We start from the raw sequence: 253691 nt of genomic DNA, 5'->3' as shown, positions 1-253691 counted from the left end.
GTGAAATGTGAGGGGGAGGGGCGGGGGCGGGGGGAAATCCGAGCGTGGAGGTGGGGCCAGGCGGGGAGGCGGGGCCCGGAGAGGAGGCGAGGGGCGGGGCTCAGGGCCGGCCGGGGCGGAGAGTGGGGGGGGGAGGGGAGCCAGAGCGTGAAATGTGAGGGGGAGGGGCGGGGGCGGGGGGAAATCCGAGCGTGGAGGTGGGGCCAGGCGGGGAGGCGGGGCCCGGAGAGGAGGCGAGGGGCGGGGCTCAGGGCTGGCCGGGGCGTGGAGCTTGAGGTGGGGCAAGAGCGTGGAAAGTAAAAGGGGTGGGGAGGAAGACGGGTCCAAATATGAAGGTGGGGCGGGGCAGGGAGGGAGCCGGCAGAGGAGGCGAGGGGAGGGGCTCAGCGTTGGGCAGGAGTGTGGAAGCGGGTGGGAGGGGAGGCGGGGTTCTGAATATACCTGAGCTGGAGGTGGCTTTAGCCAGAGGCCGAAAGCTCAGGTCCCAGACTCCACGTGGCTGTGGTCAGAGGCTTTTGTTGTTGTTCAGGCGCCCAGTCGTGTCCAGACTCTTTCCGATACAATGGACTGCAGCAGGCCAAGCCTCCCTGTCTCTCATCATCTCCTGGAGTTTGCCCAAGTTCATGTTCATTGAATCCGTGATGCAATCCAGCCATCTCATCCTCTGACGCCCTCTTCTTGTTCTGCCCTCAATCTTTCCCAGCATATAAAATATAAAGTTTTAACAAATAGAGAAACTTAAGTGGATGGCACTGTCTGTATGAGGATTAATAGTTAGTTGAACAACATAACCAAAAAATACTGATTAATAGATTAAAAAAAAAAAATCTTTCCCAGCATCAGGGACTTTTCTAATGAGTCATCTGTTCACAACATATGACCAAAATACTGGAGCTTCAACTTCAGCATCAGTCCTTCTAGTGAATATTCAGGAGTGATCTCCCTTAAGATTGACTGGTTTGATCTCCTTGCTGTCCAAGGGACTTTCGGGAGTCTTCTCCAGCAGCACAGTTCAAAGGCATCAATTCTTTGGCATTCTGCCTTCTTTATAGTCCAGCTCCCACAACCATATCTGGCCATTGGGAAGACCATAGCCTTGACTATACAGACCATTGTTGGCAGAGTAATGTCTCTGCTTTTCAACACAGTTTAGGTTTGTCATCGCTTTCCTGCCAAGATGCAATCGTCTTCTGATTTCATGGCTGCAGTCACTGTCCGCAGTGATCTTGGAGTCCAAGAAGGGGAAATCTGCCACTACTTCTACCTTTTCCCCTTCTTTCTGCCATGCAGTAATGCGGCCAGATGCCATGATCTTAGTTTTTTTAATATTTAGTCTTAAGCCAGCTCTTTCACTCTGCTCCTTCACCCTCATCAAGTGGCTCTTTAGTTCCTCTTCGCTTTCTGTCATCAGACTGGTATCATCCACATATCTGAGGTTGTTGTTGTTTCTCCCACCTATGTTGATTCCAGCTTGTAACATCCAGCCTGTCATTTCCCTTGATGTGCTCAGTGTATAGGTTAAACAAACAGGGTGACAGAGACTTACAGGGTGGAGCTACTAGTTAAAGTTATCTGCGTGATTCAGTTTCTTGGATCCTTTGCATTTGTTCATACCCCAAGCCCCTCATCTCGGGGGAAGCAAATTGTTTTCCAAATTCATGGTGCGTACCTGCAAAGTGCTTTGAGGTCGGGTCAGTTGAACCCAAGGCACTGTATTGTGAGTACATTGTCAGTGGGATGGTTAATAATTTTTAGAACAAATGAAGTTGCCTGGTTACTGTTTAAAGCTCAGAGGGGCAAAGCTTTTGTCTGTCTTAATTGTTTACTTCACCAGGCATTTTTGACTGTGAAAAGTGAATAACTATCTTGCTGTCAAAGAGAACTGCAGTTGTTCATTCATTATTAAATGTAAATAATGTCCAGAGGGAGAATGAAATCCTAGTTTAACAGTCATTAATGTAAAATGTGATCAATTTATAGTCAAGAGGAACTGGCTTTATCAGTCACCCTGTGCTGTGCTGTGCTTAGTCGCTCAGTTGTGTCCGATTCTTTATAACCTCATGGACTATAGCCCTCCAGGCTCCTCTATCCATGGAGAATCTCCAGGCAAGAATACTGGAGTGGGTTGCCATGCCTTCTTCCAGGTAATCTTCCCATCCCGGGGATCAAACCCAGGTCTCCCACATTGCAGGCAGATCCTTTACTGTCTGAGCCACCAGGAACCAATTCATCACTCTAGTCACTTATTTAGCCAGTAATTATTGAGAGCCTGCAGTGCAGTATGTGTGTGCTCAGTGATGTCAGACTCTTTGCAACCCCACAGACTGTAGCCCACCAGGTTCCTCCGTCCGTGGGATTTTCCAGGCAAGAATAATGGAATGGATTGCTATTTCCTTTTCCAAAGGATTTTCCTGACCCAGGGTTCTAACCTATGTCTCCTGTGTCTCCTGCATTGGCAGGCAGATTATTTACCACTGAACCACCTGAAAACTGCATTGAGAGCCTAATGCATAATAAAGACTGCACGTGCATTCCATCTGTGCCTTTCCCAGCAAGTAGTTGATATCATTGCTATGTGGATGGAAATAATAGCCTATGCCAAGGGCCTGGAGGAACAGAAAGACCTACCAGATGACTAGTTATTGGTGTGAGATGGTCAGTGGGAAGACTGGGAATATTTAAACAGTAGTAGAATATCAGTGTCCTCCTAAGCAGTTTAGGCTAAGACATCAGTGAGGCAGTAAGGGTTCTTAAGCAAGGAGGATGAAGTGACCAGGTCATTTTGGTTATCATATGGAAACTGTGTTAAGGAGGGTAATGAGATGATCAGTTAAGAATACATCAATGCTTTGTAGGACCAGTGAAGAATAAATTACAGTGATTCAGAGATGATGGTCTCAACCACAGAAGCATCAATGAGAATGGGGATTTGGATGGATTCCACATATGTGAGATGGAGACTTTAAAAAACAAACAAACAAAAACAAAACAAAACCCTTGGTGATTGGTTAGATACCAGAGCTTAGGAAGGAAAGGAGTTGAGGCTGGAACCAAGGTTTCTGGCTGGAATAAGTGAGTTGTGGAATAAGTGAGCTGTGGAGGAGAAGAAAAGTTAGGGGATCTAGGACCAGAGGGCTCCACAAAGGGATAATTCATTCGGGCAACTGTACATTGGGGAAAGAGGAATACCCCCCCCAAAAAAAGAGGGATACCCAAACAATTCAAGGAATATTGGACAGAGTCTGAGCTGGTGTTGGCTTGCTATTGGAATGGGAGGCCTAAGGGACCAGGTAATAAATAGAGTCTGCGTCCATAGTTCGATCCACTGGGTCCACAGACCCACATCTGGTAATTTTCCTGGTTCCAGATAGTATAATTGGAATATGCATAGCTGATAGCTGACACTATCTAACACTGGTCCTTGGTGTCTAGGAGAAGAGTTGTTTTACTGGAGATGGCTAAGTAGAAGCCTCTGAATCTGCCCCAATGACCAAAGCATCTTATCTCCTGGGGGGAGTGGCAGAAATTAGTGCTGCATTTAAAAGATGTAGTGGTGGTGGTTACCATCACATCACCATTTAATGCCTCTTCCATTGTAGGTGCTCCCATTATTATTATTAATGAAGGACACTTTATGTCCTTTTCCACTGATCCATTCACATGCTTCTATCCCAGACCTTCTTCTCTCACATCTGATCTTTTCCCTCCCAATTCCTGACCAGCCAGCCAAGCCATTAACCACTGCCCATAAATCCATGTATATTTCAACTTCAGACAACTCTTTCCAGGAAAAGTGAATAACCAGATGCATTGCTTAAATCCTCTATCCCCATGCCCCACCCTGGAGACGTGGACAGGATTTCATCCTCACCCTTGTCTTTCAAGGCCACCCTAAGTAAGAGTAAAATGTAGCTGCACATGAAAAGATGTTCAGCATAACTAACCATCAGGGAAATGTGAGTTAACCACAATAAGATATCACCTCATACCTATTTTAATGTCTATTATCAATATTAAATAAATAATAATACACAAATGATTAAATAAATAGGAGAGGAAAAAAACCTCTTCTTTACTGTAAGACACTAACAAATAAATAAAGAATTAGTGGAGTTAGAAAATTATCATTTGGTAACTGTCATCCTTGATTCTTTGGCATTGCCTTTCTTTGGGATTAGAATGAAAACTGACGTTTTCTAGTCCTGTGGCCACTGCTGAATTTTCCAAATGTGCTTGCATATTGAGTGCAGCACTTGCATAGCATCATCTTTTAGGATTTGAAATAGTTCACCTGGAATTCCATCACCTCCACTAGCTTTGTTCGTAGTGATGCTTCCTAAGGCCCACTTGACTTCACAATCCAGGATGTCTGGCTCTAGGTGGGTGATCACACCATCGTGGTTACATGGGTCATGAAGATCTTTTTTGTATAGTTCTTCTGTGTATTCTTGACACCTCTTCTTAATATCTTCTGCTTCTGTTAGGTCCATACCATTTCTGTCCTTTATTGAGCCCATCTTTGCTTGAAATGTTCTCTTGGTATCTCTAATTTTCTTGAATAGCTCTCTCGTCTTTCCCATTTGATTGATTTCCTCTATTTCTTTGCACTGGTCACCAAGGAAGGCTTTCTTCTCTCTTCTCGCTATTCTTTGAAACTCTGCATTCGTATCGGTATATCTTTTCTTCTCTCCTTTGCCTTTCACTTCCCTTCTTTTCTCAGCTATTTGTAAGGCCTCATCAGATAACCATTTTGCCTTTTTGCATTTCTTTTTCTTGGGGAGGGTCTTGATCACTGCCTCATGTACAATGTCATGAACCTCCTTCCATAGTTCTTCAGGCACTCTGTCTATCAGATCTAATCCCTTGAATCTATTTCTCACTTCCACAGTATAATCATAAGGGATTCTATTTAGGTCATACCTGAATGTGTTCTAGTGATTTCCCCTACTTTCTTCAATTTAAGTCTGAATTTTGAAAGAAAGAGTTCATGATCTGAGCCACAGTCAGCTCCCAGTCTTGTTTTTGCTGACTGTATAGAGCTTCTCCATCTTTGGCTGCAAAGAATATAATTTTTTTTAAGAATATAATTTTTTATATAATTATTTGGCTGCAAAGAATATAAAGGTAGAGGAACCAGAGATCAAATTGCCAATATCCATCGTATCATGGAAAAAGCAAGAGTCCCAGAGAAACACCTACTTCTGCTTTATTGACTACGCCAAAGACTTTGACTGTGTGGATCACAACAAACTGTGGAAAATTCTTCAAGAGATGGGAATACCAGACCACCTTACCTGCCTCTTGAGAAATCTGTATGCAGGTCAAGAAGCAATAGTTAGAACTGGACATGGAACAACAGACTGGTTCCAAATTGGAAAAGGAATACATCAAGGCTGTATATTGTCACCCTGCTTATTTAACTTCTATCCTGAGTACATCAGTGTGAAATGCTGGGTTGGATGAAGCACAAGCTGCAATCAAGATTGTCAGGAGAAATATTAATAACCTCAAATACGAAGATGACACCACCCTTATGGCAGAAAGTGAAGAGGAACTAAAGAGCCTCTTGATGAAAGTGAAAGAGGAGAGTGAAAAAGCTGGCTTAAAACTCAAAATCCAAAAAACTAAGATCATGGTATCCGGTCCCATCACTTCATGGCAAATAGATGGGGAAACAATGCAAACAGTGAGAAACTATTTTCTTCAGCTCCAAAATCACTGGAGATGGTAACTGCAGTCATGAAATGAAAAGATACTTGCTCCTTGGAAGGAAAGCTATGACCAACCTAGAAAAGAAGAAAGTAAGTTAGTTGCTCAGTCGTGTGTGACTCTTTGCGACCCCATGGATTGTAACCCACCAGGCTCCTCTATCCAGGAAATTTTCCAGGCAAGAATGACCAACCTAGACAGTATATTAAAAAGCAGAGACACTACTTGGCCAGCAGAGGTCCGTCTAGCCAAGGCTATGGTTTTTTCCGGTAGTCATGTATGGATGTGAGAGTTGGATTGTAAAGAAAACTGAGCACCAAAGAATTGATGCTTTTGAACTGTAGTGTTGGAAAAGACTCCTGAGAGTCCCTTGGACTGCAAGGAGATCAAACCAGTCAGTCCTCAAGGAAATCAGTCCTGAATATTCCTTGGAAGGACTGATATTGAAGCTGAAACTCCAATACTTTGGCCACCTGATGTGAAGAACTGACTCATTGGAAAAGACCCTGATGCTGGGAAAGACTGAAGGTGGGAGGAAAAGGGGATGACAGAGGATGAGATGATTGAATGACATCACTGAATCGATGGACATGAGTTTGAGCAAGCTCTGGGAGTTGGTGATAGACAGGGAAGCCTGGCATGTTGCAGTCCATGGAGTCGTGAAAAGTTGTTGCTGACACATGAAAAGACGCCAGGATTCTTGGCCTCCAGAGGAGAAGAATTCAATCCGGGGCCAGAGACAAGGCTTGATTGCTCAAAGCTTTGTGTAATAAAGCTTTATTAAAGTATTAAGGAGATAGAGAAAGCTTCTGATATAGGCATCAGAAGGGGACAGAAAGAGTACCCCCTTGCTAGCGTTAGCAATGGAGTTATATACTCTCAAATTAGTTGTTACAGTGAATCAAAAGAATGTCTGGAGGTTGTAAAGACCTCACTAGGCCTACTCCCATAATTTACACCTTAAGATAACAGGATTAGCCAGAAGGTTTTTTCCAGAGACTGTGCTCAAGCAGGATACATTATTGTTATATAATCCTAAGGAATGTAGAGGGAAAAAAAGTTTGTCCTTTCTTCCTCCTTGAGAATTCCAGACCCCTCTCTCCATGGGGACCCCTAGACTTCTTATCAACCTGCCTAGGAATTGACTCTCTCATTCCCCCCTTTTCTTTTAGGAGAATTATGTTGCCAAGGGAAAGGGGCATCGTTTTCATTCCATAACTACTTCCTGCTGTTTAGGGGCATGGTCCCTAAATTGTTGAGGCAACATATTCTCCTAACCCTCATATTGAGGGTTTCTGATCCAGGGGCCCCAAGTAATAGTTGGAGGAGGATGTGGCACTCATAGGAGCTCAGACAACCATTTGAAACTTAAAAGCGTTTAGGCGGTTAGAAAACCCCATTATACAGTTACAGATGAAAGGCAAAATAGTCATTAAACCAAGTTAAAATCAAAATGAAAAGTCACATTATGTCCATAGTTACATCAGTCCATTTTAAGGTTGTTAGATGTTGTCAGATGAAGAAGAGGCATTGCATATGATTGTTGTCGAAGGTATTCACAGAATTGCAGTAAGTCTTTTCCTTGAAGTGGAGATGCCCACCACAGGAAACCTTCCACTGATGAAGAGGGGAGTGCTCCACAGACCCAGCAGTTAGATTGATTGTGAAATGCTGTGTAGGAGTGAGCCCAGGACAGGAAGGCATTGTCTTAAGGATCAAACAGCAGACTCAGGATCTTTGGAGTCAGCAGAAGTAGGCTCACATAGATTATCAGGCCCATCTGAAAAGTACAAAGTCAGAGCATAGAAAGTAAAGACATAAAATGACATCACTTAGTTCTGGTCAGGGTGCCACCTCTTAACTCGCATGTGATGTACCCACGAATCAATTCCTGATACTTTGACGACTGTGGGAGAAGAAAGAATAACCTGGTAAGGGCCTTCCCAGAGGGGCTCAAAGGATGGGCCCCCAGACCCCAATGTTTTTATGAGGACCTCGGGTCCTGGCTCAAATAGAGGCTTGCTTGACTCAGAGACTGGGTTAGGAGTTGTCTCCCAGAGTTGTTAATGCCTGTTGAAAAGCTGACAGCTGAGTTACATAATTAGTTAATTCCAAGTCTTCAGGGTCTATAACAATGTCTGTGCGGAAGAAAGGCTTTCCATAAATACATTCAAAGGGGGACAGTCCCTCCTTTTTGGGGGGCAGTTCTAGCCCTCATTAAAGCTATGGGTAGGACTTTAATTCAGTTGTCCTGCGTCTCGAGTTAATTTGCGCAGATGTCTTTTGATAATGCCATTAGCTTTTTCAACCTTTCCTGAGGATCGAGGTCTCCAGAAACAGTGTAAGTGATACTCTATTCCTAGGGATTTAGACACCCCCTGAGTTACAGCAGCTTTAAAGGCAGAGCCATTGTCACTCTGAAGGCTCCCTGGCAGCCCAAACCTGGGGATAATTTCATGGATTAAAATCTTTATAACCTCCTTAGCCTGTTCACTATGACAGGGAAAAGCCTCAATCCATCCAGTAAAAGTCTCCACCCAAACTTGTAAGCAAGAATACCCATTAGCTTTTGGCATATGAGTAAAATCAATTTCCCAGTCCTCGCCAGGATAATTTCCACTTCGTTGTAATCTAGATTTTGCTAGCTTTTCAGTGTTTGGGTTAGTTTTCTGACAAACATCACACCTTTTGATAATGTTCTTTAAAGTTTTTATTACATTTTTACCTTCAAACAAATGAGAAGCCATCTGGTAAGTACTCTCTGCACCCAAATGAAAACTCTGGTGTAAACCCTTAAGAATTTTCCATTGAGCACTTTCAGGAATTATTAATCGTCCATCCTCAGACTGTAACCATCCTTTATCAGTAATCTTTGCTCCTCTTTTCTTGTATCTTTCTAATTCTTCCTCAGTATATTGTGGTTTTTCCTGTTCCACAGGACCTGTCCAGATCAAAGGCGTCTGTAATGAGGGGGTTTCATAAAGTGCAGCTTTTCTGGCTTGACAGCCAGCCAGCTGATTACCTTCAGCTACTTTACTCCCATCCCTGTTGAGTCCTTTGCAATGCATAACAGCTACTTCTTTTTTTTTTTTTTTTTTTTTTTAGCAATAATCGCGCCTCGGATAAACCTCATTGGCTACGATACTGCCACTGCCAAAGCTAACAGCTACTTCTTTAGGACAATATATAGCAGTTAAAAGTCTCTCAATCTCTCTGAAATGTTTAATAGGTTCTCCTGTTGCTGTTTTAAACTGTCTTTCTTTCCATATTGTAGCATGAGCATGTAAAGTCAAATAAGCATACTTAAAATCAGTGTAGATATTTACCCGCTGCTTAACTCTAGAGCTCAGGTCAGAGCCACCATCTCCGCTAACTAGGCACTGGTTCCCTGGGGGAGAGATTTTGCTTCTAAAACCTGTTCAGCAGTCACCACGGCGTAACCTGCTTTACGCTTTCCATCCTGAACAAAAGAACTGCCATCTATAAATACTTCCATGTCAGGATTGTCTAATGGGGTATCCATTAGATCTTCCCAAGCCGCATAGTTTCAAGTTAGGAATTGGGAACAATCGTGATCAGGTGTTTCATTTTCTTTCTCAGGAAGGAAAGTGGCAGGATTTAAATTTCCACAAACTTTAAGCTTAGTTACTGGTCCTTCTAACAACAATGACTGATATTTAAGAAGCCTACTGTCTGTCATCCAAATATTAACCTTAGAATTTAAGATTCCACTCACATCATGAGAAGTCAGTACAGTAAGGTTTCATCATTAATTATTTTTAAAGCTTCAGGTGATAATAAAGCCGCTGCCCCAATTATTCTTAGGCAGTGGGGCCACCCATGTGAAATTACATCCAATTCTCTGCTTAGATAAGCAATAGGTTGCTGGTAAGGCCCTCGGGGTTGTGTCAAAACTCCCAAGGCCACACCTTTTCTTTCAGTGACAAACAAACTAAATTCTGACCCTGTGGGCAAGCTCAAAGCGGGAGCTTGAAGGAGAGCAGTCTGAAGAACCTTAAAAGCCTTTTGAGTATCTGGAGACCAAACCAGTTTGTCGGTTTGGGCCTGCTGAGTTTCAGCTATAAGATGATATAAAGGTTGGGCAAGTTCCCCATAACCCGGAATCCAAATCACAAGTCCAAATCACAGTAGCCTGTGATTCCCAAAAGTCTTCTCAATTGTCTTAAAGTCATAGGTAGGGGATGGTTTAGTATAGGTTTGATTCTCTCGGGGCCTATGGCCCTAGTCTCTTCTGATATGGTTAGGCCCAGATATCTAACAGATTGTTGACAAAGCTGAGCCTTTTCTCTTGATGCCTTGTAACCGCAGCCTGCCAGAAAGTTTAAGAAGTCTTCTGAGGCTCGTGAACAAGCTTCCTCTGTCTCAGCACAGAGCAAAATATCATCTTCATATTGTAACACCACTGCTTCAGAGCTATTAAAGTTTTGTAGATCCCGTGACAAACTTTGTCCAAATAAATGAGGACTGTCACGAAATCCCTGGGGCAAAACTGTCCAGGTTAACTGAGAAGCTTTCCGCATAGGGTCCTCAAAGGCAAATAGAAATTGACTTTCCTCCGCCAAAGGCACTGAATGGAAGGCATCTTTCAAATCAATTACTGAGAAATATTTGGCTCATTAAGGAATTTCAGACAATAGAGTTATAAGGATTAGGCCCCACGGGGTGTAAAGGAACTACAGCCTCATTTATTATTTGTAAATCTTGAACTACTCTCCATTTACCATTTGATTTCTTTATACCCAAAATAGGAGTATTGCATGGACTGTTATAGGGCATTAATAGTCCCTGTTTCTTTAAATTCTCAATGACGGGTTTTTAACCCTTCCTTAACCTCAAGTTTCAATGGATACTGCTTGTTATGTGGAAATAAGTCTTTGAGCTTGACAACTACAGAGATAGCATTTTGTGCTCGACCCACAGATTTTCCATCAGCCCGTACTCTAGGATTCACATTTTGTTCAACTAAAGGGAGAGAAAGGGAGGGCTCCATATTCATGAAAACAGAGGCATGGACCTTGCTCAGTATATCCCTCCCCAAAAGGGGTGAGGGTGATTCTGGCACGATAAGAAACTCGTGTGAAAATATCACCGAATCCCAGTCACAACTGACATACACTGAAGTAATACGTTTTGGCTCATCCAGACAGTCCCATTACTGAAGCGGGTTGGGAAGAAAGTGGGCCAGGGGCTTCAGTAAGCACGGAGTAAGTTGCCCCAGTATCTAAAAGGAAATTGATGGATTGCCCCCCCCCCCCCCCCCCCCCCCAGTTATTAATACCCCGGGTTCCTCAGGTGTAATTAGGACGGGAGCTTGTGTGGGGACCCCTGGGCACCTTCAGTCCCGGTGGTCTAGAGAGTCCGACCCCTGAAACCTATGCCTCTGGGGGCAGTCTCTCCTCCAATGTGGTCCTTTGCAGACCGGACGTGGAGGCGGGGGCGGCGTAGATGCCTGAGGGAAATCTCACTTGAAATGCCCCTCCTTTCCACAGCAATAGCAAGCCCATCCCTTTTCACCTGGGTCCCTCTGGGCACTTTTCTCAGGCTGTTTAAGAACGGTTTTCATAGCCATTGTGAAGGCTTCTGCCTTTCTTTCTTTTCCTCATATTCCCCCCCATAATAGACTGAGCCAGTTGTAACAGATTATCTAAAGACTGATTTGGTCCATACGCTCTTTTTAATAGCTTACGGCAATATCTAGAGCCGACTGAGTGAGAAATCTATCCTTTAAGATCACTTTCCCTCTTCACTTTCGGGATCAATCTCAGTGAATCTGCGAAGGGCTTCTCTCAGCCTATCTAGGAATTTACCAGGAGCTTCCTTCTCCTCCTGTTCTGTGTCTGCCAATTTGCCATAGTTTAAAGGCTTAGCATGCGCCTGCCTGAGTCCTTCAAGAATACATCTAACAAAATGACTCTGATCCCATCTTCCTTTAGCTGTGTGGTAGTCCCAGTCTGGTTCTGTAGTTGGGACCGCCTGATTTCCAGTGGAGAGGGCGGTTATCTCATCCTCCCTCTTCCCTACTGATTCAATACCAAACCATTCATCTCCATAAACAACTGCTTTTCCCAAAACTGGAGTCTTTGAGTCGGGAGTCAGCGTTTGTCCCAAGATATACGTCACATCCTTCCAAGTAAGGTCATAAAGCAGAGTAGCACCTTTAAAAAACTCTGTTTTTCCGGGTCCTCTAAATAGTCTCCCAGATCCTCCTTGATTCTTTGTATTTCTTGATAGGAAAAGGGCTTATTAATGCTCATAGACTGATTATTTCTCCCAGTGGGTGCTTCATGAAGAAGCAACAGCTTGTGTGGCTGTTCCTCAGTCTCTCTGACTGCTCTGCGCATATGATCCCAGGGATAGATTGGAGAAACCTGCTTTTCTTTATCTCTTTGTCTCCTGTCCTCCATCTCATCTAGCAAAGTAGGAGGACAGGAGGGAGCTGAAGGAGTCACACCCAAATCTATACCCTTAGGACATAAGTCTGGCATATTTCGCAGAGAGAAAAAGGGCAACACATATGCTACTTCCACCCATTTCCCTTGTTTTCTACAGAACTGGTCTAAAATTGTAAACAGTATTATACTTGAGACCCTCCAACCGGCCACCGTTCGCCGTCCTCCAATGGATACCGTGGCCATGCAGTATCACATAGGAAGACCAGGTGTGTCTTTTTTAAGCCCCAGGGATCAAATCTATCCCAGTTTTTCAGGATACAGTTCAAAGGACTGAGTCTGGAATTGTTAGCTCCCATCTGTAAGAGAGAAAAAAAGTGACCAGCACCATCTTTCTACCAGAGTCATCCCTCCTTGCTCTAGATGGGGGTGTAGACAGATTTTACACCAAAGCTTTTCTTTCCTGGTTGGACTTAATCTGTCCCTTACCGACGCAGGCGACATACTCGTTCCTCCCAGTTCTATCACCGAGGCGGGGTGGAGATGCACCAGGGGTAGACCTGATGGCATCCCTGACTGACGTACAGCTCCTCACCATTAAAACCTTGCTTGCCTCTGATGCCACCTGGGGTGCGCTCAGAGTAACCTCTGGCTAAACCGCTGGGGGAAACATTCATCACCTGAGTGCCTGTGCACGACTCTGAGTATATTCCTGACCACAATAAGACCGATACGAACATAAAACTGAGAAGTTCCTTCCAAGCTTCACCACACCAGTGTAAGAACCTCCTCTGGTCCACTAAGAGCCAGCATTACCAAAGGAAAAACCCCATTGCAGTTCCAATCTGAGTAACCTTTAACCTCGGAGATGCTCTTGGAGCTAGAGCTCCATCTAGCTTCCATGCCTAGTGAGGCTAGGCACTTCCTGACTACCAATCCAAGTCTGGGACCTAAGTCATAGTACATTAACAGCACAATCACAAGTCCCTTGAAAGTCTATGATCTGACAGATTAGGTTAGTGCTTCTAATTTCCAAGAGTTAGGAAATGGTCAAAGAGACCAAAAAGTTTGACCGAGAAAGGAGAGTTTGGTCCACATGCTTTGCCCATTTCTGGTCAGTCCCCGAAGGAGACGTTGGGTGCCTCTTGGCATTGGCAGGTCGGTATAAACCCCCGACAGGTTTCTGCCATAAGCCGTATGAGGTCACCGCAGAACTGCAGAGCAGGGCTCCTCACTTGCTTTGTGCAGGGCGTGTCATTCATTCACACAAGCACACCATAGAGTTAGTCAAGTACAGCAGAAAATGTGTTCCCTAGGAGAACAAAGAACTAGAGCTCCAAGCATCCTTACCTTGTCCTGAAGTATCCCGGACGAGCCCCCAAGATGAAAGGTTGTTGCTGACACACGGAAAGACGCCAGGGTTCTTGGCCTCCAGAGGAGAAGAATTCAATCCAGGGCCAGAGACAAGGCTTGATCGCTCAGAGCTTTGTGTAATAAAGTTATATTGAAACATAAAGGAGATAGAGAAAGCTTCTGACATAGGCATCAGAAGGGGGCAGAAAGAGTACCCCCTTGCTAGCGTTAGCAATGGAGTTATATACTCTCAAATTAGTTAATACAGTGAATCAAAAGAATGTCTGGAGGTTGTAAAGACCTCACTAGGCCTACTCCCATAATTTACACCTTAAGATAACAGGATTAGGTTTTCTCCAGAGACTGTGCTCAAGCAGGATACATTATTGTTACATAATCCTAAGGAATGTAGAGGGAAAAAAAGTTTGTGCTTTCTTCCTCCTTGAGAATTCCAGACCCCTCACTCCATGGGGACTTCTTATCAACCTGCCTAGGAACTGACTCTCTCAGTCGCAAAGAGTGGGAAATGACTGAGCGACTGAACTGAACTGCGACTTAATTCAGAAAGAATCATCAGCTGGATTCTAAAATTAAAAGTTTGATAAGAAAGTATCTGTCACAAACTACTTATTAATTATAAAGGGGAAAATGGTAATTTTATGGTAGAGAAACCTGGCAGACACCACCTTAATGATGAAAGTTAACATCACAACAAGTGGGACAAATTGACTTCATATGTCTCATGACATGATGCCCTGAAAAGAAACAGCATCACTTCTGTGGTTTTCCTGCCAGAAATGCATTATCTGAATCAAATCATGAGGAAACCTCAGATAAACTCAAAATGAACATTCTACAAAGTGACTAGCTAGATTGAATTTCTAACTGTTCCTTTTCACAAGAAACTTGTATATCATATATTTTTCTATTCTGTGTAAATTGTATTGTTTACTAATGCTTCATACAGACTTCCCTGGTGGTTCACTGGTCCACCTGCCAATGCAGGAAACGTAGGTTCAATTGCTGGGTCAGGAAGATCCCTGGAGAAGGAAATGGCAACCCACTCCAGTAATCTTGCCTGGGAAATCCCATGGACAGAGGAGCCTGGGGGGCTACAGTTTGTGGGGTCGCTAAAGAGTCGGACACGACTGAGTGACTAAAACAATTAGAACAAGAAACACTTCATACAGACCCCTTGTTATAAAACCATCAAAATTCAAGAGCACTAGTAGAACACTAGCCAATTCTCTCCAGTACGTTAGAAGATTGAAGATATTTTATAGAAAACACTGTCTAAATGGCTTTTTAATCCAGAGTTTTCATCTTCCAACTTCAACTGATGATGCTATATATATATATAATGCCATATATATATATATATATATATATATATAATTTAAATCATTAAAACCATGGGAATTCCCTGGTGGTCCTGTGGTTAGACTCTGCACTTTCAATGGTGGGAGCCTGGTCAGAGAACTAAGATCCTGCAAGCCCAATGGCCAAAAAAGTAAAATTGTATCAATTATATAATAAATAAATCATTAAAACTTTAATCAGTCAACAAACATTGTGTGCCTTACTCAGTACTAATTATCACACATTTGTACTGATTGCTGGTAATGGACATAGTAGGGATTTTACATTATTAAAGAACAAATGGTATTTATGTTTTTTTTCTTTCTGCATTTCTATTATAACATAGATTCCAAGAAAGATTATAACTAACATCATTGACTTAAGCAAGTCAAGTAAAATTGGTATTTTCTACCTCCAAGATAGAAAGTGACGCTGCCTGGATAAGGATACGGAGATCTACCAAGTGTAGTTCCATCACTGTGAGGAAATGAACCCGGAAGGAGTTGATAATACAATGTAACACAAGGTAAGGGCTTCCCTGGTGGCTCAGTTGGTAAAGAATCCACCTGATTCACCTGAAGTGTGGATATCAGGAGTGTATTGGGGGGATTTGCTTACTTTTTTTCAAGAGCTTTTATTTCTTAGAGATTTCTTTAGCATCCCCCCAGAAGTGAGGCAGGAAATAGATGAGCCCCAGGCTGAGCAGCTGGAGCTTGTCCCCTGTGGAGAGATACTCCAAGATTAAGAGGAGAGAAGCTAAGCCCTGCCCAGATAAGAGACCACATATTTCTTTCTCCAAGTCAAGGGAACCTTCCTGACTGTACATGCACAGCAAGGCTCCTTGGAGGTCGAAACTGGAGTGATGTCAACCTACCACATGGGCCTCTTCTCTAGAATCCATCTTGGCTAAGAGACGCATGTGTACACATGGGCGGACCCTGACAAAATCCAAGTACAGATTCAGAAGCAAGCAAAGCGAGAAGACTGACCAAAGGAAACCGGGAAGAAATGCCCCCGTATAAGTGATTCAAACAACTCTCTCTGTGCCCACCTGTGTGTTTATCCACACGTACCCCTTTTCCTCCTCATAAACTCTTTAGTTATTTCACTACTTTCCTCTTCTTTGTGGAAATTCATTTCCTGCAACGCCACGTGGGCCAGGGGCTTGTCACCGACGGCTGGTCTAGTGGCTAGGGTTCGGCACTCTCGCTGTTGCAGCCTGACCTCAGTCTCTGGCCAGGAGCTGAAATCGTGCTTCAAGTCGCTGCAGACCAAGGCCCTGCAAGATCAAAATCAGATCCTGAGATAAGGATTTAGGTGGAAGTAGTTCATCTGAGGGGAGAAGGAACTGGCAACCCACTCCAGTATTCTTGCCTTGAGAATCCTGTGGACCGAGGAACCTGGTGGGCTGCTGTCCATAGCGTCGCACAGAGTCAGACACGACCAAAGCGACTTAGCATGAATGCATGCCTTGGAGAAGGAAATGGCAACCCACTCCAGTATCCTTGCCTGGAGAATCCCAGGGACGGGGGAGCCTGGTGGGCTGCCGTCTATGGGGTCGCACAGAGTCGGACACAACCGAAGCAACTTAGCAGCAGCAGCAGTTCATTGGCGAGGTGCAGTAAACACCAGGAGGGGAATGTCATGGTCTGAATTGTAACCCACCCATTCATATATTAAAGTCTTAACCTCCAATACCTCAGAATGCAACTATATATGGAGACAGGGCCTTTAAAGAGATGATTAAGGTAGAAATGAAGTCACACAGGTGAGCCCAGGGCGTCCCTGGTGGCTCAGTGGTAAAGAATCCACCTCCCAGTGCAGGAGAGGCAAGAGACATCGGTTTGATCTCTGGGTTGGGAAGATATCCTGGAGGAGGGAATGGCAACCCACTCCAGAATTCTCGCCTAGAGAATCCCATGGACAGAGGAGCCTGGAGGGCTACAGTCCTCGGGGTCACAAAGAGTTGGACATGATTTAGTGACTGAAGAACAACAATTCCAGTATGACTAGGTCTGTGTAAGAAGAGGAGATGAGGACATAAACACACACAGGAAAAAGACCATGTGAAAACATAGGAAGAAGACGGCCATTTACAAGCCAAGGAGAGAGGCCTCAGAAGAAACCAAACCTGCCAACACCTTGATCTCTGACCCCTTGATTGAAGCCTAGGAAAATAAATTTCTGTTATTTAAGTGACCCAGCCTGTGGTGCTTTGTTTTGACTGCCCTAGCAAACTGATACAGGGAGTGAGGAGATGTGACAGGGGAGGAAAATACAGGGGGAGTTATCAAGTCAGCGTCTTTGTAGGCAAGGGCAGTGTATCCCATAGAGAGACTTGCAGGAAAATGCGAGGCACATGCCTCAGAGTCAGCTCACAAGGGAGGAGGGAGCTGGGATATTTATTTTTTATTTATTTATGGCTGTGCTGGATCTTCATTGTTGCACAGGCTTTTCCTAGTTGCAGTGAGCAGGGGCTGCTCCCTACCTGGGGTGCACAGGCTTCAGTATTTGCAGCATGTGGGCTCAGCAGTTGTGGCTCCTGGGCTCTCGTGTGCAGGTTGAGTGACTGCGGTGCATGGCCTTAGTTGCTCCGTGGCATGTGGGACCCTCCTGGAGCAGGGATTGAACCCATGTCTCCTGCACTGGCAGGCAGAGGCTCTACCGCTGAGCCACCAGAGAAGCCCAAGCTGGAATATTTATTTAGTCACACCTGTTAGTCCTTGGCTGAAGGCACCGATTACCCTGTCAATTCCAGACTGCTATGAGCAAGTATTTATTTATTTGGCTGTGTCGGGTCTTGGTTGTGGCTTGCAGGCTTAATTCCTTGACCAGGGATCGAACCCACATCCTCTACATTGGAAGCTGGATTCCCAACCACTGGACCAGGGAAGTCCCCATTGTAAGACTTTTAATACTACATTTTAAATCATTTAACAGAAGCTGTTATAAGTTAAGTATATCTACTATAAACCTTAAAGAATAAAAACAAAGTTATAGCTAACAATCTATAGGAGATAAAACAAAATCAGAAAAAATTTGATTATTCCGAAAGAAGGCAGAAAAAGTAAATAAAGTGGATTAAGAACAGATAAAACAGAAAACACATAGAAAGCTGACTGACTGAAACTCAAGTGTATCAATAATCATGTTTCAGTTCAGTTGTTCAGTCATGTCCGACTCTTTGCGACCCCACGGACTGCAGAACCCCAGGCCTCCCTGTCCATCACCAACTCCCGGAGTTTACTCAAACACATGTTCATTGAGTCGGTGATGCCATCCAACCATCTCATCCTCTGTTGTCTCCTTTGCCTCCTGCCTTTAATCTTTCCCAGCATCAGCGTCTTTTCAAATAAGTCAGTTCTTCCCATCAGGTGGCCAAAGTATTGGAGTTTCAGATTCAGCATCAGTCCTTCCAATGAATATTCAGGACTGATTTCCTTTAGGATCAACTGGTTGGATCTCCTTGCTGTCCAAGGGACTCTCAACAGTCTTCTCCAGCACCATGGTTCAAAAGCATCAATTCTTCAATGCTCAGCTTTTTTTATAGTCCAACTCTCACATCGATACATGACTTATCTACCATACATGTTTATCTGCCCTAATTAAAAGGCAGCAGTTAAAACAGATGGTTAAAAACAAAAAAAAAACCATCAGATGGTTAAAAAAACAGTATACAAATAGAATACAATAAAATTGTATTCTACTTACAAGAAAGGCACTTTATATATAAAGACACAAGTGGGTTAAAATTGAAAGAATGAAAAATAATATGACTTGCTGACAGTACAGAGGAAAGCTGGAGTGACTATATTAACATCAGACAAAGTAGATTTCATAGCAGAGACTATTATAAGGGATATAGCAAGGTCATTTCATCAGAAAGACATAACAATCCTATACATTTATGTTCCTATTAACAGAGCTTAAGACAAATGAAGGAAAAACTAACAGGAAATAGAGAAAAACCCACAGTTATAGTTGGAGATTTCAATAGTCTTCCCTGAATAATGGACAGAAATAAAAACAATCTGTCAGGATATAATTGACTGGAACAATACAATCAACCAACTTGACCTGATTAATCGTAATAGAACATTTCACTCTGAAACAAGAAAATACACATTCTTTTCAAGTCCACATAACCATTTACCAAGACAGACCATACTTTGGTAAAGTGTTCATACTGGTGAATTTAGGAAGGGGGTACATGAATTCTATTATAGGGGAGGAAAAACTTAACTTTTTTTCCTCTATGGTCCTAGGTTCTCATCTGGGACCCTGCAAATCAGACTGATGAAATGTTAACAAGAGAAAATCAGTTTATTAACACATGTATTATGCATATACATAGGAGAACTCTATGATGAGTAACTCAAAGGGATGGTTGGTACCTGGGATTTACACTGCATTTTAATAAAGAACAATAAATTTTTAGGGAAGTGACAAGATAGAGGGAAAGGGGTTTTATGTTTTCAAGAGTGGCAGACAGCAGAAGGTAAATATTTGGGGGAAGGTAAAGGAGTAAGGTTCGGTTATGCAGGTCCGTGTCAGAGCCAACTTCCTGTCTTTGTAGCCATAAAACTTGCCCTGGAAAGGAGATTTATGGAAGTTCAGGTATTCTAGAGGTTTCTGCTTTTAGTCAGATAAGGGAAGCTTGTCAGATAAAGAAGCTGAGAGGGCTTCTTTCTGCATCTGTTGAGTCTCACTTAATATTATCCTTAGAGACACAGATGTAGAGAAGAGACACTGAGAGGGGAAAGGGAGATGGTGGGAGGATGGGACTGACATGTGTATACCGCTGTGTATAAAATAGATATAACTAATGAGAGCCTGCTGTGTGGGACAAAGAGCTCCACTCAGTGCTCTGTGTGACCTGAATGGGAAGGAGATCGAGAATAGAGGGGACGTATGTATAGCTGACTCACTGTGCTGTACAAGTGTAATACAACATTGTAAGCAACTATACTCCAATAAGATTTTTTTAAGATAAAAGATAATTGGAAAAAAAAGTTATCTTTATGCCAAAGTGGCATATTTTGAGGTGGCATATTCTAATTTCCTACATTATATAAATATGTATAATTTTCTATATATTTAAACTGTCTTAATTTAAAACATTGTAAAAACTGCAAGTTTTGTCTAATTTCTTGAATAGTTAAGCAAAAATGAATAATCATGGACTGACCATTTTGAGGAGTCCTTAAGAACTTGCTTTTTACCAGTCCATAGTTCACCAAGATAGAGATAAAGGAGGATTTGAAATATCTGGTAGAACAAAGTTCTAAAACTTAAAACATTTTATTGAGATATAACTTATATACCATAAAATTCATATACTGTAAGTTAAAATTCAATGGTTTTTAGTAAATTTTACATGAAAATATTCTAAAGTAGTGATCTTTGGGCCACAATTTCCAAAAATAATTATTTTGTTAAAATACAAATAAATTAGGCAATTTGGGCGTGCTAAACTTAAATAGTATTGGCAGTTTTACTTCTGTCCTTAGAGCTTTAAAAGGGAGAAAATAAAATCTGCATTTTTATGTAGATTTGTACATAGAAACACCATTGGTTACTGAAATGTTCATTAAAGAAAGCAAAACTTCCTGTTTTCCCATTTGTCACTCAGAGTACCTAAATGTCTTTAGAGAAGTTAAGTTGCTGTTGTAACTGGTTTATTTTCGGGTGAGTTATTTTCTCACTGATTCATCAGAAGTTCCAACTTGCTTTTGTCATTGACACGGAGAAGTTACAAAAGTCTTTACTTTCATGAGTCAGGACAAGTCTGGCCAGCATCGGCCTGATTTGTAAAATAAGAGCTCTGGTTTGGCCATTTCCTAAGCGGGAATCTGCTTGGTCTGGGGGCCTGGGAGGCAGAGGGAGGGCACTCTGACAACTTAGGTCCTCAAATCCTGTTGATCAAGCCACCCCTGCTTGATCACCCATATATGGAAAGAGAATAGTCAACAAGGCTCAAGTAACTAAATTCCTGGGGGTGACCAATAGGAATGATATCTGGGCATCAGATGTGGTTCTTATACGGACGTGTAGGGAGTCGCTTGCCTCTGGGGCATAAGGGCCCATCTCCTGCACTCTGCCAGTGTCCCCAGTGCGTGCATCACTGGCACAGATTAAGTCTTTTTCTGAGTTACTTTGTGTCAACTACAAACTGGCACCTGCCATCTACCTCCGAAAGGATTAAATAATGTGCTGCCGCAGCCACTGACCTTCAACACCCACTGAAAAGAGTTCAATATGTACTTGATTGCCAGACTCACGTATATACTGATCTTCCCGCTGCTTCTTTGGAGCATTTTCTCAAAGGTGCTGGTGCTGTCTCCTGGGCTATAGTTCTCATCTTGCCCCAAATAACACTTAACTTGCAACTCTCACATAGTGCATTTTTTTGTCGATTTGCATTATATTGGAGGCAGTTGGTAACATAATCAGGGACAATGCTTCTTCTGTGACAGATGCTGAGCTTGCACTGCATAAGGAATGGAATGGAGAGAAGGCTCTAATTGGGAAAAACCTTGATAACGAGTATAAGGTCCTTTCAAAGACCTTGCCACCTTCATTTCCTACACAACCACCCGAGGGGTTGCAGAAGAAGGCGGTGCTATCTTTACTGCACATGGATGGACACTTGGCCTCCGCGAGAACAAAGTGACCTGCTCAAGATGACTGGAGGAAGGCTCGAAGGACGGGTTCCTGTCTGGCCCTTGCTACCGGCTGCATGGCTGACTCACGATGCCCTAATCCTTTTCTCCTTTCTACTCAGAAGATGAGAAAAGGCGTGGAGGGGGAGTTGGCAGAAAAGCAAAGAAAAGGATAAAGAAAAGAAGAAAGAAAGGGGAGAGGTGGGAAGAGAGGGAAAGAGGGAAGAAAGGGAGGAAAAATCAGCTCCCCAGGCAGTTACTCTCAACCTGAAGGTCAAGAGCATTTCAGGTGTTTATTTCGCCTGCCCGCCCCAGTCCCATCCCAGCTGAAGGGAACGACACAACTTGTTTCTCCCTGTTTTCTCTTCCCCAGTTTTTTTTTTTTTTTTTCCTTTGCTCCTAAGAGTCTTACATAAGTAATCTGAGTTTATACAAAAGAGAACTTGAAAGGCTATGTATCAGTTCATGGTCAGAAGATTGGGCAACACGTTGTCAGGGATTAGGTCCTCTGAAAGCGCTCTCAGATATTCCAGTGTGGCCGAGAGAAGAATGCAGTGGTTCTGACTGTCTCAGTTAGGAGACTACAAGTGTCAACAACAAGGGTTGTTGTTGTTTAGTTGCTAAGTCCTGTCTGACTGTTTGTGACCCCATGGACTGAAGCCCTCCAGGCTCCTCTGTCCATGGGATTTCCCAGGCAAGAATACTGGAGTGGACTGCCATTCCCAGCTCCGGGGAATCTTCCCACCCCAGGGTTCCAACCCGCATGTCCTGCGGCAGGCAGATTCTTCACCACTGAGCCACCTGGGAAGTCCCCTGATCAAGAGTAGTCCGGCTCTATCCTCCTCTTGAGAAAACGAGGTGGTGAGAGGTGTTCTGCCATCACGTCCCATTTGGCCAAGGCCCTGGGGCATCGCTGTGGGGTTGGGCGGAGTTAATTTCTCTTCCATGTCTCGGGAAAGGCTGGAAGCCACGGCTTTCTCTCTACAGCAGAATTGACCCTGGCTTCCCAGACCTTCTCAGGCTACATGGCATGCACTGTACACACTGGATAGGATTTGGGGGGCCGAGGGCATTTGATGACTTACTCATTATATATTTGTTTACATTATGTAATTAAAATTAGAAATACAAAACACAAAGCATGTTACTTTAGATATGTCACATTAAATGTGTATGGAACTCCCAAGTACATTCTCAATTTGCTTACTTTATCTTACAGATTTGAACATATGTTGTTTTTTTTTCCGGCCACCTGGCTTTTCTGGATCTTAGTTCCCTGACCAGGGATTAAATTCTTGCCCCCTGCGGTGGAAGTGCAGAGTCTTCACCACTGGACCACCAGGGAAGTTGCCATGAACATACCTTTTTAACTTGGGTTTTTTTGCTTGAACTCGTCGGTTGGGTCATGATTTCCCCAAAGTGTGTTTCAGTTACTTTTAAAATCCCTATTGGATGTAAAGGACATTCTCAACAGTCATCGCCAATAGGAAACTTTATTTGCACAAGCAGATGATACAAAGCAGGTGATACAAAATCTTTTATTGATTTTCAAATAACCATTCAAAAATTTCCAACAGAAATGATCTTGATAGATTCTAAAAGCCTTTTGTTTATTTTTCCTTTCACTGATAAAATGTGGTGCTGGCATTTCTCATAACAATGCAGATTCCTTCCCACCCCCCAGAACTTTCTGGTCTGGAGCATTTCACAGTAACAATAGAGTCAGCTGACCCTGGAGACTGGGGGCCTGGGCTGGGCTGAGGACCCAGGCTAGGAGGGCCACATGCTGATTTCTGCAGGCTGCAGTGGCTTGGGGGAAGCTACTCACAAGTGAAACAGGCCTGAGGATGCCAGAGGGCTTGGCCTGCCTGTCTGCCATGGGCGCTGGAAGGATCCACACTGAACCTGATCACATCCGTTGACTGCTTTACTAGCAGAGTAAGTTAACTTCTCTTGCCTCATCTGCCCATGTGTGAAATGGAGATAGTAGTAGTAGCTACCTGGTCTTCCCTGGTGGCTCAGTAGTAAAGAAGCCTCCTGCCAATGCAGGTTCAGTCCCTCGGTCGGGAAGATCCCCTGGAGAAGGAAACAGCAACCCACTCCCGTATTCTTGCCTGGGAAATTCCGTGGACAGAGGAGCCTTGTGGGCTACAGCCCATCGGTTCTCAGAAGAGTCGCTCAGAACTGAGCAACTAAACAACAACAAACAATGCCTGGTAGGGTTACTATGAGGATTAAATGACTCCTGGGCCTGGCCACATAGTAAGTGCTATCCATGTGTTTGTTATGCTGGAGGAGGGCATGGCAACCCACTCCAGTATTCTTGCTTGGAGAATTGCATGGACAGAGAAGCCTGGTGGGCTACAGACCATAGGGTCGAAAAGAGTCAGACACAACTGAAGTGACTTAGCATGCACGCATGGATGTGTTTGTTAAAGTTAGAAGGTCAAGAAGCTCTGGAACAGACTCCCCAGATCACATGCTTGAGCCAGCCAGCTCAGATTCCTTGATTCTGAATTCTGGCTCCCGCCCTCTCCAGACAGGGGCCATAGAAGACCCTCAACCTTTCCAGCCTCGCTTTACCGGCCCACGCGTGATGATGGCACTGGTACCCAGGTGAGTGATGTTCGGATTAATGTAGCTTTCATAAAGTGCCTGAGACGTAACAAGTGCTCAAGCAGCAATGACTGTTGCGACCCCGCGGAGCTGGGATGTGAACTGAGGGGTCCTGAGCTATAAGTGTGTTTCCTGCCCACTGCCCACATCTCCCTCCCATGAGTCATGCCTTCCCACAGAAAACTGCTTTACCTCTTGAACTCATCTATGATTTTCTTTTTTTTAAACCGAGCTGCATGGCAAGCGGGATCATAGTGTCCTGCCAGGGATGGAACCTGTGTCCTCTGCAATGGAAGTGTGGAGTCCTAACCACGGGACCACCAGAGAAGTCCCTTTTATGACTTATTTTAAATCTTTCCCCTCAGATTGTATTTTTCAACCCTCTGATATTTTTTGTTTTTCATCTTTGGGCGCTCTGGAGTGGTTTTTCTGTATCTTTTTTTTGGCTGCACTGGGTCTTTGTTGCAGAGCTTGGACTTTCTCCAGTTGTGGCTCATGGGCTCTAGAGCTTGAAGGCTCAGTAGCTGCCATGCACAGGCCTCTCGAGTTGCAGCACTCAGGCTCAGTTGCCCTGCGGCATGTGGGGTCTTAATTCCCTGATCAGGGATTAAACCCACATTCTCTGCCTTGGAAGGTGGATTTTTAACCACTGGACCACCACTGAAGTCTCTTCTGTATATCTTTACGAAACAATATCAAGAGTGGTCAGAGCAACTGCATCAACGGCCAGGCATCAGGAGAACTCCTTTGCAAAGGCACTGAGGCAGCCAGTGACCATATCCTCCCAAGTCTCAAGTAAGTACCACACATTCTTCCTCATTCATATTTTATTAGGAAGCCAGATCAGAGAATTCATTAGTTATAAAACTTTAAACATGAATCACTCTTATCAAATACATGATTCAGGTGGCAACACCAGATTTTTCTTAAGACCAGAAGCAATGGCAAATAGGGCATTTCATTTTACAAATATTTAATAGTCATGAAAAAGACAAAAAACTAAAAAAAAACAAAACTTTGTGCCAATGTTAACATCCAGGAACTGCCGTAGAGATGAGGCTGTTACGGCTTAAATGTTACGATATGCTAGAAAAGTGACATGATATAAGTCATCTTTTATTAAAATAGAATATCTTTGTCTCTTTCCACCATATACATATAGATACTATCTCTTTAAATAAATATATATTATGTACTTTAAACAATGATGACTTACTTGACAACATTCACGTGGTGCTTTCCGGCTGGGGCATTTACTTGTTAAGGAAGACAAATACAAAAAAAAATCAAAGGTCTTAAAGTAGGAATTTCCAGGGTTTGGGAGCAGTGTCTCAGCTCTCCTCACATGAGGAGTTCTGAGCCTTCCGAGGAGTCATCAGCAAATAAAAGTTCATCCGGCCCTGAGGTCCCCGAGGGCAACGTGCTGGACTGGGACCAAGAGACCCCACTCCTTACCAGTGTGTCCTCCGGTAAAACCCGGCTCTTCTCCGCCGTTCCTGTGGCGGGGGAAGCCAGAGCTGGCTCTTCCCATCCCTCATTGCCCCCATTCAGGATGTACCGTTCCTCCTGAGGTCTGTGCTCATGAACTTCCGCAGTGACCACGCTGACGGTGGCGCTGGGCGTGCAGGAAGCAGTGATGGAGTCGGGATCGATGCTTAAGTCCAGCTGGGCCAGTGCCGAGCCCTCAGCCCGGCCCTCCCCACTCTCTGGAAACTGCGTGTTGACATAAATGACATCGGCTTTGTCCCCAGCCGCAGGCAGACTCTCTAAGAGCTTTTCTAGCTGCAATCTCAGCACTGAAAAGGTGGGGCGGTCCAGGGGCTCAGCTCTCCAGCACAAGTGCATGATTTCATACCTGCAAGCGAAGAAGAGTGTGTGACCTCCCCAGAGCAGCACCCAGAGCCCATGTGCCAACCGTCTGGTTGTCCCACAAAGGAGGGAATGGAGGGGCTTGGGGATGGAGGTGAGAGTCGGGGTCAGTGTCCTGGCTCCACACTCACCATCGTTCCAGGTCCTGGGAAGCTCGAGGAATGAAGTCGAGAGGTGGGTTGGGGTGGACAGGTGTGTGAACCATGAGGGCAGTGCTATGACAGCAACAGGTGAGCCCTGCACTGGGACAGCCCCTGATTTGGGGCGGCTGCAGCTTCGGGCATGTGTGGGGCTGCCACATCTTGGTCACCTGCCGCCGCTCCATGAAGCAGCCATGCACGGCCATTCAGACACGGGGGCCCCTGCTCTTGCCTGTGAGCTCTGCCTTCTCTAGTAAAACTCATGATGACTAACATGATGACATGTTACCTTGGCAGCAACACACGTGCCTACACAAGTACTGTTAAACCCATTTTATAGACAAGGCTCCGGAGAGGGTGATGCTTGGCCCTCCCCAGTTTGATGGGGAAACTGACCCGCACTGAGGATGTCTGGTGCCCCAGCCCATGTTCCTAACCACTAAGCTGCCCTGCCTGCCATCGGTCAGACCCTCGTGCACCTGGCTTCTACTCTCTGGGCAAATGGGGGACCACGGAAAGACTGTGTTTAGGAGCATTTTCATGATCAGATGATAATTTTAAGAAAAGTCGGTTTGGATGCCACCCAAAGGATACGCTAGGATCCTGGGATTGATGAAAAGAGGAAGACAGGAGAAAGGACAGCCTGTGCACTCTTACAGGGAAGAGGGACCTGAACTGCTCATTCATTTACATGCTCTATGATGTCACTGTGCCTAGGTTCCCACAAGTGTGCCCACTCTAGACCCTGCCCAGCCCTGGGCTTCTGTGGTTTGATAGCACAAGCAGACACTGTTTTATTGCACTTTTTCCCCCACAGGCATAAACCCACACTCCTTCTTGCATTTCATTTTATCACACTTCAAGATACTGTGTTTTTTTACAAATTAAAATTTTTTATTCGTTTATTTGGTTGCACTGGGTCTTAGCTGTGGCACAAAGATTTTCAATCTTCGTGGCAGCACACGGGATCTTTAGTTGTGGCATGCAGGCTCTAGTTCCCTGACCAGGGATCAAACCCAGACCCTTTGCATTGGGAGCACGGAGTCTTGGCCACTGGACTGCAAGGGAAGTCCCTGGGTTTTACAAATTGAAGGTCTGTGGCAACACCATGGTGAGCAAGTCTGTTGGCACCATTTTCCCAACAGCATTAGACTGCGTCAGAGTCCGATCATTCTCACAATATTTCAAACTTTTTCATTATTATTGTTTGTTAGGGTGACCTATGATTCAGTGTTCTTTGATGTTACTCTTACAATGTTTTTGAGATGCCTCAAACTGTGCCCATGGAAGACGGTAGACTTAATCAATGGATGTTGTGTATGTTCTGACGGCTCTACCCACTGGCTATTCCTCGGTCCCGTTCCCTCTCCTTGGACCACTCTCTTCCCTGAGATATAACAAGATTGAAATTAAGCTATTAATAACCGTGCAATGGCCCCTAAGTGTTCAAGTGCAAGGAAGAGTCACACGTCTCTTGCTTTAAATCAAAAGCTAGATATGATTAAACTTAGTGAGGAAGGCATGTCAAGAATGAAAGCCAAGACAGGCCAGAAGCCTCTTGGGCCAAACAGTTAGCCAAGTTGTGAAAGCAAAGGAAAAATTCTTGAAGGAAACTGAAAGCGCTGCTCCAGGGAACACATGAATGATGAGAAAGCAAAACAGCCTTATTGCTGATATGGAAGAGTTTCAGTGGTCTGGATAGAAAATCAAACCAGCCGCAGCATTCCCTTAAGCCAAAACCGAATTCAGAGCAAGGCCCTAACTCTCTTCAATTCTATGAAGGCTGAGAGGTGAGGAAGTTGCAGAAGAAAAGTTTGAAGCTAACCTGAGGTTTTAGAAAAGAAGCTGTCTCCATAATATAAAAGTGCAGAGTGAAGCAGCAGTGTTATGTAGAAGCTACAGCTACACAGAAGATATAGCTTGGATAGTGAATGAAGATGACTATACCAAACAACAGATTTTCAGAGCTGACAAAATAGTCCTGATTGGAAGAAGACGCCACCCAGGACTTTCATAGCCAGAAAGCAGAAATCACGGCCTGGCTTCAAAGCTTCAAGGGACAGACTTACTCTTTGGTTTGGAACTAATGCAATTAGCAGATGACTTTAAGTGGAAACCAGTGGGTTTTTTTTTTTTTTTTTTTTTCACCATTCCAAAAGTCCTGGGCCCTGGAGAATTACCCTAAATCTGCTCTGCCTGTGCTCTATACATGGAACGACAAAGCCTGGATGACAGCACATCTGTTTATAGCATGGTTTACTGAATATTTTCAGCCCACTGTTGAGATCAATTGCTCAGAGAAATAGAGTCCTTTAAAAATAATCCTGCTCATTGACAATGTACCTGATCACCCAAGAGCTCTGATGGAGATGTACAAGATTTATGCTATTTTCTGCCGGCTAACACAATATCATTCTATAGCCCATGGATCAAGGAGTAATTTCGATTTTCAAGTCTTAATACTCAAGAAATATATTCTATAAAGCTATAGCTGCTGTGGATAGAGATTTCTTTGATGAATCTGAGCAAAGTAAATTGAAAACATTCTTGAAAAGATTCACTATTCTATTGATAGATGCCATTAGAACATTTGTAATTCATGGCAAGAGGTCAAAATATCATCATACATAGGAGTTCGAAAGAAGTTGATTCCAACCATCAAGGATGACTTTTAGGGTCAAGGCTTCAGTAAAGGAAGTAACTGCTCCAATATTTTGACCACCTGATTTGAAGAGCCAACTAACTGGAAAAGACCCTGATGCTGGGAGATTGAGGGCAGGGTGAAAACAGGGTGGCAGAGGATGAGATGGTTGGATGGCACCACTGACTCAATGGACATGAGTTTGAGCAAACTCCGGGAGACGGTGAAGGACAGAGAAGCCTGTCCATGGGGTCACAAAGAGTTGGAAACAACTTAGCGACTGAACAGCAATAGCAAGAGAAACAACTGAAGATATGGTTGGAATAGCAAGGGAACTGGAATAAGAAGTGAAGTCTAAAACTGTGACTGAACAACTGCTGTTCCCAGCACCCAGACTCTAGAGGGGACCTGGGAAGCAGGCCTGGCTCACCAGAGCCTCTGCAAGCCCGCAGTGGCGTGAGGGGCCAGTCAGGGCACAGAGACCACAGACTAGCTGCTTCATCCGGCTTCCCAGCCAGCTGGCATTGCTGACACTGAGGCTTTCACTACAGAATCTCTCAGAAAACCGACTCAGCATTCCCTCGCCTTGGCTCTACGTGAATCATCTGAAACCACAATGTGACAGAGCCTAGACCTTGCTAAGAGCTCAGATAATCAACTTCTTCTGGAGCACAAGAGAAGCCAAGAAAGAAACAGCCACAAAATGCTCTATTCAATATTGCTTCATGGAAAGGTCTTCCTCATTTGCAGAAGCAAACATTTCATTCACGTGGCCCTTGCAGAAACAACCATGAAACCCCAGATCTAATTAAATTAGGATTTCATGATTTTCTTGTAAAGGGCTTGGGTTTTCTGTTTCTGTTCTAAATTTTATGGATTTACAACCATAATCACCGCCACCACCTCCAAGCAGAGTAAGGCTCTGATCAAAAAAGCTTCCTTTTGTTTGGCTGAGATGGGATGTTGGAGGCCCACGAGCAAACTGACAGGGGTGTTCTCAGGGGTGTGAGAAAGCAGAGCCAGCGTGCAAGTGTGAGTGCGTCTGTGTGTGTGTGTGTGTTGGCGGGGGAGGGTCCTGCACAGGCCCACCTGCCCCAGCAGCCCAGCAAGGCATTCCATGATGGAGCCCATGCAGGTCCCCGGTCCCGAAAAGTTCTTGTTAAATATGGTGAGAGTGCCACAGGAAATTATTTTTATAAAATCTGCAAAGGGGCTTCCCTGGTGGTCCAGTGGTTAAGAATCCACCTGCCAATGCAGGAACACGGGTTAGACCCTGGCTGGAGAACTAAGATCCCACATACTGCGAGGTAGCTAAGCCCACAAGAAGAAGCCCACACACTGTGAGGACGATCCCGTGAGCCACAACTACTGAGCCTGAGCTCTCCAGCCCACGCTCCACAAGAGCGGAAGCCACCGCAGAGTAGCCCGAGCGCTGCGACCAAGTGTTGTCCCCACTCTTACAGATAAAGCCAACCTTTCTTGAAAAGAGAGAGAGCAGTGAATCATCCAAGTACCCCATGCACTGTGAAGTCAACCTGTGTATCTGTAGGATTTACAGTCCTCCGTCATATCCATGACAAATTGTTTTCCGAAGCCCAGTGGACACCAAAACCTGCAGATGCTCAAGTCCCTTATACTTGGCTCTCTTTATCTGCGGGTTCTGCCTCCACCCATACAGAAGGCCAACTGCGTTTCCTAGAGGTGACTATAGACCTTGAAAGCACGTGAGGGTCCCTGGAGATGAGCACATGCCACCTCCCCCTACAAGAGGGTCCTGGTCCTGTTGTCTGTGCGTGGCACCCTCTGCCCACACCCACCTTACATGGAAGCGGCCCCACCCCAGTGGCCGGCTGCCCTTTGCCGGCTGCCCCAAGATGGAGAGCAACTGACTCACAATTCATCCAGGCAATCCTCGGGCTGCTTCAGCCGGTGGCCGTGGAGAAGATAGTCATACATCTCATGGTTCTGGACTCCGGGGTAGGGGGTCATTCCTCGTGTGGCTATTTCCCACATGGTCACGCCAAATGCCCACTGAGGACAAAGCAACAACGTGAGGACTCAAGTCTTTCCAGAAAGGCTGAATGGACTTCTTCATTGGGAAAGGTCATTTCCTTAGAGCCCTGGTGATGGTGCACAAAGCTGACAATTATGTTGGAGACAAGCTGCTCTCCCAACACGGCAACAACATGGGGTTGGAACGTCACAGTTCCCCACTTTTACTAAAGTTGTTTGGGAAATGAGACAAAGGCAGTCTAGCCTTCTGTCACTTTACTGCTCTGTTTAATGTTCTATTCCTACTGTTGTTGGCAAGTGTTGTCTTTTCCTGCATGAGGGCTCAACTGTGTCCAACTCTTTGTCATCCCATGGACTGTAGCCCACGAGGCTTCTCTGCCCATGGAATTCTCCAGGCAAGGATACTGGAGTGGGTTGCCATTTCCTCCTCCAGGGGATCTTCCCGGCCCCAGGATCAAACCCACATTTCCTGCACTGGAAGGCGGGTTCTTTACCACTGAGCCACCTGGGAAGCCCTGTTTTTTTTTTTTTCCAAATCTCTGGTTAAGGGTATCTGTCATTACACAGCACCTTTTATACATCGTCTTGGTTCCAAATAGCCATTGGATGAATTCATTTAATTTAATGTGAATCTGAAATATCTTAGTTGTGGGTGATAAGTCACTATATTGTAGCAGAGGAAAGTGGGGATAAATGAAGGGCCTTTGCACGTCAGGCTACTTTACCAGAATCTAGTGTCCCACCTGTAATTAAAGCATCAAGCAATAAATAAAAGAAGGGTGAGCCTGCCCCAATCCTCAGTTGATCAAAGAGTAAGTTGTCTTGTGGCACCAGCCGAAGTCATTTCTTTCAACTTGCCTTCATCTTTGCAATGCGAGGGCCCGAATCAAAGCTCTGAACATACCACGTCACTTTTACTGGTGTAGACTCGGTCTGCGAGACTCTCTATGGCGATCCATTTCACAGGCATCTTTGCGATGCGGCCCTGGCGATAGTAATCACCGCTATAGATCTTCTTAGAGAGGCCAAAGTCCGCCACACAGACAGTCATGTCGTCTCGCAACCTACAGAGAGAGACAGAGTGAGTTCACATCCTCAGCGACATCAGAAGCAAAGCCTTAAATCCCAGGTCTGCGCCCGAGGCAACTGAGAACATTCATGATAAGTACAAAAAGTGGACTTCCCCAGTGGATCAGCGGTAAAGTATCTGCTTGCAATGCAGGAGACACAGGTTCAGTCAGGAAGACTCCTTGGAGGAGTAAATGGCAACCCCCTCCAGTATTCTTGCCTGGGAAATCCTATGGATGGAGAAGCCTGGTGGGACACAACTGAGCGACTGAACATCAACAATGGCTACTGAAGCCGACTGAAGAGAGGGGAAGCTGACGTTCAAAGTTCTTGTGTAAGCCCTCATCTCTTTGCTGCAGAAGGAAAGTTTTCGTGCACTCAGGACAAAACTGCTTCACAAGATAGCATCGTGAAAACTCAGGGACAGAACTGTTATGCTTTTCATGACTGTCTTCATGATTGCTGTTTAGTCACCAAGTCGTGCCTGACTCTTTGTGACTCCATGGACTGCAGCCTGCCAGGCTCCTCTGTCCATGGGATTTCTCAGGCATGCTGAGTTGACTTATATGTAATTCTGGATCCCAAAAAACCTGATGGCAGTCAGGGAGGGCCCCAAAGTCACAGCTAGGACTCTGAGCTGCATGAGAGTGTGAAAATAAAAAAGTATTCATATATACACACTATATACACTACTATATAAAAAAAAAATAACTAATAAGGACCTACTGCATAGCATAGGGAACTCTACTCAATACTCTGTCATTACCTATATGGGAAAATAATGTAAAAAGAGTGGATATATAAGTATATGTACAACTGATTCACTTTGCTATACACCTGAAACTAAAACAACATTGTAACTCAACCAGACTCCAATAAAAATAAAATTAAAAAAGTCACAGGGGAAAGTTTTGGAAGTCAACCAGACTCTTGGAAGCAGAGATAGGGAAAACCCTCAAGCAAAAAACCCAGTCATATCTCAGGGTGGTAGAAATCCTGTCTCCAGAGCCAGCCACGCCGTCCCTCTCCCAAATCTAGCCCTCCTCTATATTTTAACAGCAACATGCCACCCGCCACTCCTACAGATATCTACCACCATGGGGTTCCAACTGCCTCCAGGATGAGCCAGGACTCTTACATGCAGTTTCGAGCAGCTAAATCTCGGTGAAGAAAGTTCCTGTTGCTCAGATACTCCATTCCCTGGGCAATGTCCACCATGAACTTCAGCAGTGTCTGCAGGGGGATATGCTAGGGGGTGGGAGACAGGAGGAGAGAGACAATTATTATTTGGTTGCGCTGTGCAGTGTGAAGCTAGTCACTCAGTTGTGTCTGACTCTTTGAGACCCCATGGACTGTAGCCCACCAAGCTTCTCCATTCATGGGATTTTCCAGGCAAGAATACTGGAGTGGGTTGCCATTCCCTCCTCCAAAGGATCTTCCTGACCCAGGAATCGAACCCAGGTCTCCTGCATTGCAGGCAGACTCTTCACCACCTGAGGCACCAGGGAAGCCCTGTGCAGCTTATAGGACCTTAATTCCCCAACAGGGATTGAACCCACGGGCTGCCTGGTGGCTCAGATGGTAAAGAATCCGCCTGCAATTCAGAAGACTCAGGTTCAGTTCCTGGGTGGGGAAGATCCCCTGGAGAAGGGAATGGCTACCCACTCCAGTATTCTTGCCTGGGGGATTCTGTGGACAGAGGAGCCTTGTGGGCTACAGTCCACGGGATCACAAAGAGTCAGACATGACTGAATGACTAACACAGAGATTGAACACAGGCCATGGCAGTGAAAGTGCCAAGTCCTAACTGCTGGAATTCCTGAGATTATTTTTTAAAAAGGAAACCAAGTTATTTCCCTTTGAGGGGGAAAATGATGGCTTTATTTCTTAGAAGTGTGGCCATGAAACAAGGAAATTTCCACATCACTAACGTCGATGGCTCAGTGGTACAGAATTTGCCTGCTAATGCAGGAGATGCAGGATACGAGGGTTTGGTCCCTGGGTCAAGAAGATCCCCTGGAGGAGGGCATGGCAACCCACTCCAGTATTCTTTCCTGGAGAATCCCATGGACAGAGGAGCCTGGCGGGCTGCAGCCAAAGGGGTCACAAAGAGGGAGACACGACTTAAGAGACTGAGCATGCATGCAACCTCACAAATGAGGTTTTTAAAAGGGATGAAAAGACACAAACAAAACCAGCAAACCCTAAAACTTCTTGCAAACATCACATTTTATTGTTTCTTTAGAAGTATTGACAGTGAGTAATAGTCTTTTCACAAGTCACAAGGTCAAACGGGATCCCTGTATCCTTCTGAGCGGCAGTGGGGCCAAGAAGGGAAAGGAGAGGAGGTCTAGTTTCAGTGGGGGAGGGTGTGGGGGGAAGGTCTAGGGTCTGGATGGCAAAAAGCCCTCCAAGAAGTAGCTGTTTCCAATTATGCACCCCATCTGCTACCGTTTCACTTCAAAATGTTTTGAAAGATACTTTTCTTCTTCTGGACAGAAAGTAGGATAGTCTTTACTCCTTATCATGGGTCCAAAGAACCACAAGTAAGGACTTAGGCGTTTTCATTTTTGAAAACTTTCTCTAGGGGGCCTTTCTTTAAGTGTGAACAGTCTAGTGTGTATTTTTTCCCCCCTAGGTTGTAAAAATCAAACCAGACTGCATGTTAGAAAGTCTACCGTGTTGGGACTGATTACGAGGGTGATGATTCAGAAGACTTCTGTGTAGTAATCCAAGGTTTTAGTGCAATTGGAGCCCGAAAGGGAAGGGTTCACAAGTTCCTAGAACTCATAAATGAGTCCATCCTTGATACATTCTCCCCCAAGGGGTTGGACTGTCACGGCTTACTCTCTATGGCACTTGAGTCTTCTAAAGTGGTACTGATGAAGACACTGAATTTTTTAAAACACTCATTTATTTATTTTAAAAATTTATTTATTTTGGCTGTGCCAGGTCTTAGTAGTGGCACTTGGGGTCTTTAGTTGTGGCACGTAGGATCTACTTCCCTGACTAGGGATCGAACCTACGCCCCCTGCACTGGGAGCGTGAAGTCTTAGCCACAGGACCCAAGAAAATCCCAAGACAGTGAATTTTTAATAATTCATATTTCCCAACTAAGACACACATCAACCACAGACTGTATAAAAAAATGCTTTAATTATCCTTTACCCTTAAAGAAAATGTAAGCAAATCAGGCATGAAACCTCATGCCTCTACTCTGTACATTTGGGGCATCTGGTTTTCTATATTCTAATTTCTAGGAAAGGATTTGGGTGCTAAGAAATATCAAATCTGCTGACATCTGTGAAAGGATGATGAATATCAGGTGCTATTGATTTGTGTCATTTTCTTTCCAAGCACAACTACATTATTCCTGCAGACTGTGACCAAAGATCATGTAAAAGATAACTGTATGGCAAAACTAGTAAATGAGTTCAATAAGGTCGCAGGATACTAGGTTGACATACAAAACTCAATTACATTTCTATGACCTAAACAATGAACTGTCCAAAAATGAAATCAAGAAAACATCTACAAAAGAATTAACAACAAAATACTTAGGAATAAATTCAACAAAAGCAGTGCAAAACTTATACTCTGACAACTATAAAACAAAAGAATTAAATTAGTTCTAAATTAATAGAGAAGTGTCCAGTGTCCATGGATCAGAAGACCAGGGGTGCTACTCACACAAAGAAGTGTGTCACACGGCCCAGCTGAAAAAGCACATGCACGTGACTGAGACCACTCTAGGAGAACAGAAGGTATTTATTCCCAAGGACCTGACTGATAAGGCAGCAGAGATTTGAATAAAAGCTTGATTTTCTAGTTTGCCTATGAAGCATTTTGTGACTTCCACCTTTACCTGTGGCTATAAGGTAGCAAAATATAAAAATATACTCCTTTTAAATTTTTATAAAAACCTGGGGGTTTTCATCATTGGAAATATACCTGTATTTTTGCAAATAGAAATGATTCATTAGCAAGTAAAAGGCTGTGTACTTGTTTCCTTACTTGTTATTTTTTTTAAAACTTTTTAATTTGTTTCTTTACTAATTTTGCTCAAAAAAACATAGGATGACAGCAGTATTCTTGGCAGACACAGACAAACTGATTCTAGAGTTTACATGGAAGGGCAACAAAACTAGAATAGTGAAAACAATTCTGAAAAAGTAGGATAAATTTGGAGGAATCACATTATCCGATTTTACGACAATAAAGCTAGAGTAATATTGATGATGTGATAAGGGCAAAGGATGACCCATAGCTTGATGGAACAGAGCAGAGAACTCAGAAACAGACCTACACGTGTACACGGTTGATTGTAGACAAAGGTGCAAAAGCAATGAATGGATGAAGGATAGCCTTTTCACAAATGATGCTGGTCATCTATAAACAAAATAGCAACAGACTAAATTTCACCCCATTAATGAAAAATGGCTCACAGACTTAAACATAACACATAAACAAATTTTTAGAAGAAAACATAGAAGAAAATCTCTTACACCTAGGGCTAGGCAAAGAGTCCTCGGACAAAACAGTGAAAGTATGATCCATTAAAATAAAAAATTGTTGGGACTTCTCTGGTGGTACAGTGGATGAGAATCCGCATGCCAATACAGGAGACAAGGATTTGATCCCTGATCTTGGAAGATTCAAGGGAGCGACTAAAGCTTGTGTGCCACAAGTACTGAGGCCCGGGTGTCCCAGGGCCCCTGAGACACAGCTGAAGCCCGTGTGCACGAGTACTGAGGCCCGGGTGTCCCAGGGCCCCTGAGACACAGCTGAAGCCCGTGTGCACGAGTACTGAGGCCCGGGTGTCCCAGGGCCCCTGAGACACAGCTGAAGCCCGTGTGCACGAGTACTGAGGCCCGGGTGTCCCAGGGCCCCTGAGACACAGCTGAAGCCCGTGTGCACGAGTACTGAGGCCCGGATGTCCCAGGGCCCCATGAGACACAGCTGAAGCCCGTGTGCACGAGTACTGAGGCCCGGGTGTCCTGGGCCCCTGAGACACAGCTGAAGCCCGTGTGCACGAGTACTGAGGCCCGGGTGCCCCAGGGCCCCTGAGACACAGCTGAAGCCCGTGTGCACGAGTACTGAGGCCCGGGTGTCCTGGGCCCCTGAGACACAGCTGAAGCCCGTGTGCACGAGTACTGAGGCCCGGGTGTCCCAGGGCCCCTGAGACACAGCTGAAGCCCGTGTGCCACGAGTACTGAGGCCCGGGTGTCCCAGGGCCCCTGAGACACAGCTGAAGCCCGTGTGCCACGAGTACTGAGGCCCGGGTGTCCCAGGGCCCCTGAGACACAGCTGAAGCCCGTGTGCACGAGTACTGAGGCCCGGGTGTCCCAGGGCCCCTGAGACACAGCTGAAGCCTGTGTGCACGAGTACTGAGGCCCGGGTGTCCCAGGGCCCCTGAGATACAGCTGAAGCCCGTGTGCACGAGTACTGAGGCCCGGGTGTCCCAGGGCCCCTGAGACACAGCTGAAGCCCGTGTGCACGAGTACTGAGGCCCGGGTGTCCCAGGGCCCCTGAGATACAGCTGAAGCCTGTGTGCACGAGTACTGAGGCCCGGGTGTCCTGGGCCCCTGAGACACAGCTGAAGCCCGTGTGCACGAGTACTGAGGCCCGGGTGTCCCAGGGCCCCTGAGACACAGCTGAAGCCCGTGTGCACGAGTACTGAGGCCCGGGTGTCCCAGGGCCCATGAGACACAGCTGAAGCCCGTGTGCACGAGTACTGAGGCCCGGGTGTCCCAGGGCCCGTGAGACACAATTAAAGCCCATGTGCACGAGTACTGAGGCCCGGGTGTCCCAGGGCCCCTGAGACACAGCTGAAGCCCGTGTGCACGAGTACTGAGGCCCGGGTGTCCCAGGGCCCCTGAGACACAGCTGAAGCCCGTGTGCACGAGTACTGAGGCCCGGGTGTCCCAGGGCCCGTGAGACACAATTAAAGCCCATGTGCACGAGTACTGAGGCCCGGGTGTCCCAGGGCCCCTGAGACACAGCTGAAGCCCGTGTGCACGAGTACTGAGGCCCGGGTGTCCCAGGGCCCCTGAGACACAGCTGAAGCCCGTGTGCACGAGTACTGAGGCCCGGGTGTCCCAGGGCCCGTGAGACACAATTAAAGCCCATGTGCAAGAGTACTGAGGCCCGGGTGTTCCCAGGCCCATGAACACAACCACTGAGCTCAAAATGTTACAGCCACCAAAGGAGCCATGCCCTCGGGCCTGTGCTCCACAGCAAGAGAAACCACCACAATAATAAGCTCGTGGACCACCAGGAAGAGTGGCCCTGACCCACTGAAACTAGAGAAAGCCCAAGCACAGCACCGAAGACCCAGCACAACCAAAAATAAATGCATAAACTGTAAAAACCAAAACAGGTGTGAGCCTGGGACCACCAAGGGAGCCAGAAGAAGGCAGGAACTCTTTCCCTTTTAGGTCCTTTCCCCCATCGCTCAAAAGAACAGAACAAAACCAAGAAAAAGAAAATAAAAAATCTCCTGGTGTTTCCATAACACTTGCATACACTACCAACAGGGGCAGCAAGGTACAGGAGAGAAGGCTCCAGAAAATGTTCTCCCTAAGCTGGTCTCAAGTTTTAGGTTTTTTTTTTTTTAAGATTTATTTTGTTTTTAAAAATAATTGTGTTGTATTTATTTATTTGGCTGTGCCATGTCTTAGTTGAAGCAGTCAGAGTCTTCGATGTTTTGTAGCAGAACATGGGATCTTTAGTCGAAACAGGTGGGATCTAGTTCCCTAACCAGGGATGGAAGCCAGGCCGCCTGCCCTGAGAGTGCAGAGTCTTAACCACTGGACCACCAGGGAAGTCCCTGCTTACTTTATTTTTGACTTCTCTGGGTCTTCGTGGCTGCACAGGCTTTTCTCTAGTTGCAGTGAGCGGGGACTACTCTGTTGCAATGCGGGGGCTTCTCATTGTAGTGCCTTCTCTTGTTGGAAGCACGGGCTCTAGTTGCATGGACTTCAGTAGTTGTGAAGGCTGTGGGGTACAGCCAGGCTATAACCAGGCTAAAGGGTACAGGCTCAGTAGATGTGGAGCACTGACTTAGTTGCTCCGTGGCGTATGGGATCGTCCTGGACCAGGGATGGAACACGTGTCCTCTGCACTGGGAGGTGGATTCTCAACCACTAGACCACCAGAGAAGCCCAGGTTTGTGGTTCCTCCAGCTGTCTCGATAAGGTTTCAGTAAGCGGCTGCCCCTCCAGGCCCACCCGTCTTGTGGGATGAGGACCTTCCCCGTGCTGCTGGTCTTATCAGGACTCCTCCCACCACTGGGGCTGGCCGGTGAGGCGCTTTCAGGCTAGGGCCTGTTTCTGTTTGGTTTCTCTGTACTGTGGGGCTTCAGGGCAAGGCTGGCCCTGTGGGGTCTCGGGGGTGCCCCTCTCTTAGGGAAACCGTGGAAGGTAGGCAGGCAGGCCCAGCAATTCCTAATATGCTTTCTGAGGACAGAGGGGCGCAGGACAAACAGAAAGATGGATGTAACCAATTTCCCCTCGGGTTCTCTGAAAAACAACTCCGTGCAACCGGGAACTGAGATGGCTCCGACATCCGGTGATTTCAAAGTAAACAATCCAAAATAAAAAAGTAAACATCTGGTGATTTCATAGTAAACAATTCAAAAGACTTTGAAGGGAAGAGCCACTCTGATAGCAAGAGGGGCCCACTCAGCTCCACTCCCAGCTGGTTTCTCCCCCACATAAGATGAGGATAATGAAACCTGTGGGCAGGCCTGCTGGGATGACGAACACCCTACATCAACCTCCAGGGCCTGCAGTGAGGACTGGACAAAGGCCAGTGTCCCCTCCTCCCTGCTTCACCTTCTAGGTTAGACACTGAGGTTGTCCTGGCCCTGTCACGGGAGCCCTGAGTACTGTTCAGGCAATGGGGTGATGAATTACCTTTGGTCCTGTCTCCAGTCGGGAATAAAGGAGGTAGGTGTGCAGATCCCCGTATTTCATGAAGGGTAAAATCACCATGGGCCTAGGGATGCCCTGAGGGCTCATTTCTATACATACGCCTGGAATTAAAACCAGAGAGTAAGTTACAAAGAGCCCTTGTTCCCAGTGAGCAAAAAACGCGCTGCAGGAGCGCTGGGTAATTGAAACCATGCACTCTCAAATTAACGGTTAAAAAAACAAAACAAAACACTCATAACTCACACACTCTGTGTCCTAGAATATAGAACACACACTGGGGTCCACTTCTTGGTATTTTTTTTTTCTTTCAGACTAGTGCTAATCTTTGCATGAAAGTTCTCAAAAAATTAATCAATACCAAGAACAGCCATGGAGAAGGATATGGCAACCCACTCCTATATTCTTGCCTAAGAAATCCCATGGACAGAGGAACCTGGTGAGCTACAGTCCACGGGGTCGCAAAAGAGTCAGACACGACTTCGTGACTAAACAAAAAAAAACAAGTATAGCTGTAGAAACTCATTGATTTTTGTTATACTGAGTCAAACTGAGGGCAAGGTGACCACAGTAGAATTCGAGGGAAAACTAGTTTCAGATGATGGTTAAATAATCAATCATATTAAGTCCCCTGCAACCAAATACTTAAAACTATTGGAAAAATTCTGAGGGCCCATAGGTAAAATCCACGTCTCTAAATGTTAACAGTTATACACAGGAAAGGCAGTCCACGTCTCTAAATGTTAGCAGTTACACACAGGAAAAGCTCCACATCATTTGTCACAGATGCTGGAATCAGCGTCTGTCTGTCACTTGAGATCAGGCTTGCAAAGCTCTTGCATGTGGTAGCACAATGACTAAGCACCATTGTCCTCAGACTGCTGAAGTCAATAGCTACTAATGAGCAACAGTAGTTTCTTTGACACAACACTGTCTCCAAACATTAGTTTTCCCATCTCTCTGGCAGTGTCCATCATAATAAACACTGAAAATTCCCCCAAGAATATAGCATTTGTCAAGTCAAAGGACAGCCAAAAAAGAAGTCAGCAGAACATTCAATTATTTTTAGGTTGCTCTCCCCTTTTGGAAGAGCATCACACACCAACCACTTGAGACCAGCTCTCCACTGAGTATTTCTCAGTAAATGGTGTCACAAAACCAAATTCTCATTGTTAAATCACTGACTCAAATCCCATGAAACTGCCAACATAGACCCCAAGAAATTAATACGTTAAAAGATTTTTAATATATTTTCAAGTACTGATTTCTTGGTGTGTGCTGTGCTTAGCTGCTCTATCATGTCTGACTCTTTGCGACCACATGGACTGCAGCCCTCCAGGCTCCTCTGTCCATGGGATTCTCCAGGCTAGAATACTGGAGTGGGTTGCCATGCCCTCCTCCAGGGGATCTTCCCGACCCAGGGTTGAATCCAGGTCTCTCATTGCAGGCGAATTCCTTACTGTCTGAGCCACCAAGGGAAGCCACATTGCTTGGGATCTATGTTGACAAATTTCATGGGACTTAATTCAATTGATTTACAAACTGTTTCTCGGGACTTTCCTGGTGGTCCAGTGGTTACCACTACTAAGCTTACACTGCAGGGGGCAGATTAAATCCCTGAGGGGAACTAAGATCCTGTATGTCACTTGGTGGAGCCAAAAAAAGTTTTAAGAAAAATTGTTTTGTGAAGATGATCTATGGAATTTGTCTAATTTACAGCTTTACCCTACTAGCATTTGATTCATGTGCAACCTCAGATCAAGACAAATTATAGCACAGCCAGCTTTCATGTCTTGTAAGTGGGGTAGTAGTGGTGGCTTAAGGGCTACATCATGTCTGACTCTTTTTCGATCCCATGGAATGTAGCCCGCCAGGCTCCTCTGTCCATGGGATCCTTCAGGCAAGAACACTGGAGTGGGAGAATACTGGAGGAGCTGTTTCCTTCTCCAGGGAATCTTCCCGACCCAGGGAGTGAACCCAGATCTCCTGAATTGCAGGCAGATTCTTTACCGAGCCATAAGGGAAGCCTTGTAAGGGCGGGGGTGGGGGGGTGGGGTGGGGGCGGGAGGTAATTGAGGCTATTTTAATCCACAGCAACTTAGGATTCTGTGGACACTAAACATTCCTGAGTTCACTGGTATCCAGGAAATTCAGGCCTATTTTTACAACCAGCCAGAAAAATGCAACCATAAAAAGTCTTTTGGGAGAAAAATCCAACTCTTTTTTTTTTTTTCCTTTTTCCGGATATTAGTTCCCCAACCAGGGATTGAACCCAGGCCTTCTGCAGAGGAACTGCTGAGTCCTAACCACCTGACTGCCAGGGAATTTGCAAAAATCCAATGTTATAAAGTACTCTGGGGTTATACAAAGCGTAACGTTTATCTGCCCCAGAGATTTTTGCTTTGGCCCAGAGTGTATCAGCCGAGGCCCTCCGGCCACCCAATGCTGCATTTCCCTGAGTACCTAGGAGCCGAATGACGTTCGGATGGTTGAAGTCTTTCATGCACGCGGCCTCACTGAGAAATTCCTCAATCTCTCGCTGTGAAAAGTTGTCCACTAAAAGAAAAGATGGAAAAGGTTAGCCATGAGTTATTACTCAGAGAAGGGAAAAGAAGAATAGCAATTTTATTCTCTAAAAGTAAAATCAGGAAAAGGCAACATGATAGTGACAGCAAGAGTGGTTGCAGGGACTGGTTGGGGGAGGGATGAATAGGTTGCGTCTGGGGATTTTAAGGAGGTGAAACTTCTGTGGCCCTGGAATGGTGGACACAGGACATAATGCATTTGTCAAAACCTACAGAACATACGACACACGTTGAACCCTAATGTAGCCTATTGCCGTTTACCCGCTAAGTTGTGTCTGACTCTTTGTGACCCTGTTGGACTGTAGTCCACCAGGCCCCTCTGTCCATGGGATTTCCCAGGCAATACTGGAGTGGGTTGCCATGTCCTTCTCCTGCGGATCTTCTTGACCCAGGGATCAAACCCATGTCTCCTGCATTGGCAGGTGGATTCTTTACTGCTAGAGCCACCAGGAAAGCCCCCTTCTATAAATCTAAAACCATTCTAAAAATTAAGAGATCAAACCAGTCAATCCTAAAGGAAATTAGTCCCGAATATTCATTGGAAGGACTGACGCTGAAGCTGAAACGCCAATACTTTGGCCATCTGATGCGAAGAAATGACTCATTGGAAAAGACCCTGATGCTGGGAAGGATTGAAGGCAGGAGGAGAAGGGGACAACAGAGGATGAGATGGTTGGGTGGCATCACTGACTCAATGGACATGAGTATGAGCAAGCTCTGGGAGTTGGTGATGGACAGGGAAGCTTGGGGTGCTGCAGTCCGTGGAGTCACAAAGAGTCGGACATGACTGAGAGACTGAATGGAACTGATTATTAAGAGCAAAAAACAAACAAAAAAAAAAAACCACCACCTAAAATCGAATCCAACTGGTCTGTTGCAATGACTTTTGCCTTAAAAAAAGAACAAATTGCTTCTCTCTCTCTCTCAGCACATTTCTTGCAAGTCTGGTTGCCCAACTCTGCCTTGTGAACTAGATGCACTTTCATACCAAGTTTCTGGAATCAAGCCAACTCAAAAGAGACATCTAAAATTCTATAGTTAGGCTAAGTGAAATAAGCCAGTCACACAAGGACAAATACTGTATGATTCCACTTTTGTGAGGTATTTAGAGAAGTCCAATTCACAGAAAGTTGAATGGTGAGTGCCAGGAGCAAGAAGGGGTGGGGAGAATCGGGGTTGTTCTTTAATGGGTATGGAGTTCAGTTTTGTGAGGTGAAAAAGTTATGGAGGTGGATGGTGGTGATGGTTGCACAAGAATATGAATGTACTCAATGTCTCTGAACTGTAAACTTAAAAGATTCTTAGGATGATGTATTTTGTGTTATGTTGCTTTTTTAGTTGCTACGTTGTGTCCGACTCTTTGCAACCCCATGGACTGTAGCCTCTGTCTATGGGATTTCCCAGGCAAGAATACTGGAGCAGTTTGTCCTTCCCTCCTCCAGGGGATCTTCCCCCGACCCAGGGGTTGAACCCATGTCTCCTGCTTTGGCAGGAGGATTCTTTACCACTGAGCCGCTACAATTAAAATCAACCATAGGGAATTCCCAGGTGGTCCAGTGGTTAGGATTCTGAGCTTTCAAGGCTAAGGGCCCTGGTTCAATCTCTGGTTGCGGAACTAAGATTCTGCAAATCTTACAGCGTGCACCCCTACCAAAAAAACAGGAAAAAAAATCAAACATAAAGTCGGCACACCTTAGGGAATGCACATAACAGGAGTGGGGTGTTGGCTGGAGTCGCATATAAGAGCACGTGGTACAGAGTCTGTACCTCCTACGGGCTTAATATGTGTTAATCCTACTATTAAAGCAAACCAAGAAATGTCTGCCAACTTTGCCCCAAACAACCAAGTGTGTTGGTGGGCAAAACCCTCCCCTGTGGTCCAAGCCCTGCAGGACAATATAGATGAGTGTGTGACTTGGAGGCCAGAGACTGGGCTTTCAATCTTTGATCTTTAGCATGGATGCGATTCATATACAGATTACCCTAATTTTCTATTTTCTTTCATTCTTTTCTTAAAATGTACTTTTATTTATTTATTTTGTGGCCACACTGCATGGCACGTGGGACCTTAGTGCCCTGACCAGAGATCCCTCAGGGACTGAATCTGTGCTCCCTGCAGTGGAAGCGCAGATCTTAATCACTGGACCACCAGGGAAGGCCTGTGCACGTTCATTTGCTCAGCTGTGTCCGACTCTTGGCGACCCCATGGACTGTAGCCTGCCAGGCTCCTCTGTGCATGGAAATTTCCAGGCAAGAATACTGGAGCGGCTTGCCATTTCCTTCTCCAGGGGATCTTCCCAACTCAGGAATTGAGCCCGTGTCTCCCTGGACACCAGCACAGATTCTGGAGTGTTCTAATCGGCATCTCTCACTATTCTTGTCAACGCTGTATTAATAGTCCCTCCTCCTCCACATTGCAACCAAAGTGAACATTCCAGAATGTCGTCTACTCTTGTTCCTCATTTGCTGAAGACTCTTAACAGTGCTTTACCACTCATGGGTTGGAAACAGACTCTGTGATGACTTTTCAGGCCCTTCCTGACCTAGATGCCCGCACTCTTCTGGGTTCACTTGAAGACTGTAGTTTATGATCACAGCTCTCCTTCCTATGCCTTTGATCAAAGAACACTTCTGTCTCTGGGAATCCTGCCTTCCAGGCAGCCCACAGCTTCCTGCAGACCCACAACCACCCTCAAGTGAGGAAGTGAATCCACTGAACTAAGCCAGAATGACCCCTAGGGTCAGATGCTGCTACCAGATCCACCCCGCCTTGGAAATTACTTACTTTGGAATCATTATCTCTACTAAGTGACAGAGGCAGGGAGGTAGAGAGTAAACAACAGACGCTATTGTTTGGGTGGGTCATCCCAAAATAAGCCACAATGGCATACTGATTATTCTGAAATACAGTTACTTAGGAAACGGCTAATGCAAGAGGGATGCTCTGACCCTTCTTTCTGTCTTCCTGAAAGCAGGAAATAAACCTCTCACGTGAAAGATGAAGGACATCCTTATCACCAGAGATAGGGAATTCTGGCTGAAGAAGCCTGTATAAACAAACCTTGATAGGTCTTTAAATTGACTACCCCAAGCCCAAACTCTGTTTGGATTCTTCACTTAATTGGACATCTCAAACTCAAGTTTCTTTGTCCTGTCATTTCCTCACAGTTGTGTTGTTTCTCTAAAACATTTACATACTGCCTCTTTTGGCCACTTTGTAAGTCCCATTTCTTTGAGATCTCCCTGGGCATGAATTAAAATTTATGTTTTTTCTTCTTTTAATCTGTCCTGTGTCAATTTTATTATTAGGCCAGCCAGGAGAACTTAAGACAGGTGGAGAGGCAAACTTCCCCCTCCTTGACAAGTGTAAAGAATATGCAAAAATATATCTGTGTGACTGAGTCATTTTGCTGTGCGCCTGAAACATTGGAGACCCACTGTGTGCGTGCATGCTCAGTGGCTCAGGCGTGTCTGACTCTCTGTGACCCATGGACTGGAGCCTGCCAGGCTCTTCTGCCCATGGGGATTCTCCAGGCAAGAGTACTGGAGTGGGTTGCCATTCCCTTCCCCGGGGGATCTTCCCATCCCAGGGATCAAACTCTTGTCTCCTGCATTGCAGGCAGTTTCTTTACCACTAGCACCACCTGGGAAGCCCATAAATCAACAATACTTCAATAATAAATACATAAATAAACAAAACGTGAAAAAAGAAAAGAACATACGATGCGGGCATGAACAGTTCATCATAGTAGCTCTCCCTCTGTGACTTGACAGGGATCCTGACATATGAGCTCCATCACCCATCACTGGCCTGATGAAGCACCAGATACTGAAACAGCTGCCCACCCCTAGAACAATCAGGGTTAACTCACACTTCATGGTTTTCACAGCCACCTTCTGAGAGGTCCCATCTTCCTGATTAAGATTTCCTTCCATGACAGACCCAAACTCTCCTGTGAAATAAAACAACATCTATATTGACCTTGTGCAAAATCTTTCCTGCCCACAAAAGTGGGATAGCACCAGAGCTGTTATTTTCATGTGACCCCCGAGTGACCTCCACACAGCAGCTGGTCAGAGCCAGCCCAGGCCACCTACACTGGTCAACCCAGGGCACGGGCCGTACACTAGCCTCCTGCTTGCCACAGGCTTATTTGGCTCAGACTTAGCTCAGTTCATCACTTTATTAAGCATCATAACTGATCCAGGAAACCATAAGACAACCTGGAAACTGTTACTGACATGCATCAAGTACAAACTCTTAATACTTCTGTCATTCATCTGAAGATGATCTTGACATGAAATGTGTATCTTCCCTTTTGTTCCTATGTAACTTGGCAGGTGCAAAGAATAGTAAGCTTAACAACTAGAGGAAAACATTGAAAGTGTATGGTAAGCCGACCAATGAACTGCTGCTTTTTAATGATGGAAGGGAATTAATATTTTTAAGACACTCTTTTCATACAGGCTCTTTTCTTTTTAAAATTTTATTATTTATTTATTTGCTTTTGGCTGTGTTGGGTCTTCGGGATTTCTCTAGTTGTGGTGGTGGCTTTCTCATTGTGGAGGCTTCTCTTGTTGCAGAGCTTGGGCCTCAGTAGTTGTGGCACACAGGATTAGCTGCCCCGCGGCATGTGGGATCTTCCCTGACCAGGAATTGAACCCATGACCCCTGCATCGGTAGGCAGATTCTTTAACACTGGGCAACCAGGGAAGTCTGAGGCTCTTTTCATAGGTCACATCTGAGTTTCAGAAATCACTATTTACTTTTTCATTTTGAAAGTTATAAAATAGAACTATGAATATTTGTATTATAAGTTAAAGTCACAAGAATGGTATCTTATTTAATATAATTTTAAAAAATGACTGTGAACTGCTTACCTTTTTACTCATATTTTGAAAGAAAAAAACTGCTTACCTTCACCCAGAATTTTTCCAAGAATAAGAAGGCTCCTGTCAATCATGACATCCTCTAGTTTATTTTGCAGTTCCTCACTGACTCCTAAGCTCTGTACTATAAAAGGAGTGACAGAACATATATGACCTGTCAGGATGCTTCCTTTCATGTGAACATAATTAAAATTATAAAGTTCCATAAAAAAGTTTAACATTTTCCTCATTTCATATGCATAACTCTCCCTGCCAAATGTCAGTAATGAAATATCATATTTAATCCTGCTGTGATTAAAGTGAGTAAAATCAATCCATGAGGGCAAAATTAATCCTGAATGATTATAAAAATCAGAATCATTCCCATTGGGCAGTAGCAGCAGCTGGCAGATTCATGCAGGGGAGCTTTGCCCTTCACTTAAAAGAGTGAGGAAGACAAGTCAATATTCTTTCTAGTATTTACTATTACACCCTTAACTGTGGGATACAAAAAAGTCAGCAGGACATCTCCCCTGCCCTCCCATGCTGGGGAAGGTGGCACAGGAAACATGTAGAGAACAAGGCACAGTTTGTTTTCTTATGGTATGTAGGACCTCATATAATGACATAAGAGGTGCTAAGTTGAATACTTGGTGGGGAGATTGAAGACTAAGATTTCCTGTAAGGTGTAGATATGCTGCCCCATCACTGTTATCAATAAGAAGTATTAACCAGGAAAGGGAGACCAGTTTGGTAACTACTGGCAAATGATTCAGTTTGTGCCATAGTTTGGGAAAGAGCAAGACTTTGAAAGAAAAACAAACAATGTGGATCATTAGAAATAACACATTAGCTCTCAGCGGACAAATTTTACCCAAATCGTCCTCCCATCAGAGAAAGAAATTGGTCCAAACAGAGGATTTTTTTTTTTTTTTTAATGCAAGAATAGACACCTAAACCTCAAAACTTCTGGATTAGAGAAGGAATTAATAACATTCTATATCAAATGAGTTTTTGTTTCATAGCAACCTGCATTCCATCATCCTTATATTTATTTATTGTTTTGTTTTTCGGCAAACATCCAGACACTTGAATTTGATAATATTCGAACACTTTCTACACTGTTTCTGAAATTATTCAAGAACAGAGCTGTTTATTCCCATTCTTTGAAACTAAGAGTTGCCGCTCTGATTCAGCAAAGTTCAAACCATAATTGTCACAAAGTATGTTAGGAAGTTGTTCTCTGACTTGGTTGCCAGGAAAAAACAGGAAGTGAGCTCTGAGGTTATGGCAGTCGGTTTGCTGTTTCTTTTAGGTCCCTCTGCCCGCATCTTCTCTCACCCTGAGGTCTCCTTCTTCCTCCCATGTTTCAAAGCACCAGGAGTCCTTAACCCCAGGGGCTTCACCTCGAGGACAGCCCCAGGTTTCCAGGGACCTGCCCGGGAGGGAAGCCCAGGGCCATGTCGGATTCTCTGCTTGTTGCTTTCCAAAGACATTTTGCACATTAAAGCTAGACATTCTTCAACTCCTTTGGCTTTTGTTAGAAATCCAGCAATTAACTTGTGGTTCTTTGCTTGTTCTCAATATTTTTTTTTTTGGTCACACAACATGTGGGAAATTAGTCCCCTGACCAGGGATTGAACCCGCACCCTCTACATTGGAAGCATGAAGTCTAAATCACTGGACACCAGGGAAGTCCCTCAGCAATCTTGGCTTTTGCCAAAAGAGAAATGAAAGTCAACTTACAGGTGAGTTCGATGGCTCGCCGGCAGAAGGACTGTTTTGCCATGTAGCTGATGACCAATTCTGAATCCTCCTCTGTGAAGGCGCTCCTGGGTGAATGATAACGGACATCTCAGACTAGAGACAGAGAGACACCCAGGCCAGGGCCGAGTCCACTAGATGCTACAAGGCTGTTGCCTGTTAAGAGAGCTCTTCTAGGCCAGAAACATTCCCCACCAGGAGAAATAAGCTTCTTCCTTAGATCCATTTTAGGACTCTGTCTAGGAGCCATGGAGAGTTTAGAACAACTGAAAAGCTCCCAACAGCCAAAGCTGTAACAATTTGAGCAACACAATGAAGTGGTGTTGGGTTATAACCCAAAGGATAAAAGGAATATCCATGAATCCAAACTGATGCATATATACATGCTTGTGTATATACATGCATGTGTGTGTGTATAAATAAATGAAGAGGGGAAGAGAGACCAGTCTCCTGTGCAGAAGAATTCCAAATATTTCATATACATACTCTGTATTTTAGGGCTTCCCTGGTGGTTCAGACGGCAAAGGATCCACCTGAAATACAGGAGATCCAGGTTCCATCCCTGGGTTGGGAAGATCCCTTGGAGAAGGAAATGGCAACCCACTCCAGTATTCTTGTCTGGGAAATCCCTTGGACAAAGGAGCCTGGTGGGCTACAGTCCATGGGGCTGCGAAGAGTCAGACATGACTGAGAACAACTAACACTTTCCGTCTGCAAGAGATGGGGGGAGTGTTAACTCCTCACCCTGTGCGTGTGAGCTGCAAGCACTGACTTGCTTCCGAAGAGCCCGGTATAAAAAGGGAAAATCACTCTGGTAGAGGAGCTAGGCAGACACTGCCTCAGCCAGGCGATCAGGGTCAACATCAGCAGTGAAATCACACCGACAGCGTGCATCCTTGATGTAACAGGGTGAAGGCGGTACTCCGCCTCTGTGGCCTTCCTTTCAATAGTCCACTAACCCCGTCTAATCATGACCAGAACCTCATACAAATTCTAATAGAGGGTATCCTACAAACCTGGCCAGTACTCCTGCAAACAAAAACAAGGAAAGTCTGGGAAACCGTCAAGGAGCCTAAGGAGACATGACAACAAAATGTAGTGTGGTGTCCCGGGTAGGACCCCAGAATAGAAGAGGGATAGTAGGTACAAACAAAGGAAATTTGAATAAAGTACAGACTTTAGTTAATGATAATGTATAGATACTGTTTGACTGATTGTATCAAATATAACTAACATAAAATGCACTAATGCACTGACATAAAATGTTAATAACAGGGGATCCTGGATGTGATGTATATGAAAAGTTTCTATACTGCCTTCTCAATTTTTTTGTAAATACAAAACTTCCCTAGAAAATAAAGCCTATTTTTAAAAATCCATTTAGTCACTGCTTTAGCCTAATTGGTATGAAAGTATTATGAATTAGTGAGTCTAAATTATAGACTTAACTTCACTTTTTCTTATGTATATAAATTATTTTAAAATAGAAAATACATTAAAAATAATATATTTATATGCAAGGCGAACAATTTGGAAGGATTTATGCCAAAATAGCAACTGAGACCATGGAATATCAACCATGGAGTTACAGATAAGTTTCACTTTCTACTTTCAACTATTCTATATAATTTGATTTTTTAACAACAACAAAAAAACTATAAGAATATTAATTTTATAAGTAGAAAGTAAATATATTTTCATTATAAATGAATAAATGAAAGGTGCTTGTACAAATGAATCTAGGGTTTTGTAGTGAAAACCCATGGAAACTGACTTCAGTATAAAAATAATTTGTCATCAACCTATCACTTCTTTTCAGCTTCTGCTCAATGGTTCCTGGTAATGGTTCCTGATAATTTTGTTCCGAAATATTTGAAACACTCCTGTAATTTTGTTAATATATTTGCTGTACTTCATAACTCCACTCTGGAAAGTTCTAGAACATTCAACCTCAAATGGTACCAAGTTATTCAACCTAGGGTTGAATCAGATAATACCTAATATCTGTTTTGGTGGTAAACCTCTAGGTTCTGTGGAACCATGAGTTAGTGGAGGCCTAGCTGATAGAAATATTTTCACTAGGAGTATTTTATTCTGCATTTCTTAACTGCCAGACTATAAGGTACATGTAGGCAGCCCCATGTCTGTCCTATTCATCTCTCTCCATTCAATGCATAGAACAGGCTGTGTATACACACACACACACACACACACACAAATATATATATATATATATATATATTTTAATATTCTTTCCTTCCTGCAAAGATTTGAAATGGAATCTTCATGTTTATTCTACTCCCACCTCATACGGGAGTCCCACCTCATATGGTGTCCACAGACTGAGTTTTCTCTATATGTAACAATACCTCACTGTCTTAATCACTAAACATGTTTTTACACTTAGTAGGACTAGCCTCCACCCAAAATTTTGTATATTTCAAAACTGCCATGATTCTCTCTGCTCATTTACTCTTCAAGATACATTTTCAAATCTGCTTTAATGGACAACCCTGCAGCGATTTAGATGGTGATTAAATTGAATTTATGGTCAACTTGGGGGAAAAGGATCTCTTGACAAAACTGAGCCTTCCCATCCATGAACATGGTACACATCTTTCCATTTATTTGAGTTTTCCTCTGTAATGTCAATAAAGTTTAATACATTTTTCCACAAAGCTTTTATACATATATTGGGTTTCTTCTTAGGAACATTACTGTCATTCTAGCACTTTGACTTCAATGTATCTTGAAACGAGTATCAAAATACTTCACAACATTTAACTCCCTAAAAAATGTTACATTTCTTCCTGAAGGAAAACAAGAAAGGAGAGTTCCAGGAAGAGACTTTGGAAAAAGTAAAAAACTTTGACTGTTGGCTGCCTTTGTGACAATAGCCTAATTAGAGAAGCAGCCTGCCCCCAAGAGGTGCATAAGACAAGGGCCAAGCTGGATACAGGAGCAAGGCCATCAGAAGAGGCAATGGCACTTCACATAGCAACTTCATCAGTACCACGGAAAAAGCACTTTCAACTGAGAAACTTACCCAAACTTTGTCTCCTGGATTCTTTTCCTGATGGCCAGAGAAATGTATAAAACCAACCCAATCAGGACAAATCCACAAAAGCACCCAAGGATTATGAGCACAGGATCTGCGTTGCCAGGTGCTGGGGTAGATGAGGGAGCAAAATCTATCGAACCTGGTAAAATACAAACAGAATCAATTCAAAACATCTCCTTGGGATTTGGGATAGTTGATTTACAATATTGGGGAAGCTCTATTCATGTCAGTTATAAATGTATAAGAAATTTAAAAAATTGTAAGCGTGTTCAGGTGCTCAGTTGAGTCTGACTCTTTGTGACCCCATGGACTATAGCCGGCCAGGCTCCTCTGTCCACGGAATTCTCCAGGCAAGAATACTGGAGTGGGTTGCCATTTCCTTCTCCAGGGGTCCTCCTGACCCAGCGATTGGACTGATACCTCCTGCATCTTTTGTACTGGCAGGCAGGTTCTTTACCACTGGGCCACCTGAAAAATAGTAAAACTAATATTTAACTGGTATGCTCTAAAACACTAGGAAGATTGAGAATCAAAAGGGCTTTTTGTTGTTGTTGTTAAAAAAAAAGATATCGAGAGTAGTTTGAACAGTGCTTGCCAGTTTCCAGTTACACAGCTTAGAATATAGAGAGAATGTAGGAATATTTTCCACGCTCTGGTGAATGTCGAACTCCTTTCCAAGTTTGGATCAACTTCCAGTGTTTTATCCTCTGCACTTTCGATGCTGTAAAATACCTCTGTGAGTTCCTTTAATGTTGTGATGAGAAAATAGCTATTTTGAGTTACTCCTGGGGCATTTTACAGTATGACAATCCCACTTACAGTAGAGTCTGGACATTTTGATAAGGATCTGAACCTAGAAGTCTTGCTGCAAGTTCCCACTTTGCTTTTCCTGGGGCACCTTTTAAAATAACCACTTGGAGTTGAGCCTTTGAAAAGTTAAGTACAGGCATTTGCTACCCACCCTCTACCACCTGCTGTGACCTGGGACAGAGGCCTGCCCTTCCTCTGGCTCTCTCACCCCTCACCCACCTCCACATCTGGGATTTGTAATAAATCTTGTGACTCTACTTCCTTTATGTGGGGGTATTGAAACTGCCCGTCAAAATGACCTCAGAGTTTTCACTTCCCCAAAGTCGGGCCTGCCCCCGGTTAACTAACCAGACCCCATGTGTCTGGTACATGCTCCTCATTCAGGAGGTCATGATCTGCATATTCTCAATTCAGTACACCAGCATGGGGGTGGGGGGGCAGCACACTTGTGAAGACTGTGGGGAGCACATCTTCCTCTGGGACATGATCCTCCTTTTCAGCACAGCCATTTCATTCATGCGGGCAAGACCTTCCAGTGCGATGGCTGCTTGTCTCATGGATCAAATGGTAGCAGCGTCAACATGCCCACGGTCAGCGCTTTCTCCCGTATCTCCACATGCTCAACTCTACTTCCAACATCACCTCCCTTTCCTTTCTTCTCCGCACTTCACTGTTGTTCACCAACTCCCACGGTCAGCACTTTCTCCCATATCTCCACATGCTCAACTCTACTTCCAACATCACCTCCCTTTCCTTTCTTCTCCGCACTTCACTGTTGTTCACCAACTCCCACGGTCAGCACTTTCTCCCATAACTCCACATGCTCAACTCTACTTCCAACATCACCTCCCTTTCCTTTCTTCTCCGCACTTCACTGTTGTTCACCAACTCCCACGGTCAGCACTTTCTCCCATATCTCCACATGCTCAACTCTACTTCCAACATCACCTCCCTTTCCTTTCTTCTCCGCATTTTCACCGTTGTTCACCAACTCCATCTTTCAAATAACTACTTTTGTGAAATGTCATGTGAGTTTTCCCTCTGGGAGAAAGGAAGTAACCCAGCGCTATGCCTCTTAGACATATGTGAACAGACTAAGGAAAGCATGGTGATCAACCACAGACAGACTTGAAAAGAAGTGACCCAACTGGTCACAACCAAGATACACCTGTTGCTTGTGGAGTGATTTGCGTACTACAGAGCTGATGGAGACGTACATACAATCACAGTTAATACATGCTGGTAACTCACCTTTGAACTGTATTGTTGGGAATGGGTGTGATTTACCTAAACTGTGGTAACTGAAATATATGCAGATTAGAACTTTGCAAAGGCAGGCCTGCCAGAACAGCAAAGCCTTTTATAATTTCAGACAATTCATTATGTGTGACGAGGAAAAGTCTGTCATCTTAAACTCTGATTTTTTCCTAAACTGAAGTACAATTGCTTTCTGATGCTGTGTCAGTTTCTGGTGAATAGCAAAGTGATTCAGGTACACGCATGTGTGTGTCTGCGTGCTCAGTCGCTCAGTCGTGTCCGACCGACTCTCCGTGACCCCTGCTCTGTAGCCCACCAGGCTCCTCTGTCCATGGGATTTCCCAGGCAAGGATACAGGAGTGGGTTGCCATTTCCTCCTCCAGGAGATCTTCCCGACCCAGGGATCAAACCCAGGTCTCCTTGGCAAGTGGATTCTTCTGAGCCACCTGGGAAGCCCTGTATACACACACATACACACACGCGTGTATACATATATATACACATTATATATATTCTTTTACACATTCTTTTCCATTATGGTTTATTACAAGATTTTGAATATAGTTCCCTATGCTATACAGTAGAAACTATTAATAGTTGTTTATCTATTTTATTTGCTAATCCTAAACTCCTAATTTATCCCTCCTCGACCCTCTTTCCCCTTTGGTAACTGTATGTTTTCTATGTCTGTGTTAAACTCTGATTTTTAACCTGTGCTTTTAGAATCAGAATCTCATCATCCCTGAATTTCTTCCAGGCAGACGTACCCTGAGTCCCCATCATAAGTGACTAATGTTCCCTAGGGACAGAGCCTATGGTCTGTAGGAGCTGAAATAAGGGTTCAGTTTAGCACTACAAGGGAGAGCACGTTTGCGGGTCACTGGGACAGAGAGATGGGAACTCAGTGGATTGCTCCCAAGTCTTGTCTGCTATTGGTACAAAGGCCATATTTGGCAAGACCTTTGTAAATGTACAAACCACATCCATGTAGATGTCCGTGGGGATTTATGACAGCAGTTCACTACCAAACAACTTAGGGTGGGTCAGAGTCAGAAGAAGGCGGCTTCCCTGGTCTATGTGACCAAACACAATATTTGAGCCCCTTGGGGCACCATAGTGCCACCTTGCCAAAGGCCACTCCAACAATATGCAGAGGCCAACACGCAGGGCTGAGCATTTAGCTGGGTGAGCCAGCACTGTGCAAAGATGTTTCTATAGGAAATGGTTCATGCTCTGTACCCATCATGTTCTTCATGCAGTTATGAAGCACATTACCCAAGGCTTCAATGACTCGTCACAGGGCAAGCTGGACTGCTTAAAACAAACACCAGCAAACAAACAGTGCTAATTATAAAGAGCTGAGGATTAGCCACCCTGCCTAATACAAAATTCAGTCCTGTATACATCATTTTAACTAAATTCAGCAGTCAGAAAAACAAATATGGTATATTAACTCATACAAATGGAATGTAGAAAAACAGTACAGATGAGCCTGTTTGCAGGGCAGGATAGGAGAGTAAGGGATAGAGAGCGAACATGTGGGCACAGAGGGAGGGTGGGCCGGAGGGGGACAGTAGCATCACACACGTGCACTACCGTTTAAACTAGCTCGTGGGGAGCTGCCGCACAGCCCAGGGAGCTCAGTCGGTGCTCTGTGACGACCTAGAGGAGCGGATGGTGGGGTGGGAGGGAGGCTCCTGAGGGAGGGGATGCATGTATACACATGGCTGATTCATTTTGTGGTACAGAGAAACTAACATAACATTGTGAAGCAATTATTCTCCATAATAAAAAAGTAAACTAAATTCAGTACTATATATAAAATAGATAACTAATAAGAACCTCCATAGAGCACAGGGAACTCTCCTCAATACTCTGCAATAATCCATATGGGACAAGAATCTAAAAAGGAGTGAACAGAACCTAAAAAGACTTCCCAGGTGGCTCAGTGGTAAAGAATCTGCCTGCCAATGCAGGAAACACAGGTTTGACTCCTGAGTCAGAAAGATTCCCTGGAGAAGGGAATGGCAACCCACTGCAGTATTCTTGCCTGGAGAATTCTATGGACGGAGGAGACTGGCGGGCTATAGTCCATGGGGTCACAAAGAGCCGGACACAACTGAATAACTAAGTGTACACAGGTGCATATACATATATACATGTATCTCTGATTTGCTTTCTGTACAGCAGAAACACAACACTGTAAATCAACCATACCGCACTAAAAACCGTAACAGCTAAATTTAGTAAGTCCAGCTGAACTCTGGGTTCTGAAACGTCCTAGGAAGTTATTACCCTGGAGAGTAACAGTGGGAGGACTCATGGGAACAGGCAGCTCTGTGAAGCGTATTGTCCTGTCAACTATCTTCATCACTGCAGAATTTCCTCTTGGTCTTTTTCAGGTTTTTTTTTTTTTTTTTTCGGGAGGAGCCATTCAGCACGTGGGATCTTAGTTTCCTGACCAGGGATGGAACCCTGCGCCCTGCAGTGGAAGCTCGGGGTCTTAACCACTGGACACCAGGGAAGCCCCTACTGTTCATTCTTAAACAAGCTGCCCATCCCACAAGCTGCTCTCTGGCAGCCCACGTGTCGCCTGGACTGATACTCCGTCAGCCGATCCGGCACCAGCTCTCACCGCGCGCAGGGATGAAGATCTTCACCGGGTCACTGAAGGGCCCCACGCCCCCTTTGGTGACGGCAGCGATCCTCACGGTGCACGTGGCGTTGTGCACTTGAACAGGAAACTGAGCGAGGCTGCTGCTCTGGCCAACTTCTTCCGAGAACTCTTTCTGGGGGGGCAGACAGGAAAGGAAAAGAAGTAAAATACTGAGGCACTAGGGGCCTTGTCCTTCCAAGAGAAGTTCTTCTAAGGGAAGCGGTCCCACCCACATCCCAGGGGCAGCGGCTGTGTTTCCAGCACCTCCCTTCCTCACTCAGGTCACAGCCAAGGGAGGCAAAAGGTAGGCAGGGATGCAGGACGGGCTGGCAGCATCCTCAGGCCTGGGGAGTCTTGGCTTACTAGGGCCATGCAGGAATGGTACTTGGAGGGCTCTGGGAGAATAGGAGCATGTGGCAGATGCACTTGAAGGCAAGAGCAAGACTGTCTTCTTGGTGGTCCAGTGGCTGCAATTCCACGTCCCCAGTGCAGGGTGCCCAGGTTCTATCCCTGAGTGGGATAGAACTAGATCCCACATGCAGCAACTAAGAGCTCTCATGCCACAACTAAAGATCCCACATACTGCAGCTAAGACCCAGCACCATCAAATTAAAAAAAAAAAAAAAGAAGGAGGAGCTCTGTGACAACCTACAGGGCTGGGATGGGGTGGGAGGTGGGAGGAGGCTCAGAAGGGAGGAGACATATGTATACCTATGGCTGATCCATGTTGATGTATAGCAGAAACCAACACAATATTGTAAAGCAATTATCCTCCAGTTAAAAACAAATTTTTTAAAATGTAATGAAAAGTTACATTGAGTTAGGACATTGCACCATTGCATCATTGTATGACTTCGTTACTGGATGTGATGAAAAATTAATGCTCCACTATCCCAATGGCTGCATTGCTCTCTTTTCTGAAATTGTGGGAACACAGTAGATAAAGGTTTAACTTTTCTGAGAAAATTATAAAGCACATGAAGGAAAAATAATACTATCTACTCAAGACCCCCGTCCTCAACGCCCACAGAGCACGGCCCAGGAGCCGCACTGAACCTCGACACTGCCCACCCACCATTTCCCTTGAACCAGCGTGGGTGGGCTCCGCTCCTTCCGATTCTAAGAGCTGTGACTGAAACCGACATTTAGGAGGGCACTGACACTTCCTCTTCCAGAGAAAATGTGCTCCGTTTAAAAAAATCTGGCCTTAAAAATAAATAAATAAATCTGGCTTTACTCATTTATCTTGTTTTAAAGCCACTGGTATGCAACTTGAGCCATAAAACAAGGGGGAGGCTGTGGGGGGAGATGTCTGAGAAAAAACAAACCAGAATTAAGTGCTTATAGAGTACTTTCTCCTTTACTTCCAAACCTCAACTATCATGATGTTCTCCGGCACAGGAAATAAATTTTGTGTGAGTCTCTCTGTCTATGGTTCGGGCAATTCTGAGTCAAAGGTTGTTGTTGTTCAGTCACTAAGTCGTGTCTGACTCTTTGTGTCCAAGTCAAAGGTAAAGAGATTTATTTACTGTAGAACACTGGAGAGCCTTGAACTTGCCAGTGTATACAGTGGGTCTTGAAGAAGGGCTTATAATATGCAATATTTTTATAAACTTATCTTCTCACTGAATTCTCACAGGTCTACAGACACTTTATGGGAATGGGAATGGGACAAGAAATACTAGTCCACATTCATCAAAAGACAGTCCCCTTCACGGAGAGAAATTCTTCTTCTGGTTTAGATTTCAGCCAGGACCATGCATGAAGTCCGTAGCGCCGTTAATGCTACAGAGCAAGTTCAAGGTCCAGTGTTCAGATGGTGCAAAGATGAGGAAGGCACAGTTCCAACTTAAAGGAGAACAGATTTTATTTGATCCGGACCTTTATATTTTAAAATTTGATTTAGAAGGCAAGGGATAGCAAGAAACAGAGAACAAAAAAACACTGAAATCTTCATCAAGATACAGAAAGTGGAGACTTCCCTGGTGGTCCAGTGGCTAAGACTCCATGCTTCCAAAGCCGGCAACCCAGATTCGATCCCTGGTAAGGGAACTAGATCCCACATGCAGCAACTAAGACCCAGCACATCCAAGTATATATATAAATATATATATAAGATATAGAAAATGTCCATATAATAAATATCAGGAGTTTCTTAGTGTGCAAGTGACATAACAGTTGTAAGATCATGAAGGTAAAAACTTTGAAAACTTCGGTGGGTTATTACAATTTTCAGCAAACTGTGAACCCACCCAAAGACTACTTGAAGAAAGTTCTGAAATTCTATACCGAAAAAAAAAAATCTTTATTAGAGTAGTAAGTTGGGCTATCTTCCAAAATATCCAATTTCACCACCTTGCATAAAGAAAATGCAGCTTTAGTGACAGTTTTTTTTCTTCTCTTTTTAAAACTTTTTGTTTTATATAGGAGTATAGATGATTAACGATGTTGTGACAGTTGCAGGCGGACAGCAAAGGGCCTCAGCCACACATACACACGTGTCCACTCTCCCCCAAACTCCCCTCCCATCCAGGCTGCTACATGACACTGAGCAGAGTGCCCTGTGCTGGAGAGTAAGGCCTTTCTGGTTATCCATTTTAAATCCAGCAGCGTGTACATGTCCATTCCCCCTTTTTTTTGTTTTTATTTTTTGGTGGTGCCCTGTGAAATGTTGGATCTTAGTTCCTCAAACAGGGATCAACCCAGTGCCCGCCGCTGGGGAAGGGCAGAGTCTTAACCACTGGACCACCAGGGAAGTCCCAATAACAATTTTCTTAAAACGAAAATGAAAGGACAATTTTCAGGGGAAGCTGTGTCAAACTCTTGCTCTTTGGAAATGAAGGCAGATTAGGGAACCTAAGAGATGGACACAGAGTTCATTTCAAGCTTCAGTTCAGACGGAGGTTCTAGGCTTCTCTGAGGGAGGCTTCTCTTCAGTATTCTTCTTCGTCTCCAGCAGCTGGTGGCTCAGACGGTAAAGAATCCCTTCTGCAATGCAGGAGACCCAAGTTCCATCCCTGGGTCAGTAAGATCCCCTGGAGGAGGGCATGGCAACCCACTCCAGTATTCTTCCCTGGGAAATCCCAAGGACAGAGGAGCCTGGTGGGCTATAGTCCGCGGGGTCACAAAGAGTTGGACATGACTGAGCAACAAAGCACGCATGTTCTCGGCCAGAGAGATGGGAGCTTCCTGCCTCAGAGAATGTTACCCAAACAGAGTAGAGAATGAGTACAATGCAAATGACCCTCTTGCTGGGAAAATCCAGCATCTCCCAGGAGGCAATGCAGAAAGGTCGCAGCCCTAACTGTGCCATATTGTTCTCTCACAGAGGGGACCGTTCTGAACGGCAGCTGTGCCACTGTATTAGGCTCTCTGGTGGCATCATTCAGAAGGCTTTCATCACTCTCGCCCTTCAGCTCCCATCAGTGCCAGGGTGCCCTCTAAAGAAGTATCTTTGACTCACACCAGGGGAGAAAAAGACAGGATGACCTCTGGCTCTTTTTGTTTTTTTAATTTCCTTTCTCTTCCTCTTTGGGCTCTTCTGGTGGCTTAGAAGGTAAAAGAATCTGCCTGAAATGTAGGAGCCACAGGAGATTCGAGTTTGAGCCCTGGGTTGGGAAGATCTCCCAGAGAAGGAAATGGCACCCCACTCTAGTTTTCTTGCCTGGAGAAGTCCATGGACAGAGGGGCCTGGTGGGCTACAGTCCACGGGATTGAAAGAGTTGGACACAACTGAGTGACTAACACTTTTCCTCTTTATTCATTTGGAATGTCAACTCCCATCACTAGGCCTTTAATTAGGATTTGCAGTACTTTCTCTGCAGTTTATTTATTTATTGTTTGTTTTGGCTGCACTGGGTCTTTGTTGCTGGGCAGCTTTTTCTTTAGTTGTGGAGAGCCGGGGCTACTCTCTAGTTGCGGTGCACAGATATGTCATTTCGCTGGCATCTCTTGTGGCTGAGCACAGGCTCTAGGGCTCGAGGGCTTCTGTAGTTGCGACACACGAGCTCGGTAACTGCAGTTCCCAGGCTCTAGAGCACGGGCTGTATGGTTGTGGCGCACTTACTTAGTTGCTCCAAGGAACGTGGCATCTTCTCGGACCAGGAACCATGTCTCCTGAACTGGCAGGTGAGTTTTCCACCACTGACCCGCCAGGGAAGCCAAGCCTGCAGCCCTGGAAAGAAACTGCCTTGTTTCTTCACCACTCAAGTGTCTGTTGAGAATCACTATCTTCGGTCAATCAGAGAAAGTTCCTACTGAATCAGAACTCAATCATCAGAGCTTCATGTGTCTCTGTTAAGAATGTAGTATTGTAAAAAAGAGCTTTCCTCTAAGAGAGGTATTTGACTCCCCTGACCCAGTCAGTGAGGAACTGTGATCAACAGGCACCTTGCACAAATGCTTTGAAACAAAAAAGCAGGAAACGAGGACTGCTTCTCTCATAGCTGCAACTCTTAAGCAGGGTTTTGACCAGTACAAATAGCATCCTGTTATCATTTAGTACCAGGCAGAAGAAGCCATGGATTTCTAAGCCTTCTTCCTTTTCCATCACTGACTGCGTCCAACAGTGTGCTTTCCCGAGAGGTAAACTGAGGCAGGGAAAAAAAAAGAATAAATCCCAATTGTTTTTCTGAAAGATAGCAGTTTTGGTTAAAGCTGGATGACCTGAGGTTGAAAATGAGTGCACAAAGCTTGGACATCATCAGGTGGCGCAGTTGTTCATTGCACTCCTCTCTCATGCCAAGACATTGTATTAACTTTCATGTGATGCTCTGTACAAACGCCATGAGGATGCTGAAGTCTGGATCAGGAATGTGACAATACAAAAGAACCATGCTCTCCATGATGGTGGTAGAGAGACGGTCTTGAGGATGAAGCAAGTGCATCTGCTCTTGTACAGATAGTCTGTTTCATGAGAAGTCAGTGACACTTCAACCCTCTTCCGTTCCCAAGAGGGACGGGGTGCTGTCTGGGAGCTGCCCACTGTTGGCTGCCCCTCCCCCATTTCTGCCTTGGATGAGATGGTCCCACCATAGCTGTTCCCCGCACCTTTAGACCTCACAGCAATCAAAACCAGATGTCCCCCCGGCTTGACTGGAATCACGTTTGACAAAGCTGTGCTATACAGTACGTTCTACAGAGCTGTGCCATGACACCTGCTTGCTGGCAGAACCTCCCCTTTGGAATCCAGTTACTCTCTGCCATCCACCATGAGGCTGGGATTCTTCCCTGACAATAGTTTTCAGAAAAGCATCTTCCGGAATTTTCGAGAGGCTATAAATTGTAGCCTTCCCTTCTCCAGGGGATCTTCCTAAGCCAAGGATCAAACCCAGGTCTCCCACATTTCAGGCAGATTCTTTACCAGCTGAGCCACCAGGGAAGCTGAAGAATACTGGAGTTGGCATTGCAGGCAGATTCTTCACCAGCTGAGCTACCAGGGAAGCCCAATATAAATTGTAGGACTGCTAAGCCCTGCAACTCCTCTGAGTAATTCACTATTTTCCTCAGAGAGCCAAAATTTCATGAAGGCAACAATTAGATGATAACAGAGGAGGAGTCCTATTTGCATTGACTGAGGAAATAAATGAATGGATGAAGAGTCAGTGAGGAAAGCTCCAAATGGAATTTAACTTTTTAGGCACTTCTAATTTTTCCCCAATGGCTCAGTGAGTAAAGAATCTGCCTGCAACACAGGAGACGTAGGAGACTTGGTTGGGAAGATCCCCTGAAGAAGGAAATGGCAACCCACTCCAGTATTCTTGCCAGAAAAATCCCGTAAATAGAGAAGCCTGGTGGGCTATGGTCCACAGGGTCACAAAGAGTCGGACACAACCGAGTAACGAAGCAAGCCAGCAATTTGTAACACTGTTTATCTCCCACTGGAAGATGCCTTGCCTAACCCAGGAATATCAGGTCTTTTTACTACAAAAAGTAAGTTCCTAAAGCAGTATACGTCAACAAATCCAAGGCGACAAGACCACCTGTTACAGTTCAGACTTACGGATGTCTCTGCATTCCGCCACACATGAGAGATGTGATAGCCCACCAGATTCCCGTCCTGCCGCTTAACGGGAGGCTTGATCCAGCTGACGGCCACCTTGTTGCTGGACTCATTCAGAAACATGGTGACGTTCAGAGGTGCTACTGACGGGGCTGCAAAAGGAAAGGGGGAGAGGGATGAGGAGCTACAAAGAAACGCACAGAATAAAAACCACTCAACGGATCCAAAAGAAGAAAGTGGACCAAGTTATAGACAGAACCAACAGAAAACATGATAGATGTAAATCTATCCATGGGCTTCTCTGGTGGCTCAGTGATTAAAAAAACAAACAAACAAACAAAAACCCCTACCTGCCAATGCAGGAGATGGAGAAGGCAGTGGTAACCCACTCCAGTATCCCTGCCTGGGAAATCCCATGGAAAGAGAAGCTGGGCGGGCTACAGTCCATGGGGTCACAAAAGAGTCAGACACGACTTAGTGACTAAACAACACATCTATCCATATGAATGATACCATTACATTTTATTGGGCTAACTATCCCAATTCAAAGGCAAAAATTGTGAAGTAAAGTACTCCTGATATGAAACACACATCAAATATAAAGATACAAATAAGTTAAAATAAGTATGAATAAATGATACACCATGTGATCAAAAGAGAGCTAAAATGGCTATATTAATATCAGATAAAATAGATTTCACAAATAATGCTATTAATACCAAAAATAAAGAAAATAATTTCATAATGACAAAGTGGCCAATTTATTCAGAAAGCCCAGTAATATTAAACATTTATGCCAAAAATAACAGAACCTCAGGGACTTCTCTGGTGGTCCAGGGGCTAAGACTCCATATTCCCAAGGCAGGGGGCCTCGATTCAATCCCTGGTCAGGGAACTGGATCCCACACGCCACAACTAAAGATCCCACCTGCTGCAATGGAGGCCCAGCACAGTCAAATAAATAAATAGGAAAATAGTTGGGTCTCAAAAAAAAAAAAAAAAAACACAACAAAAAAAAAACCACAGCACTTTAAAATATCTGAACTGCTAGACCTGCAAATAGAAATAGATAAATTCACAATTATAATTGCAGATTTTAATGCACTTGTCTACATAATTGATAGAAAAAGGAAGCAGAAAGTCATTAAGAATACAGTTTGAAAAACACTACCAACAAACCTGACCAAGTTGACATTATAGAACATTCCATCTATGACAAACCTAGACAGGCATATTAAAATGCAAAGACATCATTTTGTTGACAAAGGTCTACATGGTCAAAGCTATGCTTTTTCTAGTACTCATGTTCAGATGTTAGAGTTGGATCATAAAGAAGGCTGAGCACTGAAGAATTGATATTTTCGAACTGTGGTTCTGGAGAAGACTCTTGAGCATCCCTTGGACTGCAAGGAGATCAAACCAGTCAACCCTAAAGGAAATCAACCCTGAATATTTACTCGGAAGGACTGATGCTGAAGCTGAAGCTCCAATATTTTGGCCACCTGATGTGAAGAACTGACTCATTGGAAAATATCATGATGCTAGGAAAGATTGAGGGCAGGAGGAGAAGGGGACGACAGAGGATGAGATGGTTGGATGGCATCACCGATTCAACGGACATGAGTTTGAGCAAACTCTGGGAGATGGCGATGGACAGGGAATCCTGGAGTGCTGCAGTGCATGGGGTCACAAAGAGTTGGACACGACTGACTGACTGAACAACAACAACAAAATGCATCTAATCAGAGCAGGATGCATATTCCCTTCAAGTGCACACTGAACATTTATCAGGGCACATCATGTTCTGCACCAGGAAATGAGTCTTGATAAATATCAAAGGATTCAAGCAACACAAATTATGTTCTTTGACCCCAGTAGAATGAAATTAAAAGTCAGTCATACAAAGATCTCTGGAAAACCCCTTAAATATTTTGGAAATTACATTAGACACCTAAATAACTAACAGCTCAAAGAAGAAATCAAAACAGAAACCAGAAAGTGTTAATATTTTTAGCTGAATCAAAATGAAACAGCAAATAAAAATCATTCTCAAAGGTTTTTCTTCTTCATTTAAGATATTTTACAACCTTGGCAATAGTTTCATTTGTGCAAGGATTAAACCCTAACAATTTGTGATCTAGACCTTTCCCACAGTCTGTATTAAAATTAGAGCACTGATTAGGTAAGGCGGGAGTTCAGGGCAGGAAAGAGACTCTAAGCTACCCAGAACTCTAAACTGAGAAATAAGAGAAACTGTACAATTGAAATCTAACATAACTGTAATACAATATTCACTTCAATGTTCATAGAAAAAAATGTAAGATCTTGGAAATCAAAAGCAGTACACAGAAAGTTTACAGATGCAAATAAAATTTGCTATGAGAAAATAATATAGAACCAACAGTACCTACTTCATACAGTTGCTACGAGGAGCTAATGAAATAATGCACATAAAGTACCTAAGATGGTCACTGACACATAGTAGGTGCTTCTTGAACATTAGCTACCTTCATATTTATTAGTTTCTTGACTTTGATGCTATGAGTAATAACTTTCATGTATGCTTCATGCTAAGACACTTCAGTCGTGTCTGACTCTTTGTGACCCAATGGACCACGGTCTGCCAGGATCCTCTGTCCATGGAATTGTCTAGAAAAGAATACTGGAGTGGGTTGCCATTTTCTTCTCCAGGGGATCTTCCCAACCGAGGTATCGAAGGGCATCTCTTACATCTCCTGCATTGGCAGGCAGATCCTCACTAGTGCCACCTGGGAAGCAGTTATATTTTAATTAATATACGCTATAAAGAGTGTGCTACTATTAATATCTTCCTACATAAAAGAAAAAATCACCTATCCATAGTAAGTATAAGGTTTGTCACTAGACCCTTTTCAAATTCAGTAAGTCCCCTACACACCAACGAGTTCTTTTTCCAAGAGGGCATTTATAAATCCAATTTGTTTGTAAGTCCAACAAAGTTAGCCTCGGTACCCAACTAACACAATTGGCTATATAGTGCTGTACTGTAATAGGTTTATAATTGAAGGAAAGTTACATGGCTCAAAATAGCCTGGAGTTAAAACTCCTCTCCAGGTCCTCCCCGCCGTTCTATGCAAAACAAAGAGCTCTCTCACGGGAAGAAAAAAATGAACATTAAGGTTGATTACGCCCAGCTCCCAGCCGGTCCCAGCCTCTGGCCGATCTCCAGAATTCCTTGCCCCAGCCTTTTAAGAGAGAACTTCTCCGAACAACCTTGGAGAAGAACAGGCCCCCTTAAGACAGTCGCTTTCCACATACATGCCTACATATGCTTACTCTTGGGTTAGTGCAGCAGCTCGCTAATCTGACCACTGCCCCTTCTCGCCTCATTGAAGGTGATCTGTTCCCGTAAAGTGCCGGTCTCGTTCTTTTTCTGAACCTCACCTTCTCTAACTCCCTTACCCTACAATAATTCTTTTCATACAAATAATACATAAAAAAGCAAACCAAAAATAAAACATTTTTCATGTTTTAAAAAGTACAGTAGTACAGTACACCAGCTGGCGCACAGGGGCCGGCATCCAGTGAACAGGCAAGAAGAGTTACTGCCTGAAGGAGGGAGAGGAGGTGGGAGATGGCAGAGCTGAAGGATCGTCGCAATAGGAGACGGAGGGCGAGCTGCCTGACACTGATAGCACAGGTTCTGGTTCCTTGCTGCAACCAGATGCAAGTGTGCATCTCTGAAAGCTCGCAACTTAAAGGTTTGTATGTAGCGAACTTGCTGTATGGAAGGAAACATCTGTCCCATTTTCATTAGCCATCTCCATAAAATTCTCTTCCAGAGACAAAGGCCACACAAACAAAAGTTAAAGTCTGAACCAGCCCATCAGGAAGGGTTTATTTCATCACACGCCATCAGGCACAATATTCATTTCTGAACCCCAGGAATTACCTCCTTCGGTTGTGCTGGCAAGAATCCAAGGGCTTATTGCAGACCAGCCGACTTCATTCATGCACGACACGCCGATGCTGTAATTCGCCAGAGCCTGCAGCTGCTCGATTTGATACAGATGTGCTGAAGCCGAGGTGTTAAAAACCCTGACTGAGCCATGACTCAGAGGCTCAACTTCCTTGACCTAAATGAAGAGTACAAATTGTGGACCAGGCGTGAGTAAGGCAGCAGGAACGTTAGACTCGGGCGTCCGTGTCTCCAGTGTGCACGGCCCTCCCTCTGCATGCGAGGAAGTACCTGCTTCCTTTCGGGTCACACCCTAAACTTCCCACCAGCGTGCTACTCATGCTACTTACCTGAGCCACAGTTGGGAGCCTGATGAAAAATGCCTGAAATAAGTGTTCTCATTGTGGCAGGTAACAGAGCAAATAAATCATCATCTTAACATTATAATCCTTATAATTTACATTTAACCGAAAAGAAAAGTAGCTTTTCCTCTCTCAGAATCACTTTAATTCTTGGTCTTTTTTTTTTCCCAGTTGTTTCACATAATATACAATAATGACCTGAAATATATATAATCTGACCCTTTAAAGAGAACATTTCCCAAATCCTACTTTAGAAGATGAGACACTTAATTTAAAAAAAAATAATAATCTGTATTTCATTATGTAACCTGAGGCATTCTGCTGTTGTCTTGAGGCTAATTCGAGCATGTCCTTTATTCATACCCCCTAATTCCCACTCCAATATAAACTCAACTCCAAAAGCACACACAGATAATGCAGATTTTATGGCATTTTTTGGTGGAGAGATACAGGAAAGGATCATTTGCACCTTACCCAATAAGCTTTTCTCCAAATCCTTAGAAAACCTATCAGCTCTTTCTTCTGAGTCCTTGTACCCCATCTTTCCCTCCATAACCACCACCAGTCTCCCCATATCCCTCTCCAGATGTCTTCTGTACGTATAGCCAAGAGGAGTGAATCCCCAGCAAGTCTTGTGGAAACTTCCAGCTTTTCCCTTGGAAACCTCTTATCGGGGGTCATGCAGAGTCTTCCTTCACTGTATGTTTTTGAAGGTGAAGTGACAGTGCTAGTCGTTCAGTCGTGTCTGACTCCTTGCGACCCCATGGACTGCAGCCACCAGGCTCCTCTATCCAGGGAATTCTGCAGGCAGGAATACTGCAGTGAATTGCCCTCCTCCAGGGACTCTTCCCAACCCAGGGATCGAGCCTGGGTATCCAGCACTACAGGCAGATTCGTCACCGTTGGAGCCAGCAGGGAAGACTTCACTGCGTATTTTTCACTATTTCTAAAACATGTTGTACTGATAAAAATCAGAAAAGACTAAATAGTATTGGACAAAACCGAAGTCACCAAGAACAATTTGGGAAAAAAATCTTAAACCCACAAAATGAATTCCTGATAATAATGGGCTTGAAATTATAGGGTGTGGATATACACTCTTGTTATTTCAGGAGATATATGTTTGAAATTTAGGTCAAGGGGTCACAAGCTGACATTTTGGAATTCTAAATCCCTCAGCGTATACGATGAGGAGGGGCACTGGGGTGGAGTCTCATGTCTGACTCAGACCCACAGACTCCACCGGGTGACAAGACGGAGCCCATTGGCCTGAGGAGGCACCAGAGGAGAACCCAGGAGCTGGGTGCTTATCTTGGTGGTGGCTGTTGGCAGGAATTACTTTTTGTTTCTTCACTTTAAAGTCTGCACCGACCTCCTGGTGACCAAGCACTGGAACGAAGCTGGAAGGAACCCTGGCTCCCCACCCCTGCCCACCTCCGGAGCGGTACACTGCCCTGCTGCCACTCACAGGGACACTCTGGAAGGCATGTTCCTAGAAGAGGCTGTGGTTTCTCTAACAGTGCTCGGTGGGTCCTGGGGCATGAAACAGTAAGACCATGTGGGAGAGGTAAAAATAGAAATGGAGTCCAGAGTCCAAAAATGGGTGAAGAATGAAACCAACGCCGGGACCAAAGGAAGTGAGCGGGTGTGTCCTGCTAGTGCATGGATCTGAATCTTGTCCAAACATTCATTTGTTACTAAGTCAGAGTTTAACATTGCAATGAACTGGGAATCTGCTACAAAATCTGCTGCAAAACTATACTTGGTCCCTTCAGAAATGGGAAGACACTGTTAATACACAGCTTGGTGCTCTGCGAAGACCTAGAGGGTTGGGATGGCCGGTGCGGTGAGAGGAGATATGTGTATACGTTTAGCCAATTCAGGTTCTTGTACAGCAGAAACTAACACAAAATTGTAAAGCAAGTATATTCCAATTTTTAAAAAAACAATATAAAAGTGTATAACTTGTAGAGCCAATTCTGACCAACTTCGCTAGGACTGCCAGAGAAAATACAGAACACTTAGTTATATTTAAAGTTCAATTCAGTTCAGTCGCTCAGTCATGTCCAACTCATTACAACCCCATGGACACACCAGGGCTCCCTGTCCATCACCAACTCCTGAGGTCTACTCAAACTCATGTCCATTGAGTCGGTGATGCCATCCAGCCATCTCATCCTCTGTTGTCCCCTTCTCCCCCTGCCCCCAATCCCTCCCAGCATCAGGGTCTTTTCAAACGAGTTAGCTCTTTGCATCAGGTGGCCAAAGTATTGGAGTTTCAACTTTAGAATCAGTCCTTCCAATGAATACCCAGGACTGATCTCCTTTAGGATGGACTGGTTGGATCTCCTTGCAGTCCAAGGGACTCTCAAGAGTCTTCTCCAACACCACAGTTCAAAAGCATCAATTCTTCAGTGCTCAGCTTTCTTTATAGTGCAACTCTCACATCCATACATGACTACAGGAAAAACCATAGCCTTGACTAGACGGACCTTTTTTAGCAAAGTAATGTCTTTGCTTTTTAATATGCTGTCTAGGTTGGTCATAACTTTTCTTCCAAGGAGCAAGCGTCTCTTAATTTCATGGCTGCAGTCACCATCTGCAGTGATTTTGGAGCCCAAACAAATAAAGTCAGCCACTGTTTCCACTGTTTCTCCATCTGTTTGCTATGAAGTGATGGGACCGGATACCATGATCTTTGTTTTCTGAATGTTGAGCTTTAAGCCAACTTTTTCACTCTCCTCTTTCACTTTCATCAAGAGGCTTTTTAGTTCTTCTTCACTTCCTGCCATAAGGGTGGTGTCACCTGCATATCTGAGGTTATTGATATTTTTCCCAGCAATCTTGATTCCAGCTTGTGCTTCATCCAGCCCACCATTTCTCATGATGCACTCTGCATATAAGTTAAATAAGCAGGGTGACAATATACAGCCTTGACGTACTGCTTTTCTTGTGTGGAACCAGTCTGTTGTACCATGTCCGGTTCTAAATGTTGCTTCCTGACCTGCATACAGCTTTCTCAAGAGGCAGCTCAGGTGGTCTGGTATTCCCATCTCTTTCCAAATTTTCCACAGTTTATTGTGATCCACACAGTCAAAGGCTTTGGCACAGTCAATAAAGTAGAAATAGATGTTTTTCTGGAACTTCCTTTTTTCGATGATCCAGGAAATGTTGGCAATTTGATCTCTGGTTCCTCTGCCTTTTCGAAAACCAGCTTGAACATCTGGAAGTTCTCGGTTCACATATTGCTGAAGCCTGGCTTGGAGAATTTTGAGCATTACTTTGCTAGCGTGTGAGATGAGTGCAATTGTGTGGCAGTTTGAGCATTCTTTGGGATTGCCTTTCTTAGGGATTGGAATGAAAACTGACCTTTTCCAGTCCTGTGGCCACTGCTATTTTCCAAATTTGCTGGCATATTGAGTGCAGCACTTTCACAGCATCATCTTTCAGGATTTGAAATAGCTCAACTGGAATTCCATCACCTCCACTAGCTTTGTTCGTAGTGATGCTTCCTAAGGCCCACTTGACTTCACATTCCAGGATGTCTGGCTCTAGGTGAGTGATCACACCGTCGTGATTATCTGGGTCATGAAGATCTTTTTTGTACAGTTCTTCTGTGTATTCTTGCCACCTCTTCTTGATATCTTCTGCTTCTGTTAGGTCCATCCATTTCTGTCCTTTATTGAGCCCATCTTTGTGTGAAATGTTCCCTTGGTATGTCTAATTTTCTTGAAGAGATCTCTAGTCTTTCCCATTCTATTGTTTTCCTCTATTTCTTTGCACTGATCATTGAGGAAGGCTTTCTTATCTCTCCTTGCTATTCTTTGGACCTCTGCATTCAAGTGGGTATATCTTTCCTTTTCTCCTTTGCTTTGGCTTCTCTTCTTTTCACAGCTATTCGTTAGGCCTCCTCAGACAGCCATTTTGCCTTTTTGCATTTCTTTTTCTTGGGGATGGTCTTGATCTCTGTCTCCTATACAATGTCATGAACCTCCATCCATAGTTCATCAGGCACTCTGTCTATCAGATCTAGTCCCTTAAATCTACTTCTCACTTCCACTGGATAATCGTCAGGGATTTGACTTAGGTCATACCTGAATGGTCTAGTGGTTTTCCCTACTTTCTTCAATTTCAGCCTGAATTTGGCAATAAGGAGTTCATGGTCTGAACCACAGTCAGCTCCCGGTCTTGTTTTTGCTGAATGTGTAGAGCTTCTCCATCTTTGGCTGCAAAGAATATAATCAATCTGATTTCGGTGTTGACCATCTGGTGATGTCCATGTGTAGAGTCTTCTCTTGTGTTGTTGGAAGAGGGTGTTTGCTATGACCAGTACGTTGTCTTGGCAGAACTCTATTAGCCTTTGCCCTGCTTCATTCTGTACTCCAAGGCTAAATTTCCCTGTTACGCCAGGTGTTTCTTGACTTCCTACTTTTGCATTCCAGTCCCCTATAATGAAAAGGACATCTTTTATGGGGTGTTAATTCTAGAAGGTCTTGTAGGTCTTCATGAAACCGTTCAACTTCAGATTCTTCAGCATTACTGGTTGGGGTAGAGACTTGGATTACTGTGATATTGAATGGTTTGCCTTGGAAATGAACAGAGATCATTCTGTTGTTTTTGAGATTGCATGCAAGTACTGCATTTCAGACTCTTTTGTTGACTATGATGATCTATGACTCCATTTCTTCTAAGTGGTTTTTGCCCACAGTAGTGGATATAATGGTCATCTGAGTTAAATTCACCCATTCCAGTCCATTTTAGTTCACTGATTCCTAAAATGTCAACATTCACTCTTGCCATCTCCTGTTTGACCACTTCCAGTTTGCCTTGATTCATGGACCTAACATTCCAGGTTCCTATGCAATATTGCTCTTTACAGCATCGGATCTTGCTTCCATCACCAGTCACATCCACAACTGGGTGCTGTTTTTGCTTTGGCTCTATTCCTTCATTCTTTCTGGAGTTATTTCTCCACTGAGCTCCAGTAGCATATTGGGCACCTACCGACCTGGGGAGTTCCTCTTTCAGTGTCCTACCTTTTTGCCTTATCATACTGTTCATGGGGTTCTCAAGGCAAGAATACTGAAGTGGTTTGCATTCCCTTCTCCAGTGGACCACATTTTTTCAGAACTCTCCACCATGACCCGTCCGTCTTGCGTGGCCTTACGTTATTGCTCATAGTTTCATTGAGTTAGACAAGGTCATGGTACAAGTGATTAGATTGGTTAGTTTTCTGTGATTGTGGCTTTCAGTCTTTCTGCTCTCTGATGGAGAAGGATAAGAGGCTTATGAAAGCTTCCTCATGGGAGAGACTGGCTGAGGGGGAAACTGGGTCTTGTTCTGATGGGCGGGGCCATGCTCAGTAAATCTTTAATCCAATTTTCTGTTGATGGGTGGGGCTGTGTTCCCTCCCTGCTATTTGACCTGGGGCTAAACTATGGTGGAGGTAATGAAGATAATGGCGCCCTCCCTCAAAAGGTCCCACACATTTACTGCTACAGTCCGTGCCCCCAATCCTGCAGCAGGCCACCACCAGCCCACACCTTCACCAGAGACTCCTGGACACCCACAGGCAAGTCTCTTATGGGGTCACCTTTCCTTTCTCCTGGGTTCTAGTACACAAAGTTCTGTTTGTGCCCTCCAAGAGTCTTTTCCCCAGACCTATGTAAGTTCTGGCAGCTCTACGGTGGGGTTAATGGCGACCTCCTCCAAGAGGGCTTATGCCATCCCCACGTCTGCTGCATCCATGCCCCTGTCCCTGTGGCAGACCTCCGCCGACCCGTACCTCCACAGGAGACGCCCAAACACAGTTCTGTCTCCGTCTCTGTGGGGTCCCTGGGCCCTGGTGCACACAAGGTTTGTTTGATCCTTCTGAGTGTCTCTGGTGGGAATGGGGTTTGATTCTAAACATGAATTCGCCCCTCCTACCATTTTGCTGGGGCTTCTCCTTTGCCCCTGGACATTGGGTATCTCTTCACAGCAGCTCCAGCACCTACCGTCTTACTGGGGTTTCTCTGACCTTGGACGTGAGGTATCTCCTCACAGCTGGTCCAGCGAAGCGCAGCCAGCGCTGCTGACCTTGGACATGGGGCGTCTATTTACGGCTGCTCCAGCGAAGATCAAATAGCCAACCAATAATTATGGGTATAGGTATGACACAAAATCAGCAGTGTAATTATCTTATAAAGTAACTGTGTTTCTATTTGCTAAATCCAGAGAGATGGAGAGGAGAATGGGTGAAGGGAGTCTGAGCTAGCTGGTGGGAGAAAGACAGGAAAACCATAGAACAGGTTAACCACAGGACCCAACGTGGGCAAGGGGGCTGCAATTTGGCAGTCTCAGGATGGTTCTTCATACCATAGCCACGCAAAGCTTGGGCAAAGAGAGACAGAAAGCACCACAGAAGCTTGTGGTGATCCGTCTTCCTCCTGGAGGGAGACCTGGTGCTTTCAGGCTTCCCAACGACCCTACTCTGTCTCACATCTACCCCAAGAACCGTTCTTCTCGGGGTGGCAGGGTTGTGGGGAACGGTACTCTTCCTCAGCCTCCCTGAACGTAACAACCTCCTACAGGAAGGAGTCTCATGCTCCTCTTGGACTCTTCAAGCAGCTCAGTGACTGGAAACAATCTTTAAAAAGGCCAGTCCACATAGGGAATATAACCATGTTTTATAATAACTATAAATAGAGTATCGGCTTCCTATGGAGCTCAGCTGGTAAAGAATCCGCCTGCAACGCAGGAGATCCTGGTTCGATTCCTGGGCCAGGAAGTCCCCCTGGAGAAAGGATAGGTTGCCCACTCCAGTATTCTTGGGCTTCCTTGTTGGCTCAGAGGGTAAAGAATCCACCTGCCATGCAGGAGACCTGGGTTCATTCCCTGGGTTGGGAAGATCCCCTGGAGGAGGGCATGGCAACCCACTCCAGTATTCTTGCCTGGAGAATCCCATGGACAGAGGAGCCTGGCGGGCTGCAGTCCCTGGGGTCGCAGAGTCGGACAGGACTGAGCGCCTAAGCACAGCACATAAATGGAGTATAACCCATAAAAATCTGAACCACTATGTTGTACACTTGAAAGTGTACTTCAGCAAAGGGAGGCTGATCCATGCCTCATTTATGTCTGTATACAGGGACAGTTATGTCCGTAGACAGGGAAACAGGCCCTGTTGTTCCCTAAAACAACAGAGTCCTGAAATACATGAAGCAAACATTGAGAGAACTGAAGGGAGAAATAGACAATTCAAAAACAATAGTTGAGATCACAATTTCCTATTTTCGATAATAGATAAAACCACAAGGCAGAAGATTAACAAGGAAACAGAGTAAGTGAACAAGACCATATATAAACCATCTGGACCTAACAGACATTGCAAATGCTCTACCCAGCCATAGCTTAATACACCTTCTCCTCAAGTGCACACAGAACATTCTCCAGGATAGAACATATGTAAGGCCACATGTGGGCACTCAGTAGAAGACAGTGTTACTGCTGCCCTTCCATTTTTTATGAAGTGAATGTTCACAACAGAGTCTATTTCACGGCAAGGCATCATTTTAGAATGTGTGTGTGCGTGCTCAGTCACGTCCGACTCTGCGACCGCCAGGCTCCTCTGTCCACGGAATTTTCCAGGCAAGAATACTGGAGTGGGTTGCCATTTCCTACTCCAGGGGATCTTCCCGACCCGGGGAATGAACCTGCATCTCTTGCATCTCCTGCTGTGACAGGCGGATTCTTTACCACTGCATCTAACTTATATTTCTCATAGCTCTATTTTATATCAATTTTAGATAGTGAGAGATGACTCTACAAGGTCTGTCATCCCCAATTTTTCCAACAGGCTGAGTTGGTACATTCCATAGTGAGGATGACCTGTCTCTTGTCCTTTATGGCCACCAATCCAGGGGGAGCCAGGCTGGAGAATGCCTGGCTTCCTGAACCCCTGGTCACAAGCCAGATGTGTTTTTGTACCTTAAAAATTCATTCTCCCTGGTCTCCTAACATTCTTTCTTAGAAACACGTTTCTCCTCCAACTGGGCCCCAGACCACGCACAAAGAAGGGCATAGCATCCCAGGAGGGCAGAACATCACAGAATGGCGCACGGCTGGTGGACACGGGGCAGGCAGGAGGTCAAGGGCTTCTGAATAGGGGTGTCAACTTGATGTCTGTGCCACTCTTCAGGCGGAAAAAAAATCAGGCAGAGTCACTGAGCCTCAAATAGCTAGTTCTCTTCATCAAGAAAGGTTACCTGAATTCTGCAATCGCTGAGCGGGGAGTAGCCGTCAAAACCCGGGACCCAGGAGATGAGGATGCTGTGTGCGGAGCTGTTGTGGACCCTGACTTCAGTAGGTGGGGAGGGAATTGCTACGTAAAAGACAAAAGACACACCACAGACACAATTATAAACCACAGGAGGTCATAGCTACCAAACAGGTGCATTAATACCAACCTCATGTCTGCTTCTTGAGATTGGGAAAATTAAACATGAGTTTTAAAGAGGAGCCACCTTCTGGGTGAGGGTAATCATATAAGCCTCTAGATTGGTCTTGCAGTGACAGGATGACTGCCTGGACCAGACGTGGGATGTAGACCTATGCTCCTACCCACTGATGACCTGAGAACTTTTAGCTGGACAAGCATGGGGAGATATCCATTTCCTCCTGCTCTGTGCAGGGGTGTCGCTGGTACTCTAAATGAGGGCAAAGAGCCATGGCCCTCCCTATCTGCCTTATGTTGTTACTGTTGTTCAGTCGCTAAGCCGTGCCCAACTCTTTGCAACCCCATGGACTGCAGCACGCCAGGCTCCCCTGTCCTTCACTAACTCCCGGAGTTTGCTCAAACTCATGTCCATTGAGTTGGTGATGCTATCTTACCATCTCATCCTCTCTCACCCCCGTCTCTTTTTGCCTTCAATTTTTTCCAGCATCAGGGTTTTTTCCAATGAGTCAGCTCTTTGCATCAGGTGGCCAGAGTATTGGAGTTTCAGCTTCAGCATCAGTCCTTCCAATGAATATTCAGGGTTGAATTCGTTTAGGATTGACTGGTTTGATTTCCTTGCAGTCCAAGAGACTTTCAAGAGTCTTCTCCAGCATTACAGTTTGAAAGCATCAATTCTTCGGCACTCAGCTTTTTTTATGGTCCAATTCTTACATTCATAAATGAGTACTGGAAAAACCATAGCTTTGACTAGATGGATCTTTGGCTGCAAAGTGATGTCTTTGCTTTTTAATACTCTGTCTAGGTTTGTCATAGCTTTCCTTCCAAGGAGCAAGCATCTTTTAATTTCACGGCTACAGTCGCCATTCACAGTGATTTTGGAGCCCAAGAAGAGGAAATCTGTCACTACTCCATTTTTTCCCTTTCTCTCTGTCTTTGTGTGCGTGCTCAGTCGCTCAGCCATGTCTGACTGCTTTCCGACCCCATGGACTGTAGTCCGCCAGGCTCCTCCATCAATAGGATTTCCCAGGCAAGAATACTGGAGTGTGTTGCCATTTCCTACACTAGGGGAATCTTTTGGACCCAGGAATTGGACCTGAACATCTGTCTTCATCCCTCAGCTAAAAGCTGAGTTGGGGAGACCTACAGGAACCAAAGAGGAGTGGCTTGCCCTGAGAAAAAGAGGGATACCACGGGAACATGTGTGCCTGTGTGTGTGTGTGATGGCGGAAGGAAGCTTTCTTGGCTGAGGAAATGGGTGAGTCAGCTCAAGCCAAAGAGCCAAGTGCATCTGCTCTTGGGGAGAGGAGGGCAGGCCGTAAAGAATGTGTGATGACCTCAGTCACAGGTGGGACATGGCTAGATATTCATTAGCAATAGATTAGTACTAATAATCTATTATTAACAGAATCTAACACACTATTGATAACATTCAACACAGATCTTTTTTTTTTTTAATGTATTAAAATCTGTGAATCAATACTGCTTTCATTATTTATTTATTTACTTTTGGCTGCACCACATGGCTTGCAGGATTCTTAGTTCCCCAACCAGGAATTGAACCCTTGCCCTTAGCAGTGAAAGCCCGAAGTCCTAACCACTGGACCGCCAGAGAATACTCATACATTAAACTTTCTTTTGATATGTGTGATATTTTGATGTGGACCAGTTTTTTAAAGTTGCTATTGAATTTGTTACAATATTGCTTCTGCTTTAGATTTTGATTTTTTGACGGTGAAGTATGTGGAATCTTAGCTCCCCAACCAGGGATCAAACTTGCACCCCCTGCACTGGGAGACAACATCTTAACCAGTGGACCACCAGGAAAGTCCCTAAACTCTTAATTAATGTTAATAACCACATTTATGGGCTTCTCTGGTGGCTCAGACAGTAAAGAATCTGCCTGTAATGCAGGACACCTAGGTTCCATCCCTGGGCCAGGAAGATCCCCTGGAGAAGGGAACAGAAGCTCACTCCAGTGTTCTTGCCTGGAGAATCCCATGGACAGAGGAGCCTGGTGGGCTACAGTCCTCGGGGTTGCAGAGTCAGACACAATTAAGCGGCTAACACACATACAACAACATTTATAATCCAAAAAGATGACTAATGTTTTTGAATGAGTGCTTACTATGTGCCAGGAATCTTTATGGACTTCATTTGATCGTGATTAGAACTCTATGAGAGAAGTGGTCTTACAATCCCCATAGATGGGAGGGGAAAGTTGAGGACCAAAAAAGTTAAAAACTTGCCAAAGCTCACAGAGCTCATTAGCAACAGAATGGGGACTTGAACTCAGGTCTGTCTCAACCCAGAGCTGCGTATCTCTCATCAGGACACTGGCGGCTGGCTGTGGGAGCAGGGAGCAGACCAGCGTGAAGACCAGCATGGGCTGGAGAGTGTGATCACCACTCAGCCGGCTGCACGGCCCACCGCGGCACAGTTCAATGCCCTCTCCACTCAGCTCTCTCTTCTACTGCATGGGGAGAGACTGCACTGTTCGATGGGGCTGAAATGAGGATGCAATGAGGTAACACATGCACGAGGTCTGGGGGGGATGTCTTGGCGATGAAGGCGAGGACAGGAGGCACAGATGAGGGGAAGAAAAGACCATATTAAGCACCCACTGGGCATGGTCAGGATTCCAGTTTTACCAGGAGACACACAGCTTGATGAGTGAGAAAGCCAGAGTTCCGTTTGACTCACTTTCCTAAATACATTATCTGCTTTTCCAGATCCAAATCTGGCTACATATACCTCAACTGATGACAGATTGGCAGGGAGTTTTGGTTGCTTTGACATACATGTTTAAGAAAGCCAAAACCTGAGTTTAAGAAATAGGACTTGTTAAAGTCCTAGTTGAGATTCTGTCTGAAGCATGAAATTCAAGAAGTGCTTCTCACTTCATGGATTTTTAAACTTTAAGATATTGATGCTTTATGAAAATGTCTTTATAAATTTACCCCCACTGGTGGGTTCCTGAAATTCCTGGCATTTCTTTTGAAAATTTTAATAATGTGATTCATAATGAAGGAAGGAAGTTATACAGTTCCTCTTGTAATAACTTTCAGTTTGCTCATTTTTCCATTCCAACGAAGTTTTAGAAAATGCCCTCTCATAGCTTCTTCTAGCTGATTTGCTGAAACTAAACATCAGCAGTGAAGCTTGGTGTGCTGCAGTTCATGGGGTCTCAAAGAGCCGGACACGTCTGAGTGACTGAGCAAAGCAACAGACGTCAGCACCTTTAAAACTACAATGCCTTGTAATTTTGAGTCTTCTGCTACGCCTTACCCACCCTTTAACTCATTATTAAACACACTGCTTTTTCCCTCCATCATTTCCTCCAAGGACAAGACCAAAAGGAGTACGAACTCAATATTTCCTTCTCAATATTTAAATTAAGAACAAATAATGTAGAGAATAGAACAAATAACCCCCAAGGTGGAGGGGGTTAAGGGAGGGATGGAATGGTAGGCTGAGGTTAGCTGATGTAAACTTTCATATATAGGATGGATAAACAACACGGTCCTATTGTAGATCACCAAGAACTACATATTCAATAACCTGTGATAAACCATAAGGGAAAAGAATATTTTAAAATGTATATATATATATATATATATATATATATAAAGACTGAATCACTTTGCTGTACATCAGTAATTAACAAAATATGGTAAATCAACTATACTTCAATAAAAATTCATTCATTAATTAAAAATATAAATTAAGAACAAATACTAAAACATATTATTTCCTTGAATTTCTATGAGAAAGGTGAAGGAGATGATTTGAAAAGGTAACAAAAGTTTCTCCTTTCAAGTTTCAGATTTTTATTTTATTTTTTAAAAGCTTTTATTGGAGTATAGTTGCTTTAGAATGCTGTGTTGGTTTCTGTTGTATAGCAAAGTGAATAAGTTATATATATACATATATCCGTCTTTTTTTTTTTTCCCTTCCCATTTCGGTCACCACAGAGCACTGAGTAGCCCTCCCTGGGCTATGTATTGAGCTCTCACTAATGATCTATTTTATACACAGTATCAATAGTATATATATATATATATATATCCATCTCAATCCCTCCCACCCCAGCTTCATGTTGCTCTCTACATCTGTGTCTCTATTTCGGCTTTGCACATAGGTTCATCTGTATCAATTTTTCCAAAGTTTCAGGTTTAAATATCTTTGATCCCACAGAAGGGGGAGGAAGAGACAGATGTTGGATTGGCATGTCTCTACTAGCCTGGGGGTGCCTGCAAACGCCTGCCTTTCATTTTGTTACATCCCAGTTTAGGGGAAGCAAGGGGTGGGACAGAGATCAGGAGAGAGAGGGACCAGAACATTGGGCCCCCAGGAGAGGCATGACGCTGACCTCCTCCCTTCTCAGAGCAGCTGCTTGGGGGACTGGCTCCAGCTCCAGCTGCCCAGGGAAGGACACAGCGCATCCCGAGATCAGTGGGCGCTAGTTCTGTATGGAAGAGTAAAAAGTGAAAAGAGGAGCTAAGATGATCTGGGTCAACATTTCAGCCTATTTTCTTCTCTGACTGAGCAGAAAACTCAACTAGTTACTGTTGATCAAAGACAAGTGTCAGGCCCTGTTATGAGTATTTCTGTTTGCATTATCTCATTGAACCCTCAAGAAGAGATGTAATTATCACCATTTTACAGAGGGGCACTGAAGGTGTTGAGTGATTTCTTCAAGGTCACAAAGGGAAGCCAGGGCTCAATCCCAGGCAACTGGCTGCACAGCTCACAATGTACTTCCCCTGTAACATGCAGGGGGGACCCCACCCTGACACTCACCTTTGATGTTGATCTGCACGCTTTTGGACACGGTCAGCCCTTTTTGATTGTGGGCCTCACAACTGAAGATTGTGGTCTTGGTCAGGCCTAGAGGAGAAGGAGACCCATGAGACCAGGGCTGGAGAGACAGGCTGCTGTTTATCAGAATCCTGCGGGAGTCTGGGCATCCTTTTACTTCGTGGTTCAGTGCTTCAAGCCATAAATGCAAAGTTAATTAAAAATGTGTGTTGGTGTTTGAAAAACAAACCCTAGGTACCAGCAGCAAGGCAACAATGGGCTTAAAAGACATCTGTAATTTATTAAAATTCTTTCTTTTTTCCCAGTGGTGAGACATGGGGTAACAAAGCAGTGTCATTTAGTTTAAAAATTTCAGCACAGAGCTATGGGGATTGTGTGCGTGCCTAATTCCTCAGCTGTGTCCAACTCTGTGACCCCGCGGGCTGCAGCCCGCCAGGCTTCTCTGTCCCTGCGAATGTCCAGGCAAGAATACTGGAATGGGTGCCACTCGCTCCTCCAGGGGAGCTTCCCTGCCCAGGGAGGGAGCCCGCATCTCTTGCATCTCCTGCACTGGCAGGCATATTCTTTATCAGCGTGCCACCCGGGAAGCCTGCAGTGGGAATTACTGGCCCCAGTGTTAAGAAAAGTGGTTTATGGGGCTCACCTAGACAGCCCCCTGCTTAGCATCCCCGTGTATCCTATGCTACGCACTGTGGACATGTCAGAACTCCAGAAACAGCAGGACAAAAGTCACAGTTTTTAAAACCTCTGAGGAATGAAATTTCTGTTGCACTGATCCTTTTTTAATAGTAAAAGTCAATGTATTCATAAGGAATTATGTAAACCCAAGGCATCACTATTACTTGAAGACACCGGTGCTGAATGAAGAAAAATTCTACCATTTCAGAGGTTTAAAGACATCTTAGAAATGAAAAATATTCAGTTGACTCATTAATTTTAAGGAGAAAGGAAGAGAAGCAATCCAGATCTTGGTTTCTTTAATTTTATTACTATTTTAATTCTTTTGACTGTGCTGTGTGGCACGTGGGATCTTAGTTCCTCAACCAGGTATTGAACCCATGTCCCCTGCATTGGAAGCACAGAGTCTTAACCACTGGACTTCCAGGGAAGTCCCAAGATCTTGGTTTCTTTCTTTTTAAAATGTTTTTATTTATTTGGTTGCATTAGGTCTTAATTACGGCATGCGGGATCACACCCAGGCCTCCTATACTGGGAGCATGGAGTCTTAGCCACTGGATCACCAGGGAAGTCCCCCTTGGTTTCTTATAATACTACGCGCCAGTGAAAGGAGCTGGAGTTCCTCGGAGAAATGCTGATTTTCAGTTTGGAACAGTAAACATGTAAGATGAGCCTGGAGCAAAATATAAAACATACGACACACATACACCCACACATGCACAAAAGGATGGGTGGGGGTGGTGGCAAAGAGACACAGGAGCCAGCTAAAAAACTCCCAGTCACCAAAGCGGGAACAAGTTGAACAAGAAAATAAAGTAGCATTAGATTGTAACCCAAAGTATAAAATAATTATTCATGAGTTGTTTAGTTGCTCAGTCATGTCCAACTCTTTTTTGACCCCATGGACTGTATCCCACCAGGCTCCTCCGTCCATGGGATTTCCCAGGTGAGAATACTGGAGTGGGTTGCCATGCCGTCCTCCAAGGGATCTTCCTGACCCCGGGATGGAACCTGCATCTCCTACATTGGCAGGCGGATTCTTTACTGCTAAGCCACCTAGGAAGCCCCTTTACCAATATACTCAAATGATTAAATAAATGGGAGAAGAGACAAACCCCCATGCAGAAGAATTCCAAGTGATTTTTATACTGATGCTCCGCTCCTAAAGAGGAGCATTAATCCTTACTCCTGCACATGACTTCCTTCCAAAGAGATCGAAATGGAAAGGGGAATCAAAGAAAAACTTTCAAATGAGAAACTGACAAACACTAGCTCAGGCGGAGGGTCAAGGTCAAGGTCAATGCTATAAGCCATGCTGACAGAGTGTACCTCTGATGTGCTGTGATAAAAAGGGCACTTCCCTCTGGGGTCCTCCCTCACCAAAACATAGAGCCCAAATCTAATCATGAGGAAAAGGAGGTAAACATCAGACAGGTCCAGACTGTGGGACACACCACAGAAAAAGACCTGACCAGTACTCTTCAAAACCATCCACGTCATTAAAAACAAGGGAAGTTTGCGACATTGTCTCAACCAAGAGAAGCCGAAGGAGACACAGCTAAATCCTAGCCCAGTAAAAGGACGCTAGGTGAAGACTAAGAAAATCTGAATAAACTACGGACTTTAGTTGATAATAATGTCTCAGGAATTTTCAGGGGTGACAGAATAATCTGCTACATGCTAGTTTCAGGCTTACTTACTGAAACGACATTTCAGTGAGATAAAAAGGCATGCTTGGGGTCTTCCCTGGTGGTCCAGTGGCTAAGACTCTGAGCTCCCAGTGCAGGGGGCCCAGGCTTGATCCCTGGTCAGGGAACTAGAGCCATGTGCCACTAAGACTCAGCACAGCCAAATACATAACAATATAGTATATAATATAATATTATCATATAATAATAATAGAACTAAGGTGCACAATGAACGTAACGCACTTGAATCATCCCCAAACCATCCCCCCTACCCACTGCCTCTGGTCCATGGAAAAACTGTCTTCCATGAAACTGATCCCTGGTGCCAAAAAGGTTGGGGACCGCTGCTCTGTGCCACCACCTGGGGCCCCTGTAGCCCACCACCTTTTCACAGGCAGACTTGTGACCTTTGGCTTTTCCTGCTGGAGTATCACCTGTTTAACCTTCCAGGTCGTCAATTCCCAAATGAGATGCCTGTTTCACCAGGCAATGTGAACTGGCAAAACTTGGCTTATGTTTAGAAAAATCAGCTTTGGCTCAATCTTAAGACCCAGGGAGCTGCTAGGCAACTTACATTTTGTACATATTTGAGCAGACTTCTGCAGGCTAAAACCAATCATTTGACTTCAATCACCCTTGTCCAAACTCTTGGGAAACCCTTGAAAACAAACTATGAATCCCTCTGACAAGTGGTGGTGAGGGCAAGCCTGGCCCTGCAAGGAGACAAGAGGATGGAACTACTTTCTTGAGATCCACCATCTCCTACAGATCCCAGAGTAAGATGAGTTAGGCCCATGGCTTTTTGGTCCTGCAAGGTTGATCGATGTCGAGAGTGAAACCACTCCTCATGCAACAGGATTTTAGGTTAAGGGGGAAGACATTTTGCCTCTTTGTGCTTCTCTTCAGAGGACACACAAAGTCAGGAAAACAATCAGCAGCTAATTCCCTGGCACAAGGCACCCACTCTGACTCAGAACTACCCACAAGAAGCCAAGCCATCAAGGGCAGTAGTTTATCCCGCGGGTTGAGGTGGTGAATGCCCACAGGCCAAACAGAGGCTAGCAAAGAGAAATGGAGGCTGATTCCAACCCAGATTAACTTACTCTAGAATTGAATGGGTGAAAACTTAAGGCCAAATATAGGCTTCCTGGCTTAATGTATTCAGTGATACATTTTTTTTGGCTTAAGGGCGTTAGCTTCCCACTTGGAGACTCATTTATAAACCTGCGATGACTGCAGCAACCAAGATGGACTAAGAAAGAGAGCTACCCCATCACTTCTCCGTTCTCCTCCCTCAATACTAGACTAGAATAGATCTTGAAGTTTTAGAGCCCAACCCTTGTGGTTTTCCAGGGAGAAAAGTACCCACCCACCACGTCTCCACCCTCCGATCCAATCTCGCAAACATCCCCAACAGCAGCACTTCCACATCTCCTGTTGCCAGGTCCTCTTCTCGTGGGCACCCCCAGACTCCAGGACATCCCACCCAAGTTCACTATGATGGTTTGCGCCCCTCTTGCTTGGTACTCTGCTGGTTTAAAAAAAGACAGCTCCTGACACAAGGTCTGAAAGATACTCTAGGGAACTTTCAGCCACGGATGCTCCCTCAAGGGAAGGACAATCAGAACTGCTGAGGAGGCAGTTCCTAAGAGCACAGTCAGGGTGTTTCTTTGAGTTCTGGGTTAAACAATCCTGTCCTTTTATTTTTTTCCCCTGGTGTTCATCTTTCTACCCAGAGAAGAGAGAAATACAATAATATGCTGCATAAATGAAGGGCTTACACTTATGAACTTGGAACTCACTTTCTGCCCTGAATTCATTCACTCAACATTTGCTGCATAGCTGCTATGTGCCAGGTATTTTCCCAGGCACCTGGGAGCTATCCATGAATAAAGCAAAGATACCTGCCTTTATAAAGTTCACATTCTCAAGGACAAAAGAGGGTGAGAAATGATAGCCTTAATAAATGTTACCAAAAGGAGTTTGTGGGTCCAGCTGCTTGCCCCTCAAAAGCCAATAAACAGGCCAGATTGGTGGAAAGGAAAGTTTGCTTTATTTCAGGTGCTGGCAACTGGGTGGGGGCGGGTGGCAGACATCTGTCCAAAGGCCAGCTTTCAACCCCGACACGCAGCGGGTGAGAGCTTTTAAAGACAGATCGCGGCGGGTGGTCTACATGCGGCAACAGCACAGTCATTTCTAAGTTATCTTCAAAGTGGTCATCAGTCATCTGACCAGCATCATCTTGGTTGTTTTAGGTACAGTTAATCTTTAGTTCTAGGGTTCATTTGTTCCCATTTTTTTTTTTTTTGTGGCCAATTGTCGGAATTGTGACAGCTCATGTCCTGGGTACAGTCTGCTCATCATGTAGTTAACTTCCCCAGCTAGGTATCTATAAGACAGCTCACAGGATGTGGCTCGGAATCTTATCCGTGGCCCTTGAGAAAGAGCTAAAGGTCCTTGACTATGCTTAATGACTACATTATTATTATCTAGTCTCCTTTGATTGTTTTCCTTTGTTTCCACATTTCTCACTTCTCTGGTTAAACTTATTCTTTGAATAAAGTTGTCCAGATTCAAAAGGCAGGCAGCAGACATTGCAGGGGGCAGGCAGGGGGAGGCAGAGACCTGCCCCGTTTGATAGGCTGCATGCTGTATTAGAAGGCGATTAATGCTCGGGAAAAACAGAAGAGGGTCAGGGGGTCGGGGTGTGTGTGGAAAAGTGGCAGTGATTTTAAACATGCGGGTCAGAGGTGGTTCCTTGAGAAACGTTCTCTGAGGAAAGACTTGGGGTGAGGGAATGGGCCAAGTTTATTCTGGAGGGTGAGGAAAGGTTTGAAGTCAGGGAATATATTTGTCAGGCCTTCGTCCTCCAAGAGAGATGGGAAACCTGGGGCTTTGAGCAGAAGACTGATATGACCTAGTCTATGTTTTATGAGGCTCGTTCCAGCTGCCACGCAAAGGCTAGACCTTAGGCAAGCAGGTCCCTTACTTGTTCCAAATTTCTTCCTGATCTGTAAAATGGTAATTAGGAAATACCTAACTGTATCGTTGACTGCTATGAGGTTCTTTACTGAAAGCACTGTGAGAATTACAAATTGACACACAAGTTCTAGTTATATTGTTACTGTTGTCATTACAACGAATATTAAGAACTACAGGGACGTCCCTGGTGGCCAGTGATTAAGACTCCATGCTTCCACCGCAAGGAGCGCGAGTTCAACCCCTGGTCCAGGAACTAAGACTCTTGCATGTCTTGCTGTATGGCCCCAAACTAGTAATAATAATAAAAAAGAAAAGCACTATAGCCAATTAACTAAAAGCAAAACTAGCTTAGCTGTTTTCTGAATGTGGATTTTAACATAAAACAAGTATCTTTTAAAAGTAAAAACCAGGATGTTCCTGGTGGCTCAGTGGTAAAGAATCCACCTGCCAATGCAGGAGACATGGGTTTGCTCCCTGATCTGGGACGATCCCACGTGCTGGGGAACAGCTAAGCCGGTGCACCCCAGTGACTCAGCCTGTGCTCTAGGGCCTCTGTTCCGCAACAAGAGAAGCCACCGCAATGGGAGGCCCGGGTCCTGCAACGGAGAGTAGCCCCCACTTGCCCCAACTAAGAAAAGCCTGAGTGGCAATGAAGACCCAGCACAGCCAAAAATAAAGAAGTAAATAAAAACATTTTTTCAAAAAAGTAAAAACCAGAAAGATCAGCCTACGTTCCTGATCCTGGTAGGAAGGTAGCTCAGAATGGACAGTGAGTTTTAGTAACTGTTTCATATAAAAATTTGTTTCAGGTAACGTCTGAGTCATTCCTGTAGGTTGCTTCTGCACCAAAGTCCTTACATACATTATTTCACTGAATCTTCACAAAGGTTCTGTGAGGTAGACACTGTTATTATCCCTATTTTATATAAAGAAGGCAAGTAACTTGCCTAGGGACACATAATGGTGAACTGACACTAGTTAGTGGGATCTCAACCACTTAACCTATAACATATCTTGTCGCTAAACACCATGGAGCAAAAGCTTTCTGTAGCTCTGCTCTTTATTTTGGGACTCGATTTTGCTGATGACAAAGTACTTCCTTGGGGGGAAAAAGTGACTTTGTTTTGAAATAGTTTTCGATTCGCAAGAAATTACAGAGCTAGTACAGAGCTCCTAGCACCCTTCACCCAGGTTCCCCTGGTGGTAACACCTTACCTAATCACAGTAACAAGATCAAGTGACTTTGGAGCACTGTACATATGCTCAGTTGTTCAGTTGTGTCCAGCTCTTTCTACCCCTCTGGACTGTAGCCCACCAGGCTCCTCTGTCTATGGGATTTTCCAGGCAACAATACTGGAGTGGATTGCCATTTCCTCCTCCAGGTGACCTTCCCAACCAGGGATTGAACCTGCATCTCTTGTGTCTCCTGCAACTGAACCACCCAGGAAGCCCAATACTACAAACTAAAATATAGGCAGGCCTTATTCAGATTTCACTAGCTTTTGGTTTTGCTTTTTTTGGGGGAGGGGGGACTTTTATGAAAATTCTATGAAACTTTATTACAGGTACAAATATGTATACAAATCAACCGTTTCATCACCAAAAAGAAGCTCCCAGGGCCTTCCCTGGGGGTCCAGTGGTTAAGACTCTGAGCGTCGACTGCAGGGGGTGCAGGTTTGACCCCTGGTTGGGGAACTAAGATCCCACATGCCCTAGTGGTAGAGCCAAGACAAAAAAAAGCTCCCCCATGCCACCCCGTTTACAAACATCCTTCCGTCAACCTGATCCCTGGCAGGAGCTGAAGTGTACATCATTACTATAACCCTTTCATTTTGAGAATGTTACCTAAATGGAATTACACAGCATGTAACCTTTGAGACAGGTTCTGTTGACTCAGAATCATGCCCTTTAGACAAAGTACTTCTTTGCTCACATTTCTTAAAGACAGCGCCTACATCACAGAAGAAAAAACAACTGGTATCATGAGGGAAAAGTGTATGATCTTCCTGTTCCTAAATGTGCCTGCTCCAGGCAGGCTCTGAGTGGGTACACAGCCCCGCAAAGCCATCTCAAGTCAAAACAGCCTCAGCCTAGTTCCCTAAATACCATCTACTTACTGGGAGGGGCTCAGGTATCACACTAAATTGTTTTCTAAGTTAAGAATAGAAGTAAATAAGAATAAGTGTGAATGTAGTTCTTTCACAGTGCTGCAAAATTTTAACAGTTTAAAACATTTTTTATTCTGAAATGTTAGCTATATATTTACAGAAACAGATAGGGAGTTCCACGTATCCTTCACTCTACCTCCCCAATGTCTCAAACAACTACAGTGTCAAAACCAGAAAACTGACACTGGTACCTTCCACGGAGCTTATTCAGATTTTTCCAGTTACATGTGGACTCATTTGTGTGTATGTGTGTGTGTGTTGCTTTGTGTAAGTTTATCACATGTGTAGCTTCATGTAACCATATCCCACTAAGGTTTATGTTAAAAAGCACACTATCAGCCTAAAGAATGCTCAATTTCTATTTTACTTCTATCTTCTTAACTAAAGAGAACAAAAATCTTCAAATTAAAGAAAGTAAAATGAAGACTGTAAAGAATCTAAAGCCCAAAATAGGTATCAGTTGTGATGGTATATCTGACCATTTAGAAATAAATAAGGTCACCAAGTTGAAACAACTTATATCAATAAATACAGCCTTGGGTATTAAATTTTGCAGATCCTTCTACTTGTTAAGAAAACTGAAGAGGAAAAGTTCTAGATGAACAGAGATGGGGACTTCCCTGGTGGTCCAGTGATTGGGACTCTTTACTTCCAATGCAGGGGATATGAGTTCAATCCTTGGTCAGGGAACTAGATCCCACATGCTGAGCAGTGGCCAAAATGTAAAAGAAAATAAATTCTAGATGAACAGAGATGGACAGATTTTGTCTTTGTTTTCATAAAGAAAATGATACTGATTTTGGCAAGTACAAAATCAGTGAGAGACAGAATCCACAGTAGAACTTCAGAGGTTATCAACTTGGCGCCTCGGACACCTGTCCTAGGAGGACAGGCGTGGAGTTCAGCTCACCAACAGGGAGTCAAGTCTGATTTCAAAATGAATTGCAAACTGATTTCCAGTCTTTCCAGGACAGTTCCTAGTCCAACGTATCAAGGAATATCTTAGAAGACAAGATGGAGAGATAAATGGTGGAAAAAATAAAATTAGGCAGATTTACTGCTGGTTGAAAAGTAGACAAAAGAGCTGATTTCATGAATTCATATCAACTCAGAGGGTACCTGATGGCCACTGTGTTTTGGCCTTGGTTGGATCAGAATCTAGACAGGAAACAGGGAGAGAATTTGCTAATCCAATAAGAGAATCAAGGTTCAAAATGGCCTTAGTAGATTGGGATAATGAGATAAATTTTCATAGGGATAAAGGTCACATGGTAGGCTGAAATTTCAAAATAATTAAGTATACAAAAAGCAGGAGAGTCTTGATTTTGCAGCAATTTATGAGAAAAATGCTTGGGGATTTCAGTTAACCTCAGACTCAACGTGAACAAATACATTAACCTTCACCAAAAAGGTCATGTAAACTGCATGATCAGAAAGAAAGTAGTCAGCATATTTCAAATGGAGAGACAGCCAGGTCCTACTATGCAGCCAGGGCGCTCTGTCCAGTGCTGAGAACCAGCAGGACCGGCGTGGGGCCGGGGGAGAACGGAGACCTGTGTATGCTTGGCTGAGCCCCTCTGCTGCCACCCGAAACTACCACAACACTGTTAATTGGCTAACTCCAACATAAAATAAAAAGTGTTTTTTTTTTTTTTTAAAAGCAAGGTTAAAAAAAAAAAATATTCAAAACACAAGAGATTACAATCTCCACTTAACTTCACACACATCTTTTCAAAATAACACCAACGCTACCAAGCTCTTTCAACAAAGAGAGGAGTTGGGAACACTTTCCAACTATGTTTTATGAGGTCAATGCTACCCAGATGCCAAAACTGACATCACAAAAACAAAGTTATAAACCAGTTTCCTTCATGAACGCTGTTGTGTGATAACGACTTGCACTAGCTTTTGTCCCTGGTAATTTACTGAGGAACAAGAGTGGCTTTGTTATGCTAATGAGGCAACTCAAGGCGGATCCACAGATGACTTCAAGATGGGTACTGGTCACCAGAATGACTAAATCTTGTGACGGGAGGGTTGGGGCTCTGATCCACCTGATACTAGCTCAAGTTCCTGACCTCTAGGAACAAGAGGGAGGTCTGGAGACAGTATTCCGTCATGGTTAACGCTTTGATCAGTTATGCCACATAATGAAGCCCCCATAAAAAAATTCTGAACACCAAAGCTCAGTAGTTTCTTGTTCTATGAACACACTGATGCACCAGGTGACACTCTTCAAGGCAGAAAAGCTCTGCATCTGAGACCCTCCCAGACTTCATCCTGTGTGTGTCCTTGGGGAAATAAACTATAACGTAAGTAGAGCACTCTTCTGAGTTCTGTGAGTTATTCTAAAAAATCACTGAACCCAAAGGGGTCATGATGGCTGTTGTTTAGTCACTAAGTCTGAAGGGACACCAGACTGTGACCCTCTGGACTGTAGCCCACCAGGCTCCTCTGTCCATGGGATTCTCCAGGCCAGAATACTGGAGTGGGTTGCCATTTCTTCCTCCAGGGGATCTTCCCAGTCCAGGGATGAAACCCACATCTCCTGCATTGGAGGTGGATTCTTTACCACCAAGCCATTTGGGAGAAACCCAAGGGGGCCATAGGAAGCTCCGAATTGACAGCCAGTAAGTAAGGAGTACAGGTGGCTTGGGGACTCCCTTGAGACTCGTGGATGGCGGCTGCAGTGAGGGCAGGCTTGTGGCAGATGCTGTCCTGACCACGGGTCCTCACTAACTCACAGTGATTGGGAGCAGAAGCGGCTCGCAGTACAAGCAGTCGGTGTTACCCCGGAAAAAGATTAAATGCAAAAATATTTAACTTAGTATCTATCAGCCAATGGAATCTATCACAATACATCAAGACCAAGCAGAGTTTAGCCCAGGAATGCAACACTCGTTTAAAATTCGAAAATCCAATCAATGTAATCTGCCACATGAAGAGAATAAAGGCGAAAAACGATATGACCTCAATAGATGCAGAGGCCCAACACAAAAGAATACATACCTTATGATTTCATTTATGTAAATTTCAATAACAGGCAAAATTTATATACGAAACTAGACATCAGAACAAGGTCACCTGCGGGAGGTGCAGGCTGACCCAAAGGGATAAGGGGGTACTTCCTGGGGTGATAGCAATGTTCTACATACTGACTGAAGTGGTGGTTACATGACTGTCTACATTTATCATGACTCAGTGAGTGTGTGCTTAAGTTCTATGCATTTGATTATATGTCAATTTAACCTACATATTTCATTGTATGCCCCATAAATCTTCTTTACAGGACTTCAAAACAACCATCCAGAGAAGGTGGAATCTATTTTTTTAAAGTTGATTTTGAACAAATAAGTCATTTGATGATCAATTCCTCAGAGAAACTCAAAGAAAACTCAGATGAAGGCAGAGACAATCATAACATTCCTCGTGGAGTCAGGAGTAAGAAAAGTGATTCAGAGACAATACCTCCAGCTGGCAGTCACTTGCTGGCCCATTCTCACCATAAACATTCAGTGAGTACTACCATGAGTCAGGCTGTGTCTTGGGAGAGACAAAGCCCTTGTCCTTACTAAGCATACATTCTCTAAGAAGACAGACAAGGAGACGAAACAACTAAACAGGGTAATGACAGACTGTGACCAGTGCAACGCAGGAAGTCCACAAGAATACGTGCCATGCCTGAGAGTCAATAAAGGAGTGAGGAGGACCCAAAAGAATGACCAGGAAAGACCTCTGTGCAGAAGTGTTACCTGACACGTGTCACGGGATGAAGGGCAAATGGAATAACATTGTAGGCAGACAGAAGAAATGATGCAAAGGTCCTGAGGCAGGGAGAAGGGGGATGCTTCTGAGAAAACAAAAGACAATCACTGTGACTGGTGCTTAATTAGCAGGGCGGAAAGAGTGGGTGGGGGTGGGATTGGAAAGTAGAGTGGGGACCAGAGCACTCAGATCCTATGAGGAGGAACAGAAAGGCCTCTTGAGAGAAAGTCAAAGATAACGGGCAGCCACTGAAGAGCTCCAGCAGGCAGGGGACATGACCTACCATGGAGGACAAGAGTGGGGATAAGGCTGGACACAAACAGACCAGTTAGGGTGCTACTGCAGAGATGCTGGCAAGAGCTGGGGGTGACCAGGAGCAGGGCCCTGCAGCAGAGAGGCAGGAAAGAGATGTGAGATGCATCGTGGGAGCACGACTGGCAACCTCCTGATGTGGTCAATCTAAACAGTGAGAAGCAGGAAGGATGGGCAGATGGTGACACGCTTTACTAGGATGGGGAGCTCTGTGGCAGAGGACGGGGGAAATTAAGAGTTTCATTTTAACACACTTGCATATCCAGTAAGTGGACATGCCAGGAAAGGAGCATGAAGCTTAGGAGGGTAGTCTGAGCCAGAGATACAAAGTCCAAAGTCATCATCACAAGGACGGTCGTGAAGCCAGGATCCAGAGGAGATCTCCCAGGCGGGAGCGCCTCAGAGGGAACAGAATTTGGTCCAGCACTGAGCCCTGTGGCACCCAGCATGTTCAGAACTCCTGTCGTGGGCAGAGGAAGAGCACTGAGGCAGGAAGCCAGGAAGACAGGTTTCAGAAGGCCGCCTTTGGCATGCAGCGTCCTCACAGAATACTGCCTGAGTACACGCAGACTGGGAGGGTTAGGGGGTGGTAACCTTACCAGACATTGCTGGGAGACGCAAGAAGAGGAACCAAAGAGGAGCCCATGGGATTTTGCAGCACAGAACCATCCATGGCGCTGACCCTCGGAACACTGTGGGAGCAGGGCTGGGACTGAAGCCAGGTCACGCCCACTTAGACGGAAAGCAGATGACTGCTGACCTTCACGGCAGTCACAGCCCCACAGTGACTCAATCCTCCCACGACTGCCCCCATGACCAAGGCATTTTCCTCACCGCCACCTCACTGAGGTCTTCACATCAGTGGTTCCTGAAAGGCAAGACCTGCCAGGCCAGCTGGACCACAGCTGCCACGGGAGACGTGAGAAGGGCTTCCCGGCCGCCCTGGCTTGAAGATTCTGGCCACTTGTACTGTGACCTCTGACCCCCAAGACTCCCACCTGCCTCCCCATCCATCTGGTCGCCACCCTGGGCTGCCCCACCTGCGTTTTTATCCTCCTCGAGTGCCCGCCGCTGTACACTGTGGCACGCCCCCAACTTCTGCTCCCTCCCACTGTCCGAAAGCAAACAACAGACAAACGCCACAGCTGAGACTCACCAGGAACAGTCAGAACAGAGGGGGAGCTTTCTGGAAGTTCATTAACGCGGCTGCTGTTTTGAACCCAGTAAATGTTGACGGGCTCGGGGGGACCCACGGCCTGACAGGTGAGGTTGAAGGCTGTGTCTCTGGTGACATTCATGCTCTCGGGCTGCCTCGTGAAGTGAGGAAGTCCTGCAGAGGAAGTGGTAAGTGGGAGAAGGTTTAGATTCTCAGGCCAAGACGCAGCGCCCAGGTGAATGGAAACCGCACCAGACTCGCAATAGTTCTGTCTGCCCACCAGCCTGCAATGCAGGAGACGTGGGTTTGCTCCCTGGGTCGGGAAGATCCCTGGAGAAGGACATGGCAGCCCACTCTAGTGCTCTTGCCTGGGAAATCCCATGGACAGAGGTGCCTGGTAGGCTACAGTCCATGGGGTCGCAAGGAGTCAGACACGACTGAGCGACTAAACTTTTACTTTCTGTCCACCACTCAGGTCTGAAACGGTCAGCTTTCACCTCGATGAAGTTGAGTAAGAAACCACACAGAAGCTAATTCCTACCAGTCTAGCTCTAGCTGGCTTTCTAGGACACTTTCCCAAAGGAGCAACGGTGACTCAGAGCTGGTTTTTCCAGAAGGGAAGCCTGGCAGTTGTGAAATTAGGTGTTGCTTAAGCTCCTGGGAAAGGCTAGCAGGATTCCTTACCAATAAACACGGAGTGAAAACAAAGCCACGTGACAGGTCTGCCCCTCCCCCCCCCCCTTTTTAATACTTGATTGATGGCTTCCCAGGTGGTGCAGGAGTAAAGAGTCAGCCTGCCAACCCAGGAGGCGCAGGGGATGCGGGTTCGATCTCTGGGTTGGGAAGATCTCTGGGAGGAGGAAATGGCAACCCACTCCAGTATTCTTGCCTGGAGAATCCCATGAACAGAGGAGCCTGGTGAGCTACAGTCCACGGGGTTGCAAAGAGTTGGACACGATGGAGCAACTGAGCATGCATACTTGATTTATAATGCTGCATTAGTTTCAGGTGTATGGTGAAGTGATTCAATTATACATATGCAAAAATACATACTCTTTCAGATTCTTTTCCATTATAGGTTATTACAAGATATTGAAGAGTTCCCTGTGCTATGCTTGTTTATTTTATACATAGTGCTGTGTATCTATTCACTGGAATCTTCTACTCCTTCCTCTTTGGTAACCACAAGTTTGTCTTCTTTTTCTGTGAGTCTGGTTCTGCTTTATAAATAAGTTCATTTGTATCCTTTTTTTTTCATTTCCATGTATAAGCAATACCATATATTTGTCTTTCTCTCTCTGACTTCACTTAGTATGATAATCTCTGGGTCCATCTATGTTTCTGCAAATGGCATTATTTCATTTTTTACAGCTGAGTAATATTCCACTATGGGCTTGCTGGTGGCTCAGCAGTCAAGAATCTGTCTGCCAATGCCAGAGATGCAGGTCGGGAAGATACCCTGGAGAAGGAAATGACAACCCACCCTAGTATTCTTGCCTGGGAAATCCCATGGACAGAGGAGCCTGGAGGGCTACAGTCCATGGGGTCCCAAAGAGTCAGACACAACTTAGCGACTGAGCACACACAATATTCCGTTATACGGCACATCTTCTTTATTCAACTGTTGATGGACATTTATATTGCTTCCATGTCTTGGCAATTGTAAAGAGTGCTGCTGTGATACACTGGGGTGCGTGTATCATTTCAAATTAAAGTTTGCATCTTTTCTGGATGTTTGTCCGGGAGTAGGATTGGTGAATCACATGGGAACTGTAATTTTAGTTTTTTGAGGAACCTCTGAGGAACCTCCATACAGTTTTCCATAGTGGTTACCAATTGATATTCCCACCAAAAGCATAGGAGGCTTCCTTTTTCTCCACACCCTCTCCAGCATTTATCATTTGTAGACTGTTTGATCATGGTCATTCTGACTGGTGTGGCCTGTCCATTTTTGAGGACAACCTGTTGTGTGTGAGACTTTCATGTTGGTGATAATAAATTTTAAAATCTGTACACCTGTGTAAAACTGAACAGTTTTTCCAAGCCTAAACTCATGAAAACAGTGTAGACAGAGTTACACATTTACAACCTCAAGATCTCCCACTTTGATTCCAGAACTGGGGTCACGGTGAAAGGACGTTAAGAACAGCTCGGAGACAGCCAGTTGGTACTTATTTGGGGCATGTGCCAAAATTTTAACAGATCAAGTGAACGGACCTCCAACATTTAAATCGTGTTCTTTGGGGACTGGGAGATCCAGTCCCAGCAGGAATAACATGGGAGTGGTAAAATGGGATTCTTTTTTCCAAGCTTCAGTGTTTTACCAAGCTTCATTTGAACCTAACTCATTCCTACCCTGGGCATTTTTTTTTTCCGGGATTTTATAAGTAAAATGTCTTCTGAACAGTTTTCCCAGATTAGCAGCAAATGTAGGAACCCTCCCCTCCAGTGGATACTGACAGAATCCTGTGGCATGGCCGTCCAGTTTGGGACATGCATGCGTGCCTGCCAAGTCACTTCAGTCGTGTCTGACTCTGTGTGACCCCATGGGCTGCTCTCTCCAGGCAGTTCTCCAGGCAAGAACACTGAAGTGGGCTGCTATGTCCTTCTCCAGGGGATCTTCCCGACCCAGGGACTGAACCCACGTCTCTCAGGCCTCCTGCACTGGCAGGTGGGTTCTTTACCTCTAGCACCACCTGGGAAGCTGCCCAGGGAAGTCTGAGATGGGCCCAGAGCAAAGCTCCAAAAGAGACCCCGGTGAGGGACCTCCCTCTCTCGGGCCTCCTGCAGCATCAGTGTGTATCAAGTTCAGGTTTAGAAAAGAATGGACCGTACAGTAGCCTTTCAGTGGGAGACAAGTCTCCTTGAACTTCGCTGAAAAGCGAATCACCTTCTCTAAAGCCTGTGATGACAAGGGTGAGGAGAAAGCTACAAAGCCATTCTCCTGATGACCCTGTAGATGGGGCTCCTTGGCGAGCAGGGATGCAGAGACCCTGGAGGACAAGTCCCAGGGACAGTGGGGAGTGGCCACCTGGGTTGATGATGAAGATGCTTCTTCCTCGAAGCCCCTCTTGGCAGGCCCTGCCATTGCCGAACCAGACAGGCAAGGCCCAAGATGCAGGACCTGCCTGGCTCACCTGTGCGTCAGCTCATGTCCCCACGAGAGTTCAGGTTCCTCGAGGGTGGAGGCTGCCTTCCTCCTTGCCTGATGCCCCAGTTCTCCCCTACCAAGCCCATGTCACGGCATGGCATCAGAACTGCACTGAGTCACGTGCCTGAGAAACCCTAAGGATTGAAAAAGGAATCCCAGGCAGAGTTGAAACTAGCTTATTCTCCCTGGTTTCACTGTCTGCATAAGCAAGATAGGAAAGCAGGGGTCCCCAGCCTCCAGGATCTAATGCCTAATGATCTGAGGTGTTGCTGATGCAATAGAAACAATGGGTACAATAAATGTCATGCACTTGAATCGTCTCGAAACCATAACCACCCCCCTCCCCCAGCCCCGCCGTCCACCCCTCTGTCTGGGGAAAAATTATTTTCCGTGAAACTGATCCCCAGTGCCAAAAAGGGTGGGGACCACTGCAGTCAGTTTCAGTTCAGTTCAGTTCAGTCGCTCAGTCGTGTCCGACTCTTTGCGGCCCCATGAATCGCAGCACGACAGGCCTCCCTGTCCATCACCAACTCCTGGAGTTTACTCAAACTCATGCCCATCAGTCGGTGATGCCATCCAGCCATCTCATCCTCTGTCATCCTTTTCTCCTCCTGCCCCCAATCCCTCCCAGCATCAGGGTCTTTTCCAATGAGTCAACTCTTCACATCAGGTGGCCAAAGTATTGGAGTGTCAGCCTCAGCATCAGTCCTTCCAATGAACACCCAGGACTGATCTCCTTTAGGATGGACTGGCTGGATCTCCTTGCAGTCCAAGGGACTCTCAAGAGTCTTCTCCAACACCACAGTTCAAAAGCATCAATTTTTCAGTGCTCAGCTTTCTTCATAGTCCAACTCTCACATCCATACATGACCACTGGTAAAACCATAGCCTTGACCAGATGGACCTTTGTTGGCAAAGTAATGTCTCTGCTTTTTAATATGCTATCTCAGTTGGTCCTAACTTTCCTTCCAAGGAGTAAGCGTCTTTTAATTTCATGGCTGCAGTCACCATCCGCAGTGATTTTGGAGCCCAAAAAAATAAAGTCTGACACTGTTTCCACTGTCTCCCCATCTATGTCCCATGAAGTGATGGGACCAGATGCCATGATCTTAGTTTTCTGAATGTTGAGCTTTAAGCCAACTTTTTCACTCTCTTCTTTCACTTTCATCAAGAGGCTTTTTAGTTCCTCTTCACTTCCTGCCATAAGGGTGGTATCATCTGCATATCTGAGGTTATTGATATTTCTCCCAGCAATCTTGATTCCAGCTTGTGCTTCATCCAGTCCAGCATTTCTCATGATGTACTCTGCATATAAGTTAAATAAGCAGGGTGACAATATACAGGCTTGACATACTCCTTTTCCTATTTGGAACCAGTCTGTTGTTCCATGTCCAGTTCTAACTGTTGCTTCCTGACCTGCATACAGGTTTCTCAAGAGGCAGGTCAGGTGGTCTAGTATTCCCATCTCTTTCAGCATTTTCCACAGTTTGTTGTGATCCACACAGTCAAAGGCTTTGGCGTAGTCACCACTGCAGTAAAGGACACTAAATAATAAATAACTGGCACTTGACCAGGTGAGTGGCATCTGGTGCCAGCACTGAGAACAGTTTAATAAATTGCATTCTGCTTCCTAAAACAGACTTCAGGTTTTATTTTTGTTGTTGTTTTGATTTTGGCTGTGCTGGGTCTTAGTTGCCCCAGAGCATGTGGGACCTTAGTCCCCTGACCAGGCATCAAACCCACATCCCCTGAATTGGAAGGTGGATTCTTTACCACTGGACCACCAGGGAAGTCCCAAGACTTTAGTTTTTTAAATTGTAAATAACCTTAAGGCAAGGAGGTCCATAATCCCTTTTTGTCTCAGGCTTAGTGCCTAACAGAGCTAAATCTTTAAGAATTAAGTTCATTTCATAATAACCTATAATCTAAGAAAGAAGATGGCCTTTAAAATCTCAGTGCTTAAGGATCTGGAAGTTTTGCACACAGAGCATGCATACAAATGGGATAAATTAGGAATTTGAGAGTAACATAAACACACTACTATATATAAAATAGCTAAACATCAAAGACCTCCTATATAGCACAGGGAACTATACTCAATGTTTTATAACAGCTTATATGGGAAAAGAATCTGAAAAAGAATATATAATATACATACACACACAGTTTCCTTGGTGGCTCAGCAGTAAAGCTGCCAATACAGAGACATGGGTTCAATCCCAGGGTTGGGAAGATCTTTTGGAAAAGGAAATGGCAACCCATTCCAGTATTCTTGCCTGGAAAATCCCATGGACAGAGAAGCCTGATGGGCTACAGTCCATGAGGTCACAAAAGAGTCAGATGCAACTTAGCGATTAAATATCAAACATACATACATATATATATACATATATGTATGTCTCTATCTATCTCTATCTGAGTCACTTTGCTATACACCTGAAACTTATACAATACGGTATATCAACTTCTATTAAAAATTTTTTTAAAACCCAACAACAAACAAATGGGCATGCCAAGCTCTGGGGCATTATGCACAAGGCAATTAACACAGGCTCTAAAACAAACCACCAAGCGGCAACTGGACGCCTTGGACTCACCTTGAACCTCGATGTAGATGGGGTCAGACACGATCTCTTTGCTGTTTATTTTCATCTTACAGACATATGACCCATTGTCTGAACGCTGCACACTGGTTATGCTTGAGAGAGAAACACAAAGATATTTCATTGATGACTTTTTGAGTTTCTACTACAGGAATCAACATTCTTCAACTTCTTTGTCTTTCACTGTGGTGATTAACCGTGTATGTCAACATGTCTAGGTTGTGGCACCTCGAGATTTGGTCAATCATTACTCTAGATGCAGATATTTTTCTGTGAAGGTATTTTTCAGATGTGATTCATATTCAAGTCAGTAGACTCAGAGTAAAGTGGATTATCCTCTATTGCTTGAGTGGGTCTCATTTAGTCACTTAAATGTCTTATGAGCATAGACTGAGGTCCTCTGAGGAACAAGGCATTCTGCCTCCAAACTGCCTTTAGAACGCAAGGCTGCAACATCACCTCTCCGCTGGGTCTCCCACTGACACTCCACAGATTTCAGATCGGGCAGCACCTACAGTTACCTGATGCTGGAACAGACTGAGGGCAAAAGGAGAAGAGGGCAGCAGAGGATGAGATGGTTGGATGGCATCACCAACTCAGTGGACATGAGTTTGAGCACACTCCAGGAGACAGTGAAGGACAGAGAAGCCTGGAGTGCTGCAGTCCATGGGGTCGCAAAGAGTCAGGCATGACTGAGTGACTGCACACCAATATTACATTAGAGGCTTCCCTAGTGGCTCGGTGGTAAAGAATGAAGGAGACATGGGTTTGATCCCTGGGTTGAGAAGACCCCCCCGGAGGAGGAAATGTCGACCCACTCCGGTATTCTTGCCTGGGAAATCCCATGGACAGAGCAGCCCCGTGGGCTACAGTCCATGGGGTCACAGAGTCAGACACGACTTCAACAACAATGACAACAACAGTGACATCAATCTTTAAAATAATTTTTTTTTTGCTCTCTCTCTTTTCACACGTGTGTATCCTATTGGTTCTGTTTCTGCTAACAGCCCTGCCTGACGCCCGTGTGCTCACTTGTCTGGATTTCTGTGGTAGGCTCTACACCAGGGTTCTCCATATCAGAATACAACTCCTCAAGGCATTTTGCAAATTTGTGGGACTGTCCTGGATGGCCACATAACTAGGGGCCAACATGGCTTTCAGGGGTCAGAGGCAACTTTTCCACAACCCAAATGACCTTCAGAGACTGGAACCGAGCCCCATCGTATACGCACAAGGTAATTTGCCTGGTGTTAATATCCATTTCATTGCCCAGGACCATGCAAATGGTAGGCTAGCATCTCCTTGTCCTGTTCTGAGCGTGGCGGTGACTCAGTCATCGTCTGGAAAGAGGATGACTGACAGCAGCTCTGTCTGCAGGAGTGTGTGCGTGGCGCAAGCTGCCATGGACTTTATTACCTCTCCTGGTGTGGTCATGCCCAGGATTTACACCGTCACGTGCACACTGTTTAATTACCAGGCACCTTCCTTTTGTTTTCCTCATATTACAGTGTAAACATGGTACATTATTAAATATTTGACATAAACAGGAGGCCTTGGCTCAAAGAGGTTCAGAGTCCTGCCTGTCAATTTCTCAGCATGTTTACAAACGGGGAGATATAACACAGATGTGATGCCTGCTCTTAGCTGGGGCAGCAGGGGATGAGAGGACACTCTGAAATACCCTCCGATGCTCCCTGAAAGAGGACACCTTTATTAGCCCCCCAGCACTGGTTTCCTCTCTGTGCATCAGACACAACCAAGAAGACTGCGATAGCGCAAAAAGGGAAAAAAAGAAAAACGTGGAGAGGTCCACGTGTCTTCCTAGCGGCTTGCTCCTCGATGCAACTTATTTGGCAAAGTGTTAGTCGCTCAGTCGTGTCTGACTCTTTACAATCCCATGGACTCTAGCCCACCAGGATCCTCTCTTTCCATGGAATTCTCCAGGCAAGAATACTGGAGTGGGTTGCCATTCCCTTCTCCAGGGGAATCTTCCAAACCCAGGGATCGGACCCGAGTCTCCTGCAGGCAGATTCTTTACCATCTGAGCCACCAGGAAGGCCAAGCTTTAGGGAAGGGGCTTTATGTCAGAGTGCCTAGAGGTCACCAGAAGAACATGGAAAGAGACCTCACAGGACAAAGATCTCCAAATAAGGGGCTAGTGGACCCTCCCTGCGAATCTGCTGGGGTGTCACAGTTACCAGAAGGGGATGAAGCAAAGAGGAAGAGGAGCTGGTGTGCTGCTCACTGCGGGTAACAAGCAGGGGCTGCATAGTGCACGCAGCTTCTGGCAGATTCTGTGTGCTGATCAGTCGAGCCTTCTTTGTAGTTCTGAGGGAAACCAAGGTCATGGCTACTGAAAAGAGCATCGTTTCCACTCATTTCACAAGTTCACTTTGAAAGACGCATCATTCTTTTGCAGGAAGACCCAGGGAGGAGCTGAACAGAGTGGACGATGAGATCCAAGAATCAGTGAGCCAGGAACCAGAGGGGAAGTGACAGCCAGAGAGGAAGGCAGGCCACAGCCGCCGTGAGGCTGCACCCAGGCCAGGGTGCTCAGGCCCCGGGGAACCCAAGAAATCAGCAGACGCAGATAACCATGGAGCGGCACACGCAGGCTGCAGAAATCAGACTGCACAGAAAAGTCTAGGAGCGTTTTCAACCAACCAGCAAGGAAAATTCAGACTGGGAGAGAGCAGGAGAACACAAAACTCAATGAATATTTGGTCACTTTCTGTTTTTTTTTTTAAAGAAAGAAATACAAAAAAGAATCAATAAAGCCTTGCCTGAAAACAAACACTTGGTCTTTACTCATTTGCTTTAGGCAGGGTTTAGCAGCATCTGGTGAGAAGGACCATTTGTGTCTGCATTAAATACCAAGTCCAGATTCATCTCACCTATCGCACAGGAACGCTCCCAAATAATTCTACTTTTTGTTTCATAGACATCACATAAAGGCTCCCGGGATGAAGGCAGGGTGTGGCTGGGACTCAAAATGGGGAAGTGGTCCCCCATCTCCTCCTTCTCCCCGGGAGAAACAGCAGGAAAGGCTCCGCTCGCAAAATAGCAATCTAGACATTCCTACGGCTGAGTAAGGAATTCCAGAAAGAACACAGAGAGTGGAGGGGGAGGATATGATTCAAGAAAATGCCCAGAACTGGAGATGTGGATCTTTCCAAACCTAACCATTAGGCAGGCAGCACAGCAAGAGAGAAAAGACCCGCCAAGGGGCTTCACTAAGCCCTTTAGACGTGTCACACATCTAAGATAAAGTGGAGACTCCCAAAAGGTTCCAGAGAAAGGAAAAGCAGGTGATTTACTAGTGAATCAGAACAGCATCATGCTTCTCAAGAACAAATCTCAGAGCAAAAAGGAAATAGCTCAGTGACTTCAAGGTGACAGCAGGAAATTGTTCTCCTTTTAAATTCTGTATCTGGTCAAACTGTCTTTTGATCAGAGTAGGAAAAATATGGCATTTTCAGATATTCAAGAGCCCAGAAAGCAAGAAGGGGGCTGGGCTCCACGTAAAGTGAGGGAGTAAACCAGGAAGAGGGGAAGCTGGGCTCTGGGAGACAGGAGCTAGAAATCAGGAGGAATGAGGCTCCCAAGAATAAGAGCAAAGATGACTCAGCCAGACCCCAGGCCTGGAGGGCAATGTGTCTGGGCTGGAGAGAAAGGAACGGCTCCAGGTCTGGCACCTCCAAGGAAAAACTCCAGTCCTGAGAAATGTGTCATTTTGAGAGGAGATGCCTATTTTCCTTTCAAACATGGAGCAGAATGAGCGATCAAAAATAACAAAATCAAGTGAACTAACAGGCAGGCAAGGAAACTATTAAATTCAGGAAGATCAAAAAGCTTGACAAGAAGGCCAATGTAATTACAGTTTGACGACATGATTTGGCTGAAAATAGCATTTCCACAGCCACAGAAATTGTGAACCCTGGGTACTGATTTAACCACAGCCGTGAGTAATACTCTATTAGATTAACATACCATGCTGGGGCCTGGCACGGGCATGCACACACCACACACACACACACACACACACACACACACGACTCTGAATATCTCTGGAAAGTTACCCAATCAGTGGGTCACCTCTGCTCCCCATCGGGAAAGCACTGGGGCTGGAGTGGGACAGACAGACTCCTTTGTCGTGTGCAGGCACTTTTTAATAAAGGTTTAAGAATTCCAACAGATTCCAGTCAAACATCTGAACGGGGGAAGACCAAAGAAACCATAGACTCAGACCCAATGTCTAGACAGGAACCATCTGGAGAGGTGAGGAAGGGGGAGTTGAAAGGGGGCTGGCAGCTGCAAAGGCTCATCCCCAGCAGGATCCCCTCAGCTATAACATAGCCCCAGAACATCCTACAAGGACACACATCTCTCTGGCCCCCATAGCTGTTACAACTAGGCTGACCTGCTCACAGATGGCTTGTGGTAGTGGTGGTAGTTCAGTTGATAAGCCGTGTCTGACTTTTGTGATCCCATGGATTGAGCCCGCCAGGCTCCTCTGTCCATGGGGTTTCCCAGGCAAGAATCCTGGAGTGGGTTGCCATGCCCTCCTCCAGCAGATCTTCCCAGATGAGGATCGAGCCCAGGTCTCCTGAACTGGCAGGCAGATTCTTTACTAACCGAGTCACCTGTATGGGGAGTGCATACACATCTCTCCACCTGTCTGTCTGTGCCTCTGTTCCTTCTCAGAAATGGAGGGTCTAACACCCACCTCTACACCATGTATGGCACCTACGGGAAATCTGGAACTCAATAAATATTTGGTCACTTAAAAAAAAAAAGGAAATACAAAAAGGGATCAATATTAGTTGACTCCTCTTGAATACCTAGACTGGTCAAATTCATCGAGAAAAAATGTGGAACAGAGGTTGCCAAGGGCAGGAGGGGATGGGGAGTGAGGAGTTAGTGTTCATGGGTATGGAGTTTCACTTTGAGATGATGTAAGAATTCTGGAGATGGATGGTGGTGATAGTTGCATAAAAATGTGAATGTACTCAAGGTCACTGACTTGGATATTCAAAAAGTGTTAAAATGGTGTTTTATTTTATGTGTGCATGTGTGCTCAGTAGCTAAGTCATGCCTGACTCTTTGTGACCCCACGGACTGCAGCCCACCAGGTCTGTCCATGGGATTTCCCAGGCAAGAATAAACTGGAGTGGGTTGCCATTTCCTTCTCTAGGGGATCGTCCCAATCCAGGGATCGAATCCACATTAGCAGGTGGATTTTTTTAAACCACTGAACCACCCAGGAAGCCTATGTTATGTGTATGTTACAACAATAAAAAACAAACAAACATTAAAAATGAGAGGAAAAAAAGCTAAAAAAAGAATACAAAGACCCACTGATAAGCATCCTATTTAACCAGCCATCAGCCATCATTCAGATGGTGCTGACAGGATTCCATGGATAAACTGAGTTCAAGAATCTGGTACAAAATCTGACCTGAAAAGAAGTCTGAATTGAATATAAAGCAAGTCTGAAAGTCTCAGCAATCTGTGGCTAAAAATAGCTTTTCCAGCTGATGGCTTGGCTGATCTCCCATGTACGATTCCATCTTTGGGGTCACCAAAAGCAGCAGGAATAAAGAGCAACCAGTGATGGCATCAGGCAGACCCAGCTGGGGCAGGGTGGGGCAAGGATCTTGGCTCTCAGAGCCTGCAGGGGCCCACCAACACAAGTCTCTCAGGCACAAGGAGCACGCAGGAACCCAAACTACCCACTTAACACGTTTACCAGGAAAATGTACTAAGAAAGTAAAATCTGTCCAGCTTGAGTCACTGGGAAGGATGCCAGGATTTAAAGAGCATTGGGAACCCTCAGACTACACAGAAAACGAATATCAAACACTCTCCCTTTGCCATAAATCGCCCAATAACGAAGTCTGCAGGGCCTATCAATATACAAGACCATCAGTTTTTGTTTTTGCTTGAGGGTGGGTCTCCTCAAGTCTTCTGATCTGAAGCCTAGTGCCTTCCTGGAAAATTTTACCTGATGAGTGTTTCAACCTAAGCCAGAGAGCTATTTCCTACCTTATACCAGACTATAGAGGTAACTGTTGCTGTCTAGTCTGCAAGTCGTGTCTGATTCTTTGCAACCCCAAGGACTGTAGCCCACCAGGCTCCTTTGTCCATGGGGATTTCCCAGGCAAGAATACTGGAGTGGGTTGCCATTCCCTTCTCCAGGAAATATTTCTGATTCAGGGATCTAACCTGCATCTCCTACATTGGCAGGCAGATTCTTTACCACTGCACCACCTTGGAAGCCCTTAGGCATAACTGTCCCAGGAATTACACTCTTCTTTAGAGACTTCATTGGGAAGTCTTGGCTACACAGGGTCCCCGGGCTAGACGAACAGATACCCTATGGTTTGAGCTGATATCTGGTGTAGATGGGGTAGGATACTGAGTGGAGTGTCAAGGCGGATGTCCAGCCTGGTGACAAGTCCCACAACGGAGGTCTAGCAACTGCTTTCGAGTGATGCACCATCCAGGATTAGGCATGGGGTGGGGGGCATGGGGCCAGGAGTAAGGAGGGGTGTTGGTGGAGATTTTCTGTATTAACCACCAAGCTGTTGATTATGGATACTCCAACCAGACACTGAGTGTTCCCTACACCTATTAATGCAAGATGACTCTTGACTCTATCAATACTAATAGACATCTGATCCCTGCTTATATGTAGTCATCTATCATTTGCACATTTGCTTAAATAAATGTGGTCCATGCAGGTACTGTTAGTGGCATCTCCAACAAAATTACAAGCTAATGAATTCCTGGTAAAATGGCATACACTGAAAGCTTAGAAATAGTTTTTAACTCTTCACTTTGCTGGGAACCAGAGTGAATTTCCTTGGGGCCCATGAGATGTGAGAAAAGAGGATATGAGGAGAGGTGTGCAAATCAGGCTCCCTAGTTAAGCTTACTCCCAGCTTACTACCTAGTTACCCTGGGCAAGTCATCCTAATTTATAAGGACCTCAGGGTCCTCATCTAAAAGACATCAAATCAGGCTCTCCAACATCCTTCTATCTTGCAAAGAAATTATACAAATATTTATCATCTTGGATCAAGTTACTTCAATTTACTTCACTGAATTACCCACAGCTACCTGAACACTAATAAAGTGAATATCTCAGTGGTGGACTTGATGCTGCTCCAAATATTACTCGGTCCAGCTGAGTGTCCATCCTTTGTAAGAATTCTGATCACTAAATTTGCTCAGTTGGGAGGTCACATAAGATTTGCTTCGCTTCCGAATGACTTTATGAGAGTTCAACCAAATATGTGCAAAAGTATACATTTTTCTCTAAAGTTCTCAAAATTTCACCTAGTCACCTTCCGATCTCTAAAGACCAAAGTTCAAAATAAGACACTGCCTACTCTAGGTGTAAAAATTCTCCAGGTCTTTTGAATATGTCACGGCCCTTCAGAGCACACCCAGAGCTTTCAGTCTGGTGGTCCAATTCCATCTCTTTGGCAAGAAGACCGAGAAAGACACAGAGGCTCATTTATGGTCTCCCGGGAGCCAGTGGCAGGACCCCAACTTGGAACTCCCAGCCAGAGCAGGGCTGCGCTTTCCTTATAAATGACACTCGGTGGGACCAAGACTTTGTTTTTATAAGCCTTTACACCTTATTCCTTATGAAATGGTGATTTTAGTTCTCCCATCAGAAGCTGTGTCTGTATAATGGAAAAAACATCTGTGTTCTGTAGATGATGGAGAAAAAAATACAGTCAAGTCTCCGGCGTGGTCTCAGTCGCTAGCTGAGAGTGGCATCCCGGGAGACGGAGCCAGAGTTTACGTCGACCAATGAGAGACGTGCAAGTTGTTTTCTACGCCTTGATGATGACCAAGATAACTTGGAAAATGCAGAAAAAAAAGGAGGGGCAATCTTATGGACGTGTTGACACAGTGAACTCCAGCTGGAGTCACCAGGTCCGTGGTAACTCAGAGGTGGTTTCCCTGAGAAGGAAACATACAGTGACTCACCCAAAGATGTGACACAGCCTGGAAGTGGCCCAAACATCGGGTCAGAGAAAGTAAAAACAACAGATCACAGAGGCTCCGCTTGGCGTGGCGCAGTCCCAGAGAAAAGGCTCTTGCATCATGGCTGCTGGGCTCTAGACTTCTCCGACCGTGGGACTCTCTGGGCAAAAATATCTGGAGAGGGTTGCCATGCCCTCCTCCAGGGTATCTTCCCAGCCCAGGGATCACACCTGCATCTCTTACATCTCTTGCACTGGCGGGTGAGCTCTTCACCACCAGCGCCTCCAGGTAAGCCTGACCACCGTCCACCTAATTCTACATCTGCATGTGCTAGGAGGTCCTGATGTAAACACAAACGCCCTCCTGGCAAAGAGGAAACAGGAGAGGATGGAGAGGGAGGGAGTTCCCTGGAGGTCCAGTGGTTTAACTCCATGCTTCCACTGCAGAACTGCAGGAAACATGGGTTCGACCCCTGGTTGGGGAACTAACATCCCACATGTCACATGACATAGCCAAAAGAGAGAGAGAGAATGAAAAGGGATTGTGAGAAGAGGAGCAACTGTCTCACTGTCTCCAGGATCTGGCATATAAGGACTCAGTTCTTGGGATGAAGGGTTATTGGGTTACGGCCTGGCCTGGCCGGGCCAATACCAAGTGGAACGTTGAGATGGAGAGCCAAGTGGCTGAAGGTCTGTCTCAGCTTCCCAGACTCAGACTCTCAGCCTCCTTCCCACCCCTGCACGAGGTCGACATCAGCATCAGCATCTGTGGCCACAGGGGCTGCTGGGAGAGGAGGGGGGGAGAAGAGACGGGCAAACGGAAGGGATGCACTGTCTGACAAGCGCCACGCCCACCCAGCGATTCTGCTGTCTCCTCACGCCAGGCAAGGACACGGCTCTCACCCACTGGGAGAGCTCTGGAGTCCAGCAGGACTTGGTGGGACTTGCAGGCCAGCCGGGAAGAACGTCCGATCACCAAGAATTCCACTGGGGCCAAAATCCAATGAAAAGAGATCAACAATACAACCGGCTATTAATCTACACTCTGAATGGACTGGTGGGGCTGCGAACACAGAAAACAAAAGGCTGTTTTGATTACTGACAAGCCTTTTGCTTTTGAATCAGCAAAAGCATAACATTTTCAAAGAAAGGGAGAGAGAACACTTACCTGAAGGAAGCGATGACTGCTGTAACTTCATTATCTGGATAAAACTGAGTAATTGCATGATGGGCCCCCAGCAATTCCTTCCCATCTTTCCACCAAGAAATAGTTGCACTGTCCTGGTAGATGTTAGGTATGTTGATGGAGCAATTAAACTTGACATCTTTGTGTTCAGAAAGTATTATATGGCCAACCGTGTGATTGAATGCAAGAGGCGGTAGGAACTTGGACCTGGCAGAGGTCACCCTGGGAAAGGCTACATTTCCAGGGTCTGGGGTTCCAGGCTGGATGGGTGGAGACACAGCAGTGGACTGGTAGCCACCAATGTGAGGAAAGAAAAATGGTGTGTGGTCAGCCTGTAAGCTTCCTGGGAGAGAGCCAGAGAACGGCGGGTTGGGGCTGGTTCCTTCCTTCATCTCAGCAGTAGCTGCAAAACAGAATATCAGATTTTTAGCCTTTTTTTTTTTTTTAGGTATAATCCTTTCATTTTGTTCAACATATAAAAAACACATATGTGACAAACTTGGATCAAACTGAACATAAAAAAACTTCCTTTTTTCTTGAAAATATACAGTGGATATTCTCCCCTGTCAACATGTTTCCTAACATATACCTAATCTAATTGCTAATTCCACCATGTTAACTTTATTTATTTATTTTTAATTGGAGGATAATTGCTTTACAATACGGTGTTGGTTTCTGTCGTACATCAACATGAATCAGCCATGAGCATACACACATCCTCTCTCTTAAACCTCCCTCCCACCCCCACTCCATCCACCCCTTCAGGTTGTCTCAGAACACCGAGTTTGACCTCCCTGCTGCACACAGCAAATTCCTACCAGCTCTCTATTTTACATACGGTAATGTATGTGTTTCCTTGCTGCTCTCTCTATTCATCCCACACTCTTTTTTTATTTAACTTTTTCACTTTTTGGCTGAGCCACACAGCATGTGGGATCTTTGTTCCCCAGTTAGGGATTGAACCTGAGCCCTCTGCATTGAAAGGGGAGGGTCTTAACCACTGGACCGCCAGGGAAGTCCTGGATTTTTAGCCTTTTAAATAATGGAGTTTCCCAAGTAGGTTCCCAACTTTCTAGGCCAGCATGAGAGAGAACTGGACATCCTCAATATCCTCAGAAATCATGATCAGAATTTATTTAATGCACATGAATAGTGTGAATATTTTCTTTCACAGTTTTATTCATTTGTAGACTTCCTCCTATAGAAAACTTAAGAAGTATAATCTTCACCATCAGAATTTTTTAAATTTGAGATATAACTGACATATATATATATATATATATATAATGTATTAGTTCCAGGTGTACAGCAGAATGATTCCATATTTGTATAGTTTGCAAAATGACTGCCAGGATAAGTCTAGTCAATATCCATTTTCACAAATGGAAATTTTTTTTCTTGTGATGAGAACTTTTAAGATCTACCATCAATAACCTTCAAATAGCCATGTGTGGGACTTTAGTTCCCTGATCAGGGATTGAACTTGGGACCTCGGTAATGACAGCACAGAGTCCTAACCGCTGGGACGCCAGGGAATTTGCTACGATACAGTATTACTAACTACAGTCAGCATGCTCGACATTACACCCCCAGGACTTAATGATTTTATAACTGGAAGTTTGTACCTTTGACCACCTTCACCCATTTTTGGAGTGGCGACTCATTCCAAATCCCTCATACTTAACCCACCAGCACGGCGGGCAGGCGGTGGTGCCTGAGAGCACCTGCCTTCTGTCCCGTCAGCCACGAGACTTTATGCAGCAAGTTCGGCCAACAGTCCGGGAGAGGCTGCTGCTGGTCACAGAGGGGCAAGTTTATAATTCTGTGCCTCAGCACGACCCATTTCTAGGGATGGGGGAAAAGGTCAACGTGTGCGGATGTCTCCAGCTGTACAGTGACGTGGAGCTTCCAGCAAAATGCCTGCCTGCTGGAGTAGACCTGGAAATATGCTGATTTCATCTGACCCACAGGAATTTCTAAAATAGAGGCTCACACCTGTTATATTTTTAGTGTTAATGGCAGTTTGGGAATATACATTCTGTACTATTAATAGTTGTTATCTATTCGAACACATCAGGACTTCCCTGATGGTCCAGTGGTTAAGACTCAGCTCTTTTAAATGCAGGGGACATGGGTTCAATCCCTGGTTGGGAAACTAAGATCCTACATGCTGTGTGGCATGGCCAGAAATAAAAGGCACATTCCGTGAGGGGAAAGAGCATTTTAAAGAAATTTTAGAAACAAAAAAGCACATTGACCAGAGGTGGCGAGACAGGCAGGGAGGAGAGTCACAGGCTGGCAGGTTGTGGCCTAGTGATGGGGGTACACAGGGGCACCTAGTCCTGCAGAAGGGCTGTGCTTCCTGCCACTCTCAGGATACCACACCTCCTAGGCTCCCTGAGTGTGTGTCTGTGTGTGTGTGTGCGCGCGCGCAGAGACGGCAGATTAAACAAATGACAACAAAAGACGCTCAGTTAAACTTGAACTTCAGATAAACAACAAGTAACTTTTAATGTAAGTATTCAGTTAAGTACTCATTTGGTGGATAGAGGTACAAGCAGATTTGGGGGTAGAAGGAGGAATCTGAGAATTTATGCCTCTGGCTTCCTCCCTGCAGGACACTTCGGACCATACTCATCCCTCAATGGAGGGCTGGACTTCCTGCCTCAGTGGACTTCCCGACAGAAGTCCTCTCCACCCAGTTCTCTCTCCCACCAGGGAGACTCATGGTTGCTGTACCTGGGAACTGGTTCCTGGGTGAATTCCAGGTTGAAGGACAAGAGGCTTCACTCTAAAAACAGGGAAAGCGTGCTGCTTGTTCTTGAGGCTGAGGTCTCGGGGGTTCTTGGAGTGCAGGTGTCCTTTGCAGCCTCTGGGAGAGGGCTTTGTGGGTCAGCTGCTGGCTGGCCTGGAGCCCAGTCATCCAGACAGATGAGTGTGCTATGATAGGAGCGGTCACTTATTCCAAGCAGTCGAGATCAGAGTAACTCTCCCAAGAGGGGTCCCTGCCCCTCCTGTCACCCTCACGCCAGGCAAATTTTATGCACAGGGATGGTAGGAAGAGGTGAAGTCCATCTTCTCTGATGTTGGGGTCCCTTCTGCAGTTATGGATGCTCTGGCTATTTATCTGGTCTGCCTGCAGACCCTCCTCAAGAACATTCTTTTTCTACAGGCTTCAAAACACTTATAATTCACTTGTGCCTCTTAGAGGCCAATTTACCTGTAGCACTTCCTATTTGTTGAGCTTGGGAGTTAGGGGTTTTGTCCAAATAACTTTTCTTTCTTTTTTTTTTGGCCATACCATATGGCATGCAGGATCTTACTTCCCCAATCAAGGATTGGTGCCCCGTGCAGCAGAAGCCTGGAGTCTTAACCACTGGACCACCAGGGAAGCCTCCAACTTTTTTGTTGTATGTTAAATATAGGGCAAAAAAAGTAGACTGGGAGAAGCAGATAATACTTCTTTTGGTTTGTTTCATTTCCTTAAAAACATTGAATATTTCTAATTATAAAGGTAGCACAAGTCTGCTGAAAAAAATTCAAGTATTTATGGGAGCACAGAAAGTATAAGACGGAAACCTATTTTATAATCCCAACCCTGCCAGATAACCTCTGACTACAATTTAGTGTAAAAGCTTCAGTTTTCTATGAGCTGAGCAGCTCACCTAACGAACTAATGGCAAAGCCACCCAGTCAGATGACATTACTGAAATTGGGGCACAGCCAAACCCTGTAATCACTACGGATGGTTTAAAAAGATAACTAATCTCCAGAATTTGATTTGCCAGAAGCTGGTACAGTATGATTTAACTGCTAACATTATTTATACAGCACTTACAGGTCTAAGATTATCTGTGACTGTCAAATGGGATACAGAAAGGCAAATGTCCCAGGAGAGGGGGAGCAGAGAGTCCCAGGAGTTAAACGGGGGATGGGACACCGCCAACTGTTGGGGGGAGGCCTTCCCCAGTCCCCCACCCGACTCTGTCTAGCTAACCTCCCACGTCAGGGGCTCGGAACCTCCACCTTTGTAGTATCTGCTGTAATAACTTCTCAGTTCTTTCTCTGCTGCTGGACTGACTGAAAGCCCCACACTGTAGTCGGTTCCTAGAAGGTACTCAAAATATTATAGGTTTGTTGAATGAGTAAGTAAAGGAATGAATTAAAGGAGGAGTAGGCGAAGATGAACAGGGTTTCCAGGGGCCGAGGTGGTGGAAAACTAGAGGGAAAGGAAGAGGCCCTAAGAGTTTGGGAATACCAATTTAGCTTCATGGTGGTACTTCTGTGCTAGGAGAAAAAGAGAGATGAAGTGAAATTAGAGAACTTCCCTCGTGGCCCAGTGGTTAAGACTCTTCATTCCCAATGCAGGGGGCCTGGATTCAATCCCTGGTCAGGGAACTAGATCCCACATGCCACAACTAAGACCCAGAGCAGCCAACTAAATAAAAATTAAAAAAAAAAAAAAAATGGAATTAGGCTGAACGTGGAGGGCCCTGAATCCCAGCGGAGACAAGAGGGATGCCTGGAAGATTTCTGAGCAGGGGAGGGAGATCAGAGCTGTGCTTGACCAGGACACAGGAGGGAGGAAGAGGAGCAAGGAGAAGGCCAGGAAGTGGGAAACCCAGAAGGAAGACATTAAGGCCTAACTACGGGAGCGGCTGGGGAGTAATAGAAAGGATGCAGGAGACAGAACAGGGACTGATCCTGACAGCGTTCTCAGCATTACCATCATTCCAAAAGGAAACGTCAGTTTCATATGCAAATTACTATATACAGAGTGGATAACCAACAAGGTCCTACTGTATAGCACAGGGAACTATATTCAATAGAAAATGTTAGTCACTCAGTCGTGTCCGACTCTTTGTGACCCCATGGACCGCAGCCTGCCTGGCTCCTCTGTCCATGGAATTCTCCAGGCAAGAATACTGGAGTGGGTTGCCATTTCCTTCTCCAGGGGATCTTCCTGCCCCAGCAACTGAACTCATGTTTCCTGAATTCCAGGCAGATTCTTTACCATCGAAGGCACCAGGGAAGCCCATATTCAATATCCTAGGATAAACCATAACGCAAAAGAATATGAAAATGGATATGTATGTATATATATATACATTATATATAATACTGAATCACTTTGTTGTATACCTGCAACTAACACAACAATGTAAATCAGCTATACTTCAATAAAATAAATTTTAAAATACACTTAAAAAAATGTCACAGGACTTCCCTGGCGATGCAATGGTTAACACTTCACCTTCAGGTGCAAAGGGTGCAGGTTCAAATACTGGTCAGGGAGCAAAGACCCCACACGCCTCTGGCCAGAAGCCAAAACAAAAGACCCCACACGCCTCCGGCCAGAAGCCAAAACAAAAAGCAGAAGCAGTACTGTAACAAGTTTAGTACGGACTTTTTAACAAATGGTCCATGTCAAAAAAAAATCTTAAAAAAAAAAAAAAAAAGTTAAATTGGACACAAATATTTAGGAAGGACATAATCTCTGGACTCAGAATAGTTCTCAGAAGTGGCCATTTGGCAGGTTAATCCTGGCCGTGGTCTGAAGAGCAGGGTCCCCACTGGGAACATGGGGATGATAGTAGTGGTGCCCCACAGGATCACCGATAGCAATAAAAGAGTCATTGCTCTGTCTGGCTCATCGTAAGCACTGACTGTGAATCCATGAAAGCTGCCACGGCCCAGTCCTTAAGAATCGCTGCTCACAGGGGCTGATTCTCGGGGCTCAGTGAGGTCTGACGGCAGAGCTCTTGCAAGAGGTGTGGCTGCAGTGGGGTGTTACCTTTCACGGAGTCTTCACAATATGTGCTATGCAGTGCATGGCCTCCCCAGACCTGTGGCCTGTGAGGTGGCCTTGACTAAAGGAACATGGACAATGGGGAAAAAGGCACAATGAGGACGGGGCCGAGCTTTTGGACCCCAGGGTCAGAGCAATGACACTCGGGCTTCCCTGGTGGCTCAGGGACAAAGGATCTGCCTGCCAATGCAGGAGACTCGGGTTGGATCCCTGGTCCGGGAAGATCCCACATGCGGCACAGCAACTAAGCCCGTGGGCCGCAACGACTGAGTCTGTGCCTGGAGCCCGGGAGCGGCAGTGACTGAAGCCCACGTGCCCTAGAGTCCGCGCTCTGTAAGGAGAGAAGCCTGCAGGTCGCAACTGCAGAGCAGCTCCCGCTCACCTCAGCCGAAGAAAGGCCCGCGCAGCAATGAAGACCCAGCATCAACAAGTAAACAAAAGTTCTTTTTAAAAAATATGGGAGGAGGTGAGGGTGGGATGTTTCGAAAGAACAGCATCTATACTATCTATGGTGAAACAGATCACCAGCCCAGGTGGGATGCATGAGACAAGTGCTCGGGCCTGGTGCACTGGGAAGACCCAGAGGAATTGGGTGGAGAGGGAGGTGGGAGGGGGGATCGGGATGGGGAATACGTGTAACTCTATGGCTGATTCCTATCAATGTATGACAAAACCCACTGAAATGTTGTGAAGTGATTAGCCTCCAACTAATAAAAAAATAAATAAATAAAATAAATGATGTTTTAAGCTGCTAATTTTTCAGTGTTCTACGTCAGTTGTAAAATGCCCCTCCCCCTGTTTTTCCTCAAAGAAGTAGAACACTTTGAAATTATTTGGGAGCGTGTGATGGTGGGAAGATGAGAGTAGATCAAAAATTTCAAAGTTTATGATTTCTATCACCACGTTCTCATTAGTGCATCTTCAAGATGACACAGGTGAATGTGGCGGGCCTGTCTGATGATCCCCATTGTGGAGACCATTTTTTTAGGCCATGTCAGAGATGTATTAAACACCCACAGCCCCAGACTTAATGAGGATTTCATCCTTTCTCCATGGAACAGGTGGAAAAGCAGGCTGCTTGTGAAATTCAGCAGAAATCGCTCCTCCTCTTCTTTCCCCTCTCTTCTTCTTTTAAGGTTATTTCCTTGTATGGACTGGACAGTAGCTGAAGTGGGAAGTTTTGCCTTACAAGCAAATGAAGTTGAGCAACCCAGATAAGTTGGCCTCCCACTCACATCCAAGTACAGCTGCCCAGGGCTTCTGGCAGCTGCATTTGCCAACCCAGGGGCCACAGGCATTCTGGAGTTGGTCACGGAGCGCCCCTGCCCTGTGCCCATGCGTTTCCAGCCCCTGACCAGATTCCAAGGTCACCTTCACAAAGACAAGGGACTGTGGGCCCACCGTCTTCCTCCAGTGCTCAGGTCGGGGGACAGGCTCCAGGAGATGAGATTAGCAAATGTTTTTCCAGCAAACGAATAAGTGATTAGACCTATTGCCCACTGTGTGGGGTTTGCCAGGTTCTTCTGAACAAATCTACCTGTAGCTTCCCTGAGGGCTGGAACTGGCATGCTCTGAACCCGGGCTGATGCCTGGCATGCATCTATGGGATAAGTGAGTGTGATACAGGCGGGGGTGGGGGACTCTGCAGAGTGAGCAGGGAAGAGAGGCGGTCCAGGGAGGGACACTGCTGTGACCAGAAGTGGGACTGTGGTGAGGCTGGAGCCAGGGCCCCGCAGCAGCACCTCTTCCCCCAACCACAGCGAAACTATGGAGGGGCAGATACCGAGGGGTCTTAGTCTCTTAGACTCAAAACTGGTACATGAGGGGACACTAAGGAAAGAGCTATTTTCTGAACCAAAAATTCAGTTGCTGAATGATTCAGCAATCCCAGGTGGTGCAGGGATAAAGAATCTACCTGCCCATGCAGGAGACACAGGAGGTGTGGGTTCACTTCCTGGGTCTGGAAGATTCCCCTTGAGAAGGAAATAGCAACCCACCCCAGTATTCTTGCCTGGAGAATCCCAGGGACCTGGTGGACTATAGTCTGGGGGTTGCAAAGAGTCAGACACAACTGACTGAATGCATGATCCAGCAATTCTACTCCTGGGCATATATCTGGACAAAACTCTAACTCAAAAAGATACATGCACCCCTATGTTCATAGCAGCACTGTTCACAATAGATAAGACACGTAAAACAACCTAAATGTCTATCGACAGATAAATGGCTAAAGAAGATGTGGTTCAGCTTCAGTTCAGTTGCTCAGTTGTGTCTGACTCTTTGCGACCCCATGAACTGCAGCACACCAGGCCTCCCTGTCCATCACCAACTCCCAGAGTCCACCCAAACCCATGTCCATTGAGTCGGTGATGCCATCCAACCATCTCATCCTCTGTTGTCCCCTTCTCCTCCTGCCCTCAATCTTTCCCAGCATCAGGGTCTTTTCCAATGAGTCAGCTCTTTGCATCAGGTGGCCAAAGTATTGGAGTTTCAGCTTCAACATCAGTCCTTCCAATGAACACCCAGGACTGAGCTCCTTTAGGATGGACTAGTTGGATCTAAAGAAGATGTGGTACATATATACAATGGAATATTACTCAGCCATAAAAAGAATGAAATATAGCCATCTGCAGCAACACGATGGAACGAGAGACTATAACACTAAGCGAAGTAAGTCAGAGAAAGACAAACGCCATACGACATCACTCATATGTGGAATCTAAACTATGACACAAATGGACATATCTATGAAACAGAGACAGACTCACAGACACAGAGAGCACACTTGTGGCTGTCGGGAGGAGAGGAGATGGGGAAGGATGGATTGGGATTGGCAGATGTAAACTATTATACATGAGTTGGATAAACAATAGGTCCTGCTGTATAGCACAGGGCACTATCTTCAGTATCCTGTAATGACCTATAATGGAAAAGAATATGAATATAAAAACATTATATAATGGAATCACTTTTCTATATGCGTGCAACTAACACAACACTGTAAATCAACTATACTTTGATAAAATAAGTTTTTAAAAATAGGCTATTTTCTGTGTGATCACATAGGGCACCCCACCCTTAAATTCATGAATGTTTGCGGGGCACTCGCTGAGCGTGCATGATAGCAGACAGGTTGGCGGGCAGTGATGCTCAGGGCTAACCAGTAGCTCAGTGTTCAGAGCCGAGGCCCATTCCGTCCCGGGGCGCCTGAGAGCTGACCTGGGGAAAGTCCTATAACTGGCGGATTCTCTTCAAGGACAGAAGCACTGCGGGGACATAAGGAGAAGAAAGCATTCCATCAGCAAACACAGCTGGCTGCTGCTGTGACTTCCTGCTTCTGAGCCTGGCCTGGGTTTTTTTTTTTTTTTCTGGCTGTGCTGTGTCTGCATTGCTGTGTGCCGGCTTTTCTCCAGTTGAGGCGAGAGGGGCTACTCTCTGGTTACGGTGCAGGGGCCTCTCACCGCAGTGGCTCCTTCTGTTGCAGGGCACAGGCTCGAGGCGTGCAGGCTTCAGTAGTTACAGCGTGCCTGCTTAATTGCTCCCTGGATCAGGGATTGAATCCACGTCCCCTCCACTGGCAGGTGGATTCTTACCCACTGGACCACCACCAGGGAAGCCCTGAACCCGACTTGTTGAACACCGGAAGGAGGAATTTTGGGGCTTTGTGGAATGAGTGCTGGGACTAACAGGTGAGGTCTGTCTCAGACAACGCAGAGAAGAGCAACATGGCAGCCACATCATTGCCACCCACGAATGAGAGGAAGAATCACACCTCTGGTCTGTGATGGCCAAAGGAGTCTCCCCAGGGCTGGTCACCACCCTCTCCCAGCAGGAGAACCTTCCAATTCTCCTGAAGCTGTAGGACCACAGCCCAAGGTGGATCAAGGGAAAAAGCAGCAGCTACTGAAATGGCAGGACCCGGAGTAGCGGGTGGAGTGGCAGCCTTCCGCCGCCTCCTGGCCCTGGAGTCCCTCCAAGCTGTGGGAGGAGAGCTGGGCAGGGCAGCAGCCTGTGTGGGATCGAGAATGCAGACTGCTGCTCTGTCAGCCTGTGTTATTACCCAGGACCTGCGGAGGGACCAGAAGCACCTTGGCCAGATGGGTCAAATGAGGGCAGGGTTGAAGTGTCAGTCATGTAACCCACATCTGGCTCTTTGGACTCCTTTTCAGACAACAGAACAGGTGGTGACATGAGCTGACCTCTCTGAAATTCAGCCTCAAAATCCAGAGGCCCAGGAGGATGCAAGAGTGAAGACTTATTGTTGGACTCTTAGGGGTTTCATGCTCCCCATTGCAGAGCAGGAATGGGCCAGGAGGATGCGATTTTGTTGTTGTTTAGTCGCTAAGTCCTGTCTGACTCTTTGCAATCCCAAGGACTGTAGCCCGCCCGACTCCTCTGTCCATGGGATTCTCCAGGCAAGAATACTGGAGTGGGCAGTCATTGCCTTCTCCAGGGGATCTTCCAGACCCAGGGACCGAACCCACATCTCCTGCATTGGCAGATGGGTTCTTTACCACTGAACAACCCGGGAAGCATAGGATGTGCTTTGCCCAGGTGCTAAGAGTTCCTCAGCCCCTCTGTCCCAGGGTGACACTTGCTATCAAGCAGCCCCCATGGCTGGAAGGAGAAAGGCCCCTTTCTGGGGTGGGCTTGCAGTTCACAGAAGAGGCTTCTGGCACTTGGAATCCTGTTGGCGACCGCTTCCCTGTCCCCCTCCGTTGTCACAGCCCACGGTCCCCCCTCCCCAGGGGAAAGGGCTGCATGCGGACCAGAGGACAGTCCTTCCACGTGTGCCCCCTCCCTGGCTGATGTTTGAATCGTGTCCCTGAGGGGCTTCCCTGTCACTTGGTTAAAAACTGATCCTCTCATCCCCAAAGCTGGCTGAGACCAAACCCAGAACAAGCAAAAACTTTCTACTTAGTATCAAGTCACTTTATGAAAACAGGAGTCTCAGTTGATAAAGAGAATGAATAAGAGGACATTTTTTCAAAAACCTTTCAACCTGAAATCACTTGACCTGATTGCTACCAAACTATAAATGGTAAACATGAGCACTCCGCCACTTAGAGAAAATTTAACAGTGCAGCAAAAGTCTGCAGGCAGAAACCACGAACTGACCTGAGGGAGGGGGCCCTAGCAGGGGCTTTACCGGAAAGAAAGAGGAATAATTGGTAGGTTGCATGTGCCTAGAGGGGTCACAGCCTCAGCAGAAAAAAAGCAGAGACGCCAGTGAACTGAGACCTGCACAGAGAGAAGAAAGTGGGGCTGGCATAAAACATGGTGTTGGCGGGTCAGATTTTGTACATGGGCTGGAGGTGGGGTGGGGGGAGAGGGTCGGGATGGTTGCCAGATTAATAAGCACCATGCCCCAGTTTCACTTGAACTTCAGATAAACATGCCTATGCGGTTTATACTTAGTTAAATAAATAAACCTTAGTCTCTTTCAGCACACACTGGCTGGAGCCACTGTCCAGGGAGTTCATTTTCACCCCCGCCCCCATAGATTGGCCTCCTCAGGCAGAGAGCAGAGTGAGGAGGGGGTGTGAAGGGGCAAACAAGGATCCCAACACACTAAGCCAGCTACCTACCCTCTCTGAGCCCTGACCTGAGGGAGTGCAGGGGCTCGGGTCTCAGAGCCAAACCCACGATTATCAGGATGACTCTACTTCCGTTGGTTCCCCCAATACACTGACTCAATAAAAACTGTGGAGCTGCGGTAGGAGACGGTGGGCCTCCGGGCTGGACACCTGGTGTTTGTCAAGTAGAGTAAAACTGAGCCTCCTCTGTGCTCACTCAGACACGCCAAGGACAAGGCTAGAGGCAAAAGCTGAGCTCTGCTAAAAAAAGAGATAAGGTGTCCACTCCAGAGGTCAAAAAGACTTTCCTGTCTTCACATGTGTAGGAAAGCTTCTTGGGGATTGAAAAGGGAGCTGACCCCACCCCATAATAAGTGTGGACATATACTCATAGGCGTCTGTGGTGGGATCCATCTTAGAAAAAAGTTGCACACACATTTTGGGGAGGGTCCATGGACCAGAACTGGACATGGAACAACAGACTGGTTCCAAATTGGGAAAGGAGTACATCAAGGCTGTATATTGTCACCCTGCTTATTTAACTTATATGCAGAGTACATCATGAGAAACTCTGGGCTGGATGAAGCACAAGCTGGAGTCAAGATTGCCAGGGGAAATATCAGTAACCTCAGATACACATGTGATACCAACTTTATGGCAGAAAGTAAAGAACTAAAGAGCCTCTTGAAAGTGAAAGAAGAGAGTGGAAAAGTTGGCTTAAAGCTCAACATTCAGAAAACAAAGATCACTGAATCCGGTTCCATCACTTCATGGCAAATAAATGGGGAAACAGCGGAAACAGTGACAGACTTCATTTTGAGGGGCTCCAAAATCACCGCAGATGGTGACTGTGGCCATGAAATGAAACGACGTTTGCTCTTTGGGAGAAAAGTTTTGACCAACCTAGAGTGCATATTAAAAAGCAGAGACATTACTTTGCCAACAAAGGTCCATCTAGTCAAGGCTATTGTTTTTCCTGTGAGAGTTGGACTATAAAGAAAGCTGAGGGCCTAAGAATTTATGTTTTTGAACTGTGGTGTTGGAGAAGACTCTTTAGAGTCCCTCAGACTGCAAGGAGATCCAACCAATCCAACCTAAAGGAAATCAGCCCTGAATATTCATTGGAAGGACTGATGCTGAAGATGAAACTCCAATACTTTGGCCATCTGATGCGAAGAACTGACTCATTTGAAAAGACTCTGATGCTTGGAAAGATTGAAGGCGGGAGGAGAAGGGGATGACAGATGAGATGGTTGGATGGCATCACTGACTCAATGGTCATGAGTTTGAGTAAACTCTGGGAGTTGGTGATGGACAGGGAGGTGTGGTGTGCTGCAGTCCATGGGGTCTCGAAGAATTGGACACGACTGAGTGACTGAACTGAACGGACCAGTCAGGTGTGAAGAAAGAAAAAAGATAATTGGCCAAAGGTAAATGAAGACCTGGAGGGACTGTCCTGTATAAGTGATTTACGTCGCCTCCTTGCTGTGCGCCTGCTCACTCAGGACACCCACATTCCTCCCAGGTGGATCTCTGCCTTGCCTCCGACATAAATAAACCATTTCTCTGTGTGCTCGCCTGTATAATGTCAGTTCAGTTCAGTCACTGAACTGGTATTCTTGCCACCTCTTCTTAATATCTCTGCTTCTGTTAGGCCCATACCATTTCTGTCCTTTATTGAGCCCATTTTTGCATGAAATGTTCCCTTGGTCTCTCTAATTTTCTTGAAGAGATCTCTAGTCTTTCCCACTCTATTGTTTTCCTCTATTTCTTTGCATTAATCACTGAGGACGGTTTTCTTATTCTTTGTTATTTCTTATTCCTTGCTATTCTTTGAAACTCTGCATTCAAATGTGTATATCGTTGCTTTCATCCTTTGCCTTTCACTTCTCTTCTTTTCTCAGTTATTTGTAAGGCCTCCTCAGACAACCATTTTGCCTTTTGCATTTCTTTTTCTTGGGGATGGTCTTGATCACTGCCTCCTGTACAATGTCACGAACCTCCGTCCATAGTTCTTCAGGCACTCTGTGTATCAGATCTAATGCCTTGAATCTATTTTTCACTTTCACTGTATAATCATAAGGGATTTGATGTAGGTCATACCTGAATGGTCTAGTGGTTTTCCCTACTTTCTTCAATTTAAGTCTGTTTCTGACAATAAGGAGTTCATGATCTGAGCCACAGTCAGCTCCTGGTCTTGTTTTTGTTGACTGTATAGAGCTTCTCCATCTTTGGCTGCAAAGAATATAGTCAACCTGATTTTGGTGTTGACCATCTGGTGATGTCCATGTGTAGAGTCTTCTCTTGTGTTGTTGGAAGATGGTGTTTGCTATGACCAGTGCGTTCTCTTGGCAAAACTCTATTAGCCTTTGCCCTGCTTCATTCTGTACTCCAAGGCCAAATTTGTCTGTTACTCCAGGTATCTCTTGACTTTCTACTTTTGCATTCCAGTCCCCTACGGTGAAAAGGACATCTTTTTGGGGTGTTAGTTCTAGAAGGTCTGATAGGTGTTCATAGAACTGTTTAACTTCAGCTTCTTCAGCGTCACTGGTCAGGGCATTACTTGGATTACTGTGATGTTGAATGGTTTACCTTGGAAACGAACAGAGATCATTCTGTCGTTTTTGAGATTGCTCCCAAGTACTGCATTTTGGACTCTTTTGTTGACCATGATGGCTACTCCATTTCTTCTAAGGGATTCTTGCTCACAATAGCAGATATAATGGTCATCTGAGTTAAATTCACCCATTCCAGTCCATTTTAGTTCACTGATTCCTAGAATGTTGATGTTCACTCTTGCCATTTCCTGTTTGACCACTTCCAATTTGCCTTGATTCATGGGCCTAACATTCCAGGTTCCTATACTATACTGATCTTTACAGCATTGGACTTTACTTCCATCACCAGTCACATCCACAACTGGGTGTTGCTTTCACTTTGGTTCCATCTCTTCATTCTTTCTGGAGTTATCTGTCCACTCTTCCCCAGGTGCATATTGGGCACCTACCAAACTGGGGAGTTCATCTTTCAGTGTCATATCTTTTTGCCTTTTCATTCTCAAGGCAAGAATACTGAAGTGGTTTTCCATTCCCTTCTCCAGTGGACCACATTTTGTCAGAACTCTTCACCATGACCCGTCCATCTTGGGTGGCCCTACACAGCATTGCTCACAGTTTCATTGAGTTAGACAAGGCTGTGGTCCATGCGATCAGTTTGATTTGTTTTCTGTGACTGTGGTTTTTATTCTATCTGCCCTTTGACAGAGAAGGATAAGAGGCTTATGGAAGCTTCCTGATGGGAAAGACTGACAGAACAAGACCCAGTTTCCCTCACAGTCATTCTCTCCCATACATTGTACCGTGTCTCTAATAATAAACTTTGTGTCTGTTTTGCAGTTTTTGCCTCCTTGAAACATTCTTGCTTTCAAACAGGGTCAAGAACCCAGGCCACTTTCCTTCTAGCCCCTGGTGGTGTAGGGGCGAGGGCTCTTGGTTTTCCAGGTTACCCAGGTTTAATTCCTGGACTGGGAACTAAGATCTCTCTTCAGGACTGCTCACAGCTCTCCTTCCAAGAAGAACCTTGTGCACACACTTCAGCCGCAGAAGCTGCAAGAACCCTGAAGGGCTTTATGGCCCCCCATCACCCCTTCTGCCTGCACCCATTTTTTGATTTGAGCATTTGACTTTTTCTCAATAGAAGTGCTTTGCAAAGGCACCTTTCCCAGCAGACTGTGACCCCCTAGTCCTTTCTGTTGCTTGCGTGCTCAGTTGCTCAGTCGTGTCCGACTCTTTGCTGCCCCATGGACTGTAGCCCGCTAGGCTCCTCAATCCATGGGATTCTCCAACCAAGAATGCTGGAGTGGGTTGCCATCTCCTTCTCCAGGGGATCTGCACAACCCAGGGATTGAACCTGTGTCTCCTGCATTGGTAGGTGAATTCTTTACCACTGAGCCACCTGGGAAGTCCAGTCCTTTCTGATAGTTGAGCACTAATGCACCCAGAAAACAGAGCTCCAGATTCAGACTGTGAATCTTCACATCATCTCCTAACTCTCCACCATGCTCTCAAAACCAGCAGAATGTCAGATCTCCAGGGAAGCTTTTAAAACTCTGATGCCTGTGTTTCACCCAGAGGTTGAATTTATTGGCCAGCAGTACAGCTTAGGTATTGAGATTTTAAAAAATCTCCTCTAGTGATTCTAGAGGAATTGGGGTCAGACCTAATTCCTAGGGTATTAGGGAATGGATCCATCTGGTGGCCCAAACCATCTGGGGGGTGGGGTGGGGGGTGGAGTCTCCTGCCTGGGAACCTTGATGTTTTAAATGCATTGTGGCTTGGGAGCCTGGGATGAACAAGGCCTATGGTACCAGAGTTCAGTTCTGGCTCAGTCGCTCAGAAGAGAGATGACCCTGTGCCAATCACTTGTCCTTTCTTGTTCTGGCCACACCTCAGAGGCATGTGGGACCTTATTAATAGTTCTTTGTCCTGAGACTGAACCTGCATCCCTCACAGTGGAAGTCCAGAGTCTTAACCACTGGACCACCAGAAATTCCCTTCCCCAGGCACGTGTCCTTCTGGGACTCACTCTCCTGGGCTGTGAAGGAAGGTGTGTAATGCCTGCTTCTCTCGGCGGCCAGAGGAGACCACTGAGGAGGTGAGCGGTCACCTGAAACATCTGATCTGCTTTGTTTCCAAGGCACAGAGAGTCGTGCCTGGACTTCCACAGGCGGACACATAGAACCGATGACGCTGACTTGGCTTGTTCAGCCTCTGGCAGGGAAGCAGGAATATATGTTTACCCAACCAAGGGCGGTTTTCCTTCTCTTTCCCCTTTGGCAGCACACCAAGTGTCTGAGGGGACACTTTCTGGCAAGGGTTGTGAAGCTTGGCCCCGTGTCTGGGGCTGGCTCTCTGCAAGGGCCAGCTGTGGCTTTCACAAGACCCAGGAGAGATGCTCTGTCCCCAAGTTTAACTCTTCCGCCCTGCCACCTGCAATACACACCCTCCAGCCCACTAATACTTGAAATCCTATTCCTTTTAGCCATTCTTTTCAGGAAGAAACATTTCCTTTTAAAATGTGACCATCTCAGACTTCCCTGGTGGCCCAGGGGTTAAGAATCCGCCTGCCAATGAAGGGGACATGGGTTTGATCCCTGATCTGGGAAGATCCCACGTGCTGCATGGCAACTATGGCGCCCAGGAGCTGCACCTGCTGAAGCCCGTGCGCCTAGAGGCCGTGCCCCACAACAGGAGAAGCCACCACAATGAAGAGTGGCCCCTGCTCGCCACAACTAGAGAAAGCCCAAGTGTAGCAACGAAGACCCAGCACAACCAACAATTAAATGAATAAACGAATCATTAAAAAAAAGGTCACCATCTCTAAGGACCAAATACCTTAGACAGCACTGTTTGTCCATAACTTTCCCAAGTGACAAGAGGGCAAAGAATTCCCTCCCAAGGCAGAGTAAATGGATCTTTCCCTACTTCTTGCACCAAGTATACCTGAAAACACACGGTATTACATATAAAAGGAACTTTTTTAAAAACTCTGAAGAGTGGAGAGACGGTAGTCTGACTAGGGTCCTGGGGACCTAAGAACAACGTGGTGATGAATTCCCTGAGTCTCCTCTTGTTCGGGGTATCCCAGATTTGGAAATGCTAACAGGCAAAGACAAAAGACAACAACAAAAGCCTGTTACTTCTAATCAAAGGACTAGGAAAGGGCAGCCGGGCAAGACAGAGGGCTTTTAAACAGCAAACTGCTCTTCTCCAGGCAAACAATCCAGAAAAAGCCATGGCCCCATCCCCACCCATGCCAGCAAAGGTCAAGTGGGCAACCCAGACTTGAACCCTGACCAGGCTATAAAGAGGTGCCACAAATGCTCCACTGGAGGGTATCAGAGAAGGCCAAGAAGAGAGGTGGCATTTTCCCCCCACTGGCTGGTATTAGTAAAGCCCATATGGGATGCCTAGACTTTTATTTCCACATGGCATGAATAAGGCATCTCTCCCTGTCCCCAGCAGGGTGGTGTGACAGGAGACCCAGTAGGGAGTCAGAGATGTCACTACTCCTCTAGGGTCAGTGGCGATCAGGTGGGGACTGTCGTAAAGTAACCAGGCACTCCAACCCTTTCCCCAACCAGAGCTGCCACCCTACCTCTGACTGGCAAAAACATCCCACCCTTAGATGTCAATGGAGGTTGAGTGGGGAACTCAGGGCTTTCCTCATAACTCAGCTGGTAAAGAACCCTCCTGCAATGTGGGAGACCTGGGTTCGACCCTGGGTTGGGAAGATCCCCTGGAGAAAGGAAAGGCTACCCACTGGGGAATGTAGAATTCTATTCTAACCCCACAGCAGTTCAAAGGAAACTACATGAAACAAAAGGCAAATAAGAGTCAGTCACATAATACTCTCAATGTCTAGGTTTCAATTAAAAAAAAAAAATTCTATCTCAAACTGAATGAAATACAAAAACCAAGATAACAGGGAGTTATTCGAAAAAGCTTTTAAAGAAGGAATCATAAAAATATTTCAATGAGGGACTTCCCTGGTGGTCCTGTGGCTAAGACTCCGACTTCCAATGTGACGTGCCTGAGTTCAATCCCTAGTTGGGGAACTAGATCCCATATGCCACAACTAGGAGTTCTCATACCATAACTGAAAGATCCCACATGTCACAAATAAACAACCCACATGCCACAACAAAGACTGAAGATCCTGCATGCCACAACTAAGGCCTGGTGCAGTTAAATAGATATTTAAAAAATACTTCAATGAATATGAAATTCATGAATAAAATAGGAAGCCTTTTAGCAAATACTTTATATAAAGTCTCAGTAAAGAAATAGAAGAGTGAGAAGAGAAACAAATGGGAAGTTTTGAACTAAAAGATACAATAATCAAAATAGAAAACTCAGTGGATGGACTCAACAGCAGAATGCAGGGTCAGAGGAAAGAATAAGTGAACCAGAAGATAGAGCAATAGGAAACTATCCAATCTGAACAACGTAAAAAAAATGAGCAGAGTCTCTGCAGCCTGTAGGACTATTACTGAAGAGCTAACATTTGTATCATCAGAGTTCTGGGAGGAAAAGACAAAGAGGGCAAGGCTGAAAAAGCACTTGGAGAAATAATGGCTGAAAACTTCCCAAATATGAAAAAAGATGTAAACCTACAAAATACAACATCTGAATGAATCCAAAATAAGATAAACTCAAAAAATATCCACACCAAGATACATTATAGTCAAACTTCTGAATTCTAAAGACAAAAAAAAAAGCATTTTTAAAGCACTAAGAGAGACGATACCTTACAGGGGAAACCAATTCAAATGACAGTGAATTTCTAGAAGGAAGTGGCACGTTTTCCTAAGTGATAAGAGAGAAGGAATGTCAACTCAGAATTCTTTTGGAATGAAAGGAAAACCAAAATATTTTCATACTAAGGAAAACTAAGAGAATTTGTAATCAGCAGACCTACTCTAAAAGAATAGCTAAACGAAATTCTCCAAACAGAAAGGAAACAATAAAAAAAATAAAGCCTAAATCATTAGGAGGAAGGAAAAAAACACAGAAAACAAAAATATTGATCAATTCAATAGAATTTCTACTCTTTAATTTTTCTAAACTATGTTTGATGGTTGAATAACCAGCAACACTGTCTGCAACACTGCCTGATGTGATTTTATATATGATGAAGAAATATTTAAGATAACTATGCTTAAATGGGGGAGCTAAAGGGACTTAATCAATAACCTCAGATATGCAGATGACACCACCCTTCTGGCAGAAAGCAAAGAACTAAACAGCCTCTAGATGAAAGTGAAAGAGGAGAGTGAAAAAGTTGGCTTAAAGCTTAACATTCAAAAAAAAAAAAAAAACTTATCATTCAGAAAACTAAGATCATGGCATCCAGTCCCATCACTTCATGACAAATAAATGGGGAAACAGTGGAAACAGTGGCTGACTTTATTTTTCTGGGCTCCAAAATCACTGCAGATGGTGATTGCAGCCATGAAATTAAAAGATGCTTACTCCCTGGAAGGAAAGTTATGACCAACCTAGACAGCATACTGAAAAGCAGAGACATTACTCTGCCAACAAAGGTCCATCTAGACAAGGCTATGGTTTTTCCAGTGATCATGTATGGATGTGAGAGTTAGACTATAAAGAAAACTGAGCACCGAAGAATTGATGCTCTTGAGCTATAGTGTTGGAGAAGACTCTTGAGAGTCCCTTGGACTGCAAGGAGATCCAAACAGTCCACCCTAAAGAGATCAGTCCTGGGTGTTCATTGGAAGGACTGATGTTGAAGCTGAAACTCCAATACTTTGGCCACCCAATGTGAAGAACTGACTCACTGGAAAAGACCCTGATGCTGGGAAAGATTGAGGGCAAGAGAAGGGGACGACAGAGGATGAGATGGTTGGATGGCATCACCAACTCAATGCACATGGGTTTGGGTGAACTCCAGGAGTTGGTGATTGGCAGGGAGGCCCGGCGTGCTGTAGTTCATGGGGTCGCAAAGAGTCGGACACTACTGAACTGAAAGGGACTTAAAAGGAAGTAGAGATTGTGTAATTTACTTGAACTGGTAAAACATCAACACCTAATAGACCACTAATTACATTAAACATAAATGATCTAAATACTTCTATTAAAATACAAAGATTGGCAGAGTAAAGAAACATGAACCAACTATCTGCCATTCATAAAAAAATTCACTCCAAATAAAATGATACAGGCAAGTTGAATACAAAAGATAGAAAAAAAAATCATACAACCACAACGAAAAGAAAAGCAGGATGACTACATTAACATCAGATAAAGTAGATTTCAAAAACAAGGAAAATTACCAGTAAGACGTATTATGTAATGATAAAAGTCCATCTACCAAGAAGACATAGCAGTCTTAAACAAGTATGAACCAAAGCAACGAGTTGCAAAATATGTGAAGCAAAACCGAAAAGATCTGAAAGGAGATATAGAGAAATCAACAGTGATAGGAAAGACTTCAACATCTCTCTTTCAACAATGGAAAAAAGAACTGGGCACAAAATAAGCAAGGATATGGAAGAACTTGATAAGTCTGCCAATGAAAAGAATCTAGACTACATTTATAAAACATTCCACCCAACAGCAGCAGAATACACATCCTTTCCAAATGATGATGGGATATAAACTAAGATAAGCTACTTCGTGAGCCATAAAGCAAATCTCAACAAATTTAAAAGAACTAAAGTGGTACAGTTTTTATTCCCTGATTACAATGGAAATAAATATAAATTAGTAACAGAAGGTAACTAGAAATTTTCCAAATACTTGCAAACTAAGTGCTAAATAATCTATGGAGCAAAGGGAGAGTCTCAAGGGAAATTTTTTTTAAAATACATTGAACAGAGTGAAAATGAAGTTACAATATATCAAAATATGTGGGACATATTTGACACAGTTTTGAGCGGAAATTTTATTTAGTAGTCTGTGCTTATAACATAGAAAAAGAAGAGCAAGGCAAACCCAAATCAAAAAGAAGGAAGAAAATAAAAATAGGAAATAAATTGAAAAAAGAAAAGCTATAGGGTAAATCAATGAAACAAAGAGCTAGTTGTCTGAAAAAAAATCAATAAAATTGATAAGTCTGACAAAAGAAAAAAAGACACAAATTACTAATATCAGGAATGAAACAGGGAATATAACTACAGACTCTGAAGACATCAAAAGTATAATAATGAAATACTATGTTTGCTACCAACTAAGCCCACTGTGGATGTGATGGAATTCCAGTTAAGCTATTTCAAATCCTAAAAGATGATGCTGTGAAAGTGCTGCACTCAATATACCAGCAAATTTGGAAAACTCAGCAGTGGCCACAGGATTGGAAAAGGTCAGTTTTCATTCCAATCCCTAAGAAAGGCAATCCCAAAGAATGCTTAAACTACCACACAATTGCACTCATCTCACACACTAGTAAAATAATGCTCAAAATTCTCCAAGCCAGGCTTCAGCAATATGTGAACCGTGAACTTCCAGATGTTCAAGCTGGTTTTCAAAAAGGCAGAGGAACCAGAGATCAAATTGCCAAGATCCACTGGATCATCGAAAAAGCGAGAGTTCCAGAAAAACATCTATTTCTACTTTATTGACTACGCCAAAGCCTTCAACTATGTGGATCACAATAAACTGTGGAAAATGCTGAAAGAGATGGGAATACCAGACCACCTGACCTGCCTCTTGAGAAACCTGTATGCAGGTCAGGAAGCAACAGTTAGAACTGGACATGGAACAACAGACTGGTTCCCAATAGGAAAAGGAGTACATCAAGGCCGTATATTGTCACCCTGCTTATTTAACTTATATGCAGAGTACATCATGAGAAACGCTGGGCTGGAAGAAGCACAAGCTAAAATCAAGATTGCTGAGAGAAATATCAATAACCTCCGATATGCAGATGACACCACCCTTATGGCAGAAAGTGAAGAAGTACTAAAAAGCCTCTTGATGAAAGTGAAAGAGGAGAGTGAAAAAGTTGGCTTAAAGCTTAACATTCAGAAAACTAAGATCATGGCATCTGGTCCCATCACTTCATGGGAAATAGATGGGGAGACAGTGGAAACAGTGTCAGACTTTAATTTTTTGGGCTCCAAAATCACTGCGGATGGTGATTACAGCCATGAAATTAAAAGAGGCTTACTTCTTGGAAGGAAAGTTATGATCAACCTAGATAGCATATTAAAAAGCAGAGACACTACTTTTCCAACAAAGGTCTGTCTAGTCAAGGCTATGGTTTTTCCTGTAGTCATGTATGGATGTGAGAGTTGCACTGTGAAGAAAGCTGAGCACTGAAAAATTGATGCTTTTGAGAGTCCCTTGGACTGCAAGGATATCCAACCAGTCCATCCTAAAGGAGATCAGTCCTGGGTGTTCATTGGAAGGACTGATGCTGAGGCTGAAACTCCAATACTTTGGCTACCTCATGCGAAGAGCTGATTCATTGGAAAAGACTCTGATGCTGGGAAAGATTGAGGGCAGGAGGAGAAGGGGACGACAGAGGATGAGATGGCTGGATGGCATCACCAACTCAATGGGCATGAGTTTGAGTAAACTCCGGGAGTTGGTGATAGACAGGGAGGCCGGTCGTGCTGTGATTCATGAGGTCGCAAAGAGTCGGACACGATTGAGTGACTGAACTGAACTGAACTGAACTGAAGCCCACTGTGCTCCTTTCCCGGGGGAGTCTAGAGTGCAATAGCTGCAAACAGCAGCCTCCTCCATAGTTTTTGCAGCCTGCTGCCTGTATGGGTTGCTCTAACGGACCCTGCAAACAGCCTTTTCCAGTGGACATTCATGTCAAGTATGCTGTCCCCAATCTAGGCTCCAGACAAGTATATGCAGGGCCTCTAGAAAGCCCCAGGGCATAGTGGCCAGAGTCCACATTGGCCAAGTCATAATGTCCACCCACAACAAGTTGCAGAAAAAAGAACATGTGACTGTGGCCCTTCACAGGGCCAAGTTCAAGTTCCCAGGCTGCCAGAAGATCCACATCTCCAAGATGTGGGGATTTACCAAGTTTAACACAGATGAATTTGAAGACACGGTGACAGAAAAGCAGCTCATCCCAGATAGCTGTGTGGTTAAATACATCGTAATCATGGCCCCTGGACAAATGGTAGGCCCTGCACTCAGGAGAGCCTTGGCACTGTCCCCTCCTTACTCATGCCCACCAATAAATCCTACTTTCCTGTCAAAAACCCGTAAAAATCATAATAATGATAACTAAACACTATGAACAACTCTACATACGAATTCAACAACATAGAGGAAATGGACCAATTGCTCAAAAAACACAAACTACCACAACTCACAAGTCCCTTAGACTGCAAGGAGATCCAACCAGTCCCTCCTAAAGGAAATCAGTCCTGAATATTCATCGGAAGGACTGATGCTGAAGCTGAAACTCCAATACTTTGGCCACCTGATGCGAGGAACTGACTCAGTTGCAAAGACTCTGATGCTGGGAAAGATTGAGGGCAGGAGGAGAAGGGGCCAACATAGGATGAGATGGTTGGATGGCATCACTGACTCAATGGACATGAGTTTGAGTAAACTCTGGGAGTTGGTGATGGACATGGAGGCCTGGTGTGCTGCAGTCCCTGGGGTTGCAAAGAGTCGGACACGACTGAGCAACTGAACTGAACTGAACCACAACTCGCTCAATATGAAACAGATAATTTGAATAGCACCAGGTAAGGAAATTGAATTTATAATTTAAAGAACACCCACAAAACAAATTTCCAGGCCCAAACAATTTCACTGGAGAATGACACCAAATGCTTAAAGAAGAATTAACATCAATTCCACACACTGTTGTTGTTCCATCTTTAAGTCGTGTTTGACTCTTTGTGACCCCATGGACTGCAGCACCGCCAGGCTCCCTGTCCCTCACTATCTTCTGGAGTTGGCCCGAGTTCATATCCATTGAACTGGTGAGGCCATCCAACAACCATCTCAGCCTCTGCCATCCTCTTCTTTTGCTTTCACTCTTTCCCAGCATCAGGATCTTTTCCAATGAGTCTGCTGTTTGCATCAGGCGGCCAAAGTATTGGAGCTTCTGCTTCAGCATCAGTCCTTCCATTGAATCTTCAGGGTTGATTTCCTTTAGGATTGACTGGTTTAATCTGCTTGCTGTCCAAGGACTCTTAAGAGTCTTCTTCAGGCCAACAATTTGAAAGCATCAATTCTTCAGTGCTCAGCCTTCTTTATGGTTCAACTCTCACATCCATACATGATTACTGGAAAGACCATACCTTTGACTATATGGATCTTTTTCAGTAAAAGTGATGTCTTTGCTTTTTAATACGCTGTCTTGATTTGTCATAGCTTTCTTTCCAAGAAGCAAGAGTCTCCTAATTTCATGGCTGCAGTCACCATCTACATTGATTTTAAAGCCCAAGAAGAGAAAATATGTCACTCCTTCCACTTTTTCCCCTTCCATTTGCCATTTAGTGATGGGACCAGATGCCATGATCTTCGTTTTTTGAATGTTGAGTTTTAAGCCAGCTTTTTCACTCTCCTCTTTCACCCTCATCAAGAGGTTCTTTAGTTCCTCTTCACTTTCTGCCATTAGAATGGTGTCATATGCATATCTCAAGTTGTTGATCTTTCTTCCAGAAATCTTGATTCCAGCTTGTGTGTCATTCAGCCCAGCATTTCAAATGATGTACTCTGCATACAAGTTACATAAGCAAGGTGACAACATACAGCCTTGACGTACTTCTTTCCATGTCAAGTTCTAACTCTTGCTTCTTGATCTGCATAGAGGTTTCTCAGCAGGCAGGTAAGGTGATCTGGTAATCCCACCTCTTTAAAAATGTTACAGCTTTATGTGATCCACGAAATCAAAGGCTTTCAAGTAATTAATGAAACAGAAACAGATGTTTTTCTGGAATTCCCTTGCTTTCTCTATGATCCAGTGAATGGTGGCAATTTGATCTCTGGTTCCTCTGCCTTTTCTAAACCCAGCTTGTACATCTGGAAGTTCTTAACTTAAGTACTGCTGAAGCCTAGCTTGAAGGATTTTGAGCACATCCAGGATCCTCAGAAATACACCTCTGTGTTTCCAGACTCTTCTATTGCCCCAGATAGAACTGGAGGTGGGGGTGGGGAGAGGAGGGTAGATCATGGGGACACAGTCAGCAAGGGCAGCAGGGAACGGTAGCTGCCCACAGAAAAGAAGCCACACAGGCAGGACTGTTTTTTTTTTCCAGACTTCATTTATTTTTTGACCCAGGCCCATGGCAGTGAAAGTGCTGAGTCCTAACCACCGGAGCACCGGGGAATTGTGAAGACTGTATTATTAGTTTATTTAGCTAGTTAGGTTTTGGCCACACCTCAAGGCATGCAGGATCTTTAGTTTCCTGACCAGGGATCAAACCGGTGCCCCTTGCTTTGGAAGCATCGAGTCTTAACCATTGGACTGCCAGGGAAGTCCCATGCCTCATTTTTAAGGGACACCCTACACTGCCTCAGGCCCCATTTCTAGGCTGCAGACACTTATAGCCAGAGTCAGGCACAGGGCTGGGGTCGGTGGCTTGGGGGACCATACTCATGCAGGCCCTATGTCTGACTCCCAAGGAGAGAAACTGTTCCAGCCCACATCGCTCTTTCAGATGCAATCCGTTTCCTGCCCAGAAGAGATCCCAGAATCACCTATCTGCCCCCTATGTGATCAGCGGAGACACGCAGTTTCTGCAACATGACTATCCCTGCACGTTGCAACTGGGCTGAGGGCTTACATGTTCAGACTCTCAAAGTGGGTTTTTTTTTTTTAACCTAATACTGTAGATTTCCTGCTAAAGTCTAAGAGCTTCCTTTTTCCTTTGTCCTCAAACTTTCAAAGAACCTTGTTTTCATCAACAAATCTTCAAATCATGTGCCCGAATTTAAAAAAAAAAAGAAAAAAGAGCCTCAAAGGGTGCTTTCACTTCCTGTGTGGAGGCAGCCTGCCCTGAACTGTGCCGAGTGGAAAACAGGCCACCCTTGGGAGGTCATGAATATTCATCACCTCACTGCGCATTCACTACGCAGCACCGGGACAGAAAAGTACTTTCAGCAAGTTTGAGTTTATGCTCTAATATTCTCCATGAAGACAGCTTGTTCTTACTTGTAGAAAAGTTCATTTTCGACAACGATAGTGAGGTCGGTCTCTTATGAGCAGCTTTGAAAGCCCTGTGGCTTACAATAGCAAAACAATCCCTTCTCAAAAATAAACAAGGCTTTCCTTTGTATGTCCAAGGAGAGGAAGGACTAGAGCTAAGCAAATTCTAAGACGTCCACTGGCTCTGAATGCTGACATAACTGGAGCCATCAGCCTCCCACCCCCAATCCCTGAACCCAAAAGCAGGTTATAAAGAAAAGGGACCTGTCAGACAGCATTTGCCTGATCCTCAAGTTCCAGCCTGAGACCTAAATTCTGCGGATGGGCCCCATCCCAGAGTGAGCTGGGGCAAAGCTCTAACCAGTGATGATCAGATATTGCCGGGGCCTTGCTTGACTCCCAGAAGCTAGACAACACCTATGAAGGGCCTGACTGGGAAAAATCCAGAAGACCCCATTAATGTCTGAGGACAGGGAGAAACATACAAGCATAAAATCTGCTGCCACAAACACCTATGCGTTGTGATTATGAAATGCAATGGTTTTTCTCTAAGCCTAAGTCACTCCAACATGCTTGCTTAGCTTTTGGTGAAAAACTTCTCGTGTATCTATGATCTCAGTCCAAACATAAAGGCAACATGTCTCCTCTCTCTTTTTCTCCCTCTCCCCTCTGCCCTGCTCCTTCCCGCACCCCTGCCATCCCCCAAGACTCCTGGAAAATCCATTTTACCATTAAGTGAAAGATGAACTAACGGTGGATGAAACGGACAAGTAAGTGTAGCGAAAGTCGCTCAGTCGTGTCTGACTCTTTATGACCCCATGGACTATGCAGTCTATGGAATTTTCCAGGCCAGAATACTGGAGTGGGTAGCCTTTCCCTTCAGGGGATCTTCCCATCCCAAGGATCGAATCCAGGTCTCCCACATTACAGGCAGATTCTTTACCAGCTGAGCCACAAAGGAAGCCCAAGAATACTGGACTGGGGACAAAAGGATGAAATAAAATGTTTTAGAATAGAGTGCTGAATTTTCAACACACTCTTTAAGACATAACTATTCTTCCTTGACTTGGATTCGATTCTTGGGTGGGGAAGATCCCTTGGACAAGGAAACAGCAATGCACTCCAGCATTCTCGCCTAGAAAATCCCATGGACAGGGGACCCTGACGGGCTATGGTCCATGGGGTCACAAGTAGCCCTGGACACGACTTAGCAACTAAATAACAACAGAAACAACACCCTCACTTCGTTTTGAAACACTGGGGCCTAAGGAGGTGACCCGACATGGCAGCCAGGCCGTGCCCGCCGGACCCTGCTGGCTGACAGAGGCTCAGACAGAGTGGAAATGGCGACCACAAGTGCAGGCTGCCCAGCAGCTAGTGGGGCCAAGCTTCCAGGCCTCATGAACCCAGGGAAGACCTGGGCCTTCGCTGTGGTTAAGAATCTTCCATGGAACTTCCCTGACCATCCAGGGGTTAAGACTTCATCTTCCAACGCAGGGGGTGCGGGTTTGGTTCCTGGCGAGGGAACTAAGATCCCACATGCCTCTTGGCCAAAAGGCCACAACAGAAAACAGAATGTAAGACTTTAAAAATCGTCCATATCCCGGGCTTCCCTGGTGGCTCAGGGGTAAGCAATCCGTCTGCCAATGCAAGTGACACGGGTTCCATCCCTGATCTGGGAGGATCCCACATGCAGAGGAGCTACTAAAGCCATGCACCAGAACTATTTAGCCTGTGCTCTAGAGCCCAGGAGCCATAACTGCTGAAGCCCATGCACCCTAGAGCTCACGCTCTGCAACGAGAAGCCACTGCAATGAGAAGCCCGCGCGCCGAAACTACAGAGTCGCCCCCACTTGCTGCCTGTCAATGTAGGAGATGTAAAAGAGGAGAGTTCGACCCCTTGGTCGGAGAGATCCCCTGGAGGCAGGCATGGCAACCCACTCCAGTATTCTTGCCTGGAGAATTCCGTAGACAGAGGAGTCTGGCTGGCGCAGAGTCGGACAGGACTGAAGCGATTTTGCATGCGCACTCACACGGCAATTAGAGAAAAAGCCCGAGCGGCAATGAAGGAAGACCCAGCACTGTCGTAAATAAATAAATTATTTTTTTTAATGGTCCGTGTTAAAAAAAAAAAATCTTCCATACAGTTCAACAGCCTCACTTCCAAGAAAATTAAGGCCTAGGAGGGAGAAAGTGCTGGCTGGTAGGTACCCTGAGTATTCTTGCTCTCTAAAACGGGCCACAGGATCTTCCTGTCGGGTGGCATTTTCAGCATTTTAGCTGGAGGCAGCAGGGCTGGAACCAGGAACAAGATAGAGAACAAGTTCCCTCTGGGTCAGGGGTTAGCAAATGCCCAGAGCATGGGAGGCAGAGGAGTCTGGGCTTTTCCTGGGGTACGTGGAGGGCTTGCTCACACCTGCCACTAGGCAGGATGCATCTGGAAACCAGGAGCACAGCTGGGGCTCCTTGCCTGGTCCATCTGCCACGAGACCACCTGCATGCGCCCACTCAGACACAGGCCAAGAGCACCGCCTAAAAACAAAGCTTCATTTTGTAGCCACTGCAACCGGAAGCCTGCATTTGGCAAACCTAGCTTTATCTGGAAAAAAGGAAAGGAATTATCTGGATGTTTACACTCAAACAACCAAAAAAAAAAAAAAAGTAACCAAAACAAAACCACACCCACTTCAGAGTAGAGTGGTGTGGGAAAGGCCGAGCAGGAACTGGACTTCATTTTTATACCTTCCTGAGAGGCACATGGCGGGAAGCTATTCCTGGACCAAGTTAAGCCTGAATTCAAGGAGTGAGGGTCATGGTGGGGCAGGAAGGGGAGCAGTCAGGACAGGTCCTGCCTTGTCTGAGGTAACAAGTGTGGGTTCTGTTCGAAGAACTACCAGGAAACAGTCCTACAGAGCAAGGAATTCTGCGCTCCAGAATGGACCCCCCACAGCCCTCCACCAAAGCGCTATGACCAGTGGAGGGGGGGCTGGCCCACAGATCTGCCCTCATGTTTCAAGTTGCAATTTAGGACACATTTCAGTGAGAAAAGGAGAAACTTTTCCCCCAGTACCTTTTATTTAAGAAAAACAATTACCACAAAATTTGAGTTCAGAAGGGAGGGAGCATGGATAACAATGGCTAATAGTTTGAGAGCTTTTACCACATGACATTGGCTCCTTTATCCTCCCAGTGGTTCCAGGAACAGCGAAGAGTTCCACTAGACCCATGAAGGAACTGAGGTCCTGAGAGTTAGTCACTGACCCAGGGCTCCCCAGAGGCCAGCCAGGCAGGACAGGAAGCCCAGCCCATTTGGTCACTCAGCCCCTGTTAACATTTCCATTCCAATCCCTTGAAGCACACAGGATTAATAATAACCCGCTTTTTTTTCTCGTTTTTATAATAATTAACTCCCTGCTGAGATGCATTTCCGCCACCCCCACCCCCCACTCTGAGCCCTGTGTTTTGGGTTAAGATTAAACTAGTAACAACATGTCAAAGTCAAGACACGTGGGGCCACAGTGACCTGGGAATTAGGCAATCTACTCTGGGCAAGGAGCTGTTAAACTGTATCTTTAACATGAAACATTGGCTTTTAATTTTATCTTAAGTCAAGAGACTATAAAAAGTGCTAATTTTGCTCTATTGGCCTTAATACAGTCCACAAATCTACTGTAACCTTTCTAGTAATGAAATCATTTTGGCATAACAGTGAAATGAAAAATTGTTTTCTAGCAACCAAGCCCCAAGCACAAGGGCATGGGAGCTGCGGCAATTGTTTCTGGAAAAGCCAGAAGAGAGAAAGAAGCCGGAGGAAGACACAGCGACACCCACAGAGGCCTTGATCTTTGCAGATACTGAGCAGGCTTCCCTGGGGGCTCAGTAGTTAAAAAATCCACCTGCCCAAACAGGAGACGAGGGTTCGATCCCTGGGTCATGGAGATCCCCTGGAGAAGGAAATGGCAATCCACTTCAGTATCCTCGCCAGGAAATCCCATGGACAGACGAGCCTGGCGGACTACAGTCCATGGGGTCAACAAGAGTAGGACATGACTTAGCGACTAAGCAACAGCAGATACTGAGCACCCTGCTTGGAAAATAGAGAGGAACCCATCAGACAGCGGTAGAGTGGTTTAATAGAGTGTGTGCGTAAGTACAGCAGAGGTGGCAGTGAGGGAAGGCCTCTTCAGGAAAGCAACTGAGCTAGCGTGCAGAAATCTTCAGGAAAAGATTCCAGCCAGAGGGAACTTCCACAGCAAAAGAGCCAAAAAGACCATTGTGGCTGGAGCAGCAAGAACTGAAACTGAAAATGAGTCAAAGAGGAGAGGTAGGACCCCCAGTCCTTGCCAACCTTGGTACCGAAAGGGAGGCCACCGGAGGATGTCCGACAAGGGGACAACCCAGTCCAATTCAGCTTAAAAGTCTCATTCTGGCCACTAATCAGAAAGTGGCGGGTTGGCATGTGTTCATTTCCAGGTGGGGGAACCCGTTTAAAGCAAGGCTCAGCCTCTCTACCTGGTGGGGTGTTATCAATTCAATGGCACTGTTTATAACCAACTCTGACTGGCAACCCACTGACCCTGCTCCTAGGATTACTTGGAAGTTATTTTCAAAAATAAGATTGAAACAATAGTTATCATTTTGAAAAATAATAGTGTTCTATTCATCACATTGGCTTCCCTAGTAGCTCAGTAGTAAAGAAACTGCCTGCCAGAGTAAGAGATTCAGGTTCGATCCCTGTGTCAAAGATCCTCTGGAGAAGGAAATGGCAACCCACTCCAGTATTCTTGCCTGGAAAATTCCATGGATAGAGGAGCCTGACGAGCTTCAGTTCATGGGGTTGCAAAGAGTCAGACACAGCTGAGCAACTGAGCATACACACATACACACACAGAATCATCACTCTAAGGAAGTAGATCAGAATCACTTTTGAAAAGTTACTTATTTTTGAAATGTGCCCTGCTTCCTCCCCCAGAGCATTTGAGTCCATTGATACAAAGCCCATGAGCAACTAGACAGCTTCAAGTTCTTTCTGGGATAATGTTTACAGTATATTGTAATATGGTGACAGCTTCAGTTTGGGAGAGAAACCGTAATACTGAAGAGTTGTAAAGCCCAATTAAGGACTTCCCTGCTGGTCCGTGGTATCCACCTTGCAATGCAGGGGACTTGGGTTTGATCCCTGGTCGGTTAACTAAGATCCCACAAGCCTCCCTGCAACGAAGCCTGGACCCCAACTAGAGAGTCCATATGCTGCAGCGAAAGATCCTGCGTGAGGCAATAAAGATCCCGAATGCTGCAACTAGGACTTGATGAAGCCAAATAAATAATGGGGAAAAAAATGTGAGATTAAAAGAAAAAAAGCCCAATTAGTTCTAAGGGTTGTGTTAAGGCGAATGCACAGCCTCATCACTGGTTAGGTCCTTGCAGTGCCTTTACTTTTATCCACTTCTGCATTTTTTTAAAGTTTATTTTAAATTGAAGGATAATTGCTTTACAATATTGGTTTGATTTCTGCCATACATCAACAGGAATTAACCATAGCTATACATATCTCCCCTCCCTCTTGAACCTCCCTGCCTCCCACCCCATCCCACCCCTCTAGGTTGTCACAGAGCCCCAGTCTGAGTTCCCCGAGTCAAACGGCAAATTCCCACTGGCTGTCTGCTTCACATGGGGTAGTATATATGCTTCCATGCTACTCTCCCCATCCATCTCATCCTCTCGGTCCTCCCCGCAGCCCTGGGCCGTAAGTCTGTCCTCTGTGTCTCTGTCTCCTTTGCTGCCCTGCAAATAGGCTCATCAGTACCACCACAAATCACAGCAAGATGCACTTCTGTATTTTCATCCTCCAGCTTCTCCTGGGCCTCTAGAGCTACCCTTTGCTGATTTGTTGCTCACTGGCACCCCCATCAGAGACGGAACAGAAAGAACCAGAGAGTCCAGAAATGCCCCTGGTTCAGCAGTTTCAGTTCTGTGTGTTTATCTTTGTGAGAGGGTGTTTGTGTGTATGGGGTCGGGGTAAGAGGTAGGGAAGATTTCAGGGTTAAAGTGATGTGTAAATTGTAATTACCCATTCCCCTATAGTGTAGAGTCTATGCACACATTCATACCCTGTCTCTCCTGGCTCTGCTGTCTGCTGAGTAAACCACTTAGAACCACAACATGCAATATGAAAATCTTAAAACTAGACAAGGAATCCAATTTCCATTTTCAGCACCCTTGAGTGTGAGAAAGTGTTAGTTGCTCAGTCACGTCCGACTCTTTGCAGCCACACGGACTGCAGCCCGCATGCTCCTCTGTCCATGGAACTCCTCAGGCAAGAATACAGGAGTAGATAGCCATTCCCTTCTCCAGGGGATCTTCCTGACCCAGGGATGGAACCCGGCTCTCCCACACTGTGGGCACATTCTTCACCATCTGAACCACCAGGTCTGCTCTAGTTCAGCTAGTGAGAATCCCATTCTTTGAACTGTTCACAAAATGAAACACTGTCAGACATCTCACAGTTACATTCAAGATAGAAAACAAAAGGTAGGAGAAGAAAAACTGGAGAAACTTTTCATTCTTCCAGCTGGGTGGATTTTAACAGACTTTTATGATTATCTGCTTAAAGTGATTATCAGCTACAGAAGGTTTATTATTATTATTAATGCTTAAAAAAAAGTAGAAAAACACTCCATTTTAAAAAATCTTCCCCAAAACTACTGCTTCTGTTACTTTTCCCATACTCTTCACCACATTCACTACATCCAAGACTATTTATGGCCAGACTTCCCTGGTAGCAAAATATAACAGATTATGAAAAACAGATCTAGCAGAAGTGCTGAGGAATTTCTGAGGGTTTGGGGGGGGGGTGGGGCTTGATACATTGCCTCAAATTATAAATTGCACGTGTAATTTAATGTGTAACAAGAGGGTGCAGCTGCTTAAGAATTTCTGATTTGAGCAACTGAGCTTTCCAGTGAAATTCTCTCAGGAAAAATTCTGAAGTAAACTGCTTAAGTGTAACTGAAGTTTCCAGGTACTCTTCAAAAACACCTTTGACCACAATAGGTTTTATAAAAGCTAAACCTTTAAGCTAAGGGAAAATGCTTGATGTGTGTTTATTCAGCATAAAGCCTGGTTAAGTTTCTTCCAGCTTCCTTAAGAAACACTTCAGAGGTTAAACTTCTAACCCGTTCCACTCACTGGGCGTCGCTGCTAATGTAGCCCCTGAAGGCCCGGGGGAGCAGCCCGACGAGTGCCTCCCGACCGCGCTTTGGCCTCGGGGCATCGCTGCACCGGGACTGCGACCTCAACTCCCGCAGCCGGCGGGTCTCCCGTCCCCCGGGGTGGAGATGGTGTCTGCCTGCGGCTGCCAGAACTCCCTCCAGCAACTGGGGTGCAACCACACAACCACTTCCAGTGAAAAGTTTTTGGCGCATTTCCCTCCGCCGAAAACTTTAGGACTTGCAGCGCAACCAGCCGAGCTCGGCTTCCCTCTCCGCGGTCACTGCAAGCCCTCGGCGCCCACCCCTCCCCGGCTCTGCCGGGACTCGCGCCCACTACCCAGCCTGGATGCCGGGACGGTGGGTACGCGGGAGCCCTGCACGTCAGCACCTGGCACCTCTGGGGCGCGGGGAGGGGTCTGCAACCTTGCCAGCAGCTGGGTACGCCGCGATCGGCGCGCTCCCTCCCCGGAGCTCCCGGGCGCGAACCCCCGACCTCCTGCACTCACCTCGCGTCCAGAGCTCCGGGAGGAAGAGCCACGGCAGGAGCAGCAGCACTGTCCGCCCCATCCCGAGATCGCGGATCTGAAAAGTCTCTTTGGACCGACGGACAGATGGACGTCCGGAACCTGCCGCGTCGCCGGCCTAGCGCGCGCGAAAACAGCCCAGTCCCGAAGACCCGGGCAGCCCGCTCCGAAGGCGCAGAGCGGAGCCGCGGTCGAAGGCGGCGAGAGAGGGAGGGGGACGGGCCGGGGGCCGAGTCTGAGCCCACCCAGCCAGTCGGGGAGACGAGGGGGCGGGAAGGCGGCCGGGAGAGGCGGGCGGCGGAGAGGGTGGAAGGGGACTGGGCTGGACGCAAGGGGCGGAGAGGGGCGGGCCGCGGGGTGGGGTTGAGCCTGGGATGACCTGGGCGGGGGTGCGGGGGCTGAAAGCGAAGGGAGGAAGGTGAGGACCGTAAAGGGCGGGGGTGGGGGTGGGGGGTGGCTGGAGGTCTGCGCAGGAGAAAGGGCCCCCGGCCTCTCGGGGATCCAGACGTCCGACAGTGCAGGTGGGAGGGACAGAGAGTAAGTTGGGGAGGAGCGTAGGGTGCCCGAGGCTGCCAGCAGGCTTAAGGTGCCTACGGCTTGGAGGCGGAGGCAGTCCCGCAATCGCGGCTCGGCAGACACAAAACCCAGGCAGCAACGCTCCCAGAGGCCGAGGCCACCTTGGCGGCGCTCCCTGCCGAGCGCAACATCCATCCGCTCCCGGCCGACCGCCTTCCCGGGCCGAAGCTGTGAGACAGTCCTGGCATCTAGGAGCTCACCGCCTCCCGGGAAGAACTCTTTGCTGTGCCCCCTTGTGAAGTCCAAAAGAGGTGATGCTCGTGGAGGGAGATGAACACCTAGGAAGTGGGAAGAGGCGGCCCCGCCAGCGATTAAAGTGTGGCAGGGCCAAGAGGGCAGCCGCAGAGAAAGTTAACCGTGAAAGAAATGTCAGCCACTTGTACTCATAACTGAAAGGTGACTTAACATTTTATACGTAGATATGCACACATACTGGCGGTGCCAATGCAGGAGAGGTAAGAGACATGAGTTCGATCCCTGGGTGGGGAAGATCCCCTGGAGGAGGGCATGGCAACCCAACCCCAGTATTCTTGCCTGGAGAATCCCATGGACAAAGGAGCCTGGCGGGCTACAGTCCACGGGGTCGCATAGGGTCACAAATCGTCGGACAGGACTGAAGCGACTCAGCACGCATCCACACACATTACTATCTTTAAGGCAACATCTTTAGAATTAATGTATTTTAATGTGATCCTTTGACAACAGGAATCAATAGTGCCATTCCTCTGCTCAAAACTGGACAGTGATTCCCGCTTCCTCTCTTCAAGAAAGCCGGAGTCCTGCCTTGTGGCCTACAGGGGAATACATGCCTGGTCCCCTCTCCTCTCTGACCTCATCTCCTTCCTCCACTTCCATTTATGCTGCTTTCTGGTCCAGAGTTCCTGACCCCAGTCTGGCTGGTCAAGTGGGCTAGATTTGGCTGTAAGGAGACAACCAGTCCAAAGGGATTTAGACCCATTGTTACTTAACTGACAGCAAAGTCAGCATGATGTCAGCTACTGGCATCCCCAGTCCCACTGGATGACACCCAGCCAGAGGGGCGGACATGAGCAGTGGGTAGCTCCCCTGATGAGCAGCCAACTCTGAAGTACAGCCGAGCAGCTCATTGATTTTCAGAGGTGACTGCTGCTGTGTGGTTGGGTGGGGGGAGGGGGGCATAGGGAGGAGGGGTGGAAACTAACTCACATGCTCAGCTGAAAGTCTGGAGAAGGAAGAGAAACAGGCGTGCTGTGAGATAGGGATAAGAAAATGCCTCCAACGGCTGCCCACCAGCCTCACCTCCCCCTGCCCCAGGAGGAGTCATGGCACAGTTTCCCAAGACCTGGGTAGAATTGGAGTCAAGCCTCACCTGCACACCTACGTGGAGATGTGCAGGGTCGCCAGGGCATCTCAGCAGAGCCCTGTTCTCCTGTGGTGTCCTTGCTGCTGCTCATGTACACCAGACTCTCTTCCTTCCCAGGGTTTTGCACCAACTGTTTCCTCTGCTTGGAATGCTCTTCCGCTGGACTCACACCCTCTTGGTTAATTCTCCTCCTTCAAGTCTTTGCAATGCCTCACATTCTTGATGAGGCTTTTGTTGTTGTTGTTGTTCAGTTGCTAAGCCATGTCCGACTCTTTGCAACCCCATGGAGTGCAGCATGCCAGACTTCCCTGTCCTTCACTATCTCATGGAGTTTGCTCAAACTTATGTCCATTGAGTTGATGATGCCATCCAACCATCTCATCCTCTGCTACCCTCTTCTTCTGCCTTCAGTCTTTCTTAGCATCAGGGTCTTTTCCAATGAGTTGGCTCTTCACATCAGGTGGTCAAGCTATTAGAGCTTCAGCTTCAGCATCCATTCCAGTGAATATTCAGGGTTGATTCCCTTTAGGATTGACAGGTTTCATCTCCTTACAGTCCAAGGGACTCTCAAGAGTCTTCTCCAGCACCACAATTTGAAAGCATCAGTTCTTTGGCGCTCAGCCTTCTTTATGGTCCAACTCTCACATTTATACATGACTCCCGGAAAAACCATACCTCTGACTATACGGACCTTTGTTGGCCGAGTGATGACTCTGCTTTTTAATACACTGTTGATGAGTAGGCTTTCCTAGTATAAAACTGTCTAGTTATCTATTCCTGTGTGATATACCACCCCAGACACAGTACGGGTAAACAACAGCTGCTGTGTTAGATTCACAGATTCTGTGGGTCAGAGATTTAGACAGGGCACAAAGAAGATGAGTTGTCTTACCTCTTCCATCTCTGCTGAAATATTGGGTTCAATGACTGTGGACTAGAAGCATCTGAAACAGGGATCAGCAGGCTGTCGCTGGTGGGCCTTTTGCCTGTGTTTGCAGATCAGGATTACTGGAACACAGTCACGTGGCGTGTGTTGTTCACGGCTGCTCCCGTGCTGTCACAGCAGAGTCGGACAGCTGTGACTGAGATCAGAGGCCACAAAGCCACGTGGTCTGGCCCTTTACAGAAGTTGGTCAGTCCTTGATCCTCACATAGCTGGTACTTAAACTTCGAGGACTCTAAAGTCCAGGGCTGCAGACCAGACCACCTAAATGAGGCTTCCCCACGGTGGCCTAGGTGTAGTTGGAAGTCCTACAAGGAAACTCTAGGCTCCAAGAGTGACCATTCCTTCCAGTGACCACGATAGAAGCTGTGTGGCCATTCAAAACCTAGCCTCAGAGGTCACCTGACTCCACTAAGCCAGACTCCTTTGGTGGATGGTGGATACAGTCACAACCCTACCCTCCTGGGAAAGGGCCATAACCCCTACCTCTTGATGATGGACGTGTCAAAGGATTTACAGCATTGTTTTAAAACTTCCACAGACATCAACACTAGCTAAAATGTAGGTTATTGACTACTGTATTTTTTTTTTCTAATTTTTTTGGCTGTGCCCTCTGGCATGCAGGATCTTAGTTCCCCAAGCAGAGACTGAGCTCATGCCCCCTGCAGTGGGAGCACAGTATCTTAACCCCTTGACCACCAGGGAAGGTCTGATTCTACCATTTTAATTTCATACTTGCCATGCATCTGAATGTTATTGAACGTTAATGCCCTAATTATAAAGATATGTGATGGGAAATGTTAGTTTTTAAAAAAATAGATCCCATATTATACAACTATTTTCATCCTTATAGGATGTAGCCCAAAAGGCTACATTTGTGCAACTTTAGCAAGGCAACACCAACCTGAAACTCACACTCCAGTGTCCAGACTCTCTCTTATATCTGATGGGACTCTGCACATTACAAGGAGGAGCCCCTACTTTTATTACATAAGAAAAAGAGAGCATGTCAATGGCCCATAGCAGTGTTCATCCACAGGCCAGGGAAGGCAGCTCCCACTGAGTCAAGTGTAGAAGGGCTGTGTCTTAAATCAAGTGACACTGTGAATACAGTCCAGTTATCAAGCATGTTCAGGATATCAGTGGCGAGATACAAGACTAACAACTGAAGTCCTCAGGAGAGCAGGCCAAACTACACATGAAAGATGTAAACAGTCATCAACGACCCTAATCTATTTTTTTTTGTTTTATTAAAATATAGTTGATTTGCAACGTTGTGTTAATTTTTGCTGTAAAGTGACTCAATTATACACATATATATTGTCTTTCATATTCTTTCCCATTATAGTTTATCACAGGATATTGAATATAGTTCCATGTGGGCTATACAGTAGGACTTTGTTGTTTATACCCCCTATATACAACAGTTTGCACCTGTTAACCCCAAACTCCCCATCCTTCCCTTCCCCACCCTAACCCTCCTTGGCAGCCATACGTCTGTTCTGGGCATCTGTTTCTCTTTCACAGTGATGTTCGTTGGTGTCGTGTGTTAGATTCTACCTCTAAGTGATGTCATATGGTATTTGTCTTTCTCTTTCCAACGTGCTTCACTTAGTGTGATAATCTCTAGATCCATCCATGTTCCTCAAATGGCATTATTTCACTCTTTTAAATGACTGCTGCTCCACTGTATAACGCACCACATCTTCTCTATCCATTCATCTGTCAGTGAATGTAGGTCGTTTCTGTGTCTTGGCTGTTGTAAACAGTGCTTCACTGAACACAGGAGTGCATGTGTCATTTTGAATTACCTTTGGTCTGGGTCTATGCCCAGGAGTGGACTTGCTGGATCAGTGGCCCTGATCTAAAGCCACACCCTCCCTCTGTCGGCAGCCCCACCTCCACAGACGCCCCCTCACCCCCTCAGCCTTGTCCCCAACTAGGGCCTGTGACTGACTTTCCACTCCTGCCTCCAGTCTGCCACGTGGACCCCCGATTCAAGCTCGTCTCCTCCCATCCACATTAACACAGTGGAGACCGCCCAATACCTCGGGACCTGGCTTGCGGGAACCATCCTCTGAATGGTGATGTGCCGAGAAACAGTCTCAACCTAGTTTCAGTGCCAGAGAGCCATTCATTCACTCATGATTTCACAAAAATCTACTGCGCATGTGCTCACTTCAAGGTATAAGACCAACACCTGGAGTGTGTCACTGAGCTAATGCATGTTATCTCCATCAGGAAGCCCCAGTCTCATTGACCCAAATGCCAGTCAAGGACCACTTTGGTTCTCACTTGTCCAGCAGCCAGTCTATGGTCCTCCCATCACAGCACCCTGGCTTTTCTTTGCTGAACCTGCCTTCTGCACTCACACCCCTGAGCCCAGAGGTGGTGTTCTCCTTGATGCCTGAAGACCATTCTCTGCCCTTCTTTCCAGAGTCTCATATCATCAGACCTGGCTGCTGAGGTCACTACAGACCCCTGGGTCTCTCCTCTTGTTCCTTGAAGATTTCAGTATTTGCATCATTGGCGCTGCCTTCATGCCAGCCCTGTCATAATTTTTGGTGGTTTCAGTACTATTAATACGTAAATGACATTGCAGCATGACAGAGGCTGAGCCCCTTGACTTCTTCTCCCCCATACCGTGTGCTGAGCAACATGTTGGAAATACATTTAAGGGCCAAGTTCTTGAAGTTTGCTGGGGAACTGAGATGGTGCCTGTAAGAAAGTCCACTCAGGACACCCCACAGCTTAGGGGAAGCACCAGTCTCAGGTAGTTTCTTGGGCAACGTAGATGGTGCATGGAAGAGCCTCCATTCAGTGTACTGAACAGCATGCTGGGAGTACAGGTGTAAACTCTTGGGGGACCATGTGTCAGGTGAAGCAATCCATTTGGAATACTGCATTGAACATAAGTGCACTGGTATAACTGCTGCTGCTGCTAAGTCACTTCAGTCGTGTCCGACTCTGTGCGACCCCATAGACATCAGCCCACCAGGCTCCCCCGTCTCTGGGATTCTCCAGGCAAGAACACTGGAGTGGGTTGCCATTTCCTTCTCCAATGAGTTAAAGTGAAAAGTGAAAGAAGTCGCTTAGTCGTGTCCGACTCTTAGCGACCCCATGGACTGCAGCCTACCCGGCTCCTCCATCCATGGGATCTTCCAGGCAAGAGTACTGGTATAACTAAGTGACAGTTAGACAGGAATCCAGTTGCTAAAAAGACTCACCAGATCCAACTCCTACAGTTTGCTACAGAAACAGGACACAATATAACAACAGCAGCAAGTTAATATGCATCACAGTTAATGGTTGTTTTACTGTAAGGATTCTAGAGAGACCAGGCACAGGATCCTTTGTCCACCCTTTCTGGACGACGCGTGGCCAGATGCACTCCCTCTCTTGGATCAGGGACCACTGGGAACACTTTGGAACCAGGGAGCCCCAAAGAGAAGTTCAGCTGGGGATTTTTATGTGTCCGGGGTCACCTAGGCATACTCCCAAGGCATTACTGGCTTCAACAGCAGCGCCCTCTAGGGGTCACACCGATGGATGGACAAGTTCACTCAGTCGTGTCCAACTCTTCCACTCCATCGACTATAGCCTGCCAGGCTCCTCCATCCATGGGATTTTACAGGCAAGAATACTGGAGTGGGTTGCCATTTCCTTCTCCAGGGGATCTTCCAACCCAGGGACTGAACCCAGGTCTCCCTCACTGCAGGCAGACTCTACCATCTGAGCCACCAGGGAAGCCCTGGGGTCTCACTGAGGCCATGTGCAAATCCTGTAACTCACTGTTTTTTGTTTTGTTCTTTATTTAAAAAATTTTTTTAAAATTATACTTGATATACAATGCTGTGTTAGTTTCAAATGTACTGCACAGTGATTCAGTTATACACAAACTACACACATATGCTTTTTCAGATTTTTTTCCATTATAGATCATTAGAAGATATTGGGTATAGTTCCTTGTGTTGGACAGTAGGTCCTTGTATCTCACTGCTTCCAATAAACAGCACTGACAAGCTGGTACAAATCTCCCCGAGCCTCCTCAGTCCCACAAATCAACATTACTAATGAGTAGGCTTCATGCCCTGACCAGGAGCCAGGGCCATGAAGAAACTTTAGCAGAATAGCTCAGGTTAATTCCAGGCTCTCCCAGAACAATGGCTTCCATAGTCATTGCAAAACGGTATAAGGAAAAGCTACCATTCAGTATTGTGAACATGATAGTGGAATAAAACTATTTCCTCTTGTGGTTTCGGGAGCTCTTTGGCATGAAAATTCATTCTACAGGCAAAACAACAACAACAATAACAACAGAATAAACCACCCATACGGGAAGTAAAATTGTCAGACTCAGAAAAGGGATGCTGCTCTTTAAAGATGTCCCTCTAGTGACTTCCCTGGCAGTCCAGTGGTTAGGACTCCACACTTTCACTGTTGGGGGACACGGGTTCATCCCTAGTCAGGGAACTAAGATCCTGCATGCTATGTGGTGCAGCAAAAAAAAAAAAAATCCTTGAAAGAACTAAATTTTTTTTTTTTAAAGCACCGTTCCCATCCAAAAATAAATTAAATGGAAAGTCCTGTGTTTTAGGAAACTCTAGTCCTGAGAAACATCGTAGGCTGAGGCCATGGAGAGGCATCTTGAGGAGAATTTACGAGCAGACGAGGGAACACTCGGGGGAGAGCCGGGTGAAGCCTTTCAGTGACTGTATTCACAGCCCGGACGACAAGCAGCACAGGACACCCTCTGTGGGCTGTGTTCCCTAGAAACTAGGGCTGGAGGCAGATTTGATGAGAGCTGATGCTTCAGCCCAAGAGAGAGGACAAAGGCAAGGGGAAATGGAGCAGGGACGGGCAAGAAGCACCGCACTGGCCGCTGCCAGAAACTCAGCTGACCGCTGGGCAGGCGTGCCTGCTCGGCCACAAAGGAGGGCTCCTGGCAGGCTGTGCAGAGAAACCGCGCTGTAGAATAGTCTGGCAGAGGGGAAAGAAAGGGGATTCATTTCTTAGGTTCCTACCTGCCTTGTTCCTGTGGATCAAAATTTGCCTCGATCTAAATTTGCTCTCTGGTGGCTCAGACTGTGAAGAATCTGCCTGCAGTGCGGGAGACTCGATCCTGCACAGATCCCTGGGCGGGGAAGATCCCTTGGAGAAGGGAATGGCTACCCGCTCCAGTATTCTTGCCTGGGAAATCCCAAGGACAGAGGAGTCTGGGGGACTACAGCCTATGGGGTTGCAAAGGGTTGAGCACGACTGAGTGACCAACGGTAACACACTAAATTTGCTCTCTACACTTCTGGGTTTATGCCTTTATTCCCTTCAGAAGGCAACTCACACACCTAGTGAGGAGGCACCTCCTCCAAGTCTGGCAGTGGCAGGAGAATCCAGTGCCCCAGGGAGTGTGACCTTGGCCTGATGACACAGTGAAGCCAGGGGAGAAGGCCTTGTGACTGGTGGTGGGGACCACAGGGCTGGTGGAAATATAGGACCCATGTAGCATCAGGCCGTGGTGGTGGTTGAGGCGGGACAATAGGAGATGGTGGCACTCAGAGACTCCCTGTTGGAGTAAAGCCTTCTGAAAAAAAGGCATTTGAACCAAACCCTAAAGGTCAACATTTTAAATAAAGAGATGAGAATGAACCAATATACCAAGGCTCCAAGGTTAAGGTGTGTCTGGAGACTGTAAGTAGAGAATTTTAGGGAAGACATAGAAGTTTCAGGCAACTTTATATTTCTGCATAAAGTATTTGAACTTTACTTCTTAGGCCTATTAGTCCTTTTAACCTAGCAAGGCCACACAGCTCAAGAAAGTTGCTGTTTTCACAAGCCTGATATTCTACAGTTGACTTCACAGACAGGGAGGAAGGGGTAAAGCAGAGGTTTTTAACTTGGGCCTACGAATCACTTGGGGAAATTCTGTGGAGCTCATATATTAGGAGCAATGTTTTCATTGAGGACCTCTGGAGAAGGGGATAACAGAGGACGAAATGGTTGGATGGCATCACCGACTCAATGGACATGAGTTTGAGCAAGCTCCAAGAGATGAAGGATGGGGAAGCAGGGCGTGCTGCAGTCCGTGGGTCGCAAAGATTTGGATACGACTGAAGGATTGAACAACCATACTTTTCATCAACTTTTCAAAGGGTTCAGACGTCGGAAGGGTTAAAGTGCACTGGTAGAGGGAAAAATCAGTCGATTCACCACCCTTCCTCAAGCCTGGAGGCATATACCTCCCATTTGGGGGTCAGGAGAGGAGAGGGAAACTGGCCAGAAAATCTTCTTATTCATAGTTAGGAGGCAGGTCAGGTTGGAATTGACACGACGTGGAGATCTGGACACCAGGAAGGTCCTATTCAAGTACAGACCCTAGCAGAGGTAGTCTTGCTTTGGGTCACAGCGGCTACGCTACAGAAGGTGTCTGCTTAGTCGTTCAGTTGCATCCGACTCTTTGCGACCCCATGGCCTGCAGCTTGCCAGACTCCTCTGTCCATGGATTTTCCAGGCAAGAATATTGGAGTGGGTTGCCATTTCCGTCTCCAGGGGATCTTCCCGAGCCAGGGATCGAACCCATATCTCCTGTGTTTCGGGCATTGTAGGCGGATTCTTCACCCACGGAGCCTTCGGGAAAAGAAGATCCAAGTACCCAGCAACTTCAGCTCCGCGCATCCTTCCCGCAACTGCGCAGGCGCTAGAGCCGCGGGCTCGCCGCGCTCCTGCCGAAGCCCCACCCCGGCGCGAGGCACGACGGGAAAGTCAAGATGGACGCGACCATTTGAACGTCTCGGGTGAGAGGTTCTCCCGCACGCCTCCCTGTTGTTAGCAGTCGTGTCCGCAGCTGCCGCCCAGTCTTCCTCCGGAACAGGGGAGGGAGAGGGAATGAGAAGCTGCAGTGGCCGAGGAGTCGCCGTGACCATCCCCGCCGCTACTCTTGGGCCCTCTCGGTCCCCTCGCCTCCGGAGAGCAGCCGGGGCTCGCCGCGCCTGACGCGTCCCGAGTCACACAGGTGTGGTCCCGGGCCCGCCACGCCTGGTGGCTCGTCGCGTATCTCGTAGTCCTAACACTCGCCCCAAGGCCTACCCGCTCCCTGATCGGGAGGGCTGGGAGCTCGGCACGGGCCCTGAGCACGCGCTGGAGCCATGGGGACCCCAGTTTGCGGACTGGGCTTTCCGGGGGTGCATCTATCTCCCTGTTAACGCTCCGAGCCGGCTTCTTTCCTGAGCTCAGCGCGAAAGGGGTCTCAGCTTCCATGTGGGGTCTCAACTTCTAGGTCGGCCTCTTGCCCCTCTTAAACGAAGTTCTGAGGCTCAAGCTTTTAGCCTGATGGATTCACCTGACTCTAGAGGGGTCGGGGGAAGCTCTGCTTTTTTGCAGTCTCAAGTTGTCTTGTGTGTGCACTTGAATTTAGTCGAATTTACTCTTGAAGCAACTTTGTGGTTACTTCTGGCAGAGTAGTTTTTGTTGCTATTAAGCAAGGCTGATATCTTGATATATAGCGTATCAGTTTAATACAGTACTTTCGTCTGTAGCTCTTTATGTTGCCCCCTGATAAGTAAAAACACGTAAAAAATTGGGGAGATTGCAAAAGTATTAAATATGTTCTCGTAAATAGTACAAAAATATTGTACTGTGAAAATACTCTATAATTAATAGTTTTGTAATTTTCTAAGTCTTGGTAGAATAATGTTCCAAAATTGCACAACTGAAGTAGGATAAACTCGCCAGTCAGTTCTTTAATGTTTGTTATTCTGTTGATAGGAAGACCAAATGAATTTTGTTGTTTTCTTGTAAGTTTTATAAGGTACTATTTCAGTTATATCCCAAGTTCAAGTCTTCTCAGTTCTGAATTTTAGCAGAGAAAAATAAGTGTTTTGATTATGACATACAGTTGTGTCAGGAATAGCATTTAACTCACAGCAAAATAACTTTGACCCTGGAGGAGCTGCATAGGAATTACAGGGGCTTTGAGATAGTGTAGGACAAAAAAACCCTACTGATGCCAAAAAGACCTCAGATGGGATGAGAGATATGTCAAATTTAGTTAAACTTTTAATTGTGAGTGCTGTTCCAAACACTGTTTATGGTACCATGGTTAAATGTTGGTTTTGTTATGTGTGTTTGAGGATTTCAGCTTAGACATGCCACAAAATTCATTTCTGGGATTTTAGGATTTTTAGTATTTAGATTTTTAGTATTTTAGGATTTTTAGTATTGTCTTGGAGAGAAAACTGGCATCTACCTTATCTACCATATCATACAGTGAATTTTACTGGCTGCCCGTTACTGTATGTAGAAATGTTTTGGAAGCAAAGGAGCATGTTTCCACCCACAGCTCATCCACATCTTTATAGTGATAGGCTGTATTGTAAATAGATTGTATTAATTAAAAGCTAGGACTCGTAAATTTGCTACAAGTGTGGCTGTCCCATGGCCAGAGTTCTTCATGCTTTGGTTTCCTGTGTTTGGCCCTCAAATTGGAATTGATTTTAGTTATATGTTCTGGTCGACTGGGGTGTCATAACTACTGGTGACATTTGACAGTTTATTAGGTCTTTTGTGGATTGATCGGTCTTCCCTGGTGGCTCAGACTGTAAAGAATCCGCCTACAGTACGAGAGATCTGGGTTTGGTCCCTGGGTTGGGAAGATCCCCTGGAGAAGGGAATGGCTATCTGCTCCAATATTTTGACCTGGAGAATTCCATGGACTGTACAGTCCGTGGGGTTGCAAAGAGTCAAACACGACTGAGTGACTTTCACTTTCATCTGTGGATTGGACAGCTGAAAGGAGTAGTTCAACTTACGATAAATTGGAAATAATATGAGGTTTTTGGGTTTTTTGGTTTGTTTCATTCCAACATGCCAGCGATCCTTGAAATGTGTTTTTCAAATTACGTTTCAGCGGAAATGAACAGACATGACCTTTAATGTTAAGAAGCCGGGCAGTCATGGGACCATAAAGTGCAGCCTGTCTGAATGCTTCATATGTGAAATGTGGAAAAGCTAGTGTGTAGTAGTGTGAAACACGGGAAAGGTGTTGTGGGACATAGTGCTCATTTCAACCTGGTGGTTTCCTTCAGTGCTAACCTTCTGTCGGTCCAACTGAAATGTGCCGATGACTAATCATCTGAGAGTCAGATCTGGAACGACCTTTGATGTTATTAATTACTTGTACATTTACAATATAATAGGATTATTTGACACTCATCTAAGGATTAATGATGCTTCTGTAAACTTTTATGACATTTTATTCTGGTTTTGACTCCAGAAGCTGACTACAATGTATTTGAATTCATACAGAAATAATGTTGATATTTGGAACCCATGTCGAACTTCTATGAAGAAAGGGCAACAATGATTGCAGCCGGGGATTTGCAGGAATTTGTTCCTTTTGGTCGAGACCACTGCAAGCACCACCCTAATGCTTTGAACCTCCAGCTTCGCCAGCTTCAGCCCGCCTCCGAGTTATGGTCTTCTGATGGTGCTGCTGGCCTGGTGGGATCCCTTCAGGAGGTTACCATCCATGAGAAACAGAAGGTTCCATTAAGTTTCTTTCCCATAATATTTTTGAAACATAGAATGTTGTGATCTACTTGTAATTTAAGACTACCTGCAACTGAGAAAGGAGTATAATGGTATTTCTAGGGTAGTGGCTTAACCACTACTGAAATTTGGTAATTTCAGTCAAGACTAACGTAATGACTTCATTGTATTATGGTGTCATAACCATTTATTTAGACATGGAACTCATGGTTTTATAGTAAGTATTATGATTATGGTCCATTCTAAACCTCTTTCTCTTCACTTAGTATGTGGGGACCAGATATCATGTTGTTTGATTAGATGGTAGAGTTAGACATGATCCCTGCTCCAGAATAAAACGTACATGTTTCTAGAGCCTAAAAAAAAAAAAAAGCCACATAACTAGATATAGTAGTTCTTAAATAGGGGAATGAGACGTTAGCATGTGTCAGAAAATCAGTCTTCCCACCTGATTCCACTTAGGATACCACAATCTCAAGGAGAGGAAAGTCTATGTAGTTAGAAATCTAAACCTTTCTTTCTCCTGTTTAATTTTAATGAGTGGGCCCAGGGACAGAAGTTGAATGTAGCTGTGAAGCAGGGAAATCTGCCCTGTGAATAAACTCCCCCAGTGATTCCCACGTGCACCTCACTGCCCCTCTCCATCACTTCTCCCTACACTTAATATACCTTTTTAGTTTCCCCCAGCATGTTGGTTTCATTTGGGGATCTGCAGACATGGGGTCTGCAGACATGTTTATGTTTTGGAGAAATAATATGATAGTATAACATGAAACATCCTATAAGATATATAATGCACATACCCAGACACCCTACTTTGTTAATCAGTTTCTAAAAGTTGGGCTTGGAGTGTGTCTTACTCCACAGTCAAAGAGACAGTAGGAGACTTGTATCTGGATAATTATTTGATTTAATTAGTAATTCTTGCTCCATACTATTGAAAAAGTGCTTAAACATGTCTTGCATGTATTATGTTTTAAGGAGAGCTGGCAGTTAAGGAAAGGTGTCAGTGAAATCGGAGAAGAAGTGGATTATGATGAGGAACTCTACATGGCTGGAAATATGGTTATCTGGAGCAAAGGAAGTAAAAGCCAGGCATTGGCTGTTTATAAGGCATTTACAGTTGACAGTCCTGTTCAACAGGTGAGTTGATTTGAATTTTAGCATTTGATTATTTAATACTTAACAATTTTTGTCCTAAAATTTAACAGAAATAATAAAAACAGCACAATGATCCCAGCAGCTGGGTGTACATTTTAAGTTTTATTTGTTTTCTATATCATCACTTTTTTTTTACACTATCCTTTGTCAGTCAGTTTTTTTCCACTATCCTTTTTCATGTGCTGCAGTCCACGGGGTCGCAAAGAGTCAGATACAACTGAGGGACTGAACTGAACTTATCAGTTTAATGAGTATTTAAACACTGTTCTTGAGTGATTAGATTCATTATTCTCTAAAAATTTCTAAGACATTGAGGGTACAAAGAATACTTTAACACATGATGATTATAATTGATTGCAGGTATTCAATAATACCTACTTCCTAGTGATAATCAGAGAGAGAAAACCCTAGTTGCTTTCGTTGCAGTTAGATATTGCACCTATGTCTGTTCTGAAAATTGGTAAAGAGAAGGAATTAAGTATTTGCCCTTCCTTTTTAGGAAGACATGCAGTTTTTCTCCCTTATTTGTGGAAGAATGCCAACTAATAAAAATAGAAGGATAGAGTTAAAAAAGAAATCATCATTTTGTAAACTCCAGTGTAATAATTGATTCAGAAAAGGATTGTTAATGAATAGTAACACTCTTGGGTGAAAAGACATTACCATGCACCAGGGTATTACTCTGTGGATTTGCTAATATAAAGGAACAGATGTATCTCTATTTTAGAGATATCTGTTGGTCTCCATTTCCACCAGATGATTCTTTGCTATCGTTAATAGTGGGACAAAGGAATACTGTACTGCAGCTATAATGCAGTGTATGTTGTCATCCTCTCAGTTCTTCCCAAGATTATATAATGTGAGCATCTAATTCAGCCTTCCAGTTATAGAAAGTATGGGGACTAGAGGGTAAAATTTTAAAGTATCGTGAAATGAGGAGTGGGTTGGAGGTATAGATGAAACAAGAATGGCCAGAGGTTGATAATTATTGAAGCTGGCTAATGAGTATTCATTATATTATTCTGTTTACTTTGTATTTGAAATTTTCCATTATAAAAAATAGAAGGGAAAAAAACACTACAAGAAAACAATTGTATGAATTCAGAATATGGAACAGTCTACGTTCTGGCCTCTTTAAAAAGTTAGTCAAGGAGCAGGACAGAAAGATGGGGGCTGTTCTAGATTAGAAGAGGCTAAAAGGATATCACCAAATGCAGTATTTTTTGAGTGTCGTTAAATGAACTTTGAATCTTGGTTTGAGAACCAGCTGAGGCTGGTGCACTGGGATGACCCTGAGGGATGGGATGGGGAGGGAGCTGGGATCGGGGTTCAGGATGGGGAATACGTGTACACCCATTGCGGATCCAGGTCAATATATGGCAAAACCACTACAATATTGTAAAGTAATTAGCCTCCAATTAAAATAAATAAATTTATATTAAAGACATTCTTGAGAAAATCTGAAAATGGACTGGATATCAGGTGCTAGTAGAAAATTACATTTTTTTCCTCAAGTGGTAATGACAGTTTATAGGTTAAACCTATAGGTTTAATAGGAGTATGTCTTCAGTTCTAGGAAATAGATGATGAGGTGGAAATACATGATGACGGGTTTAGGGGTGAAGTGATGATGTGTGCAATTTTCAAACAGCACCTCCCCACTCCCCACGTCCTTTTTTTTTCTCCCACATCCTTATGTATAGGAATGCACACATAAACAGATATACCAAAGGTTAGTAATAACTGTCAGATTTAGGTGAGACAGATGTTTACTGTACCGTTTCAGCTTTTCTTACTGAAAGATTTTAGGATGTCAAGTTGGAGGGAAAATGAAAGCATTTTTGGTAGTTGACTTAATTGTGAGCCTATTGACAGAAGGTTTCAGAGGCTGTTTATTCATGTGAAGTTCCTCATTTGTAAACACTGAAATCATATCTCGACACTGCTTTTTTTTCCCGTTAACTATTTTATGGTGAGTGTTGTACTCATAACAATTTATTAGAAAGGGTAAAGTGAATTATTCCCAAGTTTTAGACGATGTGTAAAAGCATTTCTGTATAGGAGTGCTGAAGCCAGTGATCTTTTTGATAATTTTCCCCTCATGTAACATTGTAAATGTATTTAATGCCACTGAAAAATGGTTAAAATGATAAATTTTATGTTATGTATGTTTTACCACAATTAAAAAGGCACATGAAAATGCCTTTAGATAATTTCAGTGTGATTGTCAAGCATGCCAGTTAAAGTTTAATGGTTTTTAAAAGTTTTCCTGCTATATACGTACGTGTACACAAACACACACACACACACACACACATTTTTAAAATGAGCATTTAAGGACGGATTTCTAGGTGTGTCAAAGAGTGATAAGATCATTAAGTAAGTCTGGAGATTATGAAATATATCTTTTATGATAATCTTTAGCTTTGTATAGGATATAGGATTTACTATAGGTTGAATCTCTATTTGAATTCACTTTTGCTTCAAAGCTTCTATCTAGTAGGTTTGTTGATTTCTGTCTTCTCTTTTCTTTTCATAAAACTTATTAGCAGACATAGTTTATCTTAAAATAGTTATCATTAGTCTAATTTTATCTTATTTTTCCTCATTCCCATATGTATGTGTTGAGCTGATAAGGTGGGACAGTTATGTAGGTGACACTGTTATTTAGATATTAATTAATAGGTTATTATTTAGATACCATTTTCTTAAGCATTTTGTTTTGATTTTAGGCATTATGGTGTGACTTCATTATATCACAGGATAAGTCTGATAAGGACTACAGTAAGTTTCTTTTTGAAATTTTATATGATCTTATGATTCCAAATGTTTATCTTATTTTTTTTTGTTCAGTCAAAATAAGTAGCCACTAATAATAGTGGCTTAGCTTGAGCATTTTTATGTTGTTCATTAAAGAATTTGTGCTATTGGGAATTGTAACTTGTATTTGGGAATCTTTTTTGAAAAAACGTGCATATATCGTACTCCCTTTTCAGGTAGTGATGAAGTGGAAAAATGTATATGTATATTGCAAAGCTCATGTATCAACATGCATAGCATAGAAGGAAAGGATTACATAGCTTCTTTACCTTTTCAGGTAAGTTTGAGTGTTTCAATCTTTTTGTGTTTTATTGGAGATTATTCTTGAATTAATTGATTTCAGAGGTACTGCTACTCTCTCATTGTGTAATTCAAATGTTATTTTTACTGAAATAAAATAGCTAAAGTTTAGCAGCTGTGATTGCTTGCCATTTCCATCCTTTGCCTAAAAAGTAAATTATCTAGTGAAGTGAATTATGATATCTTTTCTGGGAATTTTTTTTTTTTCAGTTTAAGTGACATATGTAAGAAATCACTTTGGTTATACTCAACCACTTGAGCAATATTAGTTTTTTTCCTGTTTCTCATCATCTTTTTTCATGCCCTAGTGCAGTCGTTAACACTTTATTTTTTTTTAATTTTTATTTTTTTACCTTATGTACAAGTCTCTGTTTATTCATAATTAGATATAGGTTATTTTTATAGTTTTATTTTTGTGTACAGATTTGCTCAACAATCACTCACTTTCTAGGCCAGGTTCTGGTAACTGAAGAGCCTTTATAAGTAGTTTATATTGTCTAGACCCAAGGTATGCAGCAAACCCAGTCTGGAGCAAAATGGGAAATAACATCTTTCTAAAGACAGGCTTAGAAATCCTAATCCAGTAGTTTGAGATGTTTCCTTTCTGTGGTAGCAGGGCTGAATTATATCTAGCTGCTAGGCCACCGTTCACAGGGATAGCCAAAAAAACAGGGTACAGGCCAGCGAGAACAAGACCAACCAATCCACCTCCTGTTACGGTGCAGGTTTCACAATGCAGATCACCTGTATTCAAAGGTAAACTTAGAAAACCTTTATAAGATACATTTGCTGTCAAAAGTGGGATCACTGCCATTGGTAAGCCAGCGCTATATGAGCCTGTGACACATGTAAGACGCGTAGAAAAAGACTATTTGCTATTAGGCCACAGAGACAGCATTAAGTCCAACACATGTTGATCCATTTTCAGGCAGATTCCTTTCTGCTTCTGGGAGTTGGTTAATTTTTCTGGCTATGATATCAATTAAGTTCTCCTTGATGACAGTACCGTCTGGTTCGTGATTTTTCCTCTGGAGCCTTCCGCGCGCCTCCGTGCAGCCGCGGCGTCGGCGGGTCTCCCCCGGCCCCGCGAGGGCTCACGCCACGCTCGGCTCCCGTCGCCCGGCCGCGGCCATTTGGGCGCCACGCGACCGGCCGAGGCGGGCGCCGGGTCGGAGCCGGCGGCGGATTGGGTTTCGGGGCAGTCATTACACTTGAATCACATTGTCACTTTGGTACTGATATTAGCCACTGGTGGGAATATTAGATCAAACTTCTCTTCCTTATATTTGATTTTCTCTTAGATTTCCTTGTTAGAATTACAGATTGTTAGTCTGCAAAACTCTTATTAAATTGGAAGAAAAATCTAATGTTCTATATTGTTTTATAAAAACATGTTATAAAGAATAGTTTCTTTTACTTCTGTTTTTCCTCACCCTTTTACCAAATAGGTTGCAAATGTCTGGCCCACCAAGTATGGATTGCTTTTCGAACGAAGCAACTCTTCATGTGAGGTTCCTCCAGGCCCACCCAGGTATGCAGGTCAGAATATGATTCCTTGGGCTTTTTCTGTCGGTTCTTAGGTAAAATTGCTTACCCAAAAGTTTGGGATGATGATAATTTCCATGCTGTCAGTGCAGATAGATGCCTTTTTCTCTCATCTCATCATTGTATACTTATGAGTTCTATTGGTACTTCTCTGGCACTTAATTATCTACAGCTTTTTTCCCCCAGGTAGTAAAACTGAGCAAACTCTTGGCTTAAAGACAGTAAGACTCAGTTCTTAGCTCTGCCATTTTTTTCCATCATGTTACTTTGGGCATTAGCTTTGGCATTAGTTTCCTTACCTGTTAAAGGAAGAATAACTCAAAAACCAAACAAACCAAACAAGCAAATAAAAAGGAAGAATACTGTCTTTACTTGTTAGGTTTTATGCAGAGTTTTAATGAGCTAATCTATATAATCTTTGACATAGAGCTTCATAGTCTTAGGTGTGTAATAAGTGGTAATGTGGTAATTAGCTTGTCTCCCTAATGAGCTGTCAGCTTGCAGAAGGGCAGGAACATACAGTATCTGTCAGTATGGTGCAAGGAGTAGATACTAAGTTTGAAGAAGATTGCTTACAGATTTTGATCTCTTTCTGTGTTCAGATAGAAGGTCTGTTTTTTTCCTTTTTTTTTCAGTCACTCTTTAAAAAGCAGCCATTTAATTTACCTGAAGCATTTATTCTTCATCCTTTTTTAAAGTACACTCCTTAATAAATAGGTCTAGGGGACTAAATTTCTTTCCTAGCTGTCAGAGACACAGTGCCACTAAGAATAGTGTATTTAAACAGTGGCTGGCCTCCGCCGCTCTCTCGGTTGGTCCTGTGAGGTGGTGACTGCTGTGGGTCCTCCCTGGGCGGCACTGAGTGTGTGCTGAGTGTGTGTGCAGACTCACTCTGCATGAGGGAGACCCCCAGCAGCGTGTCAGAGCTGAGGGGTCTCGCTCGGGTCAGTGACTGGTGCTCCTCTGTCCCCACTAGGGAGCCCTTACCCACTCTGTTCAGCATGCTGCACCCGCTGGACGAAATCACGCCCCTCGTCTGCAAGTCTGCAGGTAAGTGTGTTTTTATCAATTCTTTTACGTAGACTCTTATTAAAGAGTTTGGGAGTGGGGAGGAAATAAAGGAGGTTATGAAAATTTGATTTGTTTTATAAAGATAAAATAATTTAAGCATTAAAAGATAACTTTAATTTTGGAAATAATTCACATGAATTAGTTCATTGACTGTCCTGGTATTAACTTTAAACAACTTTTCTTTTAGTGAAAATAGAGCTGGGAACACTGACAGATTCTCCAGCTTACCTGTGGATGACTCTGTACTCTGTTTCTCAGTAATTAATAATAGATGAACAGCACTTAGATAAACTAAAACTGCTTCTTTTTTCTGGAAACAAGAAATGGAGGGCCTTAGACCTTTACAGTGTAAATTTTAATATTTTACTTACCCTGCTCATAATATAATTTTCTGGGACTCAATTTTTTAATATTTTCTAGAGGTACTTCTAGATGCTCATTTTAAAATTTTACATGTGACCAAACATAGGTTAATATCAATAATGATACTTGAAGGCTAAAAAAAAAAACCTACGTTCTTTAACCAGTTTTACTAAGGACATAGTCCCAAGTATGTATTCTGAAATAACCACTGAGATTTTTATCTTCTCTATCAGGGCTTGCCAAACTACAGATAAATCCAGCTTATTTTCCTAAGCCTTCCGAGCTAAGAGTGGTTTCAACCTTTTTAAAAGGTTGTAGGAAAAAATGAAAAAAATTACGCGACAGAGTCAGTTTGTGGTCTGCAAAGCCTAAACTATTTACTCTTTGGCCTTATACAGAAAAAGTTTGTTGATAATTCTATATAATACTGCTAACAGCTACAAACAACCTAAGCACACATGTCAGAGCATATGGTTGAATGGTATGCAGCCATTATTGATCATGTTTTTGAATAATATTTAATAATCTCAGGAATTGCTTATTCATGTTAAGTAAGGTACAAAACTAAGTGCAATATGATTCTCATTTTGTAAAAACAAAAAATGTGTCTGTATAGGAAAACAAAACTAGGAGGAATGCTCCTAAATATTTTAGTAATAGTTATTTTGAGTGGAATTATGAGTGATTTTTTTGTAATGTACTTTTTTTTGTACTTTTGTAATGTACTTTTTTAATGTACTTTCTTTGTAATGTACTTTTTAATTTTATAACCCAATTCTTTAAAAATTTTTAAATATTTTAACTGAGAGGAAAACATTTTGGAAACTGTCAAATAAGGATATATAAACTTGCTTGTGCTACTATAGATGTAAAAGCTGAACTCACTAGGCAAAAACTTATTTTGCATGTCTTCCCAGTAAACCAGAAACAGTAGTGTGTTGTTTAGCACTGTTTGAATGGTTACCATAGAGGACAGACTTCATACAGAAGAAAAGAACCACTAAGGAAGTCAAATTTGGCAGAATAGTTGATTGAAATTTATGAATAAGTCAGTTATTAAAGGAATCATGGACCTTTTACCTGTGTTTGATGAGTTTAATGGCTTAAATTCATTAACATTTAAGTACATGTGTGTGATGTAAAAGCTCATAACATTGTCATCTTTAATATGTTTGTAGAAATTGATGCTCAAAGTAAATGTATTAAAAATGGAGAGTTAATTATGTCATATTAATATATTAATGGATTTTATGCCTTAATTACCTTGATTTTTCTGTGTCTTTAGGAATTGCAAGGAGTCACTTCATAAACAACAGTCTTGTGAAGCCCATTGTCCTATACTTGATCATTTCTGTTTTATCTTTAAGGTCTTTTTGGTTCATCACGGGTGCAGTATGTTGTAGATCATGCAATGAAAATTGTCTTTCTCCACACCGATCCCTCCATTGTCATGACCTATGACACTGTTCAAGGTCTGCATTCTGTGTGGGCCCTCCGGAGAGTCAAAACAGAGGTAAGGGTGAAGGCAAAGTCACTTCTTAACAGAAAAAGATAGTTAATACTGAAAACTTGCTTTTTTTTCTTTTTGCCGCTCATTAAAAATTATTTTAAAAATTTGTTTATTTTTAATTGGAGGATAATTGCTTTACAGTATTCTCTTGGTTTCTGCCATACATCAGTATGAATCAGTCATAGGTGTATATGTGTCCCCTCCCTCTTGACCCTCCCTCCCACCTCCCGCCCCATCCCACCCCGCTAGGTCGTCACAGAGCCCCAGTCTGAGCTCCTGAGTCAGACAGCAAGTTCCCACGGGCTGTCTGTCTGACATATGGCCGTGTGTGTGCTTCCATGCTGCTCTCTCCATTCGTCCACCCTCTGCTTCCCCCATCCCGTGTCCACAAGTCTGTTCTCTATGCCTGCGTCTCCACTGCTGCCCTGCACATAGACTCACCAGCACCATACCACCTTTCTAGACTCCATATATATGTGTTAATATATAATGTTTGTTTGTATGTTTTTAGAAGACTCACTTGTGAAATAAATTGAGTATCTTAGGGAAAAAAAATGTTATGTCTTTAATAACTGGCAACTACCCTGCAAGGAAATTGCCCTTCTAATCTAATTATCATCTCCCCGTGCCCCTTCATTTTGCCTTAAGGAAGGGAGTGCTGTTTTGAAGTTCTCTGAACAGGGGGGCACCCCCCAGAACGTGGCCACCAGCAGCTCGCTCACAGCACACCTCAGAAGCCTCTCCAAGGGCGACTCCCCGGTGGGCTCCCCCTTCCAGAACTTCTCCTCCATCCACAGCCAGAGCCGCTCCGCGTCCTCGCCCAGCCTGCACTCCCGCTCACCTTCCATTTCCAACATGGCGGCTCTCAGGTGGGCTTCAGTGTGGGCGTGTTGCCTTGTTCTAAAAGATGCCTGCTTCTTAAACTTTCTGTTGTGACTGGAAGGATTTGACATTTTTCCTGACAGCTCCTGAGAACCTTTTAGAAAAAAAAGCAGTATGCCCATTGAGCTATTTTTACCAAGATTCCAGGCCTACTGTGTTGCCTTGCCAGTGAGTCATATTTAGAAGCTGCCAATTCTTGTTGTTAAGAGTGCCGCATTCTTACCACTGCTTGGCAGCAGTTTGGTGAATATTAATTCCTGAGATATTTTGGTACTATTTTCTTTTGTCTTAGTTTGCTTTAGCTTTTGTTTTTATTAGTATCTGCATAATCTGGGTTTTGTTCATATGTGTATGTCTGAGTACCTAAGAACATAGTTTAGACTTTTTTGAATAATTTAAGCGATTCCTTTTCTGAGGCAGAAGATGAACTGATTTTCAGTTAAAAAAAGCATTATTCCAGCAGGAGTTCTAAATATTTAGAGTATAATAGAGCGTGTTAACAAACCGTTGAAGTAGCTGTCTTTTTCGGTTGTATTCTGACGGGGCTTCTGCCTTGAGTGTCCGCCTGAACACACAGGGTTTGGAAGCCCTGTTGGACCGTGTGTGGTGTCGGCCCGCGTTACTAACTGTGGTGCCCTCTTCTCTGTTTTGCAGCCGTGCTCATTCTCCTGCCTTGGGAGTGTACTCTTTTTCAGGGGTGCAGAGGTTCAGCCTTTCAAGCCACAGTCAGTCTCCAAAGAGACACAGCTTTTCTCATTCTCCAAGTAGTAATTCTAATGGCTCCTTTCTTGCACCAGAAACAGAGCCCATTGTTCCGGAACTTTGTATCGACCACTTATGGACAGAAACAGTTCCTCGCCTGAGGTTTGGAGTATATATTTTCATATTGAAAGAAAAATGATGCTAAAAGTTTTAGAAAACACTTGATATTCTGTGTAAAGCTTCTGGCTTATAAGCAGTTACAAATACTTACAAAAATGCATAGAAATATATATTAAAGGCTACCTAAGTTTCAGTAGAGAATATTAGTGATATTAATATGATCATGAAAATATACTTTTGTCATTTCCTATTTCTTCCTTAACTTTTAGTAGTAATCTCTCCCATTTGAAATGTTTGCTGATTTAGGGCAAAACAGTTAATTTGTGTAGTTTAGGCAACTTGGGGTTTTATAGCATTTTTCTTAAGTTTTGTCTTTGTTAGTTGAGTATCAGCTGTTCTTCTGTGAAACACCACTTAGACCTCCGTTCTACATGACCTTCCTCCCTTTATGTTCTCTTTAATCATCATTCAGTCAGTGCCAGTGCGTGTGTTAGTGGCTGTGGTTTATCAGCAAACAGGTCACTGTTGCTGTCCTCAAAAAGAGACAGCTGGAGGGTGGTGGCACTGCAGATCTTCAGACAGGGCTTTGAAAAGACAGCTGGGTGTTTTCTGGGTGGGTAAGTGGACAGGACACAGTAGTTAGCGGGGATCAGGAGAAAAGTTAGGAAGTGTGAATGTGTGGTATGTTCCAGGAGTTAAGAATACTGTCAGTTTGTTTATGTAGGAGAAGGGGAAGGGGCTGAGAAAGAGGAGGTGGAGAGAGAGAGCCGTTTGGGCTGTTCTGTCTCGTGAAAACTGTAAGGAGGTGCTTTATGTGCGGGTCATAAATACAGGGGGAAGAGCAGTCACTTAACAGTGGTGACTGAGGCAAGATAGGTGGATTGGAATTTATGGAGTGTGTAGAGGTTGGGTTCCTGCGGTTCCTGGAGGGCCTGTGGATGAACAGGGGTTTTAGTAACCCTCTGGGATCAAAGATAGTAATCAAAGGTACATGTGGTGTCTAGGCCTTTTCTTTAGGAGAGGGTTTAACATTCATTAGATTGCCAGTCTGTGATCTCTGAATAGTTACAGCCAGGCTGTGTAGAATCAAAAAGGGCTAGGGACTAAAGTCCTGGGACCTTAACGTTTGGAGATGAGGTTGGTGAAAAGAGAGAAAGTTGCTGCAGATAAGACAGAGCAAGGGAGGTCAGGCGGGGGAAGCAGCAGGACAAGTCATGGAACATGAAAAAGGAGACTTTTGAGATGAAGGTGTCATTTTCGTCACCAGTAAAGTGTGGCAGTGAGAGGTGGGCTCAGAGAGGCAGTCCCTGCTGGCAGTGAGTTCCCTGGTGACCTTGTCCAGAGCACCTTGGGTGGGGTAGGGTGTAGTGGAATGGGGTGGAAAAAGTCAGTGGGGACTGAAGGGGTGAACATGGATACACAGACTGTCCACGGAGTCCTTTGAATGGGAATGAGGATCCAAAACTAGCTAGAGGGCATCTCAGGGTCCGGGGAGAGTTTCGTTTTTCCTGAACTATGTTAGAGAAATCATCTTCCTCTTTGCCCCTAAATACCTCTGTGTTTCTCTAGAAAGAAAGGACACTTTTTAACTTAACCGTTCTACCGTTTTTACAGTTAGCTAAGGGACCAGTAAGTCCCTCATATAATCTGATGTTTTAGTACATCTTTGTATTTAAAGACTCATTTTAACATGAGAGAGTAGGCTACAAAGATTACACACCCAGAGCAGGAGAGCATTGAAAATACGGGGAAGAGGAAGTGATTGATGGAACAAGAAACCAGACGGGAGCTCAGGAGGAGAGACTGGCCCTGGGGAGAAAGAAGGTGATGACTGTCAGATAGGCTGCACTGGGGCTCCAGTGAGATGGAGACCACTCCCATGCTCTTAAAGAGGCCAGTAGGTCAGTGATAACTTGGAGGAAAGTGAAGATGTGAGTACAGGGTTGAAGTAGGCTCTATTTTTGTTCCTTATGTATAACATAAAAATTCCCTGTATTTAAAAATCATTTGTCTTGGGACTTCCCTGGTGATCCAGTGGTTAAGACTGCATGCTGCCAATGTGGGGTGGGGGTTGGGGTCAAGGTTCAATCCCTAGTCAGGGAACTAAGATCCTATGTGCTACATTGTATGGCCCCAAATTTTAAAAAATAAGTAGATGGAAAGAAGATACTGTCACTAAAAGAAAAAAAAAAGTCATTTCTCCTTAAATACCTCATTGTTAAGTTGGATATATTGCAGATGCTTAATTTACAGTTTCAGCCCTCTGCACCACTCTGCAAAGAAACTTGAGAATAGAGAATTTTGGGGTATGGTTTAAAAAAAGAGAGGTGAAGTGGAACCTAATCTTAGAGAATAAGGATAGATTGGAGAGGTCATATTATAAAAAGTCTGACACCTTAGACCTTGTAAGAGATAGGAATTCAAGTTTGCATTACTTTGGCAGTAGACAACTAGCATAATGTAGAATTAAAAAGTCTGTAGGTAATGATTACATTTATTGTAATTTTCCCCCAAAAAGCTATGCAGTGGACTCAGAATCAGAGCTGAGAGGAATCTTAGAGATGATGTTCAGTTCTTAGAAGTGCTTTTGTGTCTTCAAGGTTATTGCTTGGCCCAATTAGTATTTCTTGTATTTTCAAAGACTTATTAATATCTGAGGTAGATTTTTAAGCCAGTGCCACCATTTTCTTTATTAATATATCTATTACAGGAAGAAAAATTCACAGGCCTCTAAAGTCTTTATTACATCTGACCTATGTGGGCAGAAGTTCTTGTGCTATTTAGTAGAGTCGGAGCTCCAGTTACGGTAAGTGTGTTTATGTTTCTCGTTTAATCAGTGTAAATAAATCTGTGTTTAGGGCTTAGTCGGTTAGTTGTGTCTGACTCTTGTGACTCTCTGGACTGTTGCCTGCCAGGCTACTCTGTCCATGGAATTCTCCAGTTAAGAATACTGGAGAAATGGAAAAAAAAAAAAAAGAGTACTGGAGTGGGTTGCCATTTCCTTCTCCAGGGGATCTTCCTGACCCAGGGATTGAACCTGTGCTTCTGTCTCTAGGGCTGGTCTTTCTTTTCTTTTTTCTCTTTCTCTTTTTTTTTTTGGTGGGGCATAATAACTTTATTGAACTAATTTATATACCATAAAATTAACATGTTTTAAGTGTATAATTAAGTGATTGTTAGTAAATTTACAATTGTGCAACATCGCCACAATCCAATTTTAAAACGTCCTCTATCGCTTTTTTTTTTTATTAGTTGGAGGCTAATTACTTCACAACATTTCAGTGGGTTTTGTCATACATTGATATGAATCAGCCATGGATTTACACGTATTCCCCATCCCGATCCCCCCTCCCACCTTCCACCCAGTTCCTCTGGGTCTTCCCAGTGCACCAGGCCCGAGCACTTGTCTCATGCATCCCACCTGGGCTGGTGATCTGTTTCACCATAGATAGTATACATGCTGTTCTTTTGAAACATCCCACCCTCACCTTCTCCCACAGAGTTCAAAAGTCTGTTCTGTATTTCTGTGTCTCTTTTTCTGTTTTGCATATAGGGTTATCATTACCATCTTTCTAAATTCCATATATATGTGTTAGTATGCTGTAATGTTCTTTATCTTTCTGGCTTACTTCACTCTGTATAATGGGCTCCAGTTTCATCCATCTCATTAGGACTGATTCAAATGAATTCTTTTTAACGGCTGAGTAATATTCCATGGTGTATATGTACCACAGCTTCCTTATCCATTCATCTGCTGATGGGCATCTAGGTTGCTTCCATGTCCTGGCTATTATAAACAGTGCTGCGATGAACATTGGGGTGCACGTGTCTCTTTCAGATCTGGTTTCCTCAGTGTGTATGCCCAGAAGTGGGATTGCTGGGTCATATGGCAGTTCTATTTCCAGTTTTTTAAGAAATCTCCACACTGTTTTCCATAGCGGCTGTACTAGTTTGCATTCCCACCAACAGTGTAAGAGGGTTCCCTTTTCTCCACACCCTCTCCAGCATTTATTGCTTGTAGACTTTTGGATAGCAGTCATCCTGACTGGCGTGTGATGGTACCTCATTGTGGTTTTGATTTGCATTTCTCTAATAATGAGTGATGTTGAGCATCTTTTCATGTGTTTGTTAGCCATCTGTATGTCTTCTTTGGAGAAATGTCTGTTTAGTTCTTTGGCCCATTTTTTGATTGGGTCATTTATTTTTCTGGAATTGAGCTGCAGGAGTTGCTTGTATATTTTTGAGATTAATCCTTTGTCTGTTTCTTCATTTGCTATTATTTTCTCCCAATCTGAGGGCTGTCTTTTCACCTTACTTATAGTTTCCTTTGTAGTGCAAAAGCTTTTAAGTTTCATTAGGTCCCATTTGTTTAGTTTTGCTTTTATTTCCAATATTCTGGGAGGTTTGTTCATAGAGGATCTTGCTGTGATTTATGTCGGAGAGTGTTTTGCCTATGTTCTCCTCTAGGAGTTTTATAGTTTCTGGTCTTACATTTAGATCTTTAATCCATTTTGAGTTTATTTTTGTGTATGGTGTTAGAAAGTGTTCTAGTTTCATTCTTTTACAAGTGGTTGACCAGTTTTCCCAGCACCACTTGTTAAAGAGGTTGTCTTTTTTCCATTGTATATCCTTGCCTCCTTTGTCAAAGATAAGGTGTCCATAGGTTCGTGGATCCTCTATCACTTTTGAAAGATCTTTTGTGCTTGACTTCAGTCAGTCTGTGTTCCCATTCCCAACCTCAGACCACCAGAATATAGACTTTCTGCCCCTGCAAATTTGCCTTTTCTGGATATTTTATATAAACAGAATCATACAATAGATAGTTTTTTGTGTCTACCACCTTCTTTCATTTGGCGTGTTTTTTAGGACCCACCACGTTGTAACATGTATAAACATTATTCCTCTTACTGTGTAGTATTATATAAATGTACCACATTTTGTTCATTGGTTGATGGACATTTGGTTTGTTTCTACTCTTGACCATTGTGAGTTATAGCACTGTGATCATTGGAGCCAAAGACTTTGTGTGGACATACGTGATTCATGTACATAGATAGGTAGATAACTAGGAGTGGATCAAATGATAAATTCATTGTCAGGTTTTTTTTTTTGTCCTCTGAGGTATTTTATTTATATGTATTATATCCCTGGAAAAAGAATCCAAGGATTTTCCCTCCTGTGTGTTTTCGTCACTTCCTCATGGTCCATGATGCCAGCTGAGGTTGTCAGTACAGTGAAACCAAACTGACGGGATGGGAGCAGGTTATTCTGCCATTTTTCTAGATCTTTGAGTTGCACATCAAATCTGGGGCCGATCACTCCACACTTACTTAGCCTGCCTGTGAGGTTCACAGCAGTTTGCCCAGCCCTGTGATCATCAGTGATTTCGAATTCGCCAATGTAACCATGCATCGTCATCACAGTTAGAAACTTGACGATGACTTTGGCGCATGGCCTCATAAGGACCTGGCGTTTGCCTCTCTTTTCAGCACTGTTGATACTCTTGAGAACTTCAGCCAGGACATTCATGTGGACCTTTCTGGCGGCACGGAAAGATTCTGGAAAGAGGACTCACTGTCAGCTTTTAAAGAAATTGCTAAATTTGTTTTCCAACTAAACTGCACCATTTTACATTCCGCCCAGCAATTTTTGAGTGTTCCAATTTTTCATCCTTGACAACATTTGATATTGTTATTTTCTTTTGATTGTAGCCATTCTGGTGTGTTTGAAGTGGTTTTAATTTGCATTTCCCTGATGACTTATGATGTCAAGCATCTTCTCAAGTGCTTATTAGCCATTTGTTTATCTTCTTAGGTGAAATGTGTATTCATATATTTGCCAATGTATTGACCCTTTAATTTTGAAATTGTTACAGATCATAGGAAGTTGTAATGTAGTACTTGTTTCCCCAAAGGTAACATCTTACGTAACTACAGTGCATTACCAAAGCAAGGAAATTGACGTCAGTACAGTCCACAGACCTTGTTCAAACCATCAGGTTTACATGTACTCATTTGCGTGCGTGTGTGTGATTCAATGAAGTTTTCTCACGTGTAGACGTGTGTAGACACCACAGTTGAAATTCTGAACTTCTTTATCACCTCGAAGATCTCCCTCATGCTAGCTACCCTTTAGAGTCACATACATCACACCCTGGACTTCCCAGGTGGCTCACTGGTAAAGAATCCGCTTGCCACAGGAGATGCAAGAGACAGAGGTTCGATCCCTGGGTCGGAAAGATCCCCTGAAGGAGGAAATCGTAGCTCACTCCAGTATTCTTGGCCTGGAAAATCCCGTGGACAGAGGAGCCTGGCGGGCTACAGTCCATGGGGTCGCAAAGAGTTGGAACGACTGAGCGACTAAGCATGCACGTCGCACCCACCTCCCACTGTCCCCAATCCCTGGCAGCCATTAATCTGTTCTGTCTCTGTACTTTTGTCATTTGAAGATCTTATATAAATAGTAAGTAACTTATATAAATAGTGAGTAACCCAATAGTAAGTAACCTTCTGAAATGGGCATTTAACAGTCAGCCCAATACCCTTGAGTTAAGTATAAGTACAGGTTTGTTGCATGTATCAATACTGTGTTTTTTAATTTGAATGTTTAGATGTGTAAAGTTTCAGGAGAGTAATGATAAAACTCAGCTCATCTTCGGCTCTGTCACCAACATCCAGGCAAAGGATGCGGCGCCAGTGGAGGTAAATGCATTTCTTGAGAGGTTGAAAGTCTTTGTACTTTAATAATTTGCACAATTGGAGAAAAAATTTTTTTGCTTTTTTTTTTTTCCAAGAAGATAGACACTATGCTGGTCCTGGAAAGCAGTGGAAACCTGGTGCTGTATACAGGAGTTGTGCGGGTAAGTAACACACAGCACCCCATGCTGTTAGTAGGACTGCTGCTTTAATTATTATTTTTTAGTGTTAGTTTGATATTAAAATTTGTTACCTCATGACTGTGGAGTTTGGCAGATTTCTGTAAGAGTTGAAAATGAACCCTTTGGTTTACGTTGAACCTAACTTGGAGTACTTCCCTGGTGGTGATAAAGAACCAGCCTGCTAGTGCAGGAGATGCAGGTTTGATCCCCAGGTCGGGAAGATCCCCGGGGAAGGAGATGGCAACCCACTCCAGTATTCTTGCCTGGGAAATCCCATGAACAGAGGATCCTGGTGGGCTTTAGTCCATGAGGTTGCAAAGGAGTTGGACATGACTTAGCGATTAACCAATAGCAACTTAGAGATCTAGGTCTCATTGGTCATTAGATGGATTACATTATGAACACAGTGCAGTTGGGGAAGCTTCAATGAATGTAAATAAATTATTTTTTAATAAAAGGAGAAAAGGTTAACTGAACTTTTATAAAGAATGTAGTTTTAAAATTAATGTATGGTCAGGTTTGTTAACCCTCAAAGTTTTAGGAAAGTTGAATTACGTTAGATGTATACCATGTAGTATGTTGGCTGTCTCTTTTTAAACAGTTGTGAAATTTTTATACAGAACAATGTAAATTTTACACGTGTAAATTATGGAATTTAAATATACACAATTTGAAGAATAATGAAGTGAACATTCCTATACCCAGGTTAGGAAATAGGATGTTGCCCATAGTTTTACAGTCTCCTGGTGGTCTTTCCCCTGTCATCCTCATCCCCCGGAGGTAAACGGCGTCTTTTCTTGTGATAAATCAGTCCCTGGTTTTTTGTTCCTTGTTTTTGGAATTATATCACTAAAGAATAAATTGTTTCTTTGTATCTGAATTTTCATATAAATGAAACATACCATATACTCTTCTCTGACTTGACTATTTTGCTCAATATTACATTATTGAATCTTTTTAGATAAATTTTTGTAGACACAAAGCTGTTGTTGACTCACTGTTACACAGTTTTCTGTTGTATGATTACACCAGAACTTTACCAGCCTCGAGGATTGTTTTATTGTTTCTTCTAATAAACAATGCTTAAGAGGGTTTTTAAAAAACATATATCTCCTAGTCTTTAGAAAATATGCATATTCATTCAACTTAGCCTGTGGTGCCATATTGTTTTCCAAAGTGTAGGTTGTATCAAGGTTGCAAGGTTGTACTCCTTGCCTCCAGCAGTGTATGGGAATTCTCAAAGCTTCTTTAGTGTTAGTGCTAAGTCGCTTCAGTCACGTCCAACTCTTTGTGATTCTATGGACCACATTGCCAGGCTCCTCTGTACATGGGGCTCTCCAGACGAGTATTGGAGTGAGTTGCCATTTCCTTCTCCAGGGAATCTTCCCAACCCAAGGATCGAACCTGCATCTCTTATGTCTCTTGCACTGGCAGGTGAGTTCTTTACCACCAGCTTCCCACCTGGGAAGCCCCCGTCTTCATTACATCATTGCTAATCCAAAGTACTGTTTTTTTCCCCCCAAATCAGTGCCTCATTAGAGCCGGGTGAGAATGGAGGTCCAGCCTCCCACCTGGCCTTTGCTCACAGGCTGTAGTATTTTTCCTCAGTGTTTGTCTGGGGTAGATTGGTTACTGTCTAAAAGTTTTCTAGCTTGTTAAGCTACTCCTTTCCTGATTGGGTCTTTTTTTGGGGGCATCTGCTCCCATGATGAAATTGTGGTGTGCTTCCACCCTACGTCGAGGCCAGTTTGAGAACTAAGTGGTGTTATAGATCAGGGTTTAGTTCTCAGATGTTTGACTTTGTCACTGTCAGTCACACAGAGGCCTGCCCAGGATTTCATACACATGTTCAGAAAGTCCTTTTCTCTATTCCCTTCCTCCCCGCCCCTCCCCTCACTCCCTACTGCCTAGTTATTACAGGTTGGGGATGGAACGGAGCGCTCCACCCGCAGTCTGTGGGAGAAGGGTGGGAAGCGGTAGGCCACCTCATTCTTACCGAGTGAGGGTGAGAGCCAGGCTCCTGCCCCTCGACAGTTGCTGCACACTGTGGGGAGGTGAGGGGCTCATGCGTGGCGTGAGAGCCGGGCTTCGTCTGCAGTCTGCAGTGCAGAGCCTTTGGCGGGGAGGCCATGCTGCCTGGTGACTGCAAGCAGGGAGTCACAGGACAGGCAGAGTGGGGTGACGGGCCCCGCCCCTCGTCCTTGTCTCCATCCGCAGGTCTGGGTGGGGCGGGCACCCGGGGCTGTGGCTTGTTCTGTGTGTTTGACCGAAGTGGGGCACATGTGGCGGATGTGGTGTTCCCTGCCTGGCCACTCTGCCTGACCAAGTTTTGGGAGAAAGAGCAGGGTATTTGTGGCTCTCTCTTGTTCTGTGCCTGAGAGCATTTCTGGGTTGCAGGCCCCTCAAGAGTGCAAGGCCTGGTTACCTAGAGAGGTAGACACACAAAACAGAAAGGTCGGGGTCACGTTTCATTCCTGGTCTCAGGCCCCCAGCCTGTCAGCGTTCCTCACCTTCTGCAGCCCTTTGCTAGTTGTGTCATACGTTCACGTAGATTCTGTTGTGGTGGTGGTAGTTAGTGGGAGTAATAGCATAGAATGTGCTTACTCCATATTTTTATGACCTGGAAGGTGGTTGCTGATTTTTTTTTTTATTTTTAAAAACCTCTACATATTGGTTCTGTCATTTTTACTTTTTAATCCTAAGGATTTTATTTGGACAACTTAGGTAATTTTATCAGTTTTCAGGTAGTATATTCAGATAGTATATTTATGTACATATACATAAGTATGTATATTGTTAAAATTCCACTTTGGTTCTGAATATCCTTTTAGTCTTATCAAGAGTTTTCGGGGATTGGGAGGGAGTCCAAGACTGGGGGACGTTTCTGTACTTATGGCTGATTCACATTGTATGGCAGAAACAACAGTGTAAAGCAGTTAGCCACCAGTTAAAAATAAATTAAAAAAAAAAAGAGTTTTCACACTGCGTGGATGTGAATTTGTGTTTTTTTTCTGAGAACCCTATGGATAGTTAAAACAAAGAGTGATTAGCATAGATTGTTGACTCATTCTTTTAAGGTCAATGAGGAATTTATGTAAAGTTTTTTTGAGGGAGAAGTGTTTGAGAGTTTATGATGGATTGTAAGCTAGAGAGCACCGTTTGGATTAGGTTGGATTTAACTCTTGAGTATCACTTTAGCTTAATTTTTGTTTGGCCCCAAGAAATAAATGACACTTTTTCTTTCTGCCAGGAGACTTAATAAGACTGATGCTTATACTCTCTGAAAGCTTAATGTGCCTGCTGCCTTTACCTCCAATAAGGTGGAAAAGTGTGTGGTATACTTGAATTTTGTTTAATGTCTTGACTGTATTAACATTCCCCCTGTTTCCTGCCTTCAGAAAGTTCTTAGTAATGAAAAGAAGGAATCAGACTAAGAATTTATGTCAAGATGTTTGTAGTTGGATGGTGGAATTTGATACATTATTAAAATTCTGATTCTCCCTGTTTTTTAGTTGTGTGTGGTGAGCATAAACTTTTAAATAGCAAAAGAAATACATGCTTACATGCCTTAATGTTTCATTCAAGAACATGATACATGAAAGATAATATTTTTCCCACATTTTTAAACTCTTTCAGGTGGGTAAGGTTTTTATTCCTGGGCTGCCAGCTCCTTCCCTGACAATGTCCAACGCGATGCCTCGGCCCAGCACCCCGCTTGATGGCGTCACTACTGCTAACCCTCTGAGTAAGCTGCTTGGATCCCTGGACGAGGTGAGAAGGGGAGTAGGTGTTGTCAAAAACTGATAGTGTTTTGGAGAAGTTGGGTCAAATATTAGCTGTTTTCATGGTTAACTTTTTTTCTGTTTTAAAAATGGTAAAATTGGAAGTTTAGCTAATGCTTGTAGAATATGAATATTTTCAAACAAATGATTCTGTAAATGCACGGTGACTTCCCTTGTGATGTGTGAGGTGCTTTTTGAGGATGCCTCAGTGAGGAGAGGGATGCATTCTTTTTCATCTAGGGATCTCACAATTTCCTTGTGTGAACCAGATGTACTGTCTGTTTTAAGGAATCATAATTTAATACTCACTTCGGCAGCAATATACTAAAATTGAAATGATACAGAGAAGATTAGCATGGCCTCTGCTCAAGGATAACACACAAATTTGTGAAATGTCCCATGTTTTTAAAAGATACTAATGAGAACCTGCTGTGTAGCCCAGGGAACTCTATCTAATGCACTGTGCTGACATGGGTGGGAATGAAGTTAAAGGGAGGGGATGTATGTATGGCTGACTGACTTTGGTGTATGGTAGAAACTAACACAGCATTGTAACGCAGCTATACACCAAAAACATTAACTAAAAGATAAGACTAAAAATTATAAATAAGGAAGACTGTGAAGACTTATGAATGGGAAACAGAAAATACTGTAGGAGATTCATGGATCAGAAGAGACGTTCTAAGGGTGGAATGTCTCTGAGAGACGGGTCTGACTTGGTTTGGACCTGGAGGACAAATAGAATATTTGTAGGTGGAAGCGGGTATTTGGGTAAAGAGGATTCCCATGGGCATGGGCGTGGAGGCTGATCAGTGCAGGACATTGCTAACATATAATTGTACCTCCACCTCTTGGCGTGCAAGTTAAGACTCAGCAAGTCTGTGGAATGAATGACTACTTTAAAAAATCCACGTAGTCTCTTGGGTGAGGCAGGGCAAGGGGTGGGATGTTGTAGTGTTATCTGTGTTCTAGATACTGTTCTAAGCATTGTATATGTATTAACTCATTTAGTCCCTTAAAACAGCTTTATTAGGAAAATATTAATCCTTGTTTTACAAATGTGTACATGGAGATACAGGGAGGTTACTTATCTAAAAACATGCAGCTCATAAGTGGTAGAGCTAGGATTTATGCTCTACCTGACATGCTCTTAAAGAAGAAAGGATGAAAAGGTTTTTCATTCTGAATGCAGTCACTAGGACATTGTAGATTTTTGAGGATGGAGTTAAGAATGTTAGAATTTGTGTTTCAGATGGGTTTATCTTGGGATTAAAGATAGACCAAGTGGTATTAGATCCCAAGTGGTGTTAAAGTCTGGGGCCACTTACTTTTGATTCCTTTCTTTCTTGATCTTGGTCCCTCAAGTCCAGGTTATCTCCACAACTCTCCAGTGCCATCAATCAGATGTCTTGTTTTTACCGACTTATTTTAGTAGCTCTTGGCGAGGACCTTGGTCTGCTATAGGGTACTTAGGCATACTTAGAACAGAGTGGTGTAAAATCATTGTGTACAATTGTTAGACCATATGCAAAAAAGACATGTAATTTCTTCATCCTAATTTCTCAAAAATGCTTCACGTGTTGTATTTATGACCCTTTACAGGTTCTGGTGTCCCCAGTTCCAGAACTAAGGGATTCTTCAAAGCTTCATGATTCTCTCTATAATGAGGATTGTACTTTCCAACAGCTTGGAACTTACATTCATTCCATAAGAGACCCTGTCCGTAACAGGGTGACGCTAGTAAGTGTGCACATTTATTTTTAAAAGGTAGGATAGTTTTCCAAGAATTATGGCTGTCATGTAAAGTTTGTCAGAATGCAGTTTTGTCTGAAAAGTGGAAACAAATAATTCATGTGATTTTTTAAAAAATTGCTTGTAATACATCACTTTTTTGCCCTATTTTTCTTTAAAGTAGTTTCATCCAGCTTTTCTAAGGTTTTTATATTATTAAAAAGTGCACTGGAAACAAAGCTTGTTCATTCAGTTGAATTTTAATATAGATATAATTTTTGTTGTTGTTGTTAAAAGTGAGACTTTTGGTGATGGTGACTGTTAGTGTCTATATGAAAATTAGGCACTTTGTTTAAAGATAAGAGTTTTTGTTAATGTTTTACAGACATTTATTGTGTCTGAGATTTCAAAGTATTCAGTTCTGTTTGAAAAAATACTGCTTCTTTTTCGTTTATTGCATTTTTCTTTGATAGGCAAACAGTCTTGGTAAGCATCTGCTATTTTTTAGACATCAGAGATTTAGAATGAACAGATTCTGTTCACTTGCCCTTATTTGTTTCCATATTCTCCCTAGGAACTGAGTAATGGCTCCATGGTGAGGATCACTATTCCTGAAATTGCCACCTCTGAATTAGGTATGGTTGGGGATCAAACCTCACTTTCATGTGTTCTTGGCTTGATTTAAAAGATCTGGAGTGATTACTGATGTACACTAATAGTTGGGGCTTTAAACGTTTTGCTGATTTTGGAGCCACGGGATGGAATTTCCCCCTGTGCTGAGGAGCACTGTGTGCAGCGCCAAGGCTGGGGTCCCTGGGAGTGCGTGCTGGTTCCCCTTCTGTGAGGTTTCTCAGGAGGAGGAAGCCATGCAGGGAGATTACAGTATACGCACACGCCTCTTGCAAGAAAGTCTGAGAAACAAGCCCAAGCAACTAAAATAGTTTTTGGCACATTTGATGGTTTTTAATCCAAAAATAATCTCCCAATTATTAAGAATAATTGAGAAATTAACATAATTGCCTTTGAGGAAAACTTAACATTTTAGCAAAAATCCACTCAGTATTTTGATAAAATCAGAGTCTGCTTGAATTATTATTGAAACGCAATTTGGAAAGTACTAGGTGGAGAATATTTCTGAACATAGAATACTAAAGAAAACCATGGAATTGAAAAGATTTGCCAACAAATGTAAGTTAAGAAAAGAATGCCTGTGTGATATAAGAAAATTCAGGATGTCTATTAGTTTCAAAATCCAACTTCCAATGCAGAGTGCTGGCAGATTTTGTGATCTCTGGAATTTGCTACGTGGGTTGGAGTGCCTTTCTCATTTTAGGAAGTACTCTTCCTAAAGTGTGGTAGATGTGGTAGTGTGGTAGTAGTGTGGTAGATGATACTCTGAGTTGGTATGGAGACGCTTTGCTTTTCTAGGTGGTATTTAGCCAGTGATCTCAAGAAGTATAAGCCTAACCAAAATATATAAAAACAATTAATGGATTAGTTAAATTAAAACAAAGTGAAATCTTACTCTTGGCGGAGCAAATAGAAGTCACATAGTTCATGCACAGAAGCTTTTGTACTTGATAAAACTTTCCTCAGCACCTCAGTCGGTATCTGGTTTACACTGATTTTGGATTCAACCATGACAAACTTGGTTATCTGGTTTTCTGACATTGGTTTCATTGGATTCCAGCCTTGGTTGTGTATGCACACACATAGCAAATTGATGAGAAAAAGCATACGCTGCTGAGGATGGGCTGTGGTAACAGTGAATTTGGGAAGGGAAGGAAAAAATCCTCTAAAGAGATTATGTGGGGATACAAAAATATTGCAGGTTGGGGCTATTTCCTGCTAAAAGCAGACCTAGGCCTCTTCATAACAATAGCCCTTGCCACCCTCAGGGAGTCGCTGTTTGGCAGTGTAGCGCTGTAACTGGTTGTCATCCTAATGGTATTGAACCATTAAGAAAGATGTAGATTACATGGTATTGATTGATCTGTTTAGGACAGAGAGCATGTAAAACACGGTAGGAACAGTGCTGTTAGAAGTCATGAAAAGTTACAAAGCTTTGGTTAACCAGAATGTTTAACCCTTCAGAGCACATTTTAAAGCTAGGTGAGCCTTGTCATTTGAGGATGTTTGTATTGATTATTATGTATTTACTGAAGTATTGAAACAATATTTTGTATGAATTTATTAATGTAGAAATTGTGTGTTTTTTTTAGAATGATCTTTAATTCATTGCCCAAACTAGGACATTTTTGAGAGCAAAATGGGAAGCTGTTAATAATAATTGTTGGGGCCATAGATGTCAATCAGTTCTGTTTTACGTAACCTGGGCTGTGTGGTTATTCTATTTCTGACCCAAAATTAATGACAAAAAAACTGCTCTGAGACCTCTCACAAGCCCTGTTAAATTCAGAGTCAGATGACTGGCTAGGTCAGGTTTGTGTCCCACCAGCTCTTTAATGGCAGTTCCTTTTTCATAGTGCTTGACCTTTATATAGCAATGATTTAAAAACCTTAGTAAAAGGGGAAAAGAAATGCATGCCTAGGAAGCATACTAAAATTAATCTTTGCTTTTAATAGTACAAACTTGTTTGCAAGCGATTAAGTTCATTCTGCCGAAAGAAATAGCGGTTCAGATGCTCGTCAAGTGGTACAGTGTCCATAGTGCCCCGGGAGGGCCCAGCGATCATTCAGAGTGGAACTTATTTGTGACCTGTCTAATGAACATGATGGGTTATAACACAGACCGCTTAGCATGGACAAGAAATGTGAGTACATACGGTCATTTTCCTCCTGAGATACACTGTTTTCAGTGTATGTTTGCATAATTGGTAATACAACATTCAGAGTATATAACACATCAGTGTACTAGTAGGCATACCTTATTCATCAAAATGGAATAATGCTAAGGCTTATTGTATCTTATGACATTGTAAGTCAAATATTACTTTAATGATAGTGTTTTACTTGTAATTAGAATCATTATGCTTTTATAATGTAAACCACTTTGTTATTTCTCGTTTCATCATGGTAACATGGCTGCAAATTATGCTTAGATTAGTAGGAGTAGTCTTGATTTTATTGATGAAGAAACTGACTCACAAAGAGATCATAGACTAGAGATTTGCTCAAAACTGGGCCTACGGTGTATCTTCTGACTCTTGGCTTAATGTTCCTTTCTTGAGGCCCGGACTCTCTTTATCCACATAATTGCTTGGTCTGTGAGGAAGGTTTAATTTTGAAGGTGATTTAAAGTACTTTAGCCTAAATATCTAGTCTGTCACTGATACAAACTAAGCTCCTCATCTCTCTCCCCAGAAACTTTCCTACAAGTCCTTCATAGGTTATTTACAAATCAGCAGGGTAGGGTCTTAGTCTTGATGTTTTCGTTTTGCTTCTGGGGATCTTTCCCAGGACAGCCTTGCCTGGTTCACTCTGAAGAAATCACTCTAGGTCACACTTAAACCTTTCTCCAGGTAACTCAACTGTACCTGTCAATACCTTTGGGTTTCATACCAGCAAATCCATTTAAAAAAAAGTCATTGTTTTTCTTCATTATAAAAGTATACATGGTTACTGAGGAAAATTTGGAAAACGGAGAGATTAAAAAGAAAATAATACTAAGAGATCACCACTGTAAACATTTTCATTGTTGCTCCTCATAAACATCATATCAGTGGAAATTGCCCATTTTAAAAATTCTTCAACCTCCCTCCCCGCTGATTATCATTCTCATAATAGGCTACCATATGGCTTTGTCATAATTGTGAAAAAGTAAAAGTATTAGTCACTTGCTTGTGTCCAACTCTTTGTGACCCCATGGACTGTAACCCACCTGGCTTCTCTGTCCATGGGATTCTCCAGGCAAGAATACTGGAGTGAGTTGCCATTCCCTTCTCCAGGGGATCTTCCCAACCCAGGGATCGAACCCAGGTCTCCCATATTGCAGGCAGAATATTTACTATCTGAGCTACCAGGGAAGCCCCAATAGCTAATAATTGAACATTGTTGAATCAGTTTTTTTTCTTATGAGTAATTTGAGTAACATTCTTCTATACACAAATCTTTAGATCTCTAGTTAGTTATCAAGAATTGAACCTTAAAAGAGGAATTACTGGGTCAAATAATGTTCAAAAAGGACTGTCTGTCCAATCAGCATTCTCATCAGTGTCATTTAAAAGTGCCTGCTTCGCCACCCAGATTATTCTCGGTGTGGTGAACCTTTGCCAACTCGGAGAGAATTTTTGTTACTTCTGTAAGGTAAATGGGGATGGGTTTTCCAATTTTTTTTTTTTTTTTTAACCTCTGATTCATCCCTGCCTCGCTCACATTGTCTCCACCACACTGGTTTCCAATGTTTGTCCTGAACACACCAAGCATGTTCCTACCTCAGGGTCTTCACACTTGATCTTCCCTCTGGAGAAAATGCAGGCTTCCCAGATGGCTCAGTGGTAAAGAATTTTCCTGCCAGTGCAGGAAGCGCAGGTTTGATCCTTGGATTGGGAAGATCCCCTGGAAAAGGAAATGGCAACCCACTCCAGTATTCTTGCCTGGGAAATCCCATGGACAGAGGAGCCTGGTGGGCTACAGTCCATGGGGTTGCAAAGAGTCAGACACGAGTGAGCAACTGAACACACATGCACGCACGCTGGAGAAAATACCTTCATCAGGCAAGACAAGCCGAGGCCTTGGCCAGGTATTACCTCAGTGCTGCCGCATCTCTTCTATGTAGAATTGTACTTATCCCTTGTCTCCCACTTATTATCCTCTTTACCTGTTTAATTTTTCTCTTAGCACTCATGCTAAGATAGATAAGCACTATGCTATCTATTTTAGTTGTTTATTTTGTGTGTCTCTCCTCCCATTAGGAAGGTAAATAGCAGTGCCTGGCAAGGATGGATGCTTAGTGAATGAAAGCCCTTGTCCACCTAAATGAAGTATTGTTTTTAAGAGTTTATATGTGTTGTATCATATGAAAAAACTGCCTTCTGCAGTTTCCTTGGGAAAAGTTTTACTGGGAAAATAGAGACAGTTTTCTTATTGCAGACAATTGCATGAATGCTACTTCAGTCCAGATTTTTCTATTCTTTATTAAATATGAAAAAATTGAGCCTTAGAGAAACTGAGGATTTCTGCAGTATGAATAAGTCTGCCTCAGCTTTGTGTGGTTTCTCTGTGTTGCTGTCCTGCAGGACTTGGGAACCCACATCACTGTGCCTCATTCTCTAGCAGAGGGCCAGTGCCCCCTCGTGTTTCATTGTTGTGGAGAGGACTGAGCACGCAACTGCTTTTTTGTTTTGTAAAGAAGAATCTGACTCTGACTAATTTGTTGCGTGGTAGCCCTAAGAGGAGAAACAAGGAAATGAGCTCTGAGACTGAGTTGCTTTGACATTTATTTGGATGACTGCATAGTTAAACCTTGTCTTGGTTGTCCTTACAATGAAAGCTCAGGATGAAATGGTCCTCGGTGGCAAATGCTTTTTATTTTGTTTTGTACAGATATATCCTCTTTGTTTTCAGTTAAGTAATAGGGTGGAGAGTAGAGAGTACAGAATTTCTGCCAATGACCAGCTATGTGACTCTGGAATTTTTTTGGGCCTTCCTGAATTTACTGATATGTTAAATGATGGCTCTGGGCCAGATGGTGTTTCTTTTTGGTTCACAGGTTCTGTGAGTGGTTGCATCTGAGGTTAATTGTTCTGTCCTTTGGGATGCTCATATTTTCATTAGATATTGAGTCCCTGCTGTGGGCGAAGCATGAAGCCAGGCTTTTCAGATAAGCTTTAGGCAAGACAGACAGTTCCTCCCATTGAATCGACTGTCCCAGGAGAAGGCAGATAAACGAATATTTTATAGTCAGATTGTGATAGATGAAGGTCAGTGATCCACAGAGTTATAGAACAGGGTTGGCTAAGCAGTGACATATTGAAATAATGAAAATAAAACATCCGTATGTGTGACAAAAAGGTATCTGTATCAGTTTCCACTATTCTTTTCCAGGTCTTAATGAATTTGATAACCATAGCAGAGGTGTTCTTTCTGATTGTGGGACTTAGACTGTGTGTGTGTATATATGCATGCTGTATTTGGTTAAAGTTTTAGGTATGGTTGTTTCATTTGTTGCTTTGATTTTACTCTTTTGTCATTTTTGTTTTTTAATAATAACTGTGTATAAATTGGGCTCGATTTTTTGGTGTTTTTTTTTTTTAATACATTCTTTTAAAAAAATTCTCTGCCACTATGTTTTATCACAGAATATTGAGTATGGTTCCCTTCGCTGTACAGTAGGACCTTGTCGTTTGCACATTCTGAATGCAGTAGCCTGTGTCCACCAGCCCCAGGCCCCCAGTGCATCCCCCTCTCTCCTGTCTTGTCCCTGGGCAGCCATAGGCCTGTCCTCCATCTGTGAGTCTGTGTCTGCTTGTAGATAGGTTCATTTATGTCATAGTTTAGATTCTACGATGAATCATATCATACAGTATTTTGTCTTTTTCTTGGGCTGTGTTTCATTTGAATACTTCATAAGAAAACCTGTTCTTTTGATCAGTTTTTAAAATTGACTTTATTCAGTTTTATATTTAAATATTCACTTTTAAATATTGCTGTTTATGTTTACTTTTTATATATAAATCAACTTTCAGATGAATGAGATTAATAACTGTGTAGGTTTCTATAGCATAGGAAAATAGATATTACCATTTGTACGGATATGACTGATGAACTGACAGTTCAGTGCCTGTGCAAAGTAGCAGAAGGGGCTAAGGTTATGCCAGAGGAAATTGAATTAGGCTGAACTTTTAGCAAATTGCTTTTATGTAACTGTTTTAGAATAGGCTGTTATAACAGAAGGCTGTTACAAGATATGGTGGCATACACAACAGAAATGTGTATCTTGTTCCTTTAACAGTGCTTAGCAGGTAAACAGGCTACATGGTTTAATTAGGGACCCAGGCTAATGGAGCATCTGTCCTCTTCAACCTGAGGCTTCAAAGATCACCTTAGAGTTGACACCACCCAGTCAGATGCGAGGGATAGAGCATAGGGGAGCATGCATGGGAGGTTTTCATGAACTAGTCTGGCATTGATGACGTCCACTCTCATTCATAGTCACTGTCACGGGGTCACATCTCACTGTGAGGGGCGCGATTCAGCAGCCTGGCTGTGGGTCCAGAAGAAAGAGGAGAACACAGATTTTGGAGAGTAGCTACCCATCTCTGCCAGAGAATGGTTGGGCTGTCACTATAAACAGACTATAAATACATGTTTGCTTGGCTCTGACATTTGGCTAACATTGGGTTGATTCTTTGAGACTGGGTGTATTTTGGATATGACTAATGGTCCTTGTTCTACCAGTGGGTGAAGATCTATGTCATGAGAGACGTGGGGAGGAGAGGAAGCTACTGTTGCAGAACCCATGAGCCCAGGCACCAGGCTAGATGGTTTATATAGATAATTTCATTTAATCTTCACAATGACCCTAGAAGAAAGGTGTTCGTATCATGTTTTTCCAGATGAGAAAATGAATTTTGATGTCATTCCTCAGTTTCCGTAATTGGTAGAACTGATTGCTGAGTCCTTTAAGTTGATCTGTTGTCAGTGATAAATTTACATGATTTTTGTCTTCTCTTTTGGGGTTATCTTCCAGTTTGACTTTGAAGGATCACTTTCCCCAGTCATTGCACCCAAAAAGGCAAGGCCTTCTGAGACGGGATCTGATGATGTAAGCATTGTTTTTTCTTGCTGATACAAATTAATTTGTGGGTACTTTTACCAGTCCCCCATGTTTGTGGTGTTCCTGTTGATTTGTGCATATTTCTAACAGCTTTTGCTTATTTTGATACTGAAAGACAGTTATTTTGAACAATAGAGCCTGTTAAGTTTTCTGCAATTATTTATTTACTTTTGCCTTTAACGATCATTTTAAAATTACTAAACATACATAATACTGTGTGATACAAATTTGGGTTTATAGATATTTTACTGCCAATTAATCACCTAAAGTGACAACATTTATTATGCAATGTTTCTTTAGTTTAAGTTCTCAAACATGTCAGATTCCATGGGTATATTCTTGTGTTTCAACACATTCTTTTAAAATTGAGGTATAATTTGCGTAAATGAAATGCTTAGATCTTAAATTTACAGTTTGATCAATTTTGTCAAATACACACTCATGTAACCTACACTGCTGTTACGGACAAAACATTTCTGTGATTCTATACAGTTCTCTTGAGCCACTTTTAATCAAGGCATCCATTGGTTTGATTTCTATCATATGTTAGTCTTGCCAACTCTAAAACTTAATATGAGTAAAATAATATAGTCTGTAGTCTTTGCTATAAAGTTTCCCTTGTTCAGCATAATGCTTTTGAGATTCATCTGTGTTGTTGCAGATACCAGTAGTTTGTACCTTCTCATTGGGAGAGTAGTATGACTAGACCATGGTTTGTATATTCATTCTTCTGCAGATGTATATGTAGCCTCTTGCCATTATTTGACTGTTATAAAGAAAGCTGCTGCCCACATTCAGTAACTAGTCTTTGTGGACATATTTTCATTTCTCTTTGCTAAATGAATACCTAGCAGTGCACTTCTTGGGTCGTTGCTGGTCTCTGATTGATCGTAGCATGTTATACTCTGACCAGCAGCATGTGATATGGCCCACATTTGCTGTCAGTCTTTTTCCTTTTAACCATTTGAGTGTGTACAAGGTAGTTTCTCTAAGTGGTTTTTATTTGCTTTTCCAAATGACTCATCACATTAGGCACTATTTCTGGTGCTTATTAGCTACTTACATATCTTTTTGTGAAGTTTCTGTTCAGGTGTAAATTGGATTTTAAAAGTATTTATTGATCTAAAGAAGTTCTCTATATATTTTAGGTATGAGTTCTTTGTCATATGTGTGTTTTGGGAATATTTTCTCCCACTATGTGGCTTAACAGCATCTTTTGCTGAGAAGAGTTTTTTATTTTGGTTGTCTGACTTATAAATTTTTAATTTTTATGATTGGTTCTATGTCTATTGCAAGAGTTTTAAGTTAGAATAATATACTATATTAAGCCTGATAGAAACACCAATAAATTCCCAGTTCTGAAGAAACCATAGATTATCTCAACACAATACAACTGTACACAATATGACCACAGACTGTCTCAACACAATACAATAAATCACAAGTAGAAACTAGTTCAGTTCAGTCACTCAGTCCTATCCAACTCTTTGCAACCCCATGGACTACAGCACGCCAGGCCTCCCTATCCATCACCAACTCTTGGAGCTTACTCAAATTCATGTCCATGGAGTCAGTGATGGCATCCAAACATCTCATCCTCTGTCGTCCCCTTCTTCTCCCACCTTCAGTCTTTCCCAGGATCAGGGTCTTTTCAGATGAGTCAGTTCTTCTCATCAGATGACCAAAGTATTAGAGCTTTAGCTTCAGCATCAGTCCTTCCAATGAATATTCAGGACTGATCTGCTTTAGGATGGACTGGTTGGATCTCCTTGCAATTCAAGGGACTCTTAAGAGTCTTCTCCAACACCACAGTTCAAAAGCATCAATTCTTCAGCGCTCAGCTTTCTTCACAGTCCAGTGCTCACATCCGTACATGACTACAGGAAAAACCATAGCCTTGACTAGACGGACTTTTGTTGGCAAAGTAATTTTTCTGCTTTTTAATATGCTGTCTAGGTTGGTCATAACTTTTCTTCCAAGGAACAAGCGTCTCTTAATTTCATGGCTGCAGTCACCATCTGCAGTGATTTTGGAGCCCCCCAAAATAAAGTCTGTCATGATTTCCATTGTTTCCCCATATATTTGCCATAAAGTGGTGGGACCAGATGCCATGATCTTAGTTTTCTGAATGTTGAGTTTTAAGCCAACTTTTTCACTCTCCTCTTTCACTTTCATCAAGAGGCTCTTTAGTTCTTCTTCACTTCCTGCCATAAGGGTGGTGTCATCTGCACATCTGAAGGTTATTGATATTTCTCCCTGCAATCTTGATTCCAGCTTATGCTTCATCCAGCCCAGCGTTTCTCATGATGTACTCTCCATAGAAGTTAAATAAGCAGGGTGACAGTATACAGCCTTGATGTACTCCTTTCCCTGTTTGGAACCAGTCTGTTGTTCCATGTCCGGTTCTAAATCTATTGCTTCCTGACCTGCATACAGATTTCTCAGGAGGCAGGTCAGGTGGTCTGGTGTTCCCATCTCTTTAAGAATTTTCCACAGTTTATTGTGATTCACACAGTCAAAGGCTTTGGCATAGTCAATAAACCAGAAGTAGATGTTTTTCTGGAACTCTCTTGCTTTTTCGATGATCCAGCAGATGTTGGCAGTTTGATCTCTGGTTCCTCTGCCTTTTGTAAATCCAGCTTGAACATCTGGAAGTTCACGGTTCATGTACTGTTGAAGCCTGGCTTGGAGAATTTTGAGCATTACTTTGATAGTGTGTGAGATGAGTGCAATTGTGCGGTAGTTTGAGCATTCTTTGGCATTGCCTTTCTTTGGGATTGGAATGAAAACTGACCTTTTCCAGTCCTGTGGCCACTGCTGAGTTTTCCAAATTTGCTGGCATATTGAGTGCAGCACTTTCACAGCATCATCTTTCAGGATTTGAAATAGCTCATCTGAAATTCCATCACCTCCACTAGCTTTGTTCGTGGTCATGCTTCCTAAGGCCCACTTGACTTCGCATTCCAGGATGTCTGGCTCTAGGTGAGTGACCATACCATCGTAATAATCTGGGTCGTGAAGATGTTTTTTGCATAATTCTTCTGTGTATTCTTGCCACCTCTTCTTAATATCTTCTGCTTCTGTTAGGTCCATACCATTTCTGTCCTTTATTGAGCCCATCTTTGCATGAAATGTTCCCTTGGTATCCCTAATTTTCTTAAAGAGATCTCCAGTCTTTCCTGTTCTGTTGTTTTCCTCTATTTCTTTGCATTTATCGCTGAGTAAGACTTTCTTATCTCTCCTTGCTATTCTTTGGAACACTGCATTCAAATGGGTATATCTTTCCTTTTCTCCTTTGCTTTTCACTTCTGTTCTTTTCTCAGTTATTTATTTGCAAGGCCTCCTCAGACAACCATTTTGCTTTTTGCATTTCTTTTTCTTGGAGATGGTCTTCATCCCTGTCTCCTGTACAGTGTCACTCTACAGACGGACATCACCAGGTGGTTAATACCGAAGTCAGATTGAGTATATTCTTTGCAGCCAAAGATGGAAAAGCTCTATACAGTCAGCAAAAATACAACTGGGATCTGACTGTGGCTCAGATCATGAACTCCTTATTGCCAAGTTCAGACTTAAATTGAAGAAAGTAGGGAAAACCACTAGACCTTTCAGGTATGACCTAAATCAAATCCCTTAACGATTATACAGTGGAAATGAGAAATAGATTCAAGGGATTAGATCTGATAGAGTGCCTGAAGAACTATGCACACAGGTTCGTGACATTGTACAGGAGGCAGGGATCAAGACCACCCCCGAGAAAAAGTAGAAACTAAAGAGTCGGACATGACTGAGCGACTGAACTGAACTGAAAGTAGACTCATTACTTGTAAAGTGTAGCACCGTTCAAATATAAAATTCAGTTGATTATTAGGTATGTTACTAGCCTCAGCATCTTGTCAACATGGAAATATATGTATATCAGCTGGATTCAAGTAGACCTCTCGTGTTACCCAAAGCCAAATCAGTGTAATGGTCCCTACACCTGCTTGTCTACACTGCTAGGCTTTCCTTTTCTTGTGGCCCATGAGACATTGCCTAAAATAATCTTAACTTTTTCTCTTTCAATCTTTGCTTAAGTAGTAGAATCTTCTACTAAAGTCTCTTCCTTAAAAGGGTATGATTCAAGTGGTTCTTTTTTTTTTTTTTTTCTTTTTTTCAGGGGAAAGCGCGAACGCAGTCCCCCACTACCACAAATTATGCAGTCGAGTTTCCCACATTTGGGGAAATCGCAGGGGTCAGCACATTCAAGTGGTTCTTAATGGTGGCTTGTCTTAATATTTATTGCTGGCACATGGAAGTTGCTTAGCTGTTGGGTATTGGTTCTGATTTTCCAGCATTGTGTTTTTTTTTTTTTTAATAATGTTAACAACTTAACATGAAGATGGAACTTGAGTTGTTTTAAGTGAATTTGCTCTTCTTTTTTAATGGTGACATTACAGTTGTTTAAAAGTTAATACCCTTTTTACCCTTCTCAGGACTGGGAGTATTTACTGAGCTCAGACTATCACCAGAATGTTGAGTCTCATCTCTTGGACAGATCTTTGTGTTTGAGTCCTTTGGGAGTGTCACAGATGAAAGATGAGGATTTTTCCCAGAATCTTAGTTTGGACTCTTCTACACTTCTCTTCACTCACATACCTGCAATTTTTTTTGTTCTTCACCTGGTCTATGAGGAACTCAAGTTGAACACTCTAATGGGAGAAGGCGTTCGTTCACTTGTTGAACTTCTTGTCCAGCTGGCGAGGTAAATATCATTTATAGTTTGCAAATTTCCCGAAGGTCATTAGGTGACTTAATTCTTGGCCATGAATGTCAAATAGGAACCTTGCAAATAAGTTTCTGCATTCTGCCTTCTCAACAAAAAAGAGCATTTTCCATAAGCCACAGAACTGTTTGAAGGGATCCATTGTGTAAGGGCCATGGGTCAGGCTGGTGTTGCAGATTTTTGTCCTCAGATGAGTGGAAGAGGCACGAGAGTGTGTTACACAGTGAGGGTAACCTCTTTGGCATTTTGACACCATGACTGTGGTGGAAAGTCTATAATGACACCTGCTGTTTTTATAATGATGCCTTAGATTCATATAGTGTTTGAAAGTGAAAGTTGCTCAGGCGTGTCCGACTCTTTGGGACCCCATGGACCATACAGTCCATGGAATTATCCAGGCCTGAATGCTGGAGTGGGTAGCCTTTCCCTTCTCCAGGGGATCTTCCCAACCCAGGGATTGAACCCAGGTCTCCCGCATTGGAGGCAGATTCTTTACCAGCTGAACCACAAGGGAAGCCCAGGAATACTGGACTGGGTAGCCTATCCCTTCTCCAGAGGCTCTTCCCGACCCAGGAATTGAACTGGGGTCTCTTGGATTTTTAAGTAAATGCTTTACCAACTGAGCTGTCAGGGTTTAAACTAACAAAACTGTACTTTGCATGTAGAAATTGTCAAAGTAGGTATTACAATCCCCGTTTCAGTGATGAGGAAACATGCTTAAGTTTTGGGGGGAATATTTTTTTTTTTTGGTGTGGACCATTTAAAAATTTATTTATTTATTTATTTTTGGCTGTAGTGGGCCTTCGTTGCTGCTCGAGCTTTTCTCTAGTTGTGGTGAGTGACAGCTCTCTAGTTGCTGTGCAGGCTTCTCGTTTGGGGGGCTTCTCTTATTGTGGGGCCTGGGCTCTAGATGTGTGGGCTTCAATAGCTGCAGTTCCTGGGCTCTGAAGCGCAGGGTCAGTAGTTGTGGTGCACAGGCTTATTTGCTCCGCAGCATGTGGGATTTCCTGGACCAGGGATGGAACCCATGTTTCCTGCATTGGCATGTGGATTCTTTACCACTGAGCCACCAGGGAAGCCTCTCGAGTTTGTTTTTAAGAACAGGTGTCATTTGCTAGATGTTGGTTCTCTTTGCTGGTCCTTTGTTGTCCCAGTCTGGTCTTCCCTGTCTTTCAGGCTCTTGTAGTGGATCCACAATAAGATTGTTCTGATGGTATTTTTAACAGTCTTTTCTAGCACCTTGTGTTTGGTTCTGAACTCAAAATGTTTATACTTAGGTGTTGTTTGAGCCTTTGTGACCATTGGTGATAAAGTTAAATTTGAATTAAAATGCCAACCTCAGAGTTAAAGTTGTAGTATATTTTCTAATTAATGTTACCTTCCTTGAGATACTGAAATTTTTTTCTGAGACATGACAGTTTTAATTGATGGTTGGTTTCTCTTAATGACAAGGCATTACTATGAGGAAGATACTTTTGTAATGAAATGATTTTCAAACCCTAATCATGGCTCTCCAAAATAGGTAAAATTGGTAGAATGCTTTACACTTTATAAGGTATTTCTCATACATATTATTTAATCTTAAAAGCTTGAGGGTGAGTTGACTGCTATTCTACCGTTTTTTAGAAGAAAAATTACTGAGATTCAGAAAGTTGACTTCCTGAAGATCACACAGTTAATAAGTTAACAGAGGAGAAATTGGACCACCATTTTCACAGCAGTTTTACCCTCAAAATTTATCTATCAGAAGGAGTTTTGGTTTCATTTGTCATACTAGGCACTTTAAAGTCCAGAAATAAAATACAGAGACTCTAGATGTGGTTGTCTTTTTTCTCCTAAGTAAATGTTTTAAATTATAAAGCAACTGATGAGTCTTCTTAAACTGTTTGGGAGGAGAATGCCATACTACCTTGCTTGTTATTTCCTTTTATATGTTCTGTTGTTTTAGGGACTTAAAATTGGAGCCTTACGTAGATCATTACTATAGAGACTACCCAACACTTGTCAGAACTACTGGACAAGTGTGCACAATTGATCAAGGTAAGTGTTCTGCTGTTAAAGATTTTCTCAACAGTGTAGTGACCTTTGCTTGTATTTTTCTTGGTAAATAACAGAGGATATTTTTCTTACTGTTAACCTCTAAATCAGGGGTAGTGTCTTTCCACCAGGCAGATTTTAGTTTGTAGTGTTTGATCTGACTTGTAGTAAGCCATAGCTTCTTCAGTGTGGGGGGTGGGGGGGTGGGGCAGGGATTTTACTCATCCCCAAGGTTCTGCCTTGCAAAAGCTTAGAGCTTCCAGTGCCAAGGATGCTTTGTTATCCTGTGTGGTCCAGTTAGTAACCACCCACTGTGTGCTAGTTTAGTTAATTATACTAAAAATTCAATTCCTCAGTTGCCCTGGCCACATTGCAAGTGCTCAGCGGTCATACGGGGCTGGTGGTTGCCATATTGAACAGGACAGTTTTGTAGCCATTGTATTGTCTTAGACTCTGAGTTAAATGGACTCAGGTTGGGGCCCAGTTGTTAAAGCAGAATCCTGGGTTTCTTGTCTTTTCTCATCATTAGAGTTAGGGCAGAAAATTTTGGTGACATTCTTTATATGCCTTGAACATAAGAATTCGCTAAATTTCCATCCAGGATCAGATAAAATATTAGTCAGTTAAATTCCACATATTATAGTGTGATCAGATACTTACTGTGGCAGAAAACATGAAGCATTTTGGAGAATATGGAAAAAGTGTGACTCTGATTGTTTTCAAATGACAGGTATTGTTGATTATTTTTCCTTTGAATTAAAACAGTATTGTTTTAGTGTATTCTTGTATCTTTATAAACATTTATCTAATTCTGAAGGTCAAACAGGGTTTATGCAGTATCCATCATTTTTCACTCCTGAGCCACCTAGTGTTTATCAGTGGGTGAGTTCCTGTCTGAAGGGTGAAGGAATGCCACCCTATCCTTACCTCCCCGGAATCTGTGAAAGAGGCAGACTTGTTGTCTTGGTATGTATTCAGTGTGTTTCCAAACTTGTTTGTTTTTTCCTTTTTATCTTTCAGTGTAATTTAAAAAATTATCATATAGAAAAATTACCTTCTCTCCCCTCCCCCCCCCATTTTGTGTATTGCTCTGTGGATTTCAATAAATGTTGAGTTCATGTAATCCCTCCCATAATTAGAATTCAGAACGGTTCCATCAACCTCCTCAGAAAATCTCCTCCTGCTTTTGAGATTCATTCACGTATTACTGTAGCAGCAGTTCATTGCACTTAATTGCTGAGTGTTGGCTATACATACATTGTGTGGATATATCATGACTGTACATTGTGTGGATATATCAGATTGGCTTATCCTTTCATCCATTGAAGATACTTGAGTTGACTCTAGTTTTTAAGCAGTTATGAGTACAGCTGCCATAGACATTCATGTCCAGGTTCTTGTGTGAACAAAAGTTTTCATTTCTCTAGGGTAGGTACCCACAGGTGGGATTGATGGCCATATAGCAAATATATATAAGATTAATATATTTAAGAAACTGTAAGCTGTTTTTCAGAGTCTCTGTTATTGTCATTGTTGTTCAGTTGCCAAGTTGTGTCCAGCTCTTTGTGATCCCATGGATTGCAGCACACCAGGCTCCTCTGTCTTTCAGCATCTCCCAGAGTTTGCTCAAATTCATGTCCATTGAGTCAGTGATGCCATCCAACCATCTTTTCCTCTGCCACCCTCTTCTCCTTTTGCCTTCTTCCCAGCATCAGGGTCTTTTCCAGTGAATTGGCTCTTCGCAGCAGGTGGCCAAAGTATTGGAACTTTAGCTTCAGCATCAGTCCTTCCAATGAATATTCAGGGTTGATTTCCTTTAGGATGGACTGGTTGGATCTTCTTGCATTCCAAGGCACTCTGAAAAGTCTTCTCCAACACCACAGTTCTTTTTTTTTTTTTTTCTCATTTATTTTTATTAGTTGGAGGCTAATTACTTTACAGTATTGTAGTGGGTTTTGTCATACATTGACATGAATCAACCATGGAGTTACATGTATTCCCCATCCTGATCCCCGCTCCCACCTCCCTCTCCACCCAATTCCTCTGGGTCTTCCCAGTGCACCAGGCCCGAGCACTTGTCTCATGCATCCCACCTGGGCTGATGATCTGTTTCACTATAGATAATATACATGTTTCGATGCTGTTCTCTCGAAACATCCCACCCTTGCCTTCTCCCACAGAGTCCAAAAGTCTGTTCTGTACATCTGTGTCTCTTTTTCTGTTTTGCTTATAGGGTCATCATTACCATCTTTCTAAATTCCATATATATATGTGTTAGTATGCTGTAATGTTCTTTATCTTTCTGGCTTACTTCAATCTGTATAATGGGCTCCAGTTTCATCCATCTCATTAGAACTGATTCAAATGAATTCGTTTTAATGGCTGAGTAATATTCCATGGTGTATATGTACTACAGCTTCCTTATCCATTCGTCTGCTGATGGGCATCTAGGTTGCTTCTATGTCCTGGCTATTATAAACAATGCTGCGATGAACATTGGGGTGCACGTGTCTCTTTCAGATCTGGTTTCCTCAGTGTGTATGCCCAGAAGTGGGATTGCTGGGTCATATGGCAGTTCTATTTCCAGTTTTTTAAGAAATCTCCACACTGTTTTCCATAGCGGCTGTACTAGTTTGCATTCCCACCAACAGTGTAAGAGGGTTCCCTTTTCTCCACACCCTCTCCAGCATTTATTGCTTGTAGACTTTTGGATAGCAGTCATTCTGACTGGCGTGTGATGGTACCTCATTGTGGTTTTGATTTGCATTTCTCTAATAATGAGTGATGTTGAGCATCTTTTCATGTGTTTGTTAGCCATCTGTATGTCTTCTTTGGAGAAATGTCTGTTTAGTTCTTTGGCCCATTTTTTGATTGGGTCATTTATTTTTCTGGAATTGAGTTGCAGGAGTTGCTTATATATTTTTGAGATTAATCCTTTGTCTGTTTCTTCATTTGCTATTATTTTCTCCCAATCTGAGGGCTGTCTTTTCACCTTACTTATAGTTTCCTTTGTAGTGCAAAAGCTTTTAAGTTTCATTAGGTCCCATTTGTTTAGTTTTGCTTTTATTTCCAATATTCTGGGAGGTTTGTTCATAGAGGATCCTGCTGTGATTCATGTCGGAGAGTGTTTTGCCTATGTTCTCCTCTAGGAGTTTTATAGTTTCTGGTCTTACATTTAGATCTTTAATCCATTTTGAGTTTATTTTTGTGTATGGTGTTAGAAAGTGTTCTAGTTTCATTCTTTTACAAGTGGTTGACCAGTTTTCCCAGCACCACTTGTTAAAGAGGTTGTCTTTTTTCCATTGTATATCCTTGCCTCCTTTGTCGAAGATAAGGTGTCCATAGGTTCGTGGATTTATCTCTGGGCTTTCTATTCTGTTCCATTGATCTGTATTTCTGTCTTTGTGCCAGTAGCATACTGTCTTGATGACTGTGGCTTTGTAGTAGAGTCTGAAGTCAGGCAGGTTGATTCCTCCAGTTCCATTCTTCTTTCTCAAGATTGCTTTGGCTATTCGAGGTTTTTTGTATTTCCATACAAATTGTGAAATTATTTGTTCTAGTTCTGTGAAAAATACCGTTGGTAGCTTGATAGGGATTGCATTGAATCTGTAGATTGCTTTGGGTAGTATAGCTATTTTGACAATACTGATTTTTAAAATCCATGAACACGGTATGTTTCTCCATCTGTTTCCAACACCACAATTCAAAAGCATCGTTTCTTTGGTGCTCAGCCTTCTTTATCGTCATTCTTTCACAGCTGTACATTACTAATGGAAAAACCATGGCTTTGACTGTACGACCTTTGTTGGCAAAGTGATGTGTCTGCTTTTTAATACGCTGTCTAGGTTTGTCGTAGCATCTCTTCCAGGAAGGAAGCATTTATTAATTTCATCTGTCTGTCCGTGCATCCGTGTGTCCGCTGTCAATGTGTGCGTGCTCCAGTTTCCCTGCACGCGTCCTAGTCAGTGGATGGTGTTGTCGTGATTTATAAATTCTTTCCTTCTGATGGATGCGCGGTGATCACTCATTGTGGTTTTAATTTGCGTTTTCTAAATGGCTGGTGGTACTGTGAGTGTGTCTGCACGGAGGTTTTGTCAGATACGTGGGTTTGAAGCGTTTTCTCCTGTGGTCTGTCCTGTCCTGTTGTCCTCTTAATGCTTCCTTTCTAGAGCACAAATGTTGAATTGTGATGCAGCCAGGTTATCCACTTTTTTCTGTATGGATAGTGCATTTGGTGTCATGTCTATGAGCTCATTGTCCAAGTCAGAAAGATTTTCTCCTGTTTTTGTCCAGAAATTTTACAGTTTTATGTTTTATATTTAGATCCATGATCCGTTTTGTTAAATTTTTTTTTATCAGATGTGAGGTTTGTGTTGAGATTTTTATTCCATTTGAATGGTCAGTTTTTTTTTTAACATCAATTGTTGGGAACACTATTCTTTCTCTTTTGCACTTTTTCAGAAATCAGTTGATGACATATTTGTAGGTCTGTCTCTGGACTTTTTATTCTAGTCCATTGGTCTGTGTTGTGGTCCACACACTCTTGATTACTGTAGCTTTATAATCAGTCTTAAAATTGCTTAGTATAACTCTTCCTTCCATTACTTTTATTTTTAAAAATTATTTTAGCTATTTTAATTCCTTTGCTTTTCCTTTAAATTTTATAATCGGCTTGTCTATAGCTACAAAAAAGTCCTACTTGGATTTTTTTTAAATGAAATAATTATTATTTAAAAAATTAACTCACATTATTATACACAGTTAACCCAAGATCAGAGCTGATTCAGATAGAATCAAAGGGTGTCAGTAAAGGTAAATTCCTTCACAATAACGTCCCTTGGTCCCCTTATACTGGAGCAGCCTGCCTAGAGGTCTTCTGTGTACCTTTCTTGAGATGGGACTTTCCTAGACTTATAGGAGAACCAGATCTTTTGTCTCCTGTCTCAGATATTACTGGACTAGATAAATGTCCTTGCTCCCCACCTGTCTCCTCCTTTATTCTATTTTCTGCTTCCCTCATGTTGAGAAAGGTTTTAGTACCCCCATGGCTCTGAAATAGACATGCAGAATGGTGATTCTGCTTTTTTTAAAAAAACACTGATAAAATATACATAACATAGTATTATTTTAATTGTTTCTAAGTGTACGATTCAGTGGCCATCAGTCCATTCACAATGTATTAAGAGCAGCTCAATACTTTTTCATTCCTTGCTGCTTATGTGGAAACATTTAGGTGAATTCACCAAATACTTCGGTTCTGTACAACTCCGCTAAAATGGGGTAGACTCAGTGTTATAGCTACCCAAGAGGGGGCCAGAGATACATGAATAAGCCAAAGGTGTTCCGTGACCAACTTACACTAGTCAACTTACAAATATTCATGTTATATCATATCTTTCTTAGATACAATGTCAACTGCTTTCAGGAATCTATCATTTGTAGTGTTTGTATTGGTTTCTAGTTAGGACTTGAAGACCCTCCAGCATTGTGCTGAAATTTTAATACGATCATGCTGCCACTTCCTTTCCAAAAAAAAAAAAAAAATCTGCAGGTGCAGATCTTAGTGGTAATAGCAGATATTCAAAGGAGAACTTTGAAGGCTGAAATGGAGAAGGGCCTAGAGGAGTAGAGAGTTAGGGTTCACCTCTCCCCAAGCAAGTCAGGGTGCTAGTGGTAAAGAGCCCACCTGCCAATGCAGGAGACATGAGAGACATGGGTTCAGTCCCTGGGTCGAGAAGATCCCCTGGAGGAGGAAATGGCAACCCACTCCAGTGTTCTTGCTTGGAGAATCCCATGGACAGAGGAGACTGGTGGGCTACAGTCCACAGGGTCGCAAAGAGTCAGACACGACTGAAACGACTGAGCATCCACTCAACACAAATGACCCAAATGTCGATCAGTCTGTAAGTAGATAAGCAGAGGTTGGTACATATGTCTAATGGAATACCCCTCAGCAGTGAAAAGAAAGAAACTGCTGATACACACAGTAATGTGGATGAATTTCACAGAAGTGCTAAGTTAATGAAATAGGACACAGACGACAACATGTTCTGTGACTCCATTTGCATGATACTGAAGAAGATGCAAAATACAGGAAGAGAAAAAAGATGGTGTTATTTATTCGCAGTGATTCCCAAGGGCACTTTCTGGTGTGATGCAAGCATTCTGTGTCCTGAAATGTGGTTATATGATTGTATAACGTTTGTCAAAACACAGAGCTCTATATCTAAAATGGGCTAGTTTTCCTGTCTGTGCTTATGCCTCAAGAGTTTAAAAAATAATGTTAAATTTCTCCTTATGCAGAGTATTGCACTCTACATACTTGGTGACGAAAGCTCTCTTTCTGATGAATCCTCACAGTATTTATCCAGAATAAGTATAGGTAAGTCAGTGAAACATTAGGCTTCCCCAGACAAATTTTCATAGATGTCGGTATCAGAGTTGAAATAAAAAAATTAAAACTTTTCTAAGTGTACTTCAGGTGCTGTGTCTTGCTTCATTTTAGAGGTGACAAAATCGCATAGTTCTAGTCTTGAGTCCACAACAACTTTCAGAGACCAAGATTACTTAAAATCTGACAAACTACATTTTCAATATGTCTGAAAAGGGCTCTTTTAAAAGCCCCAGGGAAATGATTATACTTTCCAACCTGCCAGAGGACTGCTTATTTTATTGTTTTCTAGGAGTTGTTTATCTGTAATTTTTCTTTCCAAATGTCTTCTATATGTTGCATGCTTTCTTTACCAGGATACCTATTAAAATAAAGTTTTGTTCTGTTTTAGCCCCCCAGAAGCCACAAGCAGAACAAGAGGAGAGCAGGTGACTTTTATTCAACTTGTACTTTTACACTGTTTCATGACTTCATGTTTAATAACCTCATGTTTGTTCTCTTGCAGGTTGAGTTTCAGGCATTCTACATCAGTTTCTAGCCTAGGTGAGAGATTAGTTGTCTGGATGACTAATGTAGGTAAGGTCATCTTTGTTACCTTTCTTTTTTTTTTTTTTTTTTTTTTATCTTTGTTACCTTTCATGTGTCTTTGAAATCCTTTCCTTGGACTGCTCCTTCCTAACCAGGCCCTGTATCCTCAGAGCTCGCTAGAGCTGGGAGGCTTGAGAAGGCAGGGCCTCTCTACAGAAGGATCCCACGGGGTTGAGATGATGGCCCCCTGAGCCACCCTTTCTTTGCCTTACAGTCTCACAGCTTCCCTCTACTAATATCTGGGGTACCAGCCTTTTCTCCTTTGGTGGATGGAAAATCTTTGTCCTTCCTCTGAGACAGTAGAGGCTGTGTCTTTGTAGAGTGGCCCCAGAATGGAGAATGCTAGTCACTACACATTCAGATTTGAAGCTGTTAAAATACTCAGATATCAGAAATGATTATTTCTGGCAAAATCTAAAAGTAATGTGTATATATCTTAGAGTATGCTTTTGAATGATACAGGCCAGGGATTTTATGCTCTAAGAGGCAGATTCACCTGGGACAAGGGAAAGGAAGGCAAAGAGTTTATTCTCTCTTCCTAGAGATTGTGCCTTCAGGTTTTAAGCTGAGTAAGCTACCAAAACTTTGTATAAAAATGAACTAAAATGTTTTAAAAATATTAACACTATGAAAACATAAAAAATGAGGATGTTATAAAATAGTATGTTAGAAAGTAGTGCTTTAATGAATGTTTAATGAAACAAGAGTTTTCTGAATTCTTATTTAGAGAATATTCTAAATGACTTGAGTTTTTCACTCTTCTTTTTTGTTATGCTTCCTTGAAAATTCCAATAATTGTCATGTAGTATTACCAATAAGATACACTGAAAAATATTGGATGAGTTCTATTCATTTGTATATTACATAGTATTTAGTGTAAGTGTCATTCTCAAATAAGGTAACATTTTTACCTCTGTAATTAACCAATTTTCTATCTTAATAAATATGTAAAATACAAAATTTAGAAAATCATTTCAGAAAAAATTAACCTGAGGCTGTGAAAAATTTTTAAATGAAATATGGTATACATAAAAGAGAGTATATGAAATGTGTTTAGAGAATAGTAAAATGAACATTGATGTCCTGGTCACCCACTATTAGAAATACAGCATTGTCAGTGTAGTAGAAAGCCCTGTGGATCTAGTCCTTTATATCCTTCTCTCACACACCTTACTGCTACAGGTAACCATTGATGCAACACCCATCCTAAATTTTGTGTTACCGTCTGTCATTTTTTTTTTTATCACCTTCATATATTACTTAGTGTTGTATGTTTTTTAACTTTATGTAACTCAGGGTAGATATAAGTATGTTTTTTACTACCTTATTTTCCTCAATATTATTTACAGATTCATCCATGTTGACTCACGTAGCAGAAAGTCATTCATTCATTTTCACTGCTATGTAATCACAACTTATTTATCCATTCTGTTGATGATGGAAACTGGACTCTTTCCTCCCTTACCATTTTTTGCATAATGAACGGTTGCTAATGAATATTTTAATGCTTATGTCCTTGTTCCACGTGCACAAGTTTCTGTGTAGCTACTGACGGACTGTAGGGGTGAACCTGACTATACACGCTGTGTTTTCCAAGGTGATTGGACCCATGTACACCACCATCCTCTGGAAGAGAATTACTGTTGCTCTGTGTAGTTGCCAACACTTGGTATTGATTGACTGTAATATATGTCTGTCAAATGAGTATGAATTTTCATTTCCTAGTGGTTTTAATTTGCATCTCCCTGATCACTCATTGGACAGAGCATCTTTTTGTATGTTTATTGACCATTTGTGTTTCCTCTTAGGGAATTGTCTTTTTGTCCTTTGATTTTGCTATTGGATTGTTTGTGCTTTTTTCTTAAAGATTTTAGGAATTTCCACCCCCCCCCCCCCCCCCCAAAGAAAATTGATGTCAGGATGCTGGTCTGGTAGCAGAATGAATACAATTGGTTTCTTGCTATTTGTTAGGGTAGAGTTGACTAACTTCATTCGGAGGATTGGGATATTGGTTAAGTCTGACCGAAGAATTTTCTCTCTTCCTTCTGTCACAAGGTTTCACTTTAAGAGACTTGGAAACGCTTCCCTTTGGAATAGCTCTTCCCATCCGAGATGCGATTTATCACTGTCGGGAGCAGCCTGCTTCAGACTGGCCGGAAGCTGTCTGCCTCTTGATTGGACGTCAGGATCTTTCCAAGCAGGCCTGCGAAGGAAACTTGCCTAAAGGAAAATCGGTGAGTATCACCATAGAAAGTCCATGTTCAGTTTTAGCCTCAGTAGACTTAGAGTAGAGCTGTCCTCCGTTTTCCTTTAAGAATTTTTGCAAGTGTATGTGTCAGATTATCTTTTATATTATATGCTAGATAGATATGCCTTAAAATAGGATAAATTTTATTCATTGTAAATTGAACATGGAAGTAGATTTTGTGAATGCTCTGTCTTACCTTTCTTTGCCCTGAGTCAGGACAAGTCAACAGACAGCTGCCATGACTGATTCCCTGCTTGTGCCACGTTAGTAATTAACCGCTGCTGCTGTTTGTTTAGTTGGCGGCCCCGTGGACGGTAGCCTGCCAGGCTTGTCTGTCCGTGGGATTCTCCAGGCAAGAATACTGGAGTGGGTTGCCATTTCCTACTCCAGGGCTTTGTCCTGACCCAGTGATTGAATCTGCATCTCATGCATTGGCTGGCAGATTCTTTACCACTGAACTGCCAGGGAAGCCCACATCTATCTTTTAATCTGCACTTAAGTAAGAAGTTTTAGGTGAATTAGTGTTTGTCTTATTTTAAACAGAAAACCAAAATTTTTTTGTTAATAATATGATTATCTTTCCCTCAACCAAGATTAAGTCATTTAGACCTCTTTTGTTACTATGAATGAGACCATCATTAGCCTTAAAGCCAAATGATACTGATAATCGTTCATCTGTATTTATATGTCCTTTTAAGTAATTCTGGCTAAATTCAGTTTGTTCAGTTACTTGAGGTTACATTTTGTAACTTGTCTCAAATTTAATTTATCAGCTATTTGGGTCTAAATTTTATTGCTGACTGACCAATTGGAATATAGTTTCTTTTAAAATTAGATATACCATATAAATTATAATAAATTTTTAGCAACTAAAGTCAGACTGATTTTTAGTCATATCTTCCAGTAATCTTTTTTCTAGTTAATGTTGCTTTCACATTAAAATGTTGCAAGATTTTAGCCTTTCATCTAGGAGTTAATCTTTTGTGAAAGGAGTAGAAAACTGTGAGAAAACAAGATTTCTGCTATTTCTTCTGTTTTGAAGTCTGATTGAATCATTTGGCCTGGGAAGGTAAAGCACATACTAAGCATATGAGGACAGAATGATAAGCGGCAATTAACTCTCCTCACTTGTTCTGCTGCATTTAATTCCTTTCCTTTTTTTTTTTTTTTCCTTTCCTTTTAAGATACATACTTGGAACATACTTAGAACAAAAAATGAAAAGTGAAAACCAACCATGATCCATTCTGTTTAAAGCACAGAAGTGAGAAAGTATTAGTCTGACCTCCTCCAGCCGTTGGTTGATACCTTCCCAGTTGTTTTCTTCTGCTTCTACTAATTAAAGACAGTATTTAAATTGGTGTTGGTTCTTTAGTAACATTGTGTGGAGTTAATCTTCTGTTGCCAGTAATTTGTTTCCTCTTCAGAATATTTAGAATATAGTTAGATTTTTATAATTTATTTAGAATATTCCTTTCTGTGGGATCAGACTCCTGACTGTTATTCTAAGTTGAAAACTTTCCCCTTGGCTGAGTGAAGAATGTTTCCAAGTAGGCAATACAATTAAAAAAAGATTTCTAGGTAGGAGTCCTGTATGACCTGGGAACCTAAGTCAGGCTTGCTTTGGCATATACGTTTTGTTTGCATTGATGTGGACTTGGCACCTCATCCTGTGCATCCTTATGTTCAGCAAACGCGTGTTGGCTGGTTTTTAAGTTAGTATTACAACCAAGTCTGTTACTCAGGTGCTCTCATCAGATGTTCCTTCAGGAACAGAAACAGAGGAGGAGGATGATGGCATGAATGACATGAACCAGGAGGTGATGTCGTTGATATGGAGTGAAGACTTACGGGTGCAGGACGTGCGAAGGCTTCTCCAGAGTGCACACCCCGTCCGCGTCAATGTGGTGCAGTACCCAGAGCTCAGTGACCACGAGTTCATTGAGGAAAAAGAGAACAGGTAAAGGCAAATATCAGCGCCGGAATTTAAGTAAGAAATTACTGATTGTTCCGCTGGAAGAACAGGCGTGACTGTAGCATTCATTCACACCTCACAGGGCTGCTCAGGGATCAAGTGGGTCGTTTCTACACAGTGCTTAGAGCACCGCCGAGTACACAGTAGAGGTCAGCGCCATCAGTCATTTTTGTTATCCGAGCTCATTGATTTTGTGATGCTGACCTTTTTTTTTCAGCCTTTTCACATTTCTGAAATCAGATTATCTGTCAGTCTGTGGGTGTTACGGTTTAGTTGGCAGTGCTTTTTCTTTCTTAGTACCTCATGAAATAGTGATGCATCTTAAAATCAATTGCATCTTAAACGGAAGGGGTACACGGGTTTTGTTTTCATTATAATTTTGTGGTTTATGTATTCTGTTTCTGCTAAAAATGTTATGGGATGTAGCATTCTGGCTTAATTCTAAATTTCCCTGATTACAAATTACTGTGGGGCAGTTGTTCTTAAAGAGTCATCTTAGGACAGTGAAGTGTTCCTCCCCAGTGAATGAGAAAAGCAGGTATATGTATGTACAATAAGGGAGAGAGTATGCTTGTCAATAGCTTTGTCTGCAGAGTTTTAGCTTCTTGTTAGCCTCAGAAAGGATATTTCTGTGTCTTCAGATATAGCTTTTAGTATTTCCTGGTTATAAATGCTCCTACTTCCACAATTTCTGTTTGATGCCACTTATTTTAACATAGAAGCCAGTTAAAAAGTAGTGAATTAGTTTCAAAGTATAGCCTGGAAAAGGAAATGGCAACCCACTCCAGTATTCTTGCCTGGAAAATCCCATGGGCAAAAGAGCCTGGCAGGGCTTCAATCCCAAAAGAGTGAGATACGGTTTAGTGATTAAACAAAAACAGCCTGTAGAAGCCATTTTAACCTTGAACATAGTTGACATATAGTGCTATTAGTTCCATAAATCCTAGCCTTCGAGTAGATGAAATGACTTCAGTGTTTTTCTGGAGACACCATGAAATCCACTCACCTCCAAAACAAAGACTTTTTTTTTTTTCCTCCTGTGTGCAGACCATGGAGGTGGCACCAGGGCTGTGTTCACAGAAAGGGTGAGAGGAGGCTCCCAGCTAAACTGGTAATAGCACAGTGAGGAGACGCAACAAATACTGTGTTTTCCTCCGGGATGGCTAGCATTATTTAAAGTAGAATTTTAGGTTTTTCTTATTGAATACTTAGGGAGAGTTGGCTTGGTTTGTAGAATAGCTGGTTTTAGTTCAAAGTGAACATGAAACAGAAGAAGGACTTTGTCTCCTCCTCAGAGTCTCCAGTGGGAGTGCATGCATACTGAGTTGCTCAGTCGTGTCCAACTGTTGGCAGCCCTTTGGATTTTAAGCCCACCAGGCTCCTCTGTCCACGGGGTTCTCCAGGCAGGAATACTAGAGTGGGTTGCCATTTCCTCCTCCAGGGGATCTTCCCGATCCAGGGATTGAACCTGCCTCTCCTTCATTGGCAGGAGGATTCTTTCTCTGCTAAGCCATAGAGGAAGCCCTCTAATGGGAGTCAGAGTATGAAAAAGAATAACCATGTTTAGGTGATTCACCCACATCTTTGTATGGATTTACTTTGATGTAGCTTCATCTTTCACAGCACTGCTGCTTTTAAAATACTCATTACAGATTACATTCCAGTTTTTTTGTTTGTTTGTTTAATTTTTTTTTTTCACATGATGGCTTTAATTTTAATTCTAGATTGCTCCAGTTGTGTCAGCGAACTATGGCTCTTCCAGTAGGACGAGGAATGTTTACCTTGTTTTCGTACCATCCTGTTCCAACGGAACCATTGCCTATTCCTAAGCTGAATTTAACTGGTATGTTAAATTCTGGGTCAGTGAGAAAGGAAAATGATTAATTGTATGTTTAGTGGGATTCTTTTTGAATTATCAATATTGTGTCTTATGCATGTCATTTTAGAAATTTTACTTGCTGTTTCATTATTAATCTCTCTGCCCTTTTTGAGAAAATAAAAGTGTCTCTCATGAACTTGTCACCAATGTGGTACTCTCACAGACCAGCATTTGAGTTAGCTCTTAGGTACAGAAAGCAAATGGTGAATGCAAATATATTTTCTTTTATGCTGTGTCTTTGTATGTGTGTGTATGTGTGTATATAGACTATTACAAATAAGACACTGTGCATCCAATTAAAATTTACATAACTTTCAGAACATGTTTCAAACCTCTAGCGAACTGTATAACTTTGTGCAGTGTTTAGAATATTTATTTTAAATATTCATCCATGACTTCAGCTATCATAGAACATTAAAAATATACAGAGAATTCAGTATATACAAGTACACAGTATAGATTAGAATCAAAACACTCAAGAAAAGAAATTCATAGAGAGCCTAGCATTAGGAACAGTTTATGTGCTCTTCAGTAAGTTGACCATATATTTAAATTTAGTGAATATTCTTTTCTGATTCACAGGGTAACTCAAGTGTATAAAATGATGTTTTTTATGTAGGTATCTTTGAATGCAATTTGGAATTTTTACTAACAGCGTATAATTAGATTGCTATATATATAGAGAGACATATATACATAAGAGGTAGAGATAGAGCAAATTTATAAAGGTCTTTGTCTTTTCAAAAATACCATGTTTTCTTAACGTCTAGAGAGAAAGAGAAAAATAGGATGGTACATTTGAAATTAATATCATTGTTATCAATTACACATTGGAATTATTATTCATGTAGCCCCAGGTATTATGGGGCTAAGGGTTTTGAATGCAGCAAAGTGATCTCTGTTCTCAGAAATCAGTGTAACAATTTTGATTTTCTGAATTTTCACTCTCTGCATTTTACATTTTGTCTGACTAGGGCGGGCCCCTCCTCGGAACACGACAGTGGACTTGAACAGTGGGAATATCGACGTGCCTCCCAACATGACCAGCTGGGCCAGCTTCCACAATGGCGTGGCTGCGGGCCTGAAGATAGCTCCTGCCTCTCAGATCGATTCAGCCTGGATTGTCTACAATAAGCCCAAACATGCCGAGCTAGCCAATGAGTATGCTGGCTTTCTCATGGCCCTGGGCCTTAACGGGCACCTCACCAAGCTGGCTACTCTCAATATCCACGACTACCTGACCAAAGTGAGAACTCGTGCTGCGGCCCCTGGCCTCGCTCCTCCCCAGGGCTGTGACAGGAGCTCTGCAGGGTCCTCTTTGCTCTTCTTCAGTCATGCCCCTCTGAGTGCATTCTTCTCATAGCAGGCACTGAGACCCTTCTAAAGCGTAAATTGGAACAGATCACTTTGCTGCTCAAACTGTTTAGTGATCTTCCATTGCTCTTAGTGTGCCTTCTAGGAACCACTGTGATCCTACTCACTTCTCCAACCTACTTTGTGCATTTCTTTCCTTTGCTCTTCACACTTGACCGTAGAGCTTGACTGTTTTAGCTCCTCTGCAAACCAGACTCTTTCTCATGGCCTAAAACGAGTGGTTTTTATTATATTCACATTGTTGTTGTGTATCCATCACTACTGTTAATTTTAGAACATCTTCGTCATCCCATGAAGGAATCCCCCTACCTAGTAGCAGTCAACTGTTCCCCTCTCCCTCCAGCCTGACAAACTGCTCATCTGCTTGTTGTCTCTGTGGATTTACCAATGTGGACCTTTCATATAAATGAAACCAAACAGTAGGTGGTCTTCAATGGCAGGCTTCTTTTGTTTACTGTAATGCTGTCAATGTTTGTCCATGCTATATTAATACCATGCATTAGCTCATCATTCCTTTTTATTGCTGAGTTGATAATCACTGTATGGATAGACTTTATTTTTCCATTCATCAGTTGATGGATATTTGAGTTTGTTCTACTTTTTGACTGTTATGTGTAATACTACTATGAGCATTTTGTGTGGATGAATGTTTTCATTTTTCTTCTGTATATTTCTAGGAGTAGAATTGCTGAGTCATTTGGTAACTCTTTTTAACTTTTTTAAGAATTACCAAACTGTTTTCCAGGGTAGCTGCATCATTTTATAATCCCACAAGCAATATGTAAGGGTTCCAATTTCTCTCCATTCTTGTCAACACTTGTTATTATCCGTCATTTTAATTTTAGTCACCCCAGTAGGTGTGAAGTAATATTTCATTGTGGTTTTGGTTTGCATTTATTTCCCTGATGGCTAATGATATTGAACATTTTTATATGTGCTCATTGGTCATTTATATGTTGTCTTTTGAGAAATGTCTATTCAAATCCTTTGCTTAGTTTTAATTGGTTGAGTTATAAGAGTTCCTTATGTGTACCAGACCATTAACAGGTACATGATTTGCAAAAATTTTCTCCCATTGTGTTGTCTCTTGGGTTGTCTTTTCACTTTCTGGTAGTGTCTTTGAAGCACGAAAGTTTTTAACTTGATGAAATCCAGTTCATCTAGGCTTCCCAGGCAGGCACACTGGTGCCTGCCAGTGTAGGAGATGCAAAAGATGTGAGTTTGATCCCTGGATCGGGAAGATCCCCCGGAGGAGGAAATGGCAACCCACTCTAGTATTCCTGCCTGCAGAATCCCACGGCCAGAGGAGCCTGGCGGGCTACAGTCTGTAGGGTCACAAAGAGTCGGATATGTCTTAGCTACTAAACAGTGGCAACAACAACTCATCTACTTCTTCTTTGGTTGCTGTGCATTTGGTGTCTTATCTAATCAGTTATTGCTTAACCCAGGGTAACTTGGGTTTATACTTGTTATGCAGATTTGCACTTGTGTTTTTTAAGAGTTTTTTACTTTTAGTTACATCTTGAAGTTAATTTTTATGTTTAAGGAAAGAAGTCCAATTTCATTCTTTTGCAAGTGGCTCTACAGTTGTCACAGCACCTTTTTATGAAAAAACTCTTCCCATTGAAATGTCTTGACATGCTTGTCATCAGCCGAGCATCATCATTTTTGAATTATCTCGGCATTATCTGCATGTATTCCCTCACCTGACATCATTTTCTCTTACTTTCTAAATCTCAGTGACACCCCTCCCCCAACGTTTGCCACTTTTCCTGGCTAACTTGTACTCATTCTATTGTAAGTTTACTTTTTGGAGATGTCTAATGATACCCCGGTTCCTCTTAATCTAAATTAGGCTCTGTTGGAAATAGACTCACAGACATAGAGAACAGACTTGTGGTTGCCAAGGGGGAAAGGGGGAAGGAGAGAGATGGATGGGGAGTTTGCGGTCGGTAGATGCAAACTGTTACATTTAGAAGATAAACAACACGGTCCTACTGTATAGCACAGGGAACTATATCCAGTCTTCTGACGTGAGCCATAATGGAAAAGAATATAAAAAAAGAATGTACACATGTGTATAACTGAGTCACTTTGCGGGTACAGCAGAGATTAGGCACAACACTGAATCAACTGTACTTCAATTAAAATAAATTAGGGTCTGTTAAAATATTCATGTAATCTTTATCTTTTTCATTCAGTGAGTTTTTAATAATATATATTTGTTAGCTTAACACATTTTCTCCCCCAGGGGCACTAACTTCATGAGAGCAGGGACCATTTCTATTTACTTTGCTTATGTATTCTTGGAGCCTCTCACTGTGCCTGTCACATAAAAGTACTTAATAAAAGTACTGGAAGGAAGTATTTTGCGAAAGTTGCATATTTGTTTTGGTAGTGACTTAAGTCACTCTTCTCTTCTCTGTCTTAGGGTCATGAGATGACAAGTATTGGACTGCTTCTTGGTGTGGCTGCTGCTAAACTAGGCACCATGGATATGTCAGTTACCCGGCTTCTTAGCATCCACATACCTGCTCTCCTGCCCCCAACGTCCACGGAGCTTGATGTTCCTCACAATGTCCAGGTGGCTGCAGTGGTTGGCATCGGCCTTGTGTATCAAGGGACAGCTCACAGGCACACCGCAGAGGTCCTGTTGGCTGAAATAGGTATGACTTTAATAGCACTAATGGTCTTGTAAGTGTTTATTTCCCATTCCACAGGAGCCGAAGTAAAATGATAGTAAGATTATAAAAAGGAAGGAAAAAATAGTACCTTTTGTAAGCATAGAATGAGCTGTACTAATAAAGAAAAAAATTATAGATAATGTTTTCCAAGGCTTATGTTACTCTGCAGGTTATTAGTCTGCATGCTCACTGTTTGCCAGCCCATTACTGAGCTCCCGTGGCCCCATTTAATGAGGTGGCCTGTGGTCTTTCTTTTTGGAAGGGGGTTGTGCCATGCGGCTTGAGGGATCTCAGTTCCCTGATTAGGGATTGAACCCAGGACCCCAGTAGTGGAAGCACAAAGGCCTAACCTCTGGACCTCCCTGGAATTCCCGCCTATGGTCTTAATCACATGTGAGCATGCTGTTTATCCTGCTCTGTCTTTGCCAGGCATTGTCCAGCAATGGTCTGCACTTAAATTCAAAGTTGATTTTATCCCTGAAAGCACAGTGTTTATTCTCTTGGACAATAGCACTTCTAACAGGATGGGAGTGATTGACGCTCCTTTTCTCCTTTATGTACTAGTGTGTATGTCAGTGATGAAACTTAGTTTTTATGTTTTCAGCTGAGTCTCCATTTTTTGGAAATGTGTCTTGGATGTTGTCATCTTTTTCTGACAAATGGAGATGCTCTTAGCATTATTAGTGCATTCAGTAATTTAGATATGTACTTACATGTATCGTTCTGCCCTGTTCAGGATCTTTCTATATGTATTTCAGGATAGCCACAAAATTGGCCCGGGCCTGTTGGCTTCAGGCTCTAGATCTATGGGTCTGATGCTCAGACTCTGCTCCAAATGACTTTTTCTGGGATCCAGACTGGAGGGTGTGCTGCTTTTATGGTGATGACAGAAGGGCAAGTGGGAGAACCAAATAATTGAGGCATGTTTTGCACCTTTGCTTATGTTATGCCAGCCAGGCTCCTAGGTCAAAACCAGTCACGAGTGTTCATGTACACTGGGAGACTCTATCAGTAGAGTGGATGTTTATATAGGAGCACTGTAGGGCAGGAACGAATTGGGATCAACAATGTAGTCTACTATCAGTTTAGTTCAGTTGCTCAGTTGTGTCCGACTCTTTGCGACCCCGTGAACTGCAGCACGCCAGGCCTCCCTGTCCATCACCAACTCCCGGAGTTTCCTCAAACTCATGTCCATTGAGTGAGTGAGATGCCATCCAACCATCTCATCCTCTTTCGTCCCCTTCTCCTCCCACCTTCAATCTTTCCCAGCCTCAGGGTCTTTTCAGATGAGTCAGTTCTTCGCATCAGATGACCAAAGTATTGGAGCTTCAGCTTCAGCATCAGTCCTTCCATTGAATATTCAGGACTGATCTCCTTTAGGATGGACTGGTTGGATCTCCTTGCAGTCCAAGGGACTCTCAAGAGTCTTCTCCAACACCACAGTTCAAAAGCATCAATTCTTCAGCGCTCAGCTTTCTTTATGGTCCAACTCTCACATCCATACATGACTACTGGAAAAACCATAGCTTTGAATAGATGGAGCTTTGTTGGCAAAGTAATTTTTCTGCTTTTTAATATGCTGTCTAGGTTGGTCATAACTTTTCTTCCAAGGAACAAGCGTCTTTTAGTTTCATGGCAGCAGTCACCATCTGCAGTGATTTTGGAGCCCAAAAAAAGTCTATCATGGTTTCCATTGTTTCCCCATCTATTTGCCATGAAGTGATGGGACCAGATGCCATGGTCTTAGTTCTCTGAATGTTGAGTTTTAAGCCAACTTTTTCATTCTCCTCTTTCATTTTCATCAAGAGGCTCTTTAGTTCTTCTTCACTTCTTGCCATAAGAGTGGTGTCATCTGCATATCTGAAGGTTATTGATATTTCTCCCTGCAATCTTGATTCCAGCTTGTGCTTCATCCAGCCCAGCGTTTCTCATGATGTACTCTGCATAGAAGTTAAATAAGCAGGGTGACAGTATACAGCCTTGATGTACTCCTTTCCCTGTTTGGAACCAGTCTGTTGTTCCATGTCCGGTTCTAAATCTATTGCTTCCTGACCTGCATACAGATTTCTCAGGAGGCAGGTCAGGTGGTCTGGTGTTCCCGTCTCTTTAAGAATTTTCCACAGTTTATTGTGATTCACACAGTCAAAGGCTTTGGCATAGTCAATAAACCAGAAGTAGATGTTTTTCTGGAACTCTCTTGCTTTTTCGATGATCCAGCAGATGTTGGCAGTTTGATCTCTGGTTCCTCTGCCTTTTGTAAATCCAGCTTGAACATCTGGAAGTTCACGGTTCATGTACTGTTGAAGCCTGGCTTGGAGAATTTTGAGCATTACTTTGATAGTGTGTGAGATGAGTGCAATTGTGCGGTAGTTTGAGCATTCTTTGGCATTGCCTTTCTTTGGGATTGGAATGAAAACTGACCTTTTCCAGTCCTGTGGCCACTGCTGAGTTTTCCAAATTTGCTGGCACTTCAGTGCATCATTCAACTGGAATTCCATCACCTCCATTAGCTTTGTTCATAGTGATGCTTCTAAGACCCACTTGACTTCACATTCCAGGATGTCTGGCTCTAGGTGAGTGATCACACCATCGTGATAATCTGGGTTGTGAAGATCTTTTTTGTATAGTTCTTCTGTGTATTCTTGCCACCTCTTCTTGATATCTTCTGCTTCTGTTAGGTCCATACCATTTCTGTCCTTTATTGTACCCATCTTTGCATGAAATATTCCCTTGGTATCTTAATTTTCTTGAAGAGATCTTTAGTCTTTCCCTTTCTGTTGTTTTCCTCTATTTCTACTATAGTGGTGAAATAAATTATTCACAAAACAATATTTCCTGTTACCAAAATATGTAATAGCTTAAGTGATTGGTCTGAGAAATAGTCAGAAGATCCTCAGGACTGGCTTTAAAAAGTTATTCATCTATGGGGTAGTGTAACGTTCTTTGGCTGTATCATGATGATATCTAATGCTAATATCACACATATCTCACAGCCTTAGCTCTTTCATATTATGTTTAGAAGATTGTATATTACCTGTGAAAGATTCGTGTGGATGCTCTTTGTATACTTAGAATATACCGTTTTTGTACTGCCCTTTTCATATATTATTGTCATAAATGGCTTTTAAAATTAATTTTATATTGTGTAATAGCTCATTGAGTTGGTGTTCTGTAAACTGCCCAATCATTTTCTTATTTTCAGGAGTTTTAGGTGGTTTTTAATTCTTTGCTGTTAAGCAGTAAACATTTGACTGATTGCATGTGTATAATTGTTTTGTTCTCTGAAAAAATAGGGATGAAATTCTAGGAATGTGAACTTTTTTTTGGATATAATATATATAACATAATACATTTTGCTGCATTTTAAAGGGGGTGGAGTTAGAATTAAAGGGTACTTTTTAAAAGTATGAATTTTACATCCAGTCAGACTTTTGGCATCAGGACAGAAAAATTCTATCATAGTAGAGCTTAGTATTATGTAGATTCATACTAAGTGTCTGGATCTGGAAGTTGGTGATGGACCCGGAAGTCTGGTGTGCTGCAGTCCATGGGGTTGCAAAGAGTTGGACATGACAGAGCGACTGAACTGAACTGCATGGCTAAGAATTAAAATTCTGAAAAACTTGAAGTGTCCTTCCTGTTCATTATCAGTATTTGAACATGTGTTTACCACATCTAATGAATGAATTTGAAAATAGTAAAACAAGAACAAAAGGAAAAGGGAAAGAAATTATAAATTGAAGCTTTTTTGAGCATCCCTCCCCGTTAAAACTTCTTCCTACTTTTTGGTAATTTTTTTTAGTTTTATTATAAAGCCCAAGGTTTTGCAGTATTTTAAAGTCATTGCTTTCAAATTGGCAAATGAGAAGAACCGTGTTTGGGTTTTATTTTGTAGTAAACCAACAGTTGTGGACACCATTTGTGAGGACGTCAGATCTTTCTCAGTGGGATTGTATTGAATTCATAGCTCTTCGGCAACTTACTGGCAAGTTAGCTCTGAAGCTTTCACGACGTAGGCTCTGAAGAGACCAGCCTGACCGTGTTGCTTTCTGTTTTGCAGGCCGGCCGCCTGGTCCAGAGATGGAGTACTGCACCGACAGAGAGTCGTACTCCTTGGCTGCTGGCCTGGCCCTGGGCATGGTTTGCCTGGGGGTGAGCAGAGTTCCTGCCTTCAGATGCTGCAGTGACAGCATCTGCTTGTCGAGACAGCGCCCTTGACTCATTGCTCTGAATGCTGCTCTGCCCTACTGTGCCTTAGCTGACCCTGATTCTGAGCTCTTTTCTTCTTTTGGGATATTTTTCAAAGTGTCAGATTTGGGAATGGAGAGAAGTTATAGTGAAGAGTAGGGCTTTCAGATTTCTTGACCCCAGCTTAGATGTAAGTGTTTATGAATGAGCCCTAGGAATGAAATTTCTCAGAAAGATTTCAAGACATAAGATGAAGAAGTGACAGCCCTCTCAGGCAGAAACCAGTGAAAACATGAGTCTGGTGGGAAGCCTCAAGAGTCTGTAGAAGTTACTAGAGATAAACCAGAGTTGTCTTTTGGCACCCTGATATCCCAGAAGGTCACCCCGCTAGCAGCTGTTTTGTTAGAGAATGCAGTATCACTCTGACCCATCTTTGACCCCATTCAGGAGACACAGTACAGAATTACCAGAAACATTTCATTAAATGACTATGTCAGGTGAAATGTGGGTTCTTTGATTAACCTCCAATACAGGGTTATACTGAAACTAAATTATATAAAGAAAGCTGTCAGTTAGGTTTTTGACTCTTCACATCTGACACATGAGCTAAGGAGGCAGATGATAGAATGAAAACAGCATCGCGCTGAGAATAGGGACCTGAATTCTGGCCCTGACCAGAGAGTCACGTCACGTAACTGCCGTATTGTCTGGTAGTTAAGCAGCTCCCTAGACTGTGGAACCAGGCTGCCTCGTTTTAGAGCTGCTGCTGCTCCTTACTAGCTGTGTGACCTTGGGTGTAATCTGTTTGTGCCTCCCTTTCCTCACCTGGAAAACAGGAGCTGTTTGATAGGCTTGTCCTCATGTTAAGTAAGGTAACCCATGTTAAATGCACAGAATCGCACCTAGAAGAGAGTTAAGTGTTCAGAAAGTTATATTTATTACTATGGTTATCATTGCTGGAATAGTTCATAGGCACAATAATGAAACGATTGAGATGTTCATAGTTCAGGTTTCATTTACCTACCTAACAGTTTCTTTAACTGTTAGTGAAATTAAGTATATTTTGAAGCTTGTGTGTATTTTATGAAATGAAAGTATTAATTTGCATGTGTATTCTATAATTTTTAATGTGAATTATTAGTAAACTGAGTATTAACTCATGAGAAATGTTTAATTGATTAAAAACCCTAAATACCCAGCTTTGAAGCTATTCGGTTCAAACAGGTCTTTCTCTGTAAAATCTCCTTTCACACGTCTGTTCCTTTGTTATCCAGCACGGCAGTAACCTGATAGGCATGTCGGACCTCAATGTGCCCGAGCAGCTCTATCAGTACATGGTTGGAGGGCACAGGCGCTTTCAAGCTGGGATGCACAGAGAGAAACACAAGTCACCGAGTTACCAGATCAAGGTAGGTGCAGGTCAAGCAATAGATCAGAGTTCTGGAGACTAAGGAATTAATTTTAAAAATGGTAGTTTTCACATCAGCATTTGTAAATATGTTAATTTTAAGCATGGCTAGCGTTCAGAAGAATTTTAGAGTAATTCAAAGCTCTTTTACACAAATAAACTTTTTCTTTTGATAGGAAGGAGATACCATAAATGTGGATGTGACTTGTCCAGGTGCCACTCTCGCTTTGGCCATGATCTACTTAAAAACCAATAACAGGTACCACATCTGCCCACCCATCCCTTGCCATGACAGTGTCACTGCCTGTCTGACCTCAGTTGATTTCGAATTGCTCCATCGCCTAATTATGTCTTGACTTTTTGCCACCCCATGGACTGTAGCCTGCCAGGCTTCTCTGTCCGTGGGAAGTTTCTGGCAAGAATACTGGAGTGGGTTGCCATTTCCTCCTCCAGGGGATCTTCCTGACCCAGGGATTGAACCCACATCTCTTGCACCTCCTGCAGGTTCTTTATCACTGAGCCACCTGGGAAGCCCCGCTCTGACCTCAGTAGTGACACTAAATTATCTTACTGTGTTTACCTCACAGTAAAACTATGTGCTAGATTAGCCTGACTTTAGTGCTCTCAAATTCTGCCAGTTATTTTAATATCTGGCAATATGGTTGCCAGTTTCTATTCATTTTTATAGTTGATGTCACTGATAAACAATGTCCAAATTCCTTTTCATTAATTTTGCATGTTGTTGTGGGAACTGATTAAATCAGAAATAAGCATTAAATCAGAAATCAGCATTGTTATATTCCTGGTTCCCATCCATAAAAATGGTTTCTGCTTAATTCAAGAGCTTTCTTAACAACCATACCTTCTGCCTTCCCAACCCCAATAACTAGTGTTGGCACTTGAAAGTAGATGTTTGGCATTTTATTCTTTTACATTTTGCATAGAAGAGTAAGTTGGGTTTTAAGTCTTTTGATTTAAAAGTATTGTTTGAGATTCAAGAAATTTTTCATTATTGTAAATTCATTTTTTAGACAAAGTGAATGTTTGCAAAATTAAGGATTTAAAAGCAGATTTATTCATCTACTGTTTACATGAAAGTATATGTCATTGCCTTCTTGGCACTGGAGATATTTCAGTGAATAAAACAAATACTTAGGTTATAGTAAGGCATACATATGTACCAGATATTGCTTTGGAGGATGTGAAGTATTGTGGGAAAAAAATAGAGCAGTAGTTGGAGTGGAAAGAAAGTTCCTGAGATCTGTCTTGTGATGCTTGACTGTCTGACTCTCTTCTTGAGCAATAATGCTTGCTGGTCCACCACCAACAGATCCATTGCAGACTGGCTCCGGGCTCCAGACACCATGTATTTGCTGGACTTTGTGAAGCCAGAGTTCCTCTTACTGAGGGTATGATACTTCGCAGTCTTTCATTTCTCTTAATTTGAGGAGTCTATATAAAATGTCTCCATAAGTGAGTCTATATTGTTAATCCATCATGTACGTATATAATTTTTCATATTCTTTTGAATATTCTCAAATATAGCTGTAGGAATTCCTAAGTAAGGCAGCCGCATTGATAGGTAGTACTTGGACTAACATTTTAACTTTTCACATTATTATTCAAAGTTCCTAATGAGCAGCAACTCAGTGGGGCTTCATTACTACTTTATTTTACATTTGTTCATTGTTTTTAGGAGTACAGTAATACTGTTAAAGGTATAATTAGCGACAGTAATTGTTTGACATAACTATCTCAAAATTTTCCTCTTGATATTTAAATGTATGTTTTTAGCATATGATAGTCTTTAAATTCTGTAGACTGATTGTTTTCCTTATGGCTTTTCATTTATGGGGCAAGTTGTAAAAACTTTTCTCCAACTCCTCCAAACTTTGATTGTGAGCAACTCAATTTTAGATTTTTTTGTGATACATCTGTTGGGTTGGCCAAAAGCTTCATTTGGATTTTTCTGTAACATCTTATGTAAAAATGTGAATGAACTTTTTGGCCAGCCTAATAAACCTTCAGTTTATTTTAGTGAGTGGCTTAGGTTGATACTATATACTTAGCTTTATTTTGAAAACTTCCATCAGTTGGGAACTAATTCTTAAATTGTTCTGTTACTGGTATTATCAGTACAAAATCTGTGAACTTCTCCTGCTGTAATTAATTTTTTTGTATTTCATTTTTAAGACGCTTGCTCGATGCCTGATTTTGTGGGATGATATTTTACCAAATTCCAAGTGGGTTGATAGCAACGTTCCTCAAGTACGTATGTATGATAAATAATTATTTTATTTTTAATCATGTAAAATTACGATTTCTTGGGATTTTCTAAAACCCTATAAAATACTTCTTCTTTTGAAGACAATATTGATGATTATGATATTTCTTCAAAACACAGGAACTTCCGTTGTAAGATTGTATGCTGAGCACAGAGCACAACCTTGCTTAAAGAAACCTAAGTGTTTTTGACATTTTTATTCTGGTTAAGTATGCATTTATCAAAGTTAGTACTTTGTGACAATTTTTTGTCTTACTGTATATAAGTTGTTTTAATTATTTTATGGCATGTTTTAATTATTTTATGGCATGTTTTAATTATTTTATGGCATATTTACCCAGTAAGCCAAGTAGTTAAAAAAATAAGCAGACTCTTGTAAAAATTCCAAATATTGTAAATATTATAACTAAATATTGCCCTTCAATTAACTGTCCATGTCCTTGTTACTGTTTTATTTGGAAAAGAAATCCTTAAGAGTGTTAGAATGCTCCTCCAATGTTTTAATAAGAAAATTCCAAAATAAAGGTTGAAAGAATGTTACACAAACACTCATACAGCCAGTTAGCTTCTGCAGTTAATATTTTACTGTATAAGCTTGCCTGATGTAGAACTTCTTATTAATGGAGTCACAGTATATACCCTTTTGTATAAGACTTCTTTCATTCAGCATGGTTTTGAGATACTACTGAGTGTATCAGTAGTTCAGCCGTTGTTGTTAAGTGGTATCCTATTGTATGAATATACCACAGTTTCTTTTTCCATTCTCTTTTGAGAATTCTCTTCTCTTTTCCCATTCACACCTGGGTTGGTTCTAGGTTTTGGTTATTATCAACCTACCATAAATACAGTTTGTGGACTTATATTCTAATTTCTCTTGAGTGTTTACTTAGGATTGGAACTACTAAGGCATACAGTGGACGGTATATTTAGTTTTCTAAGGACAGGTAAACTTTTCTCCACAGACATTGCACCATTTTACCCTTGTAACAATGGTATATGAGAATGCTGACTGCTGCCCACCTTGCCAGTGGTGTTAGTCTTTTTAATTTTAGCTCTGCTCGCTAATACATAATGATATTTTCCTGTAGCTTCATTTTGCATGTTGAGAAAGTTTTCATTTGCTTATTGCTTCGTCATATGTCTTTTTTATAAAGTGTCTATTTATATCTTTTTCCCATTAAAAAAAAATTTTGTGTGTCTTACTGAGTTGCTAGAATTTTTAATATATTCTGGAAACCTGTCCTTTATCAAATAAATGTTTTGCAAATATCCCTCCTAACCTATGGCTTGCCCATTCATTTTCTTAGTAACTTTTTTGATGAGCATAAAATTTAAAAAATTTGATAATGCCTAATTTATCAGTTTTTAATTTTATAGTTGTTGCTTTTTTGTGTCCTTGGGAAAAAAATTTGACTAACCTGAAGATTTTTTTTCTAAAGCCCAGTGTTTTGGCTTTTATGTATAATTATGTAATTTATCTCAGTAATTTTGTTTATGATATGAGGATAAGGGTTAAGGCTTCCATTTTTTAAGAAAAATATAGGTATTTAGTTGTGCCAACGCCATTTGTATTCCTTCTTTTCCTTATTGTAGTCCTGTGATTCCTCTGTCAAAAATCAGATGACTATTGTATTTTATACCATTTCTACAGATTGCATAGTTTCTATGAATTTATCTTTATGTTCACTTACTCTTTTTCAGGCATTTCATTTTCCTATTTAAGTCCATTAAGTGAATTTAAAATTTTCATTTTTGTACTTTGCTGTTGTAAAATTTGCATTTTTCCTTTTTAAATAATTTCTACTTTTTTCTTTTTTTAATATAACTTTTTTTTTAAGTTTCATACTTTTTCTGATGAGATTTTCTATCTTTTCGTTAATTATGAACATATTATCCTTCCAGTTAGAAGAGCTGCTTTAAAATCCTTCTCTTCTCATGCCAAGAGCGTGGTCATTTCAGGATGATTTTCTGTGGTCTTTTCTCCTGGAAGTATGTCGTGTTTCTTTTTCTTACGTGAAGTAATTTTGATTTGTGTCTGAGACATTGTACATTTTTTTTTTTTAAACCCATGTATTTGGAAATTAAATGTCCACTTTTAAATGATGGCTGTATCTAAGAAGCCATGACAAGGAAAATTAGAAAATATTTGTAACAGAGTAAAAATGTACATGTTGCTTTTTGAAGACTCTAGTGTCTGTTGTATTCCTCTTTGGAGTGTTGATACATACGTACATACACGCATACTTATCTTTATGTGTGTGTATACATAAATACATATACATACACACACAGATCTTTTTGCTTTAAAGCAGCAGTTAATTTACTTGGAATCAAATGTCAGACCCTGTCTCTTGGGTGCCAGTTCTAATCTCAGTTGAGTTCTTTAATTCTGTGGGGGCTGGGTCTGCCCTCGTCACATGGTTCGTGGGTTAAGCAGACATTTAACTCCTTGCATATTTAGATGTCAGAAGTAGCAGTTCTTCTGGTAAGTATGCTTTTAAATGTACATTGTAGGATGAAATTATACTTTTTCTTCTATTCCTTCATTCAGCATATGTTTGTCAATCCTTTGCAAATGCAAGACACCATCCTAAATTCTATGCTACATTTAAGATGCATCTGGCATGTAGACTGATTTTGAGAAGACTTTAGTTTACTAAGTTTAGTTTTGTTTAGTTTTTTTAGTTTTCAAAGCGAGGTTAAACATGTACATAAATAACTATTTTCAAATGGAAAGTGAAAATTCATGTAAGTTCTTTTTTTATGTAACTTCTTTTTTAAAAATTTTGTGGAAATGTAGTCCTTGGACTTTAATATAGTTATCTCTCTGACATTCCTTTTACTTCAGACTTAATAATTTTAAATTTGGTCTTTATTATATTAGGGTTACCCAGTAGGGTATATAACAGGTTCACAGTTCTGTTGGTTGATATGCCTCTCTCTCTCTACTTTCTCCTAGCTCCCACCCAGTTATCTCATTGATTCTGTAGCTGGGCCACTTGTAGGAACCAACTTAGCATCAAAAATGGGTTAAAAAGGTCACTTTATAAACTGCTTATTTGTTTGAACTCAAGGCATGTATCAAATATAGTAACTAACATCTTCCTAAAAAAGCTTTACTCGGCAGCCTGTTTCTCTTTTTCTTTCTTTCTTTCTTTTTTCTTCAGTGTTGTGCTATTAATTGGTCAAGTATTGCCCCCAGTGTATGGGTGGGAACGATGTACTACTTTTCATTATTGTATGTCAGGACTCCTCAAGGCCGGCTACCGGATCTTTTCCATCTTTCATTTCTAGCAACTCGCACACAGTAGCTAGAGCTCAGTACCTCACCGTTAGGTTGAGAGAGGACAGACTGGTCCAAAACCACCCTTGCTAGTAAGAGGTGGGGCAAAACTGAAACCAGCTGTTAGGCCTTCAGAGCTTGAGATGTTTTTTTTTCACTATTTATTTATATTTATTTTGTTGCGCTGGGTCTCGGTTGCGGCGTGCGGGATCTTCGGTCTTTGTGTTGTGGCATGCAGGATCTCCATTTGTGGCGTGCAAACTCTTAGTTGCAGCATGTGGGATCCAGTTCCCCTACCAGGGATCAAACCTGGGCCCCTTTTGCACCAGACGTGTGGAGTCTTAGCCACTGAACACCAGGGAAGTCCTGAGAGCTCGGGATTTTTGTCTTAGACTCCCCTAGGGGTCCAGTGGCTAAGACGCCACGCTCCCAGTGCAGGGGGCCTGGGTTTGATCCCTGGTCAGGGAACTAGATCCCACATGCTGCAACTGAAAGATCCTATATGCCACAACTAAGACTTGGCACAGCCAAATAAAGATTAGGAGAAAAAATGAGCAGTTTGGTGGTCTTTTCTTGTTCGTTCCTGTGCGCCTCAGCCTGCTTATAAGTGATTACATGTTTCCCTTTGATTTCTCCTTACATTTCTTACTATTTTTTTTAAACTTAGGAGGCTGTAGAAAAGACAACAAGGGCTAGGCTGTTCCCCGCCTCCCACACACAGTTATTATAACTCAAGTTCTTAGTGATGCTTTTAAGTGGTTTATGATCAAGTGTGATCATGTGATAGGAATGGTGCAGATCTATAATAATGATAATAATAGCAGCTAACACAAAGAATATGTGCCAGGTATTAATTTTAAGAGCTTTGAGTAGGTTAAGTCTTCTAATTCTCACAGAAACCTAGAAGGTAGGAATATAATTTTTGCTTGTTTTGCAGATGTGGTCCCAGGGCTAATGTGTGGCCCTGCTTCGATTAGAGCCTAGGCCTTTAAGTGCCAGGCTATATGCTTTTGAAGATAAAAAGGAACTTGTAACTGCCTGCTTTCAAAATAGAAATATTTGATTCCTGTATGATATTATTGCTAATTTATATAGTGAATGTTATAATTAGGTTATCCATGTATATATTAACTGCTTACTTTGGAGTTATATCAGTTTTTCAGAATGTCATTCAATTTCTAAGTAGATACATTCCAAGTTAAAAATAAAGACAAGAGGAAGAAAGATGGAAGTAGTTATCAGCCTGTATTACATAGCCAACATAGTTGCTTACCTCATTGAGATTATGAAAGGGAGAAGGTATTTCAAGGTTTTTTCTTGATTTGGTGGTGTCCAGTACATAAGAAGATTGTATCATAAGCGATTCTGAATACTTCTTGGTTTATTATAGAAAGCATCCTGAAATATCTTCTAAAAAGAGTCAGGAATAAATAAATCTTCATAGTTTTTCTTCTATGTGCTTGCATTCATAAGTTTTAGAAAATATATAGCTTTATCTTTTTTATTTGTATTTAAGTGAAGAGAAATCAGTTCGTGGTTTTAAAGTTAGATATTCTCTGTATTTTTTAAAAAATAAATTCCTGTTCATACTAAAAGGAAAGAGATGGGTTTCTAAACAATAGTTAACAAATTAGCATATTGACAGTTTGGGTGATTAATATGGTAACTAACCTTATCTTTGGTAGGTAGGTAGGCTTGATGCTGGAAACATTCATGAGTCAGAAATATATGTCTCTGGTTAAGAGTTCTCTCCAACTGCTTTTTTCTACTTTCCCGCTGCTTCCCCTCACTCCTGCCCGAGGTCTCCTCTGTGGCCGTCATCTTTGCATTTCAGTTCACTGGCATGAAATATTACTCTTTTATCGCTTCAGAATATATTCAAGTTGTCCAGTTTATATTTGTTCAGTCCTGTTGAGGTATTTGCCCCATCTTCGATCTGAAATTGGATTGCAGTCAGTGTGATTAAAATATAGGCCTTTGAATGAGATGGTTTGGTAAAGCTTACGTAAATATGACCATAAGCAGTATGTTATTATTCAGATTACTGGATACTTGTAACTTGAATGTTAATATCCAAGTGTTCTGCTTTCTGTCTTGACAGATTATAAGAGAAAATAGTATCTCTCTCAGTGAGATTGAATTGCCTTGCTCAGAGGATTTGAATTTGGAAACTTTGTCGTAAGTCCTGAAATATCTAATATACATTAGCTATTCCAGTATCTGTCAGATAAATGAGTTGAAATTTATTGTGCAAGAGAAATGCTGGCCTTGATTTGAGTGATTATTCTAAATTCCTCATGTTCCTAACCATGGTTTATCAGATGTTCAGAAGTTTATTTTTTTATTTCGCTCTCTAGAGCATAGAATTTTTACCCTCATAAAACAGTGTCAGAGATTTAACTTGTGTACATTCCTTTTTTATCCTTTTCATTAAAAATATTCTCAGTGATTGTTAGAAATTATCGTCTTTTGCTGCATATGAGACAGTGCAGGCATGAGGCAGACTTTATCAGCTAGAGCCACATGGTGCTTCTGCTGAAGTAAAGCAGATGGAAACCTGCCCAGTTGATTGAGTATAGGCACATTTGAGCATTCCCAGAAATAAACTAATTTAGAGAACAGGAGTATTTATTATTTGCGTCCCCAGATGATAGTAATAATGAATTTTAAAGCAAAGCAAGGAGAGTATTTCAATCTGTTGTGATCTGTTTTCAGGCAGGCACATGTCTACATCATTGCAGGAGCTTGTTTGTCTCTGGGTTTTCGATTTGCTGGCTCAGAAAACTTATCAGCATTTAACTGTCTGGTAAGAAATATCTTTATCTACTCTGTTCTGTTCTGTTTTTTACAGAGCCTTAGTATGCATCTTTTAACCTAAAATTTTTTCTTTTGTTTTTTTCCAGCATAAATTTGCAAAAGATTTTATGACTTATTTGTCTGCACCTAATGCTTCTGTAGTAAGTCTTTTTATGATGGTTCTCCTTGGGAATAAAATTAAACTTGAAGAAAATTCACGGACAATTCAACTACTTATGTGTTGCCAGATATCTATACAGTCTTTGAATTTAGAATGGGAGATTTGAGGCTTTGGCTCATCTTTGTATTTTAGTTCTGGGATATTAGTTAGTTGAGAATGTGACTACCCTTAAAGGCATTTATTTCTTATGATGAGAGAATAATTAAGAAAAGCCATGACCTTCATGGATTGTCATATCTTATGCCATTCTCAATACTAAATGTTGATAACTGCTTGTTGGAGAAATTACCTAGAAAAAATACAGTTGCTATTGAGGATTGCTGCTCTGATGATAGTAAGACCACAAGGTTTTATATCCTGGTTAAAAAAGCACATTTAATTAACATTATTTATATTAGAAAGTTGGCAGCATCAAAAAAATCTAAAAATAGTCAAAAAGTGGACTATGGTATATCTGCATTGTTATATAGAGGAGCTATCAACAGCATGTTGTGTAAGAATTTTTACTAGTGAAGATTGCTTATAATAAAATAGATTAAAAACTTAAAAATACTATATGTAATAATATCTCATTTGCATTTAAAAGATAGATACTATAGGTAAGATTTGGGGGAAAAGCCAAAATGTTTATGACTTTTAGTATTCCAAGTAACTGTTATTTCCTTCTTGATACCTATTGTCTGAATTTTCCACCTGGAACTTAAATGTCATAATCAGAGAAAATGTTTTTTCAGTTTTTAAGTTGTGAGCATCTGTAGCCTAATGCTGGTGCTTTAGTCTTGGTGATAAACTAGCACACTGATGTGGGTGTCGTCTCCTCTGTCCCCAGACAGGCCCTTACAACCTGGAGACTTGCCTGAGCGTGGTCCTGCTGTCTCTTGCCATGGTGATGGCTGGCTCGGGGAACCTGAAGGTTCTGCAGCTTTGTCGCTTCTTACACATGAAGACAGGAGGTGAAATGAACTATGGCTTCCACTTAGCCCATCACATGGCCCTCGGACTTCTGTTTTTGGGAGGAGGCAGGTAATATAGTTTAACCGTCAGTTAATTTATGCCCCACCATGGGGGGCTTCCCTAGTAGCTCAGTTGGTGAAGAATTTGTCTGCAATGCAGGAGACCTGGGTTCAATCCCTGGGTCAGGAAGATCCCCTGGAGAGGGAATGGCACACATTCTAGTAGTCTTGCCTGGAGAATCCATGGGCCCGGGACCTGGTGGGCTGCAGTCCATGGGATCACAAAGAGTTGGGCACGACTGTGCGACTAGCTTTTTTCTTCTTTAGGAGAGTTACCGTCCTCTCTCTAATGCATGTGGCATCACTGCCTTTCTCAGAAGAGTCTGTACTCAGTGCTTCATTGTATCACTTCTTGTTCCCCACTTTTGAATGATTTTAACTTCTACTAAATTGCTGTCTCATAAAAGGCATGAACACTGTCAGTCACCAAAGCCTGTGAGATTTGCTGGTTTCAGTTTTCTTGCTCTCTTTCTAGCACCTGTCATTCCTGACCACCTCATCCTTTTATATGACTTCCCTGGCTTTTAATGATCTGTTTTGGATAAAATACACTTACAGAATACTGTGCAAGTCATAGGGGCATGACTTAATGAACTACCTACAATTTGAGAATCTCTTAGATCTTCCATAGAGCAAGATGTCACTCAGAATATCCATCTCCAACTGCTGTACCCCTTCCAATTTACTGTTACTTTATTCTGCCCAAACATAACTGCCCTGTAGGCTTCTAGCACTTTAGACTGGTTTTGAAATTAAAATGGAATCATATACTATGTCCTTACGTACTTTAATTCTTTAGCTCAGCATTGTGTTTGAGATTCATTCATGTTGCAGATAGTGTTTATTCATGTTTCAGTGCTATTGAATCCCACTGTATGGTTATACCACAGTTATTCATTTGCTCTGTTAGTGATGGATATGCTTGTTTTCTAGTTTGAAACTGTTAGGAATATTCTTGTACATGTTTTTGATTTTGTTGTGTACAGATCTGTGAGCAGAACTGGGTCATTGGGTGTGTATGTCTTTTATATTTCAGTGGATAATGCCATCAGTACTCCAAAGTGGTTTTACCATTTTATATAACCATCAGCATCATATAAATTTCCAGTTACTCCCCATCCTGGTAATCACTTGCTGTTTTTAGCCTTTATTTTAGCCATTGGGTAGTAGTATCTCATTTTGTTTTTAATTTCCACTTTCTTGAATAATGGTATGTGGCACCTTTTTGTAGCTTTGATGGCCAACTGAAAATGTCCTTTGGTGATGGCCAAATCTCTTGCTACCCATTTTCATATTGGTTTATTCATTAAAAAATTTTTATTTGTGGTTTAATGTACATAAAATTAATCATCTTAACTGTTTTTAAATGTATAGTCAGTAATATTAGATATACCCACATTGTTGTACAACCAATCTCCAAAGCCTTTTCATTTTGCAAAACTGAAACGCTATCAGTTCAGTTCAGTCGTGCAGTCGTGTCCGACTCTTTGCCACCCCATGGACTGCAGCACGCCAGGCCTCCCTGTCCATCACCAACTCCCGGAGCTTACTCAAACTCCTTTGTTCTTTGAGTCAGTGATGCCATCCAACCATCTCATCCTCTGTCGTCCCCTTCTCCTGCCCTCAAGCTTTCCCAGCATCAGGGTCTTTTCAAATGAGTCAGCTCTTCTCATCAGATGGCCAAAGTATTGGCCTGATGTGTGTGAAGAGCATCAGTCCTTCCAATGATGCTTCCAATGATGCTTCAGCATCAGTCCTTACAATGCACACCCAGGACTGATCTCCTTTAGGATGGACTGGTTGAATCTCCTTGCAGTCCAAGGGACTCTCAAGAATATTCTCCAACACAGCAGTTCAAAAGCATCAATACTTCGGTGCTCAGCTTTCTTTATAGTCCCAACTCTCACACCCATACATGACTTCCGGAAAAACCATAGCCTTGACTAGATGGACCTTTGTTGACAAAAGTAATGTCTCTGCTTTTTAATATGCTATCTAGGTTGGTCATAACTTTCCTTCCAAGGAGTAAGCGTCTTTTGATTTCATGACTGCAATCACCATGTGCAGTGATTTTGGAGCCCCCCAAAATAAAGTCAGCCACTGTTTGCATTGTTTCCCCATCTATTTGCTGTGAAGTGATGGGACCAGATGCCATGATCTTAGTTTTCTGAATGTTGAGTTTGAAGCCAACTTTTTCCACTCTCCTCTTTCACTTTCATCCAGAGGCTCTTTAGTTCTTCTTTACTTTCTGTCATAAGGGTGGTGTCATCTGCATACCTGAGGTTATTGATATTTCTCCCAGCAATCTTAATTCCAGCTTGTGCTTCATCCAGCCCAGCGTTTCTCATGATGTACTCTGCATATAAGTTAAATGAGCAGGGTGACAATATACAGCCTTGATGTACTCCAGAACTCTGTACCCCCTAAGCAAGTACTCCTCATTTCCCCTCCTTGCCCAATCTCCTGGCAAACACTGTTGTACTTTCTGTTTCTATTAATTTGACTGTTCCATATTAGTTTATCATTTTGATTCCAAGACCTTTGTTAGTTCTTTATGTTGTAGTTATCTTCTCTTCTGTGGCTTACCTTTTAACTCTCTTAATGTTATCTTTTGATGAACAAAATTATTAATATTTTTCTTTGATGGTTTGTATTTTTTTGTCCTTTTGATGAAGTATTTCCTTACCCACCAGAAATGAAGATATTCTCTTATTTATCTTCTAGAAGTTTTCAGCCTTTCCATTCACATTCGGATTTCAGAACTGATTTTCTGTGTCCCTGCCCACCCCCACTTGACACTCTGCTGTTGACAAAAAGTTACCGTTTCTCCCCTCTTTGGCAGTACCACCTTTGTTGTAAATTAAGTGTCCGTGTACATGTGTTTGTTTCTGGGCTGTTATATTCAGTTGTCTATTTTTCTATACTGGCACAGTACCACAGTTGACTTAATTATTGTAGTTTTTAAAATAAGTCTTGATATCCAGTAGAGTAAATCCTCCAAAGTGAGCTTTGTTCTTCGAAAATATATTTTTCTGTTCTTGGCTCTCTACATTTTATGTAAATAGTGGAATTTGTTTGTGATTTTTCCAAACTAAATAACATGATTAAATATTGATCGGAATTGCATTGAATCTTTCCACTGGTTTGGAGGAACTGAAATCTGACATCATTGAATCTTAAAGCCTATGAGTATAGTGTTATCCTTTCATTTATTTAGCTCTAGAGTATGTGACCTTGGACAACTGACACGAAATCTGTAAGTCAGTAGTTATTTTATACTATTGAGAGTGAATTTAAACATTGGAACTCACTCTTCCAGAAGTACAAAAAGTCAAGAGTTTTAAAGATGTGCATTCATTTCCTTTTGACACATTTTGTAGAAGTTTTATCTTTTAGTTGTTTAAAACTAAGGATGGTTAAGGAAATACTATCATAAAATTCTACTTTTTAAAATATATTTTCCTCTCAAAATAAGCGTCTTATTCATCTTATTCTCTTGCTCAGTCTCATGTTTGTCATCACATGCCGTAGGACCCTGCTTGCTCTGCTTTCATATTGAGTAGTTTTCTCCCATTCTGCCCGTTCTGCTGCTGCTCTTCTAGTGATTGTTTTATCTTTGAGTGATTGTGTGTACTCTATGACAAGGTTTACATTTCTCTTAGCACAGTTAACCCTTATGCATAATCTCAAAGTTTCTAACATTGGTATCTAATGTTTATCTTTGGATTTATCAGAATGGTAAAGAGAAAATGGCCCAGCTTATGCTCATGTCAAAATAGATGTATTTCCGTGTTTTAAATTTTGAAATCTCTTCTTCATAAAATATATATGTGTATAATAAATACTGAATTCTTACTTGATACCCTAATTATTAAAAGAACTAGGGAACGCAATATGGGGATGTCTCCATGTATGTGTGTAATAAAAGTATGCATATGGAGCAGTGACGGCAGGGGCTCTATGTGATGTCCAGAATCGTCTTTATTTCAGAATGTTTGCAGGAAAAAACAAAACTTCAGTCATCCTGTTTGCCATACTGAATTAAAGCAACAGTAAAATATTAATTTAAGGAAAATCTCAAAAGGTTTTACTTTACTAAGAGTGTATGGCCTTTATAAGATAAGTTTATCATACCGATAATGAACAAAAGCTTGTTTTTCACGGAATAGTTGTTTATTCATTCATTGTAACTTTTTAATGATAGCTTTTGCCTGTTTTATTTAATCTAGCATTCTAAGGAAATGCCTATGCTTTATAGAAAGGAAAAAAGTGTTTGAGATACCCAGTAAGAAAAAACACTGTATGTTTAGAAGTAAGTTTCAGCATTCTATTAACAGGTATATATAAAACTGGAGAAGAAATCAGTGTACTTTACACATGACTTTTTCAGTATCTGTAATCTCTACAGTTGCACTCATTGTTCTCACCGCTGTTCTCTTTTAGGTCAGAACTTTGCTTTCTCATGTTAAGTTTTGAAGTGTAACATTTGTGATGTGTCACTTCTGCTTTAAATAGTAGATGATGTTGAAATGGCTTAAGGACTGACTAAAATGTTCCCATTGATGACGCAACCACAGTGATCAATGCATTAGTTTCATCAGTGGACCTTGCCACGAGACCCCAGTTTCCCGTCTCAAGTCCGCTGTGAAAGCTGAAGGTTTGCGCTGTGTGATGAGTAATGCCTGTCCCTCCGCGTTTGTTCCGCAGGTACTCTCTGAGCACGTCAGACTCGTCCATCGCCGCCCTCCTGTGTGCCCTCTACCCCCACTTCCCAGCTCACAGCACTGACAACCGGTGAGCCTAGGGTGTTCCTCACGTGGCCTTTCTTCAGTTATCTTGGGGGAGGGGAGTCATCTGATGGTGTTTTGGCTCCATGGACTCATTTCCAAATTCGCTATACTCTGTTCTTAAACTTAGTCATCTTCCTGGGTAAATCTTTTTAAAAAGCTTTTCTCGCAAAATATTAAGCCAGAAGAGAACTTTGGGCTTCTGATTCCTGACCAGCCTTCTCCCATTCTCCAGTCAGTTGAACTGCTCTAAACCCAGAAGTAGGCCAGACCAGGGGTATCATTAGGGAAAAACTCATCATGCAGAAGATAGAAGCAGGAGAAACTGAATACACTTTGGCCAAAGTATTTAATTCTGAGAGAGGAATTTATCTGATTTAGTGGCAATGTCTGTATGAATTCCGTTTGCTCCCTCTTTGAATGCTAAGAAGTTTTGTTTAACTGGCAAAGAAGGGACAAGAAAATGCAGCAAAGAATTAGTTTAGAAATGGCAGTAATGAGTAGAACCCTACGCATGGAGAAGCCGTCTGATAACACAGCAGCTCTGACATCCAGGACGCTCTGAGAGCTCATCTGCAGGCAGCCCCAGTGGTCTGCCCGGGAAGGCGCAAGAGAGGGGGGCCCACAGTAACTGAGCCGTCACTCAACTACAGTGTCACGTGCAGCCAGTCACGACGGGAAGACCACCTTCACAGAAGTAGCCTGATGTGAAGTCCAAACTGCACTTTCTTTCTTAAAATTTCTTTGGCCTCACCACACCACATGTGGGATATTAGTTCCCTGACCAGGGATCAAACTCACACCCCCTGCATTGGAAGCACTGAGTGTTAACTGCCAGGGAATCTCTGAGGTCCAAACTTTAATGATAGATGGTGCATAAGAATATTGTTAAATTCGTATAACTCTGATGAGTGGTCTCTTACTTGCAAGTTTAGGGAAGATTGTTTTGAGTTGTTGGAAGTCAGCTTTCGACTAGGGTACAAGGGGGATGGTTAGATAGCATCACCGACTCAGTGGCCATGACTTTGAGCAAACTCCAGGAAACAGTGGAGGACAGAGGAGCCTGGCATCCTGCAGTCCGTGGGGTTGTGAAGAGTCCGACGTGACTTTGCAACTGAGCAACAGTAAGAAAGAGCTGCCCTCACATATGGCGCTGGTCACAGCGTCAGCTGTTTTAGACAGGACAGCTTGGCGATAAGCACCAAGAGCCTCTCTAACTACCACACACCAGTTTTTCTCAGGAGAGAATTTTTGGGTCAAGGGTCGCATGTCTCTAATTTCTTTTTTTAATTAATTGATTTGTTTTACTTTACAACATTGTATCGGTTTTGCCATACACTGACTTGAACCCGCCATGGGTGTACATGTGTTCCCCATCCTGATCCCCCCTCCCGCCTCCCTCCCCATCCCATCCCTCAGGGTCATCCCAGTGCACCAGCCCCGAGCACCCTGTCTCATGCATCGAACCTGGACTGGCGATTCGTTTCACATATGATAATTTACATGTTTCAGTGCTATTCTCCTAAATCATCCCGCCCTCGCCCTCTCCCACAGAGTCCAGAAGACTGTTCTATACATCTGTGTCTCTCTTGCTGTCGCGCATACAGGGTTATCATTACCATCTTTCTAAATTCCATACATATGTGTTAGTATACTGTATTGGTGTTTTTCTTTCTGGCTTACTTCACTCTGTATAATTTATAAAGAGAATTTCTCTATTATGTTTTAATTGAATCTCATCATCGTCCTTTAGGACTTCCGTCCTGGATGGGTATCACTCCGCTCTGATGTGCCTCAGCTCGTAGGCTGCTGTGCTGTCTCCTGTTGTTACGGCCTTTTGTGTTTTCCATAAACAGGTATCACCTCCAGGCTCTCCGGCACCTGTACGTGCTGGCTGCAGAACCCAGACTCCTGGTGCCCGTGGATGTGGACACAAACATGCCCTGCTACGCCCTCTTAGAAGTGACCTATAAGGTAGCTCTCTCCCTCTGTTGCTTTGTTGTTTTTTTTTTTGGCCACTTATCCATCTTTGCACATCAAAGTATTTTGAAAGCATTGTCCTTTAAAAGATGACAACAGTGAGTTGAGTTCTCCTAAAAATTGAAGCCTGCACAGTTAATGTATATCCTGCCAGGCCGTTAAGGCTCATTTATAGCCTTCAGATGTAATAGTTTAGGGGCCGTCAGCCGCTTTTTGGTTTTTAGAGCTTGTATTTTGTAAATGTCCCTGTTACCTTTACATAGCTGAGAGTAGCATTCCAAAAAATGAAGGGAGTTAGAATAATTTTTGGATGTCAGCATAGTGCTTCAGAGTATGTGATGAGAGCTTTGATTTACGTGCATGGATAGATTATAAGTCATTAGATCCGTCCTTCTGGGCTTCTCAAGTGGCTCAGTGGTAAAGAGTTCATCTGGCAATGCAGGAGACATAGGAGACGTGGGGTCGATTCTTGGGTCAGGAAAATCCCCTGGAGAAGGAAATGGCAACCCAGTCCAGTGTTCTTGCCTGGAAAATCCCATGGACAGAGGAGCCTGGCGTCATAAGAGGAGGAGTCCATGGGGTCATAAAGAGTCGGACACGACTGAGCATGCATGCACATCCTCCCTTCAGAAAATTGTTTGGTACCTTCTGAGTATCAGAACTGTGCTAGGGAGTTCCCTGGTGGCCTAGTGGTTAAGATTTTGAGCTTTCACTGCTATGGCATGGGTTTAATCCCTAGTCAGGAAACTGAGATCCCATGAGCCATGTGGTGTGATCAAAACAAACAGGAAAACAAAAAAATAACAAACCCCATAACTGCTAGGTTCTGGGATACAAAGTTGAGGTGACTGTCATTTTCCTTAAGGAATGTCTGTCACTGAAGAGTTAGGCTTGGATTCAGTAAGAGAAGCCTGCGATAATTGGAGGCTTGTGTGGGGCCGGGGGAGCTGACACGTGCTCTTATCCAGCATTCCTGGCAGTTGGGAGGCCATCATGGTAGACACGGCGTTTGGACTGAGATTCGCCAGCCGGGCCGAGCACGTTCCTGGCAGAGAAGATGGTGTGCAGGAAGCCAGAAGCCTCCTGCAAGGGCAGAGGCGCAGGGCTGCTGGCCGGTGGCGCGTGGGCTCGGAGCCCTGGCGGGTGGTGCAGGCCCTGCCAAGGGCGGCAGGGGGCAGCCCCGTCAGACTGGAGTGTCAGAGAGGGCTGTGTGCTGTTGACAGGCTGTCTCCAACCTGCGGGGGAGGGAGAGCATAGAGTGGTGAACGTTGTTTGTACTTTTCCCCTAACTATATAGTAAATGGTGACTCTTCTATTCGTGAAGGGCACTCAGTGGTATGAACAAACCAAAGAAGAATTGATGGCTCCCACCCTTCTTCCAGAACTCCACCTTTTAAAACAGGTGAGTAGGATATGAATAGAGGGATTTATCAAGGGGTAAATTCAACCAGAATAACATAGCATTAAAGATAGCCCAAGAAAAGCCTGTGCGTTCTCACTGTTCTCTAAGAAACGGGCAAGCAGCAGCAGGAGGAATAGTCCTGAGGAAGAGAGAGGGTCACCACTGGGAGCTCTTTACTGAGTGCTGAGGTGGCCTGAGAGATGACTCACGTGTTCACTTGGAAATGGGCGTGTTAACCTCTCGCCATCTCTTTCTAGCCCAGTTTATTCTCATTTTCTCTGAGAAGCATGGCTTTCATGTTATCTACTAACACTTCCCCAGGATTGGATTGACTGTTTACATTTATCTTGGCAGATTAAAGTTAAAGGCCCAAGATACTGGGAACTGCTCATAGATTTAAGCAAGGGAACGCAACACTTGAAGTAAGTGCTTTGAATTTCTCAGATGTGTCTGTGAACGGAATAGAAATATATGGGAAGGTATGAATGATGATAATTATGTGAAATGCTCCTTGTCACCCTTTCATCTCATCCAGGACGATATGTAGCGTGTTGAAGAAGATAGTCTCTCTCTTTGAAAAAGTCCGTAGTAGGAAGTAAAATTTAACATTCAGAAGTCAAACCCTAATTATTAATTCACTGAGAAACTTGAGTGACTTAAATTGGGACAGTCATGGAATTGTATTTTGGAGCAATAATGAAAGATTTAATTTAAGAAAATGAAGCTGATTGATATATCCACAGAGGGAACTTTGTGACAGCTGGTGTTTGGCAGGTCACATCTCCTGTTGCATCTCTCTACCATTTTCTGGTTAGATGGCTCTCATAAAATTAAGATGATGTTTGATTGCTTTTGGTTGGACATGGTCATATGCAGATAATTACTTTGATGAACAGAGTGTGCTAATAATTTTTACACTTCAGTTAGCATGTAAATTAAGTCTTTAAATTCGCATAAAGTTTAACAATTTGTAACAGTTTTTACAGTATCATCCTCATTTCTCTTTCTTCCAGACTGTAAGTAGCTGCTTTTTGTATTATTCTGTCTTTAGATTTGCAGCATCTTTTTCTTTTTGCTGTAAACAAATCAGTAGATATTTAAGGGAATACATATTAGATAAAATATCTCCTTTGAAAGTCATACTTGAGCAAATAGTCAGAATGCCACCTTATTTAATAGGTTCCTTGAATCTTGACACAGAGAAAAGCAGAACTTGATTATGACTTGTAGGGACTGGTTTAGTTTCAACACAATAAATAATCACATAGCAGAAAGTGGTGAAAACTTTATCTCATGTGAACATAGTATTGGGAACTACATTTCCAGGCAACAACTCCCAGTAACACCTCGTATTAAATCCATTCTTGTTTTCTTTCAGGTCCATTCTTTCCAAGGATGGGGTTTTATATGTTAAGCTCAGAGCAGGTCAACTCTCCTACAAAGAAGATCCAATGGGGTGGCAAAGTTTATTGGCCCAGACTGTAGCTAACAGGAACTCTGAAGCTCGGGCCTTCAAGGTAGTGTGACTGGTAAAAACTAAAGGATAGTCTCATCAGAAGAAAAAAAGATTGTAACTAACTGTGATGATGGATGTTAACTAGACTTGTGGTTGTCATTTGTCAGTATATACAGATATCAAATAATTGTTGTACACCTGTAACTAATAAACTGTTATATATCAATTATATCTCAATTAAAACAGAAACCAAAGTTGAACAACGAGAGGGAATAGGTTCAAATCCTACTAGTCCACCCAAAGCATATACTTCTGTCATAACATTTATGGTACTGTTTAGGTAGATCCACTCACTAATCACAGCAGATTATGAAGACTGAATGACCTGGGGCCTGTTGGCTGTTTCATGTGACAGCTGTTATCAAATACAGGCCATCTGCCAGAACTCACAGTCAAAATATATCTTAACGCTAAAAGGAACGTAGCTTAATAGTTAATCCTCAGATCCATTAAGATTTACTTAATTCATGGGAAAAATAAAAAAAATTTTTTTGCAAGGTAGCACTTTTGAGTTCTTATGACTGAGTCTTTATTATAGTTTCCAGAGAATCAATTGAAGTAGTTGACATCAGTGAATTTTGTCACTGAAAATACTGAATTTTGTCAGTATTCAAAAGGATTTTTGGGCAAAGTTTAACTTGAATTTGCACTATTGCTAATTAGCACTAAACCAAAGTGAATGAAAGTGAAAGTCACTCAGCTATGTCTGACTCTTTGCGACCCCATGGACTATACAATCCATGGAATTCTCCAGGCCAGAATACTGGAGTGGATAGCCTTTCCCTTCTCCAGGGGATCTTCCCGACCCAGGAATTGAACTGGGGTCTCCTGCACTGCAGGTGGATTCTTTACCAACTGAACTATCAGGGAAGCCCAATATAAGCCCGATATAAACCAAGGCCCATCTCAAAGACCCTAATCCAGTTTGTAAAGAAAATAGATAAGTTTAGGCTTGAGTTTTCATGGGGCAAGTGTATGAAAATTAAAAGACCATCTCCATTTCCTGCCTGCCGGGAGTTCAGAAGTAAAAATATAAACCTCAGTAGAAAATGGTAAAACCTTCATATTCCATTTTCAGTCTTGAACCTTGAGTGATATTCCTTGTCACCCTTTTTTCCCAATTTTTTTAGTTGTAAAATACACATAACATAAAACATACTGGCTTACCCCCTTTTAAGTGTATAGTTCTTTGGTACAAAGTACATTCGTATCGCTGTGCTGCCATTACCACCATCCATCTCCGAGACTGTCTTTGTCTTGCAGAGCTGCATCTCTGACCCCATTGACACTGACTCCCCATTCCCTTCTCCCCAGCCCCTGGCAGCTACCATTGTACTTTCTGTTTCATGACTCTAGTGACCTTATGACAGCATTTGTCTTTCTGTGAGTGGCTTGTTAGAGTGATAATCTTTTTTGCTTAATCTGTTCAGTAATAACTCTAGTTTCTAGTTTGCCTTTCAGTTAGTTTAAGAAGGAAGGGAAAACCTTTTTGGGGTGACTTCTGTAAGAAACACCTGTTTTTAATCTGCCCTTTGATAAATCAGTAGCTCATGGTAGCTTGTGCAATATATTTCTTAGGAATGACATCCCTTATATGTTTAATCTGAAAGGAAGTAATACAAATGAACTTAAAAAACAGAACCAGACTCAGAGTCTTCAAGAACGCGCTTATGGTTGCCAGTGAGAAAGATAGGAGGAAGGGATAGTGAGGGAGTTTGGGATGGGCATGTACAAAAAAAAGGATAAGTAAGCTGATATTACTAAAAAAGAAAACAAAAACTTTCAACCCAACAGGTTGATGAAGCTCTAGCAGCCTTGGGTATTGTGAAAACATTGTGTGAAAAAAAGTAGATTACAGTTGCGTACAATTTGAGTAGTAATGAAAAGAATCTTTATTATCTCACGTATACTTGTTCTTTATTTTTTTAGCCTGAAACAATTTCCACATTCACTTCTGATCCAGCACTTCTGTCATTTGCTGAATATTTCTGCAAACCAACTGTGAACGTTGGGCAGGTATGTATTATGTGGTTTGCTTAGCTCCAAGACTAGGCTTTGTTTCTATCTGCAGACCACCAAAAAAAATCCAAAATATCCTTATCTGTCTTTGATGACATGCCTTAGGCACATTGAATGATTTTTGTTTGGCAAATACAAGTTTTTCATAGTCTAAAACTATTAAATTCAGTCATTTCCTACCTTAATAGTAGAAACAACTTAAAATTTCCAAGACATTAATTTTGATCACTGGTATTTATGTATTCTTGTAATGATTCTTGTTTCTCTTTATTTTATAACCCTTTTTGTTGGTCATAAAGCTGTTCTCTTCAGGATTCTAAGGGTGCTTGCTAGTAGATTCTTTGATTTATCCATCATCTCAGTTGGCAAGGACTGCATGTGGGAATTTTATGATCTGGGATTGATGGCCTATTGTCTGCAAGTGTGCGTGACCTTGGAAAAATTTTTCAATCTTTTTGAGATGTTGTTTCCTAATTCCTAAAAGTGGGATTATAATATAACCTGCCTTACATTGTTGTTTTGAAAGTAAAATGACAGAACCTTCCTGCCTCTTATTTATTGAATCTTCACTGTGTGTTAGGCACTCTGCTCAGTATTCTTTGTAATTCTTTTCATTCTAACTCTGACCCTGGGGATAGGTACTGCCTGCTGAGGAATACTGCCACTCAGACCTGTCACACACCCGGGGTCATATTGCCAGTAAGGGCTGGGGCCTGTGCTCAGCTGAAGGCCACAGGTCTCTGCTGAAAGCCTGTGCCCGCCCTTGACCCCAGCTGAGCTTGCTGTGTCACCGCCCCAAACCTGCGCTCAGTGCTTCTGCTGCATCTTGGTGGCTGCTGGGCGCCCCTTCTGGATCCTGTTCTCGCCAGCCCACCCCACGGCATAGCTCTGTGATGTCCTGTCTGTTCATTTTACCCAGCTTCTTTCATTCCTCTCCTCCATAGCACTGAGAGCCTTAAGTGTTTCTTGGAACTTAATTTTGATTGTATTTTTATTGGTGTTTAATATTGCATACACTCTGATTTTATAAAGACCTAGCCTTTTTTACCCTTTTATATCATTCACTGCAGAATGTCAGAATGGGCCATCATAGTGACTGTACAGTTGTTCTTTGATTTGATTTCGGAATATACATTGATGTGCTACAAAAAGATTCTGGCTTTCCACAGAAACAGGAGCTTCTGGATCTCTTCTCTTCAGTGCTCTACGAATGTGTGACTCAGGAGACCCCAGAGATGTTACCTGCATACATAGCAATGGATCAGGTATGGTTCAGAAAACCTATTCTAATTCTGATGAGCTTTATCCTGTATTTCAAATAACATGCCAGACAGTACTGTAAGATTCCCTCTATGTCCATGTTTTTAGTTTCTCATTTGCTTTTAGAATCTCAGAAAAGGAATCTCTATCAAAGTTGAAAGCTCTGTATATACCAGAAGCTTAGCGTTTATGATGACAAATGGGCTGTCTTACTCCAAGGATGCCCATTCTCCCCTCTGGCCTCTTCCTCTGACCAGGAGAGCACACTTTCTCCCTTTCACCCCTAGCATCCTCCTGTGGTCTCTTGCCTCCCTCCTGACAAAGCCTTTTCCTGGAAAAGCTTATGCAAGTGAGCAGTTAGTAAACAAACAGTGCCCTGGTGGTGGCAGTAATGTGCCACCTGGTGATTAAGCTCACAGAAGTTACAGTGTCAGCATGTGGGGGTTTCGGGAGCTGGAGTTCATCTTAAAAGTTCTTTTGTGTTATTGTTGCTTTAAATTAAGAGTCTAAAAGGGGTAATGCAGAAGATAATGCTCAACAGCTTTCCTAAAAGATTGAACTTATTTATTTTCTTAGGTTATTAGTAATTGTTGTTTTAATTAATAAGTCCTGTCTGTCTGTTTTGTGACCTGATGGATTGTAGCCTGCTAGGCTCCTCTGTCCATGAGATTTCCCATGTAAGAATACTGGAGTGGGGTGCCATTCTTTCTCCAGGGGATCTTCCTGACCTAGGGGTCGAAATCCCATCTCCTGCATTGGCAAGCATATTCTTTACCACTGAGCCACCTGGGAAGTCCTATTTAGTAATACATATGGCTTTTTAATATTGTCATATCATTGAGACTCAGATTTGCCATTAAATTAAGTCAGTAGTTTTCTAAGTTGGCTAAAATTTACCTGGGAAATCTTAACAATACAGAGCCTCAAGTCCCCTTCCACAGTTACTGAGTCAGAATTTTGAGATTTAAGTCCAGGATATATAGTTTTAAAAAGCTCCAGTGACTATGATATAATGAGTTCATAGATAAGAATTTGGGACTCAGTGTCAAAGGAAGTAATCGCTAATGTAAAAATAATCTCTACTGAAGAGCTGAGTGGGAAAATGCAGGAAGTAATCCCCCAAAACCTGTTTTGCATAACAGTTGTAACCAAAAAGGCCGTTTCCAAAACAACCACGTGGGCCTAGAGCGCCCTTAGCGTCGGGCACCCACCTTTTTGGGTGGTAAGTGTGTGAGGCCCACACTGGTGCTGCCTCTCACAGTGTGTACAGCAGCCCAGTGATGGGGGGCGTTCTTCAGTTCGTGGTTGGGAGTGTGTTCTTTTCTTATGCTCTGAACTTTTTCCTCTTTGCAGTCATGGGCAGGTACCTATAGTGGAACATCCCTCTGGTTGCAGCCATGGTGACTTTGCAGATGGGTCCCAGGAACAGTATTGTCAGTAATACAGGTTTTGCCTTCTGACTCCTGGGATCCCTGACCTGATCACAGACATATCATTGTACCAACTTGGGTTTCCCAGAGGGGACCGGCTGAAGACCTATTGGGTCTTCATTTCTCAGAGCCCTTGAGCCAAGAATGAGCTTCGTTTGCCTTCACCATTTTTTATCTGAAGGCTGTTCATGTTCGTTTTGAACCTAAACCCATTAAAGGGCTTCTCTGTGGGGCAGACTTCATCACACACAGAGCGAGCTCCTCGCTGCCCTTCCTTGATTTCATGACCATATTAAAAAAAATACCCCACTGTACAAATCCGAGGAAGTGACGGATCTTCACTCTTTCAAGTGGATTTCTGTTCTTCTCTCTGCAAGGCTGTAAGAAGACTGGGAAGAAGAGAAATGTCTGAGACATCTGACCTTTGGCAGATAAAGTTGGTGCTGGAGTTTTTCAGCTCCAGAAGCCATCAGGAACGGCTGCAGAACCAGCCTAAGCGAGGGCTTTTTATGAACTCGGAATTCCTCCCTGTTGTCAAATGCACTATTGACAATATTCTGGACCAGTGGCTACAAGGTAAGAACAGCATTGCACCCTTGTGCTTGAAGGCTGCACTGGGTCTCAGGTGTTTCTGTTTTAACCTGTCTTCCTTGGTAAGCAGGTTAAGTCCTAGTACAATCCCAAATGGCTGTCGATGTCATGTTTCTAGTTAGGTGAATTATGCTCTGATTATCTACTCTAACATTTTTTGAGGATAGAAAGTGAGATTTATTTACTTATTTATTTTGGCCACACTGTGTGACATGTAGGATTTTTAGTTCTCCACCCAGGGATCCAGCCTGCGCCCCCAGCATTAGGAGTTCACAGTCTTTGTTTTTGGTTGCACTGGGTCTTTGTTGCTGGTCATGGGCTTTCTCTAGTTGCAGAGAGTGAGGGCTGCTCTTTGTGGCGGTGCTCAGGCTTCTCATTGGGGTGGCTTCTCTTGTTGTGGAGCACGGGCTCTAGGAACACAGGCTGCAGTAGGGCTTAGTAGTTGTGACTCGAGGGCCCTAGGGCGCAGGCTCAGAAGTGGTGGGGGACAGGCTTAGGTGCTCCACAGCTGTGGAATCTGCCCGGACCAGGGAGCGAACCCATGACCCCTGCATGGGCAGGTGGATTCCTAGCCACCGAGCCTCCAGGGGAGTCCGGGAGCTGGAAGCCTTAACCACTGGACAGCCAGGGAAGTCCTGACTTCTTTAACAGATGTATTTAGCTCTGCTCTGTAAGCCATGGAGGGAATATATATGTAGCATTTTAAATGCCTCTTGACACTTAGAAACTTGTTTCATCTTTTCCAGCATCAGATTGTCTTTCTTTCCAGTGCCTCTCTCTCCTGTTTCTTAAAGGTGTGGTGTGTCACCTACCTGACCCCATTTTTTCTGCCTCCATCCCGTGTACACTGAAAACCTGATGATTGTTTTATCAGTTCCGTGAGTCAGTCCGTGAGGACCTGGGACTTCATGGAGCTGGTTTTCTGTCAGTAGAAGCTCTGCCTTGTGATTACAGGGAGAGTGTGAAGTTACTCCTGACAGTGTAGAAGTGATTATGGAGGCAAGTGATGGGGCCTTTTGATGTGTGGAAAGCTGTCTAATATGTGATATATGCCTGAAATCCATTTTTAGGAGTTAACTCCTTAATCTTTTTATTCTTTTCAGTTCTGATGCTTCCAAAATGTATTGGACAGCAACTTGCTTTGAGTAAATTCTAACCCTCATAATACCAGTAGTAACAGCTTTTGTTTCTATTAAGTTGTTAGTAAGCGGTAGAACCTAGGAATTTGACTATGATTATGTTTGAAGCTGTCTACCTGTTCACTGCACCTGGTTGAGGCTCCTCTGCCTGCCCCGCCCCCAGCCCTGGGGTGACTTGTTTCTCCAAGGTCCCAGCTGCTCTCGCTTTTTCTCTATTTTATTTAGACAGGAGATGGAAATGAGGGGGAAGGGAAAGAAAGTTAGCTTGAGCCTGTCTTCACCCAGCTGTAGAGTCAGGGTAAGTTCTGTCCAGTTACTGGAGGTCAGGGTCAAACGGGTGCAAAGCGGTAAGAAGAAGGATGTGCACGAGAGCGGGGGAATGCCCGCCAGGGCCCCAGGGCAGAGGAGGGGTGAGGGGGAGTGGACAGGGTGGGGCAGTGGGTTTGGCAAACACCAGAGGAGCCCCTGGCTCCCATTTCCCATCCGTCCCCATCTCTCCTCCCACATTAACACACAAGCTGTTTCTTTAAAAAAAAGTTTCTGAAAAAATTTAATTGCAAGCCAGATTGTGAATGACATATATGCTGCTGCTTCCTTGCTTCAGTCATGTCCAACTCCGTGCAGCCCTCTGGACTGTACTATGCCAGGCTCCTCTGTGCATGGGATTCTCCAGGCAAGAATTCTGGAGTGGGTTGCCATTTTCTCCTTCAGGGGATCTTCCTGAGCCCGGGATCGAATCTGGGTCTCCTGCATTGCAGATGGAGTCTTTACCACTGAGCCACCAGGGAAGCCTGAGGGATATATATATGGAAAACAGCAATTTCAAAGTCCCTGTGTTTAACACCTGCATCTGCTCTGTGATTCCCTCTTGGGATTTGAAAGGTCATAAAGTTTCAGAACGGAGAAGGCAGTGGCACCCCACTCCAGTACTCTTGCCTGGAAAATCCCATGGACGGAGGAGCCTGGTGGGCTGCAGTCCATGGGGTCGCTAAGAGTCAGACACGACTGAGCGACTTCCCTTTTACTTTTCACTTTCATGCATTGGAGAAGGAAATGGCAACCCACTCCAGTGTTCTTGCCTGGAGAATCCCAGGCACGGGGGAGCCTGGTGGGCTTCCGTCTATGGGGTCGCACAGAGTCGGACACGACTGAAGTGACTTAGCAGCAGCAGCAAAGTTTCAGAATTTCTAAAAATTTGATAATCATTTAGTTCTCATGTTTGGGGAAAAATACCTGTTGTTTTATAGATGTTGCTGTTCTGGTTTTATTCAGTTTCGTGTTTGTTCACCCATAACAAGCCCTTGCTGTTGATAAGAAATGAGTCCCCAAACCTTTGCATATTCTCTGACATGCATGTGTCATATAATGTAGTGAGGCTCTGGCAGTGACTAGGCTCTCTAAAACAGCCCTGAATTGCTTTCTCCTCCCTCCTTGTTAGGGTGACTTACAGTTAGGGTGGTTTACAGTGTTGTTCTGAGCCTTCACCAGATTTGGCTTGCCACTCTGATTGCCAGCAATGTGTATTTATTTATTTATTTTAATTGAAAAAGGACCGTCACTTAAAAAAACTCTTTGGTATGTGGTCTCCTCTCAGGGATACTGGCAGCTTCGGGGTGGAGAACAGTAAATTAAATGAAGGTGCAGGGGTTGTGCAGCAGTGCTGGGAAATGTCATTTGTGTTTGTGTCTCAGTGAATCACAAGTGACCCATGGACTTTTAGGGCGGGCAGGAGGAGAAGGGGATGACAGAGGATGAGATGGCTGGATGGCATCACCGACTCAATGGACATGGGTTTGGGTGGACTCTGGGAGTTGGTGATGGACAGGGAGGCCTGGCCTGCTGCGGTTCACGGGGTCACAAAGAGTCGGACACGACTGAGCGACTGAACTGAACTAGTAACATAAACTAGTGTAGCAGATTGATCATATTTTGTTGATGTCTTATGATTTATCTCAATTAGATTTTAATCTTGAGCAAAAAAATTGGGTTTAAAGTTTAAGAACTTAAACATTTTATTTACTTTTACATTTTATTATGGAAAAATTTAAAGCATAAGGCAAAGTGAACATAATAGTATCATAAACCCCATCAGGCAGCTTCAACAGTGTCCACATTCTGCCATTCTTACATTCTCTGTAACTTTACCCATTGCCGTGCTATTATTTTCCGAATTGTGCCATTTTACATTCCTGCCAGCAGTGGGATGCATTGCAGATTTTGGCATTATGAGTCTAATTTTAGACAGTCTACTGAATATGTAGTGGTGTCTGATTGTAGTTTTAACTTGCATGTCTGTGATGACTCATCATGCTAGTTATTTTTGTATGTGTTTATTTGTTACTCATATATCCTTTGCAGAATGTCTTTTCAAACCTTTATTGTTGCTGTTATTTAGCACTAAGCTGTGTCAGACTCTGGTGAAACCCCATGGACTGTATGTAGCTTGTCAGGCTCCTCTGTCCGTGGGGTACTCCAGGCAAGAATACTGGAGTGGGTTGCCATTTTCTTTCTGCAGGGATCTTCTCAACCCAGGGCTCAGACCTGCATCTCCTGCATCGGCAAGTGGATTCTCTACTGCTGAGCCACCAGGGGAACTTTGAAACCTTTACCCATGTTTAAAATTGGCTGTCTTTTGATTATTGAGTTGGAGGAGTTTTTACATATTGTGGCTGAAAGTTCTTTGTCAGATGTTTTGCAGTGATATTCTCCTACTTTATGCCTGGCCTATTTTTTCCACAGTGTTTTTTGATAAACAGAAGTTTTAAATTTTGATGAAGTCAAATTTATCAGTTTGTTTTACGGTTATTACTCTCTGGGTGTTAAGAAATCTTTCCTATTCTAGGTCATGGAGATTTTTTTTAAGTTTAATATTAAAAGCTCTGTAGTTTGATTTTTTATATTTAGATCTATGATTTGTCTCAAACTGATTTTTTTTACATGGTGTGAGATACGAGTTGTCCTTTTTTCTTTTTTTTAAACTTTTAATATGGTTTCAGGACCATTTGTGCAAATGACTTTTTTTCTCATTGAGTTGCTTTGGGGCCTTTGTTGAAAATCAGTGGACTATGTAAGTGTGAGTCTGTTTCTGGACTCAGTTCTGTACCATTGATCCGTTTGTCTTTTTGCCAGACACCCCCTGAATTACTGTAGGTTTAGAGTTAAATTTTGAAATTTGTAGTGTAAATCTTCCTGCTAAAGCAGCATTGAGAAGGAAATTCATAGCACTAAATGCTTACATTGAGAAAGTCTCACATCACTAATCTGAGAGTTCTTACTTCAAGAAATTAGAAAAAGAAAAGCAAAATAAGCCCAAAGCAAGCATTTAAGAGCAGGAATCAATGAAATTGAAAACAGAAAAACAACAGAGAAAATCAGTGAAACAGAAAGCCAGTAGGCGTGAGAAAGTCCTTGTCAGGGAGCTGAGCTGCTGCGTTCTCTCTTGCCTCTCCGGAGAAGCTGCCAGAGCAGAGTCTCTCTGGCTTCCTTTATCAAGCCTTGTGTTGCCGCCCAAATGTCCCCACCTCCCACCAGACTGACCTCCTCCTGTTAGGTCCAGTGGGCTTCTGGTAGTGTTCCTGGTATTCCATCTCGTTCTTAAGGAAGGTGATCTTTCTTGACTTTCGAGATAGCTCGCTTTCCCATTTCCCAATTGTTAAAAAACAAACAAACAGAAAAGCTCTGACCATTCTTTCTGTTTCATCCCTGTTTCACTGGCTTTCCTTCCTTGCCTTTTTGGGAGTATTGTTGCCTCCTCCTCCCTCTCCTCATCTTTTCTGTGGTAGCCAATCCATTACCTTAGCCTTTCATTCCTAACTCCTAAACATCTCGTGAATCTGTCCACATTTTGCCACTTCTGTCCTAGAACAGTGATGTGTTCTCGCCTGGACGAAGATGGTTGAAGCCTCCTGCACATCTTCCTGCTTTTTACTCTCATCTCCCTCTCACCATCTCTAGTCAGCTGACAGTGGTCTTCCAAAGAGTAAATGGATCTAACTCTCTTGCTTAAAACCTTGCAAAGGCTGCTGATTCAGTTGTGAAAAAAATCTTTATCATTTGGCCACCAGGCCCTGTATGACCAGCAAGACCTCTCTCTCTCTCCACATCCTCTTTTTTGTACCGCCCGCTCCTCATAAACTCTACTCAGGCCCCCCGCTCCCTTCCACTTCCCCGAAAGCACAGAGCTCTTTCTCAGCACAGGACTGCTTCCCATCCCGAGAACCTTTTCCTCTCGTTCTCTGCCTGCCCAACTCATGCTCATTCTCACAGCTTCCATGTAAATATGCCCCTTCCTCCCAGGCCTTCTGTGACCACACTGCCTCAGGCAACTTTCCTGCCATTTTTACTTCTCTCTTTCTCTCTCTCAGCCTTTTTCTCTGTATCAGAATTTCTTTATCTGCAAGTAGCAGCAGGCCTGACTCAGCTTAGCTCGAAAAATGTTGTTTAGTCACTTGAGTTGTGTCTGACTCTTTGCGACCCTGTGGACTGTAGCCCACCAGGCTCCTCTATCCATGGGGTTTCGCAGGCAAAAATACTGGAGTATGTTGCCATTTCCTTCTGCAGGGGATCTTCCTGACCCAGGGACTGAACCCACGTTTCCTGCATTGGCAGGCGGATTCTTACCGCTGAGCCACCAGAGAGGCCCAGCTCAAGCAGTAGGACACATACAAACTTGTGTAACTGGCAGTCCACAGTGACTGTAGGCTGAAGGGACGTGTTACTCCAGTAGCTCCAGCTCCATCTCTGTGAGGTTCCATCAGTTATGCTCTGTGCCGTGGCTTTATCCTCAGAGTACTTTTTTCTGATGGTAGAACAGTAACAGTTCTTTGTCACAAGCTCAGTATTTTGCTTAGAGGAAGAATAGAGTTGCTTCTAGGAGCTTTGCCATAAGAACGAAGAAATTTGTTTCCTGCAAGCCTCTAGCAGACATGTTGTCAAGCATCTCCTTGTGTCTCTGAACTGAAACTCATGCACGTTCTTGATCACTCCTGAGGGCAGAGTGCCACTCTCCCTGAATGTCTGTCTGCCTGTCCCTGGCCCGGTCGCTGTGTTGGGGAGTGGGGCTGCCTGGGTAGCCCCAGACCCGTGGTTCTCACAGCATGGGTTCTGGAACAGCAGCAGCAGGGTCGCTTGGGAGCTTGCTGGAAACACAGTTTCCCTGGCCCCATCCCGGAGATTGTTGGGGTCCACTCATCTGTATTTTAATCAGTCCTCCAGGTGATTCTGATGCCTGTTAAAGTTTGAGAACCTCTGACCAAGACGAATCAGGATCCAGTCCCCTCACGTGTGAGCGAGGAGGGAAAGGTGGTAGGACGGGTGTGTGGGAAGATGGCCATGGTGATGACCGTGGTGACCACTGCACCTCGATGGCACTCATCCTGATCTGTGATTGGCATCTGTGTGATGTTAGGTCTATAATATCTCTGTCCCCCACAACACTCTAAACTCTGCAGTGATGGGCACTCTGGCTGGTTTACCACAGTGACGTTAATGCCCAGCATGGGAACTGTCTGATATATGGTAGGTGCTCAGTGAGCTCTTGATGAGAAAATAATAAAGGATTCGTTCCTTGTGCCTCTCAGTTGTGAATCAGTTGGTTCTGTCCCATGTGTGCCCCTTTCAGCTGGAGGTGACAGGTGTGTGCACGCCTACCTCAACGGGCAACCCTGCGAGGAGCCGCAGCTGAGCATGCTGGCCTGCTTCCTGGTCTACCACGCGGTGCCGGCCCCCCAGCGCCTGCCGTCTGCCGGCCTGGAAGGTAACTGCCTCCGGGCCCTCCCTCATCCCTGTGTTACCCCCAGGGGGGCTCCTGCTGCGGTATTTCCTCTGGTTAGACTTGTGCCTTCATTCCTGTTTGGGTGTTATTGTTGAGAATTTTTTCCTGGAGAACAAAACCAAAAATCTCTAATGAAAACTACCTGAGCTTTCCATATGCATAAACCTTTATTTCCATTCAGAAGAGGACAGATTCTTCACAGGGCCCCAAGTACTGGTATATACTAATAAACTAACATTCTTATCGTTCGTCTCTGTTAATTGACTTTAACTAGTTTTTTTTCTTTATTTTCTGGGTTTTCAGTTTATGTTTTTAAAAAACACATAATATTAATTTCTAATACTATAAAACTTTGAAACGATAGCAGTCTAATTTTGTATGTATTTGAATATTTCCGTAACAGAGTTTGAAGTTTTAGCATCTGACTGTATTTCAGACTGTAGAATCAGATACAAAATCTGTCCATTTAATCATTTAAAGTGTAATGACATTATTGATTTCTGGCTGTCTTGAAAACCTCAGAAAAAAAGGCACTATTTAGAGACCTCTAGTTGTGGCCACAGTGGAATTGCTTGTATTAGACAGACTCTTCCACACACAAACAGCGAATATAGAAGTGGACATCTTCATGAAGCCTACAGGACATTGGTGGCAGCCCTCCTAGCTGGACTTGACTGCGGAAGGAGAATCCCCGAGAGAAGGGAAGCATTTGAGGAGCTCCATACTGACTCTGGCATTCTCCCAAAGGCACTTGTCAACTCATTAAAGGAAGTAGAGACCCAGAAAAAAGCAGCAGTGCTGCTGGGCAGAGGAGCTGGAGGTTGAATTAATGGTTTTCCAGCCCTGGAACTTAGGGAGCAAAATCCCAGATAGGAGGGAACCATAGGAATAATAACTCAATAATAATAACTGGGTGCTCTCTTCCCTTGAGGCGTTTATCAAACCTTCCCGGCACGTGCATAGGGTAAAACTTCAGAAAACATAGCAGAAACCAGGACGCTAGAAATGTGAGCCGCGATTTAAGCAACAGTGTAGTGCCGAGGAAGCAAAGGGCAGTGCTCACAGTCTGCAAGGTGGAGCGGCTCTGGTAAGCCTCCCAGCCGCCCCGGTGGGGCAAAGCAGGGCCAACCCTAGATGACAGGTGGGACTGGGACAGACCAGACCTAAGACTAGTCTAGAGCAGAACTGAGGAGATCTGTTTGCAGGCTCCCTCCCTAATGGGAGGAAGAGTAACCTCTACATGAGGAAGAAAACTGTAATGTTTAATTCACAGTGTCGGTGCTGAATCACAGTGAAAAGACATAAGAGGAAAAGGGGTAATATAGAAACAGACTTGAATGTGATCCAAATATTGGAATTATCAGTCTTAGATGACTCCAGTGTCTGGAGTTACTATGACTAATATTTCCAAGAAAATAGAGGAAAAGATGAACAGTTTCACCAGAAATCTGGAATCAGTAAGAAAGAGTTAAAGGGAATTCTAGAGCTGAAAAATATAACTAAAATTAATAATTCAGTATGTAGAGAATTGCCTGGCAGTCCAGTGGTTGCCCATGGCCCAGGTTCAGTCTCTGGTTGACGAACAGATTCCAAACGCCATGCCAACAGGGCGAAAAAAAAAATTCATTATGTAGATTAGTTAGCATATTAGACATAGCAGATAAATGAACCATAAGACAGGTGTGTAGAAAATAAATAGATTGAAGCACACAGAGAAAAATGAGTATCAGATTCAGAAAAGAGAGTAAGAGACATTTGAAGTAAGTGAAGTCAAACATGCATGTAGTTAAGACCCCACAATGAGGAGAGAGAAAATGAGATAGAAGCAATATTTGAAGAGACAGAGGCTAAGAATTTTGAAAAATGGATGAAGGACCCCCTTTGCAAGATAAATGCGAGGAAAACCACACCTAGTTGCAGAATAGTCAAAGCTACTAAACAGAGAAAAAAATTTTAAAGCGTAGACTTCCTTTTTCATCCAGGATGGAGTAACAGAGATCTGTACTATACCACCTGAAACAAAAAGACAAAAAGGTGGAAAATCCTGGACACTGCATATGAATCAATGGCTTTTGTATCAGGCAGTGAAGAAGAGTGATCCCTAAGAGATGAGGAACAATGAGATTAGCTCTGTGATTGCCCCAGCTAATCGCCTTGACAGTTTCCAGACTGGGGGCGGGGGGCGCCGGGGGGGCAGGGAGAGGGAACCCAGGAAGGACCTGGAAGACTCCTAGAGCTGAGGTGATGAAGTTGAGAATGCAGGGAGCCAGAGGAACTAGAGTTTACATGATGGAGTGCCAGAGAGGAAAGAGCGGCACACAGATAATGCCAGACACCTGCAGACGGTCCCCCTCCAATATTAGGAGCGTCTTTATTGCTCAGCACGTGCATGTGAAGAAATTTCCCGAGGCTGAGGGAAGAACTGTCCAGATGGATTAGAGGGCACATTCTCAGTTTATGCAGATTCAGAAACAGTGGAAACAGTGACAGATTTTTTTTCTTGGACTCCAAAAACCACTGCTGATGATGACTGCAGCCACAAAATTAGAAGATGCTTGCTTCTTGGAAGGAAAGCTATGACAAACCTAGATAGCGTATTAAAAAGCAGAAACATCACTTTGCTGACAGAGGTGCATATAGTCAAAGGTATGGTTTTTCGAGCAGTCGTGTATGGATGTGAGAGTTGGATCATAAAGAAGTCTGAGCACTGAAGAATTGATGCTTTTGAATTGTGGTGCTGGAGAAGACTCTTGAGAGTCCCTTGGATAGCACGGAGATCAAGCCAGTCAATCCTAAAGGAAATCAACCCTGAATATTCATTGGAAGGACTGATCCTGAAACTGAAACTCCAGTACTTTTTCCACCTGATGAAAAGAGCCAACTCATTGGAAAAGACCCTGATGCTGGGGAAGATTGAGAGCTGGAGGACAAGGGGCTGACAGGGTGAGATGGTTGGATGGCATCACCAACGCAATGGACATAAGTTTGGGCAAACTCGGAGATGGTGAAGGACAGGGAAGCCTGGCGTGCTGTAGTCCATAGGGTCTCGGGGAATCAGACCTAATTTAGCGACTGAACAGGAACAGTACCTGTTCCCACCACTTCACAATTCAAGGGGCCTTACTCAGGAACATCTTGCCTCAATAATGGGAAATATTTAGCCTTAAACTAAACAGAGTTCTAATCCCACCTAAAAAATATTAAAAGCACAACACAAAAGGATTAAACTTTTTTCAAGTAATGTGACTGCATTCAGGAACAAAGCTCAAGAATACAGAAACGTGAAAACATCCAGCACCCAGCAAGGTAAAATTCTTTGATGTCTGCCATACAAAGGGACAGGAAAACAACTTATAATGAAAGAGGTGAGAAATCAGTGGATGTTCGTTAGCAGACAAGGACATTGAAACAGTTATTATAACTCTGTTCCATACTTCAAAACATTAAGAGATATAGAAGATATAAAAATAATCTAATTGAACTTTTAGAGGTGAGAACTATACTCTGAGGAGAAAAATACACTGAATTGGATTGATGGCAGATTAGACATTGCAGAATAAAATAATTGTGAGTTTGAAGACACAGCATTAGAAACTATGCAAAGTGAAATGCAAAAAGAAAAAAATTTGTAAAAAAGGAACAGAGCATTAAAAATGGAGGAAGAAATTCTGGTACTTCAAGTACCCAATTTACAAGAGATTGAAGTCCCTGAAGAGAAAAATGGGGGAGAGGGACAGAAAAAAATACTTGATGAAATAACAGCTGCAAAGTTTCCAAGTTTGGTGAAAACTGTTTCAAGAAGTCCAATGAATCCAAAGTCTGAGAAACAAAGAAAGCTAAGGTATATAATAAGCAAATTGTCCCCCCAAAAATCTTAAAAGCAGCCAGAGGAAAAGAGCATGTTACAGAGAAACAAAAATAAGAGTGCATATTTTTCATAGGAATCATTGCCAGTGATAAGTTAATGGAGTAACGTCTGTAAAGAACTCAAAAACACTATACCCAGCAAAAATATCTTTTTAAATAAAAAAACAAGACCACAGAAGCTGAAAGAAATCATAACCAGCAGACCTACACTGCTGGAAATGTTATAGTAAGTCCTTTAGACAGAAGGAAAATAATATCAGATGGAAATATGGATCTACACAAAGGAATGAAGAGCAAAAAATGGTAACTACATGGGTATATACGTAAAGTTTGTTTCTTTTAAACTACTTTAAAAAAAAAAAAGACAACTGACTCATAAAAATGATAACAATGTACTACAGTGGTGTTTGTAAATTCTGAAAAGTCATATGTATAATAATAGAACAAAGACTGGATGGGAGGAAATGGAAGTATAGCCATAAGGCTCTTACATTACCTGTGAATAGGTGTAATCTCACTTGAAGGTAATCTGCGGTAAAGATAATACTATAAATCAAAAAGCAACCACTAAAAATAAGAAAACAGAGCTAGTGAGCAACAGAGGAGCTATAGTGGAGTCATAGAAAGTACTCAGTCCAAAAGAGGAAAAGGGGGACAGAAGACAGAGAGCAAATAGAAAACAAATACCAAGGTGATAGGTTTCAACCTAGCCATAGTGATGGTCACATTAAGTCTGCATGGTCTGTTAGATTCCATAGTGTATCAGAACATTGGAGGTGTTTTCATAGCTCTTATGCATTTGTTCTCTGTCCTTGGTTTTAATGAGGTCTTAGGAAATCTGTTGATGTTTATTTGCTAAGTTATATCTGACTCTTTGTGACCTTGGACTGTAGCCCACCAGGCCCCTCTTGTCCATGGGGATTTACAAGCAAGAATGCTAGAACAGGTTGCCATTTCCTTCTCCAGGGGATCTTCCTAATTCAGGGCTTGAACCCGCGTCTCCTGCATTGGCAGGTAGATTCCTTACCTCTGAGGCACCAGGCGCTGGGCATATTTATTAATTATATTTAAATATATGTGTATATAGATGGTATTGATTGTTTCACATAGAGTTATAAGTCAGTTTCAGAAGTACAGAATGGAACAAATTAAAGTTTCATATCAAATCATCTCCTAGAGTGCATGAGGGAAATCTGTAAGGTAAGTAGTGTCTTTTAGGAGTTGTTTTCAAAGAGAAGAATACCAACTTTAAAAGTGATTGTGTGTCTGAAGCTTCCTTGAAAGAGGCTGAATTTGTTGAGTGATATGTGACCCTTCCCTTCCATTCCATTTCTTCAGGGAGCACAAGCTTTGCAGAACTCCTCTTCAGATTTAAACAGCTGAAGATGCCAGTGCGGGCCTTGCTGAGATTGGCTCCTCTGCTGCTTGGAAACCCACAGCCAATGGTTATGTGATCATGGCTGGTGGTAAGCCTACCCTGAAGCATGACTTCTCCACAAAAAACGTGACCAAACGACAAAGCTAAAGAAACCTTTCTAAGTTTTATAATATAGCTGGGGGAAATGAGCTGCACAGACCTCAATGTATTTTAAAAATCCAAGTGTTTCAAATATCCCAGAGATTCTGTTGCTGTTGGCATTAACGTGATAGGATATATAAAAATGAGTTGAAATTTTACTTTTGTAAATAAAATGTTTTGGTTTGTTTTCAAAACTCTTGATGATTAAGATTTTTCAGAGTAGAGCAGTCGGCACTGGGGTGTATAATAGTTTTTGGAATCTTTCAGCTCTGGTGATTCAGGTGAAGTGGCTTTATGCTCAGGAATGCAGTTTTTTGCAGGGGGCATTACAGAGATGTTCACTTTTTTAAAATTTATTTTTAATTGGAGGATAATTGCTTTACGATATCCTGTTGGCTTCTACCATACAACAGTGTGAATCAGCTATAAGTGTACATATGTCCCCTCCATCTTGAACCTCCCTCCACCCTCGCCCCACCCCATCCCTCTAGGTTGTCACTGAGCATTGCGTTGAGCTTCCTGTGTTACACAGTAACTTTCCATTAGCTATCTGTTTTACATATGGTAATGTATTTTTTTTTAATGTATTTGTTTTCTAAAAAGCTCTGTTACTATATAATTTTACTTTTTGCAGCAACAAAGGGCTTTTAGCATTTCCTAGGGTGTCACCATTGTCTAAAGCAAGTTTGTTCATCCTGTGACCGTGCCGTAGCATGATGGATCATCTCAAACGGGAGATTTATACCCTAGTAAAGAACTGTCCAGCATGAAGCCTGCTCTAAACAGAGAAAATGCAAAGTTCTCACCACAGAGACGTCTTCAGAAATTGTATTTTAAAATAAAAGATAGTTCATTTCCACCCAGGATTTAGAGAATGTACACCCAACATCAAGTTTTTGGACTAGATGATAAGGAACGGTATTTGTATAAGATGTCTTCAGCTTCAGGTTTCTGGACGAAGAAGAAGATGACTTCCTGTTGTCTAGATTCTGAGGTGTCTTCTGCCTCCTTAAATGGCCAGCGGGACCTTAAACTAGTCAAAGCTGCAAGGTCTGTCTTGTGATTTCACGTTTCCACGTGCTGAATTGTGAGATTCTGCAGTTAATTTTAAAAGTGAAAATTAATGCAAATAGAAATGTTTCCACTGAGATTTTGATAAGAACCCAAATGGTGTTTGCTCCTTGCATCCCAAAAGTGTGCACAGTGGTTCTATTCAGACCTTTACTATCTTACCCTAATGTGTGAATCATGGGTGAAGTGGCTGATTGAGAGGACAAAATGTGCTTCCTTCACATTTAAAAGAGTTTTTCTTCTAATTAAAAATAAAATTTAAAAGAGGTAAATTATGAAAATTCCATTTGAGCCGGGACCTAAAGAAGTCAGTACTGGGCAGCTATTGGTGTCTTCACTCTCAATCCTTTGCAACTTGTAAGCTTTTCTCTGATTGAAGAATGACTTGAGTTACTTACGAATTGTCATGTAGAAGGAGAACGGTCATTAGAATGTTGTCAGCAGAAGCAATGATCAGGCTTTATCAGGGATTCAGCAGGCTGGAAGGTTGCAGTCTGGAAACAGCATTATCTTTATATTTCAGGCCTCCTGAGGAGACAGAGGATGTTCTGAACAGTTGACTCCTGAGTAAGCATGCTTGACTCATTGGAGAAGTCAATGCCAGCTGTTCATGGGCTCTCCAAAAATCTTAAGAGTATAACTCACCATCCAGGACATTTTAGCCTCCTCATAGTCGTGGAGGAGGAAGAGCTGGAGAAAAATGCTTCTGGTACCGAGTGGGCCCAGAAGTGGCCCCTGTCACTTCCTGCTACTGCATGTTGGCGGGAAGTAAATTCCTCCACCTCATTAACTGCTCTCTCACAAAGGGGAGATCCAGACCCTAGTGCGTCTTGGTGATGTCTGTCATTATGTGGTTCCTCACTCGCTGCTAGTTCCCTCCATCCATCTCTGGTCACACAGGTGGAAATGTGTGGCATTGCCTCCATAGATGGATGTAATTAAAGAAACAGTACATTAATACTGTTTCCCTGATGGATGCTGACATCTGTGCTCCTACCTCGAACATCTTACAAAGCAGTGAAGGCATGAACTTGTGGGCAGCTCTGAGGCATGGTCACCAGGCCTGAGCAGGAACACCAGTGGTGGAAGCCTTACAGAGCTTCTGAGCGCTGCTCAATCTTCCTTGAGTAAGGCCAGTTCTCACCCTTTGCCTGGAAACCAGCCGACTTCACAGCTTCCTGAGAGGGGCATGTCCCAGCTTAGGGGACCTCCTGACATCCTAGAAGAGGCAAGAAGGGGGCGGGACTTGCATCTCTCAGCCTGGTGGTGGTGTGAGGCTGGTGAACTAGCTGTGCAGATGGAGCCCCTGGGTGTGGGAGCCGAGATCGGGGTTGGAAACCAGAGCCATGGAGTTGAGACAGGAATTGTTAGAGAAAGGGACGTGTTAGGACTCCAAGGGATGCATGTGCCAAACCCATCCTGAGTGGGGCAGCCAGGAGGCATCACTGGGAGC

At 43.2% G+C, this 253691-nt stretch overlaps 2 protein-coding genes, 2 non-coding genes and 3 pseudogenes across 7 annotated transcripts; 3 read left to right on the top strand and 4 right to left on the bottom strand.

The window, feature by feature from the left end:
- Window positions 1-8789: 8789 nt before the first annotated feature.
- On the bottom strand, window positions 8790-8870 carry LOC133065763 (U4 spliceosomal RNA; annotated as a pseudogene).
- Window positions 8871-24918: 16048 nt separating this feature from the next.
- MERTK (MER proto-oncogene, tyrosine kinase) lies at window positions 24919-144696 on the bottom strand. 2 transcript variants are annotated; one of them, XM_061156056.1, is made up of 19 exons: window positions 144597-144696; window positions 107997-108417; window positions 98823-98923; window positions 93075-93248; window positions 80308-80394; window positions 75317-75432; window positions 66706-66889; window positions 62775-62926; window positions 56753-56906; window positions 52036-52189; window positions 48972-49057; window positions 47275-47370; window positions 46229-46309; window positions 42235-42327; window positions 39757-39875; window positions 32979-33088; window positions 31677-31836; window positions 30654-30790; window positions 24919-25964 (listed from the first exon to the last, which is right to left on the bottom strand). In XM_061156056.1, the coding sequence occupies exons 2-19, from the start codon at window positions 108404-108406 to the stop codon at window positions 25451-25453; spliced, it is 2928 nt and encodes a 975-aa protein (XP_061012039.1). In that variant the 5' UTR covers window positions 108407-108417; window positions 144597-144696; the 3' UTR covers window positions 24919-25450. The 2 variants fall into 2 exon arrangements, with proteins under 2 accessions (XP_061012039.1, XP_061012038.1); XM_061156055.1 differs by lacking the exon at window positions 144597-144696 and adding an exon at window positions 141769-142060.
- Window positions 130590-130724, top strand: LOC133065709 (small nucleolar RNA SNORA70). The gene has a single exon (XR_009694970.1). It is a non-coding gene; the product is annotated as a small nucleolar RNA SNORA70 (small nucleolar RNA).
- A 6702-nt stretch (window positions 144697-151398) lies between the features above and the next one.
- ANAPC1 (anaphase promoting complex subunit 1) lies at window positions 151399-251361 on the top strand. Of its 3 annotated transcripts, none has more exons than XM_061156053.1 (48): window positions 151399-151656; window positions 153948-154184; window positions 155172-155333; window positions 158084-158135; window positions 158348-158448; window positions 159920-160002; window positions 160993-161066; window positions 162818-162963; window positions 163609-163829; window positions 164497-164706; window positions 167375-167470; window positions 171275-171365; window positions 171461-171523; window positions 175178-175312; window positions 176926-177063; window positions 177629-177689; window positions 179641-179828; window positions 184706-184780; window positions 189268-189536; window positions 191506-191597; window positions 192412-192560; window positions 197898-197976; window positions 198377-198413; window positions 198491-198561; window positions 200629-200807; window positions 202565-202779; window positions 204519-204637; window positions 205648-205919; window positions 208479-208713; window positions 212792-212883; window positions 214194-214328; window positions 214504-214586; window positions 215658-215736; window positions 216521-216595; window positions 221996-222072; window positions 222610-222700; window positions 222798-222851; window positions 223701-223894; window positions 228592-228678; window positions 230528-230645; window positions 231976-232053; window positions 232408-232475; window positions 233432-233570; window positions 235499-235585; window positions 236758-236853; window positions 238656-238854; window positions 245629-245763; window positions 250987-251361. In XM_061156053.1, the coding sequence occupies exons 2-48, from the start codon at window positions 153972-153974 to the stop codon at window positions 251100-251102; spliced, it is 5829 nt and encodes a 1942-aa protein (XP_061012036.1). In that variant the 5' UTR covers window positions 151399-151656; window positions 153948-153971; the 3' UTR covers window positions 251103-251361. The 3 variants fall into 3 exon arrangements, with proteins under 3 accessions (XP_061012036.1, XP_061012035.1, XP_061012037.1); XM_061156052.1 differs by having other exon boundaries at window positions 171458-171523; XM_061156054.1 differs by lacking the exons at window positions 238656-238854; window positions 245629-245763; window positions 250987-251361 and having other exon boundaries at window positions 171458-171523; window positions 236659-236794.
- Window positions 158878-159677, bottom strand: LOC133064235 (transmembrane protein 126A-like; annotated as a pseudogene).
- On the bottom strand, window positions 169011-170627 carry LOC133065638 (small ribosomal subunit protein uS8-like; annotated as a pseudogene).
- LOC133065669 (U6 spliceosomal RNA) lies at window positions 175626-175730 on the top strand. The gene has a single exon (XR_009694940.1). It is a non-coding gene; the product is annotated as a U6 spliceosomal RNA (small nuclear RNA).
- Window positions 251362-253691: the final 2330 nt, after the last annotated feature.

Source organism: Dama dama, chromosome 11 (assembly GCF_033118175.1).
Source record: "Dama dama isolate Ldn47 chromosome 11, ASM3311817v1, whole genome shotgun sequence".
Classification (NCBI taxonomy): Eukaryota; Metazoa; Chordata; class Mammalia; order Artiodactyla; family Cervidae; genus Dama; species Dama dama.
Note: the sequence above shows the minus strand (reverse complement) of the source record. Positions and strands in the feature narration are given on the sequence as shown.

Coding starts and splice junctions, on each gene's coding strand:
- MERTK (XM_061156055.1), bottom strand. CDS start 141,829: ATGGGGCGGACAGTGCTGCTGCTCCTGCCGTGGCTCTTCCTCCCGGAG. Junction 108,418..141,768: donor CCCGGAGCTCTGGACGCGAG/GTGAGTGCAGGA, acceptor TCTGTTTTGCAG/CTACTGCTGAGATGAAGGAA. Junction 49,058..52,035: donor ATCCAGGAGACAAAGTTTGG/GTAAGTTTCTCA, acceptor TCATTCACCCAG/GAGCGCCTTCACAGAGGAGG.
- ANAPC1 (XM_061156052.1), top strand. CDS start 153,972: ATGTCGAACTTCTATGAAGAAAGGGCAACAATGATTGCAGCCGGGGAT. Junction 160,003..160,992: donor GTTCCTCCAGGCCCACCCAG/GTATGCAGGTCA, acceptor TGTCCCCACTAG/GGAGCCCTTACCCACTCTGT. Junction 228,679..230,527: donor GCTCACAGCACTGACAACCG/GTGAGCCTAGGG, acceptor TTCCATAAACAG/GTATCACCTCCAGGCTCTCC.